The 288,358-nt window shown below is 46.3% G+C and overlaps 2 protein-coding genes across 2 annotated transcripts in view; one reads left to right on the plus strand and one right to left on the minus strand.

Annotated features, from left to right (window-relative positions):
* Positions 1-60,896: 60,896 nt before the first annotated feature.
* IGSF11 (immunoglobulin superfamily member 11) lies at positions 60,897-212,667 on the minus strand. The gene is made up of 7 exons (XM_048818212.2): positions 212,375-212,667; positions 68,937-69,100; positions 67,103-67,310; positions 66,107-66,262; positions 64,883-65,005; positions 64,495-64,645; positions 60,897-63,434 (listed from the first exon to the last, which is right to left on the minus strand). The coding sequence occupies exons 1-7, from the start codon at positions 212,472-212,474 to the stop codon at positions 62,987-62,989; spliced, it is 1,350 nt and encodes a 449-aa protein (XP_048674169.1). The 5' UTR covers positions 212,475-212,667; the 3' UTR covers positions 60,897-62,986.
* A 69,444-nt stretch (positions 212,668-282,111) lies between these two features.
* The window catches only part of TEX55 (testis expressed 55), an 8,599-nt gene continuing 2,352 nt past the window's right edge, over positions 282,112-288,358 (plus strand). The window contains exons 1-4 of the mRNA XM_048818226.2: positions 282,112-282,200; positions 284,066-284,419; positions 286,858-286,920; positions 287,548-288,358. The exon at positions 287,548-288,358 is cut by the window's right edge and continues 2,352 nt beyond it. Of these exons, the coding sequence (XP_048674183.1) occupies positions 282,183-282,200; positions 284,066-284,419; positions 286,858-286,920; positions 287,548-287,652 (540 nt within the window). The 5' untranslated portion in view covers positions 282,112-282,182 and the 3' untranslated portion in view covers positions 287,653-288,358. The remainder of the gene's footprint in view (positions 282,201-284,065; positions 284,420-286,857; positions 286,921-287,547) is intronic.

Consider the following 288,358-nt stretch of genomic DNA (forward strand, 5'->3'; position numbering starts at 1 on the left):
TGCCTCATTCAGTGCACAGGATGGTCCTGCTTTGGGGTGAATTAGGGTTGTGCAGTGAAGGAGACTGTTGTCTGTAGTACCCCCATCTCATTTGTTGTAGACACTAGAAAGTGCGGAGCCTTAAAAAAACACATTTGTTTATGGTCCTGTAGACGGTTTCCATTCTGCTTGACCCTACTCCTCTCTAAACCCATTTGAATTAAAGCATCAAGTAAGATTTTTGTGAGAGAGTATCAAGTGCTTTATTGAAATCCAAAATCTGATCTCTGACCTTCCCCCCTTTATCCACCAAGTTTATAATTTTTAAAAAAGCAGCTACATTTGTCTAGTAAGATGTTTGTTTATAAACTCATGCTGCCTACTGCTTATGGTTCCATTCTCTCTGAGCTAGTTGTTGATTTTTCCAAATATTTCTTCCATTATTTTATTATGGAGAGACATTAAACTTAAAGGATAGTGACTGTCAGGATCACTCTTCTTTCCTTTGCAGAAGATCAGTACCATGTTTGCTTTCCTTAAACCTCCCCCTATTGCCTCAGTTGTGCCTGGTTTTTCAGAATTAATTGTCAGTGGTACTGTGAGGTTAATGACTTTTCTTTTAGTGGCCTAACATTCATGGCATGCAGATAGTTGATCTGTACACCTTCATACATTCCAGACCTGCCCTTTAAGTTATTCTTCGGAGTCTTTTTCCACTTTCTCTGTTCAACCTTCTTTATATTTTTTGTTCAACACTTACCAAAAAAATCTGAATCTCAGCCATTTTTGAGCCATCCCTAATTTCATTCCCATCCTCATTTAATAATAAACCTAATTTTTCTCTACTACTGCTTTTTGTCCTGTTATGGGCCATTCTCATTCCCCTTAACCTCCTAATTACATTCAGAGTCAAGTAGTATCTCATCCATATTATCTACTTGGCATTCATTTAGTTTCTTGGTATTGTGTGGCATTAGATCAAATGCCTTGCTGAAATCCAAGCATAGTAAACCCCCTGCGTTTACTTTGTCTCCTGACTAGGGCCCCCAATTCAGAAAGGTAACTTAACCTGCACAAATAGTCCCGTTGAATTCAGTGGGACTACTCACATGCTTTACGTTAGGCACATGCGTAAGCACCTTGCTGAATGGGGGCATAGAAGCCCAAACGCTGCCACCTACGGAGAAACCCACAGGAATGGACAAGGAGGAAAACTCTGAGATTCATATCACAGAGTTTACCCCAGATTCCTTGCTCAGGGGAAACAGGGTTTATCCCTCAACCCAGCTCCTCCCTCACGGAAGAAGTTGAGGGGGCAACCCCCAAGTACTACAGATCCCCCAGCCTCTTCATGGATACAAGAGGATCAGCAGGAGACCAGGCTGATTGGTGCAAAGGCCCTATGCCTTCTACCACCAGTCTTCTGACTTCATGTTGGCAGGGGTCCTGTGACATTCTCCTAGCAGCAGATGCACCACAAAGAGGATGGGGGACCAGTTCCAGAGCATGGATGGCTCTGTCTCAAGCTGCATTAACCACTAAGATGCAGTCTTCCAGGGCTGGAGAATGATGTACAATGCTTAAACAGCGGATGATATTGAAAAATTGCCCTCCAGGAGGATTAATTGTGTGATTCAGACCACAAAAAATTGAGCAAAAATAGTGATTAAAAGAGTCACCTCCACTCTGGTGTCCTCCCTCCCCTGCTCACTTTCTCATTTGGACACTCACCCCGATTCCTCACTGTCTCTGGATGTTTTGATAAGGCCCTTTCTTGCTTTTTTCCACCCCCGAATGAGTGTGATTTGATTCTGCTTCTCTTTCCTCCCTCCCTCCCTCCCTGCATCGATGGCTGGCTTCTATCTGTTCAAATCAATCTCCCTGTTTATTTTCTATGCAATTCTTTACACACCCTCCCTTCAGCCAAATGGATTTTTTTTAAAAAAAATCTCCCTTGTATTTTTAAGTTGTCGTGATAAGGCTAGCCTTTGGGCTTTCTCGACTGTGTTTTTAATACACTCCTGTCTTTTCCAGACCCCAGCTCGAGGGCAACTTTACCTCTCTTGATAACTGGGTTTGCTGAAAATTTAGCATCCTAATTAGAGATGGGTCAGAACCAATAGTGTGGGGCTTCATTCTGCAACAGCAGGTTGTGAGTAACTCTCATTGACGTCAGTGGGACTTACTCGCCTCCTGAAGAATCAAGCCATTGTGTCTGAAAAAAAAATCTGAACTTTGCAATTGGCTTCAACTCTGCAACAGATTGAGCCAAAACCCTTAATACAAGCATTCCCTAAACAGTTGGGAAGGTCAGGTCTGGAACTGCGCTTTGCCACATGGGCCTGTCTCGGGTTGTCATTGATGATAAGCAAAGCTCAATAGGTTTGGAAGTTAATTTGGGTTTGGCAAATCCCCCGGAAGCACCGATGCTTCTGTCAAGTCGAGCCATGTGTGATGCTGGCAGTGAGCCCCATAGCAAAGCAAACCTCAATCCCTGGTTGCACCCCACTTTCAAACCCATGCCTTTGCCCCTTTTCTCTGGGGGGGGGGCTCAGTTCAAAATTCTATTGCCCTTTATCATTTCCTCCATGATTTGTGAAAAGTAGCTGTCCTCCACTAAGTCGGAAAATGTTTTTGATAGGTTATTTCCCTGCCAGTTGGGTTTCTTCTAATACATTTCTCAGTAATTGAATTATGGGGGATTTTAATGTTGGTATCCTTTCCCCTGGTGCCTGCCTGATCGCTAGATATCTGTTCACTTTATTAGGTGGTATCTATCATATCTCACCATCACACACCCTTTTCTTCTTACACCTCATGTGCCACCTTCATAGAAATCCCATTCTGGGTTCTTGTTTTCAGCACTGGGGTTTTGTTACATTTATGGAACAACAGAGGCTGTATCCTTTGCTAACATAACAGCAATACATTCCTATGGAGGTTAACCAAAGGTTGCACAGCCTGGTGACTAAAGTATCTGCCTCAAGGTGCAGATAAACTGCACACTAACATCTGTAAAAATGGTCTTGTGGAGTTTTATCTTTGCGTCTGAGTCCATAACAAATCACTCTGTTAAAACAAACTTTTTTTTAGTGTAAACTGCCATCGCTCTAACACAGCTGGGATCTGAGAGTCAAGCTGGGTGTGTTCTGACTTGCTGGGGACAAAGATTCTGCAGTTGATCTTAGTTCTCAATTTTCCTGATGCGGCATAAGGCTAAAAAGAACCCAAGCTCACTCTCCTTTAGCTATTTTGGCTCTATGGGAGTGAATGAGTGTAACAGCTTGCTTGTGTCACTAGTGTGAACAGACACGACCCTGACTACAGCCAGGGAGCAGAAGTAGTGAATAAGAAGGGGATATATTGCATAGTCATTTTCCTGACCATAACAGAGCTCACCAGTTAGAAGGAAGAGGTCAGATTGAAAAACATAAAAGCAGTAGTACCCTCAAGCTCTGACTACATATCTCATTCTGTCCACTTCAGGTGCCCAAATGAGACATTTAACAATAGACTATTTGCTCTGCTAGGCTCCACAGGCTTGGTTCCTCTTCAGTGTAGCTGCCCCACTGAGTCTCTCTGTTGGGTTTGGACATCCCCCTGGCCTCCTCAGGTGTGGCTTCCTTTGGTGGGGTTCAGATGCCACTCACAGCAGATATGATTGTCCTTCTCCTTCCTTACATGCGTTGTTCATTAATGAAGTTGTTAACAAGGCTCACATTTAAATCATTATCATGAGGCTTTAGGCTCAACACCCTGTTGAACTCAATGGGGACAATTCATAACTCTCACAAAGCTCTTGCTTCATGCCTAAGCAGGCATCACCCCACCAGTGACATTGGGTTCATATTTTGAAGGTTACCTTTGCAGTCCTACTAACCAGAGACTTAATTAAAAAAAATAGTAACAGCTTTGATTCTGGAGCACAAAACAGCAATGCATTACTTTTTTCTGGTAGATAAATTTTTGACATAATTTGACTCTTGTTTGAAGGTACCATTCCTGCTTCCATTAGCTACTGAGATCATTTGGAACTCAGATCTGTGTCTATGCTTAGATTCCCAATCCCTGCAGTCCTCTGAGTTCAGGGTCTTTGGATCTGGGCCTATATACAATCCTAAGAAATGTCCTATCCGTGTTAGAGATCAGGTTAAACTTTATACTTAGATGTTTATGGATGTATAAGGATTTCAAAGGAAGCACTTTACAAACATTAATTCATTAATCATCACAACCCCCTGTGAAGCTGTCCAGTACCATTAACACCATTTGACAGAGGAAGCAACTGAAGCAAAGAGAGAGAGGGGAGTTTATTTGGCCTGGATGACAACCAGTTATGCTGCTCCAGCCATTAAATTCTGCTTCTTGGATCACTTAATTGCAGAACTCTCGTCTAATGAGGCTGTTTTTGATTTGGTTTTCTTCTTAACGTAGATTGGATCTAATTCATCTTTGGTATTCAGTAGATTTACACCAGGGATGAATTTTGCCTAAAATATATCTAACATTATGCAACCTCATTTTCTCCTGTCCTGCGTGGGTTTGTTTTTTTTCCCTTCTGTACTGTTGATTATCTCCTCCTACACTGGTATTCTAGTCATGTGTTTTATCCCAGCAGGTCTCTGTAATGCCCACTAAATCATTGTTTTCATGCATGAGAATCTCTTCCTGCTTAGTTATTTCCCAGACTTACGTTGAGACATCTAGGAAATACTTTTTGCTCACTTTTTCCTATCACGCTTTAACATTGCTTCTCTTGTTAATTGTTAAAAGCTTTCAGGGACCTAATCAGATAAATGATATCAACCCCCCCAACCCTTCCTGTTTAGATGGCTCCCCTGGCACTCAAGTGAAGGCTGTCCCATGCAGGCAGTGTAAGGGCTGATGTGAAAACCTCACCTTCCCTGCTGGTTTGAACTTCCTTCTTCACCAGCCTGATCTACCAGCAGATTGTGTGGATGGATCACCAGTGCTGTGATCCTCAGCTTCAGCTCTCAGTCCAGCTCAGTTCTATGGCTTTCCAACATCTTCCCTCTTGCTGGCCATTCTGTTGAATCTAATACGGATAAGAGTGAACAAGTTGTCCCTGGCTGCTTTCATGTTCCACTCCAGCCCTTCTTTCGAAAGCCACAAGTTCCTGAACCCAGGCAATAACAGATAGCCTGACCATCTGGTGGAACATTCCATCAACTCCTCACAGCATTGTGTCTCTATCAACAAGAGTTGTGGTTTCCTCTTCTCTTGCTTATCCATCACTCTGAGGTCCCATAACACCTGCCCTCATGCTTTCCCGCTGGTTCATTCATTCTCCCTACACCCTGATCTGTATTCTCCCTATCACTTTTAAGTTATTAACTAATCAGGGTCTGTGGTCACCATGATCACTGGCACCCAAACCCATTATGATAGCCAGTTGCCCCAACCCCATCATTGCTACCACCCCCATTCACCACTCCACAATAGTTCTCAGCCCCTGCCCTGCAGTGAACCACTTCCCTGCTTCCTTCAATCACCCCATCTACCATCCAAAGCAGCCAAAGAGGAAATATGTACACCTGTATGAAGGTGGCAATTGAAATTTCTAATAATAATGAAATAATTTTGTCCATACCACAAGTAATTTGTAGTAATGGTCAATATGTTTAGCTTCAGGGACAGATTTATTACGGTCCATTATTTTTATTAGCGAGTGTAATCATATCCCCATGTTACAGAAGTCCTATGGGCATCCATGACACTAAATAATAAATAACCCACACAAAAAACTTGTAAGGTGAAGTTAAGGTTGCAGGCACATAGCAGTGGTTTGAGTGCATATTGCCATGCAAGAACATTAGCGTTAAAATAAAACTTATGGATTGCACTGAGACAAGGTACCTGAACTACTTTACATCTGCTCCACAGTGATACCAGCCTGCCACTTGCCCTTCTTTTCATGTAGTCAAGTACCAGGGGGTAGCCGTGTTAGTCTGTATCCACAAAGACAACAAAGACTCCTTGTTCTTTTCATGTAGAGATTCCTAAATATGCACTGTAGAACACCAGCTTTTGCATTCCCCCACTCCATCAGTGCCTATCTCCAAGGTTAAATGTGCTGGTCTGTTCTCCCACTGACCCTTGTTCTTTTCGGGTAAGCACTCAGGATTTAATGATCTGGGTATGTTAGGTTTATCTACAGTGACATGTTAGCACTGTGTCTCATGACATTTGGGTAACAGGCTGCATTTTGGAATTGGAGAGCTGTAGCCCGTAAGATGCTAAGCACCTTCTATGAGAAGCTAACTGCACTCAGCCCCTGGCAAGGTTGTGCCCTACTTGAACCATGGAGAAGGACTGCCTTCAGTATGCAATTTGTCTAAGTAAGAACCTATGAAGTCCTTTTACTTATATCTGTATTTACATTCATACATGTAAACACAACCAATATATGATTAGGATTGAGGCATTCTGGTTTGTTTGAAACCATGACCACAAAAACGTTATGGATGTGTAATTTAGTATGCGTTTCTGATTCTTTCAGGCTTCACCACAGGGGCAGAGGTAAGGTAGTTTGCGTGACTTATTTGAGAAGTTCAACCTATGCTCTGCATTTCATGAAAGGTAGCAAGCACACAACCCCCTAATATGTGCCTGCAACTAGAGCAGAGCACAAATTGAATTTCCATCCACAGAGCTGCAGTTCAGGAGCCTGATGCCAGGTGCCCGAGTTGGACTACCTCTCCCACAGAACACCTGTGTTTGCCAGAGTCCCATGATGCACCACTACAGCTTGGTCAGCAGAGAGACCATAGTTCATCACTGGAGAAGTGGCCCTGCCATGGACCCTGGCTCATGGTGGAACATGGGGACCTGAAGCTTAACCTCCCCTGAGGCAGTATACCATAAGAGAAAGTGAAGTTTAAGGTTGAACTCACTCAAAAGAAAACACGTTTGTTCAACTGTCCAAACTAACTACCCCTGTTTTCATCCTTTAATATGCATTCCATTAAAAATGCATTAAAAGAGAATTAAGGCTATAACATGAAGTACTGGAGTAAAAATATGCCAGAGTTAAGATTGTATTGTAATGCATATGCAGAAGGGGGCACAGTTAAGGCTGCAGAGACTTTAATTACATTGCCATATACATATACTATTATTTCCACAGGATCACTGTCTGATTCAGAAAAGATGAAAGGACAAAATCCCAATTTATTTACGTTTGCAAGTCAGTTTTAATCACTATGGGACTCAGTTTCCTGTCATTAAACATACCTGCCCATCTCATGAGGAGTTGGAGGTTGTGAAGCCTAATTTGTTAATGGATCTAGGCTGGGATTTTTTTAGAAAGCTATGGGAGTTAGGTACCCAAATTCAATAGAATTTTGGTGCCTTACTCCCTTAGGCACCTTTAAAAATCCCAGCCATAAAGGACTTTGCAATTCTTGCATGAAAGAAGCTGTGAGCAGCACCAAGGATCACTCGCTGCACAGGCAGGAATTTTCATCATTATCTCAATTTGCGATAACAAAGCTCCATACAAGAGGGCAGCACATTAGGCATTAACTGAAAGATAAAAGATTTCCTAAAACAGGACGCTTCCTTCAATAAGGCCCTGAAAATTGCTGAGCTGATGGGAAAATTCATCTCTCCTTAATGCTGTCTGTATTAGATGTTTAGCCCAGTGGTATAGTCTTATTTTTGTGAGTGGAATTAGAAACAGGTTTTGTGATAAAGAGCATTGGGTGGTGGTGTATTTTTGTTCAGAAGCATTGTGCAAAACACTAGAACAGGTTCCAGAAGAAGACTGTCATATTCCACGGACAGGGCAAAGATGGTGTTTCATCTGTTCCTCTCAGCATCTCTTTTCAGGACTAATGAAGCACACGAAGACAGCAGGAGCTGGGAGGGAGGAGAGAAGAGAAGTGCTACAAGAGAGTGTGTGAGTTGAGGACATTTGAATTTCATAAGATGGGTTAACCCCGCAGGGCTGAGAGAAGCAAAAACAACCTATTCTGAATAAACATGATATGGAAATTGCAGACACATAGAAGTGAGCATGAATTTATCTAGGAGGCTGCAGTATGAGTTGGTGTGAGATGCCATCAGGAAAACCTTCCTGAGCTGGGTAAGGAGAATAGTGATTGTATCAGTAGAGTATCAAACCCAGGACCTGCAGCTCCAGAAGACAGACATTTCCACGACCAGAGCTGGAAGACAGCTCCTCCCACTGTCAGAAGGTAGTTAGTGTTATATTCACTGGGGCCAGCCCCTAGGGTGAAACTTGACCACACAGACTAAGACAGTGTATTGCCAATGTAGTGGTGCTTGCTATCGGTGATGATCCAGGAGCCATAATTGATGCACTTGTAAACAGGGTGCTGTAAGACAGACTCGGTGTTATAACTGGCCATGATAAAGAGCGTGGGAACATTTGGGATGCGCTACAGCTATACCCAAGAGCAGAGCTAGGGAGTCACATTAGCTGAAAGCTGGGCTCGTGGACGAAAGCCATTAAAATGTGCTATAGTCCTGGAATGAAGGGACACGTCATGGTTTGATGGGGGGAGCACCTTGTTGTAGATGACTGTCTGAGACATGATCTCAGGGTAGATATGCTGTAAATCTTGAGTGAAATCTATTCTGTTGAAACTGCCAGTGAGGTGTATTAGGTGGAATAGACTCCCAAGGGAAGTGGTAGCAGTTCCATCACTTAGGGGCCAAGGTTGCATAAAGCACTGGAGAACTAGAGGAAATTTAGTAAGACTTCTCACCCTGTTAATCCTAGACACTGGGGTGTTATTTTTCTGGACAAAGGATTCCCCTTCTTCCCATATTAATCTGGTTCAAAAGATTTTAACCCTCAGATGCTTGTTCTGTACAGCGCTATGCACCAGGCATTTTATTATGAACACAGTTCTTTCAAGCATGTTTTCCCACAGCCTTCACAGTCCTCAGAGCTACCATGCATGGTTTCAACCTATGAGAGCTCAGCGGCATGTCTGCAAGCCTGCGGGGAATAGAAAGAAGGGTGACTGTGGTCTACACCACAGATGTCTTTCTATAGCTATACTGCACTTGCAAGCTGCTGGATCATACTTTGGCTTTGGGAAGCTGAGAAGAAAAGAAGCCTCTAGATAATAAACACTAGGGAGAAAAACTATATTGGAAAAATTTCAGGGGGAAGAAAAAGCCAGAAGAATCTGGTCAGCCTTCTCGAATATTCATCTCCACCGTTTATGTCTCAGTGATGCATGTTTATGCTAAAAGTCTGTCATCAACATAGACCTTGCCTATTACAAGAAAACCATTTGCCCCTTGGAAAAATCCTGTAATGTGCTGATTTGCTTTGTGGTATATGCACTCTTGGTTGTTTTTGTGCTGTATCCACTACAAATACTTGATCAACAATGGGGAATTATTTGCTTTTAAACAGCATATTTGCCACTGGCATATACAACATTTGTTTTTAATTTTGATTGAATTTTTTTAGCCTTATGAATTTATATCTATGTATCTAAGCACAGCTGATATCCAATGATGGGTACTTAGCAAAGCTCATCATTAGCAGGTGCTATAGTCTGTCTATAGTACACTGCCTTACCTTTGATCAAAGATGAATTTTTCATAAATGACTGACAGTCCTCCCCCCAACCCCACTTTGATTTAAGAGCTTTAGAATTTTATAAATTAAAGGAGCCCTGAATAGTTTATAACTAATACATTGGGTTGTGAATTTCTGGCACCTCCCAAGCTCAGTAGAAGTAGGCTTGCCCATGACTTGAATGAGAGATCGACAACAAAGAGCAGGGTGTGGGTAATTTCACGATGTAGTAGCCTTCCCTAAGCTGCTGTCTCAGTGTGGTATGAGTGAGTGCAGTGTCTGGGGTGACAGGTGGACCTGAGTCCCACGTGGTTGTCATTGCATGAGTTGGGGTGTTAGAATCTGATGGGGGTAATAGAACTCTGTGGGTCATTAAATTCTGCCTCCTTTACTTTCCTTTAGTTTCAATTCGGTTGAGAATCCTTTCCTGCCTTTTGAACTGCAGTGTTGATTATTCTTTCCCTGGCTCTGTTAATAAGTCACTGTGGGATCTTAAGCGGCAAGTCACTTAAGAAGCTGCTTTTTTTTTGCTTTTTTTTTTAATTTGGCCTTATTTTCCGTTCCCACCTACTGGCTAGGTGGCTCAAACTAAGCACCTAGAAATGGAGATACCCAAAAACAGAGGCCACTGTGGAAGCTTCAGGATATGTTTACACTGCAGTTAGACACCTGCAGCTGACCCATGCCAGCTGACTCGGGCTTGGGCTATGGGGCTGTTTAATTGCAGTGTAGACATCTGGGCTCAGGCTGCAGCCTGAGCTCTGGGACCCTCCCACCTCTTGGGCCCTAGAGCCCAGGCTCCAGCCTGAGCTCAGAAGTCTACACTGCAACTAAACAGCCCTTCAAGCCTGAGTCATCTGGCATGGGCCAGCCACAGGTGTCAAATTGCAGTGTAGACATACTCACTTTGGCCTTAACCTCTGTCTCGATTTATAGGAATACTACTTACCTCAGAAAGATGTGGTAAGGCCTAGTTAGTGTTTGAGACTCAGATATAAAGTAGCTATCTGTCTGCAAACTATAATTGTTATTCTTGCCCTCTCAGCTCCATGAATGCTCTATTTAGTCATCTTCCTGGATTTGGGAGCAAACACATGCAAGCAGAGTGACAGGAGATGCTAAAAGGCTGTGTGAGGGGAAGCAAGAGTAATGCTGACACCTCATATAGCCAGCCAAAAGAAGAATCTCCTATGACACAAAGCAATATATATTTTTCCTTTTTGAATGATAACAGTGCAAAGGCCTTGTTGGATTGATTAGATGTACGGGGATTTTGAGGCTATCCTAGGGGGATTCATAGGCAGAAGAACAGTAAAGTTAGAGCTATAGATTTAATTACTATTTATTGATATGGTTATGTTGAGTGTATTGATGTGTTTTATTGCTAAGCAGTGCATTCTGTCTATGTCCCTTCCCCTTGAGCTGGTTAACAGCAAACTTCAAAGCACTATCCAACAGAGATGTGGCACATTGGTTTCACTTTGCCTGCCACCGCACAAAAGGACTGATTTGAACATCACCCAAAGCTGAATTCTCTGGCTCAATGGTATATCATTTTTAAACAGTCTCTTCACTTTTTTTTGGCAAGTGAACACATTGGGTCAAACTCAGAAGAAACTGGCATATTGCATGTTACTCCCATTAGTAAACAGATATAATTTGCAGGCCAAGTGAGTTGCCTAGCTGGGAAAGCAACTATCAGATAAAGATATTTAGCATTTAAAACCACTGATGACTTCACTTGGTCTAACACTTTTCACTCAGTTGCTTTCTCTGCTGCACCATCTATTTTCCAACCCTGGTACTCCAGACTACTGTCATGTAACATACACCTCCATTTATAATCACCTCTGAAATTGGCCCAATTAACATAACAGTGGGCAAGATATTTGAATCACTAGTTCAATCACAAACCTCAGACAAAAGCAACCTATTCAGTTGAGGCAGCCAAAAAGTTCTGCCTTGCTACACAACCCTACAGAACGCTGCATGAATTGCCGATGACGTTTTGTCATTGATTACATTACCTGTAACATTTGCCACACCCACTCTGTCAACAAACTTACTGTGGTGGGAGAGGCTCCAACTGTATCTAAAGGATCTGTGGAGGCTAGGTTTGAATATGTGCAGTAGGGATATATATTTTTTTAAATATATAGCAAGTTAGAGTCACTTATTCTAATGCCATTTCTGCCATCAACTCACAGGGTGTGGCTTTGGGCAAGTCACATCCTGTTTCCATGTCTCAGTTTTCCCTTCTGTAAAAGGATATTACTACTTCCTGCCTCCACCTAACAGGGGTTGTTAGGACAATTAACTAATTCTTGTAGAGAACTTTGAAAATACAGAGCTCAAAATCTATAAGTGCCAAGGGCACACTGCTGACTCTGGATAGGAGTCAGCAGTGTGCCGCCAAGAAGGCCAAAAGCATATTGGGGTGCATTAGTAGGAAGCAGATTGCCAGCAGATTGAGGGAAGTGATTATTCCCCTCTATTTGGCACTGGTGAGGCAACACCTAGAGTATTGAGTCCAGTTTTGGTCCCTCCACTACAGAAGGGATGTGGATATATTGGAGAGAGTCCAGTGGAAGGCAACAAAAATGATTAGGGGGCTGGGGCACATGACTTATGAGGAGAGGCTGAGGGAACTGGGGTTATTTAGTCTGCAGAAGAAGAGAAGAGTGAGGGGGGGATTTGATAGCAGCCTTCAACTACCTGAAGGGGGGGTTCCCAGAGAGGATGGAGCTCGGCTCTTCTCAGTGGTGGTAGATGACAGAACAAGAAGCAATGGCCTCAAGTTGCAGTGGGGGAGGTCCAGGTTGGATATTAGGAAACACTGTTTCACTAGGAGAGTGGTGAAGCATTGGAATGGGTTACCTAGGGAGGAGGTGGAATCTCCATCCTTAGAGGTTTTTAAGACCTGGCTTGACAAAGCCTTGACTGGGATGATTTAGTTGGTGTTGGTTCTGCTTTGAGGAGGGGATTGGACTAGATGACCTCCTGAGGTCTCTTCCAACTCTAATAGTCTATGATTCCAAGTACCACTATCCTCTTTCTCTTCATGAAGTCCAGACACTTTTCCAGATTCAGTACAGACACATCTTTAGGACTTCCTTGCAGTGTAAAGGCTAAAATAAAGCACTATTAAAAATAGCCCTTCTTATGTTTCTCTATATGCACTACAAATGTTAACTAACTAATCTTCACCACCCCCATGTCGGTAAGTTTGTATTATCTCCATGTTACCTATCCATTCAGGTTTTTAATAACACCTATCACTGTAGTATGTAAGCCTTCCCAAGATAAAAAATTAACAGCACAAAACTTTGCCCCCTTGGCATTTGTATAACATGTAGAACAATAGGGCTCCGCTCCTGACTCAGGTTTTTGGGGACAGCCAAAATGCAAATAATTAGTTTCTATAAATAATAATCTTGAAATCCAGACCATGGAGTCAATGTGGTGTGTCCACAATCCACAGTGGAGTGATTTAGTGATGCAATGATGTGCAAATCTGTTTGGAAATTTTTAGCTGGTTTGTAAGCATAGCACAGCCTTGCTGTGCAATTGTATGAGTGTTGTCCAAAGAAGTTTAAAATTTAACAATAAAGGCTAAAACTTTAAAATACATTAATCAAGCTTCATTAAATGATAAAAATCTGTCAGCAACCAGGGTAAGGGCAGGGAGCTGGTTAATGTGGGAGACTAACAATTTTGAACTGTTGGAAAGATAACGGCAGGAATCTGTAAGCAGTTTTAGTTGGAAGGTTGTTCTAAGGACATGAGGCCAACTAGCTATATGACCATCTACAGAAGAGGGTGGGGAAAATACATTCTACCTCTTCTGATAGCACAGTTCAAAGAGGTTTATATTCTTGAGCTGTAATGATTAAGGCACCAAATGGTTCAAATAGGCCGGTAAGCATCACTCTCACAGCAAGAGAGAGACCTCTTCACACATCTTCCAGTCTATGAAGAAATCTGGCCAGCAAGCCTATCCTTACCGGACTCGCTCTATTCTGCAAAAGTAGAATTTTAATTCCAAATCCAATCAGGGTATTCAAAGTACGAGGCTCCTCTAGTAGCTCTCTTTCTGTACCAAGCATGTGTCTCCATTGCCGTACAGCAGAGCACTTGTCTAACTTTTTTATGGGCCAGAAGGGACCACTATGGTCTAGTTTAGCAGCCTGCATGCCACAGGCCATAGTATTTCACTCAGTAATTCCTTTAGGGGCAGGAATTATTTTTCCCTACTCCCATATGTAAGTGAATGCTATCAAGCCTGGTAACTTTAGGTTGAGCCAGATATCCAAGTTTTATTTAAAAAGAGTCCAGGTGAAGATGAATCAGCCACATTCATTGGTAAACCACTCTAGGGTTATTTGTTACTATTAAAAATTGCCTTTTATTTCCAATTTGAATTTTTCTAACTTCAGCTTCCGGTGCTTATCTGGTTATGCCTTTGTCTACTAAATTAAAGGGTCTCTTATGGCTACCTGCCCTCTGGCCACCAACACAATTGGTGACAAAAAAAACAAAAACAAAACCCAGTATTCTAGGGCAGGATTAAAGAGAAAAATGAGGATACCTATCCAACTAGCTAAATCCCCTCATTCTGTGTCCTTGCTTTATTTCTCCCTAGGCACAAGGTTTTATATTTATTAGATTAGAAAATTGGTTGAAAATTGTCCAAACAGTTTTCTATTAGAGAACGTGAAATCAAAATGTAGATGGGAAATCAAAAGAGGTCAAAACAAAGTGTTTCCACATTGTCATACAGACTTTTATAATATATACATTCAAAATGTTTTGACTTTTTTTTTCCTACACACACACACACACACACACACACACACACCAAAAGTCCAAACAATAAAGAGGATATAAAAGTGTTTTGATAAGGTTGAAACAAAATATTTACAGAAAATTCCAAGATTTTGAAATTTCATTGCAACCACAATCGGGCCAAAAAAAGTCACTCAGAATTTGTATGGAAAAATAAGATATTCGGCAAATATTTTGTTTCATCCTTATCAAACCCAGCTGTTAAGGTTGAAACATTTTATAGGTGTGACAGAAGCAGCTTTGCTGGTCCACCTGGAGTGTTCTGCAGCACACAGCTTAAGATCTCCTGTAGGAGGGATTTTCAATACATGATCATGCATCATATAGGTGTTAATGCAAAAGCTAATTACATACATGGGAATTGTAAGAACTGTTAATTTTGTCATGAGTAACACGATTAGGGAACCCTGCTGTTGGCAGTCTCACAAAGACATGAAAGCTCTAGCCAACGTGATTTTTGGGAAGCAAAAGTAGAGAATGAACTTCTACATGATGCCCAGCAGCCTAGTGAAAGGTGCAGTAAAAACAATGCCAGATGCCATGAGCTCTAGCCCTGTGGTTCTGAAACTTTTGTACTGGTGACCTCTTTCAAATAGCAAGCCTCTGAGTGTGACCCCCCCCCCCTTATAAGTTAAGCACACTTTTATATAGTTAACACCATTATAAATGCTGGATGCAAAGTGGGGTTTGGGGTGGAGGCTGCCAGCTTGTGACCCCCCCATGTAATAACTTTGTGACCTCCTGACCCCCAGTTTGAGAACCCCTGCTCTAGCCCCTGTGAAGTCCTCTCTACTTGGTGTTTATACACTTTAAACATTTGTAGATTATGTTTCTTCACCCCTTTCCTACCACCAGATGCAGTAAATGTCATTGTTGCCAAGTGGAACCTGACCAAGTTTCTAATCTGTGTCTTAACAGAAATTAAATAATAAAATAAAGTACTGACAGTGCCAGGACTGTCTTTGCATCTTGTGCAGCATCTGGTGCACTGACATTCCCTTTCCAGAGAAGGCCACAATCTAAAAGACAAAGCTCAGATGACACACTGGCAGCTCAGAGCATGGTGCAGAGTTAGAATGTTGGGTTGTGTATTTAGAGAGAGGACTGGTGATGGGGCTATGTGAGGGTTAGGACTTCTTTAGACCTTGCAGAAGAAGTGGGTTTCCTGGAGGTGGCTAAAAATCAAGAGAAGGTGGGTGCCTGGCCCATAGGGGTGCTATTTCAAGCACAGAGCTGGCATAGAAGGCAGCACAGTGGTAATAGTGGGAGAAAGACAAATGCAATGAGGCATGCTGATGTGGGACATGAGAAGAAACAAGAGCAGAGATGTTGGCAGGGTGAAGTTGTACAGAACCTTCAAGGTGAGGACAAGAATCCCAAATTTGATTTGGGAGGCAACTGGAGGGGCTGGTGGGATAGGTGAGGAAAGTGACTGGGGCTGCTGCATTCTAGATGGACCAGAGGGGACTGAAATAGGAGAATGGAACAACCTGATAGGAGGAGTTTGTAGCACCCTCACTGACACCAGCGCCTCCAGAATTCTGATGGGGAATGAACAATTTGGGTTAGCTCTCAAAAAGAAAAAGAAAATGTTCGAGTAACTTCAACCTTCTAATCCTGGTCTAAATTAACTCATCCAAACTATACACTTCTGTTTGTTATTGTATAGCACCCACAAGTGTTAAGTGTTTCACAGGGAAAACAAGCCCTGACTCAAATTGCTTCCTGCAGTCTTAGTGATGGAAATAGATAAATTAGGATATGCCAAAGGCCCCCCGGATACTCCACAGCACTACTGGGCTAAATTCTGTTGAAACAAACTATGTTCCACAGCAATGTTAGTTCATTCTGTTGCCATGAAGTGCTCTTCATGCTTCTCCCCCACTGTTGTAACTGGGCTTACAGAAGTGCAAAAGCCCCCCTAAAGATTAATAACTCGTTGTTAAAAGCACATAAACAAAACAATTGGCACGTGGGGCCAGAAATTACACTAAAATTGGTGTTTGAAGCTAGGCTTAATTGATGGACACCACACAGAGGGGTGGGCTTTCCAAACATCACTCCCTTTCGGAGTCCTAAAAGAGACTGTTGGAAGAAAATAAGGCAGCGGCTACCAAAGTGCTGACTAGTTAAAAGACGAGAGAAGGCTTCTGCAACATGGGCTGACTCAAAGACAAATTGAGAGGTGCAAGCTTCACCATCATGGCTGCCATCTCCACTGTTGCCTGGAACTCCAGACCTCCTCTGTCCTAATCCTGAGAGATGTCCTGACCCAGATGACATCAGCACCTCCAACAGCCCCAGCTAAATCCCAATTGCTGTCTGCAATGAGAGGTTTCTCTCTCTCATCTTATTTGTTTTCTTTCCTGCCTCTCTCCTTTCTTCTGTCTAAAAGGAGTGTGGCTTAGCTAGCCAAGACTGCATATTTTTCAACACTGTTGTAAGCCTGTTACCAGAAATACTTGCTAATGCAGTGCCCTAAAGCACCTGATGCTGGCACAAGTTCACTAGGTCTCAGAGTGACTGATAAGGCCACATGTTGTGTCCAGGTTTCTCCAGCAGTGAGGTTGAAAGCGAGAGTCAACACCAGAGAGAGAAACTGCATTTTCTATCTTGGTTTTTCTCTCCTCTACCCTTTTGTATAGGTTTGCATTGTTTCTTTCTGGGGGCGGGGAAAAGACTGTTATAATCTTTAATACCCTCTACAAGACTGTCAAACAAGGGCTCCCCCCCCCCACACACAACTGTCTTCAAAGACTCTTTACAGATAAAAGGAAAAGGGAACAAGGGATGTTGTTAAGGCTTATTTTACTTAATACTTTACATGTCAAATGGTTTATCCCTCCCCCCATTTTCTGTGTCTTTAAACATTCTTTTTAACATTTCATTAACGGAGGTATTTGCTATAGTACAAAGCAAGCTGAGGTCTCTGGATACCAAACCCCAAACCTTTGTGTGTTTAATGTTTCACAGTTTCAGAGTCATGTTAATGCCTTTGACTCTTTGTGCCCATATATTTCATCTAAATTAATACACCACCACGCCTACAGCTCATTAATGTGAAATTCACCAGTGATTGTTCAATGATTATTTCTGAGGATGGGATTCTTGCTATGCTGTCCAGGCAGCCTGGCTTTATTTCCCAGGCTTTTGTTTCCATAACGTTACCTAGACAACCAGGCTCAGAACCTCCTTCCCCACCACATATGCCAGGGGCTGGAGAAAGCTTGTAGCCAGTTTGGTCCCCCTGGGTCCATACCTTGAGCCTCCATGCTGTGCTGCTCTCCAGGAAGCCCAGCTTGCAAGTCTATGCCTCCACCTCCCCTCCCTGGCTGCAAACGGTTCTCCAACTCTGGTTCCCCAACCTTCTGTTGCTTGGCTCCATGGCACAGTGCAGGGAGCAAGCACGGTAACCCAATTAACTCCTTCTTGTGAGGAAAGCAGAGGCAGCTGCAGACCGGTCCCAGCAGAGCAGGGAGACAGAAAATATGTCAAGCCACTGGCTGCAGCTCCATGAAGGCCATGGTGCCCTGGATAGAACATACCATGAAGGGTACAAGGGGAGACAGGTTCCAGGAGTGATTACACAGTTATTCAGTGTAGACAAAGATTCCTAGATTCCAAGGCTAGCAGGGCTCATTCTGATCATCAGCTTGTCTGACTTGCATAATGCAGGCCAGAGAACCTCATCCAGTGATTCCCCACATCGAGCTAAAAACTTGTGGAAGAGCTAGATCATTTAAGAAAGATTCGGAGTCTTTAAATAAAGACTCCAAGTGATGGAGAACCCACCACGTCCTTCAATAAGTTGTTGCAATAGTTAATTGCTCTGTCACATTCTTGGGTGCAGTCTGGACAAGTGAGGGGTTGGATCACCGTCTGTCCCATGACCTCAGGTGCCTCACAATGCTTTGCTGAGGTAGCACTCAGCCTGGGTCGTTCATAACCAGCCTACTAGCATGCAGGTCACACCCTTAGTTATTTGTGTATTAGAATGTCCTGGGTCAGCAGTTCTGACCCCAGCAGCCTGTCTACAGCCCCATTCTGGCTTTCACCAGGCTTGGTCACCCTGCAAGTAGTAACTCCAACACACTCCCACACCTGGATTTTCTCCAAAATCGTGCACTGTCCAGCCCTTTCCTGGACAACTCAGATCTTAGCGTTTGTGGCTCCTGTAAAAACTCACTACTCAATAGTTTTCTACTTTAAACTGAACTGTTTGGTAACTCCAGTTAAACACCACACTGGGTTGGTTTAGATTAAAAACAAAAAGGAGACAGGATTTTAAGTGAATTCAAGTACAAAGTAAGTTTGGAATGGTTACCAGCAAATAAGAGTGAACACTCATTTAAAAGTCTAAACCTAGTCTAGCAAGTTTGAGCTCAAGGCTTTGTTTAAAATGGCCTCTCTCACCTACAGTCTTCCAGCAGGAGACAGTTACTGACCTTCTCTCCTCAGGCAGGATCTCCTCCAGATGCCCAAAGGTGCTGGCACCTTTGTCTTCTCAGGTGAAAGGGAAATCGCTTGGGGTTCTCTGCCCCTTTTTATAGTCCAGTGGACCTTTGAAGAGGATTCTTCTGAAGGTTACCCCTCCAAATAAAATGTTCATCCAAGCAGGAAAGGTGGTGACATGGAGTCTGGCAGTGAAGGAGGCTCCATGCTCTTTCTCCCCCCCCCCCACCCCAACTTGGGTTTGTTAAAATGCAAGTTGTTTGTTTTCCTGCCATCTCCTCCCCGTACTGTTTTGAGGGTCCGGTTTACTACTTACATGTAAATTTAGGGAACAGTTGTTAAATAGGTCAATCCTAAACAATTTTTGGCTTGCCTGGTTTTGAACATGTGCTATCATCAATCATCCAGGGGGATTTAATAGCTTTACATATAATGTTGCTATACACATTTCACCATGATATTGACAAGTTATTAATTTCCAAATGATACCTTGCAAGGTATATTTTGTACCAAGATTCTGATCATGTATAGTGTGTTAACAAAGGGGAGCTTCAGATCTCACTGTGCCTTGTTTCCAGCCTGAATTCATCTAGCTTCAGCTTCCAACCATTGGATTTCATTATACCTTTGTCTGTTAGATTCATCAGCCATCTTCTCCCTATGTAGGTACTTGTGCTGATCAAGTCATCTCTCAACCTTCTCTTTGATAAGCTAAATAGACAGTTTCTCAAGTTTCTCACTTTAAGGCAGGTTTTCCAGACCTTGATTCATTCTTCTAGCTTATTCTGAATCCTTTCCAAATTTTTCTAACATCCTTTTTATGTACCGACACCAGAACTGGCCACAGTATTTCTGCAAGGGTCTCACTAATGCTGCATACAGAGGTAATATAATACCACCTTCCTACTCCTGATATTCCCTGCTCCCCACCCAAGGATTTCACGCCTATTAGCCACAGCACTGCACCAGGAGCTCATGTTTGGTTGGTTATATCTATCACGAACCCTATGTCCTTTGCTGAGTCTCTACTTTCCAGGATATGGTCCCCCCAACTCCAGTCTGTAAAAGTGCCCTATGTTCTTCATTGCTAGATGTTTGACCTTGCATTCAGCTGTATTTAAAAAACCCACAAACATTTTTACCAAGCAATCCCAGTTGTGCTATGTAACTGACCTGTCCCAGTTATTATTTGCCATGCCACCAGTTTGTGGCCATCAGAAAACTTTGCCAGCAATGATGGTTTTCTTCCAGACATTCATCTTGAGGTCTTAATTTTTTTGGGGGGGAGGAGGGGGGTCGAGGGGCAGTTGCTGCTGGGAGTCTGAACCGAATGAAGTGAGGCAAACAGGCAAGAGGAGGATAGCCTAGAAGGCAGAGAGATGTCTGAAGGAAGAAGTTGAAAGAGGTGGGTGAGCACTGAGGGAAAGTCACGGGGGTGGGAAATGCGAAAGGACACCAGATCAGAAACGTACGCAGGGACTGAGACGTAGGGACTTGAACGACAAGAGATTGAATGAGTTGCAGCCCAAATGCAGTGAAGTGACATAAGGGGGCACTTATGTCATTGAGAGCTATAGGCAAATCCTCCAAGATGGCACTACTTGAGTCAGAATGAGATACCAGAAGACTGCAGATACGGTCATCCCTTTGCCTATTCATTCTGCTACTGTTCAGAGTTTTTATACTGTATTGGCAAACCTAGAAAAGAAAACGGGGACAAAATAGTCTTTTCTAAGCTATTCTTCCCTAGTGTCCCCATGAAAAGTTCTCTGGATGGCTGAGTTGGAAGGATCCATTCTGACAAATGGAGAGTGAAAAGGTTCATTGGATAACAACTATTTAAATATTTGATGGCTAATAAATTAAATGTTAATTGACTATGACAATGGATCTTCTCCCACGACAGCACACAATTAACATTTAACTTGTTATAAAATATTTACAATTATGAAATATCCAAGGGCAACAAAAAAGTTCTCCCCCACCAAATTGTCTCAGGACGACGTGTCGAGGGAATGAAAGGTCAGGCTAGTGTTCCAAACTCCTTAAACATGAACCAGCTACATTTTGAAAGACATTGGGGAGGACTGTGTGGCTTTCATGGGATGCCAACAAGTTGCCTGTTCCAGTCCAACTCAGATGGGCAGGGACCAAAAGCTGTTGCCGTCTGATGGCTGCTGGGCATCCTGTGTGAAATGGGTTGGTATTTCAGTCCAGTTCTCAGAGAAGAGGTGCCCATGTCACCAAATCCACCTTTGCATTTAGCATCAGTTAGCCCCTGTTGGTTGTTTATCTCCAGGAGGCCAAGGATTGAATGGAATGCCTATGGGGGAGTTTAGTCTCCTTTCAGGAGAAGTTGGAAGCATATTACTACAGCATTTAACCCTGCTTGCAACCTTACTTTGTTAGGTGCTGCTTCCATGTGCAGTGAGTGCAACAACTTTGCTGTGTGCCACCATGCATAAAATTGCAGCATCAAGCCTTAGCCAGATTCACTTTTGGTCAGCCTTGAGTTGTCAGTCTAGTCCTTTTCACCAGCATACAACAGACCAAAAAAAGCACAAACCTGATCACTTTCCCAAATATCTTTTGCTGCAAAGCTGTTCTGGACTTCACTGGGAGCTTGAAGAATGCTCAGAGGTTCTGGGGGAAAAAAAAGTATATAGATATATAGCCAGGCAACTCATTTCAGCACCTCAACATGGATTCAGGTGTCTAACTGGAGGCACTCACATTTGAAAGTTCTAGCATTTGTTTTTTGCTAGCTACATCACTAGGCATTGGAGGTAAAGCTTGGGCAAAAGGAAGTCTTGTTAAAGAGTCAAATCATGAGCCCCTTCAATTAAGGTGCGAGAACTCACCACACATCTAATGAGACCATCAAAGAGTCTTCCAGGAAGATCTGACTTGATATTCTGGATATTTCCAAACTAAAAAACCCTAAACAAAAAAAAAACAAAAAAACAAAATCCAAGTGGTGGGACTAGAGAGGAATCCTTCAATCTATCAGAACTTTGCTATAGAATCATAGAAATGTAGGACTGGAAGGGACCTTGATAGGTCATCTAGTCTAGTTCCCTGCACTGAGAGAGGACTAAGTATTATCTAGACCAGGGGTTCTCAACCTTTTCCCCCTGAGCAACCCCCCTGCCCCAAGCATTCTATAGAAACTCCACCACCCACCTGAGCCACAACTGCTTTTCTGCATATCCAGTAGATAAAAAGCCAGGGCTGGCATTAGGGGGTAGGAAGCAGGGCCATTGCCTGGGGCCCCACGCCACAGGGGGTCCCATGAAGCTAAGTTACTTGGGCTTTGGCATGAGCCCCAGGTGACAGGACTCAGGCTTCAGCTTTCTGCTCTGGGATCCAGTGTATCTAACACCAGCCCTGCTCTCAGCTTGATTTTGGCAGACCCCTGAAACCTGCTTGCAGCCCTTCCAGGGGTCCCTGGACCTCTGGTTGAGAACCACTGATCTAGACTATCCCTGACAGATGTGTCAGTGTAAAAAATGAGAGGGCTCAAATCCAAGTTTTTAAAAAAAATCCTTTACAGGTCACTTTTAAAGACAAAGTGGTCCCAAACCAAAACATGAGTGTTAACCCCTCCAGCTTTTGGGAATTTCATATCCCCAATTGCACTCTGTGTGACCTTGTCCTATCTTGACTCTAAACATTTTAAAGCTCCGTATTTAAGGGTGATTAGGGCACTTTTGGATTTCTAGCTTTCTTAAGCCTTAGTCGTGTTGATTTTATTCTTTCTAAAGCTCTGTTAATAAGAACGGCCATACTGGGCCAGACCAATGTCCCTCTAGCCCAGTACCTGGTCTTCCAACAGTGGCCAATGCCAGATGCTTCAGAGGGAATGAACAGAACAGGGCAAGTATCAAGGGATCCATCCTGCCCTCCCAGCTAGGGGCTTAAGACACCCAGAGCATGGGTTGCACTCCTGACCATCTTGGCTATCATAGAATCATAGAATATCAGGGTTGGAAGGGACCTCAGGAGGTCATCTAGTCCAATCCCCTGCTCAAAGCAGGACCAATCCCCAGTTTTTGCCCCAGATCCCTAAATGGCCCCCTCAAGGACTGAACTCACAACCCTGGGTTTAGCAGGCCAATGCTCAAACCACTGAGCTATCCCTCCCCCGTGTAGTGGGGGCATATGGAGTCAAGTGCCCTCCCAGATTTCTGCTTGGCCTGCCGGGGGAGGGAGAGAAAGGGGCTCTGTCCTTCTCCTGCTGTGCCTGCCCCCTGGCACGTTCAGCCCCCGTTCCTGGTAGCCGAGCCTGCCCGGGGAGCTGAAGGGGGTGGAACCAACTGCTTCTTGTGCTGGCCACTCCGGGTCACTGCTCTGTGCAGCACAGCAGCTGCCTAAGAGAGAGCCTGGCTGGGGAGGCGCCAGTGGCGGGGTGCCCCTGCCTGGGCCCAGCTGACAGGGACAGGAGCCACGTGAGCCAAAGTCACCTCCTTCCCCCACCCCGGCACATTTCTGGCTCGCTCAGCCCTCCACCCCCACCCCATCACTGGCAGCCGGGCCTGGGCTGCCACCTCTGCCTCCCCCAGCCAGGCTCTCCCTCAGGCAGCTGCTGCACTGCACAGAGTCAGCGACCCAGAGTGGCCAGCTTCGGCTGGCGTGAGAAGCGTCTCCCTTCCGTGCCCCACCCAGGCCCAGCTACCAGGGAGAGCAGCTGAACATGCCAGGTGAGAGGGAGGCGCAGAAGCAGCAGAACAGATCCCCTACCAGCAGCGGACTCTGGTGGGATGGGGAGAGCACGGTGGCTCGGGGCTTGGCACAGGGCAGGGAGGGGGTTGGTGGGCAGAAGAGACACATGAGGCAGCCATGTGTCCTCTCCTTTAGATTGCGCCCCTCCATTATTAGGGGGCACAAGTCATCTATGTTGGCTAACAGCCATTGATGGACCTATCCTCCAGGAACATCTCATTCTTTTGAGCCCAGTTATACTTCTGGCCTCCAAAGATCCCCTGGCAATGAGTTCCACGGGTTGACTGCATTGTGTGAAGAAGTACCTCCTTTTATTTGTTTTAAACCTGCTGCCTATTAATTTCACTGGGTGACCCCATGGTTGTGGTGTTGCTATTTACCCCTTCAAACGCTTCCTTATTCTCTTGCTCCACACCAGTCATAATTTTATAGCCCTCAATCATATCCCCCCAGTATTCTCTTTTCCAACCTGAAGAGTCCCTTTTTTTAAATCTCTCCTCATATGGAAGCAGTTCCAGACCCTTAATTTTTGTTGCCCTTCTCTGTGCCTTTTCCAATTTGAATATACATATTTTTGACATTGGGCAACCAGAACTGCATGTAGCATTCAAGGTATGGGCGTACCATGGATTTATACAGTGGCATTCTGATATTTTCTGTCATTATCTAGCCCATTGCTAACATGGTTCGCTTTTTTAACTGCCACGCCTATTGAGCAGCTGTTTTCAGAGAGCTATCTACAATGACTGCAAGATCTCCGAGTGGTCACAGCTAATTTAGACCCCACTATTTTATATGTAGAGTTGGGATTATGTTTTCCAGTGTGCATTACTTTGCATTTATCAGCACTGAATTTCATCTGCCACTTTGTTGCCCACGCAGCTCCCCACCTCTCTGATGAGAGTCATGCAGCCAGTGGATCCCCAACCACTAGGTATTCCTGGAAGTGTGAAAGTACCATGGCATGGCAAGGTAAAACACAAAGACAATACTACAAATCCTGTCTACTATAACTAGCATTTGCCCTGTGGGTTTGCGGTGAGGTAGAAGCAGAAGCTCTACGGCCTTGGCAGAGGTCGGCACAGGCAGAGGAGAAAGAGGCAGCATTCTCTAGAGCTACAGGAAACTTGTAGTATCACTCATTCTGGGGGCAGGGAAAGAGGAGTGAGGGTATACAGAGTTAGGGCAGTGGATAGAGAATCCTAGTTGCTTACTCCTTGGGCGCTCCAGGGCTGGAGCGCCCATAGAAAAAAATTAGTGGGTGCTTAGCACACACCGGCAGCCATCTCCCCCCAACCCATCCCCTGCACTTCCTACCTGGCAGCAGCCCCACAGCTCAACTTCTCCCCCTCCCTCCCGCCTACCACAATCAGCTGTTCCGCAGCATGCAGGAGTCACTGGGGGGAGGAGCAGGGGCAGGGCACACTCAGGGGAGGAACTTGGCAGGAAGAGGCAAGGTGGGGGTGGAGTGAGGGTAGGGCCTGGGGCTGAGCATCCCCAGGGAAAGGAGAAAGACAGCACTGGTGTATAGAATAGTCTCAGAGAAAAGTTGACTCACCTCTGAGGCACCACTTCATGGGCATAGTAGACTTTCCTCATCTAGCACCCCTTGCCGACAGCCCTGCAGTGGTCAGCCTCCATCTTGTGACTCAGTTCTCCAGCCAGGTTACATTCAGAGCTTGTTGAAAAGCCAACAAAAACAAATGCCAGATCCCTCCATCCAGTCTGCCACCTTCAGTTCTGGACCCAGTGGTCCATACACCCTCTTCTCAGGGCTTCTAGTAATTCATATTCCCCTCTCAGAGGCTTTACACCACCTTCCCAGGGGCTGGTAGGGGAACCCAGGCTCACTCTCTACACGAGGTTCCAGTCAAGTAGTCCATGGACAAGTAGTCATGGTTTACGCCACAAGACTTCTTGCTCCTTAGTCTTCTTCCTATGAATCCTGTCAGCAAGCCTCTTCCATAGCCTCTCAAAATTCAGCCTTCTTTCAGGGGCAGGGCTCCTCACAGTACATCCCAAACCAGAAGTATAAATTTAAACTAGTTTCTGCTCTCCTCTGACTTAACCTTCCTTCCATGGTTCCTAAATGCCCTACAGGACACCTCCCATAGCTCTCTCCCTGGAAGTCAGGATTCTGCCCTTTTAATCAGGGTCCTCACCACTAGAACCTGCTTCATATCTTCCTTAGCCTCCTGCCAGACTTTTCTATTTAGGAGAAGATCTCAGGGCTAACTCTCCCCCTAGGGCATCCCTATCCCACAACAGTCTAGCCTCAGAGAGCAGCTATAAAGTTTTTCCCTATTACCCTTTTCTGCTCAGACTTCCTCTCTTTATACTAACCACTCAGCTCCTCTCCGAGTGGAGACTTATCCTTAATTGTGCCTGGCTCACCCTCCAGATGTAACCAGGTGGGTTACTGGCCTCTCTCACTCCAGTTAACTCTTTCAGAGTCAGAATGGGGTGCACACCTCAACATCGTTTTAGCGGTCTTGTAGGATGGAACCCTGAGCCTCTCATGGCTCAGTGCAGCCCTAAAGATCTGCTGCAAGGGATCATTTGGAAGAGTGGCAGGTTCTTACCACAAGAATAAAGGTGGTAAGTAGCTGCCCCTCCGCCTCCATGCAACCACTGAATAGAAAGATCTATGTAGGTCAGTGCTAACTTAAGTCACAATCACATGTTCAAGCAGACATCTTGAATTCAAACACTCTAGAGTTCAGGGGCATTTGGATCCAGGGTTTTGGTTCTGGCCTGTGATAAAGACAGGGTCACCTGCAAAATCTCTTTCCTCACTTCCACTCAGTGAGTCCAGTGCTGTGTCATGCCCTTGGAGATTTTGCATAGATTGTCCTTATACTTCTAGCTCCATCATTCCAGATGCAGTGCAGGCAGTAGAGGACCCAGTGGGAGGCACTCTGTACTTCCCCCACTTCTGTTATTTGCATGAGGAACATTTTTATGGAAACTGAACTTTTGGTTTCTGCAGAGTTCATCCACTCCTGTTGTAAATTTTATTTGGTGGGCATTACCCAGGAATACAGCACATATGTATGATGCCAGTACATAGCCAATATTCATACTTACAAGAATGTTACATGTGTATAAACAGGATAATCATACTTAGCAAATCATAACTTTTCCACTGATGCCTTACATGACATACTTTGTACAAGATTTGTTGCAATTGTATAACAGTGGCAATTTCAATATCAGCGGTCATATTCAATCATAGCTAGGGCCCTACCAATTTCAGTCATGAAAAATGCATCACGGACCATGAAATCTGGTCTTCCCCCCATGAAATCTGGTCTTTTGTGTGCTTTTACCCTGTACTATTCAGATGTCACAGGGGACACCAGCGTTTCTCAAATTGGGAGTCCTGACCCGAAAGGGAGCTGCAGGGAGATTGCAAAGTTATTTTAGGGGGGCTGTGGTATTGCCACCCTTACTTCTGCGCTGCTGCCTTCAGAGCTGGGGGGCCGGAGAGCAGCAGCTGCTGACTGAGGGCCCAGCTCTGCAGGCAGCAGCGCAGAAGTCAGGGTGGCAATTCTATACCATCCCAGGCCAATCCTGGGATCCTGGGCAGCAGCCGCCGCTCTCCCGCTGCCCAGCTCTGAAGGCAGCGCTGCCGCCAGCAGCAGCAGCTCAGAAGTAAGGGCAGCAGTACCGCAACCCCTCTGCAATAAGCTTTTGCGATCCTCCCCCAACTCCTTTTTGGGTCAGGACCCCGACAATTACAACACCATGACATTTCAGAGTGAAATCGCTGAAATCACGAAATTTACAATTTTTAAACTCCTAGAGCCGTGAAATGGACCAAAATGGACTGTGAATTTGATGGAGCCCTAATCATAGAGCATCACAGGTGGAAGGATGGGAACAGCAGAGGGGGCTGCAGGGCGGGAGTGTGGGGCATTGGCAGAGCTGTGTGCGGAGCCCAGCACTGGAGTAGTGCTGGGGGGGGGGGTGCTGCAGGGAAAGACTGAGGGACATGGGCAGAGCTGTGTGGGGAGCCTAGCACTAGAACAGCAGTGAGTGCTGCAGATCTGGACTGTGGGGCATTGGCATAGTTTTGGATGGGGAAGAGGAGTGACGCCTATTTTTTCCTCCGGCTGACGGGACTTTCTTTCCCAACCTCGTTTGCTCAGTTGCCTGAGCACGGCCTGGTCTCCTGAAGTAGCAGATCCCATCTCTGCCACTTACCTGTCCCCGGGGTCCAGCATGGTGGCAGGTTCCTATAACAGAACAGCACCATCAGTGTCACACCTAATTACCACTCTCGAAGGAATGAGCCTGTTAACGAACTGAGCTGCCACCAGGTCTGCATACCAATAAGGGAGCTGCCTCGGAGGATATTAATTAGGGGTGACGCTTTTAGGGCAAGTTCTACTTTCCTTCTTCGTGTCCCATTGGAGTCATGCTGTGCTATGTGAATACAATACAAAGACTAGATGGGGAGGGATGGGGACAGCCCAGTTCTGCATCAAAAGACTGGGCCAGAAAAATTACAGCACTAGCCATCCCTTTTAGGAGCTGCTGATACCTCATGGAAAACTTTGAAAAGCAGCATTTGTGATGGCAAATCATTGTCACCCATTGTATGCAGCAATCCCCATGGCAATCCAGCAGTGTCAGCTAGTGGTTAGTGCACATGTCCAGGAACCTGGAGCTCCTAAATTCTATTCCCAGCTCTGACACTGACTCCATTCTGTGACCTTGGGCAAGCCACTGCACTTCTCTGTGTTCTATTTTTCCCTTTCTAAAATGAGGAGAACGCTGCGCTACCTCACATAAACACTGAGGAAGGAGGTGGGATCTACAAAAGGAATTAGGTGTTGCCACACTGAGCAACATGATACAGTGACTGGAGCAGGAGGACTGGACCATTGGTCTTCCACTTCCTAGGCAGATGTCCTAACTACTGGACTAAAGAGTTTCTCTTTCTTGTGTATTCTCTCTCTGGCCCAATAACTATTAATTGTTTAATCCACACTGGAACAGCTTCAACACAAAACAGTGTGGGGGTCTTATATTAGAGTATGCTACAGCTCAGTGGTTAAAGCCCTCTCCTGAGAGGAGGGAGAGCCCTTTGTTCGAATCCTTTTTTCCCCATCTGGAAAAATCTGGGTCTTTCCCCATCCCAGGCAAGTGCTCTAACCACTGGGCTAAAAATTATAAGGTGGGCACCACCCCCACCTCTGGATTTTGAATGGGACCCAAACTCATAGGCATGCTCAGAGGACACTTCCTGGATTGGGCTCTGCACGCAACTTGGGCAGCCAAATACCTGTTTTCCCCTGATTCGTGGATTGCTCCAAGGCTTACGTGCATAGAAGGATTAGGGGCTTGTGGGGCCCTGGGCCAGAGCAAGTAGGGGGCCCTCCTCCGCCTTCTGCCTGCAGTCCCCCCCATCTCAACCCCCTCCTCCCCCCCGGCGTTCCCACTGGGGAGTGGAGTCGGGGCACAAGGGCTTTCCCTGCTCCCTGGCAGGAGCACCAGGCAGCTGGGAGGAGAGGGGCAATCCCCCATACCCCGACTACACTCCCCGTCAGGAGCACCAGGCAGGCAGAGCAGGGCAAACCCCCGCACTCCAGCCCCGTTTCCTGGCAGGAGCACTGGGTGGAGTGGTTTGGGTGCAGGGGTGCCCCAATTGGCCAGGACCCCTAGGCACGGGCCCCGTTGCTAATCCACCATCGCTGACATGGGAGATAGGCTTGCAGATGCCTAGAAGGAGGCATCAGTACTCATGCTCAGAGGCAGAAACATAGGCACAGAGGGAATTTTTACCTTGAAAACTTAGCCACTGAGTGATTTCAGGTGCCTACAGGGTTCAACAGGAGTTTTGTGGATCATGGTGGAGCCAAAATTTTGGACTTAGGTGCCTAAATCCCAGACTTAGGCAGGAAGTCTGGGGTGTAGGCACTTAAGTACCTTTGTAGATCTGGGCCTTTGCAATCTTTGGTGTCAAAGCTATGAACAGAAGGACAAATTCGATCTTCAGTTCCATCAGCACAAATCTGCGAAGTCAGCGGAGTTGGAGGTGTGTAGCTGAACCCCAAACTTGGACGTAGAGTTTAAAACACTTTACAGATTCCTAAGTATCGTAAAGGCCAGAGGATGGTTTCTGGTGGGAAATAAGCAGCAGGAGCAATGGAACTCTAAAGAAACGACCCTATTTACAAATTTATGTCACATCTTTCTTCCCTAAGGATCCTGAACGGCTTTATACATTATAGACGTGTGTCTGTATGATTCACACATCTCTCTAGATATGAATAATTTCACCCACTGCTAAATTGCAGCCACCCTACTTATTGTATTTCTAGTGCATTTCTCTCAAAACGAAGAGATACCATTAAGAATTGCCAGACTGAAAATCAGGCCGATGGTCCATCTAGTCCAGTATCCCATCTCCAACTAAGATCAGTGCCAGATGCTTCAGAGGAAGGTGTAAAATCCCTATAATGGACAATTATGCAATTAATAACCTGCCTGTAAGGGAAATTTCATCCGAAATCCCATTAGTTAGTAATTGACTGATGCCCTGAAGCATGAGGGTTTATATCCCTCATAAATTTTTATCTTTTCTAACGTAATTGTGGATGTTATTATCTATTTAAATGTCTAGTCCTCTTTTGAATTCTGCAAAGCTCTTGACCTCAGTGGTATCATGTGGCAATGAGTTCCACAGGTTAATGACACCATGTGTAAGAAAAGGATTTGCTTGTACAAATTTTAAATATGTTGCCGTTTGATGACCCCTTGCTAAACCATTATCCTTTTATAATGCATAACTCTCCCAAACCTTACATTTCAGCTACTCTCTTAAAGAGGTCAGCTCCAGCAGCTAATTTCCAAAAGTGACTTGTTAGAGGTGACACAGTTAATGAGAAACAACTGGGTAAAGATGACAGCCTTTCCCTCTCCTTACAAATGGAAAGATTTTGGAATTAGTCTGCTTTTTTTCTGATGGTGAGCATTTTGTCCAGGATCTTATGGCTACCATGTCCAACATGGTAGCTCATGGGCAGCCTTGCAACCAGATCCTCCAGCTTCTCAAGAAGCCAGCAGGACTCTGTCATTTGCTTTCTAACATTGACTTTGTCCTGGAACTTGCACTCTCTAGGGGTCCACTCAATCAAGTCCATGTTTGGCATGAAGTCTCACCTGCATCGAAAGGTCGGATGCAGAGAGACTCCTCCTTTTCTCCACATCTTTGTGTACTTGTGAATCACCAGCAAACCAATCAAGTTGGTCCAACAACATTATCCAGTTAAATCTCTGTGATAAAACAAGATGGGGTGCTTTGGCTTACAGTCAGATTATGGATGATGCTGATTGTATTGTCTTTCTATACAGGTTCTTATATTGATCTCATCACCATAGTATCTGAGAGCTTTCTGGTGGTGCATGAAGTGATATGACTAATATCTCAAGTGTGATTTGTTCTCTCTCTTCCTCTCCACAGGGGAAGAACTGAGTGTACAGTGTAGCATTTTGTTCTGGTAGGAATTTGCTTTTGCATTTGTTTGTTAACTGTACATGCTGATATGTGTGTAGGTAGGTTAGAGAGGGCAGGTTGGAGAAATGTGCCTTGCACTTGGAGCTGAAGGTGGTGAGGTTTGCGATGGCCCTCAGCTTCTGTGGGCATTCATGCCACAGTCTTTGACCAGCCCCCGTGTCTCCTGCACAGACGAGCTTCACCTTTGTGGTAGACAGTTCCTTTGCACCTGAGGAGAAAAACCTAACTAGTCATAGAATCATAGGACTGGAAGGGACCTTGAGAGGTCATCTAGTACAGTCCCCTGCACTCATGGCAGGACTAAGTATTATCTAGATCATCCCTGACCGGTGTTTGTCTAACCCGCTCTTAAAAATCTCCAAAGATGGAGACTCCACAACCTATCGTGAGCTTGAGTTTATGGTTGCTATTCCCCTCACCACATGAGCACAGGGCAGTCATGTGCTTCCAGGTTTCCTCCGAAAAAATCTGCTCCTGAATTCATGGGAGGGCTGGGGGTGATTTCCGAGTGGAGTCACTCCTTCTCTGGATGCTGCTAAGCCACCCATGCTGCAGATGACCTATTCCAGGGCTCCCACACCTACTTTGGAAATGCAAATTTTCTGTCTTTGGATTGGACCAGATGACACCAAACAATGAGCGTGTTTAAGAAATAAAACCTCCCAGGGGGAGGAGGCCCAGAAGATCCTCTACAAATTCTTCACCTTTCCCCCACTTCAAATCACACAAGTGGATCCCTGTGTGGGACTAACACGCCCCGGGCTGTACTATCAATATACTCTGTGTGTTCTTCAGGAGCGAAGTGTAAGCATTTCCAGCAAATGCTCTTAATGGACGTTTGTTTGCCAAGTGATGCTGCCTTCTGCCTTCTTTGTGGTGACAAGAAAGCATCTTTGTTTAAATGAAAAAACAAATGGTAAGTCTGCAGACTCCATCACACCTTAACTTAGCAGCTCGGATACCCTGGGGCATCAGGGCTTGTGATGCGGTAAGGGGAAGAATTTTAATGGGATCCTCCTTTCAAAGGACTAGCGGCACTCCCCTGGCTTGGGCGAAGGTAATAGAGGTCTGTTGTTGGTATCCTGTTACCCTGCCTTCTCATTTCTCCCACAACTGAAACAAGAGAGGCCATGGCTGGTCTGTTTGCCTACACTGACACCATGTGCTTTTTGGTCTCCCCCCTAGTGGCTAGGCCACATAAAGCGATTTCTGAATCCACTACTGCCTCTGAGCTGAAGGAGCTGGTCCTTTAGCTAATAGTAGACCTTCACACTTTTAGACCCAGAGGGCCCAGGCTCAGTCCCTTCAATAACACATCCAAAGGTGCCATTACACCGTACACAAAAAGGGACCATAGACTTGCAGCCTGCCTCCATGTTATTTTAAATTGAGGTAAACAACCAAGCAAGGACCAAAGTCTTCTTCACAAGGGAGCGCAGTGTGTGCTTTCCCCGTAATGACCTGCATCTACCATGCCTCACAAAATGGTACCTTCTCCACGAGCTGGACAGGGGTAACATTCAGAAGCTATATAACTACAGTACTCGTGCCGCAATGGAGTGTTGAGTTGGTGGCCTCTGAAAATACATGTCCTTCTAGTATTCTGGTTGCCGGTAAAGGGTCCTCCCCCACTTCACCATCTGCAGCTCGGTTCACCAAAAGCTGAGACCCTTGCAGCAAAAGCTGATGTGAGGAGAGGGGGTTGCAATGTGTTCACTAACCAGAGCTGGTGAGCAAGGGCCTTGTCTACTCCCATCGCTCTGCAAACCACTAATCCCTTGCTGAGTGCTGTCAGAGTAAAACGGTCTGGTCTCAGCACTTAAGGGATGCAAGTGAACCATGCTTAATGGCCTCTGCCCGGACTATGCAGCCTTGGACAGCTACAGGAAGCAGAATCCTTTGAATGGTCATTGATTTTTTTCAGTTGGGATCCAGAGTCTTCAGCAAACTAGGAAATGAATACACATTGAAAAAGGGGTTAGGAAGGACATCTGAGTCCTACCCTCAGTGGGGCTGTCTCTGTACCTCCTCCCAGCCTTAGAGTCCCCTCTATCCACACCGGGAGGGGCTGTCTCTGTAACTCCCCTCTTAGAGCCCCCTCTACCCACACTGGAAGGGTCTGTCTCTGTACCCTCCCCCAAGTTTCCTCTGCCCCATACTGGGACAGAATAACATGCCAGTCTTTGCAGGAAGATTTGCCCCAGCTGCTTTTCTAGAGAGTCCCTCTTTCCTTTCCAGCTGATGCTCTGACACTGGGGAGCTCTACACTGAGTTTTATTCCTTACAGTCGTGGTGGAAAGTGAACATAAAAGCACTCAGTAAAAATAATCTGCAAAGTGAAACAATTCCTCCAGCTCGCTTCCAATGCCAGTAGATACTGGCATTTGCCTGCTTCTGCTGTCACTGCTTTCACGAATGAGACAGTCTCAGCCCACCAAGCGTACAAGCCTATATTTCTGAACCCAGATGCCAGGAAGCAGAGCTGGAACCCAAAGCCTCTGTTCCAAACTGAGGTGCTTTATCAGATCCCCCTGTGACCAGGAGCAGACGTTTCTCTGTGTAGCTGTCCAGAAAGGAACATTGTTCCACAGGCTATTCACTGATTTATAGCACCCACTACTAATCCTAAAGCGCTTTCCGACACCATAAACTATCCATGTTACAGGGATTAGAGGTGAGCAAATAATTCACACAATATCATTTATTCCATAAGTTTCATCTGTTTTTCTATTTGTGAGCTGTCTGGAAACAGAAAGCCAAATTCCAGAATTTGTTCATTAGTCAAAATTGTCCATGAATTTCCTCTTGCCCTCCATGGACAGTTTGTTCTGAATAGCTTCAATTCAATGCTTGGTTGGCTTAACTGCAGCTGTCTTGTGTGCTTGCCTACGCTCTGGATGGAAATTGGCTTTCAAATGTGAAATAATATTCACAGTGAATTTCTTCCTCTCTTCACTCAATCCTGATAGGATCTGGAACATTCCACCCAGCTGTGTTGGCTAAACAGGTCACAGCCACACCATAGGGCAGAAAGCAAAGTACAGCATATCCAGGGGCAATGTAGGAGACAGGATGGAAATACCCAATGGGACTGGAGCAAGACACCAAAGTTAACATTCTGACTCTTGCAAGCAGTGTGGGGGGATGTCCCAGTGGTTGGATGGCAGCATCTCTGGCAGTATGGCACCCTGTAACACGGTGCAGGGGTATTTATTCAGTAGTGGCTCAGGGAAGAGGGCTGCCTATTGAATCACTAGCACCACTTTCTACAGCAACCTGGGTGTGCCATGGCAGTGTCCCATCCAAGCCCTCACCCAGACCAAGCCATCAAAGCTGCTGTGATCAATCCCAATCCAAGGTAGTTCTGTTTCCTCTAGTAGGGTCACGTCTCAGATCCTCCATGAAGAAGAAACAGGGTTGAGCTTCCAGCTATTGTCTGGACTAGCTTCCTCTTTCAGGATTGGCTTCAGGGGGTTAAATATCCAGCATCATGGGGGGAGTTCCCTCTCTATAGCAAAAGTAGATGAAGAAGAACATAACACGTTGTAAACACTAGTTTGGAAGTTTGAGCTACTGTTGAACAAGCCTGCAGGCTTCTTTCCTCCCGTTATCTGTCTCCAGCAGACGTTCTTCACATCAGTTCACCGTGATGCGGCCCCCGCTGCTGCCACTATTGCCGAATACAGCTGCTCCTCACGCCGTGGCTCCGAACAGCAGAGTCACACCTTCTGCTCTTCTCCTTCCAGCGTTCACTCTGCAGCATGCCAGGGTGGCAGCACCCTGGAAACCTAGTTGCGGCATTGAAAAGAGTTGTGTGTCTCTCATAACAGAGCTGCTTTGGCCAGGGCGATAGCTTTCACAGGCAGCTGTGACACCCGGCTTCTGAGGGTCTGGGCGTAGTACCTCAGCCCTCCCTCCTCGTCAGTGTGTATGTTAATTGCTCCATATAGCAGCTTCACTAAGGAGGTGAAAGTCCTAGGGGATCTTCCTTGTAAACATTATAAAGACCTGCTGAGCTGTAGTATTCAGACAAACTCATGGACATTGAGGTGACAATGATTATAGCTGGTCAGAAAATGGAGGTTTTAACATAGACAATTTTGACTTTTTTGATGGAAAACCCAAACCCCCCCAAAAGAGAAGAAAACTAAACAGAAGGCAGTCAAAAACAAACCAATAAATAAATACATTCAGCTGAAAACTGCCACACACACAAAGAAGTTTTCGACTGAAAAATTATTTTTCCCAAGCAAAACAGACAGTTTCCATGAAAATTTTTGTTTAGTCAAAAACCCAATTTTCCACTGAATATTATTATTAATAATAAATAATATGCCCAGCAATTGAGCAGCCCTTGTAATAATGAACGATCCCTTTCAGACAGCTATCCCAAATTGCTTATGGCCTATGGACAAGAGAGGGGTCTCAACAATATCTGCCAAGCCCAGCCACTGCTCTTCCTGGCCACTGCTAAAACCCTCATCCAGGCCCCATCATCTGATGACTTGACAACTGCAACCTCTCTGACCCCGAATCTCTCACCCACCCCTCCCTACAATCTATCCAAACTGCTGCCGCAAAAATCTTCCCCATCACCGGCTGTCCTGACCCCATCAGATCCTTTCAGTGGTTCTCCTTCTGCTTCCACATCTAATTCAAGAGTCTTGTCCCTACCTTGAGCACCCATCACCCACCTACCTCTCTGTTCTCATCTCTTTTCACTTACTCTCCCTCAGAGCCCCTCTGCTCTGCTTGAGCCTCACAGCCAAGCATCCTTTGACCCATCATCCCTCTCCAAGAGCTTCCCTGTCCCTGAAACTGCCTCCTTGACTCCATCTGTCAGGCCAGATGGCCTCCATCCTTTCATCCTTCAAGTGTCTCCTGAAAACATACACCTTCCACAAAGTCTGTCATACTCCTTCCCCAAGCCCTCTCCTCAAAAGAGCAGGAACAAAAGCAAACGCCTCCTACCCCAAAACACGGAACCAGCAAGGCACGTGCCTGACGGGTCTGCTCGGTGACAATACTTCCCATTGTCTCTTTCCCACACCCTTTATCTGCCCATTTTTTATTGAGGCTGCAAGCTCCCTGAAGCAGTAACCTGGTCTTCATCCATACATAAACTCCCCAACAACACTTTTGGGCACTACAAAAAGAATAATAACTTCACCCAGTCCTGAAATGCAGCCTCCTCCGGGGTGGAATGCAGTAGCTGGTTAACAGTGTACCGCAACGCTACACAACAGTGTAGGGCAGGAAGTGAGGGAGTCTCCTGTAACTAGTTAACAATGCAAGAGGGTGTTTATGGAGGCAGAATAATTATTCTAACTGCAGTTTTCATTTTGCCAGGCCATCTGGGGTCATGGCCCTATTCTTGTGAAAACCATGATGGGATTTTTATAGCCAGATCCAGAGCAAACTTTACACCCCATTGCAAAAGACAGCACTGTGACCAGCACAGCACCCCCTAGCATCACAGTGTGGGGTGGGGGAGCGGTGCTAACTCAGAGGAATACCACATATTGGATCACCAGTAGCCCTTTTCTGCCTCACGACTCCCCACACTGGGCTGTTGCATTCCAGGCCATCTCAGGCAGAGCAGCGCCCCCTTCTGAACCTTCATCACCACTTCCAGTAGCACCCTGGGTTTTTTTTCCCCCCTTGTGACCTTGTGCGATCTGAAGGTCACAACCCAAGGTGGTGTGAGGGCAGGGAGGTGTGCCGCACTTTACGACACAGGGTTAAGGGAACGATTGCCAAGCCATTGTACTGGAACGGAAGAAAAAGGTGTGTTGCTGGCAACACTTTTTCTTCTGAGCTTTTCAAAATGATAAGAGTCAGGAGAGATTTAGCTTAAATTAGGTTTACAAATAGCCCGGTGAATAGGGAAATGAGCTGCATATGCTGCATGTTAAAATGTCACCACCACGCGGCCCAATGTGACTGGGATTTGGAACGGAGCCAGGTCCTGAAGATTAGGTGCAAAATGCTGTCAGTCAGGAGCAGGTTGGAAGGTAGCTCTGGCTGCTGCTTGGCACAGGATGTCAAACTGCTTGACAAGGCTGCCCCCCGGTGGCAGTTTCTAGCCTTTGTTTTTTGCTTGGAGAAGTAACCTGAGGAGGAGAAGTATTAATCATAGCCTGGCGCAACACGGGACCGAACAGCAGAGCCAGGAGCAGGAGGCCCCGGAGAGTCACAGTGGCCACCGTGATAAAAGGTGTGTCTAGGTGACCATGAAAGAAATGGTGATTTTCAAGGTTTAAAGTGCGGTAATGGTCTGGAGGAAAAGTCTATTAAAATGACAACTTGGTGCTCTCTATTTATTCCCTGTCACAGAGATTTATTCTCCATCCAAAGAAGATTTTTCCTAGCTGCTGCCACTGCAGGCTCCATCTGGCAGCTGAACATAAAGCTGTGGGTTTTAGTCCTTTTAATAAGCGAACGTGCTGGTCGTGGAAGCTGCTGCTCTGACAGCCCTGGAGACTGAAGACTTCTATCCACAGGAGAGGCACAGTATCATAGCTAGCTTCCACCACACCTGCCCCTGCCTGTGTGCCTCCCTCTTGGCCGCAGGGACCTCTGTAGGGCTCAGCGGGTAATTTGATTTTCATGGCCCATTCAGTCCTTGGCCTCTTTGCTGAGTCTGCCAGCTGGTGGGAGGGGCACTTAGAGTCAGCTGGCTATTTTCATGATTTGTTACCATCCTCCACGGATGGTGCATAAGATGAAAGCTGATCAAAAATCCCATTAACTCCCATTTTAAGGAGAGATAGCTAGAACCAGGCATAATCGCCCCCTACACTCCTTCAAAGACTTCACTAAAAGTCCTACTGCAAGTGATTGGGACTCAGAAGTCTTAGCCTGTCCTGAAGCCTGCCTGCTGGGGAATGGGACAAAATGCCTAGGACTAAAGCCTATGGGAAAGCAGTTCCCTGATGGATGGGACTATCAGATATTGAATGGGGGAAGATCATCTAGGAATCCTCCATTCTGAAATAAGAGCCCCCATCCTCCACAGTGGCTGGGTAGAGGGATTCAGCTTCTACACAGAGTCCCTCCTGAGGCAGGGAATCCTGGAAATAAAGAGGGAATCGCTCTCAGAAGTGTCTGTTCATGGTTGGCTTCCTTCCTAGCGTCTGCAAGAATCGAGCACCTGCAAGCACGTAAGGTAGCATATATGTGTGGCCTATAGGGTGACCAGATAGCAAGTGTGAAAAATCGGGACAGGAGGTGAGGGGTAATAGGGTCCTCTATAAGAAAAAGTCCCAAATATCAGGACTGTCCCTATAAAATTGGGACATCTGGTCACCCTAGTGGCCTAAGAGGCACATAACCGATTCTAGATGCATATTTTGTCGATAAACTGAAAACCTTTGGCAACCGAAACCTGAAAGTTGTCAGCTTTCAACAATATACTACCAAAACAAAAGGTTCAGTTTTGGGAGGTTTGATGAAAACCAGAAGAATTCCATGAAAAATAGTGATGAAAACAAAGCATTTATTTTCTTTGTCATTTTGCACGGAAAATAGAATATATTGTTTTGCCTCGCTCGAGAGGCCTTATAGTTACGGTTGTGGAGAGGGACTCTTGAAACCTAGCTTTAATCCTTGCACTTCCACAGACTCTCTGTGTGACTGAAGGCCAGTCACTTAGTCTGGAACTCAGTTCCTCCTCTGTACAATGGCACATCCCTACCTCAGAGGGGCCTTGTGAAGAGCCATCTCTTAATTATGAGGCACAAGAGCCATCTAAATACTTTAGCTAGGCAGCTAATATAGCTAGTAATGGGTTAAGGAGCCTTTCACCTTGTTTGTTCGGTGATTGAACGCTGTCACAGGCAGATAGCTGTTCACAGCCTGTGCGAATTGAGCTGATGGTTTCAGTTCTGGGAGCTTGCATTTGTACCCTAGAAAGTACTGCCGCTAATTAGGCCCCTTACTACAGTCTAAACCAAGAGGTCAAGGACTGATTGGGCCAGGGAGAGTAAACCCTTCCCTGGCTGTTGAAGGCGTCCTTTCAGGAGTGGTGAAACTAAATGACCCAGTTCCCCGAGCTGGTCACAGTTTGGAGGGGTAGACTCAGCCTTCTGATTGGTTCTAGGGTTTTGCCCCAGTTTCCTTAGATCTCCAAGACACCTGGTCACCGCACCACTAGGCCAGAGCCAGGGAATGGGGCACTGCTCCTTTAACAGGAGGGGGTTCCGAGTCAGATAGCCGAATGGTCTCTGAGCCACTGTGTGACAGGGTATTCACCCAACAGGACCAGACTGGAAGGGGTTAAGGTGGCCAGGTAGGCCAATTAACTGCTCATGCTGCACCTGGAGGAGCAGCCTGGGAGCAGGGAGTTGATTAAAGGAGGCTCAGCTGGGCAGAAATAGGCAGAGCCTATAAAGCCCAGGAGCTGAGCATAGTCAGGGCTATGGGGAAAGAGCAGTCACTGTAGAAGAGGGAGGTGTATTTAGGGGCTGCTAGGAAAGGATACAGCCATTCTGCGAGAGAAGGAAGTTGATTTGGTACTCCCAGAGGGGGCAGACAGAATAGGGAGCAGGGAGGGCTGAGAGGGTAGAGCTCCTGGACTGGCACCTAGAGTAGAGGGTGGGCCTGGGTTCCCCTACTGGACATTGGGGCAGTGGCATTATCAGGGCAGCCTGGGACTGTTTTCATAAAAAGATATTTTGGAGTAACCCTGGCAGGGGAACCAGGGCTGGTGACCTGGCTGGAGGGCTGAGTCATGAAGAGGATGCTGTGGCTCCTGGTGTGTGGCAGGCCTGCAGAGTGAGGGGACAATAGGAGAAGCACCACCTGAAGAAGGTACACCAACTGGTAGAACTCCATCCCAGGATGGACAACAGGAGGGTCCAGTGTAGTGACTGGACCCTGTCTCATACTGCTCCTTGACCTTCAAGAGATGAATGACAGAGGTGAGGGAGCAGAGCGTTGGGGCTTGCATGGGGTTGGGGGGGGTGAGAACAAGCAAGGAGCATAGCAGGAGGTTAAGGTGTCCTGGTACTCAGGCAAAAGGCAGTAGTAGCAGAGCCCCACGAAGTGCATGTGATGTGCTGAGGAAGTGGCAGTTATAATGAATTTATTTTAGGGGGCAAGAAATGGTTGCTTTATTGATCAAGGGTGGAACTGATTTATTGGGGGATGAAACTGACTGTTTTTAGGGGAGGATTTTTTGGGGCTGGTAATCTTGTCCTTGGTGTTTTGGGGTATGGGGGGGAATCATACATAGTTCTCATGGGGGGGCCACTCTAACCCTCAAGCTACCTCCGTAGGCTACCACCAGGAATAGCTCCTGCCATCTACAAGGCTCTCATTCCCAGCATCAGCTTGCCCTAGGGACCGGTATTGGTGAGAGGGATCTTTGGGCTACTCTGGGCCCAGCACAAAAATAAGAGAACTGGGGGAGGCAAAGGGGAACTGGCAAAAACCAGGTGTCAGAGAGAACTGGGGCAGGGAAGAACAAGGAAGTTGGGGGGGGGGGAGGAGGAGAGGAAGCACACAGGCAGTGGCGGATTAGCCACTGGGGCAATGGGGCCTGTGTCTGGGAGCCCCTGGAAAAATGGGCACTCCCATGCCCTGACCTGCTGTGCCCGGTGCTCCTGCTGGGGAGTCGGGGAGGCCTCTGTGCCCTGACCCCATTTCCCTGGCAGGGGCACTGGGGGGGTGCACTTGCTGTGGCCCAGGGCCCCACAAACCCCAAATCTACCTCTGCACACAGGGAGGAGTTTGAGGGAAGTAAAGAGAAGAAATGCAGGGAATGAGGCACAGAAGATTGGGCGGAGGAGCCTGGAGAAAGGCACAGGAAATTGGCAGAGGAAGGGGAGAGAGTGGGAGAGGAAGAAAGCAAGAGGGGAGCCCATTAGCACTAGGCTGAAGAAAGCTAGTGCAAGTGAGAAGCAAGAGAAAAGAACTCCCAAAAGGGGAGGGACACAGGCAGGGGGAGAGACAAACAGAGAAAAAGACATAATGGGGCAGAGGGGGATACCGTGGTGGGGGAGGGCTGGAGAAGAAAGGCAGAGGTGCCAAGGCAGGAGAGGGTAAGAGCCATCCATTCAGGATGGAGGCGCATAGGACAAGGGGTGCTGTGCCATAGGGATTTGTTTTGAAAAGACTGTCACTGTAGGGATGAGGCATGTGAGTGGAGATAGCACTGTGGGGGCCGGAGCTGTTCTGTGGAGAGGGGTGTTTAGGCTGGTACCATCTGTTGGAACTAAACCACTTCGAGAATCTCCCCTAAGGTGTCTCCAAACTCCACTCAGAGTTCTTTGGTGCTACATGGCCAGCACCTAGGAAAGCTACTAAGAGAGGGTCTTGTTTAGCTCAATTGGCAGGGGTCTGGGCAATGGAGTGGGCTTAGCTTGTATCCCTGGTAAAGACTGACGTCTGCATGCATGCGATTTCATCAGATCGGTATACACTGTGGCTGACGCAGAATCAATAGCCGTCCTGGTTCTGCTGCATGAAACAGCCATTCTCCTTTAGCCCTAGTGACTGGGCATGTCAGAAGTCCATTTTAACTCCCAACCCTGCAAGCCCCCGGTAACACGTGAGCTATGGCCCCACATGTTGGGGCTCTGCTTCAGCCTGTGGAGAGCTGGTGGACTTAGCTCATGTGACACTGGTGCAGTTTTAATTCCTGACTTGCTAGGTGACCTTGCACAAGCACTTCATCTTAGTGCCTCAGTTTCCCCCACCAATAAAATGGAAAGGGGGAGGAATTATAAAACAATTTTCAGCTCTGGAGCTGAAAAGCAGTGTTAAGTATGATTGTTAATCCATGAGCCTCTGGCGGGGAGGGTCTATATTCTCGCCCTAGATCAATGCATGTGGAACTTGTATATGAAAATATAGCTCCTTCCTAGCCTGCTTCCCCAAGAACATAAGTGTTATTTCACCCTTCTACTTCAGAGAAGAAAGCTGCAATCTCCTCTTAAGTCTAAGGAGAGAGAGGGTGGGTTAGCTTAGGGTGCGTTTTACTACAAAGTCCAACTGTGGCCATGGAGAACACACATTGCTCCTCTTTGGTTAGGAACCAGCTGCCTGGGACCTAATTTTGCCTCTTGCAGAATGTGAGTAGCTCCTATTGATTTTACTGGAAGTTACCTGTATCCTAGGGGGTGAGAGCAGGGCTCCCAGGGAGTATTTGACTCAGTGGGTCTAATTAGGTTGGCTATTAGGAAAAACTTTTTCACTAGGAGGGTGGTGAAACACTGGAATGCGTTACCTAGGGAGGTGGTAGAATCTCCTTCCTTAGAAGTTTTTAAGGTCAGGCTTGACAAAGCCCTGGCTGGGATGATTTAATTGGGGATTGGTCCTGCTTCGAGCAGGGGGTTGGACTAGATGACCTCCTGCGGTCCCTTCCAACCCTGATATTCTATGATTCTATGATTTGTTCCTGTGTAAGCTATGTGAACAGCTGAGTTTGGTATTTTATAGTCCAACTGGGTTTGGGACTAAGGATAGGAGCGATGGGAGATCTCTCCCTTATAGAACTTGCTTAGGACCAACTCCCAGCACTTCTTTCCTGTGCCTTTCCTAATTTCTGGGCAAATGGGCTAATTAGCCTTGGAGCTCTCTCCAGCCCATCCCCAGTCTATGAATTAGGCACAGCTTTCATAGTCAGGTTTACTCCCAGGCAACTAACTGGGGCTTCAGTGACCAGAGTGCTCGTTCAGCTGCTGTTGCCCTGCCCTCTCTCAGTCCCCATTTTCCAAACAATCCAGCCACTCACCTGTGTTCTCAGACTCTTCGTTGAACCCTTGCAGAAAACAAATGACTTAGTAGTGTGTGGCCTGTTGGTGAATAATTCATGAACAGCAAAACTTCTTTGGGGGAAAAAAAAATCTAGGTGAAAGACAATATATCCAGCTCCAATTCCAAATGCTCAGTTTTATTAAATCCAGGCCTTGGTGCTAATTCTCAGGCATACAGCATAACTGATAGGCATTGTAACGCTACACAGTGGTGGGGGTCATGTGGCTAACAAGTCCATTCATAGAGAAGGTCAGTTAGATACACAAACTGTGGCTTTGGTAAGTCACTCAGGCTGTGCGCTACACTTATTGTAAAACATAGCCTAACTGTCAGACCACCACTGAGAGCATGTCTGTCATATGCCTCTGGCTTCACTGGCATGAACAGAGATGATGCTGGGGCCTAAATTCAGATCACAAAGTTTCAAACACACCATTTGGGTCGGGGTTTTTTTGGTTTGGGCCATTATTAAGATTGGGGCTATTTGTAAATTCAGATTTCAAATACCCCTCAAGCACAGGATGTTCACAGGTTGGAGCTTGGGTTGAGCCTGTATTCATAGATTCCAAGGTCGGAAGGGACCATTTTGATCATGTGTATAACAGACCATAGAACTTCTCCTCCAAAATAGGAGCAGATCTTGTAGAAAAACATCCAATCTTGATTTAAAAATTGTCAGTGATGGAGAACCCACCACAACTCTTGGTAAGTTGTTCCAATGGTTAATTACTCACCACTCAAAATTTACACCTTATTTCCAGTCTGACTTTGTCTAGCTTCAACATTCAGCCATTGGATCATGTTAGACCCTTTTCTGCTGGACTGAGGAGCTCATCATTTAAATATTTGTTCCCCATATAATTACTTAAACTACAGTCATCACCCCTTAATCTTCTTTGTTAAGCAAAATAGATTAAATTCCCTGAGTCTATCGCTAGAAGCCATGTTTTCTAATCCTTTAATCATTCTTCTGGCTCTTCTCTGAACCCTCTCCAATTTACCAACATCTTTCTTGAATTGTGGGCACCAGAAGTGGACACAGAGTTCCAGAAGTGGTTGTACCAGTGCCAAACATAAAGGTAAAATCTTTAATTCTACTCAAGATTCACCTGTTTGTGCATCCCAGGATTGTATTAGTTCTTTTGGCCAAAGCATCACACTGGAAGCTCATGGTCAGCTGATTATGCACCATGACCCACCAAAACTTTGGAGTTCCTGTTTTTCCCAGGACAGTCACCATCCTGGAAGTATGGTCTACATTCTTTGTTCCTGGATGCATACCTTTACATTTAGCCCTATTAAAAAACATAATGGTTGCTTGTGCCCAGCTTACAAATGATCCGGCTCACTCTGCATCAGTGACCTGTCCTCTTATTTACCCCTCCCCCAATTTTTGTCTCATCTGACCACTTTAAGTGGTGATTTTATGTTGTCTTCCCAGTCTTTTTATTAAAAATGTTAAATAGTGTAGGGATGAGAACCAATCTCTGTGGAATGCACCCAATTCCCTGTTTACAGTTACCTTTTGAGACCTATCAGTTAGCCACTTTAATCCATTTAATGACATGTTAATTTTATATTCTAGGGTTTTTTAAATCAAAATGTTGTGTGGTACCAGGTCAAACACCTTACAGAAGTCTAAGAATATTACATCAACACAATTACATTTATCAACTGAACTTGTAATCTCAGCCTAAAAAAGGGAAAAAAAATCAAGTTAGCTTGACAGGATTTATTTTCCATAAACCCTTGTTGATTTGCATTAATTACATTGCCCTCCTTTAGTTCTTAATTAATCAAGTCCTGTATCAGCTGCTCCATTATCTTGCCTAGGATCAATGTTAGACTGACAGGCCTATAATTATTCGTGTCGTCCCATTTACCCTTTTTAAAAATTGACACATTAGCTTTCTTCCAGGCTTCTGGAACTTCCTCAGTGCTCCAAGACTAAATGAAAATCAACATTAATGGTCCAGTAAGCTGTTCAGACTGTTCTTTAACTCACATCCAAGAGTTTTATCTGGATCTGCTAATTTAAAAATGTCTTTAGTAGCTTCTGTTTAACATCTTCTTGAGATATTCTTGGAATAGAAAGAGTGCTATCAGCACCATATGATGAGACTATAACATCTGTTTTTCCACAAATACAGAACAGAAATTTATTGAACCCTTCTGCCTTTTCTGCATTATTGGTCATGATTCTACCATTTCCATCTAGTAATGGACCAGTTAACATTCTCAGGATTCTTTTTGTTCCTAATAAATTTTAAAATATCCTCCTTAGTGTTCTTAACTCTGCTGACCATATATTTCTCCTTGTCTCTTTGCTGCCCTTATCAATTTTCTACAATTCCTAACTTCAGATTTATATTCATTACTATCAACTTGCCCTTCTTCCATTTGTATTTTTTATAGCTGCTTTCACTTTCCTCTAAACCAAGCAATTTAAAAAAACAAAACACAAAAAAACCAGCACAACCTTCTTCCTTGATTGTGACTTTTTGAGCATCTAGTAAAGTGTTCTTAAAGGATTCCCAATGATCATTCACATTTTTCTGATTAAATTCTTCCTCCCAGCTGATTTGGTTCATAATTGTTTTCAGCTTTGTGCAACTGGCCCTCTTAAAGCACGCTGTGTATGTGTGTGAGATTACTGATCTGGATTTTATTCTACTTGTACGTTATAAATGTGATCAAGTCATGATCTCTTGTACCTAAGCTACCATTAATTTTTAGTTCTCTGATCAGTTCCTCTTTATCTTAGGACAAGGTCTGATATAGAATTCCCTTATGTTGGTTCCAACACTTTTTGAGTTAGGAAATTGTCATCTATTATGAATAGAAATTCAAAGATGTTTTAGTACTGGCAGCATGAGACTGCTGCATATGTCACTCAGATTGAAGTCCCCCATGATCACCCAGCTTTTTTCCCTACACATTGTAGATAGATGCATAATCATCCTGTTCCCTAGTGTGACTTGATGGTCTGTAGCAGAAACCAACTAGTACTCCATCTTGTGTTTTATCTATTAGGAAATTGATCCGTAAACATTTGAGATCAAACCTAGCAGGCTCTGGATACGAGAGAAAGATGTACAATATTGATTCCTGGTCTGATTCAAAACCTAAAATGTATTTTCTGATTCCAGTTCAAATGCAGATAAAATTTTATAAGATCAATTGATCGTAAGATTTCTGCCTTTGGGAACAGCATTTCATAAAGAGAGTTTGAGTCTGACTGTCAAATCTGAACCACAACTCCAGTCCTGTTCTGGTTTCCAGTTGATCTGGATCCAGCTCTGGACACAGCCTCCTCACCAAGTCTCTTAAGAGTTATAAAGGGGAAGCCACCCTGACCTAGAGCAGCTGGGCAGGCAAGCAGGTTAGCCTCTTCATTTGCTCTGAGTCCTGTACACATCTTCCATGGCAGATGTGGAAGATTCAGGCAGAGTAGGGATGCAGGTCCTTTCTCTGCTCTCCCAAACTAAAGGGGTAGGGCAGAAGTAGAAAAAAATCAGTTCCCTTGAAGCCAGAAACACTGGTTAGTAACAATACCTAGTTCTTATATAGTGCTTTTCATCAGTAGATATTCAAAGTGCTTAACAAAGGAGTTGAGTGTCATCACCCCAATTTTACAGATAGGGACACTGAGGCACAGAGAGGGGACATGATTTGCCCAAGGTCACCCAGAAGGCCAATGACCAGTGTTCTCCTGAGTCCCAGTCCAGTGCTCCATCCACTAGGTCACACTGCCTCCCTACATTGCACCTAAAACCAGGAATCTCCTGCCAGCACTGGGGGGTTTAGCAGCTGTGTATTGTAAGGTGGCTGGTCCCTGTCCTTTACTTCTAGAACAGGCAGTCCACAGCCACACCCACTGTGTGCTCTTTTCCCACCTTAGTTTCCCAGCCATGGATTGATACATGGCAGCTGAGCCACACAGACTGGAGGCAAGTATCTGGGCCAGCTAGGTTTTCTTTATCCTGCCTCTTAGACATTGGTATCCATCAGCCCCAAGCTGCAACATTCAGCACCTGCTCCAGGCCTGATCATCAATAAGGGTTGGGGATGTTTGGACTGAGGCTTTCATTTAGCCCATTATAGAGAAAGGGACCAGCTGTGAAGCTGAGACCTGGTCATTGTTTGCTCTGGGTGTGGGGGGAACCACATACTCAATCCCCTGTGTAAATAACCAGGGACCATAGCACTATGTGCAGGTGTTAAAAAATAATCCGTGTAAAAGTTTGGGGCGTTCAGATTTGGACTTCAATCTCGTCTCCGCTTACCATGCCCAGTGGGAATAGCTAGGATAGGAAGTGAAACTGAGCAACACTCTGCATCCTTTGACAAATGATGAGGAAAGCTGGTAATGGCAATGAGCAAGCCTACTACTGGTACAGAAACACTGGCTTGGTGAGGAACCTGCATCTGATACAATTCCTCATACTTCCAGCAGGTGTCGTCATAGAGCTGCTGAAAAGGCTAGATCTGTGCCCCAAATCCAGAAAGAGGGAAAATAAACCTTAATGACACAATCTTCCTTGGACCACAGTGCGCACACAACTTCCTAGTAACCAAGAAGGAACCACCTGTCCCAGACAAGCACACCTGTCTTTCATCCATATCACTACTCTGCAGTAACATACAATAGATTTGGAAAATAACCCACTATAGCTGATTGGACTTGGCAAATGCCTCAAACGCATGTGAGTCACAGGTTTGCCTGCTTTCTTCCTGATCTCTCTCGTGACTGTGTACGTACAGTACATACTCACCCCTCTCCTCCAATGAACGGATACAGAAAGCAGACTGTCGCTTCTGTTTGACTGCTGCCCTTTTCATGCCTTAGCCCCACCAACCCTGCATTAAGTGCTCTCTGCCAGCTTTGTCCTTCATATGATTTCATCCTCCTCACTATTTCTGGGAAGGAAACCTAATCACTGAGCTAACCTAACACCTACATCCAGACATCCCGAATCTGTGGGCAGCTCAGATCCACATCGAATGTGAGCATCGCTCATACTCCAAGCCCTTTTATGAAGGCTGTAGAATTAGTCCTCATAACCCCTGTGTGATTATTCACTTCTAGAGCCCATTAATCACATGTTAGTGGTGGAGAAACTGAGGCACAGAGAAGTGATGTTGCTTGCCCAGGGTCATCCAGTGACAGTGAGTCAATGCCTTAGGCTGTAATAGGACCAAGAGGTCCTGACTTACATTCAGGCCTGCAAGCAACACATCTCTGAAATGCTATAATGTCTTGCATTTCTAGAAGGCTTTTCATCCCAAAGCACTTTGGGATTTTTTCCGTGTGTGCCTGACAAAGTTCCTTCCGGTGGCCAGATCAGCATTTCACTGGCCAAGAATACACATTTGTATTGTGCTGTGTGTTACATGACAGTCTTGTCTCTCTGTCCTCAGTGTTACATCATAGGTGAAAGAATCAAGTCCCAACAATTCTCTTAGCATATTTCTGTGATGCTTTCTATTCCTAATTCTGTGGCTTTGTCTAATACTGCACTGGCCTTTCTATGCAGCCACTTCTAGCCATGACTTCAATCACCGCGGCATTGGTATAGATGACTTTGCATGGGCCCAAATATAGCCAGGCATAAGTGGTCCTATGTTGCCTTCCCTCGGAAGTCCCTGCATAGGGGGGCATGCCAATAGTGGGAGTGGGTGCGCCCACGGTGCATGGCCCTGAAAGGGGGCATTCTGGACTCTAAGTTCAAGTGATGCCACTGAAAAGCCAGTGACCCAAGTAACACTAGCTCTCTGTGCCTGTTTCCCCATTTGTGAAATTAGGATGGTTACCCAACTTGGCACAGTGCTTTGAGATACTCCAAGGCAAAGTGCTATATAAGGGCAAGTGTATGTTGTCCTTGTTACTATAAGGGGAAGTCTGGCTCCAGACTCAGCATCTCAGGCCCAGCTCTGTGAAATGTAACAACTGAAATACATACAATCAAACAGCAGGGGCCCTTGGCTTTAATGTGGCAGGCAGGCAGGCCCTTTAGGTCATATGTCACAGGCTGTGCGACAACAGCTCTCCCATAAGACTGTATCAGTTAGAAACTGGTTGTGAGTAAATGTTGCTCTTGTCCCTTCTTAAGCATGAGTTAATAAATCCAAATCCAGAAGCTGACCTGCCTGTATAAAATCCCAAAGAATCCTCTGCCAGCTCTCCATACAAGCCATGTCTTAATCTCCTCTCCTCAATGCTTTGTTTTTTTTCAGGGTAGATTAAAATCCTGCCAACCCATGTTCTCATTCAAGCTCATTATTGGGGGGGGGGGAATTAAAAACACATGTACTGTTTTGGTTAGCCACCTTAACATGGGCCCAATCCTGACACTCACAGGAGGTCCTGTACCTATCAGGGATTCTAGTCACAGCAGCAAGCGCTGCTTGCAGGACCAGGATCTAATATTAAAGAAGACGAGGACTTTTCATTATCACTAGCAGGATGTGTCAGCACTCCAAAGAGAGAGACTTCTCTTCTAGCCCACCAACGGCCTTAGCAATGTGTCCTATGCCCTGCTTGAAAGCATCTTTTTTCCCACTCCTAGCCACTGCTGTGCAGTGTGACCTCCTAGAGAAACCTTTCCCCAGGCTGGATGACAGCAAGAATTAGGCAGCAGCTCTGGGTGATTGCAATGCCAGTGAGCTCTCTCCTTGTAAGAGCTTCCCTTGTGGGGAATGACTGCCTGGGCCTGCCTTAAGAGAACAGGGTAAGACACATAGCACATAGCCCTTCAGTGTCCTCCCCCCAGACAAGTGCCTGCCACCAGACTCATCACTGCAGGGGAAGATGCCATTTGAAAATGACGCTAGAATGCCAGGGCTTCAGCTTTCCACCCCATCTCTTCAGACTTAAGTGCTGGCTCAATTATTTACATTTCCTCTCTTTTGCCCTGATCTCCATCCTAGCCTGGGCACAACTCTGCATTAACAAACACCATATCAGACTCAGTGGAGGCACCGATGACCCTCAAGGCAAGAGCATTGCAGTAATGGAAAACCCTCACACCTTCTGGTTTGTCCTCACTCTAATTTTTCTGATGACTGGCTAATTGTGTGTGTGGCATGTCCAGCTGGTTGGGCACTCTTCAACAAAATGTTCTTTTCCATCAAAGAAATGCTGATTCCAGCAAAGCATTGTGGTTTTGATGAAGGATCAGTTTTGACACATTTGATTCAAGTTTGGAAATAGTCAAAATGTCCAATTTTTACTTTTTTTCCTAAACGAAAGCTGTTTCTGGGTTTGAAATTACTTTTCAGTTTGAAATCTAAGCTTATTTTAACAAACTATTTTAAAAAATGGTTAATTAAACAATAGAAATGATCAAACCAAGTGCAATTGACCTGAATCTTTTTCCTTCAGAGTTTCAGATCATGAACCTTTTGTGGGCTTTTTATTTTTCATCTCCATATAGGATGAGAAATTCCCAAAATCTCCAGCTTAATGAGAGAGGACAGCCATTTCCTATGCCACTCTACAGGCTCATTCAGTGGGAAACTCCTGAAAAATTAGACCCGCTCAAGTCACTTAAAGCATCAAAGGTCACCTTCCATGAAAATGTTGTTGGCAGGTGAGGGATGTCCCATCAACTCCTACTGGCCAGATTGGGTCACAATGGAGAGGCCTTTCCTCCTGCAATAGTGTGGTGAAATCAAGTATGGGACCGTGTGTGGGGTATGTTGTTAGTCAATATGAAAATAGGGGCTCCAGCCCTAAGTCTCGTCAAGCTCATCCCAGTCTTTTTTTTAAATAAATATTTTGTTAAAATGCCATCATTTTTGCAGCCCCCCCTTACAACCCCGTGTGAGCACTCCCCCTGCTGCTTCTGCAGCCACACTCCCACCTCTGGAAGAGTCTGTCACGATTCTGGTGCATACAGGAAGTAACCGGAGAAGATGATATGCAGACCCCAGTGTTTCCTAAACTTTTGGAACTGAGCCCCCATTCAGGAAAATGAAACCATGCTGCCATGTTTCATTAAAGGTTTAACATCTTAATGTTTACATCTTCCATATCTCTCTCCTCTACAGCTAGTCTCAGGTGCTGTTCCCCATGTGGCAAACACTGGAAGCTCTTACATGCGGTGATGAGCAGTGATATAGGTCACCATGTTGCCATTTAAAGTATCATTAGTGGTATCTGACTTAATGAAAAGAAGAGGCAGTTCCCACCTCCGAGCTATTGTTTCAGGGTCTCTGCAAACTCAGGCAGCTAGTGCTGCATGAGTTATACGCAAGTCATGTTTTCAAGGTTTTCTTTGCAACTATAACCAGATATTTAATTTAAAATGAAAGCTGAGATTATGGAGAGCAACTGAGAGGTCTGTCTGTGCTTTCTGTAGTCCTTTGCTCTCTTTACTTAAGCAGCATATCCTTATACTATGGCAACTCAAGTCCAGACAATACAAGGAGTTATGCTGGGGGCTCAGTGTCATCTAGAGAATTTGACCCAGAGTGAGCTGATGGTGGGGAATGGCTAATACAGCATAATACTTAAAGGGCTATCAAAGGAATAAAATGGAAAAACTCCTGGATTAACATAACACTGGGGTTGCATAATTAAGTTAATAAACACAAAAGTTAAGGTTCCTAGAGCAAGTGTAATGCATACATCTTATATGATATTGGGGCTGTAGCTAACACCACAAACGCAAATATTTTAAGATGGGCATTGAAACAAAGTCCAGAAGAGACCAGTCAGCCTGGTGGAGTTAATAGTGCTTTTGGACCCTGTGATAAAGTTCCTCCTCTGCCTTGGTGGGTCCTGTGCTGATTGGTGGATTTTGCTCACCTCAGAGCTTCACAGGAGCCCTCAGTTTGGCCACTTTCGTGGCTCAAATCTGCCATTCACTCAGATAACCTCATCACTGGCCAGCATGGGGGAAAAAGAGGAAGAATGATCCCAGCAGTCTCTGGTGATCTACTATGTGGGTCAGGGAACAGCCTAGAGACCTTCCCCACTGGTGGAAACCACCTGTGTTGGCTCAGGAGTTGGTAGGTTTCGGGGGAACCCGGGCCCACCCTCTACCCTGGGTTCCAGCCCAGGGCCCTGTGGACTGCAGCTGTGTAGAGTGCCTTCTGGAACAGCTGTGCGACGGCTACTTCCCCATGGCCTCCTCCCAACACCTTCTTTGTCCTCACCACAGGACCTTCCTCCTGGTGTCTGTTAACGCTTGCACTCCTCAGTCCTCCAGCAGCGCATCCTCTCACTCCCAGCTCCTTATACACCCCTCACTAACTGGAGTGAGAGCATTTTTACAACCAGGTGCCCTGATTAGCCTGCCTTAATTGATTCTAGCAGCTTCTTGATTAGCTGCAGGTGTTCTAATCAGCCTGTCTGCCTTATTTGGTTTCAGAAAGTTCCTGATTGTTCTGGAACCTTCTCTGTTACCTTACGCAGGGAGAAGGGACCTCCTTAGCCTGCTCTCCTGCTGCTACCCTCTGGCCTGGGCTTTCCTTGCTTTTTGCCCCTGCTATCGGCTTCCCACCCCGCCCCCCCCAACCGGGCCAGATGCTCCCCCGCCCCTTCTTTTCTTTTTGTTGTTTTTTTTTTCTTTCGCTGCTGTTGCTAGAGTGCTGGCCAGCTGCCGGCCAGCTGTTAGCCCCCGGCCCACCTTCAGATGCTGCTGCCGCTCCAGCTGAACCCCCCCACCCAAGAGAGGGGGGGCCTGCCGGGTCCTTGCTGTGTATTTGCGGACCCCTCTCTGGTCGAGAGACTCTTATCACTTGCTCCAGCATTTCTGGAATGCAAAAAAGAAAGCCCGGAACAGACAGAGAAAAAGCCGTCTACCAGAGGAACGCTGCCCGGGGAATCTACAAATCGCCGTGGAGGGGGGCCTAAGACTAAGTAACTTTTGAACTGTGCTCTCGTGTTGGGGGAGGCCTTAACTGTGTTTGTAGGGACACAGGGGGTGTGGCACAGAGCTGCCCCCCAATCCATCTGTGTCCTCCCAACCCCCACACTACGATCTTCACCCTCCCACTCCACCATCTTTGCTGGCTGTCTAACATCTACCTCTGGACTCAGCTACTCGCCCTGATTCCACCACATGGGCCAGAAGCACCAGCCAACCAAACAGGACTCTCTGGACAAGCGTACAGTGGTTCATGACGCCCCCCCCCCCCCGAATTGTCCACCCCACAGCTTGTCCCTTTCTACCTGACCCCAGCTCCTGTTAATCACCTCCCACTGCCCCCGATGGGGCATCGGCAATGCAGGGCACCGGGGTCCTCCGCCGCTGCCATGCTCATTGCCACCCTAGACTCTAGGGAAGCCCCCCCAGCCGGCGGGAAAGGCCAGGGCAAGAAGAAGGGGAAGGACCCCACTAAAACCACCAGGCCCTCCATGGCAGGGGCCACCCCTACTGCTGCGGCCCCGCCACCGACCACGATGTCCTCCCCCGCTGTCTCCTCCACCACCTCTGCGGATGTCCCTCCCTCAGGCCCCAGGACGTATGCCCGGGCAGCGGCAGACCCCCGCCTGCTGCCTCTTCATCTCTCCTGCCCACCGCCTCCACCACCATCAATAGCAGCCGGGGGCCCTTTCCCACCATGACAAGGAAGCACGGTATCCGATGCCTCCTGGTGCCCACCTCGCCCCACATGGAGACCTACGTGCGGGCGTTGGCGATGGTGGTGGGGCCCTTGGCCATTGTGGCTTCCTCCAAAATGTACGGAAAGGTCGTTTTCTTCTTAGCATCAGAGGCCGCTGCCCAGGAAGCGGTGGAGAGGGGCCTGGCGGTGTGGGGGGGGTGTTTGTCCCCCTAGAGCCGCTAGAGGACCTGGGCGTCTGCCTGGTCCTGACCTCTGTCCCTCCTTCTCTCCCCAGTGCTGCCCTGTTACCTGCCCTTTCCACCCTGGGGAAACCTGTTTCTGTCATCAGCCCTCTCCCGTTGGGCTGCAAGGACCCCACCCTCCGTCACATTTTTTCCTTCCGCCGGCAAGTGCAACTTTTACTGCCATCGGCGGCGCGTGACGGAGTGGCGCTCGAAGGGTCCTTCCTTGTCCCCCACCAAGGGGCCCATTACCAGGTGTACTTCTCCATGGGGGAAGCCTGGTGCTACCTCTGCCAGGCATCAGGGCGTGGCCGGAGGGACTGCCCGTTAGCCCAGCAAGGAGGGGCACCTGGGATCCCCGCGACCCAGCAGGACATCGGCCCCATCTTCGCCGACGCCCCTGGCCGCCCGGTACCCGAACCCGCCCCCCCCTCCTCTTTGGCCCACCGCTACTCCTGCTCAGGCCCAAGGGGCACCTCCCCTACAATGCCCAGACAAGCGGGAGAGCCCCGCCCTCGCTGCTGCCAATCTGGTGGGGTCTATGGAGGAGGGTGTGGCAGAGATACCACCAGGCATGGGAGAGAGCCTGCCCCAGGGAAAATCCTCCCTCCCTTATGCTGCCCCACCGTCCCGTCCCCTCCCCCAGTCCCTGAGCCATCGCCTTTACCCCCTGACACGACCCCTGCTAACCAGCCCCCAGATGATGCCATGGAGGGCTGGGTTCTAGTTCAGGGGAAGCGAGGCAAGCGGAAGGCTCGAGCTCCACCTCATCTACCCGAGGCGGAGGCCCCCCGGAAGACCAGGAAGGGGGCACCGATGCCGAACCTTCCGCTTTGCCCACGAGTGTGTCCCATCCACCGGTGTCAGCCAGGAAAGACGTAGTAGCACCGGAAGGTAGTGTCTCCCTTCCACGGGAGACCCTCCCCTCCGAGACCCTCGAGGAAGCCCCTTCTGTCCTGACATTGCCTGAAGCCCCCGTGAACCCTGAGGCAACCATTGTGGCGGGTGCTGGTGGGGAGAACCCCGGGGCGGCGGAAAGTGTCCTCTCCTCCATGTTTGAGGAGATCGAGGCCTTAGATCTGACCCCGGTCGCCCAGGGGGAGGACGACCTTTTGCCAGCAAATCTCTATCTGGGCAACCTCACTCCACCCCTCTTTTCCCCATGCTCCCTCCCCTTAACTGCTGCTTCCGCTCCCACCTCCTCGGAGTTGGGAGCGGAAGCAGCAGTTAAGGGGAGGGAGCATGGGGAAAAGAGGCCGCTGATGGCACCCTGCTGATGACCACCGAGCCTGCTTAGGTGGCAGCCGGCGCCACGCGGCCTGGACACGAGTCGCCAGGGGCACCCCCCGTTGGTGCGGAGCAATCGACTTCCTTCCCAGGCGGGGGCCCGACAGAAGATAATCCACCTCCTGATGCTGTAGCTGCTAAATCCACCACAGAGTGCACGGCCAGTGTCACTGAGAGCTCCCTCCCCACCCCCTTAACCCTTGAGCCTGATCGGGAGGCGCCACCATCCAGCTGCTTGCCTCCCGAAACCCAGAACCTTGCCTCTGTCCCTGCCCCTAACCCTATCCAATTTACCTCCTGCAATGTCATTGCCGCCCCCGGGGCTGTCTCCTTCCCTTTCCCAACTGATGACCCCCAGGGAGCGGCCTTTGTGTTCTCCTGCCCCGACCCATTAGGAGCTGCTGTTTTCCCCCTATCGCCCCAGAGCTTGAGGTGGGCCTCCAGCCCATCAGGCACCCCGTCGGGGGTTCGCACCCTGCTTATCCGTTTTAGGGGACCACGGGGCTGCACCAAGGGCCCCACCAGGGAACAACTGGGAAACCGTAACCCAACCCCTCCATGAGCTGTGAGGAGAGCTGCGCAAGTTTTTAGAGGATGTCCGTGGCTCCCGCAACAAGGTACAACTTGCTCTCCAGTGATGGGGGGACTTTTCTCAAATCCTCTGGGCCACAAGGGCCCTCATGGGGGAAGGTAAAGGGATGGGGAAGCAGGATGCCGCAGCCTACTGGTGGGTCCGCGTCTTCCATGACCAATTACTCACCTACGGGATGGGTCACGGACTGCTGCGCGGCCCGCTGGGAGATGCGAGCATCCCTGCCAGTGAGGACCCCCCCCAACCCTCCCCATGATACCGTTCACCATCACAACGTTGATGCGGGGTTGTAGGATGACTCTCCGCAGGTCCCAGGTGCTTTCCTTCCTTCGGGAGGGAGGGTACTCTGTGGTTTTCCTGCAGGAGACCCATACGGACCCAACTGCCAAAGGCAATTGATGGCTGGAGTGGGGGGACAGGGTCTACTTTAGCCATGCCACGGTTTGACAGGCTGGAGTGGCGACCCTGTTCTCCCCCGACCTACGGCCCAAGGTGCTAGGAGTTGCCGAGGCCGTGCCGGGTCGCCTGCTGCATCTCCGGCTCCGTAGGGAGGGGCTCGTGGTTAACCTCGTTAACGTCTATGCCCCGACATCCGGCCCGGAGCGGCTGCAATTCTACCAGCGGGTGTCCACCTTCCTCGGCACCTTAGATTCTCACGAGTGCCTGGTCCTGGGAGGGGACTTTAATACCACCCTCGAGGAACAGGACCGCTCGGGAGATAGTCGAACATCACTCCCTAGTGGACATCTGGCACGACCACCACGCGGATGACACTTCCACGTTCACCTTTGTCCAGGTGGAAGCCCATCGGTCGAGCCACTCCCAGTTGGACCGCATTTATTTATCACGCTTCCATCTCTCACGAGCCCACTCCTCCAGCATTCGGCTGGCCCCATTTTCTGACCATCATCTAGCCACTGTGACAGCCTCCCTCTGTGCGGAGTGGCCAGGGCCGGCCTACTGACATTTTAACAACAGCCTGTTGGAGGATGAGGGCTTCGTGACATCCTTCCAGGAATTCTGGCTGGCCTGGCGAGGGCAACGGTGTGCCTTTCCCTCGGCACGGCGATGGTGGGACCTGGGGAAGGTGCGCACCAGGCTTTTCTGCTGCGACTACAGCCGGGGCACCAGCCGACGGAGAAATACGGCGATAGAGCAGTTGGAACGGGAGGTCTTAGAGCTGGAGAGGCGTCTGGCCGCCAGACCTGAGGACCCGCTCCTCTGCGGAGCGCGCCGGGAGAAGCGAGAGGAGCTCCGGGCCCCCGAGGACCATCGGGCCCGGGGCGCCTTTGTTCGATCCCGCATCCGCCTCCTTCGAGAGATGGATCACGGCTCCCGCTTCTTCTATGCCCTGGAGAAAACGAGGGGGGCCAAGAAACATGTCACCTGCCTCCTGGCTGAAGACGGCACCCCCCTCACGGAACCAGTGGAGATGTGCAGAAGGGCCCGAGCCTTCTACGCAAGTCTTTTCTCCCCGGATCCAACCGACCCTGGCACTTGCAGAGTGCTCTGGGAGGAGCTCCCTGCGGTCAGCGCGAGCGACCGAGACCGGCTAGAGTTGCCTCTCACTCTGGCCGAGTTCTCAGAAGCCCTCCGTCGTATGCCCACTAATAAGTCTCCAGGCATGGACATGCTGACCGTGGAGTTCTACTGTGTGTTTTGGGAAGTTCTCGGCCCAGACCTAGTCACCGTCTGGGCCGAATCTCGCAGGGTCCTCCCTCTTTCGTGCAGGTGAGCTGTGCTCACCTTACTGCCGAAGAAGGGGGACCTCCGCGATTTACGAAATTGGCGTCCCGTCTTGCTCCTCAGCACGGACTACAAAATCGTAGCGAAAGCAATCTCGCTGCGGCTAGGGTCTGTGCTGGCGGATGTGATCCACCCAGACCAGACCTACACCGTCCCGGACCGCAGTATCTTTGATAACCTATTTATGGTTCGGGACCTTTTGGAACTCGGGCGTAGAGATGGTCTGTCGTTCGTCCTCCTGTCCCTAGATCAGGAGAAGGCTTTCAATAGAGTGGACCATGGGTACCTCCTGAGCACTCTGCAGGCGTTTGGCTTCAGCCCCCAGTTTGTGGGTTTTCTCCGGGTGCTGTACGCTTCTGCAGCGTGTCTGGTTAAGCTCAACTGGACCGTGACCAAACCGGTCAACTTCGGGTGAGGAGTACGGCAGGGGTGCCCCCTCTCGGGCCAGCTGTACACTCTGGTGATCGAGCCCTTCCTCTGTCTCCTCCACAGGAGGTTGACAGGGTTGGTGCTGCGGGAGCCGGAGCTGCTGCTGGTCCTGTCGGTGTACGCCGATGACGTGCTCCTCATGGTCCAGGACCCGGGCGACTTGGCGCGGGTGGAGGCTTGCCAGGCCATCTATTCGGCAGCCTCCTTCGCCCAGGTCAACTGGGTCAAGAGCTCTGGCTTGGCAGTAGGAGACTGGCGGCAGGCGAGCTCCCTCCCACCCGCGCTTCAGACCATCTGGTGGAGCGCAGGTCTGCTGCTCTACCTCGGTGTTTATCTTTCTGCCATGCACCCTTCTCCGCCGGAGAACTGGGAAAACTTAGAGGGTGGGGTGATAGAGCAGCTCTGGAAATGGACGGGACTACTCTGATGTCTCTCCCTCCGAGGGAGAGCGCTTGTGCTTAATCAACTAGTCCTGTCCACGCTCTGGTACTGGCTCAACACCCTGGTCCCGGCCCCGGGTTTCCTGACCAACCTCCAGACATTGATTCTAGGGTTCTTTTGGTCAGGAATGCACTGGGCCCCTGTAAGGGTTCTTCATCTACCCCTGAAGGAAGGAGGGCAGGGCCTGAAGTGTCTGCACACTCAGGTCTGCGTCTTCCGCCTCTAGGCCCTACAGAGGCTCCTTTATGGTGCAGGCAGTTCGGCGTGGAGCATACTGGCGCACTCCATCCTGTGCCACTTCCGAGGGCTCCGATATGACCGGCAGCTCTTTTATCTCTGTCTGGGAGGTCTTCCGCGAGCCCTCTCTGGGCTGCTGGTCTTCTACCAGGACCTCCTCCGGACTTGGAAACTGTTTTTAATGACCAGGTCCGTGGCGGCCACTGAGGGGGCAGATCTCCTCGCGGAGCCCCTGCTACACAACCCCCAGCTCTGTTTGCAGGTGGTGGAGTCCTGCTCGGTGCGCCAGAGTTTGATCCTGGCAGAAGTCACGAGAGTCGGAGACCTCCTGGACTATGACCGGGGAGACTGGCTGGATCCCCTGACGCTCGCTCGGCGCATGGGGCTCTCCAGACCTCGTACCCCCCGGCGCGTACTTCAGGAGGTGAAGGCCTCTTTGCTGCCCGCTGCTAGAGCTTACCTCGATTGGGTCCTGCTCGAGGGCATGCCCCGCTCACCCTCTACCCCAGGGCCACTGGACCATTTAATTGGACCCCTGCCCCGTAGACCCAATCGACCCCCTCACCCCTTTACGGCGAGCCGGCTGCATGAACTGCAGCCGGTATGCTTCCAAACCATGCCAAGGAAACATCTATAAACGCTCGTGCTCCACACCCTTCACGCACTCACCCTAGTGTCCCGCCCCAGCACAAAGTGGCGAGACCTTCTGCCAAGTTTGGAGGGTGAGCAGCCCTGGTGGGCCAGCCTATATTCCACCTTGTTTCCGAGGCCCATCGGGGACATCAGTGGACGGCTCCTTCATGGAGCTGTGAGCACGGGCACGTACTTGGCATGGTTCACCCCCATCCCAGATACTTGTCCCTTTTGCGGTGTGAGGGAAACCCTGGCGCACATATATTTGGAGTGCGCCAGGCTGCAGCCCCTGTTCCGGCTCCTCACAAATCTTTTATTACGTTTTTGGTTGCATTTTTCCCCTCACCTTTTTATTTATGCACTCCCCATCCGTGGCCTCACAAAGTCGCAGGATCTCCCAGTTAACCTCCTCCTGGCCCTGGCTAAAACAGCCATCTATAAAACCAGAGAGAGGAGGTTGGCCGATGGAGTTTCCTGTGACTGTGGGGCCGTTTTCCGATCCTCGGTCCATTCACGTATCTGGGTGGAGTTCCTCTGGGCGGCGTCCACTGACTCCCTTGATGCTTTTGAGGAGCGGTGGGCGCTGTCTGAGGCTCTCTGCTCAGTGTCCCCATCCGGCTCCCTTTGTTTTGACCCTTTGATTGGGGGAGAGAGTAAGGGACCCCAGCCCCAGCCATTGCTGCTGCGGACACCACCACCTTAGAGGAGTCCTTTCACACATGGGTGCACGTGCCCCCCCCCCCCGGTTGTTCACCCCACAGTCTGCCCCTTTTGTTGGGTGCTTTCAGAGGAGGGAATTGTTGGTGACACTCGGGCGTGGCACCAGGTAACTCGAGGGGGTGGCAGACCCTGAGAGTCGATGAAGCCCCCTCACTCTGGACCACCAGGTAACTTGGAAGGGTGGAAGACCACGAGAGTCAAGGAAGCCCCCCAGCTCTGGGCCCAGGCAAGCTTGAACACTTCCCTCCCCTGAAGCTAATGAGAAAACAATTGTGATTGGTTGCTGTGTTACACATTGTATATGCTGTTGTTTTGTTTTGTAAGTGTGTTATGCAAATAAAAAAATACCTTTTTTGCTTCCAAAAAAAAAAAAAATCACTCTTCTGTAGCCATCTGGCCTTACTCTTACTCTACTGAATTCAGTTTTATGAATTGTTTTTTTAAGGAAAAAAATAGGGAAGCCAAAACAGAATGTAGCAGAGCAACAATGCTGAGATAGCTACACCCTGCACTGAGCAAGTTAACAGGTACCAGTTGGCTACAATCCGCATGTATTGAAAGCAGAAAACCTCATACTCTATGGCAGTGAATATTTCCCATGCCTGGTTCACATGGTCTGAACTTTAGTTAATTTCTGAACAGGTTTTCCCCCAACATCAAACTTGAGGCCTGATCTAAAGCCCTTTGAAGTCAGTGGAAGTTTCTGGCTCGGGTCCTTAGTCAGTCTCAGTGAGGACTAGGAACATGCCACGTTTCAGGTTATGAAGATCAGCTGTGCGGCAATACGTGTGAGAAAAGATGTGATGATTTTTAAAACCCTTTTTCCTATTAACACAACTCAGCACAAGCAATTTCCCTCTGACCAGCAAGAAAATAAAACTCACCTTTGGGCCAAGAGAGGGAGTGCACAGGCTTGGTAAATTACATCCCCAGGGAGAATGTGTCAGAGAGCTATGAGCAAGCAAAACCAGGAGGCTATAACTGAAGCCATTCTGCAACCTTAACTAAAGTGTTTGTTACCAATGAATGCACTAATAAGGGGCAAGAATTGTCAGGTGGTCATGGCAGGTCACCTTCAGGGGAGAATTTCAACAATAGCAGATAGAAATGTAAAGAACTAGGGTGAAAGAAAGAAGCCAGCAAAAAAAGTTCCCTTTTTATATGAATAAAATTTTATTGAATTTTAGACAATTAGAAAGAATAAAGAAAGAGGAGTGAACAGTCTCATGAAGGGTAGAACCCGAAGAATTTTCCCAACCCCTGAAGCAGGGCTGCCAAGGGGCAGCATCCCTTTAAATGTCACAGAGGAGTTGTTGCAAAAGCAGAGAGAATCTGTTGGGATTTTTTTCACATTAGGATTTTGAAAGCTGCTCTCCCCCTCCAAGCAGTCAAGGGAGAGACAGACAGCACAGTAGGAAAGAGATTGCTCTCTGTGAAAGGTGTGTAAACCAAGCAGCCGTCTGTCTGGGAGCTTTGCAATATCTGTGGACAGAGTTGGGGGGCGGTGGTTGCAAATGGGGTGATTGGTTTTTGTTTTTCTTTAAGCAAAGAAGGCACAAAATCTCAGCCAAGCTTCAAACCCATGCAGCCCTCAGTGCAATGGCTGTGCTCACATGGAGTCCAGGAGCCTCCCAACAGTGTCTGTGTGATCATGAAAGAGATGGTCCCTGCAGCATCTGTGCCATATAGAAGGGAAAGCAGGGGAGGAGGAAGAGGATGATAGTGGTAAATTTATACAGCTTCCTCGTCCAATGTAGGGTCAGGGATAAGGACAGCAGCCTCCCTTTCCTAGGGCCAAGGGGGAGCCTCTGGTGCTTTAGTGTGTGTGGGGGGGTCCCTTTAAGTATGTCAGTGTCAGCATTATGAAGGAGGTACCTGTGGATGTCAGGATGTGGCTCCACCCTCCTTGAGGCAGCAGGCTCCAGCCCCCTTAGGCTCCAGCCCCCTTGTAACAGCAGGACCCTCAAATGGTTTAGACCCTCAGCTTTGATTAAGGCTATTTAGTCACAAGAGAAAAACTTGGCTGTATGTGAGGTGTGGCCTGGAGGCAACAGAGCACCATGCACATCTGCCAGTGTGAGGCGCCCCAGAGACCTGTCCACATGGCATGGAGGGAACGGAGCAGATAGCTAGAACACTCGCCGCATGGGCCTGGCACCTCCACAAGCCCCCTGCTTTCACTCTTTCTAAAGAGCAGTATTTAAAACCAAACCCCGACAACCCCAGCATCCAGCATGGGAGGAATAAATATGGTGCCTCAGTGCCAGGGCCCCTTCCCTCCCCCCCCCCCGTTCAACAAGCACCGTGCTAGGACCATGCAGGACAGCCCCAAAACAGCCCGGTAGGGAGACCCTGCCATGCAAAGGCCAAAGCTAAGCCCAGCTCATTGGGAATTTAAGCCACAAGCCCAGAAACAGCGCGGCTCTTCAGCCACGGAGACTTTTGGCCAGCCCGGCAGGAGCTGCTTGTTGCTTCCTACCCCACGCGACTCCTTTACGCCTCTGAGAAAACTCCCGCTGCAGCAGCCGCACAGCCTCCTTCCAAGCGGCTTTTTGGGGAACGAGGCCCCGATGGCAGCAGTTTCCAAGGAGGCAAATGGGGCTCCGGAAGCATCCAGAACTAGTGCAGGAAATCGTCCGGTGTGGAGAGAGAGACGGAAACAGAAATAAATAAATAGAACTTCCAAGCCCATCCCCCACCCCATCTGCTCTGGCTGGTGGGTCTATCTCTGCGTTGGCCCTTTGAAATCGGCCTGGCATGGCCAGCATCTCCTCGCTCACCTCTCTGATTCCATCGCCCGTTCTTGGGCTGGCAGTGGGCGCATGAGCAGCAGAGCTGATGTCCTCCTTCCCCTGCCCCTTCCGGCTCTCCTCATGAACCCCACCCAACTCGCCCACCCCTTGGAAATCAAAAAACGCCAAACTCCACATCAGGTGGAGATTAGAAACAAACGCGCATCCCCTGCAAGGGCCTGGCACCCTTGGGGCCCCTCCCTTGGCCTTGGCACATCTGTGAGATCCAGCTGATGTGGCGGAGCCCCCTGAGATTCTGAGGGCGGCGTGGCGAAGAAAGGACCATCGCATTGGTAGGTTAAAGTCTAGTGAAGGGGGGCGGGCACTAGGGAGAAGCATGTCTCCCCCTTCATCCTGTTTCAGGGAGAAAGAGGAGGGTCTCTTGGCCAGATCTCCACCCCATCTGGTACGATAGCTTCTTGCTTTCCTTACACCTGCTCTCACTTCCTACACCAGGGAGCCCGCCCGGCTCTGGGCTGGCACCATGACAGGCACAGCCCCTATCCGCTCCAACGTCGCCTGGCTCACGGCATAGGAGCGTGTGTGCTGAGGCCTTGGCTTGCGGCTGACTGAGCCATTGCTCCTGGCTACCTCCTGTGGGGAAGGTGCCGTGCTGGCTGTCACCACCAGCGTCTTGGGTGGAGCTGGGGACGGGTGGCCTCCATTAGCATAGACAGGGCGAGTGTTGGTGCTCCCAGAGCGGGAGAAGGGCTGGCGCACGTCGTTGTTATTGCTGAAGCGGGTGAAGGAGTTGGTGGCATGATTGGCTTTGGGGTCATTCCAGTAGCGGCTGTTGTAGGTGTTGGAGGAGGTAAGGGTGTCATTCTCTGAGGATGATGCATCACCATGGAACGCTTTCATGGCCGAAGAGCATTTGGGTGGCAGGTCGTCCTCCCTAGAAACAGAGGGCAGGAGATCAGAGTCCTGTCTGTAACCCCTTCATGCCCCTGACCTCCTTCCACAGAGCAGGGCGCAGTTTTTCACACAAAAAATATTTGGCAACAAATACTGATTTGGTGACACCGAAACATTGTGTGAATTCATGTTGATTTCACTGAACTGTCTGTTTTGTTTTGTTTTGTTTTGTTTTGTTTTGGGGGGGGGGGGGCATCAAAAGAAAATTCAGGTAAATTAATGGTTCCATTATCAGAGTTCTAAAGGAATTCTTATTTCAAAATGTCCTTTAATTTTATTTTTAAAACTTGTAAAAATGCTCAAAATCAAAATGAAACAATTTGTTTGACCCAAAATGATATTTTTTAAATTTGCTAAAAATTTCAAACAGTTTTGTGGGCAGGGGGCCTGAAACAAGGTGGGTATTTTTCATAATTGCTAACAAACCAAAAAATCTGTTACTCACCCAGCTCTACTGGCAGCGGTGATCAAAGGTGGCAGGTGATGGATGCAGTAACCAAGGGCCTGATCGCACCTCATCCGTCATGACTCTCATCTTAGTTCTTATTAATTATCCCACCTGCTAGCATTGTGCCACTGAGGCAAAGATCCCATGGGAAGCAGCTGTGTGTTTGCGGGGCGAGGATGCTAACCAGGGACAGGGCTGTAACCTTGGACAAAGTCTCTTCTCTCTCCCCAGAGCCCTCCCCCACTGCTCTTTGGTACCATGGCATAGGATGCCTCACTCATCTTATACCCACATTCATCCCTTCGGTTTTGAAATCTCTCTCCCCACATAGCCACTGCTGTCAGCCTCCATCCCCCTTGTGTAAAGACAGGGTATGCAAAAATCTCCCACCCCCGCCGCCTCACCTACAAGAATTCAGACCTCCTCTGCTCATCCAAAAATTTGCTATCTCTATCATTTGCCTCCATTTTCTGGATGCAGGTGCTCTTGGCAGCCCCAGTGAACATCAGTGGGATTAGCAGGGGGAAGTGAAGATCACTCAGAGCCAGCCCTGACCCAAGGTTCATTGCCATCTGTCTGCCCTGAGTCCAACCTTATCTCATTGGGAATCTCCTCCTCTTCTTCCTCCTTGTGTTTGTTCTTCCAGTAAACCAGTGCCACAGCCACCAAGACAATGCAAACAATGAGCACAACTGCACCCGTGGCAACGGCTCCAGCAATCAGGCCAACACTCCGGGGATGAGCTGTGGGGGACATGGAACAAAAAGGAAAGGAAGAAATCAGGGTTAGGGTGCAAGCTGGAGCTCTACTGGTTGGAGCTAGGGAATAACATGGTGGCCCAGATGGGTCTCCATCCCCACAGTCGTGGGCACTAAGATCCTACCCCGTAGAGGTGTGATGGCTCGGGGTATACATGGTTACACTGGTCACCAGAGCAGAGCTCAACAGCATGGTCAAACCTCCCATTGGAATGTACTTACGTGCAATGACTTGCAGGTCCAGAAGGCAGGTGCTGGTTCCAATGGCATTAGAAGCCACGCACTGGTAAAGACCTGACGACACAGTGCTGATATTCCGGAGGGTGACCGTGCCCTGGACTTGGTCTACACAACAAGCAGGAAGAAAAAGAAGGATTTATACATAACCTCTCCAGAAAACCATGAAAAGGCAAATCCAGCAAATAGAGAATTCTGGTGTGAGACTCTTAAGAGATAAATAAATTAGGAAATAACTTTCAGATGGAAGCATCTCTCACACACACACACACACACACACACACACACACACACACACACAGAGATTAGATCTTAAGGAGCTTACAGTAGATGTTTCTTTTTCTTTTTATAGATGAATTTTTCTACATGAAAGCTTGGGGCTGATATTGTGCATGAGACGAGAGCCAGGCAAAATACAAGCAAGGAATGTGTAACCTTCACCACACAGCTCTTCCCATAAAATTCAATCCTGCCCTGCAGTCCCCTCTGCTAGTCCAGTCCTGGGCTCTCCATACAGCTTTGCCAATGCCCCTCACTCCTGTTTTATAAAAAAATGAAAGGATCCCATACCAACTGAAAGTCTGGAGTAAGTTAAGGTAGAAGACTAGAAATAGGCAGGTTGCCGTTTGGCCAGTACACCAAGACAAACTTCTACGTCTCACAAGTGGTACCATGGGATTTTTTCAGAACCAAAAGTGATCAGGGCCCTAGCTTTATTTCACATCTGGAGGACAGCTGATCCAGAAGCACAGCACCCCTCGGCACAACACTGGGGAATAGGGGTAAATCCTCAGATTCAACAAATTGCAAAATTCTTTGGGTGATCCTAAGGCTACGTTTCCATAATTTCCAGTCCTTGGCTATTTGAGTTTACTTTGAAATGCATTTTAATCTGTGAGGCCCCCAAAATCAGTAGTAACCTGTGAACATTTTGGCCACATTTTTTTTGTTGTTGTTGTTGTTGAACAGTTGTAGCCCAAGAGGCATTTCCCATATGAAGAAATACTATAGTGAGAATGGCCACTAGAGGGCACTCAAGACACTACGGCTGTCAAGTCACCCTTTTATTCCCCACATGGTACCTTCTTTACGAATAAGTGACTGTGCAGTGACTCAGGGGAGTCTTGATAAGTCGTGTCATCACTGGCAGCACAGACAAAACCAAGCAAATTAGCCACTTGGGGAAGAGGAAGATAATAGAGCGAGCACCTTGCGTGGCAGTCGGGGGTAGCCTGGGGGCATTGTCCAACTTCTCCCAGAGGTATGTCGGCCGAGGGATGCCTTCTTCTGAGTTGCAGGTCAGGGTGATATCACTGCCAACATCCAGGGACCCCTGAATTCTGCAGAGCGGAGCGGAAGGAGGAACTACAATGAGAGCAGAGGGGAAAGCAACAGCATGTCAGGAGGCATATCCAACAAAGGTCCTGGGTTCTTGTTGCTCACCCGCTGCCTATGAGTGTGCCCCCAGGTCCAAGAAAACAGTGTCATGGATGTGAGCAACAGCGTGCAGCTGAAAGGCAGTGAAAGGGCAGAATGGGGAAGAGGGGAGACTGACAGGGAAGTCACAGACACAGGAGCCCCACTAAGACTCTGGCACGAAAAAGGAAAGTGTAACTTTGTCCTGGCCACTTTGCATTTGACCCATGCCTGGGAAGAAGAGCATCTGCAGTTCCCTCGCTGGGATCACATGATAAATCCTTCCTTCATTAAATCCTCCTGCTCCACAGCATATGCTGGTTACGGGCTGAGGACGGGAAAATGTTTGCCCCCATGAAACAGTAATGGCACATTGGCCAAGTGAATTACTGGGGGATCTACAACCTACTCTGAAGCACTCAGTACAGGCCACTTTTAGGGGAGAGAAACCAGAGTCAAGAACCACAGGTCTGTTCCATTCTCTTGTTGTTATGTAGGAAACTGTCATGGCCTCTTTAATATACCTACCCGCAAGACACCCTCATCCCCTCAATACATTCCCCAAAGCACCTCACATCCTAGCCCCAAGAGCCCTTTGTCCCTCCAATATGTACACATGCACAAGATACCTTCCCATACCCCCGAGTACAGCCATCAGCCCCACCTCACAACCTACCCCCAGTGTTTCCAGGTCACCCCCAACAAACACCCATACTGTCTTGTTCCTCAATGCATATCCCACCACACACATAGAGAACTCCCTTGTCTCCCCACTCCCAATACACACACCCAAGACGGTGAGTCCAATGACTCCAATGTTCCTGCCACCTCGGTCTGGAAGGTTGTTGACCAAACACTGGTATGTGCCAGTGTCCGAAAGCTGGGTGTTGTTGATGAAGATGGAGGCACTGGTGGTTGGCATTGTCCCTGCAAACCCCACTCGCCCATGGAACTGGGGTGCACCACCAAAGATCTGCCCCCCTTGGTAGAGAATAACCTAGAAAAGAAAGAAGGATTGGACATCTCTCTGTACTGGCTGCTGTGAAGAAGCAAAGTGTGTATTACAATGAGGGGCAAATCAGAAAGGGCCAGCTCCTTATGGACCTCAGTGAAACCGAATGCCAATTGACAGTAGCTCCCATGCGGATGCACCGTGATAGCGGATTTCCTCTAAGGGATGATAGCACGGGAACTCAGCAGTGGCCTCAGAGGCAGAGTGTGTGTGTGTCAGTAACACACTGCGACGGGCTCTCTTCTCAGAGGCAATGTGCCAGGTTCCCAAGTGTATTTCTCTGACTGGATCTGGGATGTCTGCCTCCTCCTTCTCCTCCATGTGATGTCAGTATCCACCAGGTGGGATGGACTCTGAGAGAATGAATCTCCGTGGCTTCCTGAGCTGCAGCCCTGAGTGTTTTGTTGGAGACAGGCACTGGTGGGTGAGCCGCCAGGGTCACTTTAGTTCTCCCCTTGGTGGAGCTGCCCTAAAATGATTTGAAACTGCCCGTTCAGTTCATTGCAATGATCCTCACCACCAGGCAGCCAGGCCCCAGGAAATAACAAAGGGGTACAGTCATTAGTCACCGATTGCTAACACAGCTGGAACAACACCATGAGCTGCTGAAAACCAACCGCGCTTCCCTGGTGGATTCCAGAATTCACAACGGAACCTCAAATGCCGAGGGAGGTGAGCTGGCCTGGGACAAGTGAATTTCAGAACAAGGTTTTCTAATGTTTTCTAGCCGTCTGAGCATAAGGCCCAGTGGTGCTCAAACTATGGTCCCTGGGCCACCACAGAGATATTGAGTCCCTCCTGATGTCCTTCAGAATGAAACCTCACAAGCAACAAGCAGTGGGGTGTTAGGAGGACTGGTGGGTCCATGAGAACATCTGTCTCTTAAACAGTGTTCTGCAGAATGGAAGTACTGCAGAACCCCAGTACAAAGGGATCCATCATCCTTTCAGCTTCAGCCTCAACTGCTTCCAGATCCTCCAGAGCCACCTCCGATCCCACACCACAGAGTGCCCCAAGCTGGGCCATTCTCCAAGTGCCCCATTCTACCCACAGAATATCTGGAATCCAGAGCAGCTCACGCTACACTAGACACCTGCCCAGTGTGTAAGTCAAACCAGAACAACTGAGGAGACAGGATACAAGTTAGGTGCCAAATAAGGTAGTGGGGAAAGAATTAGAAACACGAGGCAAGAGTAAGGAACACAGGGCACATACAGCAACATGGGAAGAAATGCTAGGACACAGGGTGACAATTGGAGACACAGAAAGATGTAAAAGCACAGAGGCAATATTGGTTATAAAAGGGCAGCAGAGCTAGATGGGATGACGATTGAGGCACTATAAATTCTGCCAAAGAACCTCAGTCCTGACCTTCATCACCCTACTGCTCCACTGCCCAGGAATGCTTTGTCTTCTGGGACGCCCTATCCTGAGTCAGGAGCTGGTGATGCTAATGCAGAAGTCCAGCTATTGCACAGGTTTTCTGCACTAGAATCCAGACGGGTGATCAGACAGCCCACACCCAACACACGCATCCCTGCCCAAGTGGTGTTGATGGGACCAGGGAAGACAAAGACACAGAGAGCTCCATGTTCCAATGAAGACTGGTACCTGTTCCGGCTGGTTGGCGTTGGAGAGGGGGATGACCATCCAGATGACATTAAGATTAGTGAGGGCAGCGCTAGTGGTGAAGGTACAGGGCAGGATTGCTGTCTGTCCCCGAGCAACCTGGATACTTCCTGAGCTCACTGACACCTCCAGGGGGCTCACCAGACCTGTAAAGAAAGGGACACAAAGTTCAAACATCCAGCCCCTTCCCTGCGGTCTTGCAATGCCACCCTTTTCACGCAGCACTATACATGAGTGCGGCATGGCACCAGCATTGAGCCAGGGACAGCAGTCCCTTTCCATCCACCACAGGCCAAAAAGGGCGACCTCGTCCCCCAGTGCTTTGCAAAATGGAGCCATTTTCCCCAGAGCCATTGCAAAAGGCAAAGGTGAAATGGCGGCCATCTTAACTGAGGACATTCTGGCTTCAGTCCCTTTAAAAATAACAGGGCCCATTTTGAAGACAGGGAAAAATCTGCAAGAGAAGCTAAGCTGTCCTAGAGATAATGAACAGCATTTGAAAACCCACCCAACATCGAGAAAGCGGGCACCTCTGAAGTTGCCCAAGAAGGGAAACCAGGTACAAGGGTTTTAACAACAGGGTAGTGAGATGAGAGAGAAACAACTCATGTTAAAGGAGACATGCAATTAGCTCTCCATTTTTTCTCCAACAAAATCCAGTATGAACAGGAAAGTTTTCTTGATTGTTTTACATTTAAAAGGGTTAAAAATAATATCTGTTTTTAAATCCCAATTTCTTTCTGTGTGATTATAATGGCTCCTGACGCTGAAAGAACAGATTGAAGCAAAATGACTTTACAGAATTCACTTTTTTTGCATTTTATTCAGGCTGGATAATGCAAGTAGCCTGATCGGCCTCACTTTTACTCCCAGTCATTTTCAGTTTCCAGCTCTCATGCACTGGCTCAGGGCTTCAATGTTTGGGTTGCAAACCATGCAGGGAGAGATTTAAATCCATACAGCCAAACTCTGTCCATATGACAATTAACAAGAAAAGTCTGCAAAGATTTCTATTAACATTAGGTTTTTTTAAAACGGTTTTTTCCCCTCCCACAAAATCTAAATATTGGGTTCAAGCCACCAACTCGCATCACTTTAAATGCCAATCAGTCCTTCTCACGTTTAACCTATACGTGAGGCCTCTATGGGGCACAGTAAGATATTACCAGCTATCAGATCTTATCAGGATGCTGATAACACCCAGCTGTACGACTCCTGACTATGTACAGCCCTGCCACCTTCTGTCCTAATGAAAGGGGGTCAGAAATTTTCCAATGGAACATTTTTCTGTTGGGAGGTGCCCATGTGGGTTGAAATCAAAATGTTCTGGGGAAAAGTGTTGATTTCTACAAAATATCAATGGAAAACAGATTTCGACACCTGCCTCATTTTGTGCCATCTTGCCCACTCAGCCTCCTTGGCAGCCTGGCTGGCAGGCTAATGGGGAACAAGAAGCTTGGAAGTCAAAGTCGCCTTTCAGTTCCTTGGCACTCCCTGGTTCCCCAAACTGTCCAACTCCTGGGGCTCCAGGCAGCTCTGGGAGCCTCAGAAATGTTTTTGAAAAGGTCAGAGTGACATTTTGGAATTCCCCTTCTGCGGGAAATGTAAAAACATTATTTGTCTGCCCTGTTTCAGAATTCTGTTTTTTATTTTGAATTTCAGAATTTCCTGCTGAAACATTTCAGCCAGCTCTTGTCCTACTATCGGAGAGAACTTGGAGCTGTGGGAAGAAACAGCTGGCTTAAGTTCAAGCCAGCAAGCTACTATCAGGGGATGTTGGCAGTAAGCGGAAATAGTAAGAGCTAGCAGGCATGACCTCCCCTCAGGACATGGCCTCTGCCTTACAATCACTAAGGCAAAAGGCAAACTTAGGATCCTTTTGGACTCCTGACTTGCTCAGGGATGGCCACACAGCTCTAGAAGCCAAAATGCCAGAAATGGTCCCTTCAACTTAGGCAGGTCAGGAGATTGCATCCGTTGATGTTACCCTAACGTGTTCCACACTCTGTGTCACCAAGACTGGACTATTGTGATGCAATTTGTCTAGGGCTAAACCCAAAGGCTACTATGAAGTTTCAACTGGGCCAACACACCACCTGCTAAAGAGGAGAAATATATCTTTGCCCTAATAAAGTATCTTAAGAACCCAGCCATTGACTGATGTATGTTCTCATCCTAACATGGGGAGCCAGGGTCTTCAGTGATGCCCACTGTAGTCTAATGAAGTAATCCTTATGAGCCTAGCAAATAGAGGGAAAAGGCTGTCCACAAATATTCATCTGAATTTGAAAAAAAATGTGGATTCAGTCGTGTTCATGACTCTTCCACGTTCATAGAATCATAGAATATCAGGGTTGGAAGGGACCCCAGAAGGTCATCTAGTCCAACCCCCTGCTCAAAGCAGGACCAATTCCCAGTTAAATCATCCCAGCCAGGGCTTTGTCAAGCCTGACCTTAAAAACCTCTAAGGAAGGAGATTCTACCACCTCCCTAGGTAACGCATTCCAGTGTTTCACCACCCTCTTAGTGAAAAAGTTTTTCCTAATATCCAATCTAAACCTCCCCCACTGCAACTTGAGACCATTACTCCTCGTTCTGTCATCTGATACAATTGAGAACAGTCTAGAGCCATCCTCTTTGGAACCCCCTTTTAGGTAGTTGAAAGCAGCTATCAAATCCCCCCTCATTCTTCTCTTCTGCAGGCTAAACAATCCCAGCTCCCTCAGCCTCTCCTCATAACTCATGTGTTCCAGTCCCCTAATCATTTTTGTTGCCCTTCGCTGGACTCTCTCCAATTTATCCACATCCTTCTTGAAGTGTGGGGCCCAAAACTGGACACAGTACTCCAGATGAGGCCTCACCAATGTCGAATAGAGGGGAACGATCACGTCCCTCGATCTGCTCGCTATGCCCTTACTTATACATCCCAAAATGCCATTGGCCTTCTTGGCAACAAGGGCACACTGCTGACTCATATCCAGCTTCTCGTCCACTGTCACCCCTAGGTCCTTTTCCGCAGAACTGCTGCCTAGCCATTCGGTCCCTAGTCTGTAGCTGTGCATTGGGTTCTTCCGTCCTAAGTGCAGGACCCTGCACTTATCCTTATTGAACCTCATCAGATTTCTTTTGGCCCAATCCTCCAATTTGTCTAGGTCTTTTTGTATCCTATCCCTCCCCTCCAGCGTATCTACCACTCCTCCCAGTTTAGTATCATCCGCAAATTTGCTGAGAGTGCAATCCACACCATCCTCCAGATCATTTATGAAGATATTGAACAAAACCGGCCCCAGGACCGACCCTTGGGGTACTCCACTTGATACCGGCTGCCAACTAGATATGGAGCCATTGATCACTACCCGTTGAGCCCGACAATCTAGCCAGCTTTCTACCCACCTTGTAGTGCATTCATCCAGCCCATACTTCCTTAACTTGCTGACAAGAATACTGTGGGAGACCGTGTCAAAAGCTTTGCTAAAGTCAAGAAACAATACATCCACTGCTTTCCCTTCATCCACAGAACCAGTAATCTCATCATAAAAGGCGATTAGATTGGTCAGGCATGACCTTCCCTTGGTGAATCCATGCTGGCTGTTCCTGATCACTTTCCTCTCATGCAAGTGCTTCAGGATTGATTCTTTGAGGACCTGCTCCATGATTTTTCCAGGGACTGAAGTGAGGCTGACTGGCCTGTAGTTCCCAGGATCCTCCTTCTTCCCTTTTTTAAAGATTGGCACTACATTAGCCTTTTTCCAGTCATCCGGGACTTCCCCGGTTCGCCACGAGTTTTCAAAGATAATGGCCAATGGCTCTGCAATCACAGCCGCCAGTTCCTTCAGCACTCTCGGATGCTGAAGGAACTACCCACCTTGTAGTGCACTGTCTGCAGACTCGCAAGTGCTCAAACTTGCTGATGACACTACTCAGGAAAAGGGAATTTTACTCCTGTGTATTCGCCAACAAAAACTGTTCCAGTTTGTGGTGCAGGATTGTTACATAGGCATCCAATCAGGGAAATGAAATAACATCATGTGGTTTATGTAACCAACTAGCATGGCACAATTGCTAATACTTGCAACAAACTGCAGAATAATAAAAATACTAAAATAATTCTGACAACAACATGCATCATTATTTCCTTTCAAAATGTGAAAATAATTTTGAATGAAGAACACATTTAAGAATTTCCCAATCACTTTGTGAACAAGTCACAAAAAGAAAGAAAATGGGGATTATTTATCCAGCTCTGAATGCACGCCTGACTTGGAATAATGACCACCCAAATGGGAAGCAAAGCAAGCACCGCACTCCAACGTCTACACTGCAAAAAGGTGTGCTAACCCAGGGTAAAGTAGCAGCAAAGCCACGGCAACTTGGCTTTTAACTCAGACTGGCAGCATGAGTTCAACCCCAGGCTGCCCTAGAGCCTTTAACTCAAGCTCATAAGCTGAGTTAAAAGCTGAGGTGCTGTGACTTCACTACTCTTTTAACTCCAGTTAACTAACGTGGGTTAGCTAACCCAAGTTACGAATATGCCTGTTTTGGCAGTGTAGACACACCCTGAGTTACCAAAGCAACCGTGGAACAGGTACCTGCTCTGTAGGAGGAATGGGGCTCCTTGTTATTCCTGGCATTGGCTATCCCACACAGCTCTGCCAATGCCCCTCAGTCTTGATCTGCAGTCTTCCCTACTATTCCAGCCCTGGGCTCCCCACGCACAGCTCTGCCAATGCCCCTCACTCCTACCTTGCAGCCCCCACCCCTCTGGGATCCCAGTCCCCGACCACTCTTCCAAACAACTGCAATGCTGAAGTGCAACGCTCCCAGCTATTCCAGGACACAGTCAATCAGTCCTGCTAAACTGTGTGGTGTGGTTTTAGAAGAGGGCACTAGGGGATAGCGGAGACCCAAACACATTTCTCTTGCCTAGGGTACATCTGAACCTGGACGTGCACTATACGAATTCAGTGCACTGCTCGATACCTTCCCTCCTTGCTGAGCTGCTCCACTCTCACTCGGCCACCTTGCCCCACATTTCAGGCGCTGCCGTCGCCCGGAGTGTTCCAATGCTGTCAGCTGCTCTTTGGCCCCCAGTGCCCAGGATGCAGGAAGCAGATAAAAGACAAAGATTCATGTTGCTAAGCTAAGTGGCACCTGCAGGGCTCCAGCTGGGGAAAACACACGCAACAGCTTCTGACAAGCAAACTTAACAAAGGTGACAGGGGAGCGGGAGACTGTGCGTGTGCAGAGTTATCCTGCACCAATGTAAACAGAGAGACCAGCACACACACAGCACCAGGGGGTCAGTACTACAAAGTGACTCCTCTGCCAGGGAGACAGTCTAATGCCGAGTGGAAACAGCAAAGATCAAATGCTCTTTACAGGCTCCTCATTTTAGCATAAGTCCCTTTTGTTTATATCTCAGACAAATAAAAATGATTATAATAAATATCTACACACAAAGACACGCATACCCCATTGGCAGACACGCACAGACACACCAACACAAAGACACATGCAGACACAATAATACACATGCCCCAGCACAGCCAGATGCGTGTGCTGACACACACATATGCAGACACAAACATAGACATGCATGCAGATGCCCTCCCATTACTACAATGTGAAGGGTTACAAGTTTAAATGTTAAAAAACCAGGAGTTGCAAGTGTCTCGTTTCCGCATTGAAACAAACTCGGCCCATTACCTAACCAGGGGGATGTAGATTTTGCACTTAATATGAATATTAAGGTTTGGATTTTCAAAGCAACCTAAAGGAATTAGGTGCCCCATTTGGGCAGCTAAACCCCTTAGACTCCTTAAAAATACCAGGCTAATATATCAGATTACACACCAGAACATAAAGCAACAGACAACTCGGTGAAAGTTGTGTTAAAGGCCCCCCTTTTATTAAAATGAGCATCCCCAAGCATTCAACAAGCTTAAACTGCCTGTCAGAAGGAACCGCCTCTCCCCTGTAAGCAATAATCACCTGGAATCGATTCCAGCTACAGTAGCCTCTCCTAGCTTTGGACTTCAATGTCCATAGGTGCACACTGGATATTCACAAGGGTCTCCTGACATACACTGGTGTCAGTGGAGTTAGACTGATACGAATCTGTGCAAGTGAGAGGTGAACCCAGCCCACAGCCTGTGCACAAGAGACTGAGCTTTGCTTTACATTTTGGTCCTGAAGCACCGGGGCGCAGCAGCTACATAGAATAAATGTTCCATTACTGTGTCACCAACTTCTAGGGGAACCAGCTGGCAGATTGATGTTTTGGCTACACGGGGAGCTTTAGAAATGACCATTCGGGTATTATTAAGCACTTGTATTTCTAGGACCTGGTTAACAAAGTAATTGTTGGCATTGGATCATTTTGATTTTATCTTTGATGGGATTCCCTCAGCTACCTTCTTTATCAGTTATGGGGCCACTGTACAACATTCATGCCACATGGTTCATACTCACACCTGTGGGATCTAGCCCCACAGCTGGCCTCAGGCTCCCTGCTTGTCCTGGAGTAAGAAAGAGGCAGATGCTACTAGTCTATTAGCTCCCACCCATGGATCTCTAGTCAAGACTGGTTGGGCTCAGAAACAATCAGGTGCAAATAAGGCCAGATAGTACCTGCACACATCTCAGAGGCTGTAGTAGAGCGTGTCTTTAAGAAACCTGGCAGATACTCCCACCAGGACCTGCAGCTGGCTGGAACAGGGTGTGGTGCAGGCAAAGTGATTTCCGAGTAAGCTGCAATCAAGGTCCGTTTATTGGAACCTTGTGTGGAGTACAAAAATGCAGCAGTTGAATGAAGATCTATAATGTTTGCTAGGGAGGGGAGGAGAGACGTTGAGCTAAAGTTTCTATGTGTTTATAGGGCAGGCCATAATCAGCTTTCACCATCAATTACAGAGATAACCCACGTTAACTAACGTGGGTTAGCTAACCTGAGTTAAGAATATGCTTGTTTTTGCAGTGTAGACACACCCTGAGTTATCAAAGCAACCAATGAACAGAAACCTGCTCTGAAGGAGGGATGGGGCTCCTTGTTATCCCTGGCCTTGGTTATCCCACAAAGCTCAGCCAGTGTTCCTCACTCCTACCCTGCAGCCCCCGCCAGTCCTGGGCTCCCCACCCAGCTCTGCCAATGCCCCTCACTCCTGCCCTGCAGTCTCCCTCTCCCTCCCACTATCCCAGTCCTGGGCTCCCCACCCAGCTTGCCAATGCCCCTCACTCCTGCCCTGCAGCCTCCCCCGCCCCTCCACTATCCCAGTCCTGGGCTCCCCACACAGCTTTGCCTGTGCCCCTCATTATTAAGTATTCATATTTCTGGGACCTTGTACTTCTAGGACCTTGTTACTCTGGCGTTGCCTCCACGCTCAAGACCAAACCAGGGATGTGAAATACTATCAGAGAAGTGCTCCTGTGCTTCCTTCAGTGGGGAAAGGAGGAGGGATCAGAGAGGGGCCAGGAAAGGAAGGAAGTAACAGAGAAACTGAATCAATCCAACACCACCACCTCTACCTAAAGCAGAGATGGTGGGAGCAAAGCTTGAAGCTCTACCTGGAGCAGCGGGAAAGCCCCAGAAAAGGTGCAGAAGACACTTTGAAGGTTTTGGTTGCACTAGGAATGAGGGCCCAGAGAACACATACAAAGGGTGTTCAGAAAATTCTGTAACCCATGTAGAAATGTGGTGCTCAAGTGGGATAAATTCTGGGATCCTAGCCAGAGGGAGAAATGACAGAACTGTCTTTTACTGAGATTAAAGTAAAAACAAGTCGCTGTGAGTTTGACCCCACGATAGGCGAAATGACCTGGACAAAACTGTCTCCAGTACTAAAGAAGAGAGATTAAAAGAGAATGCTTCTACTGCTCCAGAGGCATGGTCTCACCATGCTATCCACCCCAGGTGAGCGGACATAGCAGGCGGATATGGTGCCAGAGCAACAGTAGGTCCCTCTCCTAGAATGGGAGAATCACACGTATAGGAGAGAGTGATATATGCAATGAGCACTTTGGCTGCAGGACCTGCTAGCACAGCATCCATTTAAGAAGCCACTAGAGGAGACTCGCAGTCCCAAGTACTAATGACATTGATACAGAAAGGACGTCCAAGACACAAGAGGGATGTTGTCCCTGCCGATAATCCCTTCTGGCCTGTGAAGGAGCAACTGCATTGCCATGCAGCAATCCAGTTGGTAGGGGGGGGGAAATAGCTGTTCCTGAGAGCAAGGGTGGCTAGTATACTCAGAATAATGAGAGGCTAGCAGAAGGCTGGTTGCCATGTGCCCAGAACAGTCACAGCATCCAAAAGAACTGCTGTAGCCACACAAAAGATCAGACTTGCCATTGAAGAGGCTGGGTACTGATTGGATAGAATATTGATCTCGCCCATTCTCATTGGTGGTGTGTAGACTGCCAGCTCAGTGATGGCCAAACCAAAAGCAGTACTTGCCCAGCATGGCAAACCGTGGCAGCTCGTGAGTGGCCATGGCCCCTTTGTGAGTCCAGATTGGCGAGGAAGTGCAATGGAGTGTGGATTGGATCTAATATCTGACTAGTCCAGCATACCCCAGTCCATTGGGGTGACCAAACGAGGACCACAGCCTGTGAAGTCATTGCTCAGCAAGGCAGGGGAGTCGGGGAGAGGCCCACATTTGGTCATGATGGAACACGCCAGTGACCGGCACATCATACTCACAGGCACAGACACAAATGGGAAGACTGCCCAGAGAACTTCCAGTGGAGACAACCACCGAGACCAGGGATTGCTAGTAAAATGAGAGAAGGCCCAGGGCACACACACACGGTTCTGAGAGTGTAAGGCAAGAACAAGGCAGGTTTCGGCCCAGAGACATCCATGGGTGTTGCACCCGCTTACACCATATTTGATGCATTATCAGGGGAACACAATGTAGGCAGGTGCCATAGGGAACCCTGTCAGGAACTCTGCTGACCCAACTGGGTACATCCAAGAAAAGCATCTACCTGTCAGTCTCACCCATCGCATTTGCAGGGCTCCAATCCCTGTAGTGTCTGGGCATGTGTACCTAAGTGCCAGTCACACTGCTGATGCAGCCCCTTCCCCACTCCCACTCACAGAGCCTCCTCAAATCCCTCCAGTATCCCCACTCGCAGCTGGGAATTCACTGATGACAGTTCATCACCCAGGTCTACAAACCAGGGCAGAAACAAGCCAGGTTGGCTTCATCCCCTTTGCTCTCGGAGAAACTTGTGATTGAGTCACACACGACAAGCCCACCCTCAGATCTGGGAATCAAGATCCCAACACAGGAAAACACCTTTGTGCATCCCCATTTCCTGAACAGGGATGCTGTTCTGTATCAGGGCCGCAGCTCCATTCTTTCTGACCCCAGCAATACTGTAGCTAACAATACCGTCAATGATGGACAAGAAGGCATAGACTCCAGCTCCCTCTCCATTGACTGTGCTGGCTCTGCAGGGCTAATGGGAGTAAAGAGCAGGAAAAACTTAATACTGATCTCAGAAATGCAAGATCTCAGTGACATGTGTGTTCAGAACGTATATAGATCTTAATAGACTAAATCTTCATTCAATGCCCCCCCTTCAGTTAAACATAGGTAAGAACCAGAGTTAACTTGTAAGCACCTTCACACCTAGAGAAATGGTCAGAAATCCATCCCTTTGGCATTTAGCCAATGGAATAAACAGACTCATCTGTCCCAGCAGGAGGAGTCATACACCCCATTGAATAAACACTCACCTGCTCCAGCAGAGAGCATCCCCCCATCCCATTAAATAAGAAGGCAGGACAATGAACACACTAATTCACATAGAGCAATCAGCGGTTTGAGGTCTTGAGCCCTGGCCTATGGTATTCCTTGCTGATTGCTCCGCCGGCTGTTCAGAGACATCTATTACCCGCACATCTGTGCTGATCCCATCTGACCCTTCTCTAACATCATTTATAGCCCACATCTGGACTAGACGGACAGACAATAGAGGAACTTGCTGATGAAAAACCCACCCTGCCCTGTACTCAGCTTCTGGCCTCTTGAATAATGATAAGCCAGCATGCCTGCCTTCTCCCCCTATAGAAAGAAGTAAGTTTCTCCACCACTGCTGGGAGGAGGCTTGGAACCAGCTGCCTTACCACGATAACGTGGAGCGCATCTCCTTTCCCCTGCAGCGGACATAAGGGATGGGAACCAGAGTTTAAGGCAAGATTTCAAGAGTCAGCTCTTGCCAGATGGCTTTCTTTCCATCCCAGTTCCTTGCCAGAGCAATTGTACTTGCTCAATGATCTTACCTGACTTGAAAAAAATCCTAATAGAAGCTTCTGACTAGGGACAACAGGGGGTGAATATTTTTGTCTTATTTTCAGCAATATGCGGACTAGAAATGGGTTCCAGACATGACATCGTGTTCCTTGTTTGTCAGCGCTCTCCAGCCAGCCTTGTGAACCTCCATCCTCTCTCTCTGCTCCCTTCCCCACTCCATAGGACTGTCTTCCTTTCTGCCTCTCCATGCAATTTGGCTACGGCTGCCACAAGAGCCTTCTCCTTTGCAGCACATGCCACCTGGAGCAGGTCTCCGTGTGCCTCTCCAGTTAGGATGCTCTTTGTATGCAAACGGGTGACACAAATAAAGTCGCATTGTATTATATAGCGAGATTACAAAAATAGGAAGGGATATTGACAGGAATAAAAATAGCAGCTACAATGACATTAGCTAGGATAAAACTAATCAATCTTCATGCTCTGGGGCATACGTTAATCCCCTCTCCATGGTATAGTGTTGCACAGTTAGGTATATCATGGGAGGTTTAATGCTTCCCTCTGATACATGCGGCATTGGCCGATGTCAGAGACTGCTCTGTTCTGATCTGACAGTCCTTGAATTCCCAGCGCTTCCATCTGGCTGCAGAGAAATTTGGTAGCAGCTGTACTGACAGGTTTGGGGGGTTCTTTATCGTGTTTGCTAAGCAAGGGCAGAGGGAGCCCCTGTGGGATCAGGAACCCGTTCAAGTGCTCAATAGTTTGCTTCTTCTGCCGACTGGGAAGACAACAAGGCCCGTGATCCCAGTGTGTCAACCTTTGAGGTCACTGTTGCATCCCATCCCCTCCCCTGGCAGGGTCAAATAATGACAGGGCAAAAGAGACACACAAGGCAGCCGTAATACCTCAGTAAGTGATCCCCTCAGCTCTGTGAAGAGGACACGACTGGCACTTGGATGGGAGGCCTCGCTCCCAGGAAATGTCTAGCTGCGGCAGGAAGTACTGCTGGTGATTCAGTAGGGGGCGCTCTTCCCTCCTGGGCTAGCGCTGAACAACTCCCCCAGTATGGTGACAGGGAGGCTCCGTTGCTGGAAGTGAAGTCTCCTGAATCACAAGTCAAGTACATGTATCTGTTACAGACCCCATTGCATTTCACACAAAAAACTTCAAATCCAGACTCCAGCGAGAAACTGCTGAATTGGAATTCATTTGCAAATTGGGTACTATTAATTTAGGCTTAAATAGAGACTGAGAGTGGCTAAGTCATTATGCAAGGTAGCCTGTTTCCTCTTGTTTTTTCCTACCCCCCCCCCCCCCGATGTTCTGGTTTAACTTGGATTTAAACTTGGAGAGTGGTCAGTTTAGATGAGCTATTACCAGCAGGAGAGTGAGTTTGTGTGTGTATGGAGGTGGGGGGGATGTGAGAAAACCTAGATCTATGCAGGAAATAGCCCGACTTGATTATGTAAAGAGTTGTCACTTTGGATGGGCTAGCACCAGCAGGAGAGTGAATTTGTGTGGGGGGTGGAGGGTGAGAAAACCTGGATTTGTGCTGGAAATGGCCCACCTGTTGATCACTTTAGATAAGCTATTACCAGCAGGACAGTGGGGTGGGAGGAGGTATTGTTTCATATTCTCTGTGTGTATATAAAGTCTGCTGCAGTTTCCACGGTATACATCTGATGAAGTGAGCTGTAGCTCACGAAAGCTCATGCTCAAATAAATTGGTTAGTCTCTAAGGTGCCACAAGTACTCCTTTTCTTTTTGCGAATACAGACTAACACGGCTGTTCCTCTGACACCTAAGGGTGTCATCCTCGTGACCCAAAGCTCAGCTTGGGAAAGTAGAGGCTGACTATCTAGATCCACCCTGCAGTTTCAATTGCCTTCATGCACTGTCCTTAATGTTGTACCGTGTGGCAACAGCTACACTCCACCTCAGAACGTACCTTTTCTTTGTATCTAACTGTCATCTGCCTCTGCAGAGGAGCTGCAGGACATAGGGGTTTTGCTTCAGTTGGTGACGCCTTTCCCCACTCCCAGATGTATATCAGTGTTTCCTGAAGTGGAGAGGAGCATGAAGGACTAGCCTGGGGGTTCAGCAGAATGGAAGCTCTGTATATTAAGATGTGCAGACCCTTAACAACACAGGGTGGGGAGCACCAGCAATGTAATTGGTTTCATTTTTCTGAAGGGGGACTCAGTTGTCAAAAGTTTGGGAAACCCTGGTTTGGATAGACATCACCCCTGTGAGCATCTCCATTCATAGGTGGGCCTCATCCCACACAGCTAGCTTTGCCCCTTTGCAGATACAGTCTAGGCCACAGTGCGTCAAGTATCCCGAGATCCTCCTACACGAGACCTGTGTAAGAATGCAGGACACAGAACAGGAGCCTAATTCATGCTCCGCTTGGAATCTGAAGGTACAGTAGCTGCCACTTCGTTTTTCCCCCGCAATTTCCCTGTTAAAATTCTCTCGACAAAGCCAAGTCAGCAGAGATGTACCGCGCTGTGGATTGGTGCCAAGTGCAGTCAGCAGTGTGTGCCATTGCTGACACAGCAGAGTGGCCCCTCCGGGGGGGAAGAAATCCACCAGTATCTCTGCAGTGGAACACATCCGCTCCCGGGATCAGGGAAGAGGGGTCGGAGTTAGGAACGGGGAATTGAAACAGGTCAGTGAGGCTCTGCCACGGCGCTTGTTTCTATTTCCTGTTTGCCAAGCCATGAAAAATACATTAACGGCCCAGAAGCCTTGTAAATGATTTATGGTCAAAAGAATAAACTTCTTCCTCCTCCCCTGAAAAAGGCGACACGATGATAAACTGCTTAATAAGGGAAAACAACGCAAAGCTCAAACCTGATCAATAATATATCAGGGTGGGAAGGAAAGGGGCCAGCAGACACAAGGAACCGGTGCTGCGGGAGGGGGAGTGCACATCTGTGGGGTTGGGGGTGTAGAATAAATGGCTGGGCATGTTGGACCATATGGCCTGGGGTATTATGCATATTGGGGAAAGGCACACTGGGGCAGATGGGTAGGAAAGCAGGTGGGCGGGGCGACGGGATCATCAGCATTTTTAAACACTGCTAGAAAATGCGCCAAAGATCGGGCACAGAGTTTGAATGTATTGCTCCAACCTCACTCCCATCCCCAACCCCACACACACCTTTATGAAAGGCAGAGATTGGATCCTCGCCTCTCGCTGCTGGAATCTTTAATGCTGCAGAGGCCCTGAAAAGCCTGCAGGAACAGAGACCCTGGGACCAGAAACAGCTTCAGGGAAGGCCCCCTCCCACTCCCAAAATAAAAATGCTTTCATCTCCTGCACCCTCTGTTCTCCCTGGGGACTCACCGAGACCAGAGCAGGGTGCAACTGCCTTTTAAACCAGCCTGTCGCAAAGAATCTGTAGTACGCCTTCAACACAAATGCTCAGGACCTAGGACTGAATTATTTGTACCCAAAGCAGAGAGATCTCTCCCTCGCCCTGCCAAGAATCCAAGGGGGAGTAAAGGGGAGGGTCACTCTTTTTCTGTCGGGAGTAGAGACGGCAACACAAGGCCTGGAACGATTAAACACAAGTTGTGTATGAGGCACACACGCACTCCCCCAGACATATGTAAAAGAGAGACACCCCCACTTTTCTAAATCTCAAAACAATCCTGCCCACCCCCCACCCTAGACACCAAGGTGGCCCCCAAGGGGATCTGCAGCAGGCCTCAGGTGGTGCTGCTCTATGCCAGGGACAATTTGCCAGACCTGGCAGCAAAGCCCAGGCTGTGTTTGTGCTGATGCAGATGCATGTTGCAGAAATAACAAGGCAACAAGCCAATTGAAACACACAACATTTGCCCGCCCCAAAGGTTATGTATTCTCTCACACACAGGCACACAGACTGCATGCAGCAGGGTGCAGGCCTGTGGATAGACAGCACGACAATTAACATTAATGGAAGGCTTGGTTTGAGAAATCAAGCTCTCTGGAGTCGGGACGTTCCCCAGAGACAGCTTCCTGTAGCTCAAATGGTCGATAGAGGCCAGTGTTTCTGGAGCTGTGGGGCCAGGGGCCAGTCTCGGCTCTACAGCTGCATGCTGTTTGAATGAGGAGAGGTGGGGGGCCTTTCCAGAGTTATAGTGGGAACCACAGTCCTGCGAGAAGATGGGTTTAGGTCCTCCTTATAATGCCAAAAAAGGAAATATCCTCATGCTTTCAGATTTTTAGGGTTAAGTGTATTTGATAACGAATGGGCTGATACCCCACCCACACAGGGGCCGTGCCACCCCAGCCTAGGGCTCTGGCACCCCTCCAATGGCCGTGTCATCCCAGCCTAGGGCTCTGGCACCCCTCCAATGGCCGTGTCACCCCAGCCTAGGGCTCTGGCACCCCACCCCCAGGGGCTGTGCTATGTCAACCTAGGGGTCTGCTACAGGAGCTGGGCCATCTCCACAGGGATCACGCTGCTTACAATGCACCACTCTAAAGGATCTCCTTCAAAGTTAGGGGGCTGGGACAATTCCCTTCAAAGTTAGTGGGAATCTTTCCATTTATTTCAATGGCAGTTGGATCAGGCCCTTAATACACACCTTAGCAGGCTGCCTGGGCCTCCCTCAACCTCCAACTAATAATGATGATGATAAAAAATCCCAAGCTGTCTCCCTCCTCCTGCTCTTTGCCCCAGTTCAATGGCTCCTATCTGAAATTCCCTTTTCCTGTAGCATTCTGGAGCCCTGTGGGACAGGAAATACCTTGTCCTGCTCTTCTGCACAGGTCCTGAGCTCAGATTCATAGACTGTAAGATCAGAAGGGATCATTGTGATCATCTAATCTGACCTGCACATCGCAGGCCACAGAACCTCACCCACCCGCTCCTGTAATAGACCCCTAACCTCTGGCTGAGTAACTGAAGTCCTCAAATCATGGTTTAAAGACTTCACGTTACAGATAATCCACCATTTACACTAGTTTAAACCCACAGATGACCCATGCCCCATGCTGCAGAGCAAGGTGAACCCCCTGCTTCCTCCAGAGTCTCTGCCAATCTGACATGGAGGAAAATTTTTTCCCAACCCCAAATATGGCAATCAGTTAGATATGTGGGCAGGATCCACCAGCCAAACACCTGGGAAAGAATTATCTGTAGTAACTCAGAGCCCTCCCCATTAGTGTCCCATCTCCAGTCATTGGGGATATTTACTGCTAGCAGTCAAAGACCAGCAACATGCCAGTGTAGGCAATCTCGTCATAACAGCCCCTCCACAAATGGATCACGCTCAGTCTTGAAGCCAGTAGGTTTTGTGCCCCCGCTGCTCCCCTTTGTAGGCTGTTCCATAACGTCACTCCTCGAATGGTTAGAAAACCTTCCTCTAATTTAAAGCCTAAACTTGTTGATGGCCAGTTTATATCCATTTGTTCTTTGTCAACATTGGTACTTAACTCAGATAACTCCTCTCCACCCAGATATTTATCCCTCTTATGTGTACTTATAGACAGCAATCATATCTTCCCTCAGCCTTTGTTTGGTTAAGCTAAACAAGCCAAGCTCTTTGAGTCTCCTCTCATAAGGCAGGTTTTCCATTCCTCGAATAATCCTAGTAGCCCTTCTCTGCACCTGTTCCAGCTTTAATTCATCCTTCTTAAACATGGGAGACCAGAACTGCACACAGTATTCCAGGTGAGGTCTCACCACTGCCTTGTATAATGGTACTAACACTTCCCTGTCTCTACTAGAAATACTTCACCTGATGCATCCTAGGATTGCATTAGCCTTTTCCATGGCCACATAATATTGGTGGCTCATAGTGAGCCTGTGATCAACCAATAAACTCAGGTCTTTCTCCTCCTCCACGACTTCCAACTGACATCCCCAGTTTATAGCAAAAATTCGTATTAGTCCCTAAATGCATAACCTTGCACATTGCACTATTAAATTTCATTTCTATTACTCCAGTTTACAAGGTCACACAGATCTTCTTTTATGATATTCCTGGCAATACCTCCCAACTTTATGTCACCCACAAATTTTATTAGCACAATCTCACTATTTGTGTCAAGGTCAGTAATAAAAAGGTTAAATAAGATTGGTCTCAAGTCGGATCCCTGAGGAATTTCAGTAGTAATCTCCCTCCAGCCTGACCGTTCACTTTTCAGTGTCTCCCCTTTAGACAGTTCTTTATCCACCTTTCAGTTCTCATATTAATCCCCATCCTCTCCAATTTAACTAACAATTTCCCATGTGGAACTATCAAATGCCTTACTGAAATCCAGGTAGATTAGATTTACTGCATTTCTCTTTGTTTAAAAAAAACAAAACCAGTTATCTTCCCAAAGAAGGAGATCAGGTTGGTCTGGTACGATCTACCTTTTGAAAAACCATGTTGTATTTTATCCCAATTACCATGTACCTCTATATCCTTAACTACTTTCTCTTTCAAAACTGGTTCCAAGACCTTGCATACAATTCAAGTCAAACTAACAGGCCTGTAGTTTCCCAGATCATGTTTTTTCCCTTTCTTAAAAATAGCAACTATATTAGCAATTCTCCAGTCATAGGGTACGACCCCCGAGTTTACAGATTCCTTAAAATTCCTTGCTATTGAGCTTCAATTTCATCTGCCAGTTTCTTTAATATCCTTGGATGAAGATTATCCAGGCCCCCTGATTTAGTCCCATTAAGCTGTTTGAGTTTGACTTCCACCTCAGATGTGGTAATTTCTACCTCCATAGCCTCATTGCTGTTAGCCACCCTGCCACTATTCCTAAGCTCTTCCTAAGCTCTTTTAATGAGGCTCATTCCTAAGCCTCATTAAAAATTAGGCAAAGTATTTGTTTAGGTGTTGGGCCATGCCTGCATTATCTTTAATTGCCACCCCATCCTCAGTGCTTAGCCATCCCACTTCTATCCTTGTTTTCTTTTTATTTGTATGGCTATAGAACCTTTGCAAGGTCCAACTCCGCTTGGCTTTTGGCAGTTCTCATTTTATCCTTACACTTTCTGATCTCCAACAGGTAGTTTTTCTTCCTGATCCATCCCATCTTCCATTCCTTGGAGGCTTTCTGCTTTCTCTTAATCACCTGTTTGAGATGCTTGCTCATCCAGCTCCCACAGCAATCGAAGCATCTTATTGCACAGCAATTCAGAAAGCAGTTCTGCTTCACTTAATCTGCACCTTACAAGATGTTCTTGTTGCCTACACAGGACCTTATGCCGAAAGGTACTTAAGCACATGGCTAACTTTCTGTGCTGTGCTAGTCCCATTGAAGGCAACAAAGTCAATGGGACTATTTCTCATGTGAAAAGTTAAAGTATGTGCTCTAGCTTGCTGAATTGGGGTCTAAGAGTCTGACTCTGCTCCCATACATTTCAGTTACAAAAGTCCCATTGATTTGAATGGTCAGGATGGAGCCCTCACATGTATGCATGGCACAGCCTTCTGTCCTTTGCTGAAAAACTGCTAATGCTGTTAACAAACGATTGTGCAATCACAAGGAGCAGTTTTCAAAGGCTCCGAATGCAACCAAACCAAAACCAGTTTTCACCAGGATACTCAAAGGCATAACTTTGTGGTAAGCAATGTAAACATATTTTTTATTCCTCTTTTTATTGCCAGCTGATTTGGATCTAACACTGTCCAAGAGTGCACTCTACCATTTTTGCTGAAATTTTAAACCCCCCCACAACTTAAAATTAAAAAAATAAAAAACCTTAAAATTAAACCTTACATTAAAAATAAAGAAATAAATAAAGTTCCCATCAAACAGACTAGACCTGGAGAATGTCAGTTCAGTAAAGGGATGTTTCAGAAGATTCTGAGTAGGGCTGGTTGAAAAATTGTCAAAAAACAGTTTTCCATCAGAAACACAGTTTCATCAAAATCAAAATGTTTTGTAGGAACACGTTCACTTCGATGAAATTTTTGATAGGAAAAAGTCAAAATGAATCATTTTGATGTTCATTCATTGTGATAACGTCAAACATCTTTTTCTGAGAAGGTAAAAGCATTTAGTTTGGACTTTAATGTTTTGATTAATTTCTTTTAGACTTTATAACAAATATTGTTAAAATATTATGCAGATCATATTTAATATTTTATGTTGTATTATGTTTTGAAATTATCAAAACATGTTTATCTTATTGAAACAAAATGTTTTGATGGCTCTGAACAGAATTTTTTCAGAATGTGTGTTCTGTGGGAAATTTCAATATTTTACTTTTTTGTACCAATTTGGAATGAAACATTCTTTTGAAATGCTATAATTTCCCACGGAACAGAAACTGCCGTTTATGACCTGCTCTGGTTATGAGAGATTAGAATGGAAACATTTAGGCAAACTTAACTGCAGACGTTGCTAGTGCTCCAACCATAATACACATGCACACATCCACAAACACGCAATAGAAATATATATCTTTTTATACACTGTTCTTCTCTTTCAGCTCGATGATAGTGTCTCCTCACATTCTGTTCCTTCAGCAAGATAGGAAGTAGGGAAGATTAAGATTCCTTCCTTAAAAGCCCAGATGGGCCTTTCTTGATGATATATTAAGAACCTCCATTCTCTGTTGCCCCGTATTTTGTGTAGGTGTTTATACTACTGCAGAGTGAATTCAAAGTGCATGTAAAACACCTCCAGATCACAATGGCAGTGTTTTACACCCAATTTGTACTGGTGCAAATGATAGCACAAGTTGTAGGGCAAATGGTGAACTGGATTCCAAGGGTCTTAGGCCATAACTGTCAAAAGAGACAGCTGATTTGGAGTGTCTGTTTTGGGTAGCCTAACCTGAAGCACCTTGGGCTTGGTTTTCAGAGATGCTGAGCACCCCCAACTCCAACTGACCTGTAGGTGCTCAGCACCTCTGAAAACCCAGCCCAAGTTGGGCACCCTAAGTCAGTGGCCATTTCTGAAAAATTTAACCTGTATAGGGTTTTCCCTGAAGATCAAAAAACCCTTTCTTAAGGTGGGTATCAGGTATGCATCAGTGCTCCAATTTGCAGAGGGAGAAAATCTTGGCAGAGACAAAATGTCTTTTTTAACATCACACAGCAGAGGAGCCACTAGCAGAGAGGGGAATAGAACCCGCTCACTCGAGTGCCAGTTTCATGTCCCATCTACTCACCACCCCTCCTAGAGAGTGCAATGTCTTATGGGTAATGGTTTGCAATTAATATACAAATTTATTTTCAATGTAAACGAGCAGCTTTACTATGTTCCACTTTACTGGAGATCTACACACTATAACACCAACACAAACTCCCCGAAATGACTCAGCTCCAAAACCTACTGAGCATCATGTAATCTCTGGGATGGATTCATTGACGGGGAGGGATTCTGGAGCGCAGATGGGGGGAAAGTTGCAAACCCTCACAAGAGGCTCAGAACCTTTCAGTGGGGTTTTGGGAAAACATGCAGCATTGTTACAGTCTGCCTGAGTTGTGGCAACATTATCGCTGCCAGAGACTGTCACTAATACACAAAGCATGTGTCTCCCTCTTTACTCCCCCCTTTCCTGGGAGTTGACCCAGGCTAACCAAACCTGCCAATGCTGTCGGATTGGAAACCTGCCCTCTCCTTCTCCCTTTCTGGACACATTAGAATTCCCTTTTACAGGAGATGCTAAAGCTATAAAATTCAATCTTCTACAGGCTAAACTGAAGAGGTTCCTTCCTTGTCTTTTATATCTGGGTGAGCATTGTAAATTTCCCCTACATGATACACTTGAGTAGCTGCTTATGCCCATGTAATAAAGGACAGGGAAGCTCTGCACCTCTGGGAAGGGATATTTTTCTGTACAGTTGGAGTAGCTTTTCAGATGTAATCACCCCTGCAGACCCCAACCAGATACAGAGCAACATTAATATAAATGAGGCAGATCAGATGGGGGTTTAACAACAGCCTGAAAATCCCTCACGTACGGTCTGGATACTATGTTTTTCTTTGTTTTGCTTTCCCTTTTACACACGACAAAAAACAAAAAAGTGAGAAGCCCACTGAAGCAGACCTAACCCCCCCTGTGCCTTTTGGGGGTAAATTCCCTTTTGAAATTCAAGACACACACGTTAAACTTTAATGTTAAATTTTGGATTAAAAATTAATTTAAAAAATCTTACAGTTTGGAATATTTACAAGTGAAATGCATTATTAAAAACTCAGATCGGCGGCACTCTGCAAGCTCAAGTCTCTCCCAATCCCTTTCCTCCTTCTGTGGCCAATGGCATGTGCTCACCATCATCATCAACTCGAAGAAAGGGAACAAAAATACAAGTCATGCCACTGCCTCCATAGAATTGGAAAAGTCCAGATCTCTAGGCCTCCCTGTTTGAGATCTTTGTGTCTCCAAATTCAAACAGAGCCCATCCCACACTCAGAGTAGCTGTCAGAAGCATCAGAAGTCCATGGGGAGTGATTCCTAAAGCAAAGCACAGGCTGCCCTGATTGGAACAAGTGGCACATACAAAACAAAACCCCTATGCTGCTATGCACACATGTTTAGCAGAGGTGGAGTGTAGGTCCTAGATGACTGGTTGACCCAATCTGTCACACAGTGGGAATCACAGGCTCATAGACTTTAAGGTCAGAAGGGACCATTGTGATCATCTAGTTTGACCTGCACAGTGCAGGCCACAGCACCTCACCCACCTGCTCCTGTAATAGACCCCTAACCTCTGGCTGAGTTACTGAAGTCCTCACATGATGGTTTAAAGACTTCAAGTTACAGAGAATTCTCTATTTACACTGCTTCAGACCAGCAAGCGACCCATGCCCCATGGTTCAGAGGAAGGTGAAAACTCCCCAGAGTCTCTTGACAATCTGATCCGGGTGGAAATTCCTTCCCGACCCCAAATATGGCGATCAGTTAGACCTGAGTAGGTGAGCAAGACGCACCAGCCAGCCACCTGGGAAAGAATTCTCCGTCGTAACTCATGCCTTTGGGAAACAATCCCATTTGAGCCCCACTGTCCATGCACATTGAAAACATATAGGCCCAAACCAACGTGCTGGATCTCCCGCAAAGCTTGCGGAAGCTTGTAGCCAAACTCCAAAGCTCAGCCCCCTTTCTGATGTTGAGTTTGTTGGTCCCAGGAAGAAAGAAATTTAGCTGGCATTAAAAAGCACAGAGGGGGTCTATGACCAAAGCCCGCTGAGCAGCAGCAACAAGTGGGGAGCCTCCCGCAGTCAGCTGAGCTATTACTATAGGCTGCAGCCTTGTGACGGCAGAAAAGGGAGGGTTTCTGTAACCAGACTGTGGCACTGTGACTACATCAGGAACTGGGAGAAGAGGGTGGTTCTTTCTAAATGTTCCACGGGAAATGTATAAAGATACTTTATATGAGGCCCAGGAGCCATCACTAAACAGTTTCTATCCAGCCCTTTCTCATTCACACATGTTCACTGCTTTCCAAAATTTTCCCCTGAAAGTGTCACCTCCAGGCTGCTGTGACCTGAACAGCCATGGCACAGTCGCGCTGTGCCCATGCTCTACAATACCCCTGTTCTGGGCACTGTCGGGATGGTGGATGAGGAAGACACACAGAAGTCAGTTACACCTTCTCCCATGGAGTCCCCGGCTGAGGAGATCCAATGGCTTTCTTTTCCCTTTTGTGCTGTCAAAGCACTGCAAAGGGTCTGGGGTACAGAGGAGAATCTGGTCTGGTTGCTTTGCAAAGTGCTTTGTGATGCCTAGAATATAAAATAAATTCTACTGTAGTCTGGCCTCCGTTGCACAATGCATAACCCTAATTTTATTGAACTTTCAAAGAAAACAATGCAACCTGTCCCTCGTTTAAAAGAGGTCCTTTCAGACTGGGAGAAAGAAATAGAAGAGATTAAACACACACACACAAATCCCACTTGTATCTCCCTTGTTTATCATAACTTTTCCTGCTGTATTTGCTAATGGTGGTAATAATTATCTTGGTAGTGAAATCAAAGCCTGGCTCCTTTCCCAGCTTTTCTCCTCCGCTGCTTCATCATGCAGTGAAGTCATAGGGCTGAGTTCGTGATATCACGTCTCACCCAGCTCAGACACCCATAGGAGAGGCCCCAGATGGAAGGCTGTGACAGCTTCACTGTGTGATCAAATCGGAGAGAAAACAGGAAGGAGAAAACAAAATCTTCAAATACCCACTATAAGTGCAAACTGAAGAAAATTAAAATAGTGGCAATTAGAAATTGACATGCAATCTAGTGTACAAGTCCATCTTTAACATAAACCTATCTTTTCAAGGTACTGATATGCTGCCTCCTTTCCCCATAAGTATCTGACCCCCTTCCAACACCTGTGTGAGCTAAGAGAGTATTATTCTGCAGGAAATGGAGCACTTACCTGATTTGTCTAAGGTGCAGTGAGTCAAAGGCTGGGGGTGAATCTATCCCAAGCGAGGGGTGGAGAAGGGAAAATGGCAACCTGGCAGTGCTCAGTTCCCTGCCAGGTACACATCCCTCCTCGGGTGATAGAGGAGCAGTGCTCAGTGAAACCAACAAGGCCACATAACTCTGATTCAATGTTTTACATTCTTCAAGATGCAAAACACCTGGGGTGGCAAGGTGGCTTTCCCCCTGCTTTTCAGTTGCTCGGATTTGTGACAGATTTCTCTGCAAGGGGCTTCCCAAAAGCTGCATCGAGCTTTAGTGTCAAATGTTAACATTCAAGATTTAATTTATGGTGCAAATGCTGCACACCCTATTGCATCTCTTAGCCCCCTCAGGACATCTCACCCCCTCCTGGGTTACACAGGGGGCTGAGCCCTTAATGTATGACCCATTGTCCAAATGAGTGTTAGAAACGGCAGGATGTATAGCATATGCTCTAGTGTCAGACGTCTCTCTCTCTCTCTGCTGGATGGATGTATACACACAACACAGCCTGTGGGCACTAAGGCTTAAGGGATTAATTAATGAACATTTCTGTAAGCCCCAGGCTTCGGCACGCTAGAACACAAGTGAAAATGTCAGCATCTGAGCCACAAGCTGTTTCAGGTTAGAAACAAGGTGGCCGGGGCCTGGAGATGCATGCTCTGTTTGGCCAGCAATCCAAAAGGATGGGTTAACCAAGAGTCCACTTGGCTCAGTTGAAGCCGGCTACTGGTGAGCCATTAAACCAGCAGCTAAGGAACAATGAGGGGAGGGGCCTTTCAAAAAGAGGGGGCACATGGGGTATGGAAGAGGAAATGGAGACCACAAGATGTGGCAGGTAAGTCCTCAGGAGACTGATGAGCATTTATTTCCCTGTGAAGCGAGAAAGTGACCACTAAGGAGGAAGGAAAGAGAGAATGAAATAAGTGCTATACAGGTAAATAGAGAAAGCGCCATGGATGTTGATGTCACACAGTGAATTAGCACTGCCTTAGCTTGCTTGAGGGGACAATAATAGAGGCTAGGGAATAAATGTGTCTGAAATGAGTCCATGACCCCAGACAGGCCCATAGCCAGTCATACACAAGTGCGTGTGCAGCCTGGAACCATGTAGGGGAATATCCCTTGTGCTCCCAACTGCCTGTTTCAGCTCACCATCCACCCCACAACGGCATGCTGGGCAGGGAGAGGGAACTCGCCAGGGCGGTCCTGTTTGCCTTCGGAGTCTGACTAGGAGCAGGGACCCGAGTGGCAAAGTTTCCTTTTCCCCTGGAGGGGAGAGGGAGTTGGGGGCAACAGGTTCTTCTTCTTTCTCCCTCTACCCACTGGGAGAGAGTGGAAGGCAACAGGGGGCAGTTCTTCCTCTAGAAAAAGGAGGCAAATAAGGGATTCCAAGCCTGGACAATTTTTTTCCTCCCATCTCCAGTTACTGACAAGAAGGCTTGGAGTCCCTTAGCCTCCCCAGCCAGACTTCATCCCCTCCTGCTGCTCCTACTTCAGATCTTCCTCTTGATGTGTCCTTGTCTCTCCAGCCAGTGAAGAGGCAGGAAGAGGGGAAGTTCCCACAAGCCCAGGAGGAAAAGAGGAGGGGGAGCTGTGCTTTACCCCCAGCTCAGTAGCTCTAGCTTGCTGGGCTGATGACATATCACAGGCCTCCGTGAGCTCTCTCACTCAGGAGTTTCCTCTTGCTGGTGGATGTCAAGGCTCAGGCCTCAATGAGGTCACCAGCATAGCAGCTGTAGCTTACAGGAATGAGTGTGGGGCAGAAGTCTACATGACGGCTGCAGGCTCAGCACTAGAACTGGTTGAAACAGGGGAATTGCTTTGTTTTCTCAAAAAACATTTTGCAGGTAAGTCCTCAGGTGGCTGAGGAGTCATTTATCTCTCCGTGAAAGGAGCAAGTGACCTCTATGAAGGAAGGAAAGCGAGAGAATGGAAAAGAGGGATACAGGTAAATAGAGAGGAAGAACAAAGGGAAGGGGGGAAAAAGGGAATTGAAAAGAAAAGCGAACAAGTTTTCTGTGAAAAAATTTTGATGAAAAAACAAAAATGTTTTGGCTTCCATCTTGTTTCCCCTTTCTCTCCTAATTTACCACTTTGCCACCCACCCCCTGCCATTTTTCTGGTGCCCAAATGGAAAAATGAAAATGGAAATAAAGAAAATAAATGGGAGAAAACACCAAAAAAACCAAACCCTCAAACCTGAACATTTTTCAGTTTTTCATAGAAAAATTGAAAAACTCTGAAACAAAAATGTCTGACAATTTTTGATTAGTAAAAAAGGCCAATTTTCATAAACAGATATTTTTGAATGAAAAATTTGGACCAGATCTACTCAGCAAATGTACCACTTGCGATATTGGCAAGTCATAGGCCTTTATGAGCTCACTGATTCAGCACCGCTCGCTTGCTGATCTTATGTCAAGCTCTGTTCTGTGAGGTCAGTGGCAGAGCAGTTTAGTATGCTGGGCTGATACCAAGGCACATGCCCATGGAGTTTATTGGGTCAGTCCCTCTAGCTTGCTGGGCTGAAGCCAAGAGGCAGGAATTTGTAAATTTGCTAGCTCAGCATCTCAACCTAGATGGAATGTCTGCACACAGCTCCTGTGAGGTCTTTTGCTCAGCACTTGTTGCTTGCTGGGCTAAAGCCAAGGCATAGGACTTTGTGAAGTTATTACCTCAGCACCTCTAGATTTCTGGACTTATGTTAAGGAGCAGGCCTATGGGAGGTCATTGGATCAGCACCTCTAGCTTGATGGGATGATGAGGCCTCTGAAGGTACTAGATCAGAACGTCAGTGGTTAAAGCAGACCAGTGCAGGAGGGCAATCTCACCCATTCTGGTAGTTATTATGTTGTCATGGGTATCGATGTCATGTGGTGAACCGACAATGCATCATCTTGTCTGGGGGGAGATGGCATGGGGTCTTGAATGGAGACCAAAGAATACATCTGTCTGTAAAGAGTCCATGTCCCCAAGCAGGTGCATGGCCAGCCAGACGTACGTGGGGGCGGAGTGGAGAGTCGGAGGGGGGAGTGTGTACATGCAATGTTGAACTGTTCTGTTTTCTGGTTTTTTTTTTTCTGTTTAATTCTGACCATGATGGAGGACGCTGGTGGCAGGGTCTCCCATTTCCCCTGCAGGGTTGGGACAGCTGGAGTGAGAAGAAGATGGAGAACCAAAAAAGGGACATATCTTCCTAGAAAAGAAAGAATGAAGATGCAGGTATTCCAGGAGGGGGTGCTGCTACTCCAATTGGCAGGAAGCTTTGGTCCCCGTAAACTTCACCACCCAATGAAGACATGGAGGGATTTGAGGAAAGGAAGAGGAGGGTGAGTTCTCTCTCTGATTTAAGGAGAAAGGGGAAGCTATGGGAGCACAGTGCCCCTTACTCTAGCACCTGCCCTCCCCCAACACAATGTAAAGTTTAGTGACACAATGGAACTCCAAATGAAGCCAGTGGGGGTCTTTCTGTTGACTTCACTGGGATTTGGACTGAGCTTTAAATAGGCAAATATGTTTAATGTGTGACTGCAGGGAACTAACATGAATGCAACTTTAACGTTACATCAAGGTTCAGGAGATTCTTAAGGTTAAGTGTTCCCCTGCAACATTAACTCAGCCACACTGTACATCCTGTACTGTTTATAATTATGCATCAATAGCTGAGAATGAAACATGGAACTGTATGTTTAAATATAGAAAACACGACTTCAAAATACCATCTGTTTAAAGAAAAACAACAATTAAAAGCAGAAAGCAATAGATACATACACATGCATTTCTTTGTCTGGATGTCTTTAGTAATATCTTGCTCACTGCAATGGATTTTGCTGTGTTGTTTTTTTGTGATAAATTAATAAAGAAAAATATTTAAGAAGAAGATAATGCTGCATGTGTACCACATGGCCAAATTAACATTATGGAAGGAGCTTTTCTCTCTTGGGATTTCTTGAGTTTTGAGCACTTGATTTTGCAACCTTACCGTTGCATTAATCATAATTTCAAAAATTCAGTTTGTCTGGGCTTTTAAAAAAACAGAACTAAATTAAAAATCAGAGAACAAATTTAGACCTATTTGGCTGACACAAGCTTACAAGTTCTGCAGGCCATTGTAATTTCCATGAACCAACAATCAAATCTCAACTATTCAAACACAAGTGAACCAAAGGTCTTGGTTAGCTTCAGGGCCACTATGATATCCACTCCCACCCACACACCAAGGTCTCAGTGAAGCTCAGATCTTGCAGAGCTCCTGATATCTGCAGCAGCAAACCTGTGAGATGAGGGGCAGAAGGAACCTATGATTCTAAGGGCTTCCAGATGAAGACCTTGCCAAACTAACAGACCTGCTGCCCAGCATAGTGCTGGGATCATACACTGGCTCCTGGAACCTGACCTTTCCTTTGCTCATGCTCTGCCCTTCTCTCTCTCTCATTCATCTCTTCCCCTCTCCCCACAAGGCAAAGAGCTGGGTCTGGCTTCAGACTCCTGCTTTGGTAAAAGGCTCAGGTGCCTCACTGGAGAGGCTGCTCAGCTTGCCTGCCTGGCCTGGTGGTGAGCTCCAGATTTGAACCCAGGGATCTGCGATGAGGGCTCAGGGGAGCCTGTTCCCCACCCAGGGGGCTGCCTGAATAATATTACAATGGGACCTGGAGAGGGCTTCTCATTCCCTAGGTACTAAGTAGGCAGTAACTGCGCACCCTGCCACTGCTGTGTCCCAAGGCCCCGCGGTTTCCAGCACATGACTCATTAGCCCAAGATATAGTTATTTGTGAGTGAGCACTCCGGAGATTGAGATCATTATTTTTCTCAGAGCTCAGGGGAGCGGAAGGAACAAATGGTTCCTTGGGGGAATTTCTCCTTTTCCTCTTTCCCAGGTGTCTTCCAGCATCTATTCAATTTAGCAACTTCCAAGGATACCCTGTGTTTGATCTCCTGTGCACCATGGTAACGGGGATGTTTTGCAGGCCTTCTCCAAGCCCACACACTTGTCTGGACACATACTAGATCTCATCTTCAGCCCACACATGGACTTTGAGAACATAACAAATCTTCTGCTCTCCTGGCCCTAACACCACCTCATCCAGGTGGACTTTGAGAACATAACGAATCTTCTACTCTCCTGGCCCTAACACCACCTCATCCAGGCCTTCTCTCCATCCCACTGGATAAGTGAAATGACAAACTGGCTTGCTCCTGAATCTATGCAGCTTTCTGCATGCCTTAGAAAAACAGGGAAATACCCATTTACAACATCAATGTACCACCAAGCTGGCAGAGTAGTACGGTTTCCTGGCCACAATCATCAAGGTCTTGTCCCCAATTTGCCTTCCTTCCTCTGCATGAACTGAGATGATCACCATGATTTAATGCCAAACTATATCTGTCATAGTACATAGACAGAAGACTAGGATGTCAATGCGCCAAATCCAACTGTCAACAGCACAAAGAAATCCCAGAGTACTGGGCCATCACAGTAGCACAGCAAAGGGACTCTTCTTCTCCATCATCACAGCCACAAAATCACAGCTATTCCAAAAGCAAACCAGCTCATCAGCCTAGGCTGCACAATCCAAACACTGGACCAGAGTATGCGGAGAGCTCTCATCATACTTTGCAGAAAAGAGTAACCTAATATGAAGGGAACAAATTGGGGCAGAAAACTCTAAACCAGACCAGGTGAAATTAATCACCCACTACTCCTGGTGGAGTTTGGCCTTATCATATGTGATGAAACTCTAAAAGCCCTGATAAATATTCGAGCCACCGCCTACAAAATAGATCTGTGCCTCTCCTGGCTGGTGAAAGCCAATAAAGAACAACTGTACCCACTGCTAACAGGAATAATCAATACCTTCTTCAGAGACATAAACGTGCCCACCTCCATGAAAATCATTGCCTGATCTACACAAAACCAGCCTTTGATGCAGAAAACCTCTCTGATCTTTTCACCATCTCCAACCTCCCATTCCTAGACAAAATCATTGACAAAGCAGTGACCGGCAAGCTTCAGTGATGTGCAATGTCAGCCAACATGCAGTTCGCTTCCCAACTGGGCATGGAATGAGGACAGCCCAAGAAACACGAATGCACCACCTCTTTCTGGAGATGATAGAGGCCACAATTCTCCTGCTTCTAAACCTCTCTGCAGCATCCCACAAAGAGAACCACAATGATTATTGTCCCACTTCTCTCACATGGCTGGGGCACACAGACACTACTACAATGACTCCGATCATTTTTCTCCAAAAGTGGTGATGAGCAACTGATTCTTTTCCTCCAAAAACCGCAACTACATGTTGCCACAGGAATCCACCCTGTCCCCCCTCCTCTTCCAATCTTCATGAGGCCCCCTGGAGAGGTAGTGAGATGCCATGGAATCTGCTGTTAATAATACACCACTGAAACAGCCAGGTAGCTCATTCTCCACAGAAGCAACATTCCTGTGTGCTAAATCAGTACCATTACCTCCGCTGTACAGATATAGAAACTGAAGTACCAAGAGGCTAATGCCCAATTTTACCAAAAACATCTACTAAATTTTCCTCAAATTGTGGGTGCCTAACTTTAAACCTCTAGGGCCTGATTTTCTGAGATGCTGACCACCCAGAATTCCAGTTTCATTCAACAGGAGCTGTGGGTTTTTAGTGGACCCTTCTCTAGTAAAGACACAATGTAGCTGCATCACAACATTGTGCCAGGATGGTGCTACGACCCAATGCAGTGACCCAACAAGTCTATTCTGCAGTGCCACGCTCAGTGGGGGAACAGAGTGGACAGCAGTTATATGATTATCTGCTGTGAGCTCCCCATTATCCTAGTGATTTCCAGGGAAAGTCTTGCTACCTTCAATTTGGCTGAGACTTGGCGCTATTTTTAGAATCTTTAATAAACAGCCAAAGACCTATTTTTAATTTTCATTTAGATCCAGGATTTATATTTTAGTTGTTAATTTTGTTTTAATCTCCTTATGCTTCATTACCCACTGACTTTCAGGGTCAGGGAGTGAGGAGTAGGAACAGACAGAGGGGGGACGATGACACAGAGGGAGGGAAAGAGAGCAAGGGGGAAAAGGAGTATTGTTGACAGCATCTGATCCTCCGATTAATGTATTTGTAAGCAGATTAACCGAATCCCAACTGCTCTGTGCCGTGTCTCTCCTCTAAGCTTCTCTCTCCCCCATGTAAACAAAAGCCCCACAGAAATACATTTTTCATGAGTGAATACCCACAGCATGGATCAGGCCCAATGTTTTCCCATGCCAGACACCTGAGAAGAATATGAGAGGGCAGCATGACTTACTACATGCTTTAAAAAAAAAACCTCATATAGCTTTGGGACCCCCTGTCACTGCTCTGCAGGTTGCATGAGCCTGTTTGGGGTTGTCCACTTTCGGGAGGAGAAAGATGCAAGGAGAAGAGGGTAGCGGTGGGTGGTATTATTTTGGTCTCCGATTAGCATGAGAATTTGTGACCTCATTATGCTTTACTTATCCTTAACCCTCTGCATAGCAACAGCTACAACATAGTGACAGGGGAGGGAGAAGGCGGGTTAAAACAACCCATTAGAGAATCACTGAAACAACAGACTCAACAGGAAATAATGAATTGCTGAACATTAGGCCTTGCCTTCTCTCGCCCTGCTCCAGCAAAGTGCTCCTAAGGAATGCCTGTAATAAAGGTACATAGTGTCATTCTATTCCAGGGCCTCAGAGCCCTTCACTGCCATTCAGGAGCCAAACCTTGCAGCCCCTTGGTGAGCATCATTATCTGTATTTTAGAGATGGCAAAGGAAAGAGGAGAAGTGACTCACCCGAGGTCTCTCAGCAGGTCAATGACAAAGCTGAGAACAGACCCCAGATAGTGTAAGTCACAGGCATGTGCTTTGGCTACAAGACCATCCTGTATTTAATGGCCGAATATCACCCTCTTCTGATGAGCACTCAGAATTCAATCTCCATATTTTATTCATATCTGGACTTCACGAGGAAAATCCTCTTACAGACCCTTCTCAACCTTTCTCCCCCAAATATGCTGTGGAAAGATGAGTGAAGTCCCGGAACTGCCTTCCAGTGGGAGCAGAAAACCTAACTAGTTTTAAGACTGAGCTTGATACATTTTTGGAGGGGATGGTATGATGAAACTGCCTACAAGGGCATTTGGCCCACCGACTTCTAGCAGTAAATATCTCCAATGACTGGAGACAGGACACTAGATGGATAAGGCTCTCAGCTACGACAGAGAATTTTTTCCCAGGTGTCTGGCTGGTGGGTGTCACCAACATGCTCAGGGTCTAACTGATTGCCGTATTTGGTGCTAGGAAGGAATTTTCCCCTTGGTCATATTGGCAGATACCCTGGGGAGGTGTGGGGGGGGGGTTGCCTTCCTTGTAGCATGGGTCACCTGCTAGTTTGAACTAGGGTAAATGGTGGATTGTCTGTAACTTGAAGTCTTTAAATCATGGTTTGAGGACTTCAGTAACTCAGCCAGAGGTTAGGGGTCTATTACAGGAGGGGATGGGGGAGGTTCTGTGGCCTGCAATGTGCAGGAGGTCAGACTAGATGATCACAATGGGCCCTTCTGTCCTTAAGGTCTATGAGGATTTGCCACCTGTCCTGATGTTAAATGTGCTGATCACAGCTTCCTGGCACACCGGTGGGGTACTAATGCCATGCTTGTGTCACACAGTGTGACAACATGGTGAATCTGTACCTAAAGAAAGTCTACAAGGAGAAAATCACTAGGAGAAGGAACTATTCTCACACACCGACCCTGTATTAAGGGAATTCATTCATTCAGTCCTGGGCCTCTCCCACAGTGTTCCTCCCAACATTCAACCTTCCTCTGAACAACAACCGGCTGAAACACTCATTGGCTAATTATTCTTTGTTTGGATTCAATGGCCTCCTCTTAAACAGGAAGGAGACTACTGATCTCCTACTCTAGCTTCAAAACTAGCCGGGTTTTAAAGTACATACGAAGGAAAGAAGCGAAGCTTTCACAGTTCAATCTAGCATAAACTGCTAACACATCTCGTAAGGTAGAGGATGAAGTGATTCAGAAACAAAAGAGAAAGAAGAGGAGCACTAATGTACTCAAGTGTTTCCCCTGTCTGAGATCACTGGTATTCCATCTACCCAGACAATGGGCTGAGCTTTGTCAATGGAGAGGTCACTCTAGGAGTGGAGCTACTCTAGCATTGCAGCCAGATAGATGACTGTTGCCAATATAAATTGTCCCTGAGGAGACACCACCGCACAAGACTTTTGAATAACCCACTTATACCTCATTGTGCTGTACGGCCATGAGTTCTAACCAACACCTTGTCATTTTTAAAAAAATCCTTACTGGAAAGGGAAATTGAAAGGGAGAATGTGACCACACAAGAATACACCAAGTCAGTTAAGGCTGCAGTGAAAAGATAAGGGCAGGAGAAGGAAAAAAAAGCAAATGAGTTTATACTGCCTAAGGCGCTAAAGGAAATAAGAAGGGATTTACAAATTCATTAGGGGGGGAAAGATGTGCCTGAAAGAAGGTAGGTTCATTAATACATGAGGATGGGGATGAAATTAATTATTCAAAAATGGCTGAGCAGCTTTTTTAAATCTGTCTTTGGAAGAAAAAAAAAGGAAGAAGAAATTTGGACTAGAAAGGAAGGGAAGAAAAGCTTGTCAGACATCGCTACTGAAAAACAGCAAGTAAGGAAACACTTGGAACATTTACAAATCAGCTAGTCCAGATACAGTACATAACATCCCAGGACCTGATCTTGCAACGATGGATGCACCTGCTTAACTGCACTATGAACAGCCTCTTTCACTTTGATGCACTACTCACAATGTGTAAAGTTAGGCACCTGTTTAAGTATCTGCAGGATTGGGGTCCTAGACTGTTGTTAAGGGAACTAGCTAACAAACTTACTGTATATCTGACAAATAAATCTGAAAAACCACAGAGAGGTAGGGACGTTCCAGAAGACTGAAGGTAGCAAATGTAATACTGATTTTCAAAGAAAAGTGATCCTGGCAATTATTTTACTGTAAGTCTAGCTTTTATTCCTAGTAAAATAATAGAACACATATTAAAGAGAAAAAAGATAAATTAAGCATCTAGAGAAGAGAACCATATTTTTGGTACAATAATACAGTTAGCATATGAAGGGAAAGTGGAAATAGGCAGTTTGGCGATTTTAGTGAAACACATAATGCTGCATCCTCTTGGACAGAACACCATCCAGTGGATTGAAAAGTGGTGGAAGGACTGTAAATAAAGTATCTTTTGGGGGAGAGGTGTCTAATAGGCTACCACAGGGATTGTTCTCAGGTCCAGTCTATTAAACCAGTGGAAGGACGGACTTTTGACTTTCAACAGCATGTCAGTGAATTTGAAGATGACATTAAAATGCCAGGGTGAACAGAGAAACAGGTCCTTGTGCTACAAAGACATCTTTACCTGTTAGCAAGTGCAAATGTAGATCCACAACTTTAAGTGTGTGAATAATGTGAGCATATGAGTAAACGCAATAAACTGAAAATTAAGCACATACATAAATCTTTGCAGGAGAGGGGCCATAATGCAAAGGAAACTAGACACACTAGAAACATGGACTGAACACAACAAAATGAGATTCATTTTGGAAAAATGCAGCTGATACCTCTGGAGAACAATAATCCAGAACACAGATACTGAATGGGAGGGAGAAAACAGGAAAGCAATCATGTTAAAAGAGATCACCGTGAATAGAGAGCAGCAAATAAGAAATGAGCTTGTGACATTGAAGCAAAAGAAGCTCATGCAATCTGGGGCTGTGTACACAGAGGGATCACATCACGGCATAGGGAGATAATAGACCGTTTCTGCACCCCTCTGGTGCAACCGCCCTAGGAATTCAGTTTTGCTCATCCCGGTACCCACAATGAATGGCAAATTGGAGGGAATTCACAGAAGAGCAGCAAAATTGATCAGGGAACTGGAGAGATTTATGAGGAAAGACAAAAAAGGTTAAATGTGCATCATTTTACTAAGGAAGGACTCTGAGGGAGCAGGCATAATAACTATACAAAGCTATTTGAAGAATGTCAATATTATGGAGTGGGAGGGATTGTTTAGAGTGGTAGCTGGGTAAGAACTAGGCGTAATAGGATTAAACTAAGACAGGAAAATCAGACTGCAATATGTTGGCCCTGATTCTGCTCTTACATCAGTGTAAATTAGCAGTAACTCCCCTGAAGTCAATGGGGCTACACTCGTATAAAATTGATATGAGTGAGATCACAAACAGGAACTAGGTCATCTACGTCTCTCCAATTTATCTAATTCTTTCGTACACCAAAAAAGGCTTAGCGGTAGGGTTTTTTTGTTTGTTTGTTCGATTTGTTCCTTGTTTTTAAGAAAAGCAGACACTTCATGTAGTCCCCCCTGTGGAATTCATACTGCTGCAGAGGCAAACAGCGAGGCTGGATTTTTCAGTAGCTCTGGATAATCTTATGACCATTAAGAGACGTGTATTGAATTAAGAGAAGATATTAAGGATCATCAAGCACCATTTTTCAGTATGATGATTATTATAAACATTAATATTATGGTAGTGCCTAGAGGCCAACAAGGTCGGGGACCCATTGTGCTTGGCACTATACAAACATACAGTAATAACAGTCCCTACCCCCAGACAGCTCATGCTTTCAGCTGTCCACTGATTACATGTGTGGGATGGGAAGGCAGAAAGGAATCTCTGAATCTTGCCCCAGTAGCTATAACACTGCACAAACTGGCCATGTCACTGTTCTCCTAAGAATCAAACGGAGGCAGGACACCAGATTAGATCCCCTATGGTGCATCATGCTCTCTTCATACAGTTTAAATAGGCCCAAACTTTGTCCTACACTCTTATTAATTATCTGTTGAGAAAGATCCTTTGCCTTCCTACTGTATTTTCCACTGCATGCATCCAATGAAGTGGGTTTTAGCCTACGAAAGCTTATGCCCTAATAAATTTGTTAGTCTCTAAGGTTCCACAAGGACTCCTTGTTCTTTTCTTTAAAAAGCCAAAGCAACCCGACCCTGCACCTCCAGTTTTTACCACGGAGGTTTAAAGAACTACAGATGTTAGAGATGGAAGAAACCTATACAGTGAGCATGACTGCAGAGAGAAACTCGGTTTCCACTAAAGTACAGCCAGCGCAAGGGTGAAACGCATCGGCTCTTTCACGGCACACAGTGATACTACACTCTATCCACAACACAACAAAAGGAAAGAGAGACTGGTGCAAACTAAGCAATTCCAGGAGGAGGTAAAAAACTGGAAAGCTATTCACAGCCATCAGAGGGTATCGTGTGCTTTTTAAAGCCTTGACCCAAAGCAGGTCAGAAAAGGAGGCTTTTGTTTTAATTCAGAAAAGTCAAGCAGCAGTTCTTTGACTACATCACTGAAAAAACCTTCCAGGCTTTTGCCTTGCAATTACAATTGCTATCAACAGATGGTGATTATTTTACGGGCTGGGGCATCTGGTCAGCTCCTAACTGAACATTAATAAAAGACCTTTGCACGATTTTATCAAATGTTCTGCTCCAGATTTGCAAATGAGGCTGCTAGTAAAGGAGGTGGAGTAGAGGAAGAGAATGAGTGGTTGATTTCTCCCATTTATGGGAAGTGTCGTGAATTTATGAGAGGGGACCTGGGGCAAAGGGCATGAGGTGGGGATTGAGGCTCTGTAGAAACACAGCCGAACCAAATCCCCAAAGCCTAGCGCCTGCTGGACTGTGGAGGGGTGCAGAGCCAGAGTTCACAGCTGGAATCTCTCAGTAATGAGCTGAGCCCAAACCATGGCTTCAGGGCACATCTTTATAACATTTTGCTCTTCTATAGCATCCTTCATCCAAGGTTTGTAATGTGTTAACTACGTATGCTGAACAATCAGTTCCACCTTGGATTTAGCTGTGACACTCTGAGGTCATTTCCCAGACCTGAAGAAGTGCTCTGTGTAAGCTTGAAAGTTTCTCTCTCTCACCAACAGCAGTGGGTTCAATGAAAAATATTACCTCACCCACCTTGTCTCTCTCATGTCCTGGGACCGACACAGCTACAACAATGCTCCTTACAGTCATTCAAGCCTCACAAGCCACTCTCCTCTCCCCGCGGGGAGTCGGGGGCGGTAAGATTTACCTCACCCAAGAATGAGCGGAGCAACCTAAGACACATAACATGGTGAGATTCTGTCCTTGCTTTACACCAGGGTCATTGTGGTTAGTGACAAACGAACAGTTATTGGGGGGGGGGGGAAATCCCCGCTCCCTCTCCGCCCGGTGCAGAAGAGCAGCAATGTTCACTGCTAACTTTAAAAAGCAATTGTAAAAAAACAAGCACCCTTCAGCTTATTCCTCCTACAGACCCAACTCACCTTGAACCACTGATGTCAAATGACAGCTATTGTAATGTACTGGTTTTATGTGTATGAAGGAGTCATATTGCCCATTATAGTGGCTGGGCCCATATAGAGAATAAAAGACGGACTTCTCGTGACAGCAAAAGGTTTTGTTACACTTTTTATTCCAAGCTTAACTTTAGGGATCCAGCCAGGTTTTATTCCTGGGCAACTCTCCTCTGCTAGCCTCTTGGAGGGTAACGGAGGTAGGGGGTTTCTGTATTACATCCACCATTATGAGGGAATCACCTGTATAAGCAACTATTTTACTGCACATGACGGATGCTTTTGACCACCTCTCCAACTCACCTCTTCTCTAGTCATGGTCCTGCAGGTCAGATGTGTTATTTATTGCCTCCTCACCCTAAACATTTCAACTTGATGGCAGCTGTTCAGTGCTCCAGGGCAATGGGTGCACAGTTGCTAGTAGCTGGGCCATTCCACCAGTTATTTTCCTAGGAAAGAGGGACCGCCTCTTTCTGTCCCTTTCTTATGTAGGCTCTGGTCACTAAACCATTATCCACTAAATCTTCAGTAGCTGTGATCTGTGTTTATAACAAAATCATGGCCAACTAGGATTTCACGTCTGTCATTTCGACGCACAACACGGCCATTAGGAACTTCACCGCAGCAGAAGTGGGAATATAACTCAGATCCTTCAGCTTCAAAAAAACAAGTCCCTGCTGCCGGAGCTAAATGAGAATCGCCTTCAGCTTGAGCAGTATTAGGGCTTATGTTACAGCACCAAGCTGCAGAGTTTTGATTCCACCCCACACACACGTGGAAAGGGTTGGAGGAATTTGGCCATTTCATTACACGCTCTGTATGACTACATAGGAGAACCAAATTAGATTCCTGATTTCTTGCTCTGTGGGCTACTAGAGCTGCTGAATGAAAGGGACATCCTCTGGTCCTCAATCAGATGGCAACCTCAGCACAGGGCTTGAGGCGGAAGGCATATGCGTGTGGGGGCGGGATGGTATATAAATAAGGGGATCCTCTGCAGAGAAAACACACGTCTTTGGAGTAGAAGCGGGGACATGACATTACACTCTATGCATACAGTGAACAAGCTGGTTCTGAAATAAAAGAACAGCTCGCTACACACGGCTGCCTATTAAACTGATGGACTAGATAGTTATGCCAGGACTTCTGAAGATTTAAAAAAAAAAAAAAAAGTTCATTTCCTCAGAGATCAACATTTTGACCTTCTTGACCTTCCTGGGCCCGTGAGCGTTTACCCATTTTAATTTCAGATTAGCATCTCGCATTTTCCATACCAAGGGATTACTGCTTCTGCTTGTGCTGCAACTCCACTTCATAAAAGTATCACTTACCCTCCCCCCCGTTCAGAAAATCAAGTCAGATCTGACCAGATGGCACATGCTCCTGTGCTCTGTGTCAGGCTGCATTAATTCAGGGGAAATGAATTCTCCTCCAAAACTATATTTATTTCAGACACTGCCATGCCCAGCCAGTTGTCCTCAGAAAAGCCAAACATTGCTTTATTCCATGAGTGTATCTGAGGAGTTGGGGTGGGAAAAACCCTGCTGGAGGTCTCAGATGCCAGGATCCAGGGCAACCCCAAATTTGTCCAGATATAGCTCTTCAGTACCAACCAACTTAACCTAGCCAATTCATCTGGGCTGTAACCCTTTTCCCAAGGCACACAGAACAAAGCCACTAACTGCTTAGGCTGTACTAATAATGCAGCTCAGAATCTGTAACCTGTCCTTGTGTTCTGGTCTCTTAGGGAACATAGAGTGGCAGAAAAGGAGATCTCGCGGGATCATGGAGCATCACAGGAGGCAGGAAGTGCCACCCCCTGTATAATATCTGGGGGGCCTCCCCTCCACATTTCTGACCTGGCCTTGAGACAAAGGAAGAAAAGCCTGACTCAGAAAATCCATCCTAGGTCTAAACCAAATCCAATCCATGATAGACAGGATTTGGGGAGCTCGGTGTGTGGTCTGTGGATATCCATGTAGTGCAGGTAGAAGCAGTAAAGCCGATGGTTTGGTGCCTCAGTGGCAAGTCTCAGTGTCTTGATTCAAAGTGATCTCAGACTCTGGCAACAAAACCTTTCTGGGAATGTACATCTGGGGCTTTAAACATCAGAAGAGTGATTGTGTAGGGAATGGACAAAGGTCTTTTCTGTTAAGTCACAGGACAGGCACCCTACATCACTGTATACATCCAGCTCTGTCAGAGGCTCACTGGGTGACCTTGGGCCAGTCGCTTCACCTCTCAGTGGCTCTGGGCAGGTTATTCATTAATTGTCTGCATGTCTTGCCTCTTCCTCTGAAACATCTGGCGCCATGCTTTGTGGGAGACAGAATACTGGCCTAGTTGGACGACTAGTGTGATCTGTAATGGAAATTCCTTTGTTTCTAGCTGTCAAATATTAAGTATTTACCATCATATAAAGTGCCTAGAAGAACACCTAAGTGTTGTACTAGACTTATCATAATCATACAGAGAGACTCTTAATGTGGATAATAATACTTTGCTTCCTCCCAAGGAGAAACTGTATAGCTGAATCAATTCCTGTTTGTCCAGCTCTGTGAGATCATTGGATGAAAGCCTGTTACAACACAAATAATTATTAATTATTCTTTCTGCACAGTTCCCAATCAAATTTGCTTGATTCACTGATCAAAAGTGGAGACAAACTGGGATCTGAGAACATTAATGTTTCTGTAAGGCACTGCAGAATCAAAGGTTAATGAAAGAAGGGACAGTCTACTGGTTAGGGTGCTGGGTTGGCACTTACAGCTGGGTTCACTAGTCTTTTCTACCATGCACTTCCTGGATGACCTTGGGCAAGTCCCTTTGCCTTTCTGTGCCTTAGTTCCCCACCTGTACAATGCAGGTAATAGCACTGCTCTACCTCACAGGGGTGTTGTGGAGATAAATCCATTAATGATGGTGAGGTGCTCAGATACTGGGGCATAGAAGTGCCTACGAGAGGCATACAGACACCAGGGTCGTCAATAGGATTCAAACATGGGACCTACAGTTTCAAAAGCACAATCCCTCTGACAGGTGTGTTAAAGGAGTTACAGTTCTTCAGTGGCTGGTGTAGCCTCTAGGGCCAGCTATGAGAAAGAGACAAGCATTATGCTAGTGGCTTAAATGCTGAGGTGCACAGGCATTCAAGTGGCATTTTGTTCTGCATGCTTACAGATACAGAATTTAGCAGCAAGGCCCAAGGCAAATCTTTAGCTCAAGTGACGGTAGCTTCTGCTTTTGGTACCAAAGGCCCTGAGTTCAATCTCCAATAGCGACCATTATCTCTGCACCTATCTAGTAACGAATCGCTGTTCACTGCATTTGCAAAGCTCTCTGAAGCTATAAAGTACTCAAGATTTATTTGAAAGCCAAGTTGCATTCTTTCTGCCTCTTCCACCATGGCTGATATTAACGCGCCTGCAGTCAGAGTCTAGCTAACAGTTGTGTTAGGATGTATGAGACAGAAAAGATTCCAGCTCACCTTCCAACAGCTGTATTGCTTGTATCAGTGAACAGGTCTGATTCGAAGACACTAAGACCCCGTCTATACGTACAGTGCTGCAGTGGCTGGTACTGTACCTGGTGAAGATGCTCGGTGCCTGTGGGAGAGGACGCTCACCCATCGCCATAAGAAAGACACTTCCATAAGCAGCAGAAGCTATGTCGGCAGGAGAAGCTCTCCCGCCAGCATAGCACTGTGAACACGACCACTTATGCCACCAAAACGTATGTTGCTCAAGGGGTGGAAAGTTCATACCCGAGTGACATACGTTTTACTGACATAGGCTGTAGTGTAGACATGGAGAGAACAGATCTGTTGAGGAAGAAGGTCCCATTTCCACAGTCGCTGTTTTTGACTATAACCACACTTTAATAATAGCTGTGATTAATAGATACTGATCACAGAAGTTCCAGCATGCAGCTGTGTGTCCTTCCCTGAGGGGCCTGTTAGAGCACACGTGGGTGTGTTTAGATGAGAAATATAGTTTGTTTTTCTGGTTACTGCCTACAGATGGCTGGAGGGTTTTTTTAAATCCCTGGGGATAAGGTAGGAATGCTTACGATCATGTCCCAAGTCATCAAGGGCCTTTAATGATGAACCAAGCGTGTGTATTAAAGGACAGTAGCTTTATTGTACCTACCTGACACTAAAATGCTCACAGCCCCTCCCTGCCCTGAGTCTAGTGTGAGACGCGGGAGGGATTCCCTAGTTGTTGCAGAGTCCTGAAGTGAGGAACGTGAGCAAGCCTTCCCCATGCATGACTAACTTGACCTACAACATCACAGTCTTTACTCTTAAAAAAAAATCTGCCCCAACTCCCTCTATTTTCGCCCTGGTGATATAGAGATCTCAGATTGCTGGGCAGATTTTCTTCCACCAGGAGCGATGGCTTAGTATTCCAACAGGTCTGAATCCTTGCAGCATCGACTCAGCCTTTCATCTTTCCAAGGTAGAAGATCAGCAGTGTACAATGTGTGTTTGTGGGCGGTAACTGAATTTGCTGTTGCTATTCACATGGATCTCATTAGTCCAATCACATATTGACTTTCACTCCCTCCTGAACCACTTCCCACTAGGTACTCCCCAGGAGTGGTTTCAGCATTGCTACAGGCAGACAGACTAGAACACTTCCATCAGGAGGAGACGTACCCCTTTACTGAGGGCTCATACAAGATGCTTAGCATCAGCAGGGCTTTTGGGTTTAGCCTTTAAAACCATGGGCCGATCTTCTCCATTTAGAGAAGAATCCTAGAAATCCTATGGCACTTTAGGGGTTTTGGCCCATGTTCTTGGCTAACATTTCCAGGAACCCAGTTGAAACCTTTGTGCAACTTGTAGCCTGGTGTACCTGCACCAGGTACCTGCATAACCTCAGATCAATAACCTCAAATGTTTGGTCTGAAACTCAGGCTTTGCAAGATTTCATAGGCCCTCACAACCATGCCCATTCTCTCAGGTTTGTTAGTGAGATGCAGCCGTGAAGATCACACATAAGAGACTAGAGAGGGAACAGAAAGTCAAGGCAGGCCACAAAGACAACAGTTTTGAGTCCTTGAGAACCACTTTTGTCTGGATTCACTTATCTGCAGCAACAAAGATTATTTTCCTGATGCACAAGAAAAATTAAATGTATTGATACTTATTTTTCAAATGGCAGCAGGGAACCCAGACCTGGGATGGGTTCAGCCTACAAGTAAAGCTCAAATTTTACAATTTCCAATTGTCAGAAGTGTGGCTATTAGCCACCCGACACTACATTTATAAATCATACATGTACCTTAATAGCTAGGAGTGCATCAAGAGGACCATCATCTCCTGGTAAGCAAGTTAGGTGCTGCCGTTCCCCTCCCCGCCCCAAGAGGCCAATGTCTCAAACACCAAAAAACTAAACAAGAAAACACGTTCTTCTCAATAAAAAACAAAATAAAACTGTAGCTAGAAACAACGATCTCTAATGGTTTCTACCACAAGAGAAGACTGTTCAGCCACTCCCAACCCCTAATCCCAGAACTGAGCAGCATCCCCCTCACAATCACCGCAACATCCTATTCTAGCTCTTACATGTCATCTGTGAATGACTGAACCTCAGTGGCTTTCTGATCACATGGCCACCTCTTGTTCCTCCTCCAGGAACAGTTTCTTCTACAAGGGTCTGTTCAGCCACTGGGGTGGATGCCACCTGAAGCTGCTCCTGGTGGTTTCCATTATTGGTGACTGAATGGGCATATGCTACTTCCCTCAGCACACATGCACTGTCTATGGCCCTAGACAGTGAATGCCTTCAAGAAGCTGAAAGGCAGTCTCCTCCATGGATTAATTTAGAGGTCTGCTGTTCCTCCAGTCTGGCCATGACAAATGACTGTGGGGCACATGGCATAGCTGTTACCTAGGCAAGGGCCTATAAGTAGGTCCAAATAAACAAAATAAAACATAGTATTCCTGCTGTAGGTATTGGACTAAATTTACAAACAGATATACATTAAGTGAAGAAGTTCTAATTGCACAACTCTCAGTCCCCAAAAGGCACAACATCCAGTGTCAGGCAACACAAGACAGCCCCAGACACAGAGGCGGGGCACTTCCCTTGCCTAGTCCCATTGCTCTGATCCCAATCCCAGTCCAAAGACACATGATATCATCTATCTCATCAATCACATATATCAAGTCCATTCTTAGCTGAGCACAGTGATGTGAATGGATTTGGAAGACAATCATGGGTGCGGACTCTTGAGGACTGCCTTACCTAGCAAGCTGATGGGGCAAAGACATGCAGCGAGAGCTGCCTTTTCAACCAGTGCACTGCACTGAGGTGTTGATGCTCCAGGCAGAATGTGGTCACGCTGTGCTGCAGCAGCAGCAAAGTTAACATCTTCCAGACTTTATTGATTCAAAGCTGTGATAAGCAGAAACTACCTCATCGTGCTCATCACATGCCAAGGAGAATGTCTCTGCCATTCAGAATACAGAGCTACTTTACAGGGTGCAGTTATTCCCCCATCCAGGTTCACCTGCATAACCAGATAAGCTGGAAATGGGAAAGACATAATAGGCCCCACCAAGTTCATTCCTGAACTAGGTCCCTGCCTGAGGAGTTTGCAATAGCAGTCAGAAAGGCAGGACTAGTTTTTCAAAGTGAGGCATGTACAATTTCAGGTGCCTAGTTTATGAACACCCTATACCTTTGCCTATGCAGATGGTCAGTTAGGCAGATGCACCTCATGGGGGCAGTGGGACGGTGACAGGGGGCTTGCTGCTCTGCTTTGCCATAATCTGAGCATCCTAATTTTGGTCAAGTGGGATGCATAACACAAAGAAGCTGGGCGATAACTATTATCCCCATTTTAAAGAAGGGGAAACTGAGGCACTGAGCGGTCACTCAACTTGCACAAGATCACCCAGTGGCAGAGACAGGATTAGACCCCAGAATCTCAAATTCCCAATCCTCACTGTTTTCTCCTAGATCCAAAAAGCAGGATTAGAAGAGATGCTATTGTTTTTGCTGTTCCGCATTCTCCCTTTACAGCCTTTCCTTCCCTTCATGGGTTTGTGAGACACGCTGCCTAGATTCCGCTCCTCCACATGTGCCGTTCGTCAGCCAGTTTCTGGGTCACAGGTCATTTCTAGTGTTTGTTTAATAGACAAATATTATTTTTAAGTGGTGGGGGAGGAAGGAAGAGTGAGTGAGGAGTGAAGGCTGCCGCTGAGTCTCTGTGGAAATAATCCACAATGCTAATACTCCCTAAAATGGTAATAAAGCCTGTCTTCTCTTATGTAATCCCATAGTGAGAAAGAGCTCTGTCGGCTTTCCTGACAAATGATATCGCTGTAACCTTGGAGGGGATTATTACCAAAAAACCACACACAGGATGGAAAAACAAAACAACACGCAAAAATCCAACAGATGCAGCAAAAGGACAGCTCCAGCAGGGCCTCTGTGCATCAGTCCCATTCTGTTCCCTCTCTGCCATCAAACAGGGCAAGAACCTACCGACAAACAGGCTTCTCCATCACAGCACACACACACCCCCGCCACTTCATTTCCCCCCAACACCAGAGGCAAGGAGAAGGCAGAGCCTCTCTCCCCCCACCACCCCCTATGAACATTCAAAGAACCGGCATCTGGCCAGATACAGATTGTCTGCGTCACTGGTGCATGTTGAGTCACATCTGTCCTGCCTGGCAGTGATGGAACTGAGTCTACGTGCATCTCTGAGAAGGATTCATGCCCCCAACACTATCCAAGTTGCCAGCTAACATAGGGGAATCATGCTCTTCTTTGCCACGTTTACATGGCACTCCAAGGTTACCTGGGTTTGTTAGAGAGGCAAGGAGCATATGTGTGCACGGATGGGGTGGACTCTCTTGGGAGCAGTGCAGCAAGTCTGGCTGGTAAATCACAAAGCAAAACCAGGCTGCTCTTTCTAGATTCCCAAAATGAGGAAGGGAAACAAGCTAATGCAGACAGAACTGGGTGCCTCGCCTCAGGTAAAGATAACCCTTGGCAGGAAAATTATATCACGTTTACACATGCATTCCCTCTCTTCCTCCCATCCACACCCACACCCTCTCCAGGAAAGTGGAGAAGCAACCATCAATCAGCCTGGAAATCCCTTTACGGTGTTGTGCCAACAAAGCAGTCACTCCAGAACCCACTTCCATATATTTCCATGGAAGCCACTCAGACCGGAATTCCCTCTTCGGAATAGATACAGTGGAACAGTCAGTCGGGAAATTAGCTCCAGGCTAGTGTTCACACACAATGGTACTGATATACATAGCCTTAGCTAGTTGCTTTTCATCCATAGATCTTAAAATGCTTTAAAAGGAAGGTAAGTATCATAATCTCCATTTTCCCTCAGATTAAGCATGGGAACATTGAGGGCTGAATAAGAGACAAGTCTTCCAGAGAATGAGATGTGACATCAATGGAATTGCCATTCATGCCTTTCACTCTTTCATGATGGGCGAGACAAAAGGCAACCCCAAGTCTGAGATCTTCCCAGCCAGCAGGAGATTAGGAAATAAGGAATCTCAAAGTGGCTTGAGTCTGTGTGGGTGCCTGTGGAGGTTTGAGTGGATGGAGGAGCCAGGACAGAACAAAACTAGCCTTAACACTTCAAAGACTATGCTGCCCCTTTAGCAATCAGTGCATGCAGAGTTCCCTAAGTCTTACCGGATGTGTGCAACGTGCTTACATGGAAAATAGAGGGTTACATTCATTGTAGGCATCAGTCACATTTTTTTAATTAATAGCCTTGTAATTGGTATTGACTTTAACAGACTGATGACAGTCTTATGATGAGCCATTCCCAGCCAGGCTTCCTACCCAACTGCCCTCAGGTCAGGAACATAGAGAACTCCATTAGCTGAAACCAGCTGCCCTGCCTACACCAATCTCCTTCCTGGACCACGGAGAGGTCATCCCACACAAGAGAAAGGCAGAGAGAATTCCAGCATCCACATCCCCCTCCCAAGCTAGAGGGCACCCCGCACCCACCTCAACTTTAAACAACCACTAGCAGCAATGCAAGGCAATGAAGTGAGTTTTTAAGACACCCGCTTTCTGCACTGCAGCCCAGATCTCAGCAACAAAACTCACAGGCATACCTTAGAGGGGAAGAGCAATACTGCTCTGTCGAGTTAGTTCCCTGGTGTGGAAAAAAGAGCAGCTGAGTTCCAGTTAAATAGGTGTGCCAAAAATGGGGCCTGCAGAGCCTTAAACTGCAGCCCAAAATTTTTCCGTGTGACCACAGAGCTCATCAAACTCCAGGTAGTTAATGGTGAAGAACCAAACAACTAGCAAATCTTCTTCCTCTGGCAAGAAATGGACTCAAGCCACAGAATTCAGATCCAGGTCCTGATTTCTAATCCTCCCTTTATAGCTAAGAGGTTCAGGCTCATCTCTAATACAAATACCAGTCAGTATTGAATCATTACTTAACGTTAATTTAATTTTGTAAAACATGGATAGAAATTAAGATGAAAGACAGGGCTCCTAGCAAGCTGCCAACATGGGGTATTTTGGACACCCTTGAAATCAATATGATGTTCAATTTGGTCACCTGCTTCTAAAGCATGGCAGGAGGTGGTGGAAAGGACAATATTGACAACGCAGCATCCCAAACTACTGGATCATGCAGGACAGAGTGCAGCTAAAGGGAAGGGCTTGGGGTATGATTTTTGGCCCCAAACTCAATTACTGCAAACTTCAGGAAAGGTTTTCTTCCAGTCAGGATGGTGTAAGTCACCCAGATGTACAAGGCCTATTCGTAGGGCTCTTCCTACCAGCTCAGCAACTTGAAAAGTAACACTGCAGTGTGTGCACTAAAGGTTCACCGTATAAGGCGCATCCAAGTAGCAGAGAGGCAAAACCACATATTTGATCAGAAATATCTGTCGAACAGCATGGGGTCAGAATGCAATGTGAGTCTCACACACCACAGCTTCTTGATCAGCTGAGTCACAGTGGCTCAGTTCACCAAGACACTTTCTATTCCTCTTGGTACTTCAGGTCTAAAAAAGACAAAAAAGGCCCCTTTCTTCCCAGTGTTCTGTCATTTCTCAAGAGCACATCAGGGCTTCAGGGGATGCTGTGCAGCTGCCCTTTGTATTCTGGATGCTTTCCACCCACCAGCAGCACCAAATAGCATTCGGGGGCACTGTTCTGCTTTTCAAAATCTAATCATGCTCTGTCTCTCAGCCACCCTAATCTCACTGATGGACTGTACAGGAATCAATGTTGGAAGTGAATATCATTCCCATGGGCCAAATGCTGTCTAGGGTGAGTCCCACTGACTTCCTGATCCTGGTTGTCCTTCAGTGGCACTCCTGTGGGCAGTAAGAGCATGCTAGCACATGTTCTCAGGTTGGGACCCAGTGCCCAAGCCCTGTGTCTGCTACAGCAAGCAGGTCGAGGGCACGAGTCCTAGTTTCTTTGACATGCTGCTGCTGCAGCCTGAAAATTCTGCAAGAGCTGCACTTTAATTATAAAATGTAGGTTTTTTTAATTAAATAAATGTGAAGCTGAATAAGGCAATCAGTAGAATTGCCTCTGTGTTATTTTACAATTCAATTTATTTTATGCTGTCCTCACACTTTTAGTTTGCACATGCCAAAGATTTTTGCACTCAGGACTGCATTACAGAAGTTGCCAGAGACAAATCTGGAAGTTTTGGCTGTTGAGTTAAGAGGCGGTTGGAACTTCTAGCTCCTGGGGATGCATGGGAGGCAGTTTGTGTTTGTATGGACTATAGGGGAGCTGATTTTTCAGGGGTGCTGAGTCCCAGTAGGTCCCACTGACTATAATCAAAGTTGCAGCACTTCTAAAAGTCAGGTCCACACAGAGTATATGCAAAAGCCAATAGGGCAGCTTTAAACTACAACCCTGCATGCTCTTAAAATGATTTATTGAGCATGTAGAAGTTAATTTTAAAACAAACATGAACAAAAATGGTTTCAAAAGCCAGTTCTGGTTGCTAAGTGACTACAATATACTTACCTATCACATCACTTATAAAACCCACGCACAGGAAAGCAAGGAAATTGCTAGTTTAGGACATCAGGAATCTTACACAGCCCCAAAAATGATGATGATGATGATGACATATTGTATTACAATAGTGCTTACAGGCCTCAGCTGAGATCAGGGCATCATTTTGTGGGCACCGTAGAGAGTGAAAGACAATCTGTGCCCAGTAGATCTTACAATCTAATTTAAGACAGGACGCGACAAAAGGGTGTAGCAAATGACAGAAGGAGATGGGGGAGGGAGGATGAGGCTAAACAGTTCTATAGAAACAGAAAAGAAGGGCAGATATGCACACAGCAAGATGGCTCCAGGACAGCATAGAAGAAACAGTGGAGGTGCCTGTAGGTCAGACAAATAGCTCATGGAGCTGCTCATAGGCAGAGTAGTGGAGAGAGGAGGAAAATACCAGAAGATATAAGAGCAAATGAGCTGGGAGGGGCTAGCTTGTGAAAAGTTTAAAAGGTAAGGACAGAAGTTCGATGCAATGGAGGAACTCAAAGAGTAGGCTGACATGGTTGGAAAGATGATCCATTTTTGAACGGGGAATGAGACGGGCATCAAGAAAGCCCAAGAGGAGGAAGTTGCAGTAGTCCAGATGAGGGTCTTATAGACCTGAAGTCGCAGAGAAAAGACCGAATCTTGGACGTTACTAGGGGGAGTGGAGGAGTATGTTGAATAACACACTGCACTTATCTAGTGCTTTATCATCTATACACATCAAAGCACTTTACAGCACCAGATAAGTACAACTTTACATCTTGCCTGGGTATGTAGCTCTGAACCAATCTATGTAAGATATACCATGGTCTAGTGGGTCTATCTTGTCATCAAAAATCAAGGTCCTCTTCCTTGCTCTGCCACAAACTTCTTATATATCCTTTGGCAAGTCACTTAAATGTGCTGAACCTCAATGATCTATCTGGAAAATGGATCTGTGTACATTCCCATAGGCCAACAGGTCTTTTGAGTTAAGAAAGCAAAAGAAGGTGTATGGACGAAAAGCTTTATATACCCCCCCCACCACCACCACACACACACACACACACACACACTCACTCTCTCTCTCCTTGATGTCCCACCTCTATTTCTCACCAGTTAGCACAATAAAGAGCAGCTGTTGTAAAATTCAAGCCTGCAAAAGCCTACTGATGGAAGGCCACTGCCCCAGGGCTTGTTGCCCACATTAAGGCTGGGTTCTTTGTGCACGGTCATGAGTGCCCAGAAAGCACCCCTGGAGTGCATGGAGGAGATCAGAAGACCTCAGCGTTCAAGTGAACCAGGGAGTCATTTCCCTTCATGCCCGATGATGGTCCCCATGATCCTTGTCTGAAACAAATGAATGCTAATCCAGCATTGTAGGTCCTTTCTCCCTCATCTCTTCACAGCTCTTTCACTAGCCACACTGAGCGGGAGGTGGGAAGGGTGGGGGGTCCCTCCTAGATCTACTATTACCAGCATGTCTTTGGAATGCTAAGGATTCAGACTAAGCAGGAGATGGTAACCAAACACTGCTCCTCTGAATAGACACATTCCCCACCCCCTCTTGCCATCTTCGGTAATTCTATCCCCCTGAGACAAGGTCTGGGGGCAGAAAACCAGGCAGATCTTTAAAACAGGCGCAGCTCAAGACTCCAGGGATTAACTCTGTACCTCAGCAAACTGTTAAATGAGCCCTTCTCCCAGGAGAGGAGGAATCTTCACGACAGGTGGAAATTGGGGGCAACCCACACTTGGAAGCATCTATAAATCCATGCCGAAGTGCTGAACATAAACAGGTACAGTGGGAGGGAGTGACTAGACGAGACCCTCATAAGGATGAAAACAGAGAGCCCTATAAAGACAGGCAATTCAGCAAGCAGAGATAAAAAACACATGGGTCGTGTGTCCCCACCATGAGCAAAGAGGGCAGCTAGGGTTTAGAGACATCACCGTTAACAGACACTATCCAGATTTCACCTCATACTTCCCAAAGTGGAGGGAGGGTGAAACAGGACTTTTTTTTAAAAGGCAGCCTGAGTTCTGTCAGAAGCCCTTTAAAAGCATTTGCAGGTGGCAGCGTGCGTGTGGATCGGCACTGGATTTGCCCGCTTCATACTCTGTCTTCAGCATGTCCATGGCCTCAGCCGCTGGAGATCAGGTTTCTGAGAAGTGCTACTCTTGGTCTCCAGGCCATTGGAAAACAGAGTCACTACGCTCCTAGAGCTCCCAGTGTTGGACAAAGTGTGAAACTCTCTGAGTAGAGCAAAAGGTGGGGCTGCAGGTGGCCACAAAGCAGAACAGGGTGGAGAGCTATGGGAAGAATGAATGATCAGGACACTAGCCCTACCTCTGAATGCTCTGGAGTGGGAGAGAGATGGGGGGGGACTAAAAGGGGGCGAGAAAAGAGGTAGACAGAGATACCAAATGGGGCAGGGGGGAAATGCAGCGTCCATTGTTCTGTATCACTGAGATAAGTCACTTAGTCTTTGTGAGCCCAAATTTACACTTTAAAAAACAGCTTCAGCAGACAAGGCATTTCTCGTTCAGACCACAGGAGAATAAAATACACGGTGATTAACATAAATCTCTCGCAATGCTCCACTCTGCCATGAAGAACAGGTCACAAAGCAAGGGTGGGGTGCAGGCTGCATGACACAAAAGGGAGACAGACCACGGACATTCCGGGAGGGTTAGGAAAGGTGGATGAATGGCCACGGGGCAGAAATCTATCCAGTTAGAATATTGAATCCAGACACCCCAGACTTCAGGAAAGGCTGGATTCAGAACTAGATTTTGAGCCTTACATTGAAGGGGTGTTTGGATCTGGGATTATGGTCAGGCCCCCTATATAAAGTTCTGACCTGGGGTCAGTGTTTAATCTTTTCACTAGCGATGGGTCTCATCCAAACTGTGAAATCTCTTGGTCCAACAGTGCTGTGAACTGGCTGAATGTCTCATTGGGATAGAAACTTAGTGAGACACCAACAGCCAGGCATTTCCCCACCCCCCTTCCTAGGGGGGATGTACACACACCTCCAGTTTCCCCAGCACCCCCCCCCCCACATAGTTTTGTGAACTAGTTACACGCAGTGTTGCCTATTTAGTGATTGTTTGGAAATGTGAATTGAAATTGAAACATTAATACACACTTTAAAAGCATATACAGTGTATGATAAAATACACGTATCTGAAAAAGTATAAACATAGACTAGCTTCCTTATACAGCTGTTGTTTTTTATGACAATGTCAGTGCATTCATTTCGGTGATGTTGGCCAACCTAATAATTTCAAATTATGATTTGTAAGCAAAGTCTAAATGAGCTCTCCCTGCAGCTATTAATGAGCTGGGGGTTGGGAGGGAAAGGCTTCAGGACCAGATCATATTTACATTCACACCTAGTCTACCTAGGTATCCAGCAAACCGAGCTGTGTTGCCCAAGTGATAGATTTTGGCTGGGGTTGGATTACAAATCACTTGAATGCAGAGGGTAATGAGATGTTGTTATTCTTATTGTATGAGTAAAGGGCAGTAGAACTGTACTTAGCCTGTGCTGATTGAGGGCTTCAAGAGAGGGGGTGGGGACAGGTGTTTTGCTTGATGATCTGCCTGAGTCACAAGTACTATTTGACCTGCCCCTCTCCACTGTTTAAAGACAAAGCTGATGAGGCTCCATAGATAGTCTTTTGTTTTGTTAAGTGACCACTACAGCTGAAATCAGGTCTAAGTGCTTAGACCGGCTGTGGGACAGTGTTTCTGTGGATGAGACGGCCCAGCCTGCACTAGCAGCGAGATTCCCTCACTGGGAGCTCAGCTGAAATCACTGGTGAACTCAAGTGAAAGCACCTCTGAACTCTGAGTCTCCACTGACCAAGGACAACACCGGTGAGTGTTTATGAGGCCGTTAAGAATGCTGGAGACACAACACAGTTTATGCAAACAAACATGGCTGTGGTATCATGCTTTCTATTTAAGCAAGAGTTACCACACACTACAAACTGGAGGCCAATGTTAAGTGCATTGTCACTTGTTCATCCTGAAGTTGAACACTGGTTCTGAACAAGACCAGCAAAGGCTCACTATCTTTCTGCGAGAAACTCAACTGACTGGCTAGACGCATGTGGTGCAACAGTGAAAGACTCAACAGTTGAAAAAGTGAAGAACTCGCTCACCACAAAAAAAATGTGCATAAATGGCTGATGAACGCACCAATGCAAATCGGCATCAAGTATTAAGTCATTGTGTACGTTATCTTGTTGTCAGTGGTAGGCCAGTAGATGCATTTCTAGATGTTCACGTTATAGAAGACACATCGGCTGCATCTGTGACAACCCACATCTTAGAAGAGTTAAATGCTTGTCAATTGGACCCCAAACAGATGGCTGCTTGTGCATTTGATGGAGCTGCAAACTTCTCTGGAAGACATGGTAGAGCACAAGCTTTGCTCAGAGAAAAGTGTAACCCTAATCTCTCCTATACACCCTGCAGAGGCCATCTACTCCAACTAGGGCTAGTACGAGCTGCAGACTCTTCAAAAGACATTTAAAAAAGCTATAAACGTAATATCTTCATTATATTCTTTTTTCAGCAAGAGTCCAAAAAGACTGAATATCTTGGAAAATATAGAACATACACTGGGACTGAAGTTCAAATTAGTCCAACCTGGGAAAACCCTCTGGCTTTCTCATGAGCGATCCTTGGCTGTTGTCTTAAAATTACGCCAGCCATTATTACTGGCTTTGGAAAGTATCTACCAAAATGAGATGGATCTACATAGCGAGGCTGGTGGATTACTTTTGCTACTATGTTCAGAGAAGACTATTGCCATTCTCTCTCTTGTAAGTCTACTGTTGAAACCACTTGGGTCATTAAACAATGCCATCCAGGCATCTGCTACAACAGTAGTAGATCTTTGATCCAAATGTAGCTTCTATTGCTGGACAATCAGAGAGCTATCCATTGAAAAACTATTGGGAAAAGCAAAGACTTCAGTCCAGAAGTTGAGTAATGAAGGCATTTATATTGAATCCTTAAGTGAAGAGGACAAAAAGTGTTTGTTAACACAACTGAAAAAGTACACAGACTTGATTCTTAAAAATCTACAACAGCAACTTATAGATTCTACTCAATCTCTATATAGCTTTTACAGATGCCTGTCCTATAGAACACCAACAGTTGAGTGGAGTGAGGCACTACCAGCAATGGGGCTACCATGTGCTCAGGACAGAATAGAGAATTTGAACACAGAGTGGAATATCATATGATGAATGAATGAAGATTTGACTTCAACTTCTTTTTTATCATCACTAGTGGGTCGACCCGATCTTTATGCTATGTTTTCTGGGCTGAAAGAAGTAGGAATTCATCTCTTGCTACTCCCAGTCACAACAGCTACAGTTGAGCGTTCTTTTGCCTCATTGAATAGAATTTTGTGTTCTGAAAGAAGTCGCCTTCTGCCTGATCATGTGAATGAATTAATGAGCATATCAATTGAACGAATGGAAGTACCGGACACACGAGAAGCCACCAAAGATGAACGCATTGCATTCAAAAAGTTAATTAACAGAGTTATGCAAAATTATAACAAGAAACCAAGAAGAATGTAGATGTAGTGCTTCACAGAAGACTTGAGTAGCCAACTTTAATTTTTGTGATGATTTTAAAACATGAGTTAAATCTAATTAAATGGTCATGAAACATTTTTCAGTTTTTACTGTGGTGCCATAGAGCCACCTTCACCCTCATGATCTTACCCCTCATTGGCCCTGACCCCCCCCCACTGTAAATTTGAACACACCCCCTTAATTTCAATTCCTGGGGAAAACACTGCCAACAGCTGAATTTTAGAAAAGTTTGCTCTGGGACCTACAAAGAAGAGACAATTCTAGATCGAGTCACCGCAGCAGGGAAGCATAGCTGCTGCAAACTGCAGTGGCCAGGGCAGGTTTGGTACAGAGGGCAATCTCCTTATGAGTACATGGTGTCCAGGAAATATGAGAAAAATGGCGAAACGGAAGACTGAAGGGCAAGTAAAAAGCCTTGAAACCAGAGAGAGAGAGGCTACTTCAAACACCATGTTCAAGGTATAGCTCGTGCACATCTGAGCAAGGGAGAGCGAAATGTGCATGAGTCAGTGGAGAAACACACAACTGTATGTAAAGGCTTTATTTAAAAAAGTTTTGCAAATGTGGTGCACCTCCCATCACACTATCACTGGAGAAGTGCATAAACTATGCCAGCTAAGCGATGCAGCTGAAATAAAAAGGGTAAAGTGATGACAAGAGAAACAGGGACATAAAAAATCCAGATCAATAATGCAGGATTCTTTAACTGCATTCCAAGGTGGAGCAGGAATTTCAGTTGCCCAGGATTGTCCTGGTTTGGAGGAAAAGAGCCTATGTCCCAGATGGTTTTTATTGAACTCAGGAGAATGATGGCCCATGTTTCAAGGTCCCAGAACATTATAGTCCTGAAATAGTGCCTACACACAACTCCTTCCAGCGTTTCAGCAATCTCACAGCCAAGAGGCACTAAATCTGATCAGTAAATTCCCATGTACTGCACAGCAAGTGGGGGCTAAATTCTGCAGCAAAGTGCCTGGATTCTGTGCAACTCTGCTGGGGATGCTGCAGCAGCACAAGTTAAATTGAAAAATGGAGCTTTTTAGTGAATTAAATAAGAACATGAATCATACACTCTGGACGGTGGCATCCCTGTTAGTTATTTAGGTTAAATTCAATGTATTTTATACTCATACGCCCCATTTTCAGTTTCTACCCTGCCACAGATTTGTGTATGGACAACACACATCTGCATCGTAGGAGTTGTCGGGGGGGGGGGGGGAGTTGGAGATTTTGGCAGCTGAATGTGGGACAGTTGGGGCTTTTGGCCCCTTGGTGAGATGTGGGAGGCAAATAAGAAGTAAGGAATCATCACAATAGCTCAAATGATCAGCACTGAAACAGTTAACAATGCTGACAATTACATTCTTGGTTTGAGGTGGATGGGGCAGCTCACGCTTCCCTGAATTATTGTTTCAGACCGCCTGCACTGCATCTCTAATGTTCAGGTCACATTTCTGAAGCATTCTTTTCGAACACAAGGGAGAGAAACTTTTTTTTTTTTTTTAACGAATGCAGAGATTTTGGAACAGAGTGGGATCTTTGGGGCTTTGGCAGCAAGCAGGAATGCCAGGACAACCTGAACCCAAGCAGGCGGGTATGAAAGAAGAGGTCTGAAAAAGGAAAAGGAGAGACGGAAGAATAAGGGGGAGAGGATACCTAGTCAGGGAGGGTGGGGAAAGAGAGGAGATTTGGTGTGCTGAGACAAGACGATATGTGGGCAGAACAGGACGATGGGTCCTGGTTTTGAGTTTGGATATGCAGTCATCCTGTACACGTGAAACTGTAGATCCACTTGGGTACAAGTGAGAAAGACATGCCGCACAAACAGTGTGTGTGAGTGTTTACTCTAACAATCCAGTTTATTCTCCAAGGGCACATCCATCAGAGGTCAGCATTGTGGGATATTGACAGAAACCGAAGTCCCTAAGGAGGAATGTGTTTATCCTTTAGATCTGTGCAGCAGTTTGGGAGACTCATGTGTAGTCAATCACCCAAACTTCCTCAACTCCAGCAATAAACTCCTGCCCACCTTTAACCCACTGATACAGCAATCTAAGAAAAGAAAGGGGCAGCAGACTGGCTTTGCAGCACGGGTTGGTAGGGTTGAGTACAGGAAGGATATTTTTGTGGACTGGGGGATATGGAGGGGTGATTTAATAGCACTACACCCGAGTCTCTCAAATTGCTCCAAAAATCACTGCAGGGCTTATGAAGAAACATTCCTCTCCCGTGCACAGCTAAGCAGGTGTATTATGGGATGGAAAGGAAGCCCTCCTGCAAAACAAGTTACATGGCTCATTAGTGGCTCGTATTAGTCACTTTGCTGGAGGCAGGATGCTGAAATAGATGACCCAATGGTTTCATCCAATATGGCAAATCAATGTTTCTATTCAGGTTATGACCCCAACTCTCCCTAAACCACAACAACAGTAGCCTTCCTGGGAATTTCCACCCATGAGTGAGACAAACAGCCTTGGCATGAGGCAAAGACAGAAAAGAGCTGGCTGTCTCTCTCTGGCCTGCAAGGAGGGGGCCATGCAAGGCAACAGCTGAGTGGTGGGTCTCCTGCTCCCCAAGAGTAGCCCACATCACGACTGATGGAGCCCAGCAGCCTACGCTCCATCTCCCTGCCTGCCACGCACAGACTGAAGCCTCAGCCTTCGCTCCCTTCATCTCCATTGAGCCCGTGTCTAACATTCACAGGGCTGGGACCTCTTATGAGCAGAGACATAGAATCATAGAATCATAGAATATCAGGGTTGGAAGGGACCCCAGAAGGTCATCTAGTCCAACCCCCTGCTCGAAGCAGGACCAAATCCCAGTTAAATCATCCCAGCCAGGGCTTTGTCAAGCCTGACCTTAACAACCTCTAAGGAAGGAGATTCTACCACCTCCCTAGGTAACGCATTCCAGTGTTTCACCACCCTCTTCGAGAAAAAGTTTTTCCTAATATCCAATCTAAACCTCCCCCACTGCAACTTGAGACCATTACTCCTCGTTCTGTCATCTGCTACCATTGAGAACAGTCTAGAGCCATCCTCTTTGGAACCCCCTTTCAGGTAGTGGAAAGCAGCTATCAAATCCCCCCTCATTCTTCTCTTCTGCAGACTAAACAATCCCAGTTCCCTCAGCCTCTCCTCATAACTCATGTGTTCCAGACCCCTAATCATTTTTGTTGCCCTACATGCAACCCAACAGCATCGTGCAGCTGTAAATTGAACTCCGTTTTCAGTTTCAGTGCATTAGGGGCCTGAGTGGCAGCCATTTGCTTTTTAAAAAAATAGGTCCCTGTAACTTATAGCTTGGAGAGTAAAACTTCATGAGTTCCCCACATCCAATCTCCCCACTTAGCACATGTTACTAGCAGAAATGTGAGACACACTCACTGTAGCAAGGACACAGTTTGTTTCCTTTCCTCCCCAGCAAGGGTATGTCTGCCCTGCTGAGTCAGGTATCACCTCTCACCAGACTACTGTCCACACACAAAAATCTCTGGCTTGGGCTAGGAGATGTTTTAAGCTGGCCTGGTTGGGGGTATGGGTGTGAGCCCAGGTGCCACTTTCACTTGGGTTCGTAACCTGCTCACTTTGCAGTGTGGATGCAGACTAATCAACTTGGATGCTGATAGTCTTTCAGTGCCTTCCCACAATTCCCCTTGGGTTGTATTGTCTTGCCTTCAACCTACTCCCTTCTTCTGCACCAGAAGTCACCCACCAGTTTATACACACTGGGTCAGCGTTTAAACCCCACATTGCATGCAGCCTGCTACATTTCTATTGCGCTTCCACGGCACTCAAACAGAAATCCTGTCTGGGAAATCCTCCACCCAGCATGCTGCCAGCTGGCCAGATGCTGACACCAAAGTTCTGGTGAACCTCTGGTATGAGGACAGCAAGATGCAAAATCTGGTGGAGGTGTACCCAAAATCAGTAGTTCCAGGAGCATAGCCCCAAGAAGCTGGCAGAGGTAGGGATTGTCCAGATGGAATCTCAGCACAGAGAGAGAAAATCAAAGATCTCAAGACCACATACAGGAAAAGCAAAGACCACAACTCCCAGTTCAGTATTTCAGCAAAAATATGCCTATTCCACAGTGAGCTGGACCAGGTGTTCAGCACTATCCCAACCATGCAACACAGAAGCTTCAGGTTCCTTTAAGGGCTGAGGTTAAGCAGCAAAGGGGGGTGTAGGAGTAAAGATACTGTCAGACAATGGTCCTGACGAGTAGCTGCCTAGATGAACATAGTAATGACAAGTGGGCTGGAAGGATTGTGGGTAAGAGTGTCCCAAGAAGAAGTGGGTCACTGGTGCAGAATTAACCTCCAACTCATGGCCTGTCAGCCTCCTAATAGAGGAACAATGAGGACAAAGATCCCTGAGAAGTCACCTGATGTATCAGCTGCTGAGCAGATTTGCAGCCAAGTTCCTGAGCAAACCTCCTATTGAGTCAATGGGAGCAGAGTTAGGCCATTTCCTACATTCCCCTAATGTCCAAAAGGGTCCTCCTCCCCTCCTGCAGGGGTCAGGAAGGATTATTTCTACCCCCAGTGTATTCTTGGGTAGGTTTATCTTTTTCCTTTGAAGTATCAGAGATCGCCACGGCTGGGAATGGGTCACTGGACAGAGTGCTCTGGTGGTCTGAAGTGGTACAGAAAATTCTCTCCTTAACATGCTCAGCTGGCTGGTGCTTGCTCACATGCCCAGAATCTAAACAGTCACCATATTTGGGGTAAGGAAGGAATTTTCACCCAGGTCAGATTGGCAGAGACACTGGAGGATTTACATCTTCCTCTGTAGAATGTGGCGTGGGTCACTTGCCAGGATCATCTGGGTATATCTCACTTAATCAATTCCCTGTCATTGCAGGGGCCTCAGGCACTGGTAACACATTGGTCCCTCCTATTCTCTGCCTGCCGCATGCAACAGCTTAGTCTCCTGAGTACTGTAATACTCTGTTCTAATTTTGGTTGCTGGGCTTAGTGTGCACATGCCGGGTGATGTTTGTGACTTGTGCTATTCAGGAGGTCAGTCTAGATGATCTGATGGTCCCTTCTGGCCTTAAACTCTATGATAAGGAGGTTGTGTTTATTTCTGATTTTAACTAAAAGTTCAGAAGTTTTTGCAACATGGAGGAGTTTGTTTTTGTTTTCTCTTTTAGGAAAGCAATCAAAGTGGGTAACCCAGCTTCACCTCTTTCCCTCTACAAAGTCTTTCCACTGCAAGAGCTTTCTGGATATTGATTTGAACCAGATTTCTCTAAAGCTTTTTGCAGCTACGTCCTGCTCTGCTTTTACTATCCACTGGCCATGCAACATTGCAGTTTGTGTTACACTGCATATGTAGACAGATATAGGGGGCACTTAACCTCTCTTCCCTTTCCAGTTTCCTCTAAAAAGATACAAAATGCTCCAGCTATCCACCCTCTCTCACAAAGACTGGGAAAATGATAAGGACGTGGCATTCCAAGGAACATTGCCTAACTGAGCAGATCTGCACAAGTGTCCTGCAACATAATGGCACTGATGCTGTAATAAAGTCTGAGGTGGAGGTTCTGTTTCAACCCCCTGCATAGTTTCCAGCTATTCATAATTCTGATATGTAGCATGCTTGCTTGGCAGCCCCCTAGGTGATATTGTATTTGCAATAAGTTTGCAGACTCTGCATTCATCTGCTTGTGAGTTACGTAACCCGGGAAAAGTAATATTTTTTGCTTTAAATAGAAATCATTTAATCATCTTAGGTTTAATCTTTAACCCAAAAGTGACTGTTTTAAAAGCCTGATATGTCTGGAAAGAGAAAGAGCTAGTTTGCCTTGCTTACCAAAAACCTGTTGCAATAAAGTTGGAATGTTTGAAGACTGTGCAGTGCGATACCTTGTTTAATATTCTGAGCATACAGGCATGTTGGTGCGTTGTTCCCACTGAAGATCCCACTGAGCTTCACTTTGGGTTGAACCTGAAGGTTACAACTTGGGTTTATCTTGAATATTGTTTTGTTTCCCCATTACTCTTTAAGCTTTGGTTGCATCCAGCACGCTCATTCCTCTCCCTAGAAATAGCTGACCTTGATGCATAGCCAACCTTTAGACCACAGACTCATCCCCTGCTCCTAGCCCTAAACTCCGCAGGCCTGATTTTCAGCAATGTTCAGTACATGTTAGTGCCCCATGTTAGAATAGTGCATGCACAATAGAAATTCAGGCCCTGGAATACCATAAAAATTTGGAGATGCTGGTGGAGTAAACAGCTCCTACCCCGAGTTATTTTTCCTAGTAGCTGTAAGAATCTTGAGGGCCTGCAAAAGGTTGGGTTGTAGGGGGTAAAGGAAGGCAAAAGATTTACTAGCCTTCAAAAAGACTTCGGACTTGTAATTTTAACCTCTTTCCTTTTCCTCCAGATAGCTGGAGATGCAGTTGATGGGATACTGCCTCCCTGCACAACACCCAGCATGGCAAGTGTAAACAAAGTGCCAACACCACCTGAAAATTAAGCACTAAGTCAATTCTGCTCAAATTTCAATGAAGGGTGATGAGGAAAAGGGCAGGCAGGGCTCCCCCCTAGTCTAACCTTAACCACCTAATACCTAATGTGAAAACTTCAAACTGCCTTATCTTCAGAAGCAGTTTGCAGTGAAGGAGAGCTCTGTGTAAGTTTGTCTCTTTCACCAGCAGAAGTTGGTCCAATCAAAGCTATTACCTCATCCTGTCTTCCTAAGGATATTAGCCCAAAGAGATGCCATGTGTTAGCTGACATGAGGTAAGAACAGAAGATGGACTCAGTTGCAGGGGTTTAACATCACACCTTTGGTTGAACCAGTGCAACTCAGTCTGTCAACCACACCTAAGAGGAGCTCACAGAGATTTAGCTTAAATCTGTGCCTAAATGATTTACACTAAACCTAAATAATATTGGTTTAAATGGAAATAAGAGCATCCACACAGACTTTTGCACCAGTTTGACTACATTGATTTTTTTAAAATCACTTGTAGGTAAATCACTGCCACTTTCTTGTGTGGATCAGATCAGCCTTCACAGGTGCAAACTAAACCCATAAAATCCTAGTTTAAACCATTTTACGGGTGTTGACAAAGTTTTCCGGGTTTAAGCAAATCATGCCTTGAGTTAAATCAGTTCAACCAGGTCTTGACTATCTGAAATAAAATACACTTTCCCCATGACACCTTTGCCCCCTCCACCTCTCCCACATGGTAGTTTGTTTTAGAGATGGGCTCGGACAGCAAAGCTGGGATCCAGATATGCTGGAGGGGTTGGTTCAGGCCATCATAGGGACAAAGCTTGGCTTCAGACTCCCCCGAAGTAGAGGTGTGTTGTATCTGGAGTGTTGATTCAGACACCATCGCTAGTCAGTAACCCTAGCAACTTGGATTTAGCTGTGGTACTTCTTCTCAGGCAGAAAATGCCCATCATGATGGCAGCAGGATTAAAATGGCATGTGAGCCAGCTAGGGTGAAAATCTCCCTATTAATTTTTCCCCTTTCCTCAGGCAACTCTGCCGATGGAGCCGCACAGGTATTAAGAATGCATTGTCAACTAAAGCCATTAGCTCATCTTCCTCCAGGATCTCATCTCCTGGGTGCATAGTCAGCAGGGTTTCCACCACGTTGCTCTGGGAAGTGACCCTTGGTGAAGCGGCTTCACTAGTGCTATCCCAGCAGGTCACAGGGTGGCTGAAAGCAAACTGCCTGGCTCAGCTGTGTGTGTGTGTGTGTGTGTTGGGGGGAGGGAGGGAGGGAGGGGCGAATTGCTGAAGGCTAGACACAAAACTTGGTGCCAGATCTCACAGCTTCCTTCACGTAGGACAACAGCGACATGCCAGTGGCCAACCGTCAGTTTGAATCAAAACCACACAAACTGCCTACAGCATCCCATATTGTGTATCCCAATCCCATGTCCCTGTTTACTGGAGCCCAGAGAGTTCAGACTGAGTTAGGGAAATGTAGTCTCCACCGCCGGGCCTCGCAAGAAGATACCCAGCCATGATGGCTGCCCTCCCACTGCCAAAAGATATTAGCAAGATGATTAATTCTTTACCTTTGGGAGGCTTCCCATCTCCACCACTACCCTTCATGCTCCCACTATGCCTTGCAACATCTCTCCCTCCTCTATCACTCGGTCTCTCCTCATCCCTCCCTAAAACAGAAAGATCCCAAAAGAGGGGTTTTCAATTGTTTTTCATTGGCTATAAACACCAAAAACCTGCTGCCACCCTACCTCAAGCCTTGATACACTTAGACCTTATACAGAGCTTGCTGACTGAAATCAATGGACAGACTCTTCTGGTCTTTGGATCAGGCCTACAATTCGCTGGTAGGGCCCGGTTAGTACTCAGCTTGGAGACCTTTCGAAGGGGGTGGAGGGGAAGGACATGCTGCAGGAAGTGATTCAGCACTCTTCCCCAAGTCAATACTGCGCCAACGGCCTAACGCTGGGCTGGGAGAGCTGCTGCCTTTCAGATGAGAGGCAAAACTCTGGCCCTGATCACTTGTGATTGTTAAAGATCCCATGGTACCTTTTATAAGATTAGAGGTGTTAAAGTCCATCTCCTGGCTGCATTCCAACTCAGATGATTACATTTTCCCTATCTAAATCCCCCCTGCAGTTCTGACTGGACAGAGTAACACAGGTGGGATACACATGAAAGCCGCTATGAGACTAACCTTAAAGTACTAGCCTCAGTCACATGACATGGGTTACAAAAGGTTAATGCCCCTGTCACACCGCAGACGTTCATATTAGCCACTCTCTCCAGTAGCTACAAGTTCTCTTAAAAATCAAATGCAAATAAAACATCATAACCTAAAAATAACACCCATAATTAATAAGACACGCAAATACAGACTTTGAGGACAGAGATCATAGTATTAGACATCTGTCAGTAACTACCATCTCTAGAGTCTAATGGCTTTCTGTTCACATAGTCACTGGTCTCAAAACAATTCCTTTTGCAAGGATCCATTCAGCCACTGAGATGAATTGGCCACTTGTAGCCTCTGTTTGCTGCTCCTGGTGTTTTCCACTGTGTGTGCAGGTTAGTTCTGTCTGAAAGATTCTGGATGTCCTCCTCAAGGAACAGAGAGGCGTTGTCCTCCTTGCATTTGTTTAGTTGTCTTCTGTTCTTCCTGTAGGACAGACACTCAGAAATGGTCATGACTTTGGTGTGGATTATATAGCTCTTACCTTTAACCGATTCCCAACCACTTTGTCTGAAATCTAACATTCTCTCCTACTTCCAAGAGGGGTAACTTTTTGGCATTCTTGTGGTAGGATTTCTTCTATTCTCGTTTCCTGGTGTATAACTCTTTTGTAATTATTTAAGGCTTAATTGTCTTTGGCTCAAGAAGCTTGCTGGAAGTTGTCACTATGTTCTTTGTTCTTCTTCCTGAAAATCTCTGAACAAAACTGCCCAACTTACAGATTGCAGTTTTTTACCTGTTATTAATGTATCTGGCATCCCCTAAATCCTCAAAGTTCTGGGAGAAAGATCTTTGGCAGACCTCGGGTACTGAAGCAATCCTGAAAGAAAGTCACTTAAACCTATGTCTATCAAAAGGGGACTTGAAGGCACAGAGAATTTGAGGTCTCTAACTGAGTTGAACCTGCCAAAACCCCTGGCTTGTGCACAAAACTGAAAATATTTAGAGGTTTCAGAGGAACAGCCGTGTTAGTCTGTATTTGCAGTTTCCACGGTAAACATCTGATGAAGTGAGCTGTAGCTCACGAAAGCTCATGCTCAAATAAATTGGTTAGTCTCTAAGGTGCCACAAGTACTCCTTTTCTTTTTGAAAATATTTAAGCATTTTTAAGTCCAAGCACAATCTCCTCAACCGTTCTCATGGGGTAGCAGTAGCACTCACACTTAAGGGCCTGACCCAAATGTTGAGGATTTATACAAATCTTTAACTGGCTTGGTGCCCATACTGAGAATTCAATTGTGTGTATTTGCTCAATAACCTAAGTTTGTTTCATGTAACCGGCACAAAATAAACCCATCTAGCAAAGCTATACTGCCATGTGTGTATAAGTAGAGATATCACTCAGAAACATTTGAAATAGTAGAACAGGAATTCCCACATGTGCTCAGACTCAAGAGGCCTCTGCAAATGCAGATGCTCCAATGGTGCATTATTTGTCTGCAGAGCAGAACACAAAGATATTCTTAAGGAATTTGATGAGACAGAAGTTTAACAGACTGCGATTCATTTGAGGATATATTATCATACATCACATGGACATCAATGCCACCATGCTACCATATAATGCATTCACTACAAGCATGAGAAATAAAGTAAAAGGTGAACTTGACAAGATGGCAGAGAGATTTTTTAAAAAATATCTCAGACAGTTACTGATGTATCTGTGCCATCATCAGAGTTTTGTCCTCCAACTGTATGACCATGAATGTATTTTGCTTTTCTATTTCTTTGCAATTGCACAAGAAACGAAATGGTTGCTTTCATTGCATGCATGACACAGCGTTGTGCTGTTGTGCTGGACACCTTTGCATTGTGTTGTGATTGCCTCCGCATTTATTGTGAACAAATCTGGTTTCTACCATTCGTTTACCCTTTGATTCCATCTTTATTCCTTGACATACATTTTTAATTAGATGCACTTCTCTTCTTTCACTGCCTGCTAACAGTTTCATTTGGGAAGCACAGTTTTCACTCTCCCTGCAAATATCCACTGTACGTTGCAAAATCAAGTCTATTTCTCTTGGTAACCTTGTGGTGACCTGGTTATCAGTTACACCACAAAGAACATGATTGCTGATTAATCCATCTGCATTCAAATTCACATGATTCACTTTGATGGCAAAGGTCTGTAAAGTAACTGTCAGTGATCTCATGTGACAGCATGTTTCCTTTAAAGAAAGTGTTTTTCCCACGTCACATTCTTGATTGGATCATGGCACACTTGAAATTTTCAATGACTGTTTCAGCAGTTTGCACTCCTCTTTGCCGCTGAGCCTGCCACATGGAGTCGAGTGGAGGATTTCATCCTCTCCCACTTCTCTGGGGCAGCACTTGTTTCCAGGGAAATTCGGAAGCCCAGCAACTGCCCCCTCCAATTCTCTGTCAGGATCTAGACTGAGGATCTAAATCCTCCATTTTTGCCAAGATTAAGTTTTCTTCCGACACCCTGTAATAGAGGTGTGACACACAGGAGTGCAAGGAAGAGACTGCTGTTCATTTCCTGGCCTCTTGCATGGGGCAGGGTTACCAAAGGGCTACATCCCCTTTACATGACAGCCAGGGCCGGCTCCAGGCACCAGCGTTCCAAGCAGGTGCTCGGGGCAGCAGTTCGAAAGGGGCGGCAGTTCCTCCGGCCGCGGCGGCAATTTGGCAGCAGCTTCTCAATTCGGTGGCAGCTTCTCCCCTTTGCCGTCCCCGGCGGCAACTTCTTCCTTTTGCCGTCCGCGGTGGCAGTTTTTCTCACTGCTTGGGGCGGCAAAAACTGCAGAGCTGGCCCTGATGACAGCGGTCCGTAAACTCTGATTGCAGTGGCTTCAGCCACAGGTAGGAGTACTTCACTTCCTGACCTGAACTGCTGCTGTGGGGCTGTTCAAACGCCGCTGTGACTCTCCAGAGGTATCAGAGTAGCAGCCGTGTTAGTCGGTATCCGCAAAAAGAACAGGAGGACTTGTGGCACCTTAGAGACGAACACATTTATTTGAGCATAAGCTTTCGTGAGCTATAGCTCACTTCATCGGATGCATCAGAGGTAGCTGCGTTTCAGTGATGAGAAACAAGAGCCCTATATAATTTGGGCAGTCAATTAGAAAAATGGATAAAGTTTAAAAAGTAAAAGAAAATTACTATTACTTTGACCTTCCGTTAGTGCCTTCCAGCCAGGAACATTACAAAAACAGTGACAAATCTTTGTACACCTCTGGATGAGGGAGGTAAGTATTATTCCTACTTTGAAGCTGGACAAACTGAGGCACAGAGCAATGAAGTACCCCACCCAAATTCTCACAGTGAGTCAGTGGAACAGCAAGAAATAGAACCTAGGAATCGGAGGACTTGTGGCACCTTAGAGACTAACACATTTATTGGAGCACAAGCTGTCGTGGGCTACAGCAATAAATGTGTTAGTCTCTAAGGTGCCACAAGTCCTCCTGTTCTTTTTGCGGATACAGACTAACACGGCTGTTACTCTGAAAGCTGAATCTAGGAATCCTGACTCCCAACCCTGTGCTTTAATGAATAGGGCTATATTTCCTCAAGCTTATTAAAATTGGAAAGTTGTCATCACAAGTCAAGTAACTGAAGCACAGCTAAGAAAAATCAGGATCTGTTCAACAATACGTCAGTGAAATAATTAATACACTGCCCTTTCCCTCATGCCTCCTGGTGCTCGGTCAGCAGATTCACTTCCCTTCCAGTTATTGAGACTGCATTTCTCTCCTTAGTAGTTTATCAGTTTTATTGTAATGGACTGTCTTCTCTAGACTCCTTTCTGAAGCAACCATATGGTAGAGCAAACACGAGACCCCCCACAGGATAGATAGACCCAGAGAGCATGCTTGAAAGAGAGAAAGTACCCATGAGTGTAGAATCATAGACTTTAGAGCCCTGTTTGATCTAGAGCTTGTACACCCCCCAGGGAATACTGCAGGATTGCTCGGGAGCATGTGCTTTATCTCTTTGGTGTAGGGGGATGGGTATAACCAGCATTTCTCAGATTCACAGCCATAGGACATAGATTAATGATAAGTGGCTAGACAGGGCCCAATCTTCAGTTATTCAGTGCGCTGTATCTCTGAAGAGTTCCCTCTGGAGCAAAGCCCTTCCACTTCCAGGGTAGATCCAGGGCTTAAGAAGCCTCCGGAGTAACACTGCAACAGGCACCATGTTTCTGCCACATCTCGGCTATTCAGTCAAAACAGGCACTCCTATACCAGTGAAACCAAGTTGCTCCAATGGAAAAATCAGCCATAATCACTATGAAGGAGCATGGAGAAGGCACCTGTATCCCAACCCTCTCCACTTCCAAAAACTCTCCTCAGATCTCACTGCTACCCTGCACCTGATCATTTTTACCCTCCCCCTTCTCCCCCCTTTCCAAGGTATTGCCTACATATTTATATCTTAAAAACCTGCACGGTTTTCGTGATGAGCTTCCGACTTATGTTGTTTCATCTGCATTATAGTTAGTGTCGGTTGGAAGCTGCTTGGGTTCGGACCATATCCTTCTCTATATTAGTAGAGTGCCACGCACAAAGCTGATGCTCAGTGTGTAATAAATACATAAATAAATAAAAGTAGCCTTTCACTTTTTAAGGTCTACATTCAGGTTCTCGCTTGGAGCAAAACTGGAAATGAGTTTGGTGATTGCAGTGATTGGGGATATTAATCCGCATCACAAAATAATTCCACAATTTGGAAAAGAGAGGAGGGTGTTGCAGGCAAGGATTAAGGTGTGTCAGCAAAGCTTGGAGGGGCAGGGGGCAGCACCGGAATAGCAGGGAGTGCTGCAGGTCAGGAGTGAGGTGCGTTGGCAGAGCTGGGGAGTGAGGAGGCAAAGCTCAGGACTGGAACAGCAGTGAAGACTGCAGGTCTCCAGCAGTGAAGTGCACTGGCAGAGCTGTTCAGGGGCCCAGAACAACAATAGCAAGTGGTGCTACTAGTCAAGATTGAGGTGCATCAGCAACACCCCCAGGTCCAGAACAAGAGTGAGTGTTGCAGGTGAGGATTTGGGCTGTGCCGGCCTAGTAAAGAGAAGCTTGCACAACACAAATCTGCTCCAAAAAGCCAAACCCTTGCTTTTCAGAAGACATGCATTCAAGCCAAAGCTCACATGAGCCTAGTATTTCCCTGAGCCAGCATCCAGTCCATCTGTGCAACACAGCGTTTTACACGCCCAACAACACTGATCAAGATCTGCAGTGTCTCTTCCCTGAAAGGCAAGCAGGAAAAAATTCTGATCTGGCCTCAGGCTATTTTATGAGGAGACTTCACTCACTAGTACACCTTCAGAAGTTTCAATTTCCTCACTGTTGCTTTCTTTCCAATAAGGTTACTCCATACTGTTTACACTGCAGAGAAGCAAATCAGAGATGGCAGCAGACTGACAGTGGCTGCCCCAATAGCAGCAGCTTCTCACAAGCAACTCACCCTGCCTATCCACCTCCCCTCCATCAACATTCCTAGCGATCTACCTACACATACAAAATTTCCCTTCCCCCTCCCCCACCCCATTTTGGAAATTGGCTGGAATGGAGAGAAAGCAGGAGCACTGAGGGGAAGACTGCGAAAAGCTACAAAAGGAGCTCACAGAACTGGGTGACTGGGCAACAAAATGGCACATGAAATGCAGTGTGAATAAATGCAAAGTAATGCACATTGGAAAACATAATCCCAACTCTACATATAAAATGATGGGGTCTAAGTTAGCTGTTACCACTCAAGAAAAGATCTTGCAGTCATTGTGGATAGTTCTCTGAAAACATCCACTCAACGTGCAGCGGCAGTCAAAAAAGGGAACAGATTTTTGGGAATCATTAAGAAAGGGATAGATAATAAGATAGAAAATATCATATTGCCTCTATAAAAAAATCCATGGTATGCCCACATCTTGAATACTGTGTGCAGATGTTGTCACCCCATTTCAAAAAAAGATATACTGGAATTGGAAAAGGTTCAGAAAAGGAAATAAAAATGATTAGGCGTATGGAACGGCTTCCGTATGAGGAGAGATTAATAAGACTGGGACTTTTCAACTTGGAAAAGAAATGATGACAGAGGGAGGAATATGATAGAGGTCTATAAAATCATGACTGGTGTGGAGCAAATGAATAAGGAAGTGTTATTTACTCCTTCTCACAACACAAGAACCAGGGGTCACCAAATGAAATTAATAGGCAGCAGGTTTAAAACAAACAAAAGGAAGTATTTTTTCACACAATGCACAGTCAATCTGTGGAACTCTTTGCCAGAGGATGTTGTGAAGGCCAAGACTATAACAGGATTCAAAAAAGAACTAGATAAGTTCATGGAGAATAGGTCCATCAATGGCTATTAGCCAGGATGGGCAGGGATGGTGTCCCTAGCCTCTGTTTGCCAGAGGTTGGGAGTGGGCGGTAGGGGATGGATCACATGATGATTACCTGTTCTTTTCATTCCCTCTGGGGCACCTGGCATTGGCCACCGTTGGAAGACAGGATACTGGTCTAGATGGACCTTTGGTCTGACCCAATATGGCCATTCTTATTAAGACAATGATGATAGGGACATGTTGCTGATTGGGAGTTGCCCCACTTCCTGGGAGGGCATGTGTGTTGGGGGGGATGAGTAAAGACCTTGGAGCACACAAGACCATTCCTCGAGAGGGGAGAAGGAGATGTGCAGTTGAATGTCATCCAAGTACTGATGGCATGAGGCCTTGGCATCTCATAACCACTGAATGACCTCAAGGCAAAGAGTCTAGAGCTTGGTGGAACTCTGCACAGCAGGGATCTGGGTCACAGAGAGCCTATCATATCTCCATGTGATCTTTCAGACGGGAATGAGTGGATCATGCAAACTGCTGCTCCATTTAGTCCTGCAAGACCTTGTACGTGTGTCATTATCACCTTATGACCGATAGCGTCAAAAGCCACAGAGGGAGGAGGTTCATTTCCTGTGTCAGGCCAAGAAAACGTTCTTATTCTCTGACCTGGCCAGAAACCTGAATGCAAAGAACCCCAGGGGATCAGAAGAGAGGACTTCCTGGAGTTTAGACACCACCTTCTTTGCCAACAAAGGGAATGTTGGAAATTGGTAAGGTCATTAGTATTAAGCATAGACCTTTTCAGGTCTCTTTGTTCCCTTGGTTATCTGGTAGCCTGACTTCTCTGAAGGAGGCAAAGTTGATATCATACACGCCAAAGTGTTCTCATACATGCCATTTTTCACTAGACTTCACCAGCGGTAATGGGCAAGGGGTCATCCTACAAATGGCAGCTCGGGCATTCCTCAACAGCTTGTAGGTCTTAGAATGAGATGACCCATTCGCACTCCGTAAAGACAGATGGAATGGGTGTCATTCTGGCTGTGGAGTGGCTCCCTCGATCTCCCATTACTTTTCCTCTCTGAAGTAGGCTCTTTGCAGCAGGAGGGCCTTGGTCCAGGGACAGGTGTAGGCATTCCAGGCCAATTAACCAACTAACTCCACGATGACTAGCTAGTAGATTCCATAGAGCCGCTCTGCAAACTGGGAATTACCTGATGTAGTTCTATCAGAGAGGAAGATTTTTTTAACTTCCTTTATGGCTGAAGCATATGGGCCTTGAACTGTTCAAGGACTGTGGATGCGTGGGTTTTGCACCATGGATGCTTTAGTTTCCTGCCTTCTGGTGCTTCACTTTGTGCACTTTGTCAATGAGCCACAGTTGCCCGCGAGGGGACAGTGCAGGGTCAATGATCATTTGTGGCTAATTCATCAGTGGTTTCAATTGGCAGCTGGCTGCAATGTTCTGCTAGCTGGTGCCATGGTCTTTCAGATGGGTGGTTTCTGCTCCAGGAATTTCTAGAAAATTTTCCAGGACAAGCGCTTCTGGAGATGAATTAGTATTGTTGGTTCACTGAATAAGCAAGGCAGCACCCCTTTAACATCTGTTTTTGAGGTGGAAGTGGCCTTTCAAAAAGAGGTCTAATCCCAAGCCAAAGAAGAGGTCCAGGGTGTATCTGCCTACATGAGTGGGTTAAGAGACAATCTCAGAGAAGCCCATGGTCACCACGATGGGCAAGAGACCTTGGGCTATTTTGCCAGATGAGGTACCTACATGGACACTGAAATGTCCCCAGACTGTGAAACTTCCACCCCACTATCAGATTTAATAGGAGCTTTGTTAGTTATATAAATAGTTATTTTTAGGGTAAGTTCATATTGGGGCCTATTAAGCATGACAGCATCAGAAATAAAACCCACAATGCACATTTCTGTGCAAGAAAGAAAATGAAGTTAAAGGCAAATCTTTAGCTGTAAATGTCTCCAGTTTACAGTAAGGTAGGTTCTTGCAGGGGCTTCAGAGCAGAGTCATTCTCTATTAAGTTGATGGGGATGGCTGCCCCAGGTAAGAGAACTGGCAGAGCACAGCCACTGTGTCACAGTGTTAGCAAGGCTGGTACCCCATGCCATGGCCTTCAGACACCTGATGTACAAAACAGGAACCTGTTACAGCTTTTGCGGGGGAGGGACAGAGAGAGAAGAACAGGGAAAGTTTAGAAAGAGAAGGGAACAGGAGAGAGAGAAAGGATAAGGTACAAAATGAGAAAGTTGTATATATACACGTCCAAGGACAGTGTTAAATGCATTAGTCTTTGGGGATTAATGAGGTGAGATTCCCACATGGGAACCCTTCCAGACAGTGCTTTCCGTCAGCCAGCACTCTGCACGCTCTCTGGCAAATAAACAAAAAGGAGGGAGAGGTAGGGGGACTGGATTTAGACCACGGCGAGGAATACAGAGATGAAATATTTAGAGGGAAAAATACATTTGTAGGCAATGGAAGAAGGTGCAAAGAAAGGATTCAAAATGGCCATCATTGGAGGGATTCAAGGCAGACAATTCGTCCACCTGTCAGAACAGTGGATGTTTTACTTTGATTCATAGGAACAATAAGAGTAATAGTATGGTGACATGTACATAGCCACGACAAGCTTCCTAGCTGTCATTATACTGCATATTCTGGCTGTTCAGAACTTCACTGAGACAGCAGAGATTGAATTTAGACCCTCCTCCAAAAGCACAGATGCTGACCACTTGAGCTAAAGGAGAATCTCCTTCAGAGAGCACCGTAGGGTCTATGAAACATTGCTGAGTGTGGCAATGTGGTCTTCAATAACCACAAGACTGCAATTTTTAAACTTTATTTGAAAGACAGCACCTACAGCAACACAGTGTCCTCACAATCTGCTGGGTATTGGCTCAACACTGCTTCTGAGGGAAGACCACCACCAATTGGATTTTCCTTGGAGTTCTCGCATCAGGGCTGTGCGAAGAGGGTTCAAACAGTTCCAGTGGGACCTGACCTGGGCCCATAGATGGGCCTCATGTAGGGATTTTGGTTTTTACTTCTCACTCTTTTCTTTTGTTGGGGGACCCAGTCTTCTCCATTTAGACCCCAAAATGGTGTATTTGGGGATCCATTTAGTTCCCCTTATGGACCATTGAGGGCCCCATTTAGCACTTTATAGATTTCACTGATATCCATACCAAAACAAGGGAGGGTATTACAGAGGTTATTTTAGAGAGGCTGAAAAAAGGTCTAGAAATGGCTGATTGCAGGGGACAAAGCTATGTCCATGGAGCTAACATGGCTGCATCATACAAAGGTGTACAAAATCTAATCAGTATGCATATTTCGTTCAATGCACTGCCCACTCAGTGACTCTTGTTGGAGAAGCTGCTGCAATTGCTGTTTCCCATTCTGTTCTATTTTCTGGAATTGCTAAAAGATCATATATCCTGTTTTCCGCTTCTACAGGTCAGTTGGATATGTTGAAAAAGCATACTAGCATTACATTAAAATGCCATAGCATGACAAGAGGGACAGCAAGGATAGAGGCAATCCATCTGCCATGAACTCAAGTTGAGGATGGTCCTCTTGATACTTTAGATGAGATCAGGGCTTCACACGGTTTTATGCCAGAACTTAAGCTGGAAACTGATGGCTTGCAAATGAACATTTCAGAGTTTTTGTTTCTTGTTTTGGCCATGATATGATGTCCTAGCATATCAACAGTTAATGTTGTGAGCACAGAATTGCAGAGTCCATTCAGGCTTGACATTCAAATGGCTCACAATTTATTTGATAGCCTTTGAGATGCTTTATGGGAATTATAGTCTTCTGGTTCATTACATGTAAGGAAGCTGTTGTGTCACAGCCTGAAACATTAAGAATATACATGCAGTTCAAAGAAAAAAACTCTCTCAAAGGAGGAATGTGACGTCAGGCAAATCTGCAAACGGATGAAAGGTCAACAGATCCTAAAAATGTTTTTGAATGTGAGGTTTTCAACCCCATGTTAGACAAAACATTGACATACCTGGACAATAGGATGTGTAAGTACAATGGTGTCAGAGAAAGGTCTGCTTTTTTCATGGGCAAGAAACAGAAAAGTTTCAGCAGCAAAGACTTAAGGAGGCACACTCAAAACTTAACAAGCAGCCATCCTTAGGATTTAAGCTCAGAGTTTTGCATAGGAGATTGAGCTCTTGTGTAAGTTTTTGCAGGCAAATCTAAAGAATGGCTTACAAATGAAGGTGCCCACTGATCTCCTTAGCTACATTTACAAAATGGTCTTTAGATGGGAGTTTCTCTAACAGGGAAACAGCACTGCTCATTTTTTTGCTGTCTTCCTGTAACCCTAGCTGTTAATGAAAGGAGTTGCAGCAAGATAAAAGTTATTCACAATCTATCTAAGGACGTCCACGAGGCAGGAAAGGTTATGTGATATGGTAGTTATTTCTATAGAAAACTCGGAAGCAAGTTGGATAGGCTGGGATGAGCTAATTTATGAAATTGCTTCATAGAAAGCTAGGAAGGTCCCTTTGTATGCATCCAATGAAGTGAGCTGTAGCTCACGAAAGCTTATGCTCAAATAAATTTGTTAGTCTCTAAGGTGCCACAAGTACTCCTTTTCTTTTTGCGAATACAGACTAACATGGCTGCTACTCTGAAACCTTTGTAAAACTACTTAGTGGTGACTCTGGGGATTTTTGCAGTGGGGGAGGAAGCCATATTTGAGTCTTTGAACCGGTCCCAGAACACCCTCAGTACAGCACTGTCTCCCATCCTCTTACTGGCCCAGCCTCTCACCCAGCTTAATTTAAAAGTCATGGCAAGAGCACAGCCCAAGGTGGGGTAGCTGCAGCCTGATCTCTCAACTCTTCTATAAACCTTGCTAGACTGACATTAAGACTTACATGATAGTAAAATGTAAAAGTAAATTAATTTTTGGAGACATTTCAGGGGCAAAGTGTTATCCAGAAATTTCTTTCAACATGAACAGTGCTGTCAGTTATCCCTTTACCCGACTCTACCTTGTTTTCTTTATACACACACACAGATTGAGAGGGGGGGGGGTTGCACATAAAAAGACTTATTTGGGCATATGTAGCCCATCTTCTGGCTGTGCAAAGTTGGTCTCTCCAGTGTTCTGCCCCATCTGTTTTTGAATGCCCCAAACAATGGGGCTTCTACCACTTTCTTTCAGAAGCTATTCCAAGAAATCTCACCATTAGACATATTTCTTTATATTCAGCCTACATTTCTCTTTCTTAATTTCATCCCTTCAATCCTACTTATACCCCCTGATCCCATCCTAAGCAACTCCTCTCACTCACTGGTGTTCACACTATTCAAATTACTTGTAGACAGTTATGTTCTCCCTTTACTCGCTGTTTAAGCAACATGCACATATTTAGTTCTTTTAACCTTTCCTCCTACCTCCAACTCCTTAATCATTTTTGTTCTTTGAAACTCCTTCCAGTTTGTCAATCTCTTTGTGACAGTGAAATGCCTAGAGCTCAATGCAGTAGGCTGGGTATGGCCTTCCCAACACCGTGTACTAATTTAATTATAAACAGGATCAGGTCTATCGAGCAAGAATGGTGCTTTCTTAACTCATGCATCTTATTATTCATGGTTCCGTTTTCCTCAAGATGACTGTGGATTCCTCTTGCCATGACTATCTGTGCCTTTACTCAAGGAGGGGCTCAAGTTCAAGCTTTCTGGATAGTAACTGCAAGGACCGTTTAGTTTCCAGTTTTGAACATCACTAGCACGTTTACCTTTCCCCTACAACTTTCTGCAACTCCTCCCCCCCCCCCACTCTCCCTCCAGTCTCTGCCCCTCAGTTCTGCATGACATATTCATTGACGTATGAAGGAAATGTAGCCCAGGCTGGTTCAGACAATGATGCCAATCCTTTTGCCTCAGTGAATGAACTCCACCAGCAACAGGATGGAATGGAATGCCAGCACAATGCTTATTCTTTGTGCTCTGGGGCCACCAACAGGGAGCCCTGTGGGGATAATACCGCGTGCCTCCTGACGGATCGGGACAGCTATCTTTTGGCACACTCCTGCCTGGGCCGCATGGCAGCCTGGCCCCCCTTTTTTGCCCCCCATTTAACAGGAAATCTCCAGCCCTCATTTCTGGACACATCATCCCCTCGTGATCTTTCACGATCTATACTTTAAGGGCTCTGGATTATTTCAAACTTTTAAAAACATTTTCCCTCCACTAGCTGCAGTTCCAATGTTCATGCAGAGAACCCTCCGAATTTCACAGCACTGGGATTCTTTTCATCTGGGCAGGAAGGAGGAAGAAAAAGGCAAAATAAAAAATAACGCCCCGCAGCCCTAGAGGAGAGATCTAGGCTAATTATGGTGATGAGTTAACCCTTCTACTAAGCTTTAGCCCATTAATGTAAACAGATGGTCAGCTCCCTGCAGGGGACAGGAACAGTGACAGTGCAGCATTCTCTCTCATCCAACATTGCACAGGACTAGACCCTGCCTGAATATGGCTGGCACTCCAGGTCCTTCGCTTCCCACTCTGATCTGTTCCTCCCCACACCATTGCTGGCAAGGAAATACAGAAAGGGAAACACAGAGCCACGAGGAGATGAGCTAAAGGGAATGCCAGGCAAAAGTTTGAGTTCAGTCCAGAGCATGTAATCATGCACAGACGTGCTAACACAGGGGTGGTGGGTTGTGAATCATCCACAGGAAATGAAGGTTGATTTTAAATGGGGATGTTAAGCAAATTGCTTACATGCAATCAAAGGGGATATTATATCAGTAAGAAGCATTAAACACAGCGCGTCTTTGCCTATAAGGTGGTTAAGCACACACAGAGGCTACCATGCTCTCTCCTAATGTAATTAACCACTGAAATCTCACAACAAAACTGCAGTGTGGGATGTGTAGTTCAGGTGATGGGGAGGAAAAGAGGATCTTGGGGTTAGAGCACGGGACTACAAATGAGGGCTCCTGGAATCTATTCCCAGTTCTGTCACTGACTCACTGAATGACCATAAGCAAGTCACTTTGTCTCCATTTCTCTACCTATAAAATAATTCTTTCCATGCTGTGCTGGAGGGTTGAGAAACTTAGATTGTTGTGAAGTGTTTTGAGATCCTCACATGGAAGGAAATGAAGAAGTGAAGTGTTATTGCCAATAATCTTACTACTTCTCAATATAAAACAGGGAAATGGGGAGATCCGCTGACTAGCTGGAGGAGCCTCTCTGGGATTCATGTAACCTGCTATTAGCTCATTAGGATTGACATAGTCCAGTGGTGAACAGGGTCAATAGAATCTTTCTATTTTGGGTACCATTTCATAAGGCAAAGACACCCCCTCCCCATGATTCAGCCTCCCAGTCCTCTCACTGCTACATTCCCAAACTATTTCATTCTGAAGACCACCAAGCAGGGCTCTGCAGATCATAGTTTGAGACCTTCTGATCTACATAGTGGAACAGAAATCTGGGGCCATCTGGAACGAGGCACACCTCTTATTTCTGTTGCCAGACAAATAATTGTGTCACAAGGCTGGAATGCTGCACTGTGATGCGTGTGTCACTGCAGCTTTACATCATGGTGCAGTGTTACAATGCAAACCTGCCAAGTTGTCATACTGACACTGATCTGCAACTTCACATCACAACATCATATGTATAAGCGCCTCTTCGTTTTCACTTTAAACCAATTTTTTACTGAAAAAAATCCCAGGTTTTACAAAAGGTATTTTCATTTTTTTCTGATTTTCACCCTACATTTGTATCATTCAAATATAAAAAAAATAACTTGGTTTTATTAGGAAAATACAGTACATTGCATGAGATAGATGTATTACGATAATACGTTAGTCTGCGTGTATATGCAAAGCTGCCTGTTGAAGTAAGGCTATGTATTAGTCTAGAAGATACACACAATAAACACACAGGCACACATGCAAGTACTGAAGTACATGAAAAATCTGAATGTACTGATGAATCTCATGCCCACCACGTACCCATTTTTCAAGCTGTTAGCAGATAGCAGTCTAAAGATTTGACACACTAAAATGGGTAGAAAATGAAGTGTTGTCCTGTCATCCACCAAAACAAACCCCAATATTTACCCAGAAATATAATAGAATAGTTTTTTGCACCAATTTTCAGCTGTTTTTTTTTTTTGTTGTAGTAATAAACACTGATACATTCCCAGAGAAAATAAAATAAAAACCCAAAATGAAAGGCCATACATGTATTTCATCATTCTGGGCGTGAGGACTGACCTGTACAAACCAGGGCCATCACAAATTTCAATTTGGGTGGCACGTCTACTTAAATTCAGGGCTCGGTTCATTCCCCAAAACATCCATTTCTTGGAATGAGCACTGATTTGGAAAGAGAAGGGGCTAGAATAAGGGGATCAAGTCAATGAAACCACATTAACCCTGCCTGCAAGTTTCTATCTGAAACGCACATTACAAAATTCAGTTCCTTATTTGCCCCTTTTTCTCGATCCCTTCCTAAAAGGCAGAATCATGGGGAGGAAAAATAGGTGTGATATAGTGACATTGAATTGTCCAAGATGCCACGTCACCATCAACGCACACAGAGAAGGAGGGTTCACAAAGGTGGCACCCGCTTCCCTGTTAGGCTGAAGAATAAGTTTTCATCTTTCATAACCCTCCATTCTTTCAAGCGCTCACTCACTGCTTCACCCCACAAGACCAACAATAATATACAGCTCTGGACGGAAAAGGGACTAATTTAAAAAAGAGGGCCAATTCTCACTGAATAGGCTTACCCCCTCTGACAGAGCTCACTGTAAGATCTGCTCTCTCTATGGTCTACAATGTATTTTAACTGCTTCTTAGTCCTGTTAGCACTACAGAACCAGTCAGCTAAATAGCAGCGAGCTGGATTCTATTCTAGCTCATGGATCAACAGAATCATTAGAAGAAGAATAAAAAAACAAACTACAATAAAATAATGATAATAAAATAGCAGCAGCAGCTAGTGCTTATACAGCACTTTTCACATTAAAAAAAATTTGAAAGCTCTTTACACAATTGGGCAAGTATTATCCTAATTTTGCTTACAGGGAAATTAAGTTTCAATTGCAGGCCTCAAATCTGCCTTTACTTACCTCTACGTAACCCCTATGAAGGAAACGGGCAGACTTTGACCTGAAGAGTCTTTATAACTGGCAATGATGCCTCAGAAGGAAAGAACCCAGCTTGATTCTCAGATCCCAGGGTCTGTGGCCCAGGAAGTTAGAAAACATCTTTTAATTGTGAATTGGCTGAGGTTGCTCTGGAATCATTGACACACAATCATGGAGCCCACAGTGCAGTTTTACAGTCATTGGTCGGGGGGGCCGGTAAACAAAAAACACACTTTAAACCATAGGCACTTACTTCACCTCTTTCCTGTGGATGCTCAACGCCTGCTCTGCCCCCAGCCCCGCCCCCACTCCACCCTTTCAATGCGGCCCTGCCCCACCCCCATTACAACCCCTTCCCCCAAGTCCCCGCCCCAACTCCTCCCCCTCCCTGGTCCAACTCCTTCCCCAAATCCCCGCCCGGCCCCGCCTCTTCCCCTGAGTGCACCACATTCCCCTCTTTCCCAGGGCGTGCTAACGCCACCAAACAACTGTTTGGCAGCGGCCAGGCAGGAAGCGCTGCAGGGTAGGCAGAGGAGCGGGGACGCGATGCACTCAGGGGAGGAGGAGGTGGGGCGGGGGGTGAGGGGAACTTGGCTGCCAGTGGGTACAAAGCACCCACTAATTTTTCCCGCTGCGTGCTCCAGCCCTGGAGCACACACGGAGTCAGCACCTATGCTTTAAACACCTTGGGTGCCAGAAGGAGAAGGCAGGAAGACTATTTGAAAGGCAAGGAAACACAGAACAGCATTAGGCATCTCACTATTACAGGAATAGCATGAATTTTGGGGGGGAAAGGTAGGACGTTAGAGGAAGGAGTAATTAGTCATTTCTTTCCTGCTCAAAATATTTGTCTTATAAAGAGACAGATATATTGGTTACAATTTCCCATCACTGCACCAAAGGTGGAGATCAAATCCTGCTTCATTTCCAGGAAGTCAGACCATCGACAACTTAGGGCAGGGTCCTGGTCTTCTGTCCTGTGAAGCAACAAGCAGCCTGTCTGTGCTTATCAAAACAAAGGAGAAACAAGAAGGAGACTTCCATGTATTCCCACACCTCCCTTCTGCCCCACTGCATCTGAACAGAGCCTTAGGAAAGGAGTGTCTGGAATGGGTGGCAGAAACTCCTTCACACCTATCCAGACGATTTATCCGTTTTTTAACTCTGATGAGGATGGGTGTTTCAATGAGACTTTCTCCTTCTAACTCAGCCCTAAGAAGATACCCTGCCCTGGACTCAATCCAGCCCTGTCCACTGGTAACTTCTAATCCAGCAGCAGGAGGATTACAGAAAGTTAGAAGAGACAGATGGTGTTGCAAAGACAGAGTCGTCTTATTGCTTGGCTGTAGCCTGCACTTCCTGAGGTTATGGCTGGGATTTCAGAGAGCTCTTCCCTTTTAAGCCCTTGCTCATCAAGGAGATGGGGGTCAGGGAGTCAGACAATCTCTAAGTGTCATCGAGATGGAGGCTCAGGGAGGAACAGCAGAGGGTGCGTTTGAACTGTTTGTAGCTGTGCTGTGAGGAGGGTGAGTTTTCCTTCTTCCCTCCCAGGATTTTTGGTGGCGGCTACATGGAGGAGATGGATGCTTAGCATTTGCACAGCACTTTACATATGACAAGCTCTATACATTCACTAATTAACCCTCACACCATCTCCCAGTATGATAGATAATTATCACTGTTCCCATTTTATTGATGGGGAAATTGAGGCACAGAGAGGGACATTTGCCCAAGTTTCTACACAGTGAGTCAGTGGCACAGCCAGGAATAGAACTCCCAACTTCACACATTCTGACCAACCATTTGGCTTCCTTCAGTGAATGCCAGCAAGTCCCCTCCAGCCCCTTCTCGCTCCACAGCTCATTTGAGGCACGGGAGCCTTCTAGCAAAAGAAGCGTTAAAGATGACCTGCAATTAAAAATAATCAAATGCGGTTTATACCCAGTTTTGCTTCTTTGTGACGTATACAGGTGTGGCCTTGAAGGGTTTGGGGTTTTTTTGTTTGTTTGTTTGTTTTTAAATCTCCCTCTTTTGCAAAAAGAAAAGGAGTACTTGTGGCACCTTAGAGACTAACCAATTTATTTGAGCATGAGCTTTCGTGAGCTCACGAAAGCTCATACTCAAATAAATTGGTTAGTCTCTAAGGTGCCAGAAAGCTCATACTCAAATAAATTGGTTAGTCTCTAAGGTGCCACAAGTACTCCTTTTCTTTTTGCGAATACAGACTAACACGGCTGTTACTCTGAAACCTCTTTTGCAAGTACATTAAAAATATCAGCTCTTGACTTCTCTGGCAAAAACACCAATTTATCTGGTGAACTAGCAATGGTGTCTGATGAGATTAAACCTGAGCAACTAATGGAGGGGGAGGGATTTGTAGTCAGACTGATTGAAACGAGCTTTTGGGTTAGTGGCAATATTTATTCAGCTCATTTGCCTGACAAAACACTTGAGAGAAATGTCCTCTTTGACAAAGATTTAAGGCCTTCCCCCCCTTCCAATGAGGGTTCAGTAAGTTCCTGCTTCAGTTCTCCAGTCCTCCAAGGAAACCTCCAACAAAAACTGGGAAAGATTAACCTCTGATAGTTCCAGTGTAAACAGAAACCAAACCAAACAGCCTTCCAAGCCTATTTGTATTCGTAGTATTGTTATACATTATTTGCTTTTTGGTAGCACTTAAGAGCCATAGTCATGGACCGGGACCCCATTGTGGTAGGCACTGTACAAACACAGAATACAAAGACACTCCCTGCCCCACAGAGCTGCATGGTTTTCTCTTGTGCAGGGCAATGAAGAAAAAAGAAAGAAAGAAAGAAAGAAAGAAAGAAGGCAGTGTGGAGAGAACAGAGGCCTGGGAATCAGGGCTCCCCGTTCTGCTTCTGGTCTCCAATTAACTTGCTGTGTGATCTTGGGCAAATCGCTTTCCTTCTCTGTGCTTCAGTTTCACCAGCTGCAAAATGGGGATACTGCGCTTAGCTGCATTTAGGCAAACTGCTCTGAGAGCTATAGCCGAAAAGCACTAAGTAACAGGACTATCTAAAGGGGGGGAAAAAAAAAACCCAGCAGACCAACATCAAAGGGAGTAAGACTGAGCGTGAAGTGCTGGGGCGGACAGTGCTTTGGGTCTCTGTCCCTGCTTCCAAAAAAGGTGCCCAGAGCACTATTTACAAAAGAGACATTGTTACACACCAGCTATTCTCGAACTGCGGCTGCTTTAGGAATAATGAGGCCATTATTCCTATTATTCCAAGCAGCAATGGGAATAGCTTCTCTTTTGTCCTCTGCTCCAACCGGCACCCACATGGATGGTTTCATCCTGTCCAGAAAGACACCTTGCCAAGGCTCCTGCTGCCCTCTTGCTGTGCTAGCATTTGGGTGGGGACTGAACAAAATGAAAATGGGGGGGGGGGCACAGAATTGTAATGGCCATCACAAGTGGCTCCTTTAAGCCAGCAAGGGGTCAGCTGATGCAGGGTTCTACCCCACCTCCACATTATGGCTGTGCTCAAGAAAGGAAAGCAGAGTGAACAGTGTACTTCCCTATTCATATACCAATGCAAACCCTCGATGCCATCACCTTCACCTTTCTCCACCACTCAAAGGGGGCTGAGGACCAGGGAAGCACATTCCTGATGTCACTTCACCCTTTAGGAGGTGGTGCTAAAGGTAAAGTCAGCTGGGATATATAAAACCTTCACCACTCAGCCAGTTAATCACTTTCCATCAGCAACCCCCACAGCACAAGGGAATCAACATTCAGTTCTGGTGTCAGGAAAAATGAACTTGAGGACCAACATGCAGCTACTGTAGATAACCAGGGTTTTCCCCAATCCTTCTGTAGAGCACTGCAGTGCCTTAGTCTACTCCAAACCCCAATAACCGCTCTCTGAACCCAAGCAAGATGCCCTAACTGAGCAAGGAACAACACAAGATGCAGACAACAGATGGAGTGGAATTAAATCTGATTGAGAAGAGACACTTGATCTAACCCTCCCTAGAACTGAGACTTATTCCTGGCAACAAGAAGCTGAAAAAGCACTTAAATATCAGCGCTCCACGTTAATTCACCAGGGTTTTTTTCCTGAGCTCATCATCAGATTGTCCTTCACTGTTATTAGAGGAGCCTGAGATTGTAACATTCTTTAATGACTGTGCTTTGTGTGACCACCACTTGCACTGGATATGGATCCAAAAGCCAGTTGCCAGAAGACATTTCCCCTTGGTACTAATCATTACATTAGCACTCAGCCTTTGAATCTGAGTAGCAGATTGGAAAGCATTTCTTTGATATTTACAAACTAGATTCACACCTTTGTGGGCCACTTGGCTGTAGGTACAGAATGTCACAGCTTCTGGGAGTGCTAATTAGAGCCAATTATAACCTGAATGACCTGCTGCGGCACTGAGATGCCATGACTTGCTCTTGTCCCTGCAAAGTGGGGATTTTATTTCTGTAGAAGCTAACTGTTTTAGAGTTCTGGAGGTAGCAATGGCTCAGACAGAACAATCAAACCAGGAGTTCTGTCAAGACCAGTTCTTATAACCTGATTCCACTATACATACAACAACCCCACAGAAACTAAAGTCATCCAAATTTTCCTGATTGCAAGTAAAGTTGTTAGACTGCCACATTTTATGGGAACATGTAGCTGAATATAACACTACATATGAAAGTTATATTCCATGGAAAGGTGTAGGATTGCAAGTGGGGGATAGTTTATAACTCATACCTCGCTCACCCTTAAAATCTTTCCATTTCTGTCTCAGATAACATAACCCTCAGTATTTGCAATATTCTTTATGCTGAATATCGCGAATACTGCAAATGCTATTTAGTTATCTATTGCAGCTGAAATCTGTAACTGCAACCACTGTATCTACTGTATTACAAATAGCTAAATATAAAATGTATAAACAAATGTCACTATTAACCTCTTCCCCTCTCCCTAGTCTTCTCACTGTCAACAGGACATTGAGGAGAGAAGTTGTTTCTTAACTGACAGAAGCGGTGATGTGAGCACACTGGCCTGTTATTAGAGAGTTGTATACAATGGTTTTATTTATCCTGGGAATGGCTGCTTGTGACTTGTAGATACTGACTCTTTCAGTCAGAAAACAAGAGCAAGGGGGAAAAAATTTGTGGAAAACACACACGAGAATTACACAGACTTTGCAAGCAGCTATAATACAAGGACAATGTACATAATGCAGCAGGGAAGCCTCCAGTTACTACAGCTACTAGTGGGACTGGCACTTAGCTTCACAGGACTCAACCCCCAGCTGCCCTGAGGGAGGGAGTGTCTTTGATGGCTCCTGGCTGCTGGCCTGGGAAAGAAAGGAGAGGTCATGAAATTGGGGATTCCAGTGTCTGGAACCAAGTGGGAGGCAGGAGAGACCCCTTCAGAAATGAGGAAAGGGAACCCCAGGCTATTTTTAGGAAAAGAGGAGTCAGAAAAACTGGCCAAGGTGTGAGGAAGATGAAAGCCACTTCCGCTCGTGCTAAATTATTCACCTCTGCACCTCCACCTCCCTCCCCTCAAAAATGAAGAAAAAATAAAATCAGTTCCCTGTCAAATCAAACTAGCAATTGCAGCATGAGTAAAAGGTGTGGTGGATACAGGTGTCAGGGCCCGGCAGGGAGGCTCAAAGATGAAATTCACAGAGCCTAACTGCTTCCAAAAAGAAAAGGAGTACTAGTGGCACCTTAGAGACTAACCAATTTATTTGAGCATAAGCTTTCGTGAGCTACAGCTCACTTCATCGGATGCTTCCAGTGCACTTCTCACCACTTCTCTCCTCCCTACAGATCACATCAACATCACATGTTTGAATCAGGCAATGGCTCACGCACAGGCAGGAGGGCACATGCTGCCCTTCCCCAGACACACCCGGGTGTGAACAAATGCAAAACAACATGTGGCACAGAAAGCCGTGTCTACTCATTCTGTTTCATAATGCTGCAGTTAACAAGGAAGCATTCAATGAAACTGAACGGCAGCAAATTTAAAACTGAATAAAGGAAAGACTCCCCCTGCCTCCCCCCCCGCCACACACACACACACACACACACACGGTGCACTATAAACCTGTGGAACTCAATGCTACATTATATAGAAGCCAGGAGCTTAGTAAGACTCAGTAAAGGATTATACATTTCTATGACTATTCAGAGTTACACAGATAGAGCTAAAGAACAAGCCCACAAGAGTTTTGGAGATGATCATATAAACCCTTACATTTCAGGGCTTAAACCAACCATTTATTAGCATGGGTTAGCAGGGAATTTCCCTGGAGGCAGGTTATCCCATAATCTCTGTATTTCTTGCATCTTCCTCTGAACATTTAGTGCTGGCCACTATCAGAGGCATGATGTTGGATATGGCAATTGCTCTGCTCCTATGGGCACAGATCACCCTCCCTACCACGCATAGGCATAGGAACAGTTTTCCCCCGAACCACACCCAAAGAGGCATGCACACACCAGAAACACACTTTTCTCCCCCTCGCGATAGCCTCTGGAAACTCTCCGGCAGGTTCCTCAATCACAGCATGTTAGTCCTATTTTCAGATAGCTGAGATTCTTCAGCTTTACAGTGTGTCACCAGAAAGAAACATTCCCCCCTCAGAGGTCTGAAGTACTTCCATGGGCCACAGAAGCAGTCTCTCTCCCAGCTCTGTCGCCATGCTGCCCATGTGAAGCTGGGCTGCTGACCTTTTCCAGCCACCAGCCTCCAGATCATCTCTCAATATTTCATAACGGGATTGCTGTTTTCCTGTGGGTTACACATTTAAGAACATTATATTTGGAACAGGGATATAAAGGATCTGTTTAACCAGATCTCGTGCTCTCTCTCTCTCTCTCTCTCACACACACACGCACTTGTCCTCTCTCGATTCCACTACAGCCAGCAATACACACACACAGAGACACACACACACAATGTGGGGCTCTTCCTGGTTGTGTCCACTGAGCTGGGTTTAAACAAACATCCTAGAACAGGGGTAATCAATTATTTTTGTCAAGGTCCTAATCTCTTCATCAAGGTATAGCCAAGGTCCAGACTCCAGAGAAAATACAAAAATAATAATAACAATGATAAAAAAAAGTAAATAAAAAGATTTCAGGGTCTGTTTAAAAGCATCTGACAGTCCAGATTTGTCCTGCAGTCGGCCTATTGACTATACCTGTCCTAGAAGCTTGTTTCTAAACCCAGATTATTGATTTCTTTTTTTAATACCATGGCTGTTGCAATTCAGAACTAAATGCAGTGAATAAAAGGAATTGAATGGGGTGGGAGGGAAAGAGGTGCTTAAGTCTGACTAGCACTAGGATGGATGGACACACACACACAGTATAGGAGATGTACCTTCAGACCTCCTAATGCATAATCCAGCCTCAGCATCTCCAGTGCAGTCTAGGACTCAAGTCAGCATGTATTGGATGGGTTTAGAATGCACGATGCCCAGGTGAGATGAGAATGTTGAAATCTGCTAAGGGAATTCCCTTATGCTGGAAAGATCCCTTTGTCTCTAACAGGTTTTGACTTCTGCCCTGCCTAAATGAGTTCCCAGAGTATCCAGTTTCCAGAGATACCTAGAGTAAGTGACATGACAGGATGAATTGGATGTATTATTTATTCCAAATTTACACAAGATTTTGCTGGCAGTTCGTCTCTGCGTCGCATGCAATATCCAAACCCAAAGCCCTAATGTTCCCATCACTGAAACCAGACAATGGTTGCACTCAGCTAGATAACAGTAAAAAAGAAGTCACTCTAAATCAGATAGAAAAGGAGTACTTGTGGCACCTTAGAGACTAACCAATTTATTTGAGCATAAGCTTTTGTGAGTTACAGCTCTCTTCATCGGATGCATGCATCGTGTAGCTAACGAAAGCTTATGCTCAAATAAATGGTTAGTCTCTAAGGTGCCACAAGTCCTCCTTTTCTTTTTGCGAATACAGACTAACACGGCTGCTACTCTGAAACCTGTCTAAATCAGATGCCACTTCTGAGTTTCTCTGGGGAAAAAAAAAATCTACTCCCACTCAGAGGAGCGAGGATACGTGGCTGAGTGACAAGCTGCAGTCTTATCTTGGGGGGATGGCTATCAGTGTGAAAGGGGAATTACTCCTTCCCGTGCAGCTGCTGCACATGCCATGGAGGCAGATGAGAAGGGGGCTGAATGACAAAAAGGCAGCACAAAATAGAAGAGTTGACAAATCCCTGATGCCCACTCAGGAAGTGTGAATGCTCTAAAGAGGGGAGAGAACCCCTTCCCCTCCCCCTGCATACATTCCAGGTAAAGGGGCGGGCCGGTAAAGTTCCCACTGAACCTGACCTCCTGCCAGTCATCACTGCTGCTGTGGGGTGTGCATGTGCACACACAAAATCAATAGTGATTCAGCTTCTGCTTCCTTTATTATGACTTCTCTCTAGTGGCTATCCATAGAGTTGTAAAGTAAGGGACTCTGTAGTGCGGGTGTCTACACGGGAGGATGTCACTCTCCATACACACAGAGTACACAACAATAGAGGCCGCACAAAACACTCGGGGACTAACTGCTTTTTACTCAGGCAGAATTTAAGAGGCAACAAACCCACCTGAGACCCATTAACACATTGGATTTACTCATCCTTGTAGGAGCAGGGTAGGGAAGGGAGAAGAGTGGTCTTGTGGTCAGAGCAGAGACTGGATTCTATTGGATTCTATTTCCAGCTCCGAAGTGAGTGTGACCTGGGGGTTACAGCAGGAGGCAGCAGGACTCCTAGGTTTTATTATGTGCTCTGCTATGGCCTCACTGTGTGACCTTAGGTACGCATGACTTCAGTTCTGCGCCTCAGTTCCCCAATCTGTACCATATTGACTGACCTCGTGGGTTTGTTGCAAGGCTTAGCTTGTTCAGGTTAGTAACATCCTTTCAGAAAAGTCTCTAGAGTTATAAAAATGGCACATTTTTATTAATAGTGGCCAGTGACAGGGGGGCAAAGGCTTATCGCACATAAAACGTGAATGAGGCACATCCCTACACAACGTAGGCTCACAGGGCAACCATGCTCCGGTGAGTGGACATGGGTTTGGAGTCAGATTTGTGGCTGGCGTTGATGGTCATTTCAAATGGCAGTCAGGTTTGGATTTTACCGAGGAGGCTGAGAGACTCTTGTCCTATCAGGGAGAACCCCACGCCAAGGGCCTGCTACTCCTGAGGTCCCCTGGGAAACATGCTGTTGCTGTGTAAAGTTCACTCCTTAAAATAAACAGCAGACCCGAGAGGCGTCAGCAGCAGGGTCATTTCTTGTCCCATGGTGGGGGCTTGCCTGCACCTGGAGGACCTCTGCTGCAGGTCAAAGTGAGGATCTCATGTCACCCCTTAAAGGAGAGCAGATAATTTCCCTCTGCCTCAGGGGCTGCCCTGAGGATTAACCAACAGCTGTTTGCAAATGATGAGAGAGTGAGACAGCCATATGGAACCTGCATCTGTGCACTGGCAGCCATTTGTCAATCAAAGGAAAGAGTGGACACAGCAGAAGAGGCTGGAAGGTGCTTGGTCCGAACTGAACCAATCATTAGCTACAAAACCTGGTAAAACTCAATTGGTTTGGAGTTTTGTTACCAATTTGAAACTAGGGACAGCTCCATCCAAAAAACTGTGAACCTGTAAGCCCAGCACTGAGTCAACCTGGGGCCGAGTTATGCCCCAATTGGACACTATGAGATTCTAAATCAGGTAAAACTTGGTGGGTTTGGCTGATTTGAATTGTCAGGTTTGTTTGAACAAGACACTCAAACGCAAAATGCAGGGAGCACAGATCCCAATGGGGCAAACCCAAAGAACCAGAACAGATTAGTCCTAACCCCCCAGGGACACAGACCTACAACAGGTCTTACCCCCAGAGGAGTAAGGTATGGGGGGATGGCGTAGAGCCTGGAAATAAAACAGCTCAGTGACAGCAGCATGGCCAGATAGGAGGCCGCAGCAACTGTGTCCATATGGCCATCTAGCAATCGCTTCATCTCATTTTTCTCCCCTTTTATTAAGGATTACGGAGGAAGGGATTAGTGTGGGGATGGGAGTGAAGTTTAATTCTCTCCTGAGGAAAGCAAAGCACATCCACAGACCCCTTTCAAAACAAAAATACCCACTGTACCTGCCCAAGCGTTGCAAGGCCAGTTTCTGGGTTGCCAACCCCAATAGTTCAAAAACAACGAGCATGAACCCAAAAGTCACAAGACTGACCCCAAGTGTCTATAGAGTGGTGTCTGGTCTGCTTTTGGCTGTTTGACACCCTGCCCCCCGCTCTGCATGGGTGGCTGTACAGTGACACAGCTCTCCCAGCTGTAGAGAGCAAGGCCCCTAATGCAGGGGCTCTCAGGGCTGCTGATGGGACAGGGCTGCCAGCTTCGCCCCGCACCCAACAATTCTAGTGAATTCTGCCTCTCCCCCTCCCTCCGCACCACCCCGTATCAGCCCAACCATTAATTATGCACCCTCTACCCCTACATCAATTCTGCTTTCCCCAGCCCCACATCTGCTCCTTCTGCAGCTCCAAAGGGATTTATCCCTGCCCTCCGTTCCCAGCTTAGTGTTGCAGGAATGGAGAGTGGAGGGTGAGGGGGCAGACTCGCCCCTCTCCTCTTCATCCCTGCAACACCAGGCCTGGGAAGGGGTAGAGGGGATAAAGAACCCCTGAATCCTCCGGAGGTATGAATGGCTCCCTCTCCCACACCCCGCACTCAAAAACTCCTCTCAGCTACTGAAGGGAGGGGGCAGAGCTCTGCCTGCTTCCTGCAGCAGCTTTGATTGGGTGCTCTTCTCCAGGAGGTGGGAGAGGCAGGTTTTCCCCCAAGCAGGGCTGAAATTCACTGTAGCCTCTCACAGCATGGCCAGACTGGCTTCCCCAGGAGCCAAAGTCTGAGTGCTCACCATGAAAGTCATGAGAGGCGGCCACACCATGGTTTAGCCAAGGCCTAGAGTGCCACTTCTTCTCCTTGCTTACAGGAGCTTGAATCAGCTAAGTGGGTAGAAACCCTCCACTCACCTGCACTGAAGAACAGGAGTCATCAGTATGGGTCAAGTGCCACCATGTCATTTTTTAAGCCTAACCCCCTTGATCTGTCGAAGCATTTTTGAACCATCTATCTAGGCAGCCCCCAACAGGGTCACAGAGAGATCGAAACATTACTCACTCTCTCATTTCCAGCTGCTTGCCAAGTACAGGCCTCCGATGCTGCCTTCTCAAAAGAACCATGCTGGAGAGGGAGGGCTCTGGATGCAGCACACAGAGCGTGAATAACATTCCAGTAGTAAACTGGAACTATAGCTTATCCATATGAATATTAGAGAGAGAGAGAGAGAGACACACACACACATGCTAATATACTTAAGCCCCCACAATAAGCCAAAACACCCACCACAAAGTATGGCCAAAGCAGCTGAGGATGGTTTCTCCAGCCTTACTTCACTCTTTTGGAATACCGGCCAGGTCTCTGAATACATAAATGCAATCCCACAGCACAGCAGGGGGTCAAGTTAAGAAGAGAACAGAAGCCTTTACTAGGAACCAGGAAGTTCAACCAGCAGCAATAAAACCCAGACACTGGTACTATAGGTGCAGATCCAGCTTATCCAGCAACGGTAGGTGCCCTAATGTAGACCTTACTACCTTTTCACCTCACCCTTCTCACAGCAGGTCTTTGTCTCATAACACAAGAACCAGGGGTCACCAAATGAAATTAATAGGCAGCAGGTTTAAAACAAACAAAAGGAAGTATTTTTTCACACGATGCACAGTCAACCTGTGGAACTCCTTGCCAGAGGATGTTGTGAAGGCCAAAACTATAACCGGGTTCAAAGAAAGTTCATGGAGGATAGGTCCATTAGCCAGGATGGGCAGGGATGGTGTCCCTCGCCTCTGTTTGCCAGAAGCTGGGAATGGGCGACAGGGGATGGATCACTTGATGATTACCTGTTCTGTTCATTCCTTCTGGGGCACCTGGCATTGGCCACTGTCGGAAGACAGGATACTGGGATAGATGGATCATTGGTCTGACCCAGTATGGCCATTTTATGTTCTTAAAATACATAGGCGCTTTGGAGAGCCCATAATGCAAATTCTTAAAACTGCTGCTAATTTCCACACTATCAGTCTGGCAGTACCATTTCACAGAATCATATGAATTTCAATGGAGTGCCTATGCATCCTATAAACAGGCCCGGCAGACTAGTGCTCAGAGCAAAAAATATTTGCGGCTGGCACTATGAGATCAGGTTGCAAAATAAATTGGTGACACAATGAGTTTTCTCTGCAGGACAAACTGGAAAAAGGTGGCAACTTTCTCACCGAACAATGGTGAATGAGGAGCAGGAATCAGAAAGGAAATTCCACACAGCACCATTCAGTACAGGAGGTCAAGTACCAAAGCATTTAGTCAAGAGTCCTTAATTGTACATGCATGTCTGTGTGAACCAGTGAGGGCAGCAGCACAAACTATTTCAGGTTGTGTGACCCTGTCTCAACCAAATTGGATTCCCAACCACAATCCAACTGGCTGAGACGGAGTCATGTGGCTGAAAATAGTTTTGTACCATTGCCCTCTTAGCTAGTAAATGGCTGTCAGCTACTGAGCAGCTGAACGCACTACTGAAACAAAAACCAGAATGTAGAGAAGCCTTCCAATTGCCAAAGGAGAAGAGAGAAGATTTTTCACAAAACATCTCCATTTATGTTTTGATTTGACTGTTTTGTCTTTCCTTGTGGACCAGGGTGGACAGATTTAAATCAAAATGATTTAAATCACCAATTTAAAATCATGATTTAAACCAGCAAGCAGAAAAACTGATTCAAATAATCAATTTTAATAATATTTTTGCATTTTTCCTTTTAAGCTATTTCCTAAGGAAAGGTTAAAACTCATTGGTAGATACCATTAAAACATACTGATTTGCAACTAAATATACCTTTACACAAAAAATGGTGTGCCTTTTTACTAACCAGCAGGATATAGTGTATCTAAACACATTTATTTAAGAAATTATATCACATGACTTACTAGAGGATTAATTTTTTGCGTGCAATTTGTGTCAAGCTCTATTTTAGTGCAAATTTAAATTCCATTAAAATCCACAAAATAAGCATTTTTTTAATAAATAAAAAGTATCTGTGCTGGATACATTAAAAATAAGTTGATCAAGACATGTTTTGCCTTTAAAACTAACTGATTTATTAAACAAAGGAAGTATTATCTGTAGTTAGAGAATTTAACTGATTGGTTTTGGTCACCATATCCTTCAAGATTTTAGAACTAATAGAGCTCATCCTCTCACACCTTATTCTTATTCATAGTTTGGAAAGAAAAAAAAATTTCCCCCCCATCTCCCAATTGGTTTCTTAACTTTGAATGAACTAGTCATTCAACTGAACCAGTAGAATAAATTGTAATTAAAAAAGCAAACTATTCTCGTTACGCCTGCAGAAGACACTACTGCCGTTAAAAGCTGGTTTTGCACTTCAATTAATTTAGCAGGTCTAGTGAAGACAAACTCAATTGATGGAGAGCACTCTCCCATCGATTTCTGTACTCCACCTCAAAAGGCGGAAGCAATGTCGCGGGAGAGCGTTGTGTGGACGTAGTGTGGATCTTGCAGTAAGTAGATCTAAGCTAAGTCAACTTGAGTTACGCTACTAATGTAACTCAAATAGTGTAGTTTAGATCAACCGGCAGCGGTACTGTAGACCTGCCCTGAGTCTTGCTATATAAACTTACAAAACAGAATTTCGGCAGAGGATACAGGAAGCACTTTAGAGAAGTGGCAGTGAAACCAGACAAGTTTCCACCACATTTATCAAAGTGCCTTTGATGAAAGATCCCATTTCAAGGCAGCAGAGAAACTTATAAATACTGAGCAGAGTTCCCCTGCCTCTAGAGCATTTTAATAAATAAAATTTTAAAAAAGAAACCTAAACAGAGCAGTTACTTTAGCTTCTGCCACCTCTTACGCTACAGCAGCATCTGTCAATGAATTCCCACTCTGCAGTCATTAAAAGTGTGGTGTCCACCTTGCCAGTGTTACTTTAGCACAGAAGCATTCTTCTATATGTAGATACCATGCTTGCTGGTCTGCTCAACAGCTCAGAAGTTGTGCGTGTGTGGTGTTCGTGTACATGTGTGCACGCAGATTTCACTCAAACAGCTGTTTGCCAAGGCTTCATGAATAAGTTAAACCAATCCACTCCTTCCCTGGGCACTATGACTTTGTGCATACTCTATCCTGTATCCCTACTACTTTCCTAAGGGATGGCCTTCTGTTGTGGGATCATTTACCCTGGCACATGAAAATTAGCTAGGCAGAGCGCAGGGAGGTGCTCTCTTACATAGCTCTGCTTATGTTTCTTAATCCTGATCAGCAGCATGCCCTACTGTTTCAGTACTGGGATACTCATGCACAATCCTGCCTATGCCTTTCTTTCCTGACCTGCAGGGCCTGCTCTCTGCCCCCAAGCTATTCCAGTCCTGCACTCCACCCACCTCTGCCAATGTCCCTCACTCCTGACGTACAGCATCTCCTGCCATGCTAGCCCTGGGCCTATTTAACAACAGACTGCAGCTGTATCCAATATGCAGGGGTTCTTTGATGTGGGGACTGGGGACTAGACGGGCCCTCTTCACACTGTAGAAGCAGCCAGGTTAGGGCTGCTTACCTATCATTTGTACCACTGTTTTTGTCTACACATGGTTAAAACATGGCTCCATCTTGCAGAACCAGGGGACCAAACTGTGTTCCTAGTTATGCTAAAGCTTTGGTCTTACCCATGGGTTTTACTCTGCCAGAAGAACAGCTTCCAGGAGGTCCCACTTTATTCTAGCAGAGTCTCCTGCGATCAAGCTGGAAGCAAGCTTACCAGCTCAAAGCTTTGTGCTTCATTCAGCACTCCTGAGACTCTGAGTGCAGTCCCTCTTCCACAGCTCTGGAGTCCGCACAGTCAGGCTCGCGTTTCCTCTGCTGCACACCCGGCAGGGCCAGGCTTGAGTGATAGCCACGGTATGGCACAGTAACTATGCCCTCTCTGCTAATGTGATTCACAGTCTAATTAAACCCCTGCAGAAGGAAAACATTTAATCTGGGACTGGATGCAAATTATCTTCACAGCCCTCACTTGTTGAGATGCTGCAGTGGCTGCCGGATCCTGTCCCTGCCAGCATTGTCTCTGCGAGTCAGACGGGAAAGCGCCTCGGAGAAATGGCTCTGACCAGAATAATTTACTGCATTGCTGAATTCTTGGAAGTGCCAATACATTGGAGATTCCTGTCCCCTTCCAGCATGGCAGGCAGTATGAACAAGGAGCTTCTCTGCTGCAGCTCCCGCTAGGGTTCTGGGTTTAATATGTAAACAGGCCTGCTGTGCTTGTGGGGATGAAACCCGACTTACACTGCCCAGGCTGCCATGCACTCAGATGAGCGACAGCTTTTGAGAAGTAAGTGGTGAACCTCACTGACTCTGCCCCATCAGCCTCACAGGCCCTGAGAATTCACTCTTATCATTCTTTATCCATATCAAAGTGAAAGATTGGGCCTGAACCAAAACTTCAGAGCAGCTCGCAAAGCTCAGATTTGGATCCAGATTCTGCCACTCACCCTCTTCCTCCTCCATCCCTAAATTCCACTGAGCCAAAACTCCAGATCTGAACACACGCACGCGCACTCTCTCACTCACTCACCCACCCACCCACCTAGATCTCTAGCCTTTGAGCTACAGGGCCCATTATCCCTATCAGAGCTGTGGCCATTTGGGATAGAATAATGTCCAAAAGTGAATGTGAGGAAATCTCCTTGAATGTTCCTTGGGTGAGGAATGGACATGGGATGGAGCTACCTAGAGATGCATGGAGATGGCACAAAAGCGTAAAAGAGAGAGAAATGTGGCCCATTAGATTCTGAGTTCAATTACCAATGTACCCTTGTGGAGCCTTATAACCCCAAACACCCCGGCTGGGGTTTTCTGCCCCACAGGATGCATTCACTGAATTACATGGAGATGCTGTTTAAATGATGCTACCTTTCAGAAGGAATTGGAATTTCAAAGATCCAAAGTGTACATCAGACCTGTTTGAGTAAATATCAATTGATCTCAGGACTATTTTAAGGGCAGGATATAGAGGTGTTTGTACAACCTTTATAGCCCATTTGTGAATTTTGCAGTAATTTTTAATTAAACCTGAGGCATGCCGGTAATGAGCAAATGGGTTCTATGTACAGATTGGTCAATACAAATGAAATGCAGTGAGCTGAAGTAACATTATGATGTTTAAATTTAAAGACTCCTGGTCAGGAAATGAAAAGATGAAGGTTCTCATAGGAACATTAACTCAGCCACGGTACGCACTCTGCAGCTAACACCACACTCTACTAAAATACACACTTCCAAAGAAAAACATGCATAAGAAACACAATCCATTCTGAGTGTAACGTTAACACCTCCGCTATTTCATTTTCTGCGTTAGAAGCATTTCCGTTTGTGACTTTAATGTTATAGTAACACAAGCATCTGTATTTTAATTTCCTTGGCTTCCCCCCACCCTCTTCTCCCACGACAAAAACAAACGAATAAAACATAGAAATCAAGAGCTATTGGGCTCAAGGAATTTATAACTGGAGCTACTTGGCTTGTAGAGCAACCCAGCTCCTCTAATTTAACTCACAGAAACTCCACAGGAAGGAAGGAACCTACAGAGTTCATAAAACAGCCAAGAGGAAGACTCCCTCCTCTGGAGGAGATTATAAACTCCACAGCACCATAAAGATTTCAATAGAGAATCTGTTTGTGTGCAGCAACCTGGCTAAAGATAACGTTTTTATATGGAAGATATTTCCCCATAGATATTAGCTACAGGTGAGTTTTTCAGAGGAGCCCAACTCATTGAATTCCAGCAGGATTGGGACATCTAGCTCCCTCAGGACCCTCTGAAAAGTCCAGCCTACAATACTAATTTAGGGCCTGTTCCTGAAAGGTGCCGAGTACCCTCAACTCCCCCTGGGGCAGATCCTTTGTGGGCGTACATTGTCAAAACTCCACTGACTTTAGTGACAAGTTATACCCACTGAGGATCTGCCCCAGTGTCTTCAGTGGGTGTTGGAGGTGCTGAGTACTTCACAGGATCAGCCCCTGGGTGCCCCAGTTAGTATTATGGCTCCCAACATTAGCAAAAGAAACCAGCATGAATGTGCCAAAAGTGATTTTTAAACACTTAACTGAAACGTTTCTATTCTCTGCACCCACCCACCTGGCAAATAATGGGAAGGCCTTGCCCACAGAAAGGAGGAGCCAACTCGAACATTTCCAGTGTCAAAGTTCTGTAATGCAAAAGTGGCTGATGATTTAAAAAAAAAATAGAGCTTCAAAATTCCTTACCATGGGAAAAGTTTGCTTCTTCGCTGTCACATAACTGTCACAAAGGCTGAAGGGGTTTTGCTCAAAACTTTTCCAAAGAATCAATTCTCCTCTAGGCTGAGATCAACCATGGGAAATGCCATCCCATAAGGAGAATTTTTCTGTAAGTTACAGGTGGGTGCAAACTAAAGCCTAATGAAGTTCCCAACTACAGCAGGAGCTGGCAAGGAGCTGCTAGAGAGAGGAAGAAAGGTCTTGCAGTTAAAGTATTGGACTGACAGTAAGATGATCTGGGACAGATCCCTGACTCTGACACCAATTTGCTGAGGGATCTTATGCAAATTGTTTACTCTCCATCTGTTAATAGGGGATCAGGACACCAGCCTACCTCAAAAGAGGGGTGGGGGGAGGTTGTGAGAATAAACCCATTAATGTTTGTGAGGCTCCTCATGGAAAAGCCAATTAAATAAATTATACACTTACAGAGAGGTGAGGAAGGAGATTGTTTCTAGCACCATAGCGCCTAGGAGCCCCAGTCGTGGACCAAGTGCTGGACAAACACAGAACAAAAAGATGACGCCTGACTCAAAGAGCTCACAAGATAAGTAGATGTACAGGCCTGATTGGAGTGGGATAAGAATATGACTGAAGCTGCATATAGGATTCATTGCTGAGTGGCAAGAGATACAGAAGCAGTGATAGTACAAAGGGGAATTATGCAGTTTGGAGCTGGGATATGGTTTCTCATGTGTCACAAGCCTTGGCTACACTAGGCTTTCCGCCCCCCCCCCCACTCTAAAATTCCCCCCCATTGCAAACCCCCAGCTCAGCTCCACTGGTGGAAGCAAGTGCTAGTGTGGACAAGGTGCAAGAGGCCACCAGCATTTTAATTACCACTTCACCTAGATTTGAAATGAATAGGGTCTGAAGACACAGCGGTTAAAATGCTGGCAGCCAGTCTACCCTCTCTCGTGCTCAGCTGACTCTAGGGAAGTCACCCGAGTGAATTCTGCGGTGTGGCTATAACCAAAGACAAACACACAGAGCTCCACCGCACACAGCCTTGCAAAGAGGGGCCTTTTAAAACACGTTAGTAGGCAGGGGAGGGGTCGTGGGTATATTCAAGCCTCCACTCCTGGTCCGGTTGTGCCCAGCTATCACTCCAGCCTTCAGGCTCATCCACCAGGCTATCAGTCCTGAGGTGCTCTCTGCTCAGGGATTGGCTGGTGGCAGAGAGACATGGGGAAGTTGGGGCTCAAAGCTCAGGCTGCTGTTGGTTCGGTTTTTCCATGTCAAGGTTTTACAGGTAGATATTAACTGGAATAGAATGCCACTGTCCGCTGTTCGGAGAGTGGAATGGAGGACTGGCTGAAGGGTTTGATAGGTTACCACTTTAATGCCAGCCTAGGTCAGAATTGACCCAAAGTGGGTACAATCCATTAGCAGACTGGTGGCTTACGTGTAATGAGTGAGTAGGACTTAACCACATCACAGTGAGCAGTCTGGGGAGAGAGGATTGAATAGGTCCTGAGAATGGCCAACTTTCTCCTCCTTCCTGTGCTACCAGCGACCCTTTCCACGGCAGCATGGAGAGATGCTTGCTCTGCAGCCGCCCACACTCTGATAGGCACAGGATTTCGGTGCCATTAATGTGACACCATTTAAAAAGAAGTGGATTCTCTCACTAGTCCCCATAAAGAAAAACGATACCAAAAAGCAGCAGCTAGAGCAATGCTGGGAGCCCATTTGGGACTCCAGAATCAATTGAAACATCCTGGATGCTAATCACAGTTGAAGAAGTAGCCATGTCCTCCTGTGCCTCGTTGGGAGAGGCGATTTCAGTGTGGCGGAAGAATCCGTCACGACACCCAAGCCAGCCTCGTCTGAAGGACAAAACTCAAAAAATTACTAGAGGGCCTGTCAGCCCTCATCCACATCTGGCTGTGATAATGAGATTCCAGCACTTCAAGCCCAGCCAGCCAGCCAACTCCCAGGTCGTTGTGTGACAGAGCGCTTAGCATGACATAGCAGGACTCATGGGGTCACCAGGGCGTCTTAACCTCACAGCCCTCTCCCTCCCAGCTCACACACAACCCTTCCCCCGCCAATGGAAAGGCACAGCCAGGCCTCTGGTCTGTCAGCCTCCGAGGACACCGGGGACAGGGATGTTCCTCCTTTGCCCTGCCTCTATCACTGAAACACTAGAGACGCAGCTGTGTGGCTGACAACAAGAGCAAATAGAAAAAGCTGCTTCTGATCCAGACACTGCGTGACAGGCGGTACAAATACATTTTTTAGAAGAAAACATGAGGCATTCAGTGCAGGTCCGTGTCTAACCTGAGGGCATCACTGCAAGTCCACAAGGGGGACACATCTTGGGGGCTGTATGCGCTCCCCGGTACACACGCTCAAACTGCATTCAAGCCTTTGGCAAACAACCCCTTATTGCCTTTCCTTTGACCCCTGCCTTCTATTTTATTACCTAGCTGCTGACAAGTCGCCCTGCTAGTCCTCTGAGGTAGAGGGGTGTGTGCGAGAGAGAAAGAAAGTGGGGCAGGTGAAAAGCATGTATGCACATGCATGCATGAGAGAGAGAGAGATGGGAGGCAGATGAAAGGGAAGAATGAAAAGATGAGAGAAAAAGAGGTGCAGAAAGAGTAATAAAGAGATGAAAAAAGAATGAGAAAGAAGGGAGAAAGAGCATGAGAAACATTGAAAGGGAAAGAGAAACAATGAAAGGGAAAGCAAACAGGGTGAAATAAAAACCAATCCCGCTAAAGATTCATTGCCATTTCCTCACACACTTTGCAGCTTGAAAATGAACATTGACAAATGTAGAGGATAAAGCTGAAAGGAACCAATGCACCACATGAAAACCAGCTGCAAGTGAAACAAGCCTCTAAAAACACCCTGCGATGAACCATAAAGTCCTAAGTGGAGACAGAGGGGGTTGCATAACATTACTGGAGTGTTTGCATAGAGTGGGGAGTCTGTTTAACAGTGGCAAAGTCCCCCTCCCCTCAGCAAGCCCCTCACCCTGGCCGGCACAACACACACACAAATAGTATTGAATAAGCTCCATTGATAATGGTGGGTACGTCAGGGCTGGCTGAACATTCAGTCTGCGAACAGTGGGCTCCTTGTGTGCTGGCCTGGACCGCAGGGAAGTTTTAGCAGAAAGCCTGTTATTCAAATGGAAATCAGGGCCCTGCTCTCAGAAAGGACAAGCACCAATTCCTCCTAGTGGTACTGGGAGGTTTCAAAGAGAAAAATGGGGGGGGGGGGGGCACAAATGAGATGGAGGAGGAAGGGACACATTCAAGCATGCACATTCCAGGACTGGATGTATACATCCAAAGTTGGAGAAAGGGTCTTAAAAGCTTTTGGGAGGTGGAGGAACTAAAGACCCTCCAGTGAAGGTTAAAGCCCATGCAACTAACATAAACTTGGCTTTCCTGTTTCATAATAAAGTAATAATCTGCACTTAACAATATGTTCTTATCCATAGATCTCAAAGCAGATAGCAAATGCAGGTGACCATCATTAGCTCCATTTTACAAATGGGGAAACTGAGGCACGGGGCAGTGACATGACTTGCTCAAGGTGGCACTGCCTGTCAGTGGCAGAGATGGGCTGTTAATCTTGTGCCACATCCATTCTTACCGAATCTCAAGAAATCTCTTTGTCACCCCCCAAACAGGATGGCTTATGAATTCAATTCATCTTTGTGTAATTGTAGGTAGAGCTTTGGCACTTGTGATCAATGACAAGAAGGGTTGCCAGCCTGTGAAAATGCAGTGCTTTACACATGGGCAGTTCAGACAGGAGCATTCGCAGCACCAGGCAAGATGGCCACAGAATAAATTATAAGACCTAATTAAATACATCAAATTAAATAAAGTAAGACAAGATATCAAGACTTCATTCATGGGTAATTTTACAAGCCAAACTGAAGGCTTTGGTTTCACAGCTTTGCCTTGTGCTGCCATGTGGCATTATCTATCTTAAGTAACCTAAGTACTCTCCCACTGGTCTTTGGGTGAATACGTGCCCTGCAGAATGGTTATGTGTGAAGGCCAGGAGACAGACACAAGAGGAAGAGAAGCAGAGACAGACCTCTACCTGTCCTATTCTTCATCTACTCTACCCCACATGGGCAGTTCAGAAGCAGCCTCTGCTTGATGGATAACGTCTCACGCTTATCTTGGTGACCAGAGACCGCAAACAAAGTGGATGCTATGAACGGTGGGACTGGAACCACGAAGTGATGTTAAAACTGGACTCCCAACCAAAACAGACAGCCAAAAGGGAGAGACGCAACTTCCTGCTGCAAGAACCTCACCTGTTCCTGATCAGGAGACTGAAAGAAGACAAGGTTAAAACTATCTGGAGTTCAATCCACATGTTCTCTCCTGAGTTAGGGCAGGGAGAGAAGGGTTTTGGTTTGAGATTGGGCAGGGGATTATAGAGTGGCAAATTTCGGAGTAATCTTCTGGGACATATTCCAAAAGCTCAGTCACCACAGGACATGAGCACAGGCCATGAGAAAAAAAATTGATAGTGAACTCTGCCCTCTGCTTGAGTTTGCTGTGAATCCACATTGTTATGCACGCAAAGGGTGGTGAGCAGGGAAAGCAAGCACAGAAAATGAGGTTAATGATGGGCTGGCCCCACTACCCAGCTCCACCCCTCACTCTTGAAAGCAGCTTTTCCTGACATTTCTGTTTGGCTCAGTTTCACAGCTGCCCAAGAGACAATGGCAAACATATCTGAAACTGGGGGGGGGGGGGGGTAGAAAGAGCGAGCCAGCCACTATGAAAAGTCTTTTACTTGGCCAGAAACTCGGCCGTTACCCATTCGACTCCCCCTTGTAGGTGAGAAAGTCTCACTCTAGAGACCATGAGGATAAAGTACGGAGGGGCACAAACAGACAGCCTGCTTGTTTATCTTCAAGGCTTATGGTGGTGGGAAAGGGAGGCTTTGATTGTAAAGCTTAACTTGCACATTTCAAGAGATGAATGTGTTGTGTGGAGCACTGAAGCCACTTCTGGGTGTGTGGCCACCACCATGAATTATTGGCACTGTTCATGGGTTTCTCTCTCACAATAACAAAAAGAAAAGGAGTACTTGTGGCACCTTAGAGACTAACCAATTTATTTGAGCATGAGCTTTCGTGAGCTACAGCTCACTTCATCAGATGCATACCGTGGAAACTGCAGCAGACTTTATATACACACAGAGAATATGAAACAATACCTCCTCCCACCCCGCTGTCCTGCTGGTAATAGCTGGTAATAAAATGTCCAGCAGGACAGCGGGGTGGGAGGAGGTATTGTTTCATATTCTCTGTGTGTATATAAAGTCTGCTGCAGTTTCCACGGTATGCATCTGATGAAGTGAGCTGTAGCTCACGAAAGCTCATGCTCAAATAAATTGGTTAGTCTCTAAGGTGCCACAAGTACTCCTTTTCTTTTTGCGAATACAGACTAACACGGCTGTTCCTCTGAAACCTCTCACAATAACGCCATTAATGCTTTGAACAACAAGCTAGAGGTGCTTGAGAGCACTCTTTCTCAGGGCCACAGCTTGGTAGAAGGCACTTCTTGAATCATTCATTGTGAATATGTGTTGTCAGTTTTAACCCTTTCCCCTGCTTGTGATTCATTCAGAGTTTGAGTTTTATTAATCTATTCACAACTCTTTGACAAATGGTTTATGCAAGAAAATTTCAATGTATGTGATATTCACAAACTGTTCCAATTGCATACAACTAATAGTTGATAATCCAGGTCATGTGGTATTGTTTCTGTTCCATCCAGAGACTAAGGAGCCACAAAAGTCAAATAGGAAATTCTCTCATTTGCACACAAACACCCTCGTGTACATGTCAATGCTACTACAGTGAGCAGCCAATCCCCAAACACAGGTGTAACAAAATCCATTTTCACAAATGTTTGTAAACAACAACAAGGGGCACAAGGAGAGTTAAACAGAACAGTCTTTTAGAAAACCAACAAGAAATTACGGAACACTATTTGCAGAATTGGACCAGCTCTAGTAGGGGGAAGGAATAAGGCACCACACATCACATATTTGTTTCTTCCTTTCATAACAGAATTTGTCCACAGAATGGAAGCAGAGAGAGGGATGAAGAAAAACACAAGGCCAGAGACTGAGACAGACTTATCAGCGCTGTGTTGAAACAGCTTCCAATTCATTTCAAAATCAACCTGCTGCGGAGTTGCAAAATACTAAACAAGGCAAGTGATTAATAGGAGAATACTCTCTGGGAACTCTGTTCTCCCTCACACACTCTCGCTCGGCCTGTACAAACTGCTATGCTCCCAAGCCCTGGAGAATAATACACTCACTTTGCATATACATGCATGTGAGAAACTATTTCTGATAGAAAGCCTGCTAACCTGCCAGATGCAGGGGAGCCAGGCTTCAAGCAGTGAGGCAGATTTTCTTGTTAATAAGACAATGCTTGCAATCTCAGGTGCATAAAATTAGGCACCTAAATCCATGTTTAGGCACCTAAGTAAAAACCGTCTGGTTTTCACCAGGGCTCAGCACCTACAACTCCCACTGAATTCAATGCTCAGCTGCATTCACAACAGGTGGCTTTCTTATTTAAGACGCCTAAATATGGATTTAGGTGTCCAACTATAGGCACCCAAGTATGAAATATCTGGCCCAACTGCTTGGGGAGGAGTCCCACTGAACGGCTTTGCAAGGTCCCTGGACAGGATGGCAGCAGCCATAATATAGACCACAGCAAAGCTCGAGGTGATTTTGTCCTTACTTTTTACTATTCAGAATAAAAACAAAAAAAAGCGTGAAGGAACAATGAGCTCAAGCAGCATATTTCAGTCACTGCCAATAAAAGCCATATCCCAATTACACGTCAGTACTTGAGGATTGAGTGTAATGAGAACAGATTAACAATGCAGGTAACATAAAATGTGTAACCACACTAAGTGCTTTTGGCACCTAGCATTGCCATCCCTGAGAGAGATCCCCTTGCATTCTGCAATATACATAATGCTGCTCAGTACCATGGTGTTTGTACTGAAGCTTTCTCCCCACTCCTCTTTCACATCCACATTTTTAAGGGTAGATTCCTTTTCCACACCTGACTTTTATCTCCCCTTTCCCTTCCTTCCCTCCCCACCACTTTTTCTTTTTTAAATAAAATGGATGCAATCCTGGATTGGCTAACGATAATTATCAATTACTTGTACTAGGGTAGCAACTAGGAGCCCCAGTCACAGACCAGGACTCCATTTTGCTAGGTATTGTACAAACAAAAAAAGAGAGTCCCTGCCCCCATCCATCTTAACTGCTACACCAATAAATATTCATTCTGTACCTGTGATATGTAGTCACTTCCAAGTAACACAATCGCAATCTGGCATTCTGCCATAGGCAGAAAAGTGGTAGGGACAGGAGTGGAAATAGGTGAAATTTTGGAACTTGATTTATTTGCATTGGAAGGAGGAAGGGTTGAATCTACCCTGCTGAGATTTAAACCTATTAGATTTTTATTTATTTAATAATTATTTAATTTGTTTCCTTTTTAAACTGTACTGTTTATGCAGCATGTTTTAGCAGGGGTGGTTTGTAAGCAAAGCATCCACATATTGACAATGGTCAGTCATTGAGTAAAGATGTCTCCTTCATAGGAACACAGCCATAGAGCATTCCACTGTCACTGTTAAACAGGCTTGGAGGGATTCGGTTTTTATCAGTTTCGATAAACATCAATTTCATCATAATCACAACGCAACAAAAAATACTTCTATCGATAACCAAAATTTACAGGTCAGCAAAGAAAGAAAAATGCTGCTTGAGATCTTGATTTAAAGATATTTACTTTGACATGTGGTGTTGACTGTGTTTCAACAGTTATAAAGCTTTAATTTTTTTAATCTCACCATCTACTGTCATTAAATAATTACTGTCTGACCCACCACCCATAATTTCCCACAATTGTCAAAATTTAAATCAATAAAAAATGCTTAAAATAAACATTGATATTACCCATTGAAATTACATTGCCATTACAACACCCCCATCTACTGAATTGCATCATAAATCAATATATGAAATAATAAAGCTAAACACATGATCAGGAAAAATTAGGAAGCAAACACTACTCCTCTATAGTTAGGTACAGCAATCCCCACTTCAATCACTTTCTTATATGAATCCATACTGTGAATTCTCTCCCCCCTCCCCATTCCATAAGTCATAGTGTCAATTATAAATACATTGCATGGCAATCAAGCCCTCCTCCACTCACCAACTCCCACCCGCAATCAATTAGCCCCTCCCCTTCACAAGCACATTCATAGAGGTACTATTCCCCCTCCTCCACTGGGCCAATGCAAGTCCATAATGTGGGAGCTCACAGCATCCCTGACATCCGTTTCCCGGGTGCACCCAGCCCCAGCTGTGGTCAGTGCACTCTCTGACTGAGTGTACTGATACAGTGGCCCCTCGCTGTCATAGGCCCATTCAGGGGGAAATGGCTCGCCTCTGGCTTCACAAAGGTTGTGAAGAGCACAGCAAGACACAGTAAAATGCACAACATTGACGACACCGGCATGCAAATGCACCTGTAGAGATCTCCAACATGATTTCAATCTGCCAAAAGCACATTCAACAGCAGTTCTGCACCTGCTGAGAGGATAATTAACGTGTTTTTTGCCAGGGCCTCTCAAATGGGTTTAAGTGAGCTGTAGCTCACGAAAGCTTATGCTCAAATAAATTGGTTAGTCTCTAAGATGCCACAAGTACTCCTTTTCTTTTTGCGAATACAGACTAACACGGCTGCTACTCTGAAACCTGTCAAATGGGAGTATGGTTTCATAAGCCAAGGCAAAAGGAGGTACATGGGGGCCCCCAGAATAATGGTGGATACAGGCACTACATTTATGATAATGTCATGTGGTGGGAATAGTATCTCAGCCTGTCTGCCAAAGTAGGCTCCCAATTGGTGAAAAACCCTAGCATCATGAACCTCATGAGTGCAGCCCATGTTGGCATCCATAAATTGGCCTCTGTGATCCATGAGGGCCTGCATAACAATGGAGTAGTCCCCTTTGCGGTTTATGTACCTATGTGCTCCTTGAGGAGGACAAACTGTGGGCATATCAGTCACATCAATGGCTCTGGAGCAGTTTGGAACCCCCATTCTCTGAAAAAAGAAAAGGAGTACTTGTGTATGCATCCGATGAAGTGAGCTGTAGCTCACAAAAGCTCATGCTCAAATAAATTGGTTAGTCTCTAAGGTGCCACAAGTACTCCTTTTCTTTTTACCTTAAGAATATTTCTTATGCCCACCACCTTGGGGTAAACCCACACCCGATTGCCTCAGAAACCTCCACCACCACTTTACCCACAGTCAACTTTCCAACCCCAAACTGGCTAGCAATAGACCTGTAGCTGTCTGAGGCAGCCAGTTTCCAGACAGTTACGGTGACTTGCTTCTGGACCAGCAAGGGTGTCCTCAGGCATGTGTCTTTACAATGGAGGATCAGGGCAAGCTGCTCATAAAGCTCCAGAAATGTGGCTTTCTTCACATGAAAGTTCTGGACCCATTGCTGGTCATCCCAGCTCCGCATGACGAAGTGGTCCCCCAAGTCTGTGCAGAAGCGCCGCTCTACCCAGGGGGCATCCGTGGCTATATCAAGTGTACCAAACAGCATCAGCCAATGTTAGTCTGCCATGGTTGCCTCCTCCTCCACCACTGCTGCCTCCTCCTCCATCTGAAGCGCTGTCAGGTGCCTTCGGTGGTGAGAAAACGCTAAGATGTTCACCAGCGCTTCACAGAAGCTCTGCTCACCTCATGACACTGGAGCGAAAACTCAAGCAAGAGAAGTTCTTCAAAAGGCTCCTTCATGTTACTGGCTTCAGCAGCTGGGAGCGCACAGACCAAAAAGACCATCCGGCAGGTTGTGTTGGCAGACTGTTCAAACTTCTTATAACGTGCAGGGTGGGCAGTTACGTTTTCCACAGTGCACCACAGTCAAACCGCTAACACGACCACATTTGGAGAGGGTGCTCAGAAGTCTGGGATACAGTTGGCTTGACTTGGTTCTCCGTGCTTCATTGTCAACACCAGAGCCCCAGATAAGAAAAGTCTTACCATAGTGTTAAGAATCAGCGTGGATGCTCAAGCCCAGGGTTCTCTAACACGGGTCAACTGACTCGAGTCCCACTCACCCTGGGCTTACGTTGCAATGTAGACATACCCTTAGGGGCTGAGTGGCATGCCACAGAAAGTGTGAACAACAGAGCGGGGATTAGAACCCCAGTCCTGTGCTCAGTCCACAACTCCCTGCATTTGGCACCTCGCTCTTCCCTTTCCTGCCTTCCTGGTCCCACACCTGGGTGACCACAAAGATGAAAACATTTATTAAGATCAGTCCGAATGCAATAAAATGATGAGAAATGTCACGTTCCAAATGAAGCGAAGAACAAAAAGCTGCGTTCCAGCTAGGAAGATTCCACTTCCCAGTCAGTGTTTCCCTAACTAAGCTCTCAGCCACAGCAGATCAGGAGAAAATTCCAAAAACCACACACACACACACAACAGCCTCTTCACTGGTGTCACACACTCCAGGACAAAGAGGACAAGGGGGCTCAGGCAAAGCTGCATTAGTCACTCAACCACTGGCACTGTTTCTCTCGATCACTTTGCCGTTGTATTATAAAACAATCTGGGACTGAAGAGACTGTAAAACAGCTCCTATACCATTGTCTGCAGCACCTCCTGCTGGGAGAGGCTGGTAATGGAGTAGCTGTGAGCCCCACTCACAACCAGGGCTCCTGTGCTATTCCTTACAGTGCCCCCTCCTGGGAGTGGCCACACCTGGAGTCACTGTGAGCTGCCCACAGCCAGCACTCCTGCCCCATTCCCTTCAGCACCTCCTGCTGGGAGAGGCAAGAACATAAAAATCTTCTACCAATTTTCATAGTGTGTGTGTGTGTGTAGCCATAGACATGATGCAATATGAAAGCCTGCTCTTACATATTTTACCCATCTGGAGGGGAGACAGCTTCAGCTAATGCTTGGTATATACACTCTCTAGCGGAAAGAAGGAGCGTGTAGGAGAGAGAGAGAGAGAGAGAGAGCGGGAGTCAGCAGCAGGAGCCAGGATCCGACTGTCAGCAGATGACTTCTATTTGCACTCGTTAGCACTGCCCTAGCGTGTGCTAACACCACCCCCTCGGGTAATTTAAATTTATATTAAAAAAAAAGCCAGTCTTTCTATATTTAGGAGGTTAGGATAATCGAGGTGGAAGAGCCCATCTGTTTGACGTTCTCTCCAGCTGCTGTGGATGCAGAAATTTGTGTATTTTTTCTTCCCCTTGTCCTGTTTGACTACGACAGAGGCCCAGTGAGCTTGATGTACAGTAGCAGCAATTCAGGTCTGAAAAGGTCCATAATCCCACAGGACTCAAGACCAAATAAATTAGCCTGTGTCACAACAGGGATTTTCCCAGGGGTTCAAACAATCCATGTTTCCAACGCTGGCCCAGGGAGGGCAACCAGGTAGGGCAGTCAGTACGTTAACCTGTATTGCGTACCTCTTCTTCCAGGCTTTGCATTCAGGGAAAAGAGAATTCTTGTCTCCTCCCCCAACCCCCCCCCCATCCCATTTTTAGAAACCCTCCTCTCCCCTGATTGAGGATGCTATTCCTCTTATCAGAATCCCTTCTGGAGGTAGTAGCATTTCTGCAGAACTCACAAACTTAACTGTGGCTCCTGCTGGTGGATGGAGACATCACTACATTTCTTTTAAAAGCAAACAAACCCTCTGGTCCATGGGCAAGAGGAAAAGAAACCTGGTTCTGACTACCCAGAACACAGTCATAGGGCCACAGCCTGACTGCACCGAGTTAGAGAGTTTCAGATGCCGACGCTATGAGGATGCCATTTCCTCTTGGTCCTGCGGTCTCCAAAACTGTGCATTTTGGGGGAAAGTCACTGCCTACAGGGCACCTCACTGCAGTGCTTCCTACTCCCCAGCAGACGCTGTTGTGTAAAGTGCAAGGGCACAGGACAGAGTCCTTGGACCATTTTCTGTTTATTCTTCTTGTATGTGAGTATGTATAGTTCGACAACATGCAGTACTGGGGTTAAAAAGGAGCCAGTTATCCAGCGGTGAGCCTAGGCAAATTTTAATAATTAATGTGCCAAATGCTCCAGATGGAGAGGGGAAGGGAGATGTTGGATACAAATTTTCAAGGAAGTGGGAACAACTACAAAACTCTTTTACAGGTCCCCTTTTCATAGCCTTGAGTGGGGATTCTTGGAGAACCCCTTGGGGAGGTCAAATGGAGTTGCACATACATATTAAAGGCAATGGGTCTGGCCAGGGCTCCTCACTCCTCCTGACCTGCAGCCCCCCTGCTCTTCCAGTCCCTGGGCTCCCCACACAGCTTTGCCAGTGCCCTTCACTCCTGCCCTGCAGTTTCCCCACTTCCCCTGCTATTCCAGTCCTGTCTTTTGTGATAAAACGTGAGGTTATTGTGTTTCTCTGAGTAGTCCACACCTCCCAACAGGAGGGAATGAAGCAGCCTCTGGAGGAGACTGGGAGTTGGGAGTTACAAGGAGAAATACTCTGGATCTTTTGAGAGCTGTGTCTTACCCAAGTGTAACTGGAGAAGCACAATGTGATCAGACTGATACAACCTTCCATCTCTCGGAAAGGAGGAAATATGACGGTTTACTGTAGAAGGTACCTTTAAAATAAGGAGTTTTCTTGCCTGTCTGTTGGGAGGGTGCGGAGGCAGTTTAAGACACAGACTTACTTCTGCCATGCACTCTCTCTCTCACTCACACAGAAACTTGACTTTTGTTCTTTCTTTCTCTTTCTTGTTTTCCTGAAATCTGAAAACCAACTGTTCAGTACAAAAGCGTATGGTTGCCCTGCAAGTGCGGAAAAGGGACATGGGGGAACCTCAGCCCCTTGTGCTCCTAGCTCATCAGGAGAAGTCCCTTCTTTCTTGTCGTATAGACCTAATACAGAACTCAGGTGCGGTGGACTAGAAGCCGGAGCTGTACAGCAAGCAGGAGAGTGGACAACAGAACATCTCACCTTGAGGCAAAAATATAAATCAGACACAGAGGAGCAGCAAACCTATCCGCTCTGGGTGCACTGCCTGCTTATTTTAAGCAGACCCAAGTGAAATGAGCTTGATATCATCCATCTACTCCCACGAGGGTAGAAGATCACAAAATAACCATGCAATCTGGCACCACTGCAAGCCTGTTCTTCAGAGGCCATCAGGAAGGTGAAGAACTGGGAATGCTGCAGAGCGGGACTGTAGGACAAAGGCAGCCCAAGGGAAGAGGAGTGGGTCTCAGGCTTGGAACAGCAGAGTGAGTCGCAGGTCAGATGAAGGTGATTTAGCAGAGCGGTGAAGGGAAAAGCTTGTACAGTGCCTGCCTGCACTGCTCCTGACTCTCGTCACTGCTGTCACTTTCATGAACAATAAGATGCCCCAAGTTTGAGGGGTGATGTGGAAAAAAAAAACCAAACACACAGAACAAATGTGCAGTGAAGCCCTCCTAATAAAAAGTACATCGTGTAAGCAGAGATTTCGCACAAGCACAACATCTCTGTGGAGCTTGATTTGAGAAACAATTACAAGCCTGTTTACTGACGCTTGGATCCATACCATACAGCGGAGCTCACCCTGCGTACTGCATACAGCAAAACGTCACCAAGGGCAATGGGCAGATCTAGTGATGAGAGCAGGAGACTCAGAATTAGAAGACCTGGGTTCTATTTCCACTTCTGCCATCAATTCACTGAAAGCCACTTTGCCGCTCTGTGCCTCAGTTTCCCCATTTGTAAAATAGAAGCAATGGCACCGCTGAGGCCCTTGAATTAAAGGCTCTGTAGAAGGGAAGTGTTATTCTTAGTGATCTGATGGGTCAAAATGAGAAATACACATTCTGCAACAAAAAGCAGAACAGAAAAAAATAATTGTATTACAAGAACAAGCCTGCAAAAGAAAGCCATCTATCGACCTGCCCCTAGAGGAGGAGAATGAAGGTGAGACAAGATTATGACGACCAACAGATGGCTCAGGCAGTGGTGCTGTAAGGAGGGCTTTGGGATGTTTGACCACTGGGAGGCATTCATGGAGAGAGGGCTGTTCTCATGAGATGGACTCCACCTGAGCAGGGAGGGAAACAGACTTCTGGGATGGAGGTTGGCACAACTGATTAAAAGAGCTTTAAACTAGAAGTTGCTCGTGTAATCTCCATGCCTGATTCTAACATTGACTGGGAGGAAAATCAAGAAAGACAATACAGCAATGGAGAAAGGAACAGCAGTGACTAGGAGAATGGATATCAAGGGGAAAGATAGCTTCATTGGTACTGGCGTAACAGTCAGGAGGGTGATACTGGCAGCAGAATGACTGTACCTAATCAGATGAGGAATCTGGGCCAAGCCAAGCAGCAACAACTAAGATGTCTGTACACCAATACAAGGAGCCTGGGTAACAGAATGGAGGAACTAGAGCTACTGGTGCCAGAAGGGAAACCAGATATTATAGGGAAAACAGAAACATGGTGGAATAGTGGTCATGACTGGAATACAGGGATTGAAGGGCATGTGCTGTTCAGGAAAGACAGAAATAAAGGCAAAGGTGGTGGAGTAGCATTGCATACTAATGATGAGCTAGACTATAAAGAAATTAGAAGTGATGGAATGGCTAAAACAGAGGCTGTTTGGGTCAAAATCACTTTGGGAAAGAAAGCTACTAGAGGCTCCCCTGTGATAGTGCTTGGGGTATGCTAAAGATCCCCAGGGTCTGCTCTGGATATGGATATGGCATCATCTCTTTAATGTTTTTAATGAAATAAATACTACTGGGAATTGTATGATTATGGGAAACTTTACCTTCCCAGATATAGGAGAGCCCAGATTTCCCTGGATGTCATAGCGGACAGATTTCTTCAGCAAAATAGTCACCGAACCAACAAGAGGTGATGCCATTTTAGATTTGGTGTTGGTGAGTAGTAAGGACCTCATAGAAGAACAGGGTTTTGGGACAACCTTGCTTCAAGTGATCATGAGCTAATTCAGTTTAAACTAAATGGAAGGATTAACAAAAATAGATCTGCAACTAGGGTCCTTTATTTCAAAAGGGCAAAGTTTGAAAAATTAAAGGAATTATTTAGGGAAGCACTCTCTGTAGAAGTCCAGTCTGTTGTTTCTACCTTCAGGAGGAGTCCACCCAGAATCCTTCTTTTTGTAGTGTTGGTAAGAAGGTCTCTGTGGGTTAGTATGTTGTTCAGAGGTATGTTGGAAATATTCCTTGAGTCAGAGACGTCGAAAATAGGATTCTAGGTCACCACAGAACTGTATCATGTTCGTGGGGGTGGAGGGGCAGAAGGAGAGGCCCCGAGATAAGACAGATTCTTCTGCTGGGCTAAGAATATAGTTGGGTAGGTTAACAATATTGCTGGGCGGGTTAAGGGAACCACTGTTGTGGCCCCTTGTGGCATGTAGTAGTTTAGATAGTTTAGTGTCCTTTTTCTTTTGTAGAGAAGCAAAGTGTGTGTTGTAAATGGCTTGTCTAGTTTTTGTAAAGTCCAGCCATGAGGAATTTTGTGTGGAAGGTTGTTTTTTTATGAGACTATCCAGTTTTGAGAGCTCATTCTTAATCTTTCCCTGTTTGCTGTAGAGGATGTTGATCAGGTGATTCCGCAGTTTCTTTGAGAGTGTGTGGCACAAGCTGCCAGCATAGTCTGTGTGGTATGTAGATTATAATGGATTTTTTACCTTCAGTCCTTTTGGTACGATGTCCATCTGTTTGCATTTGGAAAGGAAAATGATGTCTGTCTGTATCTGTATGAGTTTTTTCTTGAAGTTGATAGATTTCCCACAGAGACCTTCCTACCAACACTACAAAAAAGAAGGATTCTGGATGGACTCCTCCTGAAGGTCGAAACAACAGACTAGAATTCTAAATAGAGTGCTTCCGTCGACGTGCACGGGCTGAAATTGTGGAAAAGCAGCATCACTTGCCCCATAACCTCAGCCATGCGGAACGCAATGCCATACACAGCCTCAGAAACAACTCTGACATCATAATCAAAAAGGCTGACAAAGGAGGTGATGTCGTCTTCATGAATAGGTCAGAATATGAACAAGAGGCTGCTAGGCAGCTCTCCAACACCACTTTCTACAAGCCATTACTGTCTGATCCCACTGAGGGTTACCAAAAGAAACTACACCATCTACTCAAGAAACTCCCTGAAAAAGCGCAAGAACACATCCGCACAGACACACCCCTAGAACCCCGACCAGGGGTATTCTATCTGCTACCCAAGATCCATAAACCTGGAAATCCTGGACGCCCCATCATCTCAGGCATTGGCACCCTGACAGCAGGATTGTCTGGCTATGTAGACTCCCTCCTCAGGCCCTACACGACCAGCACTCCCAGCTATCTTCAAGACACCACTGACTTCTTGAGGAAACTACAATCCATCGGTGATCTTCCTAAAAACACCATCCTAGCCACTATGCATGTAGAAGCCCTCTACAACAACATTCCACACACAGATGGACTACAAGCCGTCAGGAACAGTATCCCCGATAATGCCATGGCAAACCTGGTGGCTGGACTTTGTCCTCACCCATAACTATTTCACATTTGGGGACAATATATACCTTCAAATCAGCGGAACTGCTATGGGTACCTGCATGGCCCCACAGAATGCCAACATTTTTATGGCTGACTTAGAACAACGCTTCCTCAGCTCTCGTCCCCTAATGCCCCTACTCTGCTTGCGCTACATTGATGACACTTTCATCATCCGGACCCATGGAAAAGAAGCCCTTGAGGAATTCCACAATGATTTCAACAATTTCCATTCCACCGTCAACCTCAGCCTGGACCAGTCCACACAAGAGATTCACTTCCTGGACACTATGGTGCTAATAAGCGATGGTCACATAAACACCACCCTATACCAGAAACCTACTGACCGCTGTACTTGCCTACATGCCTCCAGCTTTCATCCAGACCACACCACACGATCCATTGTCTACAGCCAAGCTCTACGATACAACCACATTTGCTCCAACCCCTCAGACAGAGACAAACACCTACAAGATCTCTATCAAGCATTCTTACAACTACAATACCCACCTGCTGAAGTGAAGAAACAGATTGACAGAGCCAGAAGTCACCTACTACAGGACAGGCCCAACAAAGAAAATAACAGAACGCCACTAGCCATCACCTTCAGCCCCCAACTAAAACTTCTCCAACGCAGCATCAAGGATCTACAACCTATCCTGAAGGATGACCCATCACTCTCACAGATCTTGGGAGACAGGCCAGTCCTTGCTTATAGACAGCCCCCAACCTGAAACAAATACTCACCAGCAACCCACACAACAAAAACACTAACCCAGGAACCTATCCTTGCAACAAAGCCCGTTGCCAACTGTGTCCACATATCTATTCAGGGGACACCATCATAGGGCCTAATCACATCAGCCACACTATCAAAGGCTTGTTCACCTGCGCATCTACCAATATGATACATGCCATCATGTGCCAGCAATGCCCCTCTGCCATGTACATTGGCCAAACTGGACAGTCGCTACGTAAAAGAATAAATGGACACAAATCAGACGTCAAGAATTATAACATTCAAAAACCCAGTCGGAGAACACTTCAATCTCTCTGGTCACGCGATTACAGACCTAAAAGTGGCAATACTTCAACAAAAAAAACTTCAAAAACAGACTCCAAGGAGAGACTGCTGAATTGGAATTAATTTGCAGACTGGATACAATTAACTTAGGCTTGAATAAAGACTGGGAGTGGATGTGTCATTACACAAAGTAAAACTATTTCCCCTTGTTTATTTCCCCCCCCCCCCCCCCGTTCCTCACATATTCTTGTCAACTGCTGGAAATGGCCCACATTGATTATCACAACAAAAGGTCGCCCCCCAACCCGCTCTCCTGCTGGTAATAGCTCACCTTTCCTGATCACTCTCATTACAGTGTGTATGGTAACACCCATTGTTTCATGTTCTCTGTGTATATAAAATCTCCCCACTGTATTTTCCACTATATGCATCCTATGAAGTGAGCTGTAGCTCTCAAAAGCTTATGCTCAAATAAATTTGTTAGTCTCTAAGGTGCCACAAGTACTCCTTTTACTTAGGGAAGTGACTGCACTGAAGATCTCAAGGATCTGAATGTGGATGAGGCTTGGAATTACTTTAAATCAAAGTTGTAGAAACTATTTGAAGTTTGTATCTCAAGCAAGGGGGGAAAATTCATAGGAAAGAGTTGCAGACCAAGCTGGATGAGCAAGCACCTCAAATAGGTGATTAAGATAAGGCAGAAAGCTTACAAGGCATGGAAGAGGGCATGGATCAGCAAGGGAAACTACCTTTTGGAGGTCAGAAAGTAAGTGAGAACTGCTAAAAGCCAAACAGAGTTGGACTTTGCAAAGGAAATTAAAACAGTAAAAGGTTCTATAGCCTATAAATAAAAAGAAAACAAGGAAAGAAGTGGGGCAGCTAAACACTGAGGAGGGGTGGAGATTAAAAATAATCTAGGCATAGCTCAACATCTAAATGAATTTGCCTGAGTTTTTAATGAGGCTAATGGCAATGAGGCTATGGAGGTAGAAATTACCACATCTGAGGTGGAAGTCGAACTCAAAACTGTTTAATGGGACTAAATCTGGGAGCCTGGATAATCTTCATCCAAGGATATTAAAGGAACTGGCAGATGAAATTGAAGCCCAATAGCAAGGATTTTTAAGGAATCTGTAAACTCGGGGGTCTTACCCTATGACTGGAGAATTGTTAATGTAGTTCTTATTGTTAAGAAAGGGAAAAAAGTGATCCAGGAAACTACAGGCCTGTTAGTTTGATTTGAATTGTATGCAAGGTCTTGGAACCGATTTTGAAAGAGAAAGTAGTTAAGGACATAGAGGTACATGGTAATTGGGATAAAATACAACATGGTTTTACAAAAGGTAGATCATGCCTAACCAACCCTGATCTCCTTCTTTGAGAAAATAACTGATTTTTTAGACAAAGAGAAACAGAGTAGATCTAATCTACCTGGATTTCAGGAAGGCATTTTCCTACCTGGAAATTATTAATTAAGTTGGAGAAGATGGGGATTAATATAAGAATTGAAAGGTGGATAAAGAATTAGTAAAAGGGGAGACTACAATGGGTCATACTGAAAGGTTGAAGGGAGGTTACTAGTGGAGTTCCTCAGGGATCAGTCTTGGAACCAGTCTTATTTAATGTTTTTAATTAATGACCTTGGTACAAAAAGAAGGAATAAGCCAATAACATTTGCAGATGACACAAAGTAGGGAGTTATTGCCAATATGGAGGAGGACTGGACTATCATACAAGAAGATCTGGATGACCTTGTAAACTGGAGTCATAGAAATGGGATGACATTTAATAGTGCAAAGTCATGCCCTTAGGGACTAATAACAAGAATTTATGCTATAAACTGGGGACAAATCAGTTGGAGGTGACAGAGGAGGAGAAAAATCCCAGTGTATTGGTTGATCACAGGATGACTATGAGCTGCCAGTATGATGCAGCCCTGAAAAAGACTAACTCAGTCCTAGGATGCATCAGGTGAGATATTTCCAGTAGAGACAGGGAAGTGTTTGTACCATTATTCAAGACACTGGTGAGACCTCATCTGGAATACTGTCACAGTTCTGGTCTCCCATGTTTAAGAATGATGAATTCAAACTGGAACAGGTGCAAAGAAGGGCTACTAGGATGATTCGAGGAATGGAAAACCTACCTTATGAGAGGAGACTCAAAGAGCTTGGCTTGTTTAGCATAAACAAAAGAAGGCTGAGGGGAGATATGATTGCTCTCTATAAATACATCAGAGGGATAAATACCAGGGAGGGAGACAAGTTATTTAAGTCCCTGTGTAGCCCACAAGAACAAATGGATATAAACTGGCCATCAACAAGTTTAGGCTTGATATGAGATGAAGGTTTCTGACCATCAGAGGAGTGAAGTTCTGGAATAGCCTTCTGAGGGGAGCAATGGAGGCAGAAAACCTACTGGCTGCAAGACTAAACTTGATAAATTTATGAAGGGGGTGGTCTGATGAGACTGCCTACATGTAGGTGGTCTGCTGAAACTACAAGAAGCAAATATCTCCAACAGCCGGTGATGGGACACGAATGGGGAGGGCTCTGAGTTACTACAGAGAATCCTTTCTCAGGTGTCTGGCTGGTGGGTCTTGCCCACCTGCTCAAGGTTTAACTGATCACCATTTTTGGGGTTGGTCACTCAGATCCCAAACCTACACACTCAGAAGTCAACAGCAGAACTCCTACTAACCTCAGTTGTGCAGAATCAGCTTCTTGGTGCACACATGTAGGAACTATGAGCCTTATCCAAAGCCCCTTGAGTCCATTTCAAAGAATGTTTAAGAACTGCTCAGTGACAGGACATCTCAAGCAGCACAGGGACTCATTTTAAACCTGGCTAGCCAAGCAGAAACAGGCCCCAGTCCCTCCTAAAAAGTCACCTTCTTTCATAGATTCATAGATATTTAGGCCAGAAGGGACCATTATGATCATCTAGTCTGACCTCCTGCACAATGCAGGCCACAGAATTTCACCCACCACTCCTAAAAAAGACCTCACACCTATATCTGTGCTATTGAAGTCCTCAAATTGTAGTTTGAAGACCTCAAGGAGCAGAGAATCCTCCAGCAAGTGACCCGTGCCCCATGCTACAGAGGAAGGCGAAAAACCTCCAGGGCCTTCCAATCTGCCCTGGAGGAAAATTCCTTCCCGACCCCAAATATGGCGATCAGCTAAACCCTGAGCATATGGGCAAGATACATCAGCCTTTCACATGCGGCTTGCTTCTTTCCTCCCTTTCCACTGGACCCACCTGTGGCTTTACTTGTCCTGATCCTTCCAGACCATAGTGATCTGCACCCAGTGTGGTTCCCTGCCAATCACATACACCCCATCCTGCCCATCTGCATCCACTCCATACACAGGTTTTAAAATGTGCCTTAGAGCTAGACCCACTTTGCAATACATACATCAAAATAATACAGGGCTTATTAAACTGATATACTATATACAATTCAAGCTATATATTTATACAATTGTGGGGGGAAAGTATTGTTGACCTGACCCCATCCCATTCTGTGACAAGATCTATGCACTATATGCAGCATAGGCAAGAGCGGTAACGCAAGAGGCCTACAGAGGCCTGCATCCTGTAAGACTTCGCTTAAGCTAAGAGCATTTGCATATGCTGGGCCCTGGTATTTTGACCCAGATAATGAACTAGGCCAACCTCTAGCCTAGTTCAAGTCCCTAGCTGTCCATTATATGCAACCCCCCCACCCCCACCCAAACCTGCAAAAGCCCTTAGACAAAACACTGCCACAAGCAAACCGCAGATCATGATAATAACGAAGTGCGTCAGCACTGTGCTAATTATAAAACTGTTTATTTTAGCTCCTTATAAGGCTTTAACAACAATGCTTGAGCAATGAAAAAAATTAAGGAAATGTATCATTTGACTTGAAGGAAAAAAAAACTATATAAGACTGGTATTATAGGGGCAGGACAGAGAGAGACCAGGGTGGCACCTGCATGTGACCATCTTTATCTCCCTCTCCCTGCATGCTTGTATTCAATAAAAGGACCTCAGACTGTTTGAGCCAAACAGATGGTGTGATTTGTTTTCCACAACAATTTGGGGCTCGTCCGGGATCCACCGTATACCATCCATGACTAGAGGACCGCAGGCCGTTTCCCTCCAAACCCAAGGTGCCATGTAAAAGGTAAGAGACCTTTTAAAATCTCTATATTGGGTTTTCGGTGGAAAACTAACTGTAGCCTCTGAAATTGGGTAAGTTGTGAGCCGGATCTGAACTTTATTTTCAAACAGTTCTAACGCCTTCCAGTAGGCCGGAAAAGTCACAAAGGTGGCTGTCTAGGACTTAGTCTTTCTGTGTGTGTGCGCCAGTGTGAAAGTAAGGGTCACAGAAAGACGCCCAGAGCCCTCTGCAAAGCTTTGCTTGTGACCAGAGGTATCTCTAAAGCAAGCTCTGTGACCCCAATGGAGAATGGTGGTAAAAGCCCTGGCCGAGATGGGCCGTTTCTGCATGGCTTGACCGGCGAAATGGACCCTGTCTAAGGCAAGGAAAGCGTGCATGTTCCTATTCTCCATCCTTGGACGACCCTAATTCTTTGGCCATTGACTGATCCTACATCTCACCTGATGCGATAGAGCATGCAGCACTAGCCGACGCTCTTCGCCGAAGGGGGTTGTGAGAGGGTCGTGGACATCTTCTGTAAATCTTCCTTGTACAAGTGTGTTTCCCTCAACTTCTTTCCTCTGGTTTCCCCTTTATTGCCTAAAAAGGGGTCTAATGAGCCACTGACCAAACCGATCACCTCACCTAAAGCGACAAAGTATGCAACGCCGCTCTCTCTGAGACTAGCCAACGCTCTTTGCTGAAAGGGGGCTGTAGGAAGGTCATGGATACCCTAAATAAGTCCACCCTCTGAATAGGACCCAAAAGGGGAAGAAATGGGAGGCGGTGGGTTAAAAACAATCCCTGTCCTGCCAAAAGGCACGCCTGCATTTTATATGTACAAGAATTACAGTCCTAGCACTTGCAAGTATCTGGAGAAATGGAATTGGTATACCAGGGATAATCCGGACTTACAATTTCCCTTGGAGGGGAATTTTGACCTTGCTAAAATACTGCACCTTAGAGGAGCACTATTGACTTATAAGGTAGGCCAAGGCCAATTTAATGCATATTTTAGTTGGTATGGGGAAATGGAAAAACGGTGCTGAAAGTCTCAGGAAAGGAGTCTAAAGGACTCCAATAAAAAACGTAAAGAACACCTTAAGACCCAATTGCAAAAGGCAAAAGAAAAATTGACAAGGTCCCAAAACCTATCCCAGACCCCTGATGGCCAGCAAATCCCTCTCTACCTCTCCCTTCCGAGAACCGCCCCCAATGCCCCAGGGCCCCACTTCCCCCCATCTGGCGGGGCCGGGCTCTCCCCATCCGCCCCTACCCCATCAGGTCCATCCGATAATCTTATTAATCTGTTTCTAAAAACAAAAACAACCTACTGCCCCGCCACCATATGTGCCAGGAAACCCTGGCCGGGGGTCACAAAGTCAAGGATCAGTGACACCTCCTTTTAACCCCAACTCTCCTGTGGATAGTTCCCACCATACACCAGAGGTCTCCTCCGACAGCCCATCCCCAGGGGCTACCCCTTCATCATTTATTGAGTCCCTAAACAGCCAACGGTCCCCAGAGGATTTGGCAGCCTCCTTCCTAAACAAATTCCACCAACTCTCTGCTGAGGTGTCTCACATAGGAGACGTTCTTGCTGACCTTATGGAACCGGGTGGCCAAATGATTTTACGTAGCAAAACCCACCCATTCACAACAAATCTTAACCTCTTATGCCAACATCCCAAAATGGGGGGGGGGGCTTGGTGACCGTACATGCACCTTGGTCTCTCTTGGATTTGTATACCATCACCAGTAATTTTCCAAAAATTAGGGAAGACCCTGTAAAACTTCAGGAAGAACTACAAAACTATTATAAATTGTTATAACCCCACTTGGGCAGACCTAAACCAACTCCTCTGGGGGGTACTCCTCCAGGGTGCCCTGCCCACGACGACATTAACCCACCTTCACATGAAGGCTGGCCGGCCTAACACTGACCCAGGCCACCAAAGCCTGGAAGAAATGGCCTCTTTAAAAAAAACATAGGCAAAAGTTGGTGGACGCAGGTCCTCTCGGTCTGCCCCAAAAGCACGGACAAAAATCAACACTTGTAAACAAACTAAAGGAGAAAATCCCTGCTGACTATTTGCAGCGCCTACAGCAGATCTTTGAAAGACACTCTGGCATAGAGAATGTGGACCAAGGCATAACACAAGCCCTAGTGGCAGCCTTTGTTCAGAAACTCCTGCCCAAATTAGGCATCACCAGATGGGAAACAAAACCTCCCGATGACATCTTCTTGGTTGCCCAGCATTTTTATCGCCAATCAGCAAAAAGAAGGATGAAACCGAGCAAAAATTGTTGACCTTCCAAATTCAAACCGTCAGAGGTCTGGGAAAAATCGTCCATTCCGCAGAAAAGGGGGAAAGCCCTACCCAGGGCACCCCCGTTCGCCTTCCTGGAGCCCGCCTAATGGCGCTTGTTATTACTGCAACCGTATGGGGTACTGGAAAAGCGACTGTCCCTTTCGCCCTGACTGACCGACTTACTCTCAGGTCCCCGTCCAGACTGTCCATCCCCTACCTCCTGTGCCTCCCTGGGAATACTAGGATTGCCAGGAGATTAGTAACATCATCGCTTCACTCATCCCTTTGAATCAGTCTGGCCCACACGTAACTTGTATTATCAATGGTACGCCTATTTCTTGCTTGATAGACACTGGGGCATCGCGATCCACCCTTCGCGCCAGTGATTTTCCCTCCGCCCCTATTTCTTCTCAAATAGTGAGCACTGTAGGCATGAGTAATACTCCTATTCCTCATCCCATATCTGCACCCCTCACTATCTCCGTCAGTCCTCTGACTGATCAACACGCTTTCCTCCTCAGCCCGTGTTCACCTGTTAATCTCCTGGGAGTGGATTTGCTGTGCGAATTAGACTGTACAATCTATTGTACCCCTGATGTTCCTGATCCCAGCCGCAATGAGGTTCTGGCGGTCTTACAAACCGACGTCCCAGAGGAGTTACTTAAACCCGGCCCTTCCTTACTGCAGCGGGAACTGCTGGCAAATGTCCCTCCTCCTTGTGGTCAGATCATGCTAACAAGGTTGGGTGTATTACGACTGCCCAACCTGTTAAAATTCATTTAAACCCAGCAAAACCGCTTCCCAGGATACAGCAATATCCTCTTTCTAGACAGGCTGATTAAGGGATCCGACCAGTAATTGCATCTTGATCCAACAGGGCACTGTGGTCCCTACATTCAGCCAATCCAATACCCCCATCCTACCCGTAAAAAAACCTAACAAACAAACCTGGCACTTTGTCCAGGATCTCCACGCTGTTAACGCCGCTGTCCTCCCTACCTTCCCTGTCGTGCCAAACCCTGCTACTATCCTATCTCATATTCCTTCGTCTGCCACCTATTTCACTGTGGTCGACTTGTGTTCAGCTTTTTTCTCCATCCCCATTTCACACCGATAGCCAATTTCTATTTGCCTTTACCTATGAAGGCCGACTACCCCAAGGTTACACCGAGTCTCTCACTCTGTTCTCCCAGATCCTTAAAAAGGACCTGGACAATATCAAATTCTCTATGGGCTCCACCCTAATCCAGTATGTGAATGACCTGCTTCTGGCATCACCTTCTTTAGTTGCCTCCCTGGCCGATTCCCTCGTGCTGTTACAGGCTTTAGCCTACAAGTGGCATAAAGCGTCTAAATCCAAACTTCAGCTCTGCCTACCCAGGGTCTGCTATCTAGGACATGATATTTCAGCTGGAGAACGGCACCTATCCTCTTCAAGGATACAGACCATCCTGCAGGTCCCCAAACCTACTCCCAGGAAACAAATGCGTGGCTTCTTGGGCATGGCCGGCTACAGTGGGTCCTCGGGTATGCAGCTATTGTCAAACCCCTGCAGCAGTTAAACCCTTAATAAAGTCCCCAAACTGCTCCCATGGTCCCCTAAAGCAATAAAGGCTTTCACGCAGCTTAAACAGGCCCTTACCAGGGCCCCTGCATTGGGCTTGCCAGATAATCAGAAACCCTTTACACTTTTCTGTCATGAGCAAGACGGCATTGCTTTGGGAGTCCTTACCCAGACACACGGTGATAAGCTCGGCCTGTTGCTTATTATAGTTCACCTCTCAACCCCATGGCCAGTGGACTCCCTCCCTGCCTCCGTGCGGTGGCAGCTGCGACTTCACTTGTACAAATTTCTGCCACTCTTGTCCTAGGATCCCCCTAGTGTGTTGCTGTTCCCCATGCTGTAACTACACTACTCACAAAAAGCAAAACCCAACACCTTTCCAACTCAAGACTGACAAAATATGAATTGCTGCTATTAAATGCCTCAAATGTAACTCTTACCCGTTGTCCCGTCCTCAACCCAACTTCTCTGCTCCCTACTGCAACAAATGGCAAACCCCATGATTGCCTCGCTGTAACCACCCAACTTACTTGTCCTAGGGTTAATCTAAAGGATACCCCACTCCAAAATCCAGATCTGCTGTTCTGCGTAGATGGGTCTTGCCTTAGAAATCCTTCCAGCCAGCTTGTGGCTGGCTATGCTGTCTGTTCTCAATATCAGACAGTTGAAACCCACTCCCTCCCCGATGCACATTCGGCCCAGGTTGCAGAACTTGTTGCCCTTACTCGGGCCTGCTTCCTGGCCAAGAGAAAGTCTATTACCATCTATACAGATTCCCAATATGCTTTTGGAGTGGAGTCCATAACTATGGACAGCTCTGGAAATATCGGGGGTTCCTCATGTCGGGAGAAAACCAAATCCGTAATGGGCCTTTTGTCGATGTTCTTCTCTCTGCCCTCCAACTTCCTTCCACTGTAGCAATCGTAAAATGTGTTGCGCACCAAAAGCCCTATGATGATGTTACAAAAGAAAATGCCTTGGCAGACTCTGCTGCCAAGTAGGCAGCCATTTCCGAGTCTCTGGCTCCCTTTCCCCCTTGTACCTAATTTCTCTCCGGGATTTAGCTCTCATGCAAGATTTGGCCCCGGGCCAGGAGAAGGACAAGTGGGGGCGGGCCAGATGCTTATTGCACCCGGATGCCTTGTGGTGCTCCCCAGACGGCTGCTTGGTGGTGCCCAAGGTTCTGCTTCCCTACCTTGCCTGCGTGTCCCATGGCCAGGCACATGTGGGCAAAGGGGGGATGACTGCATCAGTTTTGCAACATTGGTTTGCCCCCAATTTTTCCAGTATAGCGCGGCAATACTGTAATACCTGCCCCATCTGCCTAGCCCACAAAAGTCGCAAGCCTGTAAAGGCAAAACCAGCTGCTCACCCTACACCGTGGGGTCCCTTTGTCAATATTCAGATTGATTTCATCAATATGCCAAAATGTTGTTCTTATGAATATGTCCTTGTTTGTCTCCATGTATTCTGGATGGATCGAGGCCTACCCATGTGCCAAGGCCGATACCATCACAGTGGCCAAAAGACTGTTAAAAGATTTTATCCCTCGGTTTGGTTTACCTGTCTTTATTAATAGTGACTGAGGCACTCATTTTACAGGCCAAGTTATGCAACATGTGTTTAAGGCCCTGAACGTTACCCAACGTTTTCATTGTGCCCACCCCAAAGTGCGGGGGCGGTCAAACACAAAAATGGTGACCTGAAAAACAAAATCTCCAAAATCTGTGCTGAAACTAACCTTAAATGGCCTGATGCCTTGCCCCTTGCCCTCATGCACATGAGGAGCATAGGCCATGTTTGCGCATGGGTGTCCCCACATGAAATCCTTATGGCCCGACCCATGAAAATGCCAGTAACCCCTCCCCCATTCTCTCATCAGCTGGATCTGCAGCTAAACGACGATACTGTTCTGGAATACTGGAGGAAGCTAATTCGTTGTGCCAGGTCTATCCACTCACAGATACACAGTGCCCTACCAGAACCAGCTGACATTCTGTGCCACCCGTTACAGCCCAGAGACTGGGTCCACATTAAGGTGCACCAAAGAAAAACTTCCCGGGAGCCTCACTGGAAAGGCCCCTACCAGGTCCTGCTGACCACCCATACTGCGGTCAAGTGCCAGGGACTCACCAGTTGGATCCACACCTCCCACTGCAAGAAAAATGCCCCTCCTTTGGGCCCAGACGCTGCGAAACCTCGGCCGGAAACCGAGAGCCCAACCCTAAAACACTACCCAAAGAAGCCTCGGTATTGCCTGCGGAAGAGGAAATAGTGCCTCGCTTCCAACAGCGAGGTCATCGATTTTCAGACAATTAACCTCTAACTTCCCGTCAACTGCCTTCACAGCCAGTTGGAAATTTGGCCCACTGATAAAGGAGCACAGGAAACATAAGGCCATAATAACTCCTTCCAAGCCCAGTGGTAAGCCTAGCGCCCACTGGCTCATTGCCACCATGACTGAGCCAGCTGCCAGAATAAAAGAATCGGCCATGGTGTGCAAGTGGCTTATGCCTTCTATCCGGTTCGTGTGTGTAACCATGCTATTTCTGTTATTGCTGAATTTGCATGACACCATTACGTTCTTTTGGACACCCAACATCGCTAACACCCCTGCCACCCCTCCCCTAAGATTCCTGGAAAAAAATAAAAGTTGCCCTATCTGCCTGGGGAGGAACAAAAAGGTCCCTCTCCCATGGGAAACTTGGGAACACCGTCTCAGGTTTGCAGGGAGGCTGGGATAAAAACCTTTACCTCAGTCTCACCCAACAAGTGGCTCAGGCCGCCAACAAATTGCTGAATCTGTTCACATATGCCAGAACACCACCAGGCACAGGGAATCCCAGTGGTAGGGCTACCTGCAGATATATCAGAATGGGGAATGACCGAACAAGCTGGTTATATGTCTATGCAGGAAAAGAATCAGGGCAAAAGGCCCCTGCTATTCGTTAAACGCATAAGTTATTCCCCCCAGCTTTTTGCCCCACTCTGCTACAATTTTGCTTACGCAGATACCGCAAAGGAACATTCTGTGGGATCATACCCTCACTGTTAACACACACTTGCCTATTTCCCTAACAGCAATTATGGCCAACTCCTAGGGGAGAATGTCACTGCGTCATAATAACAGTAAGTGAAGGCTGGATTATATTCTTCTGGGAAATTGGACGATGCAAAGCTTGGGAGTATTCTTTCCTCAAAATACCCCAGCCTGCACCCCAAACTCCACCCTTGTTTTGACCTCCACCCCCTCCTATCTTTTATTTTTATCCAAATGGTGTAGGCAAAATAAAACAGGTCAGAACATAACCGATGCCTTCCACTCTAGGTGTAACGAAGGGACCAAGCTCATATACCCAACCCTCATCATTCGCGGCCTGTTTTACCTCAGCGGGAAATGGGCATATAAAACTCTGCCCTGGGACTGAAAAGGGATTTGCACCCTCAGGTACCTTTTTCCAGGGTTTGGGGGAAAAAAAAGGGTCCACCTTTACCACACTCAAACCCGCAATCTGGGCCTACACCAGGTAAGACACAGTTCCCCGAACCCCTTGATCCTACGCCCTACTAAATTGCACCAGGATATCAGAGCGCTAATCCCTTGGCTGGAAGTCAGTGAGTTGAAAAAGGCCATTGTCAACATTTCTGCCACTATGGAACTAATGGGGAATGCTACAGTGGATGCTATTGCCAACTTGCAGACCGAAATCTGCAGCATTTCCCAAATTTCCCTGCATAATCGCATGGCCTTAGATCTACTCCTGGCCAGTCAGGGAGGTGTCTGTGTCTTGGTAAACTCCACCTGCTGTGCCTACGTGGATAAAAGCCAACAGGTCCTAAGTAATATACATACCATCCAACAGAAGGTAAAATTGTTCCGTAGCGTAGCAGAGGAAAAAACAACTCCAGATTCGGATTTGTGGTCCTGGCTTACAAGCCCCTTGGGTTCGATCGGACATCAAATCTTAAAGGGCCTCCTACTGATCATGGCCCTCCTCACTGCTGTCTATATTATCTTTGCCTGCGGCAAGTGCTGTTGCTCCCTTGTACTCAAAAATGCTTCAGAGTCACTGCACTCTATACCCCAAGAACACAACTACCAGAATGAGGAAATCATAATGCACATGTTTCAGAGTAACAGCCGTGTTAGTCTGTATTCGCAAAAAGAAAAGGAGTTGTCACTTTGGATGGGCTAGCACCAGCAGGAGAGTGAATTTGTGTGGGGGGGTGGAGGGTGAGAAAACCTGGATTTGTGCTGGAAATGGCCCACCTGATGATCACTTTAGATAAGCTATTACCAGCAGGACAGTGGGGTGGGAGGAGGTATTGTTTCATATTCTCTGTGTATATATAAAGTCTGCTGCAGTTTCCACGGTATGCATCTGATGAAGTGAGCTGTAGCTCACGAAAGCTCATGCTCAAATAAATTGGTTAGTCTCTAAGGTGCCACAAGTACTCCTTTTCATAATGCACATGTTAGTCTATGACGCCCTCTTAGGGCCACCAAAGGGTAAGTATGTGACCCTCTGAGCACCAGAGCAGGGAACCTATGCAGCCCATCAGGTACCAGAAAAAGGTAACTATGCAACTCTCCCCCATGTATCCCCTCGGATGCCGCCAAAAGGCAACCATGCAGCCCTCCAGCCCCCCACCCCCCTGCAAAAAAACAGGGGTGCATATGTTGCAGGACTTTTAGGCTTGGAGTTGCACTAGAAGCGCCAAAGGGGGGAATTGTGGGGGAAAAGTATTGTTGACCTGACCCCATCCCATTCTGTGACAAGATCTATGCACTATATGTAGCCTAGGCAAGAGCGGTAACGCAAGAGACCTACAGGCCTGCATCCTGTAAGACTTTGCTTAAGCTAAGAGCATTTGCATATGCTGGGCCGTGGTATTTTGACCCAGATAACGAACTAGGCCAACCTCTAGCCTAGTTCAAGTCCCTAGCTGTCCATTATATGCAACCGCCCACAAACCTGCAAAAGCCCCTTGACAAAACGTTGCCACAAGCAAACCGCAGATCTTGATAATAACGAAGTGCGTCAGCACCGTGCTAATTATAAAACTGTTTATTTTAGCTCCTTATAAGGCTTTAACAACAATGCTTGAGTGATGAAAAAAATTAAGGAAATGTATCATTTGACTTGGATGTAAAATAACTATATAAAACTGGTATTATAGGAGCAGGACAGAGAGAGACCAGGGTGGCACCTGCGTGTGACCATCTCTATCTCCCTCTCCCTGCATGCTTGTATTCAATAAAAGCACCTCAGACTGTTTGAACCAAACAAATGGTGTAACTCATTTTCCACAACACAGTGTTTAGCCTCCAACAGATAGGTACAAAAACAACACACACATCTACCTTGAATTCCTTGTGTTATTTGCCCCCAACTGCCAAGAAAAAAAAATATCCACCTAGGGATGCGATGTCGCAAGTAAAGTTTCGGGTGGATTGCTTGGTTTTTGTGAAATTATAGGGCGTTGTGAATCACTCTTGTAACAGGAATATCATATAGCTAGCTTCACCCTTAACTCTGGGTGCACAAGCACCCCCCAAAACTAGAGATGGAAAAATACATTCAAACTATTTCCACAAGTACACCCTTGGATAAAAAGAGATTATATACTTGCTGACCTGTATTCTTAGTCCCCATTTCAGCAATGCATGCTTAAATCCATCTCTGTGCAGCATAGCACCAAAGCACATGCTCAACTATAAGTATGTGCAGAAGAGCTTTGATGAGCAGGGATGGGCTGCTGAATGGGTCTTAGCTCCCTTTTTGTTCACTTCTTCAAATATCCTAGTTTAGCAGCAGGCATGTTCATGGAAACAGTATATTTATGTTCGGGAACATTTGCAGAAAGTGAATTTTGAACTTGTAATTGTGAGTATCCACACTAATAACCTGAATACTTATAAGTAGCAGTGGTAATAATTTCTGGCGGTGTGCTTGAAGTGTTAGGTGCTTTCCAGATATACAAAAAGGGATGGTCACTGTCCCAGGGAGCCTTTCAAAGGATTACATTCATGCAGTCAGGGAACATAAAACACTCCCATGTGACCTCTGTGTCCAAATCACTGCTGGCCAACACATCTTGAATTTTTAACACTTGCAACAAACCACCCATGAACAAGCTGCAGTTCAAACATTATTTGCAGAAATGATATGGCGAATAATTCCAAATAATTCAACATGAAGAAGCCAGAAACTGCTCACAAACAGAAATAGAGGTGAAATGCATGAAATATATTATTTGCTATGAATTATTCACCCACTTCCAATCCTACCACCATTTATGCCATAAAATATATAGGATATACAATGCAACTGAGATAAGTTTCCAGCATTGTTATCTTATGCATTTCCCAGTACTTCTTGATTTTAACCATCCAGCCATAAAACTGCATTAACAGTTTTTCCTGTTTTAAATTTTAAACTTTTTGCTTTCAAAGGGCGGGGGATGAGGAGAGGATGTTCAGATCTGCACTGGTTTGGCTTGGCGATCCTGGGGTGAATACCAGCTCAGATTTAACATGACTGAGATATCACAAGTCATTCACATGAGATTTAAGACCAAAAATAATGGAAATCTTGTGCAATTGGCTGACATAATGAGATTTCCACAAGATTATAGCCACCTACAAATGAGAAAATGCTCCCCTTCTGGTTTTGGCTAATACCCAGGTATTCAAGTCCATCCTCCATGAAACTTTAAGGAGTCTGGATGCTAGGTACTGGATGTGCCGAGTCTCATGAGCCAACTTCAAGGTCCCTAGCCTCTGCCAGAACCTGGGAATGGGCAACAGGGGATGCATCGCTTGATGATTACCTGTTCTGTTCATTCCCTCTGGGGCACCTGGCATTGGCCACTGTCAGAAAACAGGATACTGGGATAGATGGATCTTTGGTCTGACCCAGTATGGCCAGTCTTATGTTCTAATATGTTTCATTTGCAATAGTGGAGACCACCACTGATGACTAAGCAGAGCTGGGGAATTGCTGTCCTCTCACTGCCTGGGATGTCATTAGGTGTTGCCTTCTTGCAACTATCCTTCAGGACAAAATTCATGTCTCAACCCAGCAACAAGAGGGTTTCATCATGCCTTCATTGCCACATGGTGACAGTAATACTGCAGACCAAGAGGGAATTCAAAGGGCTTTTTAATTGTCTGACTAGTTGGATGTGCAGGGCACAAGTCAAAGTAGTGAAAATCAGAATTGTTCTACCACGCATTTCAAAACGGGTAACAGCAGCAGATGTTAGTTGTGCCCTCAAGAAAGGGAACACTGCATAGTGGATAACAGCAGGCCTCAAAGACCTGGATTCTATTCCTAGCCCTGCTGCGACTCGCCCTGGACAAGTCACTTCCCCTCTCTGTGCCTCAGTTTTCTTATCTATAAAAGGGAGTTCACAGATTCATAGACGCCAAGGCCAGAACATACCACTGTGATCTAGTCTGACGTTCTGTATAACACAGGCCAGAGAACTTCCCCAAAATAATTCCCACAGCAGATCTTTTAGAAAACCAATCTTGATTGAAAGATGGTCAGGGATGGAGAATCCACCATGATCCTTGATAAATTGTTCTAAAGGTTAATTACCCTCACTGTTAAAAAAATTATGCCTTATTGGCAGTCCGAATTTGTCTAGCTTCAACTTCCAACCATTGGATCATGTTATACCTTTCCCTGTTAGACTGAATGGTCCATCATTAAAGATTTGCTCCCCATGTAAATACTTACAGACTGTAATCAAGTTACCCCTTAACCTTCTCTTTGTTAAGTGAAATAGATTGAGCTCCTTGAGTCTATCACTAGAAGCCATGTTTTCTAATCCTTTAATCATTCTCGTGGCAATTCTCTGAACTCTCCCCAATTTATCAACATCACTCTTGAATTGTTGGCAAAAGAAATGGACAGGGTACTCCAGGAGCAGTGGCACCAGTACCAAATATAGCAATAAAATGACCTCACTCCTCCTACTCAAGATCCCCCTGTTTGTGCATCTTAGGATCACATTAGCTCTTTTGGCCACCGCATCACATTGGGAGCTCATGTTCAGCTGATTGTGGGGTCGTGGTGGACAATCTTTTTCAGAGTCACTGCTCTCCAACATGAAGTCCCCCATCTTGTAAATATGGGTACATTCTTGGTTCCCAGACAGATATGTTTACATGTAGCCTTTTAGAACACTAAATTAAGAAAATGTATTTATTTTACATGGAGAGAAGCAGGGCTTAAAACCATGAATGTTTTGTAATCTATATTGACAGCCAAAGGAAAGGCATTATAGAAGTGAAATGTAAAACACTAGCTCCCTTCTCTTCCCCCCCCCCCCACCACCTGGTAATGAAACAGAATTGTGAACTGGGATATTCACATATAACTAAAGATGGAAACAGTTTTTCAATTCTTTTGTTTTAAAATGTATTTCTAATTTATAAACACAATGTGACTTGTCCGGCCTCTCAACAGTTTTGTGCTTTTTTTCTTTCTTTCTTTTTTAAAAAGCATTTTTGTTCACCTTTAATGAAAAATTACAGTAATTACTGAATTTTTGTAGTTTCAGAAAAACAACACCATGTACTATTTATTTACTGGGGGAGAGGGAGAAGAGAAGCACTCAGCATTGGCCTGACTCTGTGCCCATTGAAGTGAATGGTTGTTTCTTGACTGATTTGAATGACAGCAAAGTCAGATTGACACTGAAAGCATTTGTATATGCCACCTGGTCTGCCATTGCACCTATCAGGGCTTAAGAAATCCACCTGGCCATTCACACAGGGCATGTAGGAACCTTTCACTGGCAAGTGTCCTCAATATCTGCACATCCTAAGCTTCCCTTTAAAAAAAAGAAGAAAAAAGAAGATTCTGGCCCTTATAGTTGTGAAAAATAACCTCCCAAATGTGACTTGAATGAATACCCCACTAACGGGACAACTTTACAATTAAACACCATACACAATAAACGCACGACTGTTTGACTTCTTTTGAAACGGCAGTAGGCCTTGTCTCACATGCCTGTCACCTTAGCTAGTAGAGAGACATGGTAGGTGAGGTAATACCTTTATTGGACCAACTTCTATTGGTGAAAAACAAGCTTTCAAGCTACACAGAGCTCTGATTCACCCTGGTTAGTAGGCATAGTCCTTGGACAAAAAGGTGTCATGTACACATACCAAGAATAACTAGGCACTGTATTATGATCCTGTGATACTTCTAGAGTACTTAAGGTTTGCTGGGTTTTTATAAACAAAAGATACAGGTGAATGTCTCTAAGCAGCCTAAGTGGTTTAGGAGCCTATTTCTCATTGACTTTCACTGCCCAAGTCACTTTTGAAAATGAGACTTTAGGAACCAAAGCCACTTACATGATTTTGAAGATTTTACCCATGAGCTCTTTTGAAAATTCCATTCCCAGCCCCCAGCCCAAAGAGTTTATAATCTAAATCAGATTTATCCCAGCAAGAAATTACATTAAACACAGGGAGGGATGAAGGAGAGGAGAGTTATAGCCATGCCAGAGTGAAAAAAAATAGGATCTGGGCTTTGTGGTGTTGACACTTGTTGGTGCCTCTGCTTTTCATTTATTTTTAAATTAATCTAAACTCAATTTTTCAAAGGAGACTGAGGGAGCTAGGAGCTCATTTCCCGTAGGTGCCTTTGAAAATCCCAGCTTTACTAGACTTTACAGATACTTTTTGATGGCAGGGCTGGGGAGGGGATAGCATGGAAAGGCTTGGGTTGAGGCAGGTGGGGGTCAGCCCTGGAAGGTTCACTGAAAAAGCCTTAAAATGGGGTGTGGAAGAGGAGTGGAAGGTTTGATGGAACACAGGGCTAGGGAGGAGACCCTCTTGTACAATAGTCATTGGCTTTCCAAGAGAGCAGACTTAAAACAGAGGAGCCCCCATCCTTTGTATCAGTGCGCTGGCCTAAGACATCCAACTAACCTGCACAACATTCAAACAGAAAAAAACAAAATGATATCATCAACCTGAGGGCATAGAGAGCCTCCTGGTGTGCTCTAAAGTCTAAAAACATTCTGATGGTCAGCAATGGGGACAGACTTCCAAAGCCAGGGCACTGTGACCCACAGAAGCTGAGCACCAGGTTCTAACAGCCAAGATACTCGAGCAGATCTCAAATGTCTCAGCAGAACATAAGGAAAGCGTCTCTCTCTAAAATACGCGTCTCATGCCAAGTAGGGCATTACACATTGCTTTAGCACCTTGAATTGCCCCCAGAAGGCAAAAGAAGTCAGCAGAGGGCAAGGAGCACTGAGCTGTAGCTCACGAAGGCTTATGCTCAAATAAAATTAGTCTCTAGGGTGCCACAAGTACTCCTTTTCTTTTAACTGTCATACACTTACAGCTCCCCATTCAGAAGGCAGCCTCACAGGATACTCTGAAGAAGGGTCACTGCTGTAATCCAGCCTGGAGGTGACAAAGGTATGGCTGATAGAAAGAAAATGCCAAGATTTGATTTAGCAATTGCAGGTTTTCTATAAATACCAAAAATCAATAACTATCTACTAGCCGTTGCCATTAAAACTCAAGAGGGAAAGAATTAGGTGTTCACTGCTTAAGCAAATCAATGGGAAGTTGTGATTAAAGCACAGGACTGGGAGTCGGGAGATGCAAGATCTAGTCTTGGCTCTGCCACCCTCATCCTGTGTGACCCTGGGCAAGTCAGTTCCTCCCCCTCTCTGCCTCAGTTTCCCCAGCTACAGAACTGGGATGACAATAATTGATGGCCTCACCCGGATAGTCAAAGGAATATTTGATTGACATGTGTGAAGTATTTTGAAACCCTCAAATGGAAGGAACTAGAGAGGTCCAAAGTATTAGTAGCATTAAATATCTGTAAATATAAAACTAAAGTTTCTAGTTAATTCAGCCTGGCCTTAAAGTTACAACTGAAAGCCCCAGGACACCAGAGTGTGTTGGGCTGCATGGATACAACAGGACATCACAGATGCATCCACTTTCAAATGGCACGCAGTGTCCTTGGGAGCCTACCTGTGTAGTTAGCCAGCCATTGACACAGTAGTGATGCTCTCTACTTAGCTGGTACCTAACACAGTGGGTTGAAAGGATCTGTTCTATTTAATCTGTGGCTTTTAAAAAACCTGTGTGGTTTAGTACACCACTGTGGGGTAGTTTTCAAAAACCCTGTGGGGGCTTCTTTCCTGGTGCTCTTCATCTCCTACACCAAAGTTGTTAACAGCAACAGACAGTATGTACGCTCTTGACACGAATGCAACAGGCACCCACCTCCAAAATCTATTGGGGAGCAGGACCCCAGGCCTTATTGACGGAGGATCCTACTTGATGTTTTTGAGTGCTGTACAAATACTTCTGTACCTCTGTGTGAGACAGGAAGGTATTACCCTGTGGTATAGGCAGGGAGACAGAGGGCCAAATTCAATTTGCAGCAAGGCTAGTGTGAGCAGCTGCATCTCCCAGGGAAGTCTCTGGGTCACACTCAACAGTGATATAAACCCTGTTGTTAATCACACACCCTGCACCCATTGAAGTAAGTGGCAAAACCCCCAAGATCTTCAGTGAGTGCGCAGGAGCTAGCTGTAAGCTGGTCAGAAGATGGAAGAAGGATCTGTCTGTGGAAAGCACCTACAGCACATTCTGAATCTCAGGAAGGGTAAGGGAAAGTATCCTCCTGTTGCTTTCCACACTCCCTCCCCACCTTAGGGTGACACATTCATTTTTCAAGCCCACTGCATGCCACATTGTTGCCAGACACACTCATTTGCCAGCTATACCCAATATGTAGTTTACAGCAGGCTTTCTGCCAGTACGAAATTGGGCTCGGAGTGTAGAAGAGGTAGCACAATAAGTGAGCAGTGGCAGTTAAGAATACAGCCCAGGCTGCCTGATTCCCAGTCCTGTGCATTAGCCAGCAGACTCCTTGTCCCCTCACGCCCAGTATCATTGCTGCTACAGCTCAGTTTCTGCATAAGCAGAGTAAGAGGGCCCAAAAGCAGCTAAGGAGCCCACAGCACACTGGCTTCCCTTTATCTGAGGCTGGCCACCGCCTCCTTCTGCTGCAGTCACTTGGCAAGCACACATCTCTCTGATTCAGCAAGAAGCCAGTGCCTCTTGTCAATTACTTCAAGAAACTGCTGATTCTGGAAGGGCTATTTCAACTAGCATGCAGCAGGATTATATGGAGACTGAACTCCCCTCTTGCCCAGAGAGGTAACCCCTCCAGAGCAGGGCTGCAGCAAATTGGCAGGGCAGTACTGTGGCGCCGGAGGGAGGGCGGGGGGCAGGAAAGAGTCCACTTGGCTGCTGCCCATGCTGTTCCTGTTCTGTGGATAAACAGAGAATTGCTGACAATCTGGCATGATAGAGACTTAAAATATAGTTTTAAATTGTGACTGGGAATAGTGACGAGAAAGCAGGATGGAAGAAAAAAGTAGAGAATAGATAGAGGACTTACAAAAGACAGAGACAAAGTGTGCCCCAAGAGTACTAGCAAAAGCCCTATGAATACAGTATTACTGTCACACCATCCCGCAGAAAAAGACACACTTATGGCTTGTACCATGGACATCAGCAGCCTGGAAATGGAAGGCCCTGACTGTGGATGAGCCCAGCCGTAGGGGCCCCAGGTACACCAGCTGTTTCAGGGGCAAAGGGAAGGGTTGCCCTTGACAAACCAAACCAAAAACAGGATGATTTGCACAGGGACTGAGGCTATTCTGTCCCTCTGCCAAGTAGCCAAGCTCTCTGTGGTCTGTCCTGGCTACCAGCTCCTGACAGCTAGCTAGAAGGTCAACTGCAGCCCCTCTGAACTACCTTTTCATTGCTCCATAACTAACAAAGAGGCTAATGCAGCTAGTGAGGCAAAGGACACTCAGATTATTCAGGCAGCCTGAGTTGCCCTGAAGCCCTTGGCATAGTCGCTCACAAGTGGCTTCATTAAAACAACATATTGCAGGCTTTTCTGTGGTAAAAAATAAAAATAAAAAAAATTACGCTCTTCCCAAAATGCATCAGACATCATATACACATAATACCATGAAGATGCAGCATGTCTGGGTAGAGAACAGCAGCCCAGCAGAGAGCACGCTGCACGTGGCAGGAGGAGACATTTTGGCCAAGAACACCAAGGTAAAGCCCTGGAACCTTTTGCATCCAAGCAATCATACAGAAGTCAGGACCTTGGTTTTTAAGACTTCAGCCCAAAGACCAACAAACAGTACACTGCATGGAACTCAGTTTATCTCCTTCACAAGGCTGAAGAACTGTAGAGAGTGCCCTGGAGTCAGAACCCATGGTTCTAGGGAGTCGGAGTATTTAACATTTGATGCTTAGGATCTATTCTAAACCATCCCCTCTGGCATGATATAACTGCCGACTTCCACAGAGCAGAGTATTGTACAGCTGAATAAATAAGTCACAGAGCATGAGGGTGCATATGACCAGGGTTTCACACAGTTTAGGGTCCTGTGGCTGCTGAATTTGCTACAGAACACAGCCATCTCTGGAAAGCCAACAGGTGCGGAGAGGCATTCAACTCTGACTAAGACATCGTCTAGGGATGCCAGTAATACAGAACTACTGCTGTATCCAGTGTAGGATTACTGACGAACAGCTCAACAGCACAAAGTTAAATTCTGTAAGAAGTAATAAGTGATATGTTAAATCTAAACAGGCACAGGGCTTATTAAAATAATAGCCATACTAATATAAGATACCAATGCAAGAAACTCAAAACCAAAACTGAATGAATTAGAATGCCTGCTAGCTGAAGAGAACTTTGACTTAATAGATATTACTGAGAGGTGGTGGGATGACAAAAATAATAAAAAAACCAACAATAAATCATAGAAGATTAGGGTTGGAAGAGACCTCAGGAGGTCATCTAGTCCAACCCCTTGTTCAAAGCAGGACCAATCCCCAACTAAATCATCCCAGCCAGGGCTTTGTCAAGCCTGACCTTAAAAACTTCTAAGGAAGGAGATTCCACCACCTCCCTAGGTAACCCATTTCAGTGCTTCACCACCCTCCTAGTGAAATAGTGTTTCCTAATATCCAACCTAGACCTCCCCCACTGCAACTTGAGACCATTGTTCCTTGTTCTGTCATCTGCCACCGCTGAGAAGAGCCGAGCTCCATCCTCTCTGGAACCCCCCTTCAGATAGTTGAAATCAGCTACCAAATCCCCCCACCCCCTTCTCTTCTGCAGACTAAACAAGCCCAGTTCCCTCAGCCTCTCCTCATAAGTCATGTGCCCCAGCCCCCTAATCATTTTTGTTGCCCTCCGCTGGACTCCACAATTTGTCCACATCCTCTCTGTAGTGGGGAGACCAAAACTGGAAGCAATACTCCAGATGTGGCCTCACCAGTGACAAATAAAGGGGAATAATCACTTCCCTCGAGAAACAGAGTAGAAGTTTTATGGACACAAAGCCCAATCCACCAAAACCGTAAGTATACTAATAAGGCCCTGTTACTTACTTACTTTCCTGATCAGGAAAAAGGTATAGACTGTACAGTATTGAGAGATCAAAAAAGCAACAAAGCCTAACAAAAGGGCAATAGTGGGTGACTTCAGCTACCCACATGTAAACTGGTTCAATATCACAACAGGACAAGGGTTAGAGAAACATTTTCTCAACATCTTAAACAATGCTTCTTGGAACAACTAGTTCTAGGGCCACTAAGAATAGAGGCTACTTTTGACTTATTACTAAGTTACACAGGGGCCTCGCGGCCCCTTTAAAAACTTTAAAAAGGGATATTTTAAAAGCAATGAGGAAGCAGGTTCAAAAGAACCCAGCTTCAAAGTAGAGAAATTAAAGTCCTTACACTTGGCATGAAGACTACTTAAGCAACCATAACACAATCACAGAAGGTACGTATGCCCCTAAGAAAGGCAAGCAAATATACTGTGCAATTAAATGGTAAGGTACAGGAAGTTATTTGAGCCAGTGAGGTATCCTTTATAAGATGCTAACTAATAGAACTAAGAGCAAAACTGAAAACAATAATCCTTTAAATATATCAGAAGCAGGAAGCCTGCATTATGAACAAAGGCGCTGATAGACTTATCAGGTAGTAAAAAGAACAATTAAGGGGGGTAAGGACATTGCAGAGAAGCTAAATGATTTTTGCATTGGTCTTTATTACACAGGATTCTGGGGAAGATTCCTACCGCAAAACTGCTCTTTTCAGAAAATAAGATGAGACAGTGTTAGAGACTGAGATGTAAGAAGAGGAGGTGATGGAACAAACTGCTAAACTGATGAGCAACAAGTCACCTGGACTAGACAGTCTGATCCAAAAGGGCTGAAGAAAATTATGCAATCTATTGCTAAAGTCAGCTGCTAGAGGAAGATAGTAAATGGTGTACCTATCTTTAAAGAAGGTGCCGGGGTTATTCCAGGAGTTACAGCCCCATTGGCCTTATTTTAGTATCAAGCAAATTGGCTGAAATGATAGTGAAAGCTAGAATTATAAAGCACCCAGATGAACATTATAGGGACAAACCAGCACAGTGTCTGTAAAAGGAAACCATGCATCTCCAGTCTACTAGAATTCTTTGAAAATGTCAACAAAACAGTGGATAAAGGGGACAAAGTCCCTCAGCAACGAGGTGAAAGGTAGTGTTTTGCACATGAGGAATGTACTAAAGAGACAAAAAAACAGAGTTGGGCTAACAATCAATGTTCAGTAATGTAAATGATCTTCACAGGGGTGCCATAAGGCCCCATACCAGGATTGGCGTAATTCAATACGTTCATGAATGACCTGGGAAAGGGGGACGAGCAGTGAGGTGGCAAAATTTGCAAGCGATAAAATGATTTAGGTTAGTTGAGACAAAAGAAGGCTGTGAGGAATTTCAGAGGGGTCTAATAAAGCTAGGCAAACAGGCAGCATGGTGATGGAGGATGAAATTCAATGTTAGCAAATGCAAGGTAATACAAACTTAAAGGAATCATTTGAACTACTCGTACATATTTAATTTAACTGTAATCCCTTGGGGAAATTACCTTGGTGTTATCGTGGACAGCTCAGGGCAAACATGTTGTTCAGTGCACAGCAGCAGTCAAACAAAATGTTAGGATGTCTAAATAATGAGATGGAATATACTGAAAATAGAAATGCCATTATGAAAATTGATTGCATCCCCTCAACGAGAATACTGTATTTACTTCTGGATGCTTTATCTAAAAAATATAGCAGAAACTGAAGAGTTTCAAAAACGGGCAACAAAAACGTTTATAGGTCAGGAGAAACTTCCTTATGATGTTAAGATTAGGACTGTTCAATTTAGAGAGGAGCTATAGAAGAAAAGGATAAGCTAGAGACAGATAAGATACTGAGTGGTACAGAAAACACAAACTGAGTGGTGCTTCTATTTACTCTCATAACAGAAGGATAAGGGGATGTTCAATGAAACACTTCATTATTATTAGTTTATTTTTTGCACAGCACATAATGAACCTATGGAACTTATTACCACAAGTTATCACTAAGGCCAAGAGCTTAGCAGGATCCACAGTGGATTACACTTTTATAAGGATAATGAGAACAACAACAGTTGTGTTAGGTAGAATACTATACACACACACTCACAATAAATCTCCCTGCTTGAGAGCTTAGTAAGCCAACCTCTAACTAATGGGGGGTCAGGAAGAAATCTCCCATGTGCCATTCTGATATTGCATGCCAGCCCTCTGACCTGGGAGGGGTGTGTGAGTGAGGGGAAAGTATTTCACTCCAACAGTCGAGATAATTGAAGAGTCTGCAAGTTTGTTTTCAGTTGCGGTAACAATCTTGCTTTTGAACAAGAGGGACCTTTGTGCTTGTTGTTTTCTGGATGGAAAGGGCTTTTCTGAGAGAAGAACAGATTTTGGACTCCTTGGTCCCTTTCTGCTGTTAAAGGGAATATGTAATTTACTTTATTTTGAGACATGAGAACTTCAAAATGTGGCTTGCCTGCTTGTCTCAAGAGCCCTTCTTAAAATAACAGAGGGTTGAAGGAAAAGGATGTGGCCTTGACAAGGCAGAAGAAGATTTTAGGAGCTACACCTGGAGTGTTGTTTACATTCACGGCCCAGTGACGGGGCTGCCTTCAGCAATAAGACAGCACCTGGGAACCTCTTGACTTAATGCACATTATTAACTAAACTGCTCATTGTGAGGTTTCTTGCACCGTCCCTCGAAGTGTCTGGTATTGGCCACTGTTAGAGACAGGAGACTGGCCTCTGTGGACCACTGCTGTGATCCTGTATGACAGTTCTTATGCTCACTGCTGCAGAATTGTGCCTCCAAACCCACACTTCCATCTCTTTAAAGTTACACTTCCAGCTCTTGTGTTTTGAAGAAAACCAGTGCATGGATGTAACTGACCAGAACATAGACACCAACTTTCCACTGATGATGCAAAAGAAGATGTAGAATCCAACTCACACTCTTGTCATTATTGTCTCAAAAAGACTAACTAGAGACAGACAAAAAAAAAAAAAGACACCATGATACTACTTTCTATCCTTCAGTGAGCGATCTGACTCCTCTGATACACACAGGGCTCAAATAGACAGGATGGGACATTTTTACATAGTCATTTTTCAGAGCAAAAGTGCACTTTGATTTATCTGCATGCAAATGAGTATGTGCACAACAGGGAGATATGACTCTACATGTACATGAGTAATACATTGCTGTGTCAAATCTACTAGTTCTGTTCTGATTCTCTTCCAACTGTTCCAGAAGGCAAAAAACAGGGGGTATGGGGGGGTTTAAATGCAAAATTAAGAGACTTCAGACTACACCATCCACCCATTTTGTGGGGAGCTGGACTCTACGTAGATATGAATAATGAAGGACACGTAGCATGGCATGCATGTAAGAAGTGTTTGCATGCCTAAGTCCGAATAGAGGAAGGGAAGGAGGATGAAGAATGCTGGACCAATCAATACTAAAAATAGCAAGATAACTGCTTCCAAATATCACCAGTCATGAGGGGAGGGCAGGTTTCTTGTGGTATTTTTAAACTGCACCTGCCTTAAAAAAAAAAAATCAAAAGAAATAACTTAAGCAAACTCTAGAGCCGGAATGGACATAACAGTGACCACCAAAACCAAGCAGATAAATCAATTATGTAGAGTAATCAGTTCACTGTACATAACTAATAATGGTAAATTCTTAGCATGATCTTTAGAAGCATGAAACTTCCACAAGGGAGAAGTGGTCTGAAGGCAGTATGGCCCAGGGGATACAACACTGAACAGATACTCAGGAAACCTTGGGCCTATGCCCAGTTCTGCCACTGGCCTGCTGGGTGACCTCGGACAATCACTTCACCCATCTCTGCCCCAGTTTCCCCATATGAAAAATGGGGATAATGATACTGACCCCCTTTGTAAAGTGCTTTGAGATCCACTAATGAAGAGCGGGGTATTATTATTACTATTATATTATTAATACTTTATTAACACTTGATTGGGAATCAGGTACTCCTGAGTTCTAAGAAGCAGAGCTGGGAGGAGGCCCTATGTGATACTGAGCAAGTCACTTCCCTGCTCTGTGCATCAGTTTCCCCATCTGTAAAATGAGTATAATGATCATGCCCTCCCTTATCAAACAAAAGTGTCGGGAGAACTCTTTGGATAATATTTGTAAATTATCATGTTAATACTAACTAGGATTTACAAGAAGGGAATTTTCTTCATTACACCTCTGTCTGTTAACATCCGGAGGCTAAATTTCACTCTGGACTGTTATAAAAGGAAAGCAGAATTATTGCTCAACAAGAAGAAAACTACAAAGAATAGATTTTCAGTGTGTGCATTTCTCCTTGAAATACATTGTGTTAAAAGCACTTTACTGTTTTTTTAAAAAAAGCACAATGATAGTAGCATCCTGCTAAATATAGATGAGTCACCACAATTTAGTAGTTAAGAATACCATTAGAAATATTGCTTATCCTGCCACATGCATTTAACATTCTCTAATGGTTAGAACTTGGACCAAGGAGCCAGGACTATTTGCCTCTATTCATGGCTCAGCCACTGACCTTGAGCAAGACCTTAAAACCCCTTTGTGACTCAATATTGCCATCTGTAATATTGGCATAGTGCTACTCACTCACATCTCAGAAGGGAGCGGAGAAATAATTTGCAAGTTTCTTAAGATGTTTATGCAATATTTGGAATATTCAAACTGTTACAGAAAAGCTATATATAGTTGGTCTTGAAGTGCTTTGAGATCCCACAATGACAGACATCCTATAAATGAAAAACTGTTTGAAGAGTTGTCAAGGTTCCTTCCCCACTCTGAACTCTAGGGTACAGATGTGGGGACCTGCATGAAAGACCCCCTAAGCTTATTCTTACCAGCTTAGGTTAAAAACTTCCCCAAGGTACACTTTGCCTTGTCCTTGAACCCTATGCTGCCACCATCAAGCGTGTTAAACAAAGAACAGGGAAAGATCCCACTTGGAGACGTCTTCCCGCAAAATATCCCCCCAAACCCTACACCCCCTTTCCTGGGGAAGGCTTGATAAAAATTCTCACCAATTTGTACAGGTGACCACAGACCCAAACCCTTGGATCTTAAGAACAATGAAAAAAAGCAATCAGGTTCTTAAAAAAAGAATTTTAATTAAAGAAAAGGTAAAAGAATTACCTCTGTAAAATAAGGATGGTAATTACCTTACAGGGTAATCAGATTCAAAACATAGAGAATCCCTCTAGGCAAAATCTTAAGTTACAAAAAGACACAAAAACAGGAATATACATTCCATTCAGCACAGCATATTTTACCAGCCATTAAACAAAAGGAAATCTAACGCATTTCTAGCTAGATTACTTACTAACTTTACAGAAGTTCTGAGTCTGCCTTCCTGATCTGTTCCCGGCAAAAGCATCACACAGAGAGACAGTCCCTTTGTTTCACCCCCACCCCCACCCCCGCATCCTGATTTGAAAGTATCTTGTCTCCTTATTGGTCATTTTGGTCAGGTGCCAGTGAGGTTATCTTAGCTTCTTAACCCTTTACAGGTGAAAGGGTTTTGCCTCTGGCCAGGAGGGATTTTATAGCACTGTATACAGAAAGCTGGTTACCCTTCCCTTTATATTTGTGACAAGAGTACTGAGAGAAAAGAGATGAAAAGTCAGTTATGCCCATTTTCCAAAAGAGGGGAGGAAGCCTTTTGGAGAAGGCCAAGAGTGGGTTAATGCATTTGGGTTTACCTCTAGAAAACAGGTCAGGTCACAAGTGAAATAATATATCTACACAGTCAGGAAGCCATGCAGTTTGACACAAACAGCAGTCTGTTCAGACGATACGCAAGGATAGACGAGCAAGGGGCACTGTCCTCAGACCACAACTCAGGAGCTGTAGCAGAGCCAGGAGTGAGAGGGAGCAGGCCTGCAATAGAAGCAGGTGTTGTATGGCAGGGCTAAAGTGCGCTACCAGAGCTGCGTAAAAGGAGTCCAAGACTGGACTAAAAGAGCACAAGGTACCACAGATCAAGACAAATGGTGTAGAACTGTGTGAGAAGCTGCAGAGCAGTTGCTGGGACTCTGGCAGACTCTGTGCGGTGCTGTCAGTCCCTCCGTCTTGAGAGCCCGCACTGCACGTGCACAGTTAAGCACGTTCACCTGTTGCAACACAACATCACATGATTGAAACCTCATTTTGTTAAAAATGAATCTTCAATTTAGCTGTTCCCAATGTGTGATTTCTAACACATTTGAAAATTTGCAATAAGCTATTACTGGCAACATAGCGGGATTGCTTTGCAAGCATAGGTTTTGTTTAAGCTTTAAACAGAATTCCCTCATTACTTTTCATATACTCCACTAGGGGGGCTGAATGTCCAGTAACATTTGTATAAATCCCCCTTAATGCTTTACAGGGAAACTAAAGATACCCATACTGCATGCTCCTCAGGGCAGGGAGAATATTATAAGCCTAAACAAAGCTGCACACTAGCTCTCATGAAACGGAATCACCACTCTTCCACAAAACAACATAAATTAAAGGGGCTATGACACTGGGTTCTCATCAGGCAATTCCCTAAAAAGTTTGACCATACCATGTCATAGGTGTAAAGTGATTGGGTGCAAGGAGACCCTTGGAGGTTCCAGCCTCAGTCCAAATATCACCTTGAATCAAACATGCCAAACCCGTGAAAAAAGCACAGAAATTGAGCTTGTTTTTGGCTTAATTGGCTTGTGAGTTGCTTGTCGCCTAGTTTTTGGCTTGTAGCTTGTTTGGCTTGTAGCTTTTTAAAAAAAAATTGGCTCCCAGCAAGCAGGGGCAAGGAGGGGAGAGAGTAAGGGGTGCACAGCAGGCCCACCACAGTCCCAGATGGCAGGCCAGGGGGAAATCTAGACACAGAGTGTTGGGGTTCCCAGGGATTGCCTTGTTTTGAAATGGGATTAGCTTGATTTTTGGCTTATTGTGAAAACCAGGGTGCTTATTTACCACGTGTGGCTTGAATGTGGGCCAATCTCCCTGTTCTGTAAATAAAATCTTTTATTTAAAGGTAAATTTGTTATGTCAAGTAGTATCTATCAACATTGTACAGTAAAATGAAAGCCCCAGAATAAATATTGGTTAGATCCTTTACCATGTAAAGAGATAGTAAAGTGCAACTCAAATTTGTCCCCAAAATTAGAGTTTGTAATAAACTTATACAAAGATCTCACATTAATAGAAATGTTTTCATTATTCCCCCTCCCCAGTAATTTGGGGGACGGGAAGAAAGGTTCTATTTAAACAATCATACTGTTGTTTTGTTTGTAGCCCAAACACTGCAGCATTGAGAAACTAATCCGTGAAGTTGTTTTCACTTTCATCATTATCCAAGCTAAGAAAAATTGAAAAAGTAAACAAACAACATGAATAGTACTTCCTTTTCAGGGGTAATCAATTATTTTTTGTCAAGGTCCAAATTTCTTCAAAGAATAGTCAATGTCCAGACTCCAGAGAAAATACAAAAATAATAATGGCAATAATAAGTAAATAAAAAGATTCAGAGTCCCTTCAAAAGCATATGATGGTCCAGATTTGTCCTGCAGTCTATTGACTATCCCTGCCCTATTTAATCTAAAACGTTTTTAGTAAAATGGGTAAGAAAATATATTGTAAACAAACTCTCTTTTTTAAGCTGACAGGAAAAAATGTTCAATACAACCTAATTTAGGCTCCTAAATCACTTTTGAAAATTGGACTTTGGGATTTAAGTCACTTCACCAGGTTTGAAAACTGTACCCAGTATCCGAGAGGAACTATACCTTAACAGGCCCTAAACTATGGAGAGGGAAAGGACCATTGCTTATCAGAGACAATTCAGGCTCTCCAGTCTGCCTGCTGCTGAAAAGAGGGCATAACTAACTGATCAAGGGATGAGTGTGGAAATTTCTGTTCTTGACAGACTCTTATATTGTTCCCATCACCTTGGTATCTGAGCACTTTCCAGTGGTGCATTAAGTGATGTAACTAACATCTTGTGCTTAGTTTGAGCTCTCTCTCCCCCTACTCTAGAGGAGAGCTGTGAATGCAAAGTAGATAGCATTTCGTTTTGGTAGGGGTATGGGTTAGGGTTGTCTTGTTAACTGTACATGCTGCTCTGTGTTTATGTGAGAGAAGGCAGGTGGAGAAATGCACCTGCAGCTGAAGGTACTGGTGAGGGTTGTGATGATCTTTAGCCTCGTGTGGGAGTTCCTACCACGGTCTTGGACCAAGCCCCTGAGAAAGCTCTTTCTCCCTCACAGACAAGCTTTACCCCTACTGGTAGAAAGTTGCCTGGGGAGAAAAGTTGTAAATCACGATCTTCATCCTGGAGCTTTAAGCAATCTTTGAGCTAGGCTGGGGCCAGGCCATTGAGCATGAAGCGAAATACTTTAAAGCAAGTTCAAGAGCCCAACAGAAAACGCTCCTGGGAACACAGCGGAGAGAGAGGAAACGGACCACACTCCTCTCCATGTCTGGTTGCGATATAATAACTCCATCAGACCCACCTGCGTTACAAACGACCACAGGAGCAACCGCACACTTCCCGTTCCCTATAAATAAGCCAAGGCGGGGCAGCCGACTGGGCACAAATCAGAACGTCTCCGTCCCTCTGACAAGGGCCCCCCTCTTTCCCTGGCGGAACAGCCCGGGGCTCGGGAAGCCCGGGTGGGGAGGGCGGCGGATCAGCCCCTCGCTGGGACTTCCAGCCAACTTGCTTAGCTCACCCCTGCAGTGGGGAAGCGGACAGCGCCCGGGTGCCCAGCCGGCGCGCTGCCCCGTGCCCTGCTCAGCGATGCCACCCTCCCGAGCCCAGCACCCTGCGCCTAGTGGGCGACCGCTTCCCCCTCGCCCGGCCCGGGCCCCGAGAAAGTTGGGAGTTCAAGTCCCGCCCGGGCTCGGAGCGAAGTCGGAGGGCCGGTGCCCCCGCGCCGCCCTCCCCGCCCAGGGCGGCACTCACCTCGCAGAGACAGGAGCGCAGCCAAGGGGCCGACCCACAGCCCCCAGCCGCCGGAGCCCCTCGGAGTCATGCCGGGCAGGGAGACGGGCTCAGCCGGCATCTCGCGCCCCCTCCCCGAGCAGCGGCGGCTCCGCGCCCGGCTGCCAGCCCCCCAAGTCCAGCCGAAGCCCCCGGGGGGGCGCGGGCGGCGGCTGCCCCGGCCCCAGGTGCGCTCAGCCGCCCGGAGCTCCCAGCCTGGGCTGCTCCCGCTGCAGCCGCTGTCCCGGGACCGCCCGCCTGCACCGCCCGCTCCCCGGGAGGCTCTGGAGCTCCGGAGCCCCGGCAGCCCGGGGACGCCGCCAGGCTCCGAACCGGCCCGAGAGCGCAGCCTGGCGGCCCCGCCGAGCTGCAGCAGCCCGCCTCCGGGATGCCACCCAGCCCCGCACCGCAGGTACCCCGGGCTCCGCTCCGCCCGAGCGCCTGCCTCACACCGCCGGGGGCTCTGCTGCTGCTGCTGCGGCTCGGCCGGGGCGCCGAGCTGTCGCCCCAGAAGCCGGAGAACCGCACAAACCAAAAGCGCAATAAAACTGCAGGGCGCATCCCCCCCTCCCTTCCCCCAAGAGGCGGGCTTCTTTAGAGCTGCACGCTGCTCTATCCCCCTCATCCCGCCACCCACCCGCTGCCCAGCACAGCTGGCTCCTAGAAAGCCAAAGGCTGCTTTTCCCTAGCCCGAAAACACTGGCTGCCCAAACTTCGGCCGTGCACTTGCCAGAAGCCCAAAGGGCCGCTCTGAGCCTGCAGGTTTCAGCCCTGCTCCGGCTGCACCACCTCAAGCTGGTCTAAGATAGGGTGGCCCCTGGAGACAGCACCCTCCAGTGACTTAGTCAGCGATGTGCCAGCTTTATGACACTGAAATCCGGGCACTGCAGCGACAACTGTGCCATGCCTTGTTGCCAGCCCAGTGCCCAGCAAAGGTCCCTCCCTGCAGGTGATACTCCATCTTCCTCCAAGTCATCGCCCTGCCTGGCTCGGTTCAAGAGGGAGCATCAGGCCCATAACATCAGAAGGCACATGCCCACATCTTGTTTTCGTGCATAGAGACCAGGCATTCCAACCTGTGATGCTCCATTTCGGTCCAAGCTAAGATGCAGCTCCTCACAAACTAGTCCTGCCTTGTCCCTCCTTGCAATTCTCAATTTTTTTAATCCCAGAAGGCATATGGCCTCCTGTGGAACAACAGGGCCCAGCTTGTGATGTGCCAGCCCGACCTGAGCAGAGGCTGTGGCTTGTGGCGATGACACTCTTAGCTAGCCACTGTGCTATTTCCCTCTTAGGGTCTGTGCAGTTCTGGAAGGAAAACTGTATTGGGGGACTCACTGCCTCCAAGGCTTGCACCTCTGTATTAGTGGCTTGGGTAGGCCACACTGGACTTGTCTGGACCAGTAGTCTCTGCACTACCCAACTTCAAGTGGCATCAATGCCATGGGCCTAATTTTCCGAGGTATTGTGCACAAACAATTCCAAGTCAAGTCAATGGGAGATACAGGTGTCACGGACCTCAGATAATCAACCAAGGTATTACTGAAAATAAAGTGAATTGGATTGCTGAGCCAGCAATGCGGTGTAACCTGAGAAACACCAAAAAACATCAAGCAGGGTAGAGATGCCACAGCCCTGGGCAGGGGAGACTGACACTGCTCTTACTCATGAAGCTGGCACCTAGGTATTACAGGGATGCGGCCATTAGAAATGGATAGACAAACTGAGCAAAGAGAAACAGGTTTCAGAGGAACAGCCGTGTTAGTCTGTATTCGCAAAAAGAAAAGGAGTACTTGTGGCACCTTAGAGACTAACCAATTTATTTGAGCATGAGCTTTCGTGAGCTACAGCTCACTTCATCAGATGTTTACCGTGGAAACTGCAGCAGACTTTATATACACACAGAGAATATGAAACAATATGAAACAATACCTCCTCCCACCCCACTGTCCTGCTGGTAATAGCTTATCTAAAGTGATCAACCAATGTGATATATGCCATCATGTGCCAGCAATGCCCCTCTGCCATGTACATTGGTCAAACTGGACAGTCTCTACGTAAAAGAATAAATGGACACAAATCAGATGTCAAGAATTATAACATTCATAAACCAGTCAGAGAACACTTCAATCTCTCTGGTCACGCAATCACAGACATGAAGGTCGCTATCTTAAAACAAAAAAACTTCAAATCCAGACTCCAGCGAGAAACTGCTGAATTGGAATTCATTTGCAAATTGGATACTATTAATTTAGGCTTAAATAGAGACTGGGAGTGGCTAAGTCATTATGCAAGGTAGCCTGTTTCCTCTTGTTTTTTCCTACCCCCCCCCCCGATGTTCTGGTTTAACTTGGATTTAAACTTGGAGAGTGGTCAGTTTAGATGAGCTATTAGCAGCAGGAGAGTGAGTTTGTGTGTGTATGGGGGTGGGGGGGATGTGAGAAAACCTGGATCTATACAGGAAATAGCCCGACTTGACTATGTAAAGAGTTGTCACTTTGGATGGGCTAGCACCAGCAGGAGAGTGAATTTGTGTGGGGGGGTGGAGGGTGAGAAAACCTGGATTTGTGCTGGAAATGGCCCACCTGTTGATCACTTTAGATAAGCTATTACCAGCAGGACAGTGGGGTGGGAGGAGGTATTGTTTCATATTCTCTGTGTGTATATAAAGTCTGCTGCAGTTTCCACGGTAAACATCTGATGAAGTGAGCTCTAGCTCACAAAAGCTCATGCTCAAATAAATTGGTTAGTCTCTAAGGTGCCACAAGTACTCCTTTTCTTTTTGCAAAGAGAAACAGTTTCCTTTACTTGATGGTAGTGCTGAAGTGTCCTTTTCCTCTGCTGAGAGCTGAGACCTGGGAGCTACCTTAGCCTCTTGACAAATAAGTGTTTGATTAAAACCAGTCTCACTGCATTTAGCACACGGCAATTTCACTCGTGCCATGTCATCTGCTTGCCGAGAGGTAGACCACTAGAATCAGTCCAATCAATGAGCAGGTGCCTATGCAGTGGCTGATTGGCTTCATTTCCTGCAGAGAACCCATAAGCATGACTGTAATCAGGATCCTAGTGGGCAGCAGGCAGCACTTCCCCCAATTCCTCCTGGTCAGGTGGGTAGGCGCTGTGCCTATCAGTAATCACCTTCTAGCATCTGACCCCCACAACATATCATGTCATACCAACAAAGGCGGCTTTAATTAGTTATTTCAGTGGTTGGCAAAATCAATCAATCTGTGGCTATGCAGAAAGGTGGAATGACAGCCACAGGGAACAAATGGCTAGATATTTAGAAATAACCCTCATTCCACAACACACCACCACCTCCAAAGCAGTTTTCAAATTGCTCAGGAAGGACTTTAGAGGTGTCCCCTTGTTCTTGGAACTCTAGTGGATTATTGGGAACGAAATTTAGTCTTCCCCAATACTTAGTATGCTCCAGCTCCTTGTTTGAAGATGACAAAGTACCAAAAAAGTCAATACATCCGCAACTAATCCCTAGGAGCAAGTGACTGTGAGGTATGTATTTACTGCTCCCTTGAGTCCATTTGCACATCAGGGAGTGCCTGTGACTCCCCACTGACACTGATGGAACAGCACACTCCTGTGAATGGAGGAGAGTTACCCATACAAATTCTCCAGGCATCAGCAGCTGACTACTACAAGTCTTCCGGTCAGGTACTGCATGAATTTAGTGGCTAATATCTTTGCCAAACATAGCATGTAAGATCTTGGCAAAGACATTAGGCAAAAGAATCCACAATTATTAGCTGCTTTATCCTTTTAAAGAATTACTGTAAGTAAGGTAGTTCTCATATATCAGGGAATTATACTTTTCTGGGACAGTTCAGTGAAGAACCTTTCCAGAATAGGTGCTACGTATTTTTCAAATGGTTTATAAAAATTAGGTGGGAAGCCACCAGTTCCAGGAACTCTGTCAGATGCCAAGTCATAAATTGCTTCTTCTGTCTCCTGAACTGTTATTGGGCTATCCATTACTATCCACCAATTTATTAAAGGTGCCATTGCTCAATAATTGAACAAAATCAGCTTTCTTCTGGCTTATAAAGATAATGATAACATTTACTGAATTGATCATTAATAACTTCAAAGTCTACTGAAACTTGGTTCTCTCAGTGTTATTGAGGAAATGAAGTTGGCAGCTTGCTCTGTTTTAATTCTGTTTTGGAAGAAATGTGACAGAACATCAAAAATACATCCACTTAATTATCTTTACAATTTTTCCAAGGAAAAAAAAACTTGAACAGCTTTTTCTGAACAAACATCTATACAAGATAGATTGAGCTAACCACAGCAAATGCTGGAGATGCCACTACCCATCAATTATGAATCTGTCCCATATAGTTTTTTTCCTTGCCAAGACTTACAAAAATATTGGAGCAACATATTCAAAGGTCTTTCTATAACTCTTAATACAAAGATCTGTCCCTCTCCAAGAGTCCATAATACTGGAATTACAGAATTATGTTTTCCAGCAAACACCAACCAATGGTGGCAACAACATGTCTTAACCCAGACTGCTCAGAGAATGGAAATCTAATTTATTCATAACAGCTGCAAGAATTTAATACACATAGCTCTGATTGATAAAATACATTACTGACAAAATGGGGAAAGGCACTAACATTTATCATGTGGATGCACAACATAGCATGGCTGTTACATGATGTCATAATATTTTTTAAACTGCATTGGCAACAAGTATACACTAGTTTTATGATCATGCACTGGCCCTTTTCTGAGTCAAAATTAAAAACAAAACAAATACATGGACTGAAATAGAAGCTAAAAATGTAAAGCAACGGGCTTATATTTGGATTCTTTTATCTTGATATTGTAATGATCGTATCCATTGAAATATCTTGATTATGTTGGGGGGTGGGGAGTTATTAATTTTGAAAAATATTCCTGGTCTCAAGGCCTATCGTATTGGTACCCACTGTGTTAGGTGCTGTATACATGGAGAGAAAGTGACAGTGCATTTAAAAAAAAAGTTTTTAGTTTAGCCTGCTTCCCAGCACCTAATCCAACTGTGCCAGTCCAGTTCATGTGTGACTAGTGTTCAGAATCTCAAACCATCTCTCTGTGCCTTTCTGCCTTGTACGACTTGATGTGATGCATATAAACCTAGGTCCACATTCATTCTTGGTGTAACCCCATTAAATGGAGTTACACTAGGAACAAACTAAGCCTTTAATTCTAGGAATTCATTTAAAAAAAACAAGAGCTTTAATCCTAAATTAAGTCTTAGCTAAAATATCAGGAGGCACATGTTCCTCTTAAAACTGGGGGCCAAATGTTCAAACCTGCCCCTAAATTGTGCATTCAGATTTGGCTCTGGGTGTAAGAAACTGCTCTGAGTCTCACGGGTCTTTCCACACACTCTGGCATTAGTACAATCCAGCACATGTATCAAAATAAACAAGGACTGTTAATCCTTAGGTTATAACTGACATCATGGCCAGTTGTCTATTGATACCACAGGCCACATGGGATCTGCCCGAGATGATAAAGTCCACTGAGTTAGTAGCATTTTGGATATTCGACAATCCAGATCCACTTAGTGACATCAACTTTTGTACCCAGGTACCTCACCTCAGTTAACACTACAATAAAATACAAAGACATAGTGACAAGCAACAGCCTGTTGGCTGTTAATTCATAAAGCAGAATACCATAGGTTCATATCCATGGTCTTGTGATGGGATATACATGTTCCACATATGATTAGGAGGAAAGGGGATAATTCCTGCAAAGGGAGAAAGGCACAAGACCAGCCTTGCCCTAAAGAACTATATTGTGCTTGCCAAGCATAGAGTTTACTCCTAAATTCATCAAGGCAGATACTTAACTGAAGAGGAAATTATATGGGCTGGTCAGAGAAGGAGGAAGTGTTTGTTTCCTCCTCTACCCAGCCTGGGGAAGACTCCTAGGGCTGATTTGGAACGGGGAGACTGAAGGTGCTGAAACAAGAACTCCTTTGCTCTGTGTTTACACATTTCACTCCAGGAGGAGAGAGAGAGTTGTACCCTCTCTAGCGGGTGGAGCTGAATCAGAGGGCTGGCCCACAGCAGGGTAAAAGGAGGATTTGCAGAACACGGTAGCTAAGACCTTTTTAAGCCCCAGTATAGGGAGGACAAATTGGATTGTAACACGTTGTCTAGTCACTGTGAATCCTACAGGGAGCCTGGAGCTCCCGTCAGCCAACTAAGGTGTTAAAGCACAAACTTCCCCTTTCCATGCTACAGTTTTAAAATGACAGGTTTCAGAGTAACAGCCGTGTTAGTCTGTATTCGCAAAAAGAACAGGAGGACTTGTGGCACCTTAGAGACTAACCAATTTATTTGAGCATAAGCTTTCGTGAGCTACAGCTGAAGTGAGCTGTAGCTCACGAAAGCTTATGCTCAAATAAATTGGTTAGTCTCTAAGGTGCCACAAGTACTCCTTTAGTTTTAAAATGGGTTAGCAAACAGGCCAGCACACTTCCTCACCTCTCAAGTGCCCTCTCATGCCCAGATGCAGTGTTGCTGGGAACTTGGCCTCACACCCCTCCAGATGGCCACTTCTTTGGCCTCACAATGACCAGTCCCAGCTAGCATCTTCTCCTGACTCCCTCTCCAGGTCTTCTGTAGCTCTGCTCTTCGGCCAGGTCAAACAACAGTTCATTTCCCTTCCAGGGGAAATGAAGGGCCAACTTAAAGTTCACAAACAATGTCCAAACTTACAATTCTTCTGCCCCTCTCAGGCTTGACTGAAGTCTCCTGCTTCCTGGCCCCTGCAGAGATTCTCTGGAATTGCTTCTTCCCTAGAAGGATTTCCTCACTGCTTCCCTTTACCAGGGACTCCAGCAGTTTACCTCTGAGGATCTCTCTGCTCTGTATATAGGCCATATCTCAGGGCTCCCACTCTCTGTAGATTAATCAGCCTCACTCCCTTAAGTTTTTCCCAGAAAGGAACTCCCCTTGTTCCTCTTTCCAGGATCTTCCTTCCTTCCCAGCTCTGTTCAGGTAGTACCCTCCTTACTGCACCATCACCACCACTGCTGGAGGGGGAGGGGCAATCTTTCTAATTAAGTCCCCTTACATCCAGCTGTGGTCACTGATTAGTCCTTATGTTGCCAGCTCATCAGTGAGGTTGAGGAAAGCGGTTAAGTCATGGACAAGGCTGAGACCAGCTTGCCTCAAAGGACTGGCTGGTCCATGACATGATTTAAGAATACACCTTTTTTCCTCGTATAGGCAGCTCAGAGTCTCTAGTCTAAAGCAAAGACAGCTTTATCCCTCTCAGAGGATTATGTTGCTGAACTGAGATTGTCAACTAACAGTTACTTTGTTTTCCTTTATTTTCACTTCCCATAGCTGCAGCGAACTGCCTTTTTCTCCACTTCACAAAACCTACCGCTAGTGTTGGCAGTCAATAGACCCAGACACTGTACCAACCTCTTACTCCTAAGGGTGGCTTCTTCAGGTCAGGTTTGAAAGATAGCTATGGCTGCCACTATCATGCCTCTGCTGATGAACTTAAGATTTCAATCTCCAGAGCAGAGCTGTCAGTCCAGCACCTTTCACCGCCACTAACTTCATTTAGTGCTGCTTAAAAATGCATACACTTAAAAAGCAAAGTTCAGTCATCTGAGTGCAAATGGAAATCTTCCATTTTAAAAATCAGTACTAAAATTTAAGGAAAATCTTGAACTGGTTTTTTTAACTCTCTTTTTTTTTTTTTTTTTTTTTTTTTTTTTAACGTTTCAAGTCTCTTCAGGCTCACTGGCCCATTCAGTCCTTGGCCTTTTTAGGGAATAGCAAGTTATGTGTTGTGAACACCTCTCTACTAGGATCTGGATGGAGATGGCCACTTAGACCAAACTGGTTTATATCAATACTTGTTCAAGGCTTAAGCCCTTCTCTCTCAAGCTTTTAGAGCCAAGTCACAACCCCCGTTAAAAATCAGATTTTGAACAAGAAACGTTCACAGACCATGGATGTCTCTATGGTAACGCAATAAGAACATCTTGTTCTATCTAACAGCTTTATCTGCATGTTTGAAAGCACAGTAAGACATATTTTAAACTGGAAAGTTCAGACCAGCCAATTCTAAAGCAGTGCTAGAAAATTAATGATATAAGATAAACTCCTAGAAGTGAAAAGACAACAAATGTTTCCAATAGTATGATTACTCTATGGGAAATGAGTGGGGTGAACTCAGTGCAGTATCTAGCACAGTGGTTTTCAATCTGTGGTCTGCGGACCCCTGGGAGTCCGCAGACTATGTCTAAAGGGGTCCACAAAAGACTGAAAACTGACTGAACAGAATTCAACTATGTATACAGACAATAGATTTCCAAAGGGGTCTGCACTTCCATTTGAACATTTTTAAGGGTCCACAAATGAAAAACGGTTGAAACCTCTGATCTAGCACACAAGTGTCCACACTACAAAATCTACCACTGCAATGGGCATCTTTCCTGTCAGTCTCAGCAGAAAGCTCAAGGGCCAAATGGTCCACAGAGACACAAGTCCTTTCTCATCCTCAGGGATGGTCCTTCCAGAAGAGAATTACAGCACATTGTTGAAATGCCCATAGTGACCCTGGGAGACCCGGTGTACCCCTTACAGCCATGGCTCATGAAACCTTACATGCAGGGCCATCCCTGGGGGGTGCAGGGCCTGAGGCGGAAGTGATGGATTCGCACAGGCCCGTGGCCCAATTGGATTCATCTCTTCTGGGGCTGACCATGCCGGCCAATTGCACCGGCCCACAGGGCCCAGCAAAGCACAAAGCCTGGAGCAGTCGCCCCGATTTGCCCTACCTAAGGGACGGCTCTGCTTACACAGGAAACCTGGATAGCAGTATGGGGCAGTTCCACAACAGACTGCGTAGGAACCAGGTGACTATGCAACATGCCTTTGCCAGATTAAAGGTACACTGGCAATGCCTTTATGGCAGGTTAGACCTCAATGAGGATATATTCCCATGGTCATAGCCACGTGTTTTACGTTGCATAATATCTGTGAAGCTACAGGTGAAAAGTTTGCTCAGGGGTGGAGTGCTGAGGCAGACCGCCTGACTGCTAATTTTGAGCAGCCAGATACCAGGGCTATCAGAGGGGCCGAGAGTGGGGCAATTCGAATCAGGGAGGCTTTGAGACAACACTTGGAAAATGAGAACCAGTACTGTATATCTGTGATTGGTGCTGCAAGGTTACATTACATGTAGTTTTCCTAGGAAGCAGTGATGAAATGTGGGGCCTTACATTCAAGTAAGCAAATGATTAAATGGCCTGTGTATTTATTGGTAGTGTCTGCAATCTCAATTTATAGGAAACAAATAAAGATGTTTAAACTTTGCTTCTATTGCACAAGAACCACCACACACACAAAGATGCTTGGTGGGAAAGGAGGTACCAAGGAAGGGCAGATTTTCAGAGCTGTGTGTAGGTCCAGCTATCATTTTGAATGTTGTCTGAGGGGGAGTAGTGAAGGGGAAACTGAGAAGTCCTGGAAAGCTGAAAGGACTGTGCGGGCGGAGTTTGTGGGGCTGGGGCATGGAAGAGAGTTTTGAATGTGCTGAAAGGGAGGGAAGGCATGCATCTACTCAGTCTGCAGCATTATGAAGGACTTCAGCATCTGAGTTTGTTCCATCATGACTTTAATCATCCGCATAATCCTTAACAAATTCCTGATTTTCTTTTCTTCACTGTCTTTCAGCTTCCCTCCACTCCCTATGTCCCCTTTTCTCTGAATTGGAGAACTGCAGTACCTCCTGGAATGTCTTCTTTGCTCTGTCTTGGACATTTTCTTATCTGGGGAGACGCTCTGCCAGTGGGGATGGGAGTGGGAGTTAACCCTCAAGGCCACATCTGCAGAAGCACAAGAAACAATGCACAGAAGCATGATTGTTAAGTTCACGCACAGCATTGAAACATTTCAGTAAAATACACCTCTGGTAACAACAATCATAGAATATCAGGGTTAGAAGGAACCTCAGGAGGTCATCTAGTCCAACCCCCTGCTCAAAGCAAGACCAATCCCTAATTTTTGGCCCAGATCCCTAAATGGCCCCCTCAAGGATTGAACTCACAACCCTGGGTTTAGCAGGCCAATGCTCAAACCTCTGAGCTATCCCTCCCCCCAATCACTTTCTCACTGACTCTTAGCAAACATACATCTCAGAAAACACCCAAAGTATGGTGAATATTGGTTGGGGAGCAGGGTGCTCTACATGGGGAAAAGAGCACTCAGTGCAGCAAACTAGGGAAAAATACTAAATTCTCCCACACTTTTCCACAGGTGGGGGGTCATTGTAGCAGATCTCACTCTTGAGGGTAAGCAGGGAAGCGAGGGTACATTACTACATGCTTGTGGCTTTCGCTCTGGTCCCTATGCTGCTCGCCTGTGTGCCGCTTTGGTCCCTGCACAAGTGATTGCCGAATGGTGTGGGAAAGTTTCCTACAATGGGGGAAGAAACAAAGCAGCTTCAGCAGAGGATTGCTTTCAGCAGAGGATTGCCAAGAACCTCCAGGAAAGTTTCCTAGAGATCTCTCTGGAGGATTCCCGTGAGATCTCAGCGTGCATCAACACCCTGTTCCACTGTACAGATTAGCTGCACAGGGAAATGTCCAGCACACAGAAATGCAGCCAGCCTTCTACATTTCTATACCCTTAACCCACCTGTCAAAGTCAGGTTCAGGACTCACATAATTTGTCAGACCACTCTGTTTATTAGCAAAGCGCTTTGCTAATGTACCCAGATGTGAGCCCCTCTCTGAGGCCCAAGATAAGTTATTTATACAGCTAAGCCAAAGCCAATTTAACATAAGAGACAGAAGAAAGCATAAACTGACAAATATACATACATATCTTATTTGCATACTAACGTTTACCAATCTCCTAGCTCAGTAGGAGCTCTAAGTTAATTAGTTTGAGGACCCATTGTCTCACACTCCTTAATGTTTCTCTTCCTGACAACTATATTTCAACAAACCCTTCAAGTAGCATTTCTTTAATGAATTATAATTTCAATATAATTCATTCTACTTTCACAATCCCTCCTTTTGGTCAAGCTACGCAATGACCAACAATGACTGGGTTCCACATATCAAGAGTTCTTTATCACTTTGTTCATCAGTGATATTTAAAATCACCAAATTAGCACTCTGGTTTGGGGCAGCTATCTGTGTAGCATGCCTTACACAATTTTGGATACAACAGGAAAGTAACTGAAACCATACAAAAATTATTAGGATTCCAAACAGGAGAGTTAGGGCTCCCTGAAACAACCAGTTTCCTATGCCAGAGAAATTGAAAAGGTTACTTAGCCACTTCCATAAAGAACTTGGCTCTTCGTGGGGAAGATATGCGATTTGTTCTAAGTGGCTAGCACGATCTACTACCTCATTGGTGTTGTCTGATATATAAACACAGCAGTCTTTTCCAATGAGAGCACAAGTCCTTCCTTTTGCTGCCAGCACTATGTCCAATGCCTGACGGTTTTGGAGGGCCATCTGTCGGATCGCCCTTGTTTCTTTGGCCAGGGCTCTCAAACTTTCTCCGGTTTCATTTGCCATTATTTCAACTACTGCTTATAACCTTAGGAGCCTTTTTGCATGGTGTATTACTCCCCCTAATAGTATTAAGGAACCGCCAATGGCCTCTTCCCAGGTTAAGGGGCTTATGTTATTTACATACCATTGGGCATCTGTTAAGCCCCTTCTTTTTCGCCTGAAATTGCGGAGACATTCTCGAGGGAAGGTTCCTAGCACTTGGAATTGTGGGAAGAGTCGGGCGGGATAACAGATTCCTGACCAATTAGCTGGTAGTGTGGTATAAGCTCTGGTCCCACACACCCAGTGATGGCCTATTAAGGCCGGGAAGGGTTGGTTGCACCCATTTGTCATATAGGTGTTTGCAAAGGAGGAGTAGTATCCCCCAAAGGGTACAGGGTAATTCTCCTTACGAGGAGTGGTGTTATTTGCACGACATTGAAAGATTGTATTGTTTTCACTAATGTTACTGTAGGGGGAACATGAGATTGATCTCTCTGTTTGATCCTAGGTTGAGAAAAAATTCATATCTCCATACCTGGCCCACCACTTTTTAGTTTTGTTTGAATAATTCCATACACCATTGGCCACAATATGCTGAAGGCAACGGCTTTTCCCCAGATCCAGCCCTGTCCCATTACACGCCCAACACCAATGACCTTTTCCCTCCACCACACTTATCCATTTAGATGCATTTATTTTCCACCGCTTCCCAAGTGTCATTGCTGTTCTATATTTTGTTAAATGGACGAGGCCCTCCAGTGAGGTCTGGGGACTTGAGTGGGATAGCCAGGACAGGAACACCAGTTTGAGAGTGGGCTGGGATGTGGCTGCAGACCTATCAATTAGAAATATTAAGGGTCTGAGCTATCCACACCTGCTGCTGGATAAAAGAATTGTCATCGTGGTCTCCCCAGACCCTAAGATATCAGCAGCTGAGGAACAGGCAGAGGCGCGTGTTGGAGGCAAGGCTCTTCTGGTTCTGACAACCTCAACTGAGGGAACCACAGTCACGGTTTTACGCTCACCAGGCAGTAGGCGATAGGCTCGCTACTGTTTTGGTTTTTTTGTTCGTCGTCTGCTTGTGGCAACCCTTACGAGAGCGTAGATTGTAAGGTATTGCAGACTGTTCCTCTACGACTTCTTCTGGAGTCAAAATTGACTCTGCGTTGTCCTGAGGCGACGATTGGTTCTCTGGGGATGGTGCCTTCTTACACTGTGAAGCATGTATCCACGCTGTGATGCCAGATAGTTTAACAGCTGTCTGTGTAGTAAGCAGTACCTGATGAGGACCCTTCCAGCGGGGCTCCAAGGCGTGCTTTCGATGATGGCGCCATATGTAGACCCAGTCACCTGGCTCGAGGTTGTGGAAAGCGTCAGAGGTGGGTTCCATGGGCCAGGCGGCTCGAACCTGCGAATGGAAGTGACTTACAGCTTGCATTAGTCTCTTGCAATACTGAAGGAGCGTGCTGTGAGTCAAGTTCAAATCTGGAACGGAAGTAATAGTAGTCATAGCTCGCATAGGGCATCCCATAACAATTTCAAAGGGACTTCATTTATGCCTTTGGGATGGAGTGGATCTCATGTCCATAAGGGCTAATGGTAAGGTAGTGGCCAGCTTAATCCTGTAGAGTTACAAATTTTAGCAAGCTTATTCTTAAGTACACCATTTTGTCTTTCAACTGCACCTGCACTCTGTGGGTGGTAGGGACAGTGCAACAGGTGTTTGATATGCAATAATATGGTCCAGGTGTTGAACAAGTTGTCCAGTAAAATGTGTACCCCGATCACTGGACAGAACAGCAGGAATTCCCTTGGCAGACATAATATGATTTAACAGACATTTGGCAACAGACAGTGAGTCAGCCTTGCGACAAGGAAGGGCTTCAATCCAACCAGAGAATAAACATACCATAACCAATATAAATTCATATTGTTGACACTTAGGCATTTGTACAAAATCAAGTTGCCAATGCAAGAACGGTGCTTGAGGCAGGCCCCGGAACCCCTGGGCCACTTTTTCAGGTTTACCAATATTATGGCTTTGGCAAATGGTACAGGCTGCACAGTGGCAGGCTGCAAAAGAGCTAAAATGGGGGGCCCACCATCCTGTCTTAGTTACAGCAGAGACCATCCCCTCCTTTCCGACATGCGAAACACCGTGTAGCAGGGCGGCCAGAGATGGGTAGAGTGAAAAGGGGGCTACAAAGGCGCCAGTAGGCGAGCGCCAAAGAGAATCGGGATGTAGAGAGCAACCTTGGGCAACCCAGGATTCTCTCTCGGTTTCTAGGGCAGAGTCTTGGAGCACGGTGAGGTCAGTGAGGGATGGCGGCGGTATAGAAACAGAAAGGGAACCTAGAAATGCATCTGGGGAAGGTTCTATGGCAGCAGCATGTTTAGCAGAGGCGTCAGCAAATGCGTTCCCCTTAGCAACATCAGTATCCACCATTGAGTGGCCAGGGCACTTAACAATAGCTAGGGCAGACAGAAGTAAAACTGCATACAGAAGGGCAGCGATGTAGGGCCCATTTTTAATAGGGGTACCGGCAGAGGAAAGGAAACTCCGAGTTTGCCAGAGGGTACCAAAGTCATGTACAACCCCAAAAGCATAGCGGGAGTCAGTGTAAATGGTGGTGGAGCATCCCTCCACCAAAAAGCAGGCACGGGTGAGGGCAACTAATTCAGTGACTAGTGCTGAGGTTACAGAAGGTAAAGGCGCAGCTTCCAGGGTTTCAGAGAGTGAAACTACAGCGTATCTTGCAAGACGACGACCTTGGTCGTCTCGAAAACAGGAACCATCAGTAAATAAAACAAGGTCAGAGTTAGGGAGAGGGACATCAGAAAGGTCAGAGCGCGGGACAGTGACAGCAGAGACAGTTGCAAGGCAGTCGTGGGGATCACCGTCATTAGACAAAGGAAGGAGAGTGGCAGGGTTTAACTGAGAACAACGCTTTATGGTGATATATGAAGCTGATAGTAGTAAAAGTTCGTACCTGGTAAGGCGGGCAGAGGAGAGGTGGCCTGTGTTACGTTGTAGCAGGAGAGTTTCTACAGAGGGAGGGACCAGGAGGGTAAGAGGAGAGCGGAGAACAAGGGCATCAGACATTTCGACTAGGCGCTCTGCAGCAGCCACAGCACACAGGCGGGGGGGTAAGCCTCGGGCAACAGGGTCTAAAGTGGCAGAGAAATAAGCCACTGGGCGGTTCTTTTCTCCGTGCATCTGAGTGAGAACTCCGAGCGCACACCCAGATTGTTCGTGGCAGAAAAGGGTAAAAGACTTAGAGTAGTCAGGCAGCCCTAAGGCAGGGGCAGAAGCCAAACCCTGTTTGAGGGAAACAAAGGCAGAATTGGCCTCAGGGGGCCACGGCGTGGGGTCAGGCACAGAGAATCGAGTGAGTTCCTGGAGAGGTTTTGCAAGGGAGGCATACTGGGGAATCCACTGTCTGCAAAATCCAGCCATGCCTAAAAACTTCCGGACCTGGCGTGGGGAGCGGGGTCGGGGAAAGCTAAGGATAGCTTGGATGCAGCTGGGAGAAAGTGCACGGGAACCCTGGGAGAGGAGAAAGCCAAGGTATGTGACAGAAGCTTGACAGAGTTATAATTTAGAGCGAGAAGCTTTGTGACCCTTATTTGCTAGGGCAGTAAGGAGCACTAAAGAGTCAGTTTCAGAGGCAGACAATGAAGGGGAACAGAGGAGTAGATCTACATATTGGACTAGTGTGGACCTGGATGGGAAAACAAGGTCAGCAAGGTCTCAGGCTAATGCTTGGGAAAAATATGACAGGCTTTCAGTATACCCCTGGGGCAGTGTGGTCCATGTGTACTGTTGTCCCTTGTAAGCCCTGGTCTACACTAGGACTTTAGGTCGAATTTAGCAGCGTTAAATCGATTTAAACCTGCACCCGTCCACACAATGAAGCCCTTTATTTCGACTTAAAGGGCTCTTAAAATCGATTTCCTTACTCCACCCCTGACAAGTGGATTAGCGCTTAAATCGACGTTGCCGGCTCGAATTTGGGGTACTGTGGACACAATTCGATGGTATTGGCCTCCGGGAGCTATCCCAGAGTGCTCCATTCTGACCGCTCTGGACAGCGCTCTCAACTCAGATGCACTGGCCAGGTAGACAGGAAAAGAACCGCGAACTTTTGAATCTCATTTCCTGTTTGGCCAGCGTGGCAAGCTGCAGGTGACCATGCAGAGCTCATCAGCACAGGTGACCATGATGGAGTCCCAGAATCGCAAAAGAGCTCCAGCATGGACCGAACGGGAAGTACGGGATCTGATCGCTGTTTGGGGAGAGGAATCCGTGCTATCAGAACTCCGTTCCAGTTTTCGAAATGCCAAAACCTTTGTCAAAATCTCCCAGGGCATGAAGGACAGAGGCCATAACAGGGACCCGAAGCAGTGCCGCGTGAAACTGAAGGAGCTGAGGCAAGCCTACCAGAAAACCAGCCGCTCTGGGTCAGAGCCCCAAACATGCCGCTTCTATGATGAGCTGCATGCCATTTTAGGGGGTTCAGCCACCACTACCCCAGCCGTGTTGTTTGACTCCTTCAATGGAGATGGAGGCAATACGGAAGTAGGTTTTGGGGACAAAGAAGATGATGATGAGGAGGAGGAGGTTGTAGATAGCTCACAGCAAGCAAGTGGAGAAACCGGTTTTCCCGACAGCCAGGAACTGTTTCTCACCCTAGACCTGGAGCCAGTACCCCCCGAACCCACCCAAGGCTGCCTCCTGGACCCAGCAGGTGGAGAAGGGACCTCTGGTGAGTGTACCTTTTAAAATGATATACATGGTTTAAAAGCAAGCATGTGAAAGGATTACTTTGCCCTGGCATTTGCGGTTCTCCTAGATGTAGTCCTAAAGCCTTTGCAAAAGGTTTCTGGGGAGGGCAGCCTTATTTCGTCCTTCATGGTAGGACACTTTACCACTCCAGGCCAGTAACACGTACTCGGGAATCACTGTAGAACAAAGCATTGCAGTGTATGTTTGCTGGCATTCAACCAAAATCCGTTCTTTATCTCTCTGTGTTATCCTCAGGAGAGTGAGATATAATTCATGGTCACCTGGTTGAAATAGAGTGCTTTTCTTCAGGGGACACTCAGAGGAGCCCATTCCTGCTGGGCTGTTTGCCTGTGGCTAAACAGAAATGTTCCCCGCTGTTAGCCACAGGGAGGGGAGAAGGTTGAGGGGGTAGTCACGCGGTGGGAGGAGGCAAAATGTGACCTTGTAACGAAAGCACATGTGCTATGTATGTAATGTTAACAGCAAGATTTACCCTGAAAGAGTGTAGCGACTGTTTTATAAAATGTGTCTTTTTAAATACCGCTGTCCCTTTTTTTTTCTCCACCAGCTGCATGTGTTTCAATGATCACAGGATCTTCTCCTTCCCAGAGGCTAGTGAAGCTTAGAAAGAAAAAAAAACGCACTCACGATGAAATGTTCTCCGAGCTCATGCTGTCCTCCCACACTGACAGAGCACAGACGAATGCGTGGAGGCAAATAATGTCAGAGTGCAGGAAAGCACAAAATGACCGGGAGGAGAGGTGGAGGGCTGAAGAGAGTAAGTGGCGGGCTGAAGACAGGGCTGAAGCTCAAATGTGGCGGCAGCGTGATGAGAGGAGGCAGGATTCAATGCTGAGGCTGCTGCAGGACCAAACCAGTATGCTCCAGCGTATGGTTGAGCTGCAGCAAAGGCAGCTGGAGCACAGACTGCCACTGCTGCCCCTCTGTAACCAACCGCCCTCCTCCCCAAGTTCCATAGTCTCCACACCCAGACGCCCAAGAACGCGGTGGGGGGGCCTCCGGCCAACCAGCCACTCCACCACAGAGGATTGCCCAAAAAAAAGAAGGCTGTCATTCAATAAATTTTAAAGTTGTAAACTTTTAAAGTGCTGTGCTTAAAGTGCTGTGTGGCATTTTCCTTCCCTCCTCCACCACCCCTCCTGGGATACCTTGGTAGTCATCCCCCTATTTGTGTGATGAATGAATAACGAATGCATGACTGTGAAGCAGCAATGACTTTATTGGCTCTGCAAGCAATGATTAAAGGGAGGAGGGGAGGGTGGTTAGCTTACAGGGAAGTAGAGTGAACCAAGGGGCGGGGGGTTTCATCAAGGAGAAACAAACAGAACTTTCACACCGTAGCCTGGCCAGTCATGAAACTGGTTTTCAAAGCTTCTCTGATGCGTACCGCGCCCTCCTGTGCTCTTCTAACCGCCCTGGTGTCTGGCTGCGCGTAACCAGCAGCTAGGCGATTTGCCTCAACCTCCCACCCCGCCATAAACGTCTCCCCCTTACTCTCACAGATATTGTGGAGCACACAGCAAGCAGTAATAACAGTGGGAATATTGGTTTCGCTGAGGTCTAAGCGAGTCAGTAAACTGCGCCAGCGCACCTTTAAACGTCCAAATGCACATTCTACCACCATTCTGCACTTGCTCAGCCTGTAGTTGAACAGCTCCTGACTACTGTCCAGGCTGCCTGTGTACGGCTACATGAGCCATGGCATTAAGGGGTAGGCTGGGTCCCCAAGGATACATATAGGCATTTCAACATCCCCAACAGTTATTTTCTGATCTGGGAATAAAGTCCCTTCCTGCAGCTTTTGAAACAGACCAGAGTTCCTGAAGATGCGAGCATCATGCACCTTTCCCGGCCATCCCACGTTGATGTTGGTGAAACGTCCCTTGTGATCCACCAGAGCTTGCAGCACTATCGAAAAGTACCCCTTGCGGTTTATGTACTCGGCGGCTTGGTGCTCCGGTGCCAAGATAGGGATATGGGTTCCGTCTATAGCCCCACCACAGTTAGGGAATCCCATTGCAGCAAAGCCATCCACTATGACCTGCATATTTCCCAGGGTCACTACCCTTGATATCAGCAGATCTTTGATTGCGTGGGCTACTTGCATCACAGCAGCCCCCACAGTAGATTTGCCCACTCCAAATTGATTCCCAACTGACCGGTAGCTGTCTGGCATTGCAAGCTTCCACAGGGCTATCGCCACTCGCTTCTCAACTGTGAGGGCTGCTCTCATCTTGGTATTCATGCGCTTCAGGGCAGGGGAAAGCAAGTCACAAAGTTCCATGAAAGTGCCCCTACACATGCGAAAGTTTCGCAGCCACTGGGAATCGTCCCAGACCTGCAACATTATGCGGTCCCACCAGTCTGTGCTTGTTTCCCGAGCCCAGAATCGGCGTTCCACAGCATGAACCTGCCCCATTAGCACCATGATGCATGCATTGTCAGGGCCCATGCTTTCAGAGAAATCTGTGTCCATGTCCTGATCACTCACGGGACCGCGCTGACGTCGCCTCCTCGCCCGGTATCGCGTTGCCATGTTCTGGTGCTGCATATACTGCTGGATAATGCGTGTGGTGGTTAATGTGCTCCTAATTGCCAAAGTGAGCTGAGCGGCCTCCATGCTTGCCTTGGTATGGCGTCCGCACAGAAAAAAGGCGCGGAACGATTGTCTGCCGTTGCTCTGACGGAGGGAGGGGCGACTGACAACACGGCTTACAGGGTTGGCTTCAGGGAGCTAAAATCAACAAAGGGGGTGCCTGTACATCAAGGAGTATTTCAGGCAGGACTGCACGGAGGGTTCCAATAAGAAATGGTGCACCTAAGTTATCGTTGTTATTGGAACAAGGAAGTTAGCCTGGCCTCTGATTGATACATGGCTAGATTTACCTCGCTGCACCTTCTCTGTGAGTGACTGCAGTGTGATCTAGACAGGGGAGGAGGCAAATGAGTACAAAACAAATCTGGTCTATTTCTTGTTCTGACCCACTCCATCTATCTTTTACATCTTTGGCTGGCAGCAGACGGTGCAGAAGGACTGCATGCCATCCACATCTCATGGCTGCTCGGCAGAAGATGGTACAGTACGACTGCTAGCCATCTTCATCTCTTGCCTGCCTGGCAGAAGATGGTACAATACGACTGCTAGCAATCCTCATCTCTTGCCTGCCTGGCAGAAGATGGTACAGTACGACTGCTAGCAGTCCGTATCGCCTGCCCGCTCACCATAAGACGGTTCAATAGGACTGACTGCAGGACTAAAGAGAATGACCTGGTCAAGTCACTCCAAATTTAGTCCCTGCGCCCATGTCTGCCCAGGCGCTCCCAGCCGACGTGGCCAGGAGCACCTCGGACACGACGAGGACGACTACCAGTCGTATTGCACCGTCTGCTTCCAGAAGGCAATGGGTTGCTGCTACTGTGCAGCAAAGCCGTACCGCGTCTGCCAGCACCCAGGAGACATAGGGTGACGGTTACCTGAGCTGGCTCCATGCTTGCCGTGGTATGGCGTCTGCACAGGTAACTCAGGAAAAAAGGCGCGAAATGATTGTCTGCCCTTGCTTTCACGGAGGGAGGGAGGGAACGGGGGCCTGACGACACGTACCCAGAACCACCCTCGACAATGTTTTAGCCCCATCAGAGTGCTCCATTGTGACTGCTCTGGACAGCACTCTCAGATGCCCGATTGTTTGCCATTGCTCTGACGCTGGGAGGGGCGCTTACAGGGTTGGCTTCAGGGAGCTAAAATCAACAAAGGGGGTGGCTTTACATCAAGGAGTATTTCAGGCAGGACTTCACGGAGGGTTCCAATAAGAAATGGTGCACCTAAGTTATTGTCCTTATTGGAACAAGAAGGTTAGCCTGGCCTCTGATTGATACATGGCTAGATTTACCTCGCTGCACCTTCTCTGTAAGTGACTGCAGTGTGATCTAGAAGAATGAGTCCCCTAGACAGGGGAGGGGGGGAAGCAAATGAGTAAAAAACAAATCTGGTCTATTTCTTGTTTTGATCCACTCCATCTATCTTTTACATCTTTGGCTGGCTGCAGATGGTGCAGAAGGACTGCATGCCATCCACATCTCATGGCTGCTCGGCAGAAGATGGTACAGTACGACTGCAAGCAGTCCGTATCGCCTGCCCGCTCACCATAAGACGGTTCAATAGGACTGACTGCAGGACTAAAGAGAATGACCTGCTCAAGTCACTCCAAATTTAGTCCCTGCGCCCATGTCTGCCCAGGCGCTCCTGATCGACCTCACAGAGGCGACCAGGAGCACCTCAGACATGACGATGACGGCTACCAGTCGTACTGTACCGTCTGCTGCCACAAGGCAAGGGGTTGCTGCTACTGTGTAGCAATGCCGTACCGCGTCTGCCAGCACCCAGGAGACATAGGGTGACGGTTACCTGAGCGGGCTCCATGCTTGCCGTGGTATGGCGTCTGCACAGGTAACTCAGGAAAAAAGGCGCGAAATGATTGTCTGCCCTTGCTTTCACGGGGGGAGGGAGGGAACGGGGGGCTGACGATATGTACCCAGAACCACCCGCGACAATGTTTTAGCCCCATCAGGCATTGGGATCTCAACCCAGAATTCCAATGGGCAGCGGAGACTGCGGGAACTGTGGGATAGCTACCCACAGTGCAACGCTCCGGAAGTCGACGCTTGCCTCGGTACTGTGGAAGCGCTCCGCCGAGTTAATGCACTTAATGCACTTAGAGCATTTTCTGTGGGGACACACACACTCGAATATATAAAATCGATTTCTAAAAAACCGACTTCTATAAATTCGACCTAATTTCGTAGTGTAGACATACCCTAAGAAAAGGCAAACAGGAACTGGGAGTCAGAGTGAACCGGGACAGACAAGAAAGCAGAGCACAAATCGACAACAGTAAAATGAGTTGCATCTGGTGGAATAGAAGCCAGAATCATCACTGGATTAGGAACGACGGGAAAGGCAGGTATGACAATGCGGTTAATGGCCCGAAGATCCTGAAGAAACCGCCACGATTTACCATCAGCTTTTTGAACTGGGAGGATAGGGGTGTTACAGGGGCTGGAGCAGGGGATAATAATGCCTTGTTCCTGCAGGGCGGTCATGACTGGAGCAATTCCAGCCCCTGCTTCGGGGTTTAAAGGGTATTGAGACAGGCGAGGCAGAGGTTTGGAGGAATCAACAATAATGCAGACAGGGTCAGTATGTAAACGGCCCACTTCAGACGGGTGGGTTGGCCACAAAGAGGATGGGACCTGTGAAACTAGGTGTTCAAGGGACGGGATCAATGGGCAGCAGGGGACCGGAGTGGGAAGGGGAGTTTCAGACAGCAGGGAGGCTACAGAATCGCTCAGAGAGGACTGGGGGATTTGTAAGTAGACACCATCCGGGAAACAGTAGATGGTACAGCCAAGTTTACATAACAGGTCCCGACCCAAAAGGTTCACCGGAGTGGAATCCGAGAGGAGGATTGCATGGTCCGCGGAAAGGGGACCAACCTGGACTGGTAGAGGTTTTGAAAGGGGATAAGGGGTTGGGACTCCCATAATGCCCACAGCGGATATGTTTTTTTCGGAGAGGGGAACCTCAGGCAGGTCCGCAGTACGAACTGCAGAGAGCGAAGCTCCCGTATCAACAAGGAAAGGGAGAGAAAGATCATTAATAGTCAAAACACATTCACCCGTGGGAGTGAGAGGTAGTAAAGGAGCTAAAATTTCCTGAGGTTCCCTGGTGTTCTGTCATTGCTGTGGGGCAAAGTAAGTCTGGGGACTGTCAGGCTGTGCCGACAGGGGGTCTAGCTGGTTGTTTACAGAGCTATTAGGCCGGCGCGGACACTCGTTTTTCCAATGTCCGGGTTGTCTGTAATTACTGTAAACACCCCCAAAACCCAAAAATCCAGTTCCACGGCCCCTCCCATGACCACATCCCCCTCCCCAGTACTGTTTACCTTGCCCTGAATAATGCTGTATTTGCAGGACCATTAACTTTTGAGAAGATTGTTCCTCCTTTCCCTTTAGAGTGCGACGGCAGTGTTCTGCCCCTGATTGTAATTTATCCATGGTTTCAGTTTCCCACCCAACACTTATTTGCTTCAGCATACTGCCAATAGCAGGTAGGAGGCCATTAACAAACGCATGAGCCAGGGAGCCCTTCCCATTTTCACCCGGTTGCTGTATACCAGAATGTTGCAGAAAAACATCAGTCAGTCGGGTGCAATCATCACCCGGACTTTCTCCCTGTCGCTGTTTACAGCAATGTATGGCTGTCCAGTTTGTTTTTGGAGTCCATACTCGAGGGATGGCCTCATGTAGGTTTTTAGCTCGGTCTTTATACTTTTTCCGGTATTCAGCGTCAGGACCGGTGTCTGGTAAAGTTGAATGGTGCTCACTGATGGGCCAAATGGCTGCTGTGAGCCATTTTTCATGCTCGCTAGGGGTTACAAGTAGCTTGCACACCTGCAGGAGGTCTGCCTCAGAGGGTTCATAGGTGTCGCGCACTAACAAAAACTCCTCTGCAAATGTGGTAGGATTTTCCAGGGGCTTTGGAAAGCCTTTTTACAATTGAAAGGAGCTCTGTACGAGTCCAGGGTTTATAGCTCCAAGTGGGAACCTCTTGTTGGCCCCAGTATGCAGGATTCGGAGGGGAGCTGGGATAGGTTTAGAGTCAGAGCGTAAGCGTTGGGCCCAATCAGTGTCCAGGCTATCTTCGTATGTATGGGGAAAAACAGAGGAGTCAGGCAGACTGGAGGGTTTCGGGGGAACGGGTTTTTTTTCTTTATGGGTCTGAGTGGTACCAGAGGAATGGGCCTGGGCGGTATTGGACGATCTGGACTGGTCTGAACTGGAGACCCCTGGGAGTTGTTGTGACTGCCTATTGATCTGATGCAAGGATGCCAGGCCAATTAATGCATCTTCCTCATCGTCATCCCCAGAATTTAACAAGGGGTTTTCTTCGTCCTTTCCCACAATGAGATGGGAGTATGAAGGGGGATGGGATCGATCCTGATCTTCTCGGAGAATGGGATAAAGGGGAGCGCTCGATCTGGCAGTGGGAGAGGAGGCTTCTAATAAAGCTTTTAACTTATCATTTGAATCCTTGAGAGAGGCAAGTTTTGATTCTGTCCACCTATGATTTGCCTCTTCCCACTACTGTATGAAACAATCAACTTCTCCTTTTGCCAATTTAGTTTTAGGTTGGCCGAGTTTGTCTTTTAAGACGTCTACTTGGTCTTTGTCCCAAGATCCTAACAGTGGCCACTGAATTTTGGGATTCTCCTGAGTTAGCCTAGACCATTTTTCCAGAAATTTACAGGAGTCCGGACCCTTCCTAAAATACATAAAATGAGCCGGCGTTCCTTTAGGGAACTGTCCCGACTTAGACGTCTGGTTACCCATACTGGAGGACTTTACATGCCAATCACACAAGAAGGAAAGTCGGGTTCGTCAGAGCAATGCCCAGTGCAACACACAAAAGGAGCCCACAGGCTATTACCTCAATCGCCCTTGCTTTCACACTAAGGGTTTTACCCAAGGCGCGGTGCGTCTGCGATTGTGCAGATTTCACTCACACTCAGACCGTGGGGACAGGAACCCTTTGGCCAGCCGATCCCCGGACAGAGACGGCACCCAGACTCAAACACACCACAGGGAGGACGGATAGACACAGAGACAAGACAGTCCTCAGTCCAGACAAAACACAGAAATTACCACCTGACCAGATTCCTGATGTCAGATCCCAGGATCCCTACCAGAACAGAGTGGGAACCAACAGGTTCAATAGTGTAGACTTCACTGTGGTCATGCACCGTTCCGTTCTGGCGGAGGACCGCTCGGGCCAAATGCCCAGGTGTCGGCTTGCCACGGCCATCCTAAGAACGGTCAGGAGTCACATGGCCCCAGTGAAGACGGTTGCCATCTCGGTGGAACCTCCAAATTGTCAAAGTCAGATTCAGGACTCACATAATTTGTCAGACCACTGTTTATTAGCGAAGCGCTTTGCTAATGCACCCAGATGTGAGCCCCTCTCTGAGGCCCAAGATAACTTATTTATACAGCTAAGTCAAAGCCAATTTAACATAAGAGACAAAAGAAAGCAGAAACTGACAAATATACATACATATCTTATTTGCATACTAACGTTTACCAATCTCCTAGCTCAGTAGGAGCTCTAAGTTAATTAGTTTGACAAGACTCTGTAGCGTAGACAAGGGCTTAGATTGTAAGCTCTTCCTATAAGTTTTTACAATGAATAGCAAATGGGACCCTGATCTCCACTGGGGCCTCTGGGCATTTCTGTCTGTCAAGGGGCGTGCCATTCACCGCTGTTGTGGCACCTCCTCCTGGTCTCTCTGGGGATTAGCTCCTGAGGTCGACACCTCCTTTCCAGCAGTTTGCACTCCATCACTCAGTCTCTCCTGGTCTGCAGCCCCTCTCTTGCTCCAGGAACCGCAGTGTCCTCTTTGTGACTCAGCCCTCCGGCTGGTCACTCAGTGTTCTCCCATTCTGGGGTACCAAAGACCCTCCTCCCTAGCAGCTCTAGGCAGTTTTCCCTTCCACTGACTCAATGCCACTCCCTCAGTGGCTGGTAGGGGAACCCAGGCCCACCCTCTACTCCAGGTTCCAGTCCAGGGAACCTCAGCGCAGAAGTTCTGAGCTTTCCTCTCTTAGCCCCCATTGCTCCTTCCCTGGCCTGCTTCCCCTTCTGTCTCTGGGTGTAACAGCTCCAAAACCCTCCTTCCTCTTCCCAGGGAAAGACTTCTGCCTACTTTCCTGCAGCCTTTCCTAGCAGTGCCCATCTGTTGCCAGCTACCTGGCTTTATACAGGTCCCGCCTGTTCTTGAGCAGGTGAACCTGCTTCCGGTTAGTTCCCTGCTCGCTGGCTCGTTCTCCAGGTGCAGCCTGTGGAGTTCATTGGCCTGCCTGGCCACCTTAACCCTTTCAGTCCCATGTAGGGCTATCACACTATCACTAGATATTAAATAATAAATATTATTCTTTCTAATTCAGCTCAGAACTCTTAATTATTCCCCAAATACAACAATCAGCTGCCCCCAAACGCCTCTAAAATATGAGATGTTACTTAGAAATGGAACCAGTCAAAATTTTCAATTGATTTTTTGGGGGAAGAGGGTGTTTTTTGTTACTGAAAATTTTCATAGAAAAAAATGTTTAGTGTTTTTGAAATAAGAAATTTCTGAAAATGTAGTTTCCAAAAAAAAAAAAAATGTACTTTTTTAAAATATCCCACCATGGAACTAAGCAGACCAAAAGATTAATTTAAGAAATATTTCTTGTTTCAAAAATGAAATGTTTTTGGACGAACAGTTATAATATAACATTTTCTTAAAAAAATGGAGAAATTTTTAAAATTGTATTTGATCAGTTCCACTGAAGCCTTGTCTACACACAAAAGTTGCACCAGTTTAACTAAATTCGTTTATAAAGTGATTTAGTTAAATTAAGATAATGCGTGGTATAGACTCTCTTAAATCATTTCACGGGTGCCTTATATTGTTAATTTAAGTCAATAAAGAATTGACAAACTAAATCACTTTTAAATCAACGTAAAAGTCCTTACACTAGGGAGTTGGACCAGTTCAGTTAAATCGGTATTCTGTGTGCGTGGACAAAGTCTAAATAACTTCTCTAACTGTGAGGTAATTTATTTTATTGGACCAACTTCTGCTAGTGAAAAAGACAAGCTTTTGAGTTCCACAGAGCTCCTCAGCTCAGTCCAATAAAAGCTGTTACCTCACCCACTTTGATTCTCTCTCATCTCCTGGGACCAACATGGCTACAACAACACTTCTGTAATATTGTCAGCAGAATTCTAGTGAAGAAGAGAGAATTATGGTATAATGCAGGCATTGCTATGTGGTAAATAGGACCTTGATTCTGCAAAGACTTAAGCTGAAACATATAAGAATCGAGGTCTAAAGTTCACACACACATTCTATCCACTGGGGTGAAGCTCAGTGTCCTGTTTTCCAACAGCAATACTCCCCTCCCTTTCAACTCCTAATTTAAAATATCACAGACTCCTTCTTTTAAGTATAGGAATGTAGTCAATTATAGTTCCACCAGACACACTACAGCATGTAACAGCTTCAGGGAGGTGTGATCTCCAAGAACAGATCCTTCATAGAATCCTAGAATATCAGGGTTGGAAGGGACCTCAGGAGGTCATCTAGTCCAACCCCCTGCTCAAAGCAGGACCGATCCCAATTTTTGCCCCAGATCCCTAAATGACCCCTCAAGGATTGACCTCACAACCCTGGGTCTAGCAGGCCAATGCTCAAACCACTGAGCTATCCCTCCCCCTCACTAGTGCTAGCAACTTGTGAGCTGAATCACAGAACCAATTGGTTTCTCTAGATGGGCAACTTCAATGAAGTATGAAACAAGCTTTTCAAAAGGTATCTTACAAAGAAAAACTTTGACACAGGAAAGAGACGATAGGCCTGATCTCAGTCCCACCAGTCAGAGCCCAAACTAACAGAGCAGACTCTGGCCCTAGTCAGACAAACATTTACTTGTCAACTCTCTCCCTCCCAACCTTGTTTCTTATCTACTTTGTCCTGTAGTCAAATCATAATCCTGCATGCAGGACCAGGCAGAAGCCTGCTGTGAATATAATGTCAGAAATTAAGCTCCAGGACTTCACAGCTGGGTTGAGTAGATGCTCTGACTGGGATGCAGACACAATGGGCAAATGCCTCCCCTGGTTTACAAGCTCTATATAACAACCCTTTAGGAAGCCAGCATCCCATTTACTCACAAAACAACACCGTGGCCTTCTGCATTCAGAAGCAATCTGGTCTGAAATACAAGGGAAGCCAACAGGAAAACAAACACCTGACAGAGGCACAAAGTTGTACTGATTTATGCAGTGAGACTTCCTAAGTATCTAACACTGGGAGCACAAGCTGTTCAGTGAACAACAGCCCACACACCCAGAGGTGAAATATGGAGATCCCAGTGGACCCATGGAAGAAGTATACCTGCAAAATGTTGCAGCTAAAAGTGTATCGTAAAATATCATAAAGAGCTGCAGAGTGATGGCGTCAATGTTGACATACCACCTTAGTCAGGGATGTTAGTCTGTTTGAGCAAGGCAGTTTCCTTTACAGGTAGGTTCACTCACTAACCCATATTACCATGATTCCAGTTCAGGTTCACTAGGTAGAAGGAACTAGGGTATTGCTCATGAGCAAAACCATCAGCATCTAGAAAACCCAGTCACGCAAGTGGCATGGAGGGAGTTTACTGTCATCAGGAGCATTAGTGACTATTCATCCTTGTGTTGCTCTCCTCACTGCTTTCAATCTGCTTCTCTCATTTCTCAGAGGAATTCCCATTCCGATTGACCTGAGCTCTATTGCTTCCCTAATGACCATGTCCGAGAGTCCAAGACAACAAGATCACTATCTTCTGAGGAGTTACACAAAGATCATCTTATATCCTGCAAAGTTAGAGGGAGAGGGTAACAATGGAAGACATAATGGAGTAAATAGACCAATGAAAAGTCTGGTGGGGGGCACAAACCAAGGTCTGAGGGAGCAACTGCCCCTCTAGCCCCTAGCAAATGAAGCTCCTGCCTCTGAGCCCTGCACAGGTGGACTCACAGAAACGAAGGCACCTGGGCTCACAGGCAGGGCAATGCAAAACGTAACCCCAATAAACATTTGTTTTAAGCTTGCCAAAACATTGTTAAGTGTTGGGGGTAACATGTGGCCCATCCAGATTAGCTGGGGTAAAGGTTTAACAGCACTCATTCAGGACAAGCTGCATAACTGATCCATAGCCTTGCCATGCATGAGCAAGGTGACCATCCCAAACTCACACCCATCAGAACTTTATACCCTGCCACCCCACCCACTCACACAATGGAATCACTTCATCCAAGTGGCAGCACCGCCACCTCTGGGGTGGAACACATCAGGCATTGAACAGGGCACAGTAGAGCTGGTGGGAAACGACAACGGAATATTCCAGTACAACTTTTTGTTGACATTTTTCTTGCCATCATTAGCCATGGCATAGCAGGCTATGGCAAAAAGTGAAGAAGGATATTGTATCCAATTGAAAATGCTGGGGGAATTTTAGGAAGGCAGAGTGGAAGTTGGCCAGGATCCCAAAGTTAACACACCATCTCTTATAGAGTGTGGGAATTTTAATGAATCAACGTTTCATCCAAAAGGTGGCAATTCCAGCTGCCCAGTGCCACACGTTCCATGCTGCAGGACTTTGACTCATACCCTGGCAGAGGGAAGAGCACCACTGTGACAGAATGCACCCCGTATTCACACCCTACACACCATTGTAGTAATCTTGGTGCAATATATGTCTTGTGAAGTCTCATTGGAAAACTAATAACTCACTGGTCAACAATATCTTGGTAGAATCATAGAATATCAGGGTTGGAAGGGCCTCAGGAGGTTATCTAGTCCAACCCCCTGCTCAGAGCAGGACCAATCCCCAACTAAATCATCCCAGCCAGGGCTTTGTCAAGCCTGACCTTAAAAACTTCTAAGGAAGGAGATTCCACCACCTCCCTAGGTAACGCATCCCAGTGCTTCACCACCCTCCTAGTGAAAAAATTTTTCCTAATATCCAACTTAAACCTCCCCCACTGCAACTTGAGACCATTACTCCTTGTTCTGTCATCTGCTACCACTGAGAACAGTCTAGCTCCATCCTCTTTGGAACCCCCTTTCAGGTAGTTGAAAGCAGCTATCAAATCCCCCCTCATTCTTCTCTTCTGCAGACTAAACAATCCCAGTTCCCTCAGCTTCTCCTCATAAATCATGTGTTCCAGTCCCCTAATCATTTTTGTTGCCCTCCACTGGATGCTTTCCAATTTTTTTAGATCTTTCTTGTAGTGTGGGGCCCAAAACTGGACACAGTACTCCAGATGAGGCCTCACCAACGTCATATAGAAGGGAATGTGTATAGCAACATTATATGTAAAGTTATGAATTCCCCCTGAATGATGTTGGTGGTACACATTCAAACCCGTGTAGCTCTGAGGCAGAATTGGTCAAGCAGGTCTTAAACAAAGAGTGTGTGTTTACCTCAATGTATATATGAGGTGTAAACAGCAAGAGGAGGGAAGACAGGAGAATCTGCATTTCAGCAAACCAGTGAGAAGAAACAGCATGGAACCTCTTTCACCATCAGACAACATGGTGCCTTCTTTTCTGTTCAAATGAATTTTAACTACAGGTAACCCTCTGGAAAATGCATTTCAAAGGGCAACTGAACTATAAAAGTGAGGGGGGAAAACCACCCAACTTATCTGTCCCTGTCTCTCTCTCACCTAAGAAGAACATAGGCTGTTTCTTTTGACTTTGGGAGGAGAGTCTGACATGAAACTTGGTCAGCAACGATACTGGGAACCTGGATAAGAACTTCACCTTGAACCAAATCCAGCTTGTTAAGTTTAGAAAGCATTTATCTTTATTTTTCTTGTAACCATTTCTGACTTTAATGCCGCATTACTTGTACTCACTTTATCTACAAGCAGAGAGATTTTAGGTAAACTTGTTCTATTCCTTAATTAAAACTAATCCAGTGTCGTGAATGGTTTGGGGAACTCCATTTAAGGGAGCAGACTGTTGTATGTTGATCTTCTCAGAGGGACATCAGACCTAATATATCTGGGCTGTCCAGGAGAGGGCTGGACAGTGCAGAACACACATTTGGGGAAAATCCAGGAGTGGGAGCGTGTTGGGGGGTCACCCTGCAACAGAGCCATCCTGTCTATAGGACGGACTGGAGCAACTGCCCCAGGCCCCGCGCTTCAGGGAGATGCAGGGGCCATTGGAACCCAAGGGACGAGTAGGGGGCCTGGCACCCGGCAGCAGTGGTTGGGCCTGTGCCCTGCACTCACCGGCCCAGGTGTTTATTTCTTTTTCTTGCCCGCAGCCCCCTAGGCTCGGACTCAGTCTCTGCAGCAGCAAGCGACCCAGCCCCAGCCAACACTGCTGGTGTTGCCTGCCACCGCAGGGTCCTAGTGCCCCCAACCACTAGTGGCAGGGCAGGCTGACCCTGCCTTTCCACCTCGGATGGACCCTTCCCTTTTCCGGCAGGACCCTCCACCAGCACAGGGGGTCCCCTCATCCCTAACACAGGTGAGGGCCAGCCAATAGTCTCCATTGTCCCTTGCCCATCGCCCAGCATTCGTGTCCCCCCAGTACCCAACACCTCCCCTGTCCACTGTGCTTTCTCCCTTCTCCCAGCACTGGTTGGGGTCCTCCAATGCCAACTGCAGGCCAGGGCCAGCCTTTATCACTCCTACATCAGGGTCCTCCTTGCCTTTCAGCTCTCCAGTCTTGGGGGTCCCCCTCCCTGCAGTACCAGGACCTGGGGTCTCACAACTCTGCTCTCACCACCACCCACTGGGACTGGGGTCCTCCATCCCATCTGCTTTTCTGCCTCCCCTCCCAGCGAAAAAACAGATCTTAGAGCCCCCTCCTCCATGCTGGAGGGTGCTGGGGTTCCCCAGCACCAGGGCACATCTAGGTCCTCTAAGAGCCACCCCAGGTCCTGAGACAGGGGCTCTCAGTGTTGCAAATGCGTAATTACATTTTTAAAAAATCCACTGTGGGTAGTGAGACCATATACATTTGGTAAGTGAGTTTGCTGCAAGAAAGTCCAGGAAAGTGGATTTCAGAATGTAAGCGGTGCGATGCTAATCGTGACCAGTGGTTTGTTTTGTTTTTTTAATTATATGAACCTCATTATAATTATAAAAGAACTACAATATAATATATTATAATTATACAGGGCACTATCAATATTTAACCTGTGGCCAGCAGCTGCCCTTGAAGTTCATGGTAGCCAGATTTCACCTGTATAAAAATGTTAAGGGGGGGGCCCATACAGGCTGATTTTCCCCAGGCCCCACACCTGCCTAGGGATGGCCCTGCCCTGCAAGCAGTAAGCAAGGCTGCTGGAAGCCAGAGTGTGGCTGGTGTTTGCAAGCATGCTGCTGGGGTCAGAGCTGCTGGACCAGGGCTATAGCTTTACACAAACACTCAAGGGTCTGACCTTCATCGTGTTTGTGAGGGGCTTAGCATGGGAATTACAGCAGCAAAGAACTGTGAGGAACCCCACGTTGCAGGGCAAGGGTGACAGCCCTTCACTGGCCCCGATTGCACCCTGCATGTCACAACCACCTGTCAAGGTTCCCTCCCCACTCTGAACTCTAGGGTACAGATGTGAGGACCCACATGAAAGACCCCCTAAGCTTATTTCTACCAGCTGAGGTTAAAAGCTTCCCCAAGGCACAAATCCTTCCTTGTCCTTGGATGGGTACTGCTGCCACCACCAAGTGAGTTAGACAAAGATTCAGGAAAAGGACCACTTGGCTTTCCTGTTTCCCTAAACTATTCCCCCCCCCCTCCCCCAGTCCCTTCACCCCCTTTCCTGGGGAGGCTTGAGAATAATATACCAAATAGATAAACCAGATTCTTCAAAAATAGAAGTTCATAATAAAGTAAAAGAAGCACCTCTGTAAAATCAGGATGGAAGGTAACTTTACAGGGTAATCAAAGGATTCCCCTCTAGGCAAAACTTTAAAGTTACAGAAAACAGGGATAAACCTCCCTCTTAGCACAGGGAAAATTCACAAGCTAAAACAAAAGATACTCCAATGTATTTCCTTGCTATTACTATTTCTGTAAGTTAGATGTATCATTCAGTAAGAGCTAGATTACTTGCTTGGTCTCTGTTTGTCTCAGAGAGAACACACACAAAGAGACAAAGCAAAAACCTTCCCCCACAGATTTGAAAGTATCTTCTCCCCTTATTGGTCCTTTTGGTTTGGTACCAACCAGGTTATCTGATCTTCTTAACCCTTTACAGGTAAAGGAGGGATTTTATGCTACCCTTAGCTATGTTTATGACACCACCTACTGCAGCATTTCCCAAAGTGTGAAGTATGCCCCTTTGTGAGGGGAGACATGAAGGTTTAGCTGGGGGGGAAGGGCATGGAAGATTACATTAAGGCTTTTGGGTTGCCAAAGGAGACCTTACCTTTCAAATGTTTGGAAAATGCAGCATCCTAGGTTGTCCTCAGAGGTCTCATCTTAGTATTAGTCAGGCTTGTCCCTCTAGCTTGCAAGAAGTAATGAAGATAGCCACATTACACCACCCCAGGCAATCTTTGCTCTCCATTGCCCCTCAAGAAGGGGGGTCTCCAACCTGCAAATCACTATCTCTGGCGAATGTGAAGTAAGGCCCAAGAAGCACACTGGAGTCACGAATGAGAGGGGTTTGGCACCACCACCTCCCTCGCTACCACCAGCCGCTCAGAATATTGTCATAGCAGGGAGGGGAGGAACAAAATCACCTTTTAGATCCAGGCTTGAGACAGGACCCAGCCTCCAGCTACCAGCCAGCAGGTGCCCAGTTTCCAGTGGAATGGAGGAGTTCAGTGCCTGCAATCCAGTCCAGAATGCAGGGGTTTACTTACCCCTTCCTGAAGTTAGCGGTGTGGGCTAATGGTCTCTGGGAAATGCCATCTGGGATGAAACTTCAGCAGAATCTTATTAGGGAAGATTGAGGGGGGCAGAAACATAGATCACATGATTTGTGGATGCCCACATTTAAGCAGGGCAGGCTAACATCAGAGGACCAAACTCTGATCCCAGATGGTCTTCCCCATACCCCAGTCCCTTCCGTCACTAAATTCCACATATACAATAACCTTATAAGAGCTGCAAACACTTACTTTAAGTCCTGTCACTGTCCCTATTAGAGGCATATCTTCCTTTAGCTCACACAAGTTTCCTAGCAACCTCCTTGTGTGCACATTAACACCTTCTAGCAGTTACCTGTGGCCTGACCGTCCAGGGTGAAATCTGCAAAATCTGCGCTTCAGAGTTAGATTTTGGGGAGTTGGCTTGGTAAAGAAACAAATCCCTTCCCTGCACCAGTACATTTGTGGTCCCCTAATGACTCTTGGTGAAGGAAGAATCTGCAATAATGTCATATTTTGCAAGAGGTTATATTTTGGAATGTCATTGAGTGGGCTTCCTCCCTGTGCAAAAACGTTGTCCCACCCTCTCCCTGTCTGCCCACCCAACAACCTCTTTCTCTTGCCCTGGAAGGAAATTGAAAATGTGGTTTCCAGGATCACTCCATGTCTGTAGGCTGCCCACATGGCTGTTGGCTCTCTAGGGAGCTGGTGCCCAATACAGCAAAGAGACAATACTTCAAATTTGTGCGCCCGTGTTGAACAGTTTAAGGAACCAGAGAGCTGCCCAGGGGGCCCTGTTGGGCTCAGAATCCCCAGAGCTGAGAGCCACCTGGGGGGGCCCAGTTGTATGCAACATTCCAGGGAGCAAAGAGCAGCCTATGGGGGGGAAGGTATCCTGTTAGACACAGCATCCCAGGGGGCAGCTGGGGGGGGGGGGTTGGGGAGAATGCATTGGATGCAGTATTGCAGGCAGCCAACCACGGAGAAAAACCACAGACAAACCAAACCAAAAATGACAGGTTTCAGAGTAACAGCCATGTTAGTCTGTATCCGCAAAAAGAACAGGAGTACTTGTGGCACCTTAGAAACTAACCAATTTATTTGAGCATAAGCTTTCGTGAGCTACAGCTCACTTCATCGGATGCTTATGCTCAAATAAATTGGTTAGTCTCTAAGGTGCCACAAGTACTCCTGTTCTTTTTGCGAACCAAAAATGGAAACATTATATGAAAACTCCTTCATCTCTCTTACCTGTCGCTTTTAGCGGCTAGACGTTGTCTCTTGTATACTGCAGGCAGAGGCATTCCCTATGTGGCCCATACCAGTAAGGGAACCTGCTGCTATTTTAACCACTCCCACCCCAGCCTCACCACTATTGCCCAGCTGAATCCAGCCGGCAGGAGCTGTCAGTGTTCCAGCATGAACCCTACTGTCCGTGTACTGAGAGTGTCTGCACAGCAGGGAGAGAAGTTTCACCAAGAGCCCTGAGAAAACACTCAGTAACCAGAATGAATGAGAAACGTTTCCCCATGAAGAGTCAGTACTGATGGTGATGTATTGATAAAGCGTCAGCAGGGGAGGAAAATCGACTCATTCAGCACATCTCTAGTTTATTCCCTCAAGAAGAATCAGCTAGCACCTACCATGCTGGGCACATCAGTGGTGCTTATCTCTCGCTACCTCCCACACTAGCCCTGTTAATAGCATATGCTAATAAAACACTGCAAGTAAAATTCACTAGCAATGAATTAATTTGGATGCTCCTATATGAATGAGCAGCAGATGAGAGCAGGGATGGTCTTGTTAAAGCACAGGCCTGGATGCCACAAGACCTCGGATCTTTCTGGCTCTGTGACTGACTTGTTGCATGCTTTTACAAATCACCTTCCCACTATGTGCCTCAGTTTTCCCATCTCAAAAGTGAGGCTCATACTCCTCTCCCATTTGGGGTGATCTGAACCTTAATTAGCTTGCAAAGGTGTTTGAGATTCCTAGATGGGATGTGCTCAGCGTGTACTAACCTATCCATGTGCATTACCATACCTCCCACTGAAAACGAACACACTGCGCAGATAAAGAGTCTGCAGCTGAGGTGCACATTTTAGGCATCATCCTGCATTTTAAGGCAAACACTGTGTCCCTCGTGTCTGTTATTTACACAGTGATTAATGAAGAACCACTTGTTTCGCCATTGTTATTTCAAATGGGCTTCTACAGCAGAAAGCAAGAGATCTAGTCCTGAAAACTCTCTCCATGCAGAACTCCCATTGACTTCAGTGGGAGATCCATGCCTTGCAGAACTGGGCCCAGTGGCTAGAAACTAGAGTGCAGCTCCCAGGTGGAAGTGTCTCTCTCCAATTACTGCTCTCAGCCTGCACATTAACAGCAGCAGCTAGGGGGTTTGTAATGCCTAAGCTTGTTAGCATCATGCTCAGTGAAGTCTCTGTCTAAGAAGCAATGTAAATAAGTAAAATTTTACAAATTAACGAGCTCTTCTAATTGAAGTTATCCTTGTAAATTAATAAAATTGCAGCAAATACACAAACACTGTGAAGGGTTCTTGGAGGGTGTATGCTAAGGCAGGGTTTTTCGAAGGAACTTAGGAGTTGGACACCCATATATCATTAAAATTCAGTGGGAGTTGGGTGCCTGAGTATCCTTTGAGATTCCTCATCTCTGTGAATGGAGATCACCAATACCTTGTGCCATCAAGGTCATCCATCAACTGTAAGGGCACTGATCATGCCACTGGCATCTGGACCCACCTTTATTTCATAAGTCAGAAAGGTATCTGCATCTGCCCATTCATACATTCAGAATCCCCACGGTATATATAGGAGGGCTCCATCCTCCAACTCAGACAAGCTCTGTTCCAGCTCACTCCTCCCTCTTTTGTCCTGGTCTCCCACAGCACATGGGAGGAGCACTTCATTCCCTCAATAAGGTACCATGGCATAATAAAATCCCTGTGGTATTCTTCACTGGCAAAGATGCACATCCCATAGGGTTCCTATATGGCACTTCCACTAGCATTTGGTCTCCTGCCCAATGGAGACCATGACCTATCTGAGCAAATATGTTTACTAATTTAGTATCAATCAGGAAAATGTGGGAAAAAACCTGATTTTTTTGGTCTCCTCCATTCTTGCCCTTCCTATTTTTTTCAGTTTCCTTCATAACAATGCTCTCAAATCAGTGAAGAAATGACTTAAACTAACTGGATTTAAGTTAGTAGGGAACTAATTTAAGCTAAATTGATCTAAGCCACTTCTAAACTGATTTAAGAGTGCCCATAGAATCATAGAAATGTAGGACTGGAAGGGATTTCAGTAGGTCATCTAGTCCAGTCCCCAGCACTCAAGGCAGGACTAAGTAATAACTAGACAATTCCAGACAGGTGTTTGTCTAACCTGTTCTTAAAAACTTCTAATGATGAAGATTCCACAACCTCCCTAGGCAATTTGTTCCAGTGCTTAACCACCCTGACAGTTAGGAAGTTTTTTCTAATGTCCAACCTAAACCGCCCTTGCTGCAATTTAAGCCCATTGCTTCTTGTCCTATCCTCAGAGGTTAACAATATAGCTCCCTCTTCCTTGTAACAATCATTTATCTACCTGAAAACTGGTATGTCCCCTCTCAGGCTTTTCTCCAGACTGAACAAACCCAATTTTTTTCAATCTTTCCTCGTAGGTCGTGTTTTCTAGAACTTTAATATTTTTGTTGCTCTCTTCTGGACTTTCTCCAATTTGCCCACCTCTTTCCTGAAATGTGGTGCCCAGAACAGGACACAGGACTCCAGCTGAGGCCTAATCAGCATAGAGTAGAGCAGAACAATTATTTCTCGTGCTTTGCTTACAACACTCCTGCTAATACGTCACAGCGTTTTGTTGGGGTTTTTTTTTTGCAATAGTGTTACACTTGTAACCCTTCTGCTAGGTGAAGCCAGCAGCAACAAGGGCTGGGTTCAGTATCTAGGGGTTCCTTTTCAACAATACAACACACAACAGGCTCGAGCCCCCACCCAGTGACCTGGGACAATTATACACCACCCTTGGGCGCCTCCAAGAGGCAGTATTTCCCCTCTTGCAAGCACACAGAGTCTGAGTGTAGCAAAAAAAAAAAAAAGAAAATTATTAAAAGAACGGAAGTAACTCAGCATTAATTCGGAAACCACCACAACTAGGGTTCATAAACATAAAGCATGAGCAAAAAACCCACCCTCAAGTAAGTTGGGCAGTGTCCTTTTCCCCTCAGGTTCTTAAGTCCAGCAACCCAAGAGTCCCTTTAACGTGCCTGTCCCTTCTCTGAACCCTACTCACAGTTGCTGCCCTTAGCCAGTGTAGCCCCAGAGTTCAGAGATTCATCCACAGAGTTCACCTCCCACCCTGAGTGGGAGGTGAGGGCCCCCCAAGGAGGCACCTTACACGCTCCACTGCTCAGGCACTCGCTCATCACCCCAACGGCCAATTGCCATGCCTCTCTGCGGGGCTCTTCTCTAGGCCTCTTCACCAGCCACCCTTCTGGCGATTCACCACACCTCTCCACCAGCCTGACCACTCGCCAAGATATCTTCAGGGCCCCCACACGTAACACAGCTCTCAGTGATTTCAGCTGTTAGTGGGGGAGCCTCACTGCTGGTAAACACCAGGCAGTCTCTTACAACAGAAACACTGTCCCAAAGTAGGCCTAATACTTAGACCTAGGTATCAGTGATTTCTGCTCTGCAGCATATAACAAGAGTCTTAATTGAGTCTAAATTAGCTCTTTTATTATACCATGGCAAGAAGACAGGTCAAACAACATCTAGAACCCTTAAATAGGGCCCACACCACCAGGTTTAGATACCTATCCCCAGCCTCTCTCCACTCATTGGGTGTTGAAACCCATGTCCCCTGCCTAGCGAGTGCCATTCAGTTGAGGGTGAGTCCCTCCATTGCGGTATACCAGGTACAGTACTGCTGCTCTCATTTTACACAAAATATAACAACCCTTTATTATTCCTGCCCCATTAACAAGGAAACTGGGGATCCAACAACAACCACAAGTGATCATTTGGGCAAGCAATCCCATCATTCTGAGCACCTAGGCAGGGTGGGTGTGTCCATGCAAACGAGATCAGCTCCTGAAGTCCTTTTCCACAGCTCACCACTAGACATCAGGGGAGAGCTCATTCAGACTCTGCTTACACATTGTTGACTCATATTTAGCCTGTGATCAACTCTGACCCCCCAATCCCTTTCCACAGTACTCCTTCCTAGGCAGTCATTTCCCATTTTGTATGTGTACAGCTGATTGTTCCTTCCTAAGTGGAGTACTTTGCATTTGTCCTTATTAAATTTCATCCTATTTATTTCAGAACATTTCTACAGTTTGTCCAGACCATTTTGAATTTTAATTCTATCCTCTAAAGCACTTGCAACTCCTCCCAGCTTGGTAACGTCTGCAAACTTGATAAGTGTACTCTCTATGCCATTATCTAAACCATTTATGAAGATATCAAACAGAACTGGACCCAGTACTGATCCCTGTAGGACCCCACTCAATATGCCCTTCCAGCTTAATTGTGAACCACTGATTATTAGTTGGGAACGGTGTTCCAACCAGTTATGCACCCTCCTTATAGTAGCTCCATCCAAGCTGTATTTCCCTAGTTTGTTTATAAGGTGGTCATGCGAGACAGTATCAAAAGACTTACTAAAGCCACATCTACCACTTCCCCCCGTCATCCACATGCATTCCAACAACTTGTTGGCTAATCTGTGCCCTGCTGAATTACTTTCCCAACAGATGGAGGTAGTTGAAGTCCCCCATCACCACCAAGTCCTGTGCTTTGTATGGTTTTGTTAGTTTTTTACAAAAAACCTCATCCACCTCTTCTTCCTGGTTAGGTGGTCTATAGTAGACCCCCTACCCATGACATCACCCTGGTTTGTTTTTTTTTAACCCCTTTTATCCTTACCCAGACTTTCAACAAGTCTGTCTCCTATTTCCATCTCAATCTCACTGCAAGTGAATACATCTTTGGTATACAAGGCAATACCTCCTCCCATTTTTCCCTGCCTGTCCTTCCTGAGCAAGCTGTACCCTTCTATACCAATATTCTGGCCATGTGAATTATCTGTCATGCCAATTATGTCATAATTGTGATTACTCACTGGTATTTCTAGTTCTTACTGTTTATTCCCCATACTTCTTGCATTAGTACACAGACATCTAAGATACTGATATGATTACCCTTCTATGTTCCCTCTTGTCTCTTTTATTCCTGCTATAATGGCCCATGCTCCCCCCCGCAGAATGCAACCCTTCACCCAGGTCTCCAAGTTCTTGACTTACCTGTGGGTTTTTGACTCCTGCCTCCATCAAACCTAGTTTAAACCTACTTTTAACCTTACTCGGTTAGCCAGCCCTGGTCTACACTAGGACTTTAGGTCGAATTTAGCAGCGTTAAATCGATTTAAACCTGCACCCGTCCACACAATGAAGCCCTTTATTTCGACTTAAAGGGCTCTTAAAATCGATTTCCTTACTCCACCCCTGACAAGTGGATTAGCGCTTAAATCGACGTTGCCGGCTCGAATTTGGGGTACTGTGGACACAATTCGATGGTATTGGCCTCCGGGAGCTATCCCAGAGTGCTCCATTCTGACCGCTCTGGACAGCGCTCTCAACTCAGATGCACTGGCCAGGTAGACAGGAAAAGAACCGCGAACTTTTGAATCTCATTTCCTGTTTGGCCAGCGTGGCAAGCTGCAGGTGACCATGCAGAGCTCATCAGCAGAGGTGACCATGATGGAGTCCCAGAATCGCAAAAGAGCTCCAGCATGGACTGAACGGGAGGTACGGGATCTGATCGCTGTTTGGGGAGAGGAATCCGTGCTATCAGAACTCCGTTCCAGTTTTCGAAATGCCAAAACCTTTCTGAAAATCTCCCAGGGCATGAAGGACAGAGGCCATAACAGGGACCCGAAGCAGTGCCGCGTGAAACTGAAGGAGCTGAGGCAAGCCTACCAGAAAACCAGAGAGGCGAACAGCCGCTCTGGGTCAGAGCCCCAAACATGCCGCTTCTATGATGAGCTGCATGCCATTTTAGGGGGTTCAGCCACCACTACCCCAGCCGTGTTGTTTGACTCCTTCAATGGAGATGGAGGCAATACAGAAGTAGGTTTTGGGGACGAAGAAGATGATGATGAGGAGGTTGTAGATAGCTCACAGCAAGCAAGCGGAGAAACCGGTTTTCCCGACAGCCAGGAACTGTTTCTCACCCTAGACCTGGAGCCAGTACCCCCCAAACCCACCCAAGGCTGCCTCCTGGACTCAGCAGGCGGAGAAGGGACCTCTGGTGAGTGTACCTTTTAAAATGCTATACATGGTTTAAAAGCAAGCATGTGAAAGGATTACTTTGCCCTGGCATTTGCGGTTCTGCCTTTGCAAAAGGTTTCTGGGGAGGGCAGCCTTATTTCGTCCTTCATGGTAGGACACTTTACCACTCCAGGCCAGCAACACGTACTGGGGAATCACTGTAGAACAAAGCATTGCAGTGTATGTTTGCTGGCATTCAACCAAAATCACGCGGTGGGAGGAGGCAAAATGCGACCTTGTAACGAAAGCACATGTGCTATGTATGTAATGTTAACAGCAAGGTTTACCCTGAAAGAGTGTAGCCACTGTTTTATAAAATGTGTCTTTTTAAATACCGCTGTCCCTTTTTTTTTCTCCACCAGCTGCATGTGTTTCAATGATCACAGGATCTTCTCCTTCCCAGAGGCTAGTGAAGCTTAGAAAGAAAAAAAAACGCACTCGCGATGAAATGTTCTCCGAGCTCATGCTGTCCTCCCACACTGACAGAGCACAGACGAATGCGTGGAGGCAAATAATGTCAGAGTGCAGGAAAGCACAAAATGACCGGGAGGAGAGGTGGAGGGCTGAAGAGAGTAAGTGGCGGGCTGAAGAGAGTAAGTGGCGGGCTGAAGACAGGGCTGAAGCTCAAAGGTGGCGGCAGCGTGATGAGAGGAGGCAGGATTCAATGCTGAGGCTGCTGCAGGACCAAACCAGTATGCTCCAGTGTATGGTTGAGCTGCAGCAAAGGCAGCTGGAGCACAGACTGCCACTGCAGCCCCTCTGTAACCAACCGCCCTCCTCCCCAAGTTCCATAGCCTCCACACCCAGACGCCCAAGAACGCGGTGGGGAGGCCTCCGGCCAACCAGCCACTCCCCCACAGAGGATTGCCCAAAAAAAAGAAGGCTGTCATTCAATAAATTTTAAAGTTGTAAACTTTTAAAGTGCTGTGCTTAAAGTGCTGTGTGGCATTTTCCTTCCCTCCTCCACCACCCCTCCTGGGATACCTTGGTAGTCATCCCCCTATTTGTGTGATGAATGAATAACGAATGCATGACTGTGAAGCAGCAATGACTTTATTGGCTCTGCAAGCAATGATTAAAGGGAGGAGGGGAGGGTGGTTAGCTTACAGGGAAGTAGAGTGAACCAAGGGGTGGGGGGGTTCATCAAGGAGAAACAAACAGAACTTTCACACCGTAGCCTGGCCAGTCATAAAACTGTTTTTCAAAGCTTCTCTGATGCGTACCGCGCCCTCCTGTGCTCTTCTAACCGCCCTGGTGTCTGGCTGCGCGTAACCAGCAGCTAGGCGATTTGCCTCAACCTCCCACCCCGCCATAAACGTCTCCCCCTTACTCTCACAGATATTGTGGAGCACACAGCAAGCAGTAATAACAGTGGGAATATTGGTTTCGCTGAGGTCTAAGCGAGTCAATAAACTGCGCCAGCGCGCCTTTAAACGTCCAAATGCACATTCTACCACCATTCTGCACTTGCTCAGCCTGTAGTTGAACAGCTCCTGACCACTGTCCAGGCTGCCTGTGTACGGCTTCATGAGCCATGGCATTAAGGGGTAGGCTGGGTCCCCAAGGATACATATAGGCATTTCAACATCCCCAACAGTTATTTTCTGGTCTGGGAATAAAGTCCCTTCCTGCAGCTTTTGAAACAGACCAGAGTTCCTGAAGATGCGAGCATCATGCACCTTTCCCGGCCATCCCACGTTGATGTTGGTGAAACGTCCCTTGTGATCCACCAGAGCTTGCAGCACTATTGAAAAGTACCCCTTGCGGTTTATGTACTCGGCGGCTTGGTGCTCCGGTGCCAAGATAGGGATATGGGTTCCATCTATAGCCCCACCACAGTTAGGGAATCCCATTGCAGCAAAGCCATCCACTATGACCTGCACATTTCCCAGGGTCACTACCCTTGATATCAGCAGATCTTTGATTGCGTGGGCTACTTGCATCACAGCAGCCCCCACAGTAGATTTGCCCACTCCAAATTGATTCCCAACTGACCGGTAGCTGTCTGGCGTTGCAAGCTTCCACAGGGCTATCGCCACTCGCTTCTCAACTGTGAGGGCTGCTCTCATCTTGGTATTCATGCGCTTCAGGACAGGGGAAAGCAAGTCACAAAGTTCCATGAAAGTGCCCTTACGCATGCGAAAGTTTCGTAGCCACTGGGAATCGTCCCAGACCTGCAACACTATGCGGTCCCACCAGTCTGTGCTTGTTTCCCGAGCCCAGAATCGGCGTTCCACAGCATGAACCTGCCCCATTAGCACCATGATGCATGCATTGTCAGGGCCCATGCTTTCAGAGAAATCTGTGTCCATGTCCTGATCACTCACGGGACCGCGCTGACGTCGCCTCCTCGCCCGGTATCGCGTTGCCATGTTCTGGTGCTGCATATACTGCTGAATAATGCGTGTGGTGGTTAATGTGCTCCTAATTGCCAAAGTGAGCTGAGCGGGCTCCATGCTTGCCGTGGTATGGCGTCCGCACAGAAAAAAGGCGCGGAACGATTGTCTGCCGTTGCTCTGACGGAGGGAGGGGCGACTGACGACACGGCTTACAGGGTTGGCTTCAGGAAGCTAAAATCAACAAAGGGGGTGCCTGTACATCAAGGAGTATTTCAGGCAGGACTGCACGGAGGGTTCCAATAAGAAATGGTGCACCTAAGTTATCGTTGTTATTGGAACAAGGAGGTTAGCCTGGCCTCTGATTGATACATGGCTAGATTTACCTCGCTGCACCTTCTCTGTGAGTGACTGCAGTGTGACCTAGAGGAATGAGTCCCCTAGACAGGGGAGGAGGCAAATGAGTACAAAACAAATCTGGTCTATTTCTTGTTTTGACCCACTCCATCTATCTTTTACATCTTTGGCTGGCAGCAGACGGTGCAGAAGGACTGCATGCCATCCACATCTCATGGCTGCTCGGCAGAAGATGGTACAGTACGCCTGCTAGCCATCCCCATCTCTTGCCTGCCTGGCAGAAGATGGTGCAATACGACTGCTAGCAATCCTCATCTCTTGCCTGCCTGGCAGAAGATGGTACAGTACGACTGCTAGCAGTCCGTATCGCCTGCCTGCTCGCCATAAGACGGTTCAATAGGACTGACTGCAGGACTAAAGAGAATGACCTGGTCAAGTCACTCCAAATTTAGTCCCTGCGCCCATGTCTGCCCAGGCGCTCCCAGCCGACGCGGCCAGGAGCACCTCGGACACGATGAGGACGACTACCAATCGTATTGCACCGTCTGCTGCCAGAAGGCAAGGGGTTGCTGCTACTGTGCAGCAAAGCCGTACCGCGTCTGCCAGCACCCAGGAGACATAGGGTGACGGTTACCTGAGCGGGCTCCATGCTTGCTGTGGTATGGCGTCTGCACAGGTAACTCAGGAAAAAAGGCGCGAAATGATTGTCTGCCCTTGCTTTCACGGAGGGAGGGAGGGAACGGGGGCCTGACGACACGTACCCAGAACCACCCGCGACAATGTTTTAGCCCCATCAGAGCGCTCCATTGTGACTGCTCTGGACAGCACTCTCAGATGCCCGATTGTTTGCCATTGCTCTGACGCTGGGAGGGGCGCTTACAGGGTTGGCTTCAGGGAGCTAAAATCAACAAAGGGGGTGGCTTTACATCAAGGAGTATTTCAGGCAGGACTTCACAGAGGGTTCCAATAAGAAATGGTGCACCTAAGTTATTGTCCTTATTGGAGCAAGAAGGTTAGCCTGGCCTCTGATTGATACATGGCTAGATTTACCTCGCTGCACCTTGACTGCAGTGTGATCTAGAAGAATGAGTCCCCTAGACAGGGGAGGGGGGGGAAGCAAATGAGTACAAAACAAATCTGGTCTATTTCTTGTTTTGACCCACTCCATCTATCTTTTACATCTTTGGCTGGCAGCAGACGGTGCAGAAGGACTGCATGCCATCCACATCTCATGACTGCTCGGCAGAAGATGGTACAGCACGACTGCTAGCAGTCCGTATCGCCTGCCCGCTCACCATAAGACGGTTCAATAGGACTGACTGCAGGACTAAAGAGAATGACCTGGTCAAGTCACTCCAAATTTAGTCCCTGTGCCCATGTCTGCCCAGGCGCTCCTGATCGACCTCACAGAGGCGACCAGGAGCACCTCAGACATGACGATGATGGCTACCAGTCGTACTGTACCGTCTGCTGCCACAAGGCAAGGGGTTGCTGCTACTGTGTAGCAATGCCGTACCGTGTCTGCCAGCACCCAGGAGACATAGGGTGACGGTTACCTGAGCGGGCTCCATGCTTGCCATGGTATGGCGTCTGCACAGGTAACTCAGGAAAAAAGGCGCGAAATGATTGTCTGCCCTTGCTTTCACGGGGGGAGGGAGGGAACGGGAGGCTGACGATATGTACCCAGAACCACCCGCGACAATGTTTTAGCCCCATCAGGCATTGGGATCTCAACCCAGAATTCCAATGGGCAGCGGAGACTGCGGGAACTGTGGGATAGCTACCCACAGTGCAACGCTCCGGAAGTCGACGCTTGCCTCGGTACTGTGGAAGCGCTCCGCCGAGTTAATGCACTTAATGCACTTAGAGCATTTTCTGTGGGGACACACACACTCGAATTTATAAAACCGATTTCTAAAAAACCGACTTCTATAAATTCGACCTTATTCCGTAGTGTAGACATACCCCCAGTCTGTATCCAAAGATACTCTTTGCCTTCCTCAATAGTTGGACCCTATCACAGCTCAGCAGTCCTTCCTGGAACAGCATCCCATGGTCAAGGAAGCAGAAGCCTTCCTGCGACACCATCCTCACAGCCAGGCCTTCACCTCCAGGATACATCTGTCTCTGCCTGGGCCCCTACTTTTGACCAGAAGGATCAAAGAGACCACCACTTGCACTCAGAACTCCCTCACCCTTACTCCCAGAGCCCTATAGTCACTTCTGATCTGATGAGGGTCAGACCTTGCAGTATCATTAGTGCCCACATGAATGAGTGGCATGGAGAAGTAGACAGAGGGCCCGATGATCCCCAACAATCCCTCCGTAACATCTTGGATACAGGCCCGTGGCAGGCAGTACACCTCCCAGGATACCATGTGAGGTTGACCCCTGGGAGCCTCCATCCCCTTCAGAAAAGGATCATCAACCACCACTACCCTACGTTTCCTCTTGGGATGGTGGCCACAATACTCCCAGCCTTGGGGTACAGAGCTTCTCCTCCTCCACCTTTGGAGGACAATTCCTCATCCCTTGTTGCCAGCGCAGCAATGGTTCTTCATCACTAAGGTCAGTGGGTTGAGAGCAGGAGTAGAGAACTGCCTGCTGCCCGAAGTAGCCAGCAGCCAGTGTCCCTCCAGTGTCATATCTGCTTCTCCTGCTGGTGTGCCAGCAATCTTCCCTAGATGAATAGCTTCCTCAGCCTTGGAGATCTCCATCTGAATATTCTCAATGAATTCCTCATGGGCACAGATGCTCCTCAGCCTAGCCACCTTCTCCTGTAGATCTACCACCTGCTTCTTGAGAGCTTCCACCAGCAGACACTTTTCACACTGCGCAGTCTGGCTTTCTATGAAAGGGAAATGCAGGCTACAGTCTCTGCAAATCCACACCAGGATCTGGATAGAGGCATCTATCCAGTACGTAAAAGATTGTTACAAGGAGGAGGGAGAAAATTTGTTTTTCTTAACCTTGGAGGATAGGACAAGAAGCAGTGGGCTAAAATTGCAGCAAGGAAGGTTTAGGCTGGACATTAGGAAAAACTTCCTAACTGTCAGGGTGGTTAAGCACTGGAATAAATTGCCTAGGGAGCTTGTGGAATCTCCATCATTGGAGATTTTTAAGAGCCGGTTGGACAAACATGTGTCGGGGATGGTCTAGATCAGGGCTACTCAAAGTGGTGGTCCGCAGACTGGTACCAGTCTGCGTGCACACTGGAAAAAAAAATTGCCCGTCCCCCCATCTCCCCCCCCCCAGTCAGATAGCTTGAGAAGCATTGGTCTAGATAATACTTAGTCCTGCCATGAGTGCAGGGAACTAACTGGACTAGACGACCTCTCAAGGTCCTTTCCAGTCCTAGGATTCTATTATATGATCTATGGCCAGTGTCTGGATACAGGTTCAAGCGGAGGAGACAGAAACAGTATTGGCACTAGCGGTACAGCCTTTCCTAACCATATGGATGGCACCCTTCTACAAACTCCCTCTCAAACTCCCCCGGTTTGCTGTCCCATTTGCTAGCGCCCCGGGTCGCTTAGCCTCTGGCTTTTAAGCCCTTCTCTCCCGGGTCAGCCCTACCCCCTCATTAATCATACAGGGGGAGGGTGATCACAAGGCTGATCAAAGATGATCGAGGGAACAAAAACTCAAACCCCATGCAGAGATTTGCATCAGTTTAACTAAAGCAGAGCGAGCGTGCGTGCAGACAAGCTGTTAGCTGGTGAAGAGTCACTGTAAGCAGATGGCATTCCTATCTTGATCCTACATGCAGTATGTAGTGTCCAAACTTACCCACTTCCTGGAGTTTCATTTGCTAAAAACAAACACACACATCTCAGCCCGAACTTCTTTCTGACACTGGTTAATCCCTGCAGGATCCTGCTAGCTCCTTCCGCCTTGGAAAAACTCTTGAGTTGGAATTAATATGATCCATCTCATTGGATTTCCAGAATGAGTCAGTAGAATCGCTCCGCATCTCTGTTTAGCGCCCAAGCACCTGCTACTCTGTCACAGTCAGATATTTTTTGTGTTCTCACTTGACAGGTGAGCATGCAAACTCATGTGTGACTTCTGCATGCAAATTTTAAATCTAGTTTCTCTGAAAACCCCTGCAGGCACACACTTGAAATTCATTCTCTACAAATATTTGTGTCACTAAAACTCAGTTGCTCACATATTTGCAGAACTTAAAACAGGAAAGGGGTGCAAGCATGTTCCAGAAGACATCACCTGAAAATTTAAATAAATATTCATGAAAAAAAAATCACTATTTGCCCCATTGTAGCTACTCTTTTCAGTTTCTTGAAAGTTGCTGCAAATTCTGGGCTCCTGCAGGGTCCTAAAGCTGCCACTAACTCAAGCATGTTAAAATGAACTATAAAAGGAAGGGATGGCTCGGGTGAATGTGTTAAATATTGCACTCACACAAAACATTTTTCCCTGCCTTTTCAAAGATGTTTTGGTCTAAGGAAATTTAGTGTGGCTAAGCAGCTAAAACCTGTGACTAAACACTTATACACAGAACTTAGTGAGCATTATCATCAAGTGGCTGGATTGCTCCATGATTCTCTGTTTTAAGTAGAGAAGTGGCCTGAAACAAAACCCTAGAGCCCAATTCCTTTGCTAAACTTTAATGAAGTTCAGATCTGGAAACAAAACATGCAAGTGACTCCTTCCTCTATAAGGAGCTGAGCCAAAATCTCTGCTCCAGACTCCAAAATATTTTAGAGCGGGATTCTAATGTTCCAAACATTGAATCTCAAAGTTACCCGCTGTTTCCACTACACGATAGACTGGCTAGGATTTCATAGGAGCCAATATCCATTGTAAAGCTCACCTGACATGTTAGTTTCAACAACAGAACCACCCAAAAATGCTTTCCAGCTCTCTCAGTACAATGGTAAGGGTGGTCAATACAGATCAGCCTCTCACTTTCATGTTCTTTCCGTTCCCTTCCATCTCTCTGCTGGAAAAGCAGCAGCGCTTAGCAATGAGAACTTCAGGAAAGTGAAACGCTGTACTGGATTCTCTCTGCTTCTCACGCAACTGCTTGGTCTAATTTCTCCTGACATTTCTTTCATAATAGCAACAGCAACATGTCAGGAGTAATTAGACCAAATGGTGGTCGAGTCCCAGAGGAGAACATACATCTGCCATGATCTGCTCCCACTTAAAAAGCAGGGAGCCTTTCCCTGACTGCGGGGGGGAGAAAAGAAGGGAAGGAGGGAGAATGGTGGCGTGACTTCCTGGGGAAGGAGGACAGTGAACAGCCCCAAACTGGTAGAGACGCTATGGCAATGAAATCAGACAGCTAGGATTGTGGTGTTGTTTTATTTAAATGGTCAGATCAACCTAAACAGTGATTTATAATGCAATTAATGCATGGCTAGGGGGTGCTGCAGACAGTTACGGTCTCCCCTGCAGATTGATAACAGAGAAAAGTACAGCGGAGTTTCCCTCTGAAGTGTTGTTAGTGACACAAAATGGTATTTTAAGGTGAAGAGCCCCTGTGCTTGGGAAAATCTGGGATTTGGATATTTTTTAAGGTTATAATGATTCTTATTAACATAATGACCTAGATCATGACCTGTGGCAGAGGAGTGCAAAGCATAACTCTGTAAGAAAAGCACAAGAGTTGCCTCATCATTCTTCCAATGCTGGGCCGTCTGTGCACCAGGCCAGTCCCCAGGTGTAACTTACTAGCTGTCTTATAGGCTGCTCTAGCAGCCAATATGACAGCTGCAGGTCTTGAAGTGTTGGGATGTTCTAGCTTTTCCCCAACCATATTCCCCATGCCAACAGCTGCAGGGGGAGGGAGGAGAGATAAGAATTTATAGGCACAGGCTCTATGCTACGTAAAGATCCACATATGCTAGATGATCCTCCCATGGTTGATTATCCCAGGTTGACACACTGCAGCACTGAATCTAGCCCTTTATCTCTGGACTTGAACATGTGGTTGCAGAAACCAGACAAGTGTCAGCTATACACTAGCACAGAGCCACATTCACAGATAGTGTAAGTAGGTGGGACTCCATGGAAGCCAAAGTATTTGCACCTGCTTGAACAGAGGCTGAAGTAGGCTCACAGTGTTTTCAAAGTTGTGTTTTAATCAGTGACAAAAAAAAAATACAGCCCTATTTCCTTTATTGTCAATACTTCTGCCTAAACTACTCTCTGAGCAGTCACAGAAACCACCATATAAAAGCAGAAGTGTTCTCATCTGTAGCTTAAATTCAGCACTGACATAAGTGTGCGCACTTCTAGTGACATCACTGGGGTTATGTTCACTTTCACAGAGGCAGATTCTGGCCCTGTATCTGGGATATAGAACAATTGTGTGAAATCATGTGGTAATATTTCAAGGTAAGGGAAGTGTGTTCTGTTGGGAAAAATTGTCTTAAGAATTGGCAACCAGTATACTACAGGCCAGTGGTTCTCAAAGCCAGTCCACCGCTTGTTCAGGTAAAGCCCCTGGCGGGCCGGGCCAGTTTGTTTACCTGCCACGTTCACAGGTTTGGCCGATGGCGGCTCCCACTGGCCGTGGTTCACTGTTCCAGGCCAATGGGGGCTGCAGGAAGCGGCACGGGCTGAGGGATGTGCTGGTCGCCCTTCCCGCAGCCCCCATTGGGCTGGAGCAGCGAACCGCGGCCAGTGGGAGCCATGATCGACCCAACCTGCGAACACGGCAGGAAAACAAACTTGCCCGGCCTGCCAGGGGCTTTCCCTGAACAAGCAGTGGACTGGCTTTGAGAACCACTTCTGTAGGCACATTTCAGTCACTACATCCTGCAGAGATTACCCCCTCCAAAAAAAAGTTAGTATTACTGGTATTGGTTGAATATCAGAAGCCCTGCCTCAAGAATAAGAGCTCTGCATTTGAGTTGCTTTAGTCGTGATTTCTTATTGGTATTGGCTGGTGTTCGGACAATCACAGGGTGGATAATCATGAGAATATTCTAAATTTTAGCATTCATAACTATTTGTCCAGAAAGAGTATCAGAATTGATTTGTTATTTTCCTGTTTTAAAAGTTCTTATCATCCAGTCGGAAAGCAGAAATTCCACTTAGGAGGCCAAATCACACATCAAACAAACAAGCAAGCACTAAATGGGTTGATACCATTTGCAAACAACCTACTGGTACAGTGTGAAAACGGTCATAACTGTTTGATGCAATTCTTATGAACAGATGCATTCAAAGAAATCATGACTGGGTCCCAAACAATTAATGAACAGAAAGGGGAGTTAATTTGCAAAGAATAACATTCATACTGAATAATCCATACATCTCTGCTGTGTACCAATATTACCACAAAAAGCCATAGCCTGGAGTGTACAGAAGGTATGACGCATGGTATTAATTGCTTGAATCTTGTTTGCTGCCTTTGTCATAGTCCGTCTTCTTAAATCACAAAGAAAATGCCCCAGTGGGTAGCAAGCAGAAGTATGGCTGCTTTCTGGCTTCCTTCTCTTCTCCTTGTGGAAGCTTTGACTGCTGAACTGTTTTGCAACAAAAACAACAAGGAGTCCTTGTGGCACCTTGGAGACTAACAAATGTGCCACAACAACTTCTTGTTGTTTTTGCTGATACAGACTAACAGGGTGTGGCGAAGCAACAACTCACCAGTGCAGCACCTCCTGCTAGTCATCTGGGAATTAGCTCTTTTCCAGCTTACGGAGCGCCCTCTGCAGGCTGGTGTCTCACCTGCTGCTGACACTATGTCCCTCCCAGACCCCAGTGCCCTTTACCCTGGGGTTCTGCCCCAGCAGTACCCCCAAACTCTGGGTCTCCCCCAACCCTCTAAACCCACCTTGCCTCAGTGGCTACTGCCAGTCATCATCTAGCCCCCGCTCACTAGGACAGACTGCAGTCTGTAATAGCCATTCATCACTGGCAAGGGGTTAGGACTAGCTGTCTCTGCCTATCCCTGGGCTACCCCGCTGGAGCCCCAGTACCTTTCATAGACCATCAACAAGGCCTGCAGCCTGGGGGTTTACCAGGCTATAGCTCCCCAGCTCCCTTTTGGTCTTGCTGAGCGGAGCTCCAAGTACCTTGCTTCCAGGCAGCTAGCCCTTCCCACTCCAGGGCTAGAGCGAAACTCCTCCAACTTCTGGCCCCCAGCCCTCTTATAAGGGCCAGCTGGGCCCTGATTGAGCTGGCCACAGCTGTGGCTGCTTCCCCAATCAGCCTAGCCTTTCACAGCCACAGCCCTCTCTAGAGCTGCTTTTAACCCTTGTTTTCCAGGAGGGTGGCAACCGCCCCAGTACACACGGCTACCACTCTGAAATCTGTTTTCCAACAGCATTCTTGGGACTCCAGTCAATCAGTCCAACTGGGGGGCCTGAAGCAGATGAGGAGATGTGATCAAGTAGGCACTTCACAGAGAAGTTTTCAGCACATTATACAGACACTTATGGATCTTTATTTTAATTCTCAGCATGGCATTGTCACAATCGCATGAGCCGTGGCTTTCATTCTATGGCATGCTTATTATGTAAATAACTATTCTCAGTAAAGCCACCGTGGATCAGAGAGCTGTTTGCAAACAGTTCGTGGCATTCAAGACTGAGTCCAAATCTGAGCCCTTGCTTGCCCACTGCTGATGAACATGTCCATGTCAGGATCCACGTTTAATGAACAATTGTATAGTTTCAGAGACAAGTTTGCCAACTGAAAAATATTGTTTTGGAACTCTGCTTGACTTCCTCTCTCACAGCTGACAGGGACATAGAGAGGCTATTGCTCCCTTTGTTGAATGTCCCCCATTTTCTCCTGTTCATCTGTTTAACGTTCTTCCATCCCCCAGGAAGCGATTCTCCCCCTCAAAGCAAGGACTGTAAAAGCAGCATGTTCTGAATGGTCTCAAGTGTTAGGTCATGCTTCTGCAGTTGCTTTTGGAGGCTTGTGAACACATACTGTGTGTGCCTGGTGTAATATGCATTTACATATTATATTTATATGCAGTTTAGATACACAAGATTTCCCTTTGACTGCTGCTCAGAGGAGGATTCAAAGTATATGACAAGAGCATGCCCGGAGTGGAGAATGCTGTTCAGAAGATCAAAAGAAGGTTCAAACCATCACACATTATCATCTGGGGAAACTGAAATGCAGCAGATTCCTGAGGTATGGACTCAGCGCACAAAGCTGATCAAGTCCTGAAATAAACGAGACCACCTTGTGCCTGGAACTGCTGACTGCCAAGTGAGCTGTGATCTATGTGCCAGACACTAAAACCTGCTCTCTGCCTCTTTCAAGTTTGGTTGCATATGTTTTTTAATTTCCATAAGACATTACTTCCTCTAGGGTTTGTTAAACTTCCCTTCTTTGCTCCTGATGTGATTCACAGCACCCACCCATATTTACCCCCAGGATGGCTGATGTAGCAGGTAGTTGTTGTGACTGGGTTGACTCACCATTCGTGCCTCCTTGTGGGCAGAGATGGCGTAGCAGCTCTCTTCCCATCAGGTCCCTCCTGCCAATGGTCACTCCTCCCCTGTGATGGTCTGCCTCTTCCTGAAGCTTGGCCTTCTGAACAGATCACTTTAAAGTCTCTCCCCTTCCAGGGTAGTCCACGAAGAAAAAGCAAGGGGAAGTAACACAAACAAACAGAGTCCATAGGAAATAAAGGGACATTATTCCCTCTCAAGGCGTGTCAGAATCTGGCCCTCTCTTCCCTCAGGGAAGCTCCCGCCTTTCATCAGGAACTGAGGGTTGATGGTCTGTTCTCTCCCCTGCCCTGCCAACAAGGGAGCTGCTCTGCTCCCCGTTTAAAGCTCCTCCTCCAGCCAGCGCATGACTTCCACGTGTGACAGGGTGGAGCTGCCTGAGCCCCGAGCAGCTCCTCAACCCCTTGTTGTCCAGTGTGGGGTTTGTATGCCCATCCTCACACTGTGTACCTTTAGAGATAGTCTGTCTCCTGTGTACTGTACCTTTAACTATAGAAGTGTCTATATGCAGGGGCTGCTGGAGGCAACTGCCGTTTTGGGTTCAAGTCTGGACGAGGAATAGTACGTGTTGAGCAGGCCCGGTGTGTGATCTCTCTCATGTTATTTTGTTTGCTAGTCTTCTTAGTCCAAGATTGTCAAGGTTCCTCCCCCACTCTGAACGCTAGGGTACAGATGTGGGGACCTGCATGAAAACCTCCTAAGCTTATCTTTACCAGCTTAGGTCAAAACTTCCCCAAGGTACAAAATATTCCACCCTTTGTCCTTGGATTGGCCGCTACCACCACCAAACAAATACTGGTTACTGGAGAAGAGCTGTTTGGAAACGTCTTTCCCCCCAAATACTTCCCAAAACCTTGCACCCCACTTCCTGGACAAAGTTTGGTAAAAAGCCTCACCAATTTGCCTAGGTGACTACAGACCCAGACCCTTGGATCTTAAGAACAATGAACAATCCTCCCAACACTTGCACCCCCCCCTTTTCTGGGAAATGTTGGATAAAAAGCCTCACCAATTTACATAGGTGACCACAGACCCAAACCCTTGGATCTGAGAACAATGAAAAAGCATTCAGTTTTCTTACAAGAAGACTTTTAATAGAAATAGGAGTAAATAGAAGTAAAGAAATCCCATCTGTAAAATCAGGATGGTAGATACCTTACAGGGTTATTAGATTCAAAACATAGAGAATCCCTCTAGGCAAAACCTTAAGTTACAAAAAAGATACACAGACAGAAGTAGTTATTTTATTCAGCACAATTCTTTTCTCAGCCATTTAAAGAAATCATAATTTAACACATACCTAGCTAGATTACTTACTAAAAGTTCTAAGACTCCATTCCTGGTCTATCCCCTACAAAAGCAGCATATAGGCAGCCACACAGACCCCTCTCTCCCTCCTCCCAGCTTTTGAAAGTATCTTGTCTCCTCATTGGTCATTTTGGTCAGGTGCCAGCGAGGTTACCTTTAGCTTCTTAACCCTTTACAGGTGAGAGAATTTTTCCTCTGGCCAGGAGGGATTTTAAAGGGGTTTACCCTTCCCTTTATATTTATGACAAAGATAAAAATAATCTAGATTGAATGAAGCATAGCGTGTTCCTTATGTACATGGAATGATATAACAGCTGCCTTTATAGCACCCAAAATTCCATTTTCACAGTGTTCTTCAGGCTCAGATGTTCCCAAGAAAAGTAACACCTGGCCACCTTGCTTCAGAATTAGAGTTGGCAAAAACACAGACCTTGGGTCAAGTTTTTAACTAATGCCTAAGTGCCATTTTCAAATGTGTCTTGGGCACTTAGGAGCCCAAGTCTCATTGAAAGTCCAGGAGCTTTAGGCTCCTAAATCACTTTTGCAAATGGCACCTGGGTGTAAGTAAACTTTTTACCCCGGGTCAGTTTGGGTGCAATCGGTTGAACCACCAATTCATACAGAGATAGCGTTAGGTTGCTATGTCCCTTTGGAAGGCAGCAACAGTACCCCACTGGTGCCAAGGAGAGCTGGGTGTCACAACTCATTTTCTAAGGGTTGATCTCATGCCTGATGTTGAATTATGTGAGCAGATGTCCCCCATCCCCACATGACATTATCAGCTTGGAGGTGACTGAGTTACTTTCCATAAACAATGAATACATTAGACGCTCTTCTCTTGGCTAATTTCTCATGAGCTTTGCAAACAGTGAGGTCCATTGGTGAAGCCTTCCCATTTGGAACAGAGGGCTTTTAATGTAAGCTGTTTTTGCCTCCGTTTGATCACTCCGTGATCAGCTAAATTTTTGTGCGAAAGAGAGCACATTCTGTTGCAGAAATTAGAGGAAACCTATTTTGATTTCAATAGTGTTACACAGGATCAGGATACTTGTACACTTTGCAGCACACAAAATGGGTGAGAGCAGCCCCAGGTCTCACTTGTACTGCTGGTCGTACCCATTTCTGTGACATTATTGTGGGAATCATAGAAGCTGGGTGACAGGTTTCAGAGGGGTAGCCGTGTTAGTCTGTATCAGTAAAAACAACTAGAAGTCTTTGTGGCACCTCAGAGACTGACAAATTTATTTGGGCATAAGCTTTCGTGGGATATAACCCTCTTCATCAGATGCATGAAGTAGAAAAAACAGTAAGCAGGTAAAAATATACAGCACATGAAAAGATGGGAGTTGCCTTACCAGGTGGGGGGTCAGTGCTAATGAGGCCAATTCAATTAGGGTGGAACTAGCCCATTCCCAACAGTTGACAAGAAGGGGTGAATATCAACCGAGGGAAAATTACTTTTTGTAGTGCTGTGAACCATCTGGCTCAGTCAGAAAAGATAGAGTGTAGGATGTGTGCGATCCAGGTTGATCCTGCACCCTCAAAAAGAGCTTGGTTTTACCATTCTGGAAACAAATTAAGCTCATCAACATTCTTTGTCATTATTGCTTGCTTATTCATCATTGACACTAAGGTGTAACATTTTGAATGACAAAGCATGGGTGTTTCTAAGCTTTAAATATGACCAGTTTGGGGAAGATAAACTTTATGTGCAAGCTAGTTTGGCAAAGGAAAGCTTTAACCATGAGCATTTCTGACTCACTGGGAAGTCAGATGTGACACTTCATCCATCTTCAGTAGGTATCGCACATTTGCAAGTGGTGGGATGATAGAGCATCTAGATTTTTAAAGAGTGTGTATGTACTTTAAGGGTGGTCAGTTCTTTCCGTACATTACCTTACCTGATCCATTCTGTACCTTAATATTTATCATTTAGCCTCCACAACATCTTTGGTATGAAGTTCTTGTAATGGATTATAGCACCTAAGAATGTTCTTTCTCTGGGAAATAATAATAGAGATAGGAACATGAGAACTGCCATTCTGGATCAGACCAGCAGTTCAGCTAGTTGGGTATCCCATTTCCAATAGCAACCAGTATCAGCTGCTTCAGAAGAAGGTATAAGAAACTTTGTTGAGGATGCATATGGAACAATCTGCCCATGGGAGATGGTGTCTTTGTAATGCCTAGAAGTTAGTGTTTGACATATGGCCTCAAGCATGAAGGTTGAGATCCCTTATCATATATTATATTAACAGAAGAATATACTATAATTTATGTGTTAACATATAATAAATATCTATATCCTAGCTAATGTAATTGAGGAGATCCTATGCAGTGTAGTTGTAACTGTAGCCATGATGGTCCCAGGATATTAGAGAGACAAGGTGAGGTGATATCTTTCATTGCACCAATTTCTGAGAGTCCAAAAGCTTGTCTCTCTCACCATCAGAAGTTGGTCCAATACAAGATATTAGCTCACTCCCCTTCTCTCTCTACAGAGAGCCTGTTAGCCATATAACTATATAATTTTTAAAAAATATACTACGAAGCTCTTGAACTCCATGCTATATTATGGCAATTAGTTCTTCAGGTTAACAGGGAGTGAAAGGCTTTTACTGTTGTTCTTTCTTATGGAAATGGAGAGAAACCCCAAAAGTTCAATGAGCCAGGACTATTCCAAGGGCCACCAACATATGGAGTTAATTTACCCACTCTTAATTTAATAACTAAAACTGATGTTTTGCAAACGGAAGCAGTCTAAGTTAGTTGATGCAAGAACTCCTGCTACATTTTTTAAAGATTGAAGATTTTGCTTCCCTAATCTTCCACTTTACCCTCTGTGACAGAATGCACCCCTGTATTCACACCCTACACACTACTGTAATAATATTTGTTCAAAGTATGCTTTGTAAAATAGAATTTGAAAACTCATAATTTGCTGATCAGTATCATCCTGATAAATTAGGTGTGGCAAGTTATTAGATTCCACTGTATGGTGTCATTAACATATGTTCCAAACTGAAGTCTGTCCTACACAAAGGAATGTGTGATCTGCTTAATTTGCATTTAAGCAGTAAACAGAGTGGGAAGACAAAAGGATGCTCAAATAGGTGAGAAAAGGCAACAGGGAAAATCCCTCCCATAGACTTTTTGTCTCCTGATCCTCAGTTGAAGATGTTTTTCAAGAGGGGGACTAAAACTATAAAAAGAAGGGACAAACACCCCAAGATACGCCTCTTTCTCTCCCTGTCCATAGCATTCACTGCACCTGAAGCAACAAAGGAAGCCTTCCTTGGACTCTGGGATAAGGGGTCCTGACCTAAGAAGTTTAGTCAATTAGACTGCTGAAAGCATGTGGTGAGAAAACTTTGCTTTGAATTTAACCTAGTTTGTTAAGTTCAGCACCCGTAGAGTTTTATCTTTATTTTCCTTGTAGCCATTTCTGACTTTTATACCTCATTACTTGTACTCACTTAAAATCTCTCTCTTTGTAGTTAATAAACTTGTTTTATTGTTTTCTCTAATCCAGTGTGTTTAAATTGAAGTGTCTTGGAAACTCCATTTGGTGTGGCAAGTTGTAAGCATATTATTTCTATTAAACAAATAACAGATTTAATATAGCTTGTTTTGTCCAGGAGAGTACAGGACATACATTTCTGGCGGGAAATCGAACACTGGGGGTGCGTTGGGGTCACCCTGCAGCATAACTCAGGCTGGTGAGAGCCAGAGTGTAACCTAAGTGTGACTAACAGGCTGCAGTTACACACAGACATTCAGGGTGTGGCTTGAATGCTAGAAGGCTGTTTGTGAGTGGCCCTAGTGGGAGTTCCTTCAACAAGGCATTGTAATGCACCCAAAGGTGCAGAGCAGGGCTGACACAGCTGCTTATTGGTCTGGATTGTACCCTGGTATGTCACACCCTCCCTCTCCAGTTTACCAGTGGCCCTAAAATCCCTCTGTAAGAGAGAGCATAGGCAGTGGTATGATGGGCTAATGCATCATGGCAGATGCGCACTGCTTCCTTGACATCTAATTTTTATTAAGCAAGTTTTTTACCTATACAGTAAATCCCAATAGGCATACCTGCATTAACCCTCCAGTTCTGCACCCACTCGCCCACCCAAAGTTGGAAATATTACAACCAAATATAAAATTTGATTTGTAACACACATAACTGTTATGGTAAATGTTATGGTTTTGACATGGAAATTTTTATCAAATTCCACAGCAGACATGCGGGGGGGGGGGGGGGGGAAAAGAAGGGAGGGTTGGAGTGAGCTCACCCCACACTCACCCTGCAAGGTCAGCTCCTGTCCCACAACGCTCCACTCCAGGTGCTGGGACATGGTGCAAAACCCCTCAGAGGGTTGGCCCATCCACCTCTTCATAGATAGAGATGGGCCAACCTGCAACCCTAAATGCCACATCCTGATGCCACTCAGTTTGGGGGCCCAATCAAATGTGTTTTTACAACTATTTCTAATATTTCATGGACTTTATTCAAATTAGCAATTTGCATGATCTCCATTACAAAATCATAGCCTTAGACTTAGTCTACACTGCAAACTTATGTCAGTATAACAACATTGCTCAGGGCCATGGAAAATTCACACACCCCTATGCCGGAGTACCTACACTGAAGGGGAAAGCTCTCCCATCGGCACAGGTAGCATCTTCACTAGTGCAGTTGTGCCACTACACCACTGTAAGTGTAGACAAGCCCTTCATTATGGTAATTTGGGCTGTAGGTGTAACAAATGTCTCCCCATACAGGCCCAGCTTAGTAACCGTACAATTTAGGTAATTTGCGTAACCAACGTAAATTACAGTTACACATACTAGTTACAAGAGTGACAGGACAAGTAGCTGTTTGCACATTTAACTCTGACATGCACACTTCAAACAACTTACAGACCATGAATTAATCATTGAGCACCACTGTCAATAATTTTGAACAAAACTGAGAATTTTGGAAATTTGTTCATGGCCAGTTTGTACACAGGATCCAGGACCGGCCTTAGGGGTGGGTCACCCGGGCGTCTACCCAGAGCCCCAGTGGCCAAGGTGCAGCAGTGCAAAACTGCTCCCGGCTGGCAGAGGAGGGCCATGTGGGAGGGTACCATGCAGGGGTTAGGAGGCAGAGAGGGCAGGGTTTAGGGGTGTAGGAGTCACAGTGCAGGGGTTGGGGCTGCAGGAGGAGAATGCAGGAGGGGGGTGCAGGGGATGGGATAAGGGGGTACAGGGGTTAGGGACAAAGGGGGTGGGGAGCCTGGGGAGCCCACAGGGACCAAGGGCAATAGGGGGTACCCACAGAGCCCAGGGGCAATGGGAGGGGCACTGTGCCTATGGGGGTTAGGGGAGTCAAAAATACGAGTTCACCCAAGTGCCATTTTTCCTAAGGCCCAGCCTGCACAGGAATAGTCCCTGGTAAGTCAAGATGAACTAAGTACCACAGAAATGAGGCGAGAAGGGGAAGAGAAGAAAAGAAGCCAGATAACATAGCAGTTCTTACAACAAAAGTGTAAAATTATTTTACCAGAGTTTTACATCCGTTTTACTTTTGGATCCAAATGCTATAAGTTCTGAATGCTCCATGCTTCTCAGGATCAATTACAGCCTTGTCCCCCTCTTTCAGGAACCCAAAGTTCAAATCTCTAAAGAAGAAAGACCTCATCCAAACTCTCCCTTCCTCTCCAAGGGTTTGTCCTGGTCTTCAATGCTCTATTCTACCCTGCTCCTGGGCTCCACTTTAGCCTTCCTGGGTTACTTGTCAGTCTCCACACTCCCAGTTTACATCAACCCATCCCTGCACAATCACCCCTATATCCTGAAATTGACTCTAACCCTGAAGCAATCTGCACAAATTATATGGGCCCCTGACTCCTCCCACGTCTAGCAGCTTCTGCAAGGCTTAGTTGTTAATTAGGGTTAGCTGACCTACACCCTAGTTCTAATTTCCTGCTTCTCAGAAGTCTTTTTCTCCTACCCATATGACAGTACATTCTGTCACAAAATGAAATGTATTGAATTAACTACTTCCTGTGAATCACTCACTTGGATGTTGCCATGGCAATACTTTCCCTGTGGTTTGACATAAAGCTGGTTCTAACGTTCTATCTAATTAGGCACTTATGTGGTCTTCCTCTTAGTACCTCACAGTTATTAATGGATTTTATCCTTACCATCAAAGTAGTATTATCCCCATTTCACACAGGGGAAACTGAAAGATGGGATAGATTAAATGACTTGACCAAGGTCACACAGCAAGTGTGGCTGACCAAGGAATTGAACATGCATCTTCTTAGTTGGGGCCTACGGCTAGGGCCCCAGCCACTAACCTCATCAAACATGGTCACTGAGCTGCTTTAAACCACAACTCATGAGAAATATGTAAGAAAGAAAAATAACAGCCATCTCCACAACCCCTGCATAGAGACAATTCTTTCTGTCTTTCACTCCTTCCTTCCCTCCCTCCTTCTTTCCTGGGCACTAGGATAACTTACCATTAAGAAAGCAAACCCATCACATTTTGAAGAGACAAAGCCAGAGCAAGGAGGGTGATGGTGGAGGCTGAGACAATGTATTTTTAGTCATTTCAATAAATTATGGAGAAGTGAAGTTGATAATTTATTGAAGAAGGGAATCGGGGGATTCTATGTAAATGTTTTCAGATGAATAATTAATGTGGCTTTCTAACATCAGGGGGTCTTTAATTAAAGCCTCTGTTAAACAAGGCAAGGCATGAGACAGGCCCAGCCTGCAGCAGCTAATTGCATCCTTCGCATGTACAACAGCAATTCAGAGATGAAGCATCATTCGCATCCTTAGAGCACAGATCCCTCCTGGAGTGAGTGATGTGATACTTTGTAGGCTAGCCCAGTGGCCCTGAGGCTGATCTGTTAGAGATCATGTGTTAAATTAGGGTTGGCATATATGCCAGCTGCCAGGTGCTGGGTGGGGCCTACAGGTGCAGGGCTTCTGAGGCTTCTAAGCAATGCAGAAAGCAAAATGTAACCTTAAAAGACAAGGGATGCCAGGGGCCTTTCCTGTCTGCCTGTCCCCATACCCCCCTCCGCGCTCTGTCTGCCTGTGTTCCTCACACTCCATGTCCACCTGCCCCCATGGGCCTCGCCTGTTCTGTGTCTGACTACACTGAGGTACTTCATGGTAGGTGTGGAGTGCAGGGATAACGGAGCATTCCCAGCAGTGGGTTAGGAGGGTAGGTCAGGATTTGTCCTACCATCCAGCTACTGAAAACCCTTTCTGATCCCCAGCACAGCACCCCAAATGTCCCCTCACTGAGATTAAAACGCTCCTGAACTCCATCAGGGTTCTTTGTTCTTCAGAGATTTCAAATTAGGCTCCTCTTCCCATTGTTATTTCAAACACCAGGAACTGATGGTGAGTTTATGGCGCCACCAAAGGCAACAAGGGAGAACACTGCAAAGGCCCCCTCCTGTTCCTTCTGTTGCTGTAAAGAATGGGTGGGAAGAGTTGTGGTGGCAACTGAGTAAATTGTCCCTTCAAGACCCTCTACATCACACCATCTGACATGTGTTTGGGTCCATGGCAGTCTCATGAAGGAAAACATAAAAGCCTCATTGCTTTGGACTTTGAAAACAAGAGTGGAAAATATATGGAATGACAGCAGTTGCTCCATAGTTAAGTTGCAGCTGCGTTTCCAGTATAAACCAGTTATGACTCCCCCCCCCCCCATAAAATCCACAGTAAAAGTCAGAGGGGCCTCAAAACTGGTAAGTTAAGTCTGAGGCCAAGGTTGAATTTTTCCAGAAAATTTGAAGTGAATGAACCGTAGGGCTCATTAGTTTTATCATCTTGGGGGGTGAGGAGCTGTTAAAAGTCTAATTTCCCCATCCCCACTTTGTAGAGAAAGAAAGAAAGAAAGAAAGAGAAAAAGAAAGAAAGAAGATAAAACCTACTTTTACTGGCCTCCTCTAGCTGAGACCTAGTTCCCAGGACCAACATTTACTTAATTAATTTGAAAACACAAAAGTTATTAACATCTTCTTTAGTAATGTTGCTAGGGAACATTGGCTCTGGTTAGCTATCGTGAGATCAATGGAATCTGCACTCCCAAGCACAGACTGGGTATTGCAGGACTAAGGCAGAAGGGAATCAAAGGGTGATGATGCACATATGTCACACAATACTGTACCACAACACAGACCTTTTTGTGGAGTGAGGGGATGCTCAAGAGTTGCTCAGGGGTGCAGAAGGAGAGGGCAAGGGGAACTATTAGGGCTTCCCAACCTTCTCCATCCAACAAAGTTCATGGAATTCATCAAAAAACATTCCCAATGCCGTGGGCTGGAGGAGTTTCTTTGGCTGCAGAAGCCATATTTGGAGGCACCCATTTTTGATACTCTACATGCAAAGTGGGGTAACTGGGAGGCTGGCACTGCTCAAAGGTCAGAGCTCAGGTAGTTTGGGTGCCTCTTCTGCACATTCCTACACTTGGAAGGTTGGGGTGTTTTTGTCCAGTTTAGGTATGCATTTCCTGACTTTCTTTCTAGTGTGTGTTTTCTGCTTATTTGTTCACACCAATGTTCTTGAAAGGAACAATATCTGCTTGCAACCCTAGCAAAGATTTTTTGTGGCGTAATCTCACTATAAAAACTATGTGACACTATATTGTCAGACCCAACCCTGCAGTTCTGAGCCTCTGCTGCTCTCTTGTGGGAAGAGTTGGAATGGACACTGCAAGCGGATATTTTTCTGCCAGACAGAACAGTTGGGTTTCTCCCCACACTCATGCTCAGGCCCCATCTGCCCCCAACAAATAAATAGTCACACCAATGTATGAAAACTTAACAATTCAGTGCAACCCCCTGCCCCAGCCCCCATGACAATATTGTTTTAATCGTGTTCTTATCATGTTACAGCCTTTCAAAAGCTCAAGGGTGCAGCATGCCTCACGAACACTGTTCAGAACCAGCCTACTAGGGGATCTCACATGTGGTAACATCCCTGACCTAAATCTTCCCTTCCCCTCTCCCTGGCTTCAGCTGTATTCTCTTCCCCCTTGAATTTCCCCCATCTCTAACCCAAAGGCAGTCTCTTTCTCCCTTCAGGAGCTCAGCATCGGTATCTGTCTATAGTACTTTATATTGAAGCACCACCACAGTATCTGAGCACATCACAGAGTGTAACATTTGTATCCTCCCAACACCCCTGTGAGGTCAGGAAGTTGGGAAACAGAGGAATTAAGGCCCAGATCCACAAAGGCATTTAGGCACCTCACTCCCATTAAACTCAATGGAGCTAGGTACCCAAATGATATGTGCTTGCAACCTTAGGGGTGTGTTTTGTGGGCAAACATACTACAAAAGGTATGGGAGAATACACCATCAGACCCAGCCCTATGCTTATGAGTCCAATGGGACAGAGGGACCCAAAGAACTTTGAGAATCTGGGCCTAAGTCACACAAGAAGTCTGGGGTAGAGCCAGGATTTGAAGACAGGTCTCGCAAGTCCTAAGCTAGTGCCCATTGGACCATCCTTCCTCTTACTTTTCTCACTGACTCTCTGGAGACACACTGCAAAGTCACTCATTTGTAATCCAGTATTTGAGAAGGGCTGGAATCAGGGCTGGATATGGTTTTAATGCCCCCCTGGGCTCAGAATGTTTTCAGGCTGGATCTGACTCAGATTGTGTAGTACTGTAAGTGGATATACGTGATTTAATGTCATTTTTAAAAGTCAATATTATGAATGTTCAGTTTTGTAAAGGGTATCTGGAGTTTGGGATGGGCATGTCTTGTGTTTGTGTTGTGTACATCTCACTAAATCAACAAAAATAAGGGAGACAAAGAAAACAATTTGTGAAAATTATTTGTTCAAATTCTTCATTCAATACTTACAAGTAACAAATACTTTCAAAGCAACTAGGGAGCAGTTTGTTCATAATTTGCTCGCCAGAAAGGGGGCTACTTTGGTAGCCAGTATGATCATAATAAATAAATCAACCAACTTGTCTAAATAACAACTGTGTGATCACACAAGGACAAATGCCAGCAGTGACTTAGTACTCAGAGAGGACAAAACCAGCAGCAGATCTATAGTGCAACTGTTAAAGAAGTGTTCCCTGAGACAGGTTATCTGATTTCTTTGACAATCTATTTAAGTTTCAACTTAATAGTGGGAAGGATGGGCATGGCTACACCGTGACTCCGCAGGGACACAATAAAGGAGAGTGTTGCTGATCTGCAGCTGGTGTTTTCTTATCTATTTCAAAGTGTTTAAGTTCCAGACCTAGCATATGGTATGATATAAATAATAGTATAATAATACAGTTTTGCTTTCTGAGTGCCTGAGTAGAAAAGCCATATGATTTATGTAACATGACCACTGTATTTAAGACGTTATTTTACTTAGAATTTTAATGCATTTAAAATGCATCTTCTGGTTTTTGTAATCTGTTCTCTTGAAAGAATTAACAGAGCAGTGATGTATATTTAATGGAGTAATTCATCGTGCTTCCTTGTACAAAATCCTAGCTTTCCACACCCAGCAGCCAGATCTCTGCAGGAGACATAACACTGCAAATGGAGAGATCTGTTATTTACCAATGAGGTTGAGTTGAAGAGACATGCTAAAAGTGTCACATGGGGCTCAGGATTTACCAGAGTCTGGGCTCTGCTTGAGGCCAACAGGTGGTAGAGTTCTGCTCAGGACTGCGCAACAGAGGGTTGTAGCCAGACAGCCAGCCCTCCCCCCCCCCCCCCTCCCCCAGACCAGCATTGCTGGAAACACAGGAGGAAGCCGGAACAGGGCACTTAACATATATTCCAGCACAGCCCTTGAAGCTGTGAAAGCACAGGTGTGCTGCTACAATGTGCCTCTGGGAACAGATACAACGATTAAGCTCACAGCAGGCAGAGGCCCTGTGACAGACATGGCTCTTAGCCCCTACTAAATAGCGTGATGCACACACACCAACATCCTAGGTGGGAAAATATTTACCCTGATAAAAGAAATGTCCAGTAGTCGAAACTTATTGTTTCTCTCCCTTGCAAGTGTAAACTACTCTTGCGAAAGCTGGCGTCACCCCGACAGACCAGCCCCAATTTGGCATAAGAAAGGAGAAAGAGAATAAAGGAGTACAGAGGTATAAGTAGGGGACCTACAGCACCATGATTTTTGAGTGCTTTTCACTATCTATCTGCTGGTCAGATAAGTGACAGCCTCCCAAGGCTTCTGCAGCTAAGAGGGTCCCTATGCCTTGTCCCTTATTCGTCTTTCCGCGGAATTGAGTGACCGATCCTGGCTTGGCACCGCTGGAATCGAGAGATGCAAGGAGGGTAAGAAGCACCCACACCTGATCTCCTATCTTTAGTGTACACATATTTTGAAATAGAGCTCTATACTTTGTTTTCTTTCTTTGGGATTGTGGCTTCAGTTTTGTAACTTGTTTGTGTGTGTAACATCTCTACATTTAAATAAGTAGGCACTAGCAATTTTGTAACCACATGATTAGAATCTAGCTTAATAAATTTTGGTAACCATTTATGCATAAGCCTGACTTGTTTTCTCTGGTTTACTGTAAAGCAGCCAACACAATTAAAGAACCTCAGCCGTTTTGGCTCTAAAGCCTGGCCATTAGGTGAGAGTACTAAGAGCCTAGCGTTGAGTTGTGCCGCCTCCACGGGGTAAACTCTTGGGGCACCTGTCAGTCAATCCTGGCTGCCCGCTGCGAAGGAGCTCTGAGCTCTAGCAGTCAAAGTCACGGGTGGTTAGGACCTTGGGGCATCCGTCAGCCTAGCCCGGGCTGCCCGCCGCGAAGGGACAGTGCGTCCTAGCGGTTAAAGTCACGGATGGTATAAACGGGCATAGCTGGCACCTCACCAAACATCCTTGGCCGTCGGCTAACAAGGGTGGAGGGTGAAATTGCACCCAATGAGTCCGACACTGGAGTCGTATTGTGGAGGAAATAGTGCTGGTATGCCCCACCCACAATTGCCAATCCACCCACAAATCCAGAGTAGCTGCATATTTCAGCTAAAACGGTAATGGTAGTAACTGCTGTAGATACTACCCCATGCCATGTGACCCAGATATTATCTTCATTTTTATTACAAAAATTATCATAGAAATAGTTAACAATGAGGGCAACTATGAGTACATCTACACTGCAAAAGAAAACCCGCAGCAGTGAGTCTCAAAGCCTGGGCTGACAGACTGACTGACTTAGGCTCGCAGGGCTCAAGCTATGGTGCTATAAATAGCTGTGTAGACCTTCCAGCTCAGACTGAAGCTCAGGTTCTGAAAACCACACCATTCACCGGGTTTCCGAGCCTGAGCAGGAATGTCTACACACTGCTATTTTCAGCACCGTAGCACAAGCCCCATGAGCCTGAAGACCTGGGCTCTGAGTGCTGGTCTATACTAGAAAGTTAGGTCAAGCCAGGTAGGTCACTCACGAGTGTGAAATATTCACACCCCTGAAAGACGTAGTTAAGCCAACCATGTAAACAGCACTAAGTCAACAGAAGATTTCTTCCATCGACCTAACTATCACCTCTCAGAGAAGTGGACTTACTACAATGACGGAAGAACACCTTTCATCGCTGCAGTGTCTGCACTGAACTCTCCTGCTGTAGCTTTTCTAATGTAGACTTTACCTGAGAGTTGGGGCACTAGTTTTGGTTTCTTTTTTATTTGTTGTTGTAGAGTAAACATACTCTACGTTGTCAGCTTTAGGTTTCAGAGTGAATGTCCTATTGCAACAAAGGCAAACATTTCACACCTCTCACAACTCTGTGGTTTCAGGCTCTTTCCTCCTCTGCAGACTGAAAGCAAGGCAGCAAATTGCATTTGTCAGATTTCCTTTGCAACCAAAAGGGTTAGAAACTTTTTTTAAAAAATAAAAGCACAAATGGATCTGTAACATCTATGTAGAGCAAGTGAGACCTTGGATTTTAAGATTACCTATCTGTGTAGATTCTTATACTGTACCCTTTACCACAGTATCTGAGGATGGGATTTTCAAAGAAGACTAAAGAAGTTAGGCACCCAAACTGAATACAAGCTGGGCACCTAAATCACTTGGCAATTCCAGCCAAAGTGTCTTATAAATTTATTAAACTAAAATCAAGAAGCTTGTTCTGTGTCTGTTCCCCCCATTCTGTAAGGGCCTTGACTTGCTTGTTTGCTTTTTAAATGTGACTTTGGTGGGTTTATTGAGAGAAGGCTCAGCTGAAGGTGCAGGGTTTGCTTTTGCTCTGAAGGTGCTTAGGTTCATGCTCACCCTGATGTCTTCCAGGAGCGAGTTTCAGATTCATGGGCCTGTTATCGAAAATGCTTTATCTCCTGGACACAGTGCCATTGTTTCAGTGGAACATGGCAGTCATGATCACAAACAGTGTAAGAGTCCCTTATGTAACCTAGACCATTGCCTGGAAGAATTTTGGAGAGGAGGATCAAAACCTGGAATTTGAACTAGTATTCCCCATGGAGCCAGTGCAGACAGTGGAGCTGTGTGGTGACAGACTCTCGGTGGTCTGCAGTGCTGAGCAGATGTGCAGCAATATTCTGAAACAATTACAGCTTAAAAAAAAATAAAAAGTCAACAGTCTCATATGAAAACACACATAAACATCACTGCATGGAATTTAACTTCTGTTTCTCAGTTAAACATGCTTTATAAGTCCTGGGTCTTTCCCTTTCTCCCAGCAGCTACTACTTCAGCCTCTTATATTCCAATCCCACCTCTGTCACACTGGAGTACGAACTGAACTACTTCAGAAGGCTGTTTACTGTGGTAACACAGCACAGCTTTTATCTCCATTCATTTCATCTGTTCTTTGGGAGAAATTGGCAATCTGAAGAGGTTCATAGAGCAATGAGCCAACTGTCACGGATTGTATAGCAGGGGAAGAGATATATGAGAGAGACTCTCTCTTTCACATAAATGTGCACTATATTATATATACCTGTATATATATCATATTGCTTTGCATCCCCTACCCTCTCCACTAGTGATGCTAACCTCAACCTCTCATTTGCCCAATTCTCCTACAAACACCTTTGTGCTTTCTTCCACACTGCCGTACACAGAGAACAATCCCCTATCTTGATCTGTAAGAGCCCCCACATTCTGCCCCTTCAGCTCTCTCCTCAAGACCCATTGTCACTGTGATGCATGCATCTAATGATGTCGATAGTCAATTTAAAAGAAAAACATTGATTGTATGTTTTCTACTTCACAGGAACTTTTCAGGGCAGGGACTGCGTCTGAAACAACAAGAATGCCAACAATGGGGAAGGCTCATGAATGCAAGAGATTGAACCTTTACAGACGCTAGATCAAGACTACCAAACACACTGCCAGATGAAAAAAGAATGATCACCACAGTCAGCACTAAATACAAAGCCCAGCCCTTTACCCAAGCTCTTCCATAATAGATCCCTCAACCACACCAATACTCCCACTGTTCTTAGACAAAAATATTAATAAAGAACTAATACTACAAAAAATAAAGGAATCCAAACTTTCACTCGCTGGCAAAGAAGGGGTGGAAAAAGAGATCATCATGTTTTTTTACTACTCAGAGGTGATCAGATACTAAGATGAGGGGTACTATTATAGGAACCCGGTTGGATTAACAGATAGAATTTAGTCCTAAAAGATGGCTCTACCATTTCCTTGAGGGTTGCACTGTAAAGTATTTTGGTTTTGCGTTGCCCTCTAGTGTCCAAAATAAAATTAAAAATATCTAGAGAATTATTCACAGTGAAGATAGTGAGCCAAGTTGTGCTCTTGGACACAATACTATGAATCAGGAGGCAGTGGAGTTGCTTTGGATTTATGCAGGCATATCTGATTCACTAAATGAAGCTGTTCTCCAGGCAGTATTGGGGCACTTTGGCAGGAACTAGGGTGCCCACACCTCCTCCCATTTTGGCCAGGACAGTCTCCTTTTTGAGCTCTGTCCCAGACGGCACAACTTTTTTGGCCAAACTGGGCATTTGTCCCGTTTGCTCTTGCCCTATGGTGACGCGGAGGAACGTTTGGCAAGAGCAAACGGGACGAACGCCCAGTTTTGCCTAAAAAGTTGTGATGTCTGTGATGGTGGCTCAAGCCCCATACGGCAGGGCCTGGGCTTGGAGCAGGTCTCGGGTGACGCGAGACGGCTCGGGCGAGTGAGGACGCCAGGCGGCTTGGGCCATCGTCTGTCCTACGGAGCAGGGTAAGTGACAAGCAGGGACACCGAGCAACTCGGCCAGCGGCGACAACAAGGGGCAGCTCGGGCCAGCCCTGCACGGGACCGGCCCAAGTCACCTTGCATCGTCACTGTTTTCACTTTCGGGAAATATGGTCAGCCTCGCAGGAGCCCCAGGGCCACAGTGAAGGTGTACACACCACAGCATCACTGTAGGGTGCTCTCTCTCTCACCGGCGGGCGCGTCTCGTGCAGGAAAGTGCCACCCGCACAGCCAGCAGTACCGGCGGAGCCCCAGGCGCCAGGGAGCACCCCAGACAGCAACTCTACACCCACCGGGCTCGGTGCCTGAGCCAGCCAGCCCCGCAGCGCTGCCCCAGCTCTCTCGCTGCCCACCCCCTGCAGGGGGCCCGTGCACACCAGAACCGCCCCAGGCCCCAGGCCCCGGCCCCCAGGCGCCCGGCGCGCGTGCACAGCCCCTGGCCGCCGCCTGGTCTCGAGGGCGCTGACGGCCTAACCCCCACGCGCCCGCCGGCCTCCCGCCACGCCCCAACTCCTCTCCCGCAGCCAGCGCGCTCCACACCCATGGCAGGGCCCCGCCCCCTGCGGGGGGGAACGCTGCAGCCGCCGGCCGCGCAGGGCTGCCCACGCCCGGCGGCGGCACGAGCGCAGCACGTGTCCGCCCAGCCCTAGAACGCAGGTCCCTTCCGCCCGATTCCGAGATGGCCGGCAGGAGCCGTAAGGCCGGGCAACCACGTGACCTCTCCGGGCTTCGGCCCCGCCCCAGCTCCCCGCGGACAAAGGGGGCGGAGCTAGAGGTCTGCTGTTCCCATGGCGATCGCTGCTAGCGTCTCTCCCCTCTCTCCCCCCGCCCCCACCATACGGTGGGCGCCGGGAGACAGAAAAGGCCGGGGCGGCTGGGCGATGAAACGCGCTTCTGCTCCGGGATGGAGGGGCCGGGGCAGGTGAGACCCCGCCGGGTTACGCCTCCCCCCCCATATAACGCCCTCCCGCAGCCCCTGCGCCCCCCCATGCCGCCCCCGCAACTCACACCGTGTACCCTGGCATTGCCCCCCAGTGCCCCCTCTACATCTCCCCACACACGCACACACTGCCCCCCCCGCATTGCCCCACCTATCACCCCCCGACACACACACACCCCTGCTGCCCCCTCTACATCTCCCCACACTGCCCCCCACATTGCCCCACCTATCACCCCCCGACACACACACCCCTGCTGCCCCCTCTACATCTCCCCACACACTGCCCCCCCGCATTGCCCCACCTATGACCCCCCAACACACACACACCTGCTGCCCCCTCTACATCTCCCCACACACTGCCCCCCCGCATTGCCCCACCTATGACCCCCCGACACACACACACCTGCTGCCCCCTCTACATCTCCCCACACACTGCCCCCCCCGCATTGCCCCACCTATCACCCCCCGAAACACACACACCTGCTGCCCCCTCTACATCTCCCCACACACGCACACACTGCCCCCCCACATTGCCCCACCTATCACCCCTCCAGACACACACACCCCCAGACACACACACACCTGCTGCCCCCTCTACATCTCCCCACACTGCCCCCTCCCACATTGCCCAACCTATCACCCGCCCCAAACACACACACCTGCTGCCCCCTCTACGTCTCCCCACACTGTCCCCCCCGCATTGCCCCACCTATCACCCCTCACTCACACACCCAGACACACACACCCCCGACACACACACACCTGCTGCCCCCTTTACATCTCCTCACACACGCACACACTGCCCCCCCACATTGCCCAACCTATCACCCGCCCCAGACACACACACACCTGCTGCCCTCTCTACATCTCCCCACACATGCACACACTGCCCCCCCGCATTGCCCAACCTATCACCCCCCGCTCCTCACACACACACACACCCCCACTGCCCCCTTTATACAACACTGACTCTCACCCCGCACAATGTGTGTCTGATAAAATGCAAATCCCAAAACTGCACCACGGAGCCAAGCTACCAGCTATCAGCCTGTCACACTGACTGGCTGTGTGTGTAATTTGGACACATCATTGCTTTCTGTTCATTTGTTTCCCTCCCCGCTGTCAAATGGGCACAGTGGTATTCACTCATTGTCATAATACCTAGCCCTTATTGTCCACAGAGCTGAAAGTACTGAACAAGGCAGGTCAATATCATCATCCCCATTTTACCAGTAGGGTAACTGAGACAGGGAAAGGTCAAGTGACTTGCCTCCAGTCACCCAGAGTAGTGAGCAGAACTTGGGTCTCCTGAGTCCTGCCCCAGGACTCTAGCCCCCGCTGAAGCACACTGCCTCTAAGGATGAAAAGCACTGTTTTGTATAAGCTCTCAGCTCTGGATAGTCTTATTTGCTGTTGAGTTTTAAAAATAGATGCCTCTTAGAGAAGGTAGGATTGCAGAGCCATGTGTTGCTTCAACTTCTTTCTGAGATGGAAAAGAATGAGACTGAAATCCTGGCCCTATGGAAGTCAATGAGAGTTTTGTCATTCATTGACTTCTATGAAGCCAGGATCTCACCCAGAAAGTAGCATCTCTTATATGAGGAATAGAAAATTCCTATTCCCCTTTTCAGTCATACTAGAAAGAGATGAAGCCTACGCCAGTGCCAGCCTGTCCCAGAAATATGTGCTAGAGCAAATGGTGGAGGAGCCCTTGCTGTAGGAGCTATAGCTACAAAGGAATCCTGGACCTCATCCCACTCTCATATAAAAGGGTGTAGTAACGCAATGTGTCTAGTGCACAAGTCTATGCATTTAAAATATTTTTTTAAATGTGTTAAATGTTTTAGCCTGAGCCTGAAGAAGTAGGAATGACTGAAGTGCAGGAGCCTGTTGAATCACCAACAGCAGTGATTGAGTCACCTGGGGACGAGTCACCTATAGTCGAATTGCCAACATCAGTGGACCAGTTACCTACAGATGAATTGCCAGGGTCTGTGGCCGAATCATCTGTGGCTGAATTGCCAACAACTGTGGTCAAAGCACCTGTGACTGAACCAGCAGAGACTGTAGTCAAAGCACCTGCGGCTGAATCAGCAGCAGTGGTCGAATCACCAGAAGTTGAAAAGCCTATGGTGTATGAAGACCCCTTTGAAGTTTCCCTTATGTACATGGAGAAACATAACATTCTGCACATATTTCAGGTGAATTTTTCCTTTCCATCTCCTCTTCTTCTCCCAGTGACTCATTTGAGAAACAGAACCTAAAGTTAGTTTGTCAGTATTGTACTGAGTCAAATGTCTGTCCACAGGCTCCCTCCGCTCCTTGCCTCATATTGGCTCATGGCCAAACCATGGAAATTGGAAGGCTGATCATTTCCAGTGGTTAAAGCAGATCTAAATAAGGGAGGGAACTTGACCAGCCAAGTGGCTGTCACCCCAGGTCATGATCCTATTTGGTGATGCCGCATTACATCATCTGCTGGTGACTGCATGCAGGAAGGGGAAGAGAATGGGGACAAAAGAAGAAATGTATCTGACAGGCATTCCCATCCCCAAGCAGCAGGGCCATATCCAAGCAAAGTGTGGAGGGAGGAAGGGCGGGCGGACGGGGGGGGATATATGCTGTATGCAGTTAGTGGAGCTGGGGACAGCACATCCTTGGTGCTCTCCATTTCCATTCCTGCAAATGGCTTATGTACAATTGATGGAGACTATATTGATGTGACAACACAAATGAGAGAAAAGGAGGATTCTGTTTCTCCATCTTCCTTTCTCATTCCCCCCAAAAATCCCTGTACTGAAGCCATTTGAAAGTACTTTTATGGAGAATCTATTATTTATTACTCCAGTAGTACCTGGAGGGCCAAGACAAGATCAGGCCTTGTCCTGTGATTGTCTATCTAGATTTAGGGCAGGGACTGTCAAAGGGTAGGAGAAATAAAGTATTATTAAATCCATAAAAAGAACAGGAGTACTTGTGGCACCTTAGAGACTAACACATTTATTAGAGCACAAAGCTTTCGTGGGCTACAGCCCACTTCATCGGATGCATAGAATGGAACATATAGTAAGAAGATATATATATATATATACACACATACACAGAAAGTGGAAGTTGCCATGCAAACTGTAAGAGGCTAATTAATTAAGATGAGCTATTATCAGTAGGAGAAAAAAAACCTTTTGTAGTGATAATCAAGATGGCCCATTTAGACAGTTGACAAGAAAGTGTGAGAATACTGAACACGGGGAAATAGATTCAATATGTGTAATGACCCAGCCACTCCCAATCAAACCCAAGTTAATGGTATCTAGTTTGCATATCAATTCAAGCTCAGCAGTTTCTCCTTGGAGTCTGTTTCTGAAGCTTTTCTGTTGCAGAATTGCCACCCTTAAGTCTTTTACTGAGTGGCCAGAGAGGTTGAAGTGTTCTCCTTCTGGTTTTTGAATGTTATAATTCCTGAAGTCAGATTTGTGTCCATTTATTCTTTTGCATAGACACTGTCCGGTTTGGCCAATGTACATGGCAGAGGGGCATTGCTGGCACATGATGGCATATATCACGTTGGTAGATGTGCAGGTGAACGAGCCCCTGATGGCATGGCTAATGCGATTAGGGCCTATGATGGTGTCACTTGAATAAATATGTGGACAGAGTTGGCATCGGGCTTTGTTGCTAGGATAGGTTCCTGGGTTAGTGTTTTTGTTGTGTAGTGTGTGGTTGCTGGAGAGTATTTGCTTCAGGTTGGAGAGCTGTCTGTCTGATGTCTTTATGCGGATACAGACTAACACGGCTGCTACTCTGAAACCTATTAAATCCATGTTACAGATGGGGAACTGAGGTACAACAAGTCTATGTGACATGCCCAGGGTCACAGGGGAAGAAGCACAAATTGAATTGAAGTCTCCTAAGTCACAGTCCAGAGCCTTAGCCACAAGTCTAGCCTTTCTTTCTTTGGTGCACCCAGCCCCCACTGAACCAGGAGGGAGAGTATCCTTCTTCCCCTGGCTCCTGGGAGGGAAGGCAGTGAGTGTTTTTGAGAGGGGAGTGGGCGGGTTCTTCATCTCCTTTGGCTACCTGCAGAGGAAGGGAAGCTGATTTTTTTTCTTGTCTTTATCAGCCCAGGTCCTGCATTATTGCTCATGGTCCTGTTGTGCTCCAAATTGTTTACAGCTAAAAATAATAGAATATTAAAATCCAGGAACAGAAGTTAGACTCACGGGGTGGTAATTGCCTGGATCACTCTTCTTTCCTTTTCAGCAGACCAGTAACCTAGTAGCTTTATTCCAGTCCTTAGTGCCTCCAGCATTTTCCATGGGTTCTGAACCATAATTGCCAGTGGTTGAGTAAACTTAGCATCCAATTCCCATGACATATTGTCCAGTCTAGCTCATTTGTATTTGTTCGCATTTTCCAAATGTTCCTGTACCTGTTTCTATCAATACCAGTATTTACAAGTTCTCTGTTACTTGCTCAGACCTCTTTATTTTTTCATACATCCAGTACCACATCCCAAATACTCAGTAATCTCATCCCAAAAGACTAGGCATTCCTGCCCTCAGCAGAACTGTCTGCATCCTTGAATCTATTACCCGCCTTCAGCAGGGAAATCTAAAAATGCTCTCACTTTCTTTCTCAGGAGATCACTGAAAACTTGGTGTATGAGAAGCCCGATGACCCCTTGCAGTTCATGTTGCTGCAGGTATGGAGTCTTCTAGGTCTGCAGCAGAATCCAATTGTGGCTGAGCAGGCTAGAGCCGCAGTGAAGCCATGAATATTCCTGTTGCTATGAGTCTTGGCACTTGGAAGGAGGAGGATAGGACAGGGGAAGAATGCGCTGGATGACAGGGTCTGAGTGTGTTTTAAAGGGGCAGGACATGGCAGGTTGGGGAAACAAGGCTGGTGAGTAGGGTCAGTGTGTGGAAGGGAAGGAGACAGTGCGGTATATAGGTCCTTCAATACAGTGTCTGGAATTGTGAAAGGAGGATCATGGACAGAGAAAGATCTATCAGCAATGGAAGGGTTTTAAAATACAGAGGACTAAAAGCTTGTGGAGTGAGGGACAGTGGGGATGGGGAGGGAATGGGGGGGCGCACAACTGGGTATAGGAGGGGATTATAGTAAAGACAGAAGAGAAGGAAGGGCAGAAAGAGGATCCCTTTCATCACTCCCCTCTCCCAGGGAGACAGTCTCCACTGGTTTTGAAGGGGACCCAAGCCTTGTCCTGTACTTCAGTTTTCAGAGCTGGCAGAAGCAGTTGTGGTGCTATCTCTGGGCTCCAATATTATGGCATTGGAGAGTGACTTGACCATTTTCTTCTCCTCCCCAGGTGCAGTCCATGATGAACAAGCAGCTGGAAATGGAGGAGGAGGAGGAGGAGCTGGGCGGTGACAGCTTCTACACAGCAGAGAACTTTCCTGGTGGCTACCAGTGACCTTGGCAACATGGTTGTTAGCACAGGGCCTCTGGCTAACACTGCACTTGCACGCTTGGTAGAAATGGTTTTGAACAGGTCTGATGGTAACTGAGCTTCCTGGCTTCTCTTGTTCTGGGTGCTGTGCTTCCAATTGCTTGTAAATTATGCAACTGCATGTTATCGATACACAAACCTCCTAAGAAACACACACACACGCCTCTGAACATTCCTGCCGAACCCACCACATAGCATGTACGCACAGAGGCTACTTTTCTGTGAACACAGACTCTACAGCTCTGATCACACATATACACAGGCAACAGCACAAACCCACAGCAACCAGACTTAATGGCTATAGATCCAACCACCCTTGAACACTTACACACGTTTCTACCGTCTCTGTTCTGTTTTGGTGGGTGGTCTGTCCTAAACTGTCATATAGCAATCCACTATATAACAGTTTGGAACTCCAGTGTCCACACTGGGAGGGGCTGTCTCTGTCCCTCTCCCTCCCAGAACCCCCTTGTCCCACACTGGAAGGGGCGGTTTCCCCCTCAGCTATCCCTGCTGAGTTCAGATCACTCTGTCCTTTTGTATTCTTCTCTCTGCCATGGCATGTACAATTCCTATACACACACAACTAGAAGGTGAAGTTAAGGTTGCAGGGACATATGTGTGGCTTCAGAGCATATCACCTCTTAAAAATACTAGTTGAATAAAAAAC

The sequence above is a fragment of the Caretta caretta genome, chromosome 1 (genome assembly GCF_965140235.1).
Source record: "Caretta caretta isolate rCarCar2 chromosome 1, rCarCar1.hap1, whole genome shotgun sequence".
Taxonomy (NCBI): domain Eukaryota; kingdom Metazoa; phylum Chordata; order Testudines; family Cheloniidae; genus Caretta; species Caretta caretta.

What these genes read in the sequence shown, in the direction of transcription:
- IGSF11 (XM_048818212.2), bottom strand. Translation starts at nt 212,474, where the DNA reads ATGCCGGCTGAGCCCGTCTCCCTGCCCGGCATGACTCCGAGGGGCTCC. An exon ending in ACGCCAACCAGCCGGAACAG is followed by an intron (nt 67,311 to 68,936) that starts GTACCAGTCTTC and finishes TTTCTTTTCTAG; the next exon opens with GTTATTCTCTACCAAGGGGG. An exon ending in CATTGGACTCACCGTCTTGG is followed by an intron (nt 66,263 to 67,102) that starts GTGTGTGTATTG and finishes CTCTCATTGTAG; the next exon opens with TTCCTCCTTCCGCTCCGCTC.